This window comes from Melampsora larici-populina (genome assembly GCF_000204055.1).
Source record: "Melampsora larici-populina 98AG31 unplaced genomic scaffold MELLAscaffold_7, whole genome shotgun sequence".
NCBI lineage: Eukaryota > Fungi > Basidiomycota > Pucciniomycetes > Pucciniales > Melampsoraceae > Melampsora > Melampsora laricis-populina.
In genome coordinates this window covers 1149259-1399980 of record NW_006768771.1, presented here as the reverse complement: position 1 = coordinate 1399980, position 250722 = coordinate 1149259, and the positions used below count along the sequence as shown (strand labels likewise).

The 250722-nt window shown below is 40.3% G+C and overlaps 52 protein-coding genes across 52 annotated transcripts; 21 read left to right on the top strand and 31 right to left on the bottom strand.

The window, feature by feature from the left end:
• Nucleotides 1–1678: 1678 nt before the first annotated feature.
• Nucleotides 1679–4724, bottom strand: MELLADRAFT_103886 (uncharacterized protein; the record flags this gene model as incomplete). Its single annotated transcript, XM_007406783.1, has 8 exons — nucleotides 1679–1693; nucleotides 1717–2255; nucleotides 2321–2568; nucleotides 2628–2871; nucleotides 2932–2947; nucleotides 3276–3353; nucleotides 3949–4268; nucleotides 4334–4724. 8 exons carry the CDS (start codon nucleotides 4722–4724, stop codon nucleotides 1679–1681), a joined length of 1851 nt encoding a protein of 616 aa, XP_007406845.1.
• A 2480-nt stretch (nucleotides 4725–7204) lies between these two features.
• Nucleotides 7205–8860, top strand: MELLADRAFT_95282 (uncharacterized protein; the record flags this gene model as incomplete). Its single annotated transcript, XM_007406912.1, has 5 exons — nucleotides 7205–7539; nucleotides 7601–7978; nucleotides 8037–8191; nucleotides 8266–8496; nucleotides 8559–8860. 5 exons carry the CDS (start codon nucleotides 7205–7207, stop codon nucleotides 8858–8860), a joined length of 1401 nt encoding a protein of 466 aa, XP_007406974.1.
• Nucleotides 8861–17711: 8851 nt separating this feature from the next.
• MELLADRAFT_103884 (uncharacterized protein) lies at nucleotides 17712–19116 on the bottom strand (the record flags this gene model as incomplete). Its single annotated transcript, XM_007406782.1, has 4 exons — nucleotides 17712–17806; nucleotides 17917–18147; nucleotides 18241–18458; nucleotides 18560–19116. 4 exons carry the CDS (start codon nucleotides 19114–19116, stop codon nucleotides 17712–17714), a joined length of 1101 nt encoding a protein of 366 aa, XP_007406844.1.
• A 9538-nt stretch (nucleotides 19117–28654) lies between these two features.
• MELLADRAFT_95280 (uncharacterized protein) lies at nucleotides 28655–31906 on the bottom strand (the record flags this gene model as incomplete). The annotated part of the gene is made up of 15 exons (XM_007406781.1): nucleotides 28655–28691; nucleotides 28991–29059; nucleotides 29149–29235; nucleotides 29299–29321; nucleotides 29383–29404; nucleotides 29498–29526; nucleotides 29607–29759; nucleotides 29840–29968; nucleotides 30035–30163; nucleotides 30235–30266; nucleotides 30330–30767; nucleotides 30837–30941; nucleotides 31049–31160; nucleotides 31241–31300; nucleotides 31385–31906. The coding sequence occupies 15 exons, from the start codon at nucleotides 31904–31906 to the stop codon at nucleotides 28655–28657; spliced, it is 1947 nt and encodes a 648-aa protein (XP_007406843.1).
• Nucleotides 31907–32145: 239 nt separating this feature from the next.
• On the bottom strand, nucleotides 32146–33545 carry MELLADRAFT_71164 (uncharacterized protein; the record flags this gene model as incomplete). The annotated part of the gene is made up of 2 exons (XM_007406780.1): nucleotides 32146–32612; nucleotides 32907–33545. The coding sequence occupies 2 exons, from the start codon at nucleotides 33382–33384 to the stop codon at nucleotides 32434–32436; spliced, it is 657 nt and encodes a 218-aa protein (XP_007406842.1).
• A 1850-nt stretch (nucleotides 33546–35395) lies between these two features.
• MELLADRAFT_74327 (uncharacterized protein) lies at nucleotides 35396–37786 on the bottom strand (the record flags this gene model as incomplete). The annotated part of the gene is made up of 11 exons (XM_007406779.1): nucleotides 35396–35568; nucleotides 35667–35807; nucleotides 35878–35986; nucleotides 36074–36166; nucleotides 36274–36415; nucleotides 36480–36510; nucleotides 36602–36709; nucleotides 36781–36855; nucleotides 37030–37147; nucleotides 37263–37391; nucleotides 37480–37786. 11 exons carry the CDS (start codon nucleotides 37525–37527, stop codon nucleotides 35396–35398), a joined length of 1167 nt encoding a protein of 388 aa, XP_007406841.1.
• Nucleotides 37787–38866: 1080 nt separating this feature from the next.
• Nucleotides 38867–40603, top strand: MELLADRAFT_34213 (uncharacterized protein; the record flags this gene model as incomplete). The annotated part of the gene is made up of 3 exons (XM_007406913.1): nucleotides 38867–39853; nucleotides 39920–40325; nucleotides 40419–40603. Coding segments are annotated over 3 exons (1578 nt in total), but the record flags the coding sequence as incomplete, so codon positions are not given.
• A 1514-nt stretch (nucleotides 40604–42117) lies between these two features.
• MELLADRAFT_115675 (uncharacterized protein) lies at nucleotides 42118–45553 on the top strand (the record flags this gene model as incomplete). The annotated part of the gene is made up of 10 exons (XM_007406914.1): nucleotides 42118–42190; nucleotides 42265–42459; nucleotides 42540–42905; nucleotides 43001–43093; nucleotides 43183–43650; nucleotides 43740–44049; nucleotides 44119–44499; nucleotides 44593–44691; nucleotides 44859–45055; nucleotides 45180–45553. The coding sequence occupies 10 exons, from the start codon at nucleotides 42118–42120 to the stop codon at nucleotides 45278–45280; spliced, it is 2283 nt and encodes a 760-aa protein (XP_007406976.1).
• A 1210-nt stretch (nucleotides 45554–46763) lies between these two features.
• Nucleotides 46764–49881, bottom strand: MELLADRAFT_34111 (pheromone processing endoprotease; the record flags this gene model as incomplete). Its single annotated transcript, XM_007406778.1, has 5 exons — nucleotides 46764–46938; nucleotides 47110–47401; nucleotides 47510–48281; nucleotides 48417–48950; nucleotides 49036–49881. 5 exons carry the CDS (start codon nucleotides 49879–49881, stop codon nucleotides 46764–46766), a joined length of 2619 nt encoding a protein of 872 aa, XP_007406840.1.
• Nucleotides 49882–54417: 4536 nt separating this feature from the next.
• Nucleotides 54418–55479, bottom strand: MELLADRAFT_34265 (uncharacterized protein; the record flags this gene model as incomplete). Its single annotated transcript, XM_007406777.1, has 6 exons — nucleotides 54418–54531; nucleotides 54612–54728; nucleotides 54811–54870; nucleotides 54947–55153; nucleotides 55242–55316; nucleotides 55420–55479. 6 exons carry the CDS (start codon nucleotides 55477–55479, stop codon nucleotides 54418–54420), a joined length of 633 nt encoding a protein of 210 aa, XP_007406839.1.
• Nucleotides 55480–56865: 1386 nt separating this feature from the next.
• MELLADRAFT_60896 (extracellular serine carboxypeptidase) lies at nucleotides 56866–59489 on the bottom strand (the record flags this gene model as incomplete). Its single annotated transcript, XM_007406776.1, has 11 exons — nucleotides 56866–57168; nucleotides 57232–57284; nucleotides 57365–57503; nucleotides 57595–58043; nucleotides 58134–58143; nucleotides 58221–58337; nucleotides 58369–58411; nucleotides 58588–58767; nucleotides 58842–59128; nucleotides 59185–59236; nucleotides 59311–59489. 11 exons carry the CDS (start codon nucleotides 59487–59489, stop codon nucleotides 56866–56868), a joined length of 1812 nt encoding a protein of 603 aa, XP_007406838.1.
• A 1694-nt stretch (nucleotides 59490–61183) lies between these two features.
• Nucleotides 61184–63986, top strand: MELLADRAFT_60895 (uncharacterized protein; the record flags this gene model as incomplete). The annotated part of the gene is made up of 7 exons (XM_007406915.1): nucleotides 61184–61215; nucleotides 61275–61394; nucleotides 61454–62166; nucleotides 62235–62950; nucleotides 63022–63186; nucleotides 63258–63593; nucleotides 63975–63986. 7 exons carry the CDS (start codon nucleotides 61184–61186, stop codon nucleotides 63984–63986), a joined length of 2094 nt encoding a protein of 697 aa, XP_007406977.1.
• Nucleotides 63987–65361: 1375 nt separating this feature from the next.
• MELLADRAFT_95270 (uncharacterized protein) lies at nucleotides 65362–65514 on the bottom strand (the record flags this gene model as incomplete). The annotated part of the gene is made up of 1 exon (XM_007406775.1): nucleotides 65362–65514. The coding sequence occupies one exon, from the start codon at nucleotides 65512–65514 to the stop codon at nucleotides 65362–65364; it is 153 nt and encodes a 50-aa protein (XP_007406837.1).
• Nucleotides 65515–67162: 1648 nt separating this feature from the next.
• MELLADRAFT_60894 (uncharacterized protein) lies at nucleotides 67163–69651 on the top strand (the record flags this gene model as incomplete). Its single annotated transcript, XM_007406916.1, has 8 exons — nucleotides 67163–67402; nucleotides 67492–67748; nucleotides 67874–68104; nucleotides 68136–68272; nucleotides 68354–68472; nucleotides 68541–68702; nucleotides 68777–68998; nucleotides 69067–69651. The coding sequence occupies 8 exons, from the start codon at nucleotides 67163–67165 to the stop codon at nucleotides 69649–69651; spliced, it is 1953 nt and encodes a 650-aa protein (XP_007406978.1).
• Nucleotides 69652–71227: 1576 nt separating this feature from the next.
• Nucleotides 71228–73587, top strand: MELLADRAFT_77055 (aspartic peptidase A1; the record flags this gene model as incomplete). The annotated part of the gene is made up of 6 exons (XM_007406917.1): nucleotides 71228–71332; nucleotides 71426–71876; nucleotides 71958–72535; nucleotides 72656–72740; nucleotides 72846–73199; nucleotides 73303–73587. 6 exons carry the CDS (start codon nucleotides 71322–71324, stop codon nucleotides 73387–73389), a joined length of 1566 nt encoding a protein of 521 aa, XP_007406979.1.
• MELLADRAFT_103873 (uncharacterized protein) lies at nucleotides 73575–74916 on the bottom strand (the record flags this gene model as incomplete). Its single annotated transcript, XM_007406774.1, has 4 exons — nucleotides 73575–73798; nucleotides 74075–74465; nucleotides 74548–74745; nucleotides 74830–74916. 4 exons carry the CDS (start codon nucleotides 74914–74916, stop codon nucleotides 73575–73577), a joined length of 900 nt encoding a protein of 299 aa, XP_007406836.1.
• A 7430-nt stretch (nucleotides 74917–82346) lies between these two features.
• On the bottom strand, nucleotides 82347–84998 carry MELLADRAFT_103871 (uncharacterized protein; the record flags this gene model as incomplete). Its single annotated transcript, XM_007406773.1, has 1 exon — nucleotides 82347–84998. One exon carries the CDS (start codon nucleotides 84996–84998, stop codon nucleotides 82347–82349), a length of 2652 nt encoding a protein of 883 aa, XP_007406835.1.
• A 633-nt stretch (nucleotides 84999–85631) lies between these two features.
• MELLADRAFT_34179 (uncharacterized protein) lies at nucleotides 85632–87646 on the bottom strand (the record flags this gene model as incomplete). The annotated part of the gene is made up of 5 exons (XM_007406772.1): nucleotides 85632–85859; nucleotides 85931–86617; nucleotides 86669–87006; nucleotides 87093–87269; nucleotides 87415–87646. The coding sequence occupies 5 exons, from the start codon at nucleotides 87644–87646 to the stop codon at nucleotides 85632–85634; spliced, it is 1662 nt and encodes a 553-aa protein (XP_007406834.1).
• A 281-nt stretch (nucleotides 87647–87927) lies between these two features.
• On the top strand, nucleotides 87928–89548 carry MELLADRAFT_103869 (uncharacterized protein; the record flags this gene model as incomplete). Its single annotated transcript, XM_007406918.1, has 3 exons — nucleotides 87928–88122; nucleotides 88665–89218; nucleotides 89281–89548. The coding sequence occupies 3 exons, from the start codon at nucleotides 87928–87930 to the stop codon at nucleotides 89546–89548; spliced, it is 1017 nt and encodes a 338-aa protein (XP_007406980.1).
• A 2379-nt stretch (nucleotides 89549–91927) lies between these two features.
• Nucleotides 91928–92789, top strand: MELLADRAFT_103868 (uncharacterized protein; the record flags this gene model as incomplete). Its single annotated transcript, XM_007406919.1, has 2 exons — nucleotides 91928–92541; nucleotides 92609–92789. 2 exons carry the CDS (start codon nucleotides 91928–91930, stop codon nucleotides 92787–92789), a joined length of 795 nt encoding a protein of 264 aa, XP_007406981.1.
• A 12452-nt stretch (nucleotides 92790–105241) lies between these two features.
• MELLADRAFT_95264 (uncharacterized protein) lies at nucleotides 105242–106072 on the top strand (the record flags this gene model as incomplete). The annotated part of the gene is made up of 1 exon (XM_007406920.1): nucleotides 105242–106072. The coding sequence occupies one exon, from the start codon at nucleotides 105242–105244 to the stop codon at nucleotides 106070–106072; it is 831 nt and encodes a 276-aa protein (XP_007406982.1).
• A 1381-nt stretch (nucleotides 106073–107453) lies between these two features.
• MELLADRAFT_77054 (family 18 glycosyltransferase) lies at nucleotides 107454–109427 on the bottom strand (the record flags this gene model as incomplete). Its single annotated transcript, XM_007406771.1, has 8 exons — nucleotides 107454–107852; nucleotides 107919–108061; nucleotides 108137–108201; nucleotides 108288–108683; nucleotides 108792–108841; nucleotides 109016–109025; nucleotides 109112–109201; nucleotides 109297–109427. The coding sequence occupies 8 exons, from the start codon at nucleotides 109319–109321 to the stop codon at nucleotides 107789–107791; spliced, it is 843 nt and encodes a 280-aa protein (XP_007406833.1).
• Nucleotides 109428–110381: 954 nt separating this feature from the next.
• MELLADRAFT_95262 (uncharacterized protein) lies at nucleotides 110382–110687 on the bottom strand (the record flags this gene model as incomplete). The annotated part of the gene is made up of 1 exon (XM_007406770.1): nucleotides 110382–110687. One exon carries the CDS (start codon nucleotides 110685–110687, stop codon nucleotides 110382–110384), a length of 306 nt encoding a protein of 101 aa, XP_007406832.1.
• Nucleotides 110688–112177: 1490 nt separating this feature from the next.
• On the bottom strand, nucleotides 112178–113254 carry MELLADRAFT_60884 (family 18 glycosyltransferase; the record flags this gene model as incomplete). The annotated part of the gene is made up of 4 exons (XM_007406769.1): nucleotides 112178–112262; nucleotides 112350–112492; nucleotides 112608–112660; nucleotides 112837–113254. 4 exons carry the CDS (start codon nucleotides 113252–113254, stop codon nucleotides 112178–112180), a joined length of 699 nt encoding a protein of 232 aa, XP_007406831.1.
• Nucleotides 113255–119606: 6352 nt separating this feature from the next.
• On the top strand, nucleotides 119607–121859 carry MELLADRAFT_95260 (uncharacterized protein; the record flags this gene model as incomplete). Its single annotated transcript, XM_007406921.1, has 4 exons — nucleotides 119607–119835; nucleotides 119924–120331; nucleotides 120424–120752; nucleotides 120795–121859. The coding sequence occupies 4 exons, from the start codon at nucleotides 119607–119609 to the stop codon at nucleotides 121857–121859; spliced, it is 2031 nt and encodes a 676-aa protein (XP_007406983.1).
• Nucleotides 121860–122824: 965 nt separating this feature from the next.
• On the top strand, nucleotides 122825–123774 carry MELLADRAFT_77052 (uncharacterized protein; the record flags this gene model as incomplete). Its single annotated transcript, XM_007406922.1, has 4 exons — nucleotides 122825–123165; nucleotides 123234–123433; nucleotides 123496–123525; nucleotides 123597–123774. Coding segments are annotated over 4 exons (675 nt in total), but the record flags the coding sequence as incomplete, so codon positions are not given.
• Nucleotides 123775–125715: 1941 nt separating this feature from the next.
• MELLADRAFT_95258 (uncharacterized protein) lies at nucleotides 125716–125871 on the bottom strand (the record flags this gene model as incomplete). Its single annotated transcript, XM_007406768.1, has 1 exon — nucleotides 125716–125871. One exon carries the CDS (start codon nucleotides 125869–125871, stop codon nucleotides 125716–125718), a length of 156 nt encoding a protein of 51 aa, XP_007406830.1.
• Nucleotides 125872–128833: 2962 nt separating this feature from the next.
• Nucleotides 128834–131837, top strand: MELLADRAFT_60881 (uncharacterized protein; the record flags this gene model as incomplete). The annotated part of the gene is made up of 2 exons (XM_007406923.1): nucleotides 128834–128909; nucleotides 128974–131837. 2 exons carry the CDS (start codon nucleotides 128834–128836, stop codon nucleotides 131835–131837), a joined length of 2940 nt encoding a protein of 979 aa, XP_007406985.1.
• Nucleotides 131838–134143: 2306 nt separating this feature from the next.
• On the top strand, nucleotides 134144–135427 carry MELLADRAFT_95257 (uncharacterized protein; the record flags this gene model as incomplete). Its single annotated transcript, XM_007406924.1, has 5 exons — nucleotides 134144–134190; nucleotides 134255–134313; nucleotides 134397–134534; nucleotides 134611–135135; nucleotides 135234–135427. The coding sequence occupies 5 exons, from the start codon at nucleotides 134144–134146 to the stop codon at nucleotides 135425–135427; spliced, it is 963 nt and encodes a 320-aa protein (XP_007406986.1).
• A 4166-nt stretch (nucleotides 135428–139593) lies between these two features.
• MELLADRAFT_60879 (putative translocation protein sec66) lies at nucleotides 139594–140280 on the bottom strand (the record flags this gene model as incomplete). The annotated part of the gene is made up of 1 exon (XM_007406767.1): nucleotides 139594–140280. One exon carries the CDS (start codon nucleotides 140278–140280, stop codon nucleotides 139594–139596), a length of 687 nt encoding a protein of 228 aa, XP_007406829.1.
• A 1760-nt stretch (nucleotides 140281–142040) lies between these two features.
• On the bottom strand, nucleotides 142041–147263 carry MELLADRAFT_42468 (uncharacterized protein; the record flags this gene model as incomplete). Its single annotated transcript, XM_007406766.1, has 14 exons — nucleotides 142041–142553; nucleotides 142633–142779; nucleotides 142860–143031; nucleotides 143117–143452; nucleotides 143545–143712; nucleotides 143778–143881; nucleotides 143964–144058; nucleotides 144146–144343; nucleotides 144425–145810; nucleotides 145897–145976; nucleotides 146045–146652; nucleotides 146726–146838; nucleotides 146921–147114; nucleotides 147189–147263. The coding sequence occupies 14 exons, from the start codon at nucleotides 147228–147230 to the stop codon at nucleotides 142405–142407; spliced, it is 3792 nt and encodes a 1263-aa protein (XP_007406828.1).
• Nucleotides 147264–147611: 348 nt separating this feature from the next.
• On the bottom strand, nucleotides 147612–149697 carry MELLADRAFT_71161 (uncharacterized protein; the record flags this gene model as incomplete). The annotated part of the gene is made up of 9 exons (XM_007406765.1): nucleotides 147612–147936; nucleotides 148024–148045; nucleotides 148120–148405; nucleotides 148496–148520; nucleotides 148599–148629; nucleotides 148720–148753; nucleotides 148824–149017; nucleotides 149132–149456; nucleotides 149554–149697. 8 exons carry the CDS (start codon nucleotides 149558–149560, stop codon nucleotides 148039–148041), a joined length of 909 nt encoding a protein of 302 aa, XP_007406827.1.
• A 1493-nt stretch (nucleotides 149698–151190) lies between these two features.
• On the bottom strand, nucleotides 151191–153994 carry MELLADRAFT_71157 (uncharacterized protein; the record flags this gene model as incomplete). Its single annotated transcript, XM_007406764.1, has 10 exons — nucleotides 151191–151719; nucleotides 151807–151857; nucleotides 151961–152303; nucleotides 152368–152464; nucleotides 152557–152616; nucleotides 152676–152798; nucleotides 152913–152947; nucleotides 153107–153186; nucleotides 153311–153423; nucleotides 153548–153994. 9 exons carry the CDS (start codon nucleotides 153824–153826, stop codon nucleotides 151833–151835), a joined length of 1155 nt encoding a protein of 384 aa, XP_007406826.1.
• A 736-nt stretch (nucleotides 153995–154730) lies between these two features.
• Nucleotides 154731–156298, top strand: MELLADRAFT_71152 (uncharacterized protein; the record flags this gene model as incomplete). The annotated part of the gene is made up of 7 exons (XM_007406925.1): nucleotides 154731–154897; nucleotides 154987–155061; nucleotides 155264–155326; nucleotides 155416–155601; nucleotides 155674–155738; nucleotides 155821–155899; nucleotides 155997–156298. 6 exons carry the CDS (start codon nucleotides 155019–155021, stop codon nucleotides 156101–156103), a joined length of 543 nt encoding a protein of 180 aa, XP_007406987.1.
• Nucleotides 156299–156435: 137 nt separating this feature from the next.
• Nucleotides 156436–158717, bottom strand: MELLADRAFT_74324 (uncharacterized protein; the record flags this gene model as incomplete). The annotated part of the gene is made up of 6 exons (XM_007406763.1): nucleotides 156436–156979; nucleotides 157063–157431; nucleotides 157502–157649; nucleotides 157710–157840; nucleotides 157909–158072; nucleotides 158133–158717. The coding sequence occupies 6 exons, from the start codon at nucleotides 158458–158460 to the stop codon at nucleotides 156722–156724; spliced, it is 1398 nt and encodes a 465-aa protein (XP_007406825.1).
• A 5998-nt stretch (nucleotides 158718–164715) lies between these two features.
• Nucleotides 164716–166599, bottom strand: MELLADRAFT_95250 (uncharacterized protein; the record flags this gene model as incomplete). Its single annotated transcript, XM_007406762.1, has 7 exons — nucleotides 164716–165246; nucleotides 165345–165536; nucleotides 165597–165969; nucleotides 166031–166045; nucleotides 166115–166346; nucleotides 166406–166460; nucleotides 166531–166599. The coding sequence occupies 7 exons, from the start codon at nucleotides 166597–166599 to the stop codon at nucleotides 164716–164718; spliced, it is 1467 nt and encodes a 488-aa protein (XP_007406824.1).
• Nucleotides 166600–174149: 7550 nt separating this feature from the next.
• MELLADRAFT_74323 (uncharacterized protein) lies at nucleotides 174150–175461 on the bottom strand (the record flags this gene model as incomplete). The annotated part of the gene is made up of 2 exons (XM_007406761.1): nucleotides 174150–175003; nucleotides 175093–175461. 2 exons carry the CDS (start codon nucleotides 175430–175432, stop codon nucleotides 174258–174260), a joined length of 1086 nt encoding a protein of 361 aa, XP_007406823.1.
• A 203-nt stretch (nucleotides 175462–175664) lies between these two features.
• Nucleotides 175665–177128, top strand: MELLADRAFT_71146 (uncharacterized protein; the record flags this gene model as incomplete). The annotated part of the gene is made up of 6 exons (XM_007406926.1): nucleotides 175665–175958; nucleotides 176067–176125; nucleotides 176210–176328; nucleotides 176392–176527; nucleotides 176608–176783; nucleotides 176884–177128. The coding sequence occupies 5 exons, from the start codon at nucleotides 175835–175837 to the stop codon at nucleotides 176767–176769; spliced, it is 600 nt and encodes a 199-aa protein (XP_007406988.1).
• Nucleotides 177129–180958: 3830 nt separating this feature from the next.
• On the bottom strand, nucleotides 180959–182774 carry MELLADRAFT_95247 (uncharacterized protein; the record flags this gene model as incomplete). Its single annotated transcript, XM_007406760.1, has 8 exons — nucleotides 180959–181087; nucleotides 181170–181219; nucleotides 181305–181313; nucleotides 181391–181675; nucleotides 181754–181970; nucleotides 182043–182177; nucleotides 182244–182620; nucleotides 182705–182774. The coding sequence occupies 8 exons, from the start codon at nucleotides 182772–182774 to the stop codon at nucleotides 180959–180961; spliced, it is 1272 nt and encodes a 423-aa protein (XP_007406822.1).
• Nucleotides 182775–183349: 575 nt separating this feature from the next.
• Nucleotides 183350–187323, bottom strand: MELLADRAFT_47361 (uncharacterized protein; the record flags this gene model as incomplete). The annotated part of the gene is made up of 9 exons (XM_007406759.1): nucleotides 183350–183715; nucleotides 183802–183916; nucleotides 184006–184260; nucleotides 184343–184568; nucleotides 184653–185752; nucleotides 185817–185925; nucleotides 185998–186074; nucleotides 186168–187135; nucleotides 187206–187323. 9 exons carry the CDS (start codon nucleotides 187321–187323, stop codon nucleotides 183672–183674), a joined length of 3012 nt encoding a protein of 1003 aa, XP_007406821.1.
• Nucleotides 187324–187952: 629 nt separating this feature from the next.
• Nucleotides 187953–188381, top strand: MELLADRAFT_34098 (uncharacterized protein; the record flags this gene model as incomplete). The annotated part of the gene is made up of 3 exons (XM_007406927.1): nucleotides 187953–188066; nucleotides 188149–188252; nucleotides 188333–188381. Coding segments are annotated over 3 exons (267 nt in total), but the record flags the coding sequence as incomplete, so codon positions are not given.
• A 999-nt stretch (nucleotides 188382–189380) lies between these two features.
• MELLADRAFT_60870 (uncharacterized protein) lies at nucleotides 189381–190846 on the bottom strand (the record flags this gene model as incomplete). The annotated part of the gene is made up of 2 exons (XM_007406758.1): nucleotides 189381–190484; nucleotides 190577–190846. The coding sequence occupies 2 exons, from the start codon at nucleotides 190844–190846 to the stop codon at nucleotides 189381–189383; spliced, it is 1374 nt and encodes a 457-aa protein (XP_007406820.1).
• Nucleotides 190847–192302: 1456 nt separating this feature from the next.
• Nucleotides 192303–194934, top strand: MELLADRAFT_55254 (family 18 glycoside hydrolase; the record flags this gene model as incomplete). Its single annotated transcript, XM_007406928.1, is given in 14 exon segments — nucleotides 192303–192713; nucleotides 192805–192930; nucleotides 192993–193038; nucleotides 193116–193215; nucleotides 193302–193311; nucleotides 193399–193408; nucleotides 193469–193532; nucleotides 193601–193728; nucleotides 193809–193828; nucleotides 193920–194167; nucleotides 194184–194186; nucleotides 194247–194411; nucleotides 194492–194595; nucleotides 194677–194934. The coding sequence occupies 14 exon segments, from the start codon at nucleotides 192374–192376 to the stop codon at nucleotides 194741–194743; spliced, it is 1431 nt and encodes a 476-aa protein (XP_007406990.1).
• Nucleotides 194935–204770: 9836 nt separating this feature from the next.
• MELLADRAFT_60868 (uncharacterized protein) lies at nucleotides 204771–208907 on the top strand (the record flags this gene model as incomplete). The annotated part of the gene is made up of 3 exons (XM_007406929.1): nucleotides 204771–206134; nucleotides 206184–207077; nucleotides 207155–208907. 3 exons carry the CDS (start codon nucleotides 204771–204773, stop codon nucleotides 208905–208907), a joined length of 4011 nt encoding a protein of 1336 aa, XP_007406991.1.
• Nucleotides 208908–209425: 518 nt separating this feature from the next.
• Nucleotides 209426–211359, bottom strand: MELLADRAFT_74319 (uncharacterized protein; the record flags this gene model as incomplete). Its single annotated transcript, XM_007406757.1, has 4 exons — nucleotides 209426–210371; nucleotides 210459–210805; nucleotides 210870–210986; nucleotides 211082–211359. The coding sequence occupies 4 exons, from the start codon at nucleotides 211325–211327 to the stop codon at nucleotides 209729–209731; spliced, it is 1353 nt and encodes a 450-aa protein (XP_007406819.1).
• A 5900-nt stretch (nucleotides 211360–217259) lies between these two features.
• On the top strand, nucleotides 217260–219375 carry MELLADRAFT_103845 (uncharacterized protein; the record flags this gene model as incomplete). Its single annotated transcript, XM_007406930.1, has 8 exons — nucleotides 217260–217329; nucleotides 217403–217734; nucleotides 218063–218184; nucleotides 218283–218495; nucleotides 218652–218702; nucleotides 218816–219131; nucleotides 219173–219250; nucleotides 219313–219375. The coding sequence occupies 8 exons, from the start codon at nucleotides 217260–217262 to the stop codon at nucleotides 219373–219375; spliced, it is 1245 nt and encodes a 414-aa protein (XP_007406992.1).
• Nucleotides 219376–220842: 1467 nt separating this feature from the next.
• Nucleotides 220843–223165, top strand: MELLADRAFT_115660 (uncharacterized protein; the record flags this gene model as incomplete). Its single annotated transcript, XM_007406931.1, has 11 exons — nucleotides 220843–220963; nucleotides 221032–221363; nucleotides 221452–221510; nucleotides 221594–221637; nucleotides 221714–221828; nucleotides 221923–222135; nucleotides 222220–222236; nucleotides 222316–222366; nucleotides 222430–222752; nucleotides 222822–222899; nucleotides 222973–223165. The coding sequence occupies 11 exons, from the start codon at nucleotides 220894–220896 to the stop codon at nucleotides 223033–223035; spliced, it is 1365 nt and encodes a 454-aa protein (XP_007406993.1).
• Nucleotides 223166–224956: 1791 nt separating this feature from the next.
• MELLADRAFT_71142 (uncharacterized protein) lies at nucleotides 224957–225884 on the top strand (the record flags this gene model as incomplete). Its single annotated transcript, XM_007406932.1, has 2 exons — nucleotides 224957–225049; nucleotides 225131–225884. One exon carries the CDS (start codon nucleotides 225195–225197, stop codon nucleotides 225513–225515), a length of 321 nt encoding a protein of 106 aa, XP_007406994.1.
• Nucleotides 225885–229735: 3851 nt separating this feature from the next.
• MELLADRAFT_47359 (uncharacterized protein) lies at nucleotides 229736–231999 on the bottom strand (the record flags this gene model as incomplete). Its single annotated transcript, XM_007406756.1, has 6 exons — nucleotides 229736–230195; nucleotides 230274–230593; nucleotides 230658–230764; nucleotides 230831–231020; nucleotides 231110–231483; nucleotides 231652–231999. The coding sequence occupies 6 exons, from the start codon at nucleotides 231725–231727 to the stop codon at nucleotides 230006–230008; spliced, it is 1257 nt and encodes a 418-aa protein (XP_007406818.1).
• A 3534-nt stretch (nucleotides 232000–235533) lies between these two features.
• MELLADRAFT_71138 (uncharacterized protein) lies at nucleotides 235534–237647 on the bottom strand (the record flags this gene model as incomplete). The annotated part of the gene is made up of 9 exons (XM_007406755.1): nucleotides 235534–236130; nucleotides 236190–236259; nucleotides 236319–236356; nucleotides 236460–236544; nucleotides 236635–236768; nucleotides 236832–236901; nucleotides 236976–237013; nucleotides 237115–237199; nucleotides 237290–237647. 9 exons carry the CDS (start codon nucleotides 237391–237393, stop codon nucleotides 236029–236031), a joined length of 726 nt encoding a protein of 241 aa, XP_007406817.1.
• Nucleotides 237648–238982: 1335 nt separating this feature from the next.
• MELLADRAFT_115657 (uncharacterized protein) lies at nucleotides 238983–240515 on the bottom strand (the record flags this gene model as incomplete). Its single annotated transcript, XM_007406754.1, has 4 exons — nucleotides 238983–239504; nucleotides 239585–239856; nucleotides 239942–240205; nucleotides 240322–240515. The coding sequence occupies 3 exons, from the start codon at nucleotides 240066–240068 to the stop codon at nucleotides 239487–239489; spliced, it is 417 nt and encodes a 138-aa protein (XP_007406816.1).
• A 5664-nt stretch (nucleotides 240516–246179) lies between these two features.
• MELLADRAFT_95235 (uncharacterized protein) lies at nucleotides 246180–247173 on the bottom strand (the record flags this gene model as incomplete). Its single annotated transcript, XM_007406753.1, has 2 exons — nucleotides 246180–246575; nucleotides 246646–247173. The coding sequence occupies 2 exons, from the start codon at nucleotides 247171–247173 to the stop codon at nucleotides 246180–246182; spliced, it is 924 nt and encodes a 307-aa protein (XP_007406815.1).
• Nucleotides 247174–250722: the final 3549 nt, after the last annotated feature.

Sequence of the window (250722 nt, the reverse complement as noted above, 5' to 3'; positions counted from 1 at the left end):
GTCCGTTATCGCGGATTGGGCGGTAATTCGTAGTTTCTGTGAAAAGAGGTTGATTGCATGGATCTGATTTGAAAGTTGCCTTGTAAGTACAATGCGACGGGCACAGACGCGTAGGATAGATCGTGTAGCAAGTTCGGCAGCAGATGCTACAGGTTGTAATTGGATGATTGTGAAGGTTTATTGTTAGTACACTTATCAATATGGACTGTAAAAATACGCAAAAATATGCAGAGTGAAGTTCTCAACGCAGGGAACAAGATGCATATTTTTATTCATTTTTTGCTCTCCTCCTGGCCTCTCAATATTTTTGTGTATCAATAATTTAATTTTCTGCCCAGAAAATATTATCTTTCTTGTAGTGTATAATAACTCATCAGAGGATTGGTCAGGTGTGATGAATCTGTTGGACTTTAGAAATAGTAAGTACTCACGTTCTACCTTTTCATCGTGACTTTCATAGTCTTCACTTTCACTCTCACTTACATCACAATCACTATGAATAGTTTCATTGGTATCATCGGACTCGTTATCGTCTTCTAAGTTAAGATTTGTGATTGCTTGTGCGATGGTGTCTTGAGAGTTTTCCTGAAAGTCATCTGCTTGATGCTTTCGACGAGTACGGAGCGTAACATATGTTCCGTTCTGTACATGTTGGTCGTCGTTGGTGAGAGAATTGCCGATGCAGCGGGAGCAAGTACATATGACGAGGGCGGTTGGTGGCATTAGGATGAATGGTGATGGTGTTGGACGTTTGGTTTGGGGGGATTTTGATTTGGGAGATGTGTAGTTAGATGAATGGCGGACGTCAACCAAACGTGGTTGACGTCAAGGGTCTCGTGGTCTTCGTCAGGCTCGGGTGTGCGTACGCCAATACATGTGCTTACGTCAAGCTCGGGGCCAGCCCGCGGCTCACGTCAGGTTGGCGTGAGCCTGGCGGGCGTCAGGGCTTTTCCCGCAGTGTATGAAACTTTTCCTTTCAGTACTTCTGTGCGCGTAGGAAATCTTTCCAGATGGTTTCCTTTAGTACTTCTGTGCGCCTAGGACACTATCGCAGAAGGCCAAGTGAGATGTTAGCCAATAAACCCGTTACGATCCAAATCGACTCCACGACATGTTACAACCACTCTGATTTTTTTGCAACTTGGTTGGTAAGGCTTCAGCTCAATTGACACTCTTCTTTTTAAAGCTTACTATCCTTGGTCAACCTTTTGCAGGCTGGAGATACCTACAGTACTACCAGACACCAGATACATATATAGTGTATGGGACTTGTAATTTTACCTTCTCATTTTCGATATCATAAGATAACTTTCTTGATCATCAATTTCTCACAAATGTTCATGTTACATTTTAGCAGATAGAGTAAAAATACAACATATGGTATTACTATGACTATTCAAACAGTGTTGCTGGGTTTACAGCAGAACTAATATCTATCAAATCCAGCTCGTGTATAAGCCCAGAAACTGCATCATCATGCTCACCATCTGAGCTACTGTCATCATCGTTGATAATCACAGAATTCTGGCCTTCGATATCGTCCTCGTCCATATCCTCTTCTTCTGTAACCTCTTCTTCCGTAGCTGTATCAATATCACCAGGAATCATAGACAGATGTCCCTCTTTGAGGAGAGTTGTGATATGATCTATCTGATTTTCCCATGTTTTCTTGAGGTCTTCATCTCCAACTTGGCTATGATGTGTCCGAGAAAAAACTTCAAGTAGTCCTTCATTCCACATGAGCTGTAGGTTTGCCATTTTAACAAACCGATTGTTGATGACCACAGTAGCTGCTTTCTGACGAGCCAGAGGAGGTAAACATGAAAGTGTGGGGTGAGAGGTCAGAGTAGTCGCTAGGATTGGGTCAGAGTTTGGTACCGATTTCAAAGAAAGGAGAGTCCTCCAGATTTGATTGTGGCTCGTGATTGCCCAACGCATAGCTTGGCGAGCCTCCCAGCCAAGCCGCCTGAGCTCCTTGGTTGCTCGATCAGCATATGCAACTTGCTGCATGCCATGTCTCGTCTTTGGATCTACTGCCCAAGGTGCTTCCAGTTTTGTGAAGAGAGAGTCGTTCCAGAAGGGATGATCTGCTTGGATATGAATTAGATCGTTATAATCAATATTTTCTGGGAGCTGATGGTGTGGATATTCCACGTGGTATTCCGCCCGACGAGTTTGATATGTTTCAACAACTTTCTTAAGCTGTGTTACATGCTTCCGAAGTGCAACAAGCAAATTGGTCTTTCCCTTATGTCCTAGTTGGAAGGGAGAGTAGTAAGCTTCGCACTTGTATTGAATTTCGTTCCAATTTGTGACTTACCTAGATTTGATTCATGTCCATCTGTGCGACTCTGTTGGAGTGGTCGCTTTTCCTCACATATGGCAATATACTTCAGCCCAACTTCGTGCTTACTGTACCAGAGCTTGAGGAATGCTTTCTGCTTGTTTTCTAATCCCAGAACATTTGCAGTGCCTACTTTTGCCGCCTGCTTATCAATTCGCTCTTTCAGATCAGCTGTGGACCGAAGTCTAGCAAGAACCTGTTCAGGTGTAAGCATTGGCTTTAACCTGCCAAAAAAACAACACTGTCAATAATTATAAATCCTAGTATATATGAATCGACTTACCACTCAGCTTCTAGTTCATCTTGTAAAGATAATAGACGACCAAGTTCTAACTGTTGCTTCAACAAGACTGTCTGCTTACTTGTGTATGCTTCGCGCTCGGAAGCCCACTGCCCACGGAAAAAATCGGCTGAATACTTGTTTCCAGGTAAGGCTGGGTTGTCCATATCAAAGAGGGAATTCAAAGAGGATTGGGCTTCTCTAGAGACCTTCACAGCATTTTGAAATCGTTTTTGAAGCCATGTTCCTATTGTATCAAGCCCACATCAGATAAGTATAGACGTTATAGAATTAAATTTAATCTTACCAGCTCCTTTGTTAACCTTGGAAGAATAAAATACAGCGCGCCAATGGATAGCCAGTATCCGATGAAGCCTAGTGGAGATGCGAAGGGGGGCAACGAGAGCGGATAAAAATGACCAAAGCCTCTCGAGGCCCTCACCATTGGAAAGCCCCCAATACTCGTTGAAGCGAGGGTGGTACATAATTTGACAGGCCCACTGATGCACGTATGCGTGGAATACGGAAGTCCCAAACTTCATCTTCTTGATATCCTCGTCATGAAATAGCCCACGCTGAAATTAAAAATTCAATCACTTTTGATTAGTTGCTAGCTGGTGAGTTATAAGCCGTGATGAGACAAAGACTGACCTTTGCTATATGTACATCGAGGTGGCAGCCGATATCATAGAGTACACCAATAAACTTGTCAGGGTACAGTTCTCGAAGCTGTTTGAGAATTCCCACAGGGTAATAGAGTCTAAACGTAAAGGCACATTAGGTCTTGGCTTGTTTTTTTGCTTGGTACGTGATTCAAAGCTCACTTTTCACCACTTTGATAGATATTCACAAATTGAAGAGGAACATCATGACGACATGCACTTGCAAATAGACCTGTATCATCACATATGTCCCATGATGTGCTATTCCGAACATCGTTGGCGGCGGTATGGGAATCAGAACACGAAGTCTAAATTCAAAGACACCATCAGTGTTGATGGAATTGAGATGAAACAGAAAAAAAGATACACACCTTAAGATTATTGGCTTGATTGTCGGTTTCTCGACAAGCAACAACGTCTTTTTCAAGCTTGCTAGGTGGAATGAAGAAGTGAGGATATTGGTCGTCTTGAAGCGAGTCTTTGCTGGCGTGAGACTGGTGGCGGTGTTGAAAATTACTGTCCATTGCAATGATAAAGTCAGGTTTGTTGGGAGACACCTTGACTTCTCCATCTGCTGGACCAAAGCACCGAGGACAACGAGCAGCAGAGATATCTAGGGGGGATAGTTGAAGGCCTTCTTCGTATAGAGTTTGTTGACCAACGAGAATTCGACGGTAGGCGTCAATTGCTTGAGTGAAAGGACGTCTGAGATTGCGATTGACATTCTTCTGGTGTCTTCCCTTGATTTGTTCGGGTGTCAATCTTGAATGACATTGTTCGTCCAAAAAGGACATCAGTGTGTCAATAAAGCCTGAAGTTGATACTGATAGGTGGTTCCAGAGGTGATGGTGGAATTGGACTAGCCGGACAGAGAAGGCGGTGCGAGGAAACTGAGGTGAGCCAGCTATGTAACCAAGGTGAAGAAGACGTATCACATCGGGTAGACAACCACAGAATGTGACTCGACGTCTTCTAGTGTGACCTAAGCCAATGTGCAAAGTGATAGTCAATAAACTAGAACGGAACAGAACAAAAATAACTACTTACTGAGAAGGTCAATCAGGTCAACTCGTCGCCGTCGAAGTTTGTCAGAAGGACACTTGCATTGAACCTCATTGGACAAATATGAGTACGGCTTTGTCCAATTACATGTAGAGTATTGAAGGTGGAGATATGTTGCCGTCAGTTGGGTTTCAAGTGCCTTCCACTTTTGTTGCCGCCTGGCTCGGGCTTCAGCATGTCGAAGTGATTTTTGATGGCTAGCATATTGGTCGCCGGAGAAGTCTGTGATTTCTTCATGGAATATTTCTTCATGGATACAATCATTTGTGTCTTCCCACCCATCATTGTCATCTTCTGTGGCAGAGGGAAGCAGGGGTGTTGGACGTTTGAGGAAACCAAGCTCTTGAGCAATCCTCAAAGCTTCAGGGCGGGTCATACCTGGTGGTGCGGTGTTGTTTTGTCGTTGACGGGTTCGTCGGTTGCCAAACATATCAGCATCATACCCAGAAAGACGGTAATCGTTACGTGGCATATTGGTGCGTTGAGATTCAAGTTGTAGTGGTAAGTCAATTGAGGTGGAGGTGGATGAGGACAAGTCCGGGGCAATACATATGTAGTTCAGGACTCAGTGAGTCAGGGCACAGGGACAGGGCTACGGCTACGCTACATATACGTTGTGTACACTATGTCATGCTGTGTATGTAGTGTACATGTGCCATAGGGCTCTTAAGCCTTATCTGGCTAAGTTGTATGTATGAAATTTCAAAAAACTTTTTGGTATTACTTTTGCTAAAATGCTTGGCCCAATCGAGAAAAAATAAAAATAAAATTCACCACAGCAGTCACAACGCAGCAGAGAGAAAAAAGTTTTAAAGGGTGCTGTCTCTTCAGCTGTGGTGCGAGTCGTCACCTCCCTCCCATTCCGCTGCTCTATCACCCACCTCTATATAGTCTCTAGTTCACCATCACCTTGCCACCTCTTTCTTTGCACACTCTTGCAAGATGGGCTTGTGAAACTATTGAAACTATTGGTAAGTTACTCTACGTGTTACGTTATAAATGCCTCTTATTCATTTCCTCTTGGTGTGCTTTCTAACAACCTTTTCATATGGTTTGATTCAGATGACCATCCTCACATCAACACAGTCCAATATCGGTGATTGGCTTGCCTGGCTTTTCCTCACCATCACCTCATCAGCTCTTCTTTCCCACGCTCTTGCAGCTCAACCAGGAAAGCAGTCATCTGATATGTGAAACTTCTCTCTACACTGTTCCTCATATATTGATAACGAGTATTTGTTAAGAATTGAAGAAAGAAACGATATTGAAGCTTTTATGGAGCTCATAACTGCTATGCTAATCTGAGAAAAAGGGCAAGTTGAATAAGATGTATCTTACATATCTTCAACTTGTCCAGTGCCGAGCTCTTCTGAATAACAAAAGTATGAGATTGAATATCTTATGAAAGATATTCAAAATGTGAGTGAGTTTTCAAGGTAAGTGAGATTTTCAGAATAATCGATTGGTTATGAACAATCTCAAAACCAATCAGTTTCCGGTTGATCCTGCTATGAGATCATCCTATGATTGCAAGTTTAACACAATCTCAGATCTCTTATGAGGGCAATAAAAGTTAAACTAAGAACTTATCGGGTTTGAACAAGTCATCCAAACCCATTCAATTTGTCTTTGGTCCTATGAACGAGATGAAAAATGATATCAGTTTTCTCAAAGACATTCAAAATCCAAAGATCAACTGGTTTTGCTCGGTCAAAACCAATTGATCTTCCTTTGTTCCTATGGAAGAGATTGGAAACAATCTCGGCTCTCTGATGTAATCTAGAGACTGATTTTTTTAACAAGATCAAAATCAATTGATTTGCTTGTGATTCTATGAAGAAGATTGAAACGATCTCGATTTTCACATCAATCTTATCTAGAATTTCTTGATTCTGGTTCCTGTACAATGACATCTGCTCTAACTACAATTCATCTACTATGAACAATCTAGCTTTGTAATTCAGATGTAAAGGTCTTATGAGCTGCCTTCTGGATCGGTTCAACTGGATTTGACCTAGATGATGAAACTTGTGATCTCCGGACATCAAACTTCAACGCATACTTCAAACTCGATCGGGTTCAACTCGGGACAGTGTGGTGGTAGGTATTGGAGGAGGATACCTAAAGATGATATTAGGGATTATCAGTAAGATGAACGAGATGCATTGAAGAGAGAAATGGGAGGAAATGAAGCAATCAAGTGTATCTTTTTGCTTACAGATATCAGCAATCAATTATCCACAATGGATAGATGTGTTAGTTGAGTTGAGTGAGCAAAATGAAGTCATCGACAGGGATTTGAAGGATATGAAAAATTATTGGTGGCAGCGGGGTAATCAAAAGGATGGAACAGATGGGAGCTTGAGCGCACCCTACTTTTTTCTCTCTGCTGCGTTGTGACTGCTGCGGTGAATTTTGTTTTTATTTTTTCTCGATTGGGCCAAGCATTTTAGCAAAAGTAATAAGTGTATATTTGGGGTACCGAGATGGGGAGATGCGTGAGATGGGTCGAGATGAGAGGGTTGATGCTGGAAGCAGCAGTATGGTACATTCTATTCACTGCTTCAAGTGGTTGAATAAGGTACCCCGAGGTGGAAAGTGTAGACGCTCTGATGAGAGCGGCGCTCTCAACTCTCTCAACTTCTGCAAATGGTGAATGCTCTCTTTGAGACTTCCGCCCGAGAGCAGCAATTTTTTGCTTGGTGACTTTTCACTGTGCACGTTCACGTTATATGTAGACTTCGGTCAGGTTCATTCGATGTCTGCCCAGGCTTCCTTTCGCTTCTTTTCCTGCTTGCTTTGCCTTCTCACATCCGGAGCCTCCATTTCAATCTTGTCAACTTATAACGTGTTGCGATGAAAGTGCACGCTATCAACTTTTACATTCCTTTGTGCCTGGTTTCGAGCACCATTGCTCATTTCACTCCTGGAAGTCTTCATCGTAAATATGCTCGTTCGGCCATAGATCCGGCGGGCTATGGGGCTACATCAGCGCATGTACCAACGACACCTCTCACCTCCGACGGTGCGCAACCTAAGCTCCAGGGCTATGGTCCGACCGTAGGAACGGCACCAAGCTCATGCGATCAATCGAATCCGAATGCATGTCAAACTTGTCAAAAGGGCGTAGTGTTCTCCCCTGAATTGAAACAGTTGGTAAACTTGAGACTTGAAAAGTCGGCAAACCATAGGTTCGTCGTGCTCTTGGATGATTGTGTTGATATTCAGTATTTGGACTGATCAGATAAACAGTTGGGAATGGGGTACACAAGCCGAATGGATTCTTGAAGGAAAATATCCTTCGCTCAGTGTCTATTCGGACACCCAGCTTCCTTTGAACCCTAAAGCCAACCTACCTTATCCAGCTGAACTCTTTACTATAATCGACCCAATTCTTCAAAGGCGCGCTCCTGGGATTGGCCCCATTATTGTTGATGACGCAGCGGGAGACCCGGCTAGTCTTTTAATTGGTGTGATGGTCATGGGTGCTACTGTCAAGAATAGCCCGTACGGCTGGGACCAAGCGTACTACAATCAAGTTGCTAAAGATCAAATAGACTTTCTGTTACAGAAAATTCGTCGCTCGAAAGAAGGGGCGGTGTCTCATCGAGTTAAAGAGCTGCAACTTTGGTAGGTTATGTCTTTATGAAAGATGATCCGTTTCTAACTCCAAACTTGACCGCATTAGGGACGATAACTTGTTCATGGCTCCACCTTCAATCATGTATTACGGAGCTGCGATGTCTGACTTGTATTTAGTGCAGTTTGGTTACGAGCAAGCCAAAGCTTATAGACAAGTGACGCAAGATCCTGTCACCAAAACTCGGTATCACATTTTATTAGGTTTCTCGCCAGTATATCTCAACGATGATGTTTTAGATCGGGGTTCTGACTGTATATATTCTTCCGTGAAATAGGATCATATGAAGACAAGACTCTTTGGAGCACAGGCAATGGATGGGTCACGGCTGGATGCATGCGAATGTGGGCGACATTGAATTTGATTCAAGACCCGGAAATCAAAGCACGAGCAAAGGCGTGGCAAGATGACTTGATCGAGTGGACAATTGAGATCATCGTAGGAGCGTATAGCTTCCAATCCCCCACTACTTTCCTTTTACCGGACCGTTATACGACCCCTGGTACATGTGAGTATAACCATCTGCTCAAGTATCATTGCGGCCTACTGATATGCGACTCTATGTACCAGTTGACGAGGTATCGGGTACCAGCTTGCTAGCGGCAAGTGCTTACAGAGTAGCTGTCGCAAGACCAGATCTGATTCACAGACTTCCGCTGGACAAGATCAACTGCGCTAGAAGTGCCATCATCACGAATCATATCAATCCCATCAATGGCTCAGTAGCCCCAGTGATCAATCCATTAGATTGGAGCAAGAAAGCTCTCCCCGGTGTAGTCAGTCCAGAGGGCCAAGCTTTTGTCCTGTTCATGGAGAATGCGTGGCAGTACTTTATTCGCTCTCCAGCTGGAAGAGCTTACCAGGATTCTTGATTATGCAGTGCCATATCGCGCCTGTCTCTCTTGTCATTTTCATCATGTAGGGCATGTTACTATCTGGATTTATCATATACACTAGTTACCATCCTACTAAATTCCAATCGAGTCATTTCTTCTAAATCATTTCTTCTTTTTATTTGTTTCACGATGCTAATACCTGTTGTCAATTGAAGTAAGATGTTTGGTTATCTGATCTCACATTTGATCCTTACTTACTTATCACCAAACTTATCTAATCTCATATCTCATTCTTGCTTTCTCATTACTAATCTTACATTATGTCATATTTATTAGTAATACAATCATTTGCTGTGACCTTCTTTAAGTGATGTATTTGATATATCTTATTATAGATAAAGGCTGTAGTCACTTTTGTACTCTTTCCCTTTTTCTCTACCAATTTCTACTCCATCATGAGCATCCAATTTGAAGTTGGGGAACTTGCCTATATACAGAGAAATATTGTTATTTGTAAGAATTTGAATTTGAATTGTTTAACTAGGCAGGACCTTGAAGAAGGTAATAAAAAGATAACTATCTCTGTTGCGTGTTGACAAGAAACAGCTGAGTCAAATGTGATAAAGGATCAACGCTCACCAACCTGAAGAGGCGGTTAGAGTAAAAGAAGACCAGAAGACAGTAGAAAGGTCACCAATGCACAGCTTGAGTCTCAGTGAGATCAAACAAGAAAACTAGTGAAAAGATACTGTGACTTCTTTTTAGATTCTTAATTCTTACTTTATTAGATAAGAGGAACAAAAACCAAAAAGGGGACAATAATAGAGTGCGGCACATACAAGAAGGAAAAAGAGAAACACAACAGTCAACTCTGTTCTTTCCCATATGTGTGTGATCACGTGATCAATTTGCACCTTACCCCATGCAAGTTCTGGTCTATATCTTTCATGGGTGGAGAAACCCAGTCAGAAACCCATACCTCTCTCCACTACCTTAAGCCATGGGCAATTTTGGGAAAACCAGGATGACAACCTGTGATGGGCCATACTAATGCTTTGACATATAGTCCCACTTACACTAGGGCTGTGACCCGGCCCTGAGAGTTCGTGGCCGGCCCCGGGGCCAAGCCCGACCCTGGGTAGACCCGAGGTCCCCTGGAAACTTCTCAGGGCCGACCAGGGCCTGCCCGAATCTCAGGCCTTGGGTGTCCAGGCAGAGCCGGGCCCAGATTTACGAGTAAAAAACCCTTGGAAAGGGGAAATTTTTATATTATTTTTGGCAAAAACAGGATCGGGCAGTCGGCCGGGCCGGGCGCCCGGGGCGCCCGCAGGGCTTTGCACCCTATTCTGATTAGGTTTCAGAGCCCCAAGGCCGGGACCGCCAGCGTTGGAAATATCGCCGGGCACCTTCGGCCGGGCAGGGCCGGGACCGGGTCACAGCCCTAACTTACACATTTATGGTGTACAAATATCAAATCTGTTGATTTTCAGACAGTTTGCCAGAATGTTCCACAGAATCACAGATACCCGAATTTTGGCGGCATCTGTGGTTCTGTGGTTCTGTATCGCCCTTGAACTTTGAACACCCGTTTTTTTTCCCAGTCTTTCACTCTTACCTACCAAGATCAAAATCGATATATCAAGTCTCATTAACTTCCTGCTGCTCAATCTCTTAACTCTACTTCAATCATTTCTTAACTCGACTTCCCTCGAAATCAACTTCACTGATGGCACGGACCAATCGGCGTCGAAATCTCAAACACTTGGTCCATACGGCAATCGATGAGACAAAAAAAATCTCAAACGCACAAGTTCTTGGCCTAGCATTTCAGCAGAATAAAAATGCTGAAAGTCTGTTTATTCTTCGATGTTTCCAAGCAATACTCACCTATCAAAATTAACAAACAGAACAATCAGAAAGCAAAGTAGATCCTATAGATGACTTTGAGGCCAAGAGGCCATTCTACACTTTATTACTTGGTGCTCTGGAATACCATTTAGCACGGTCTCGATCTGTCCAACTAGTCCTCCTTGGACGTCGTCTACGCCAAATATCTGAAAACGAAATTCATTGACTGGAAGAATCTCTGAAGATACTCACATCAACACGCTATCTTCAAGATCGGCCGTCACGCAAACGTAAAGGTTTGCGTGATACTTCATTTCCGCATCGGATCCACGATTTTGGTCGGTCTTTTGTGTCGATGGTAGGTCTTTTAATTTTATATAATCATTGCTTTTTATTTTATGCTAATTGTGGATTGTTTTTGACTCAATAGGCTCGAATGAGCGAAGCGCAATTCTGGAAATTAGTTGATATGATTGCGGGGAGCAAGGTTTTTCAAAACCAATCTCACAATCGACAGAAGCCAGTCGCATGGCAGCTGCTGGTTGCGCTGGCGAACCTAGGTTCTTCAGGAAATGGAGGCGACCACTCTCATCTTGCATATACTTTTCATATTTCGGGTATTTTTTTCTGTTAAAGATATAATTTTGATATCATTTTGAGACTAATTTAAATGTATTTCGATATTTTCAGAAGGTAGCATTCAAATCTGGACAAATTGATGTATTTACGCAATACTCCAACTCGAAAAAGACTGGGTTATGTGGCCAAATGAGGAAGAGAGAAATGAGCTGAAATCTTCCATGAATAGCAGTGTTTTCAAGGACACTGTGGGTTTCATGGACGGAACATTAATCCCGCTGGCTTTCGCACCGGTCACGAATCGTGAGGACTACTGGACTCGAAAGTTTTTTTATGCTTTCAACATCATGTTGGTTGGTGATGTAAATAGGAAAATTCGATTCTACGAGCTGGGTTGGTGTGGTTGTGCTCATGATCAAAGAGTTTTTCGGACATCTTTAGTAAGTTTTTTTTTCATAAGGGTGAGGCACTTCTTTAGTAAATTTTTTTTCATAAGGCTGAACTTCAATCTGAATGGTTTGCAGCTTCATCAGGATCCATCCCAGTTTCTTACAGAGGATGAATACATACTGGCTGACTCGGGTTACACAGTGTCACGTAGTGTTATCACACCATTCAAACGTCAGCGAGGTGAGGGTCAACGTCCTGAAGAAGATTCTTTCAACATGAAGCTCAGTAAGTGGCGAGTAATAATCGAACAGATTATTGGAATGCTCAAAGGCCGCTTTCAATCTTTGAAAGAACTCCGGATCTTAATCCGTGGTTGTCAAAGTGTTCTCCATTTAAAATGCGTTAAAATGCGTAAATTTTGATGGTTCCGCGGGGAAGGATGGACTCGTTACTCAATTTTTGTGTGGTGGTCTTTCCATTTCTGATGACACCAATCATTTGTTCAAATCCGATGTTTCTCTTGATGTCACAACCTTAGGAGGTTATGATGTAATATTAGGGATGGATTGATTACATTTGCATCATGGTTGGGTCGGGGGATCTGGACCATCGTTGCGCTTAGATTCTCCTCAATTTTCAGCTTTTTCCAATAAAATTGGTGAATATCCAACTTTTTTCAAATCCCAGTTTTCTTCGATTCTTTCATCCTCAATTACACCTATCACACCTTCAATTTCTTTATTGCCCTCTTTACCCAAGGAGTTTGCGCAATTCGCTGATGTGTTTCAATCACTGGAGTCTTATTGTTTACCTCCGCATCGTGAGGCTTTTGATATGGCAATACGGTTGAAGGAAGGTGTGGTTCCGACGTATGGTGGATCTTATTTGTTGTCAAGGTTGGAAGAAGTTGAGTTGAAATCATGGCTTGATGGACAATTGGCGAAAGGAAATATACGACCTTCTTCTTCATCGGCTGCCTCTCCCATTTTTTTTGTAAAAGTTCCTGGCAAGAAAAATCGTCCTTGTGTAGATTATCGTTCCCTAAATTCTATGACTATTAGAGATAGTTTTCCTATTCCTTTATTAGGTGATTTGTTAACTCGTGTTTCAGGTTGTAGATTTTTTACTAAGTTAGATCTTAAATCCGCTTTCAACTTTATTCGTATTAAGGAGGGAGATGAATGGAAGACAGCTTTCAGAACTCCATGGGGGTTGTTTGAATGTTTAGTAATGCCATTTGGTTTAGCTAATGGTCCTGCGTGCTTTCAAAGATTTATTCAATCAGTCTTATCAGAGCATCTGGGTATTTCTTGTTTTGTTTATATTGATGATATCCTTATTTTTTCCAGAACAAGACAGGAACACGAACAACACATTACAAAAATTTTGAGAAAGTTACAAGATCATAAGTTAAATGTATCACCTGACAAATGCCAATTTTATGCTTCTGAGGTCACCTTTCTGGGATTTGTTATATCAAAAGATGGTTTACATATGGACCCTAAGAAGCTGAGCACTATTGCTGACTGGCCTTACCCTGTGAATTCAAAACAACTTTAAAGGTTCCTTGGTTTTACTAATTTTTATCGTCGATTTATTCATCAATTTTCCGCTATTGCTGCTCCTCTTACTTCTTTGACACAAAAAGATGTGGATGTGGTGGAAGGTTTGGAAAGTGCTGCGTGTGTTTCTTCGTTTAATTCCCTCCGTTTGGCTTTTACTACTGCTCCTTTGCTTTCGCATTTTGATTTCGACAAGCCTAGGTCTTTACAGGTGGATTGTTCCGGCTTCGCGATGGCGGCTATTCTGTCTCAACCGGACAAAGATGGCAATTTGTTGCCGGTATCGTTTTTTTCTCGCAAATTGACTCCGGCAGAGCGGAACTGGCAGGTACATGATCAGGAGCTTGGCATTATTGTCGAGTCTTTTGAGGAATGGCGCGCTTGGTTGACTGGTACGCCGACCCCTGTAACTGTTTTTTCGGATCATGCAAATCTTCGTTACTTTATGACTTCACAGAAGTTGACACCTCGGCAGGCGAGGTGGGCTTCCTATCTTACTTCTTTTCACTTCCAAATCCTTCATACTCCAGGGAAACATAATCCCGCTGATCCTTTATCAAGACGTCCTGATTTCGAAGGCTTTGATAAAGACACGAACAGGATGACATTACTCAAACCTTACATGATAAAAGATGGTGTATCTGTATGTTCTATCGATACATCTTTTATCATTCCGTCTGTGACTACTCGGAATCTTCTGGTCAATTCATATAAAGACTACGAAGGTTTGGATAATGTTTCTCCTCCTCCTTTTTTCACTTTTCGTGGGGGACTGTGGTGGTTTCGTGACCGCTTATTTGTTCCTTTACCTCTTTGACAACATATCTTATCAGCTTTTCATGACTCCACTTCTATGGGACATCCTGGTGTTGCACATATGATCAGTGCAATTACCAGGACGTTTGGTTGGCCTTCTATCATAAAGGATGTTATAAGTTTTGTCAAAAGCTGTGAGTCTTGTCAAAGGTCTAAAAGATCTACACAAGCGCCTCAAGGGCAACTTATTCCGTCGTCTATTCCTGATAGGCCGTGGAGCGTTATTGGAATGGATCTCATTGTTAAACTTCCTGTTTCGTCTGGGTGTGATTCCATTCTAGTGATCACCGATTATTTTTCTAAAGGCGCTCATTTCATCCCTTGCAGGGAGTCTATGAGTGCTCCTCAGTTGGCATCTCTCTTTATTTCTCAGTTTTTTTGTTACCACGGATATCCGGACAAGATAGTTTCGGATCGTGGTGCTACATTTGTATCAGCATTTTGGACTGCTGTACAGAAGCAACTTCGTATCTCTCCTGCGCCGTCAACCGCGTTTCATCCTCAGACAAATGGGCAGACGGAGAGGACGAATCAAACATTAGAATCATATCTCAGACATTTCATTAGTTATAGGCAAGATGATTGGGTTGATATATTACCCATGGCAGAATTTTGTTTCAACAATTCAGTTTCATCATCTACTAAAATGACCCCATTCTTTTCGTGGCAAGGATTTCATCCCAGAGCTAATAGTTTCACAGAGTTTTCGCGAGTTCCTCATGCTGACAAATTTATTGAGCACCTAGAAGCAACACACTTGAATCTGCTGATTTCATTGAAACATGCTAAACAGGCTCAGGCTGCAGCTTACAACAAGCATTGACGAATGAGTCCAGTATACTCTCCAGGTGATCTAGTATGGCTCTCTCGACAGAACATAACTACGACACGACCTTCGTCAAAACTGGATTATCAAAGGATTGGACCTTTTCCAGTGGTGGAAATGGTTGGAGCAAATGCGGTTTGATTAAACCTGGGACGTGCTTATTCCCGTTTACATCCTGTGTTCAATGTATCTCTCATTTCTCCTTTTGTTCATCCATCTGTAGGAGGAAGGCAATTGAAGAATGAAACTGTTCAAATCACTCCAACTTTGACAACTCATGATTGGCGACATGTCTTGGCGATTTTGGACTATAGGAAAAGGGGGAAGGCTCAGCCGGAATATTTGATAAGATGGCTTGGTAGATCAGTTTCAGATGACACTTGGGTGGCGCTTTCGGATATCTCTTCAGACTTAGATCTTTTTATTCTAAATTTTCACACAAAATATCCGCAATTTCCAGTTCCAAATTCTTTATTAGATACTAGGTTTTCAATGGGTTATCAAGCAGCTTTGGGGGAATTATGAGGTAGACGGTGATTATTATTGTAATGATTTGTAATGTTAAGAAAAGAAATAACAAATTGTAACTAAGTTACATAACAAATACTACAAATTTGTGATAGGATAGAAGATAGTAGAATATGGTTGTTAAGAAAAAAAGAAGAAGATAGATGTTACATTGTATATATATAGAATATGTGAATAGTGTTTTGGTTGTCTCTTCATCAAATTATTAACGTAGTTTTCATCACTCTTAAAATCTATACGTGCCTTTAAGTTGAGCTATGCTCAACCAGACCCTAGACGAGAGCCCTTACATGTAGAAGCTGGAGAGGGTTTTTCTGGCTACAGAGCGACAGATAAAAAAAACGGGTATCTGTGATTCTGTGGAACGTTCTGGCAAACTGTCTGAAAATCGACAGATTTGATATTTGTACACCATAATTGTACTTCACCCTATCAGTCCTGAGAGGTAAAACTACTGTTCCTCACAAAGCAATTTATCTTATTACTATTAGTAGAGATAACATTGGATATCACCTCTTGCATCCTCTCCACAAGTCCCAGTCCTAACACAACCCATAGTAGTGACCACAGAATGCATGACACAGCAAAGTTTACTAAGCTCATGTAGAGCTTTCAGTCCTCAAACAAGAAAGCCTGAAAGCACCACATGGGATTCATCTAATTATCATGGCAGCCTCAAATTTATGTAGTGCAGACTTCAGGGAAACATCAAGATCAATCTCTGTATCATCTTTTGAATGGTAGGAGCTTTAAAATAAACATAGAACAGTAGAATCAGATTATGATACCAAGAAAAATCAGCATGTATGAGAAACACAAGTTCAAGAAGTTGTATGGGATGATGGTACAGAAGAAGGGTCACGGAGGTGAACCATGAAATAAGTGACTTAAATCTTCAATAACCACAGAACCATACATAAAACAACATAAAGAAAGTGATCAATATACCTTAAATTTTGATCAATTCATGAGGTATCTTACAAACATGATTATATCCAAGCAAGTATGAATGAATGATATATATCAAACAATGAAGTGATTAGTTTGTATTTATGGGATACAAAGTTAAATCTGGGATTTTTTTCCCAGTTTCCCAGTTTTTGTTTTTGGCTGTGTTGGGAACTTTCCCATGTTCTCCCATGTTACCAAGATTTGTGTTTTTGGCTGTAATTGGAAAGCTGGGATACTGGGAAAAAAACCCATATTGTAACTTTGTTTCCCATCATTGTCATGGCTTTTCCTAGACGTTCTTTTCTTGTTCCTGTTGTTCTTCTTGTTCAACCAGTTTGATCATTCCAAGATTCTCATGATGGTTTTGGTCCTTCTTGGACCCTTTGGTTTCTTTCCACGTCTTTCCTTGGCTCATTAAAGTTAATCTTGAACAAAGATAAACCAATCACCAAAAATTAAACCCTCAGAGCCCAAAATCCCTCCAAAGTTTATATATTGAAAGATTTAGTAATGTTATCAAGTTTATGAGTTCCATATTGCTCTTTGAACTTCTTTAATGACCAATTCAGCTTATTCCTCATGTGGTTCAGAAAGAGAAAGTCTCTCTTTTAGTCCATGATGTAAGGATAAAGTTTATGATTTGATCACTTAGAAAATTTATCACATTTCCAATCAGTTTCAACAGAAATGTAAAGAAAGCACTGCATTTTCCAATCTTAACTTTCCAAGATTTTTTTGCCAGAAGCTCATGAACCATGGCATTTCCCAAAGTTTGATAAGATCAATCATGCAATACAGAAGAAATCAATGATGGTGAAAAATGTGGATAAGATGTTGAGGTGTTGGGTTTATGGAAATCATCAAAAGATAATCTAGATTGATGGAGATCATCCTCATTTGCAACCAAATCCAACAAATCAAATTATTCAACCAATTATATCTCTCCAACCCAAACACAAAAAATATCCAAAAGCTTAAAGAAAACAACAACAGATAAAAGTAAGATGTGATATAAGTTTTCCTAATTCATTATACAAGACAAATAATCTCTTTATAAAAACAAACAACATAATCAAAAACCAACCCAACAAACCAACAAAAAAAATTCAAGAAGATCAGAATTTACAATCAGATATGTATTTTTTTTATACTCTTTTACAATTTTTGCATACAAAGAACCCCAAAGAAGTGAAAAAAATAAATCAAGCAATTTTGCAAAAAAAAGCAAAAGAAAAAAACAATGAACAAAACCAAAAACAAAACATAAGTATTTAATGTATGGTATAATCTTGTCAGAATTTGATAAAAAAAGATGATATAAGTAAGTAAAAATAAAAAAAAAGAAGAATGTATATAATATCAAGAGAGTCATATGTTGTTTTTTTCTTCAACAAAATTGATAAGTAGCAGAAGATTTAAGTAAAGAACTCTTAGAGTTTTCTAATCTCAAGTTTAATTCTTGATAAGGTTCACTTTTTGCATCTAAAAATCCGTGCCCCCGTCCACAAAAAAAGTGAGAACATTAATTCCAACTTCTTGAAAACACAAACCAAAAAGTAAAAAGAAAACAAGGAATGAATTCAATGACTTACGATAATAAAAAGCTTTAATTTTGGCATTTGACCAATCTAAATTGAATTGAGTTTTGGGTAATGGTAATGGTGATGGTAATGGTTCAGTTGAAATTCTTTGATTGGTTTTACGAAATGAAGTCTTGGAATTCGAATTAGAATGTGATGATTTAAATGATAAATTCAAATTCGATTTCTTTACTAAATTTTCATGATCTTGATCAGATAAATCGAGACAAGCATAATAAAAACCTATAAATAGAAAAACCAAAGACCAAAACAAAGTAAGGATTCTGAGCCGAGAAAATCCGTTTGCTTTAATGTAAGATATATGACGAAACTTACCAGCAAAACTCGCACCTTCGATTTCTTTACCTTTAGGATTTCCATCTAAGAATCTCTCTTTCCATCTCATAAATAAGACTTTATCATTCGATTTTAAACATGAAGTTTGATGTTTAATTTGATGATAATAAGCAAACTTGGACCAATGTGATTCATCAGATTCATGATTTGCACCCCATCTTTTAGTCGAAAATTCATGTTGACCTCTACCCACAATCCTACCAAACCCAAACCAAAAACCGAAAATAAAAAAAAACATCAATCTTCAAAACCTTTAATTCTTAATTAATTTTCCCAATCGAAGGAAATACACACATACTCAAGATCGAAAAAAGTTATCAACTTTGGCCATTTCTCAGTTAATCCATCAATCTCAAGTAATCCAGCTCCATTTCCAGTCATCAAATCTAAATCTAAAAACTTAATGGAAACAGGATAAACTTGATCACCCGATCTTTGATGACCGATCCAATTCGAATTCGATTTTAATGGTCCGAATTGATTTTTTAAATATCCTAATGAATTTGGAATTTTAACTACATCAAATAATGGTGATAAATCTGTTTGGAAATCTCTTCTGATAATCAAATTCTTTAAACCTTTAATTTCTTTTGATCTGATTTCTCCTTTTTCTTCTTCTTCTGATCTTATTGAAGTATTACTAAACGAGTCTTTCTTTAATCTCTTCAATGAATTTTCTTTTACATTTTCTTTTGATTCGCTTCTTGGTTCGATTTGATGGTTTATATGGATTTCTTGAAGATTATAATTTGGAGTAGTTAAAAGTGGTAAGAGATGTTCAAATCCTTGTAATTCGATAGGTGTTTTCATTCCACTTGATTCGATTTGATGATCTAAAACCCGATCTGATCTCATCTTTCCAAGTTTCTTGTGATGGTATGGATTGTCTTTCTGACGAATTGGTAGTGTTTTTAGTTCACGATGAGATTGAGATTGAAGTAGGAAGTTTAAACTAAGTAGATATCTCAAACTAGAATACAAACTACTTTAAATCTTATTTTATGAGAATTGTGGAGAAAAGAACAAATCAGAATTGATGGATATCATCGATTGGAATTTACACATCCATCAACACAACCTTCGAGGGTTTTATAAAGCTTTTATGTAAAACTAGGTAAAACTAGTTTGAGTTGATTTGATTTGATTTTTATAACTTCATCGTGATTAGTTTCAAATCGATCTCATTTGGAGTTCATTTCTCACTATCTCTATCTATCGATGACCAAGAATATACCAAAGTAGGATTCATGCGGAGTTTTATCAACATCTTTTTGTAAAAATATCAAATCAAATCAAATCATCCTTAACAACCTTTTCTCGAATTCCATCAATGCTAACTTTCGGGAGTAACCAAAGGTTTGTGCGAGTTTGTAGCGGCTACTGCTACAGCCAATTTGAGAATGATTGACCACTTCTTTTGGAAAAAAGTTGTTGCTGCAGTGGTCAAAACCCGGTAAAGCGAAGAAGAGAAGCGGGGGATCCCCTGATAACGCTTTGACGACCTTCTAAACCTCCTCAAACCAATGAATCATGGACTTATATCAAAGGTCGGTTGTGTAAAATCACAGCAGATCACAATTACCACATTCTCATTTGCTGTTAGGTAGGGAAAACCTCTAACCCAACAAAGTCCCTCTCAGCAAGCAAGCCTGCAAGAGAGGGACTTATCATTTATGGGTTATCTACAAAAGTTAGCATGCGAGCAAGAAACTTTTGGTTGGAGAGTTTTTCAACCCACCATAACTTTTTACCACACAAATAAACAGTCTTTGGGCCAAAGCACTGTAAACATCATTCAACTTCCCCAAATTGTAAGAGGAAAATGATTAATAGTACAGTTTGTCATAAAAGAATCTAATACTGCACACCTGAGCCATTTCACCCACACTACATATGTGCAGCAAGCTAAGTCAATAGCTGGCTATCATGTACATACAGGTCTGCTCAGTTTTTTGTCCACCAGCAGAAATAAATCACATGTTATACCACATGTAACTTTTTTGACTTTGAAAAAATTGTGCCCAAAATTCACTACATATAATTCTGTAGGTGCTCAGGCAATATTGTTGAAGCTATTTCTTAGTAACAGAAAGGGTGTTACATGCAGTTGAGTTGATGAGATTACACCAAAACATTGAGTCAGTGTATGTAGTCAATCTTTGGAATGCTTTTTATGATCTCAAAAAAGTTACAGCATGTGATACATATGAATAACTTATCCTGATGAGCAGATAACTGAGCAGAACTGTATGTACATGATAACCACATATTAACTGAGCCTGCTACACATATGTAGTGTGGGTGTTATGGCTCAGGTGTGGAGTGATAGATCATTTTATGACAAATCATACTCCCAGTCACTTTTTCCTGCCCACTTGGGGAAGTTGAATAATGTTTGCAGTGAAGAGAGGTCCTATGCGCCCACTCAACCTACACATACTGGTTCTTTGAAATTCCTCTCTTGGTTTCAGGAAAGCACTGCAGGAAGACTTGAAAAATGGATTCCATTAACTTTATGTCTTGCAATCTACTTATCTATTTCAATTTTTATTATTACTATTGATACTCTCACTTCTTTCTATTCATATTACAAAAAGACCAACTCAATCATGAAGCTGCTTTATCAAAGTAACTTGGATACAAGTATATTAAGTACTGCACATGTGTTGGGGGGGCCATTGGACCGTGGGTCTCCTGGCCGGGTTGGATCTCTGTGTGGTAGGGTGTCAGGTGTAAATTGATGAGAACACCTGATAATAAAGTGCTACAAATCAACAGTCTTCTCCAAACTCAAAAAGGTATGCAAACCCTGAGCTGAACTGATGATAAAGTGCTACAAATAAGCACTATTCTCCAAACTTGAAAAGGTACACATACCCTGAGCTAACCTGAACACAACAACAATTGTAAAGAAAAGAAAATTAGGATGATAGAGGAATAAAGCTAATTCAAGTATAGATATGCACCTAAGTTAAACAGAGGGAAAGTTTTAAAATACAAGACCAAGTTTTGAGCTTATAAGGCTCTGAGTGATTGATCTGAAGGAATTGAGGATATATGATGATCATCGGTGAGATTTATTTATAGTGGATTTTAGGAGAAAGACTTACTCTCTAATAAAAAGATAAGGAAAGAGAGCAAAATGACAGAAACAAGCAGTATATAATGTATGATTGAATCAGAAACAACAATATGTTGAGGATGATGCACATTGTTGGGATTGATGTGCAACAATGTGTCAACTCTCACAGCAATTGTAAACATAACATGAAACAAAACATAAAATAAAATAAAACAAAACTGAAACCCAATACTTGACACAACACAACACTTCTAAGTATCTTGTCTTGATTGTATATCAACATCAGGGTAGGCAGAAGGTCAAAATAACAAAGGATAAAAAGTAGATTGTTCCATGTTATTCCTTTTATTTTTATGAAGGAAGAAGGTGAGTGAATCAGAGAACAGGAAAGTGTTTTTGTATGATGAAAAACTACCCTGTTTCTTCCCTCTCTATTTGAATTGGAATGTATCATGTGAACACAAACTTGCTTTGCAAGCAAAATGGAGTACACAAAAATTTGACTTTGTTGATGGCTGGCTACCAATACCACAAGACTAAACTAGAGCTTGTCCACAATACCCCATAGACTGTTACTTCACACATGCCTTGCTTCAATTGCCAGGTTGCCAATTTTACCAGAATAGGTCATTGTAAATATCTTATATTCATCTATAACAACTATCTGCTCCAGAGAATTACCTATCTCTTTACACCTATATTCTAGCTGTTGTCATATTTTGATTTAGGAATAGACTTGTTTTTTACTGAGCAAAATTTTGCTTGAAGCAAGGGGTCTGGATAGAGCCTGTGACATGGATTGGACATACCAGGACCCCGGAAAGCTCCAGGGAAATTATTTGACCTAAAACCACCCCAATTGACCTTTTCAATACCCTGTGACGCGGTAAAAACCCAAAAATCGAGCTTAAACAATCCCGGTTATGTTGGTAGGTTTAAAGAGCAAAAATCGCTAAAAATCTCCCAGGAGACCAATCCATTTGTTTTTGGTTGGTACGTACATCCAAAAGACAGTGTTTTTGGGCTTTTTTTGGCTCAGGAGAAATCCATACTTGTCACGTTGGTAGGTCTCAATTCCAAAAATCTGATTTTGGCTCGAAAAACCCCAAAAAATACCTTTTTTGTCAGTACGTTGGCCTTTTTTTTGACCCTCAATCCATTCATTTTATGTCGGATAGTTCACCTGGAGCTTTCCGGGGTCCTGACATACCCTTGCTTATTTCTTCTGACCTGAATATATATTTTGATCTGGTATGTTGATGTGATGTGTCAATATGCTTACAATACATCTATAAAGGGTGCTGTATTATCAGATTCTCAGAAAACATCTCCTGATTCTTTGGTGCTCCCTCAAGACCTACCAAAAAAGCTTTCTACATGGTTTGCATTTTCAGTATTCTCAAAATTAGCTGAGAAACAAAAACCAGTGAAAAACAAAGCCAAGTTTTTCACCATGATGCACTTTCCAAAAAAAATAGTCATTCTCAAATTGGCTGTACATACCCACTACAAATTGCTACTGTAGCCAAAAAACCCCGCAGTTTTCCCCTTTTGAAAGCAGTTCACAGATTTCACACAACCCTGACCAAAACAGATATCCCCAACCATCTTTGTTGTTAACAAAGCACATATGGATCATTGCATTCATTCTTTCCAATGCCCTGATGAACATACCAATCCTTCCACACACGGTCAGATTCCAACTTGATGAGCCGCTTGGATGAACAGGCAAAATCTCTCCATCCCCATCAATCCACCCCCTTTGCATTCCATACATGAGATATAAAACCAGTGTGTCACTGTGGGACAAACAACACTTCATTAGGAACCACCTGTTTCTTTTTTCAAAATCAACATGTTACGGCCAATTGAACAGCTCAATCCATAACAAAAAATATGTGACACCACATGCAAACCATTCAGGCAAAGGTATTCTACTGAAATCAAAAGCTTTGACATATCTTCATTTAGTGTTTCACGCATAACAGTACTTATGTTTTGCATCAACTTCTTATAGGGTCTTATTGAACCTGAACCCTCTGCTGGATATGTAGACCAGGATGTTTGTCTTTTGCAAAACACTTTTGCAAAAAAAATTATATATAGATTATTGATGTTTGTAATCACTAATATTCACACATGTTTGGTGGTTTGTGGCGGCTAAGCAGAGCAACACAATCATAGAGGTGGACAAGTTCTTGTTTTAAGTCTTCCGGCTGTAACATGAAAAGTGAATTTGTTATTTTCAGTTTGAACAGATGGAACAGTGGTGATCAGCCAGAGGAAAAGCTCAGGAAGGCCCAATAATAATCTGTTTGTGGATGATTGCTTAAGGTTCTGTGTCTTGGAATGTCAGAAAAGAAAATGTGCACTGCGGGACTTGAACCCACAACCTGATCCCTATATCTAGGAGGGTGCTCTAACTGCACTGAGCTAAGTGCGCATGTCCGATTGAATGTGTTGTGAAGAAACATGCCTAACACTGAGATGGCAACCCGGAATGGCAAGTGGCACTGACAATCTTAGCCGTAGGAAGTGTACATATAGGACAGAACATGTCACATATCCAACACTGCGCACACTGTACACTTAGGTCTCAAAGTTTACACTTCCAAAGCCCATGTGTCAAAAAGGGGTACATAACATATAGTAGCTGCTACTGGGTAGCAGATACTATTGTGGTGTACTACCTTTGCTAAAAAGGTTGACCGCGTCAACCGCACAAGAGAAGACAAGAGGGGTCAAATTTCGCCGCAGCCTGCTGCAAAGCCGCTGCGCAGCTCACAGAATCAAATTCGCCTGATCACAAATCTTCATGTGATCGACTTGACTTGCCACTTTCTGGCTTTGAAATATCTTGCGATTGCTCATAAAGCACAGATATATAGCTCGGTATGTTGAAATCAAGCACACAGTCCGTTTGTGCAACTTCACCCAAGCTGTGAGCGCTACACTGACTTGTTTGACTCAAAGCAGGATAAGAACATTTGATTGAACGGTATGACAAGGCTGGATTGTGACTACAGAGTTCTTGCCTACATCAGTTCAAGCCTGGTTGGGTTTCTCTTTTTTGCTTTCATTTTGAAATGAAATCAAGGTTTTGATCTTGGATATGTGTCAGTGCAATCATCTATGACAATGTCATTTGAGCTCTTGACTGAGCGAGAAAAATGAAATATTTTTTTCAAAAAAAGACTTGGTTTTTTTTTCTGTGATGAGACCAAAATGTAAAAGCACAAAAGTACACACGGACTCGAACCCACCATCAATGATTCAATGCACTGAGATATGTGCCGTGTCAAACTACTACACTACGAAAACGATGAGGAACGATGGGAATATGCATTATCGATATTGCTGAACAAGAGCTGGGCTTGGCTGTACGGTCAATCTGGTCATACCAAGCTCTACATTTGTTGTCGAGATAGTTTGCATGAGTTTCAAGATATAGCAAAGCCAGAAAGCGGCAGGTCCGACTCCAGTCGATGGTATGAAGATTTGTGATCGGGCGCACTTTGCTCTCTGTGAGCTGCGCAGCGGCTTCGCAGCAGGCTGCGGCGAAATTTGGCCTCTCTTGTCTTCTCTTGTGCGGTTGACCCGGTCAACCTTTTTAGCAAAGGTAGTAAGCCTTTGAGTAATCTGTAAATTTCTGATTTCTTCTTAAACAAACCAATTCTAATGCCAATTCCCTTAATCAGTATCTAGCCTCAGTGATGTGGTTGGTGTTTCCCTACGGTTTCTGTGCACCTAATCTATTGGAAAGCATGGTTGAAGGAGGAAATGAAGTGGATGACTGGGCTCGTTTGGCCTTAGAGGCTATCAACTAGGCTATGGACTTCAATTTGAAAAATCAACTCCTTCAGCAGAGCTCAGTCAAGAAGGACTTTCAAGTTTGGAAAGGGGTAACTCAAGATGTCATTTGGTCAGACTTGAAAGAGACATGAACAACAAGATCATGGATGAAAAATTCAAGTGTTCTGTAGCCAGGAGTCTTCATAAGACCATAAAATTTAGATTTAAAACAATCTAAAAGAATAAATATAATAAACATGAAAAAGAATAGACCTTCTCAATACTGCCAATATGTCAAGAATAAGTGATGCTGTATACTTTCCTGAAAGTGTATGACACAGCATTTGTTTTATCACAAAAATAACCTTTTGATATTAATCAAATGAAGAGAGTAGCCATGCTCAAAGTTGACCCGGTTACAAAAATTCTGATTGGCTCAGTTGACTTTTTGGCTGTGAGCTGTCAAAAAATGTCAACTTGATACACAAAGTTACTGCCAAAAAGCAACTGGGTCAACTAGGTTTTCTTCAAACCAGGTCAACATTGAGCGCGGCTATTCTCATCTTCATTTGAACCAAAAACCTACTGACTTCAGGTGTGTACAGTCATCTCTCTAAAAACCCATACCAATCCATAAACACTATGGGGTTTGATGGACTACGTCTTACTAAGATCTCTCTAATAACCCATAAAACCTATTCTAGGCGGCAAAATATGGGTTAGGAAAGATCCCTTTTGAAAAACAATGATTTCCATTTCAAAGAAAAGTATTACAAAAAGTTTGCAATATTCAGGGCTTGGATGAGAAATAGTGTTTGAAACTTGATTAAGTCATTGGATTTGAGCATGCTGAACTGAACTTTTGCAAGACTTGGCAAATAGCTTTTCTGCAAGCCCTGGCTTCCCCTTGCATTCTTCATGCCTGACATCTTCAGCTCATCTTTGCTGAGGGTCTTAGCAGCATCATAGAGATGGCTGATATTTTTTATTTTCTTGAGGATAAAGGCCTTATCAATCATATTCCCAGGCTTAATGACAAAATCTTCATCTGCCATTGAAAACACCTTCCCTTGGCTGACCACAAGATCACACAGTGGCCCCATACGTCAATCATTTGTAGATCTTAGCCAATCATAACCTTTTTGAGTATTTTCTGTTAATGTTCAATCGACGTAAGGAGTGAATTTAATAAAGGACATAAATAAAACTAATCATTAAGAGTTAAGAAATCACTTAAACTTAAGGATAGACAAGAATGATGTCATACATTTCATTTAACCCCAATCAATCATATTCTTTTTCCTTATAATCCTCGAGCTCTCTGTTGTAGTTCTCTTTTCCCATCTTTGGAAAAGAGAACGTACGTATTTTATAAACTTGTTTTTCACTCAATTGAATTTTATCTGATATGAATTTGTTAGTCTTATCTTTGACTTAGATCACAGCTCACATTATCTACGTGTGCTTCATTTTATTATCATCTAACCTTTAACAGGTACTTTAACCTTTATCAATCTTTTCATTTCCATAAACTAGTGATTGATGTTTTCTTTGTATCATGTTGTTGTGTTATAGGTTAGTCAATATTCCTAAGAGCAGGATATAGTCACCTACTTATTGTTTATAGCGCTTCTATCAGGTAATTAAACGATCTTTGGAAAAGAGAACTCTTATCTTTCACTTAGATCACAGCTCACATCATCTACGTGTGCTTCATTTTATTATCATCTAACCTTTAACAGGTTAGTCAATATTCCTAAGAGCAGGATATAGTCACCTACTTATTGTTTATAGCGCTTCTATCAGGTTAGTCAATATTCCTAAGAGCAGGATATAGTCACCTACTTATTGTTTATAGCGCTTCTATCAGTTGTGTTATAGGTGTCAATCTATAGGATCTCATTCCGATTCACTCATACATTTTCATTTTCCAAATTGCTTTGTTAGGTCTTTAGGAAGCATCTTTGACTATGTGGTGGAGTTTGAGTGTTGAGTTTTGTGTTTATGTGTGGTCTATTGGTGATAAAAGTAAGTTGTGGAGTACAGAAAGGAATTTCACCCAGTTTTTTCACCAGTCTGAACCTAATCACACTAAAAGTATGGGTTACAGATAATGGTAGAGATATGGGATTTCTAACAATTTGCTCCACCCATGAATACATCAAACCCACACGGTCACATAATTTGGGTGAAAGACTTTTGCTATGCATTTTTATGGGTCATACAATTCCTTTGTCAAATTTGGCAGTCAGAAGCATCAAGATTCAGAATTTTTTCTATGCATTATCACAGGTTATGCAGCTGTGCGGGTACACAATTGTACGGGTTTGACTGTAATATGGATGGCAAAAATTATGGGTTATGTAAGAGTATGGCATATTGGGTGTATGGGTTTTCAAAAAGACAACTGTAAGTGTCATTCAATACCAAAGACCTATAAATCCATGCTACTTGATGACTATACAAATTATCTCAGATACAATTGATCCAAATACCAAATAAGAGAGAGTCTTCAAAAGATATCTGCCAATCAAACTCACTATATATATGCTAAACACAATGGAGAATTTTTTTAACCAAAGTAATGAGAATAAATGGTTCCTAGAATAAGTCAGGAGACATATGGATCAGTAGTATACCATTCAAATGAAACATCCAGATTCAATGAGACATGAGATGTACCCAAGTATATCAGAAGAGAGTGGCACATTGTGGTGTGTACAAATAAATGATTGGTTGGTGTATACCTGTAAGCCTACTAGCATTTATTAGGCTAGTAGGGTCAATAAAAAGTGTGTAGAAGGTCCACTAACTTCTACTAAAGTTGCGTAGATCAATATCCACAAGTATGAGCAGGTATGGATTTGGGCATAAGTGCTTTACTTGGAATAATTAAGTAAAGACTCCAGACAGATGACCTTTAAATAAAGGGTTTTGCCCAAGTATTTTATAATTAAAAATAAGAGCAACTGACAAGCAGTTCTCAAATGTAAATCAATTCACTTCTTGCACCAAGAAAGGTCATTAAAGGTTTCACACTGGGAACACAAGATCTTTAACATGAAGGAATTAGTAGATCCTCTGACACAAAGCCTTACAAAGGTATGAGGAGCTCAATCAATTTTTAAGAAATCCAAGAATTTCATCCTAAACAACCTGAATCAAATCCTTCAAGTCCCTATAAATGTTGACAAGAATAATCTGAAATCTTATTTCTTATTTGAGGAATGTTTAAAACTCATCAACATAAGATTTCTAATCAAACAATTCTGTAGATTTCTTTCGAATAACAAATCTCATTCTTTCAAATCACAAATATCCACCATGTATATAAGAAAAACCCAATCAATCAATCAATCAATCAAAAAACGTTCATTTTCAATATAATAAATAAGCAGTCTAAAACTCTGTAAAAAAACCTATAATTGTCAATGTATAAAGTCTCAAAAGAAAAAATCCAATCAAAAAACCAAAACCCCTACTGAGAATCCAAAGAAACAATGAAAATCATCATCATCATCAAATCAAACCACTAGGAATCTTAGCTTCTTTAGGTCTACCAAACCCCCAACATAAATCCCATTGTATTTCCAAATAACCCATCAGCATAGAAGAAAGCAAAAAGAAAAACTCATTAGTCAATTAGAAATCAAACTTTTTTCTAAAAAAAATACCAAAAAAAAGCGAAATTGATGAAAGGTTTTAAAAGTTGACGAATTCAAGTACATTGTTTTTTAAAAAAGTTGCATGTAGAAATATTCATTTTTCTACTACTTCAAATAAACCTTTTTCATAATGATATATGAAACCAAAAAAAACAAATTGAAAAAAAAACGAATAACAAAGTTATCTTACGGTCTAGTACTAGGAGAAGGTGCCACATCTTCTACCTTAACAGATGAACCAAGTTTAACCGGTTTAGGTCTAAAATTTGCGAGCAAAAAATGAATCATCATCTCACAAATTCAATTCAATCTTCTCTGTAAAGCAAAAAAGAATGATATTTGATTTACCTAGTCGTATCAACCGCTTCAATCGGTACTGAGTATCTTTCTTCATCACATCCATAAGCCTTTGGTGTTAATTTGATCACAGTATGTCTAATATACCTCATCAAATTCATGAGTTGTAGGTTGCACAAAATAAAACGTTAAGCTACTCACAATGGGATCTTGATGTAAGGTAACTGAAATGAGAATTCAATATATCAGCTACATAACGAAAAAGACCAAGATTGATAAACATACTTCTTCTTGATTCAAGTTGTGACTTTTTCAAAGCAAATCCCATGGAAAAAACAGCAAAACCCAAGTAAATGAACTCCATCTGATAAAACCACCAAATCAGATCACCAAGACTTACAAATACGCATAAAGACATCTCAAAACCGCCTAGAAAATTAATCAGTCATAAGTAAAACTAATACATAAAACATAGAAATCTTCAATCAGATCAAAAAGTTGATCTTTACCTGATGACAAACAATCAAGATATTCTCTTGACGTTCTAATTCCATGATGACCGGTTCCAATCTAACCACCACATCTCTATAACTTTCACCACCACGATAACGATAATTAAATTTATCATCATCACGTTCAGCATAATCTTCAGGATAGTGTTCCTACCGTGCGGCCATCATATATCAACAATAAGACAAAAATCTCTCTCTGATAAGTTGGGTTTCTTATGGAATACACTAACTTCAATTTCTTCATAGGTCATTCCATCACAAACACCAGCGTCTAATTCATCTAAGCTTTTCCATGTTAGTTTTGGATAAGGAAGATGTTTAGCAGTTTGAATAGTCCGTTTCAAAGTCGAAGTCCAAACCTAGAAAAACAGCAAAGACAGTTAATATTACCAAAAGAAACGTCTTAGTAGAACAGATAAACGTACCGTTAATGGAGTATCACCAATTGATCCAGCAATCAAATTAGGAAGCGCTTCTGAATATTGAGCACCTCTTTCTGATAAATAAGAATCGCCTCCAATCTTACCCTCCACATTATATTGTGATTCTCCATGCTGTTAAAAACAATCAAGTCAGAATAATTAATCAACGATGATGATAGAAAAAAAAGAAAAGTGTAACTAACGCGGGTGAAGAAGATTGAACGAGGTGTGACGTCTGGAATGTCATGGTAAGATCGGTGAGCTTCTAGGCATGATCAACATGGTAAAAGTGACTTACGTAGGTTCATCAAATAAAATGCAACACGAGAGGCAAGATACCTAAGAGCCAAGTAAAGCAAAACTAAATCAGACACAAACCTCCACAAATTTATCAGTTTATGAAACTCTAAAGAAACCAACCCATCAATCTTATTAACAGTCACCTCATACCCTACATTAACCACCTTACAGAAACTTAAATGACCTTCTGAAACCGGATCAATCGGTTCATAATTATCTTCATAATGTTTAATTCGTTTAATAAAATCTTCTTCTGCTTTTTCTTTTGGCATTCCATCATAATCTGGATCTCCACTTGCCACCTTAACTGCTATATTTCCTGCAATCACATTGGGATCTGTACAAATCGATTCTAAGAAAATCAAACTGATATTTCTTTCTTTTTTTAATCTGGTGACGATTTTATCTCGACGTGCTTTAGTACTATTAGTTGCGTCTAGTTACAGTTACATTTCAGAATTAGTTCAGTTTACCATGAAAGAGAGTTCTAAGAAGGATAACTCACCATGGATTCCAACATTTCCTCCATCTTTTAACCAAGTGATCAAGCTTTCTAAACATTCACTAGCCATCTGTTCCCTAACTTCACTGGCATTTTGATTCGATGGATCTGAATCAAAAACATTTTAAACCATCCCACATCAGAATTTGAACTCCGATTTGATGATCACCAAACAAAAGTCCTCGTGGAAGATCAATCGAAAGTAGTATTCTTACCAAAGAAATTAGCTGATTGATCTTCTTTTTGTCCTAGCTTTTGAGCTCGTTCTCTATACCTTTCTCTTCGATATTGTCCAACATTAAAAACCTTGACACTAAACTCAAGCCACTATAACCAAGATGAATCAATGAGATCACAAAGATTAATAGATGATCAACAAATAAATCTAGGTGACCGATCAAGCTGACTTTAAGATATCTTTGTAGTTTATTACTCAAGTAAGATTTTCCACGAGCCGGTAATCCAACCTATGACCAAAACCAAAACCACATCTTAGTCAATACAAAAGATCCAGATGATGATCAAAGAAATCAATAAACTGATAAACCAACCATAGCCACCACAATCTTAGCCTCACTATAATCAGGTTTCTGTACTGCACTACCAGTACTACCTTTACCTTCTAAACCATGAAAAGAAAAAGAAGGATGTCTACTTTTACGTTTTTGATGATGATGAGGAGGAGGATGTCCAATCGGATTCGAAGTAGGTACAACAGAAGGTAAAACTTGAGGACTTAAGATCGGACTTGTATTAGTAGAAGATTGACCAGCTGCATCTGAATATTGAGAATGTAAAGAAGATTGACGTGAAAGTGAACAGAGTGAAGGTGAAACAGCACGAAAAGATGGTGAAGTAGAATGTAATCTAGGTGAAGGTTGTGGTAAGAGTGTAGGAGAGTTTCTTATTGAGTTTGAAACTGATCTTTTAGTGGGAGTTTCCTTGGGAGTTGGAATTGGTGATAGATCATTACGCATAGGTGAATCTGATAATTGATGAGTTTCGATTGGTTTTGATTCTTGATTGACTGAGTGTTCTTCTTCATGAGTAGTTAAACCGAATCGACTGGACATCTTGAACAAGTTGAGAATACTAAAGTAAGTCAAGAAGAACTGAGAAATGGGAAATGGGAAATGGGCAAAATCAAAAGTTAATCTCAATTCAATTCAATTTGACTGTTTACCATTCGATCAATCTCCAGATAGGTAACCGAATGATGATGTAATCATATACAACACTGTGTAAATCTTGATCAGCACAAAGCTCACAACTCACTTCACACTTCATACATCAAAACCTAACTAACCCAATTCAGTTTCAATCCATTTTCATAAATTCTCAATTTTACAAGATATTCTTACTATCTATATCACATCACCATCACCATCACGTCACATCACATCCAAAAAATCATATACACTTCAATCAATCAATCAAAAAAAAACATTTTCTCTTTCAAACAAATTCAAACAATCAAAAATCAAAACAAAAAAAGCAATATTAAATAAAATCATCTAAAGTCCAACAACTTTAAAAACCAATCACCCCCTTGATCTTTCTTTTCATCTTTGCTCCTTTCAAACCGGACAAAACATACATCTCATTTATCATGACCAGACTGATTCCTTAAAGTTCCTTGAATAGCTGGATCAATAGCTCCACAATGAATTCCCGCAGTATTAGTAGTAGAAGAAGAATCAGCACTCAATTCACCCATCACTCTACTCTCATCATTTTGATGATTTTGTAAAGAAGTCATGGATGGTCCAATCGGATTAGCAGTAGTAGTAGTAGTTGTAGTAAGATCATCAGAGTGACTTGTAGAAGTTTGAAGATTTTTAAATGAATTAGTCGGTTCAGAAGTCACAATTGATGGTTGATTTGGTTCAAGATTAGATTCCATTTTCGAATTTAATTGTGGATCCATCTCGATTGAAGATCTAGTAGGACTCTTCACACTAGATACTTTTGTTTGATCTAATCTGGAATTTGTGATCGAGCTAGATGATTCGGTTCTATCATGTTGAACATTATGATTTGAGTGACTATTACTACTACTACTACCGGAAATAGCATTTGGTTTAATTGTTTCTGAATCTTGTTGAATTGTTTTAGGTGTAATAAGATTGGTTGGAATTGAATCTGTTTGAGTTTTACGTTGTTGTTCAATTACTAATTCCATTTCTTCCATCACACTTAAAGGTTTCGAAGACAACTTGGGTTGTGGTTGAACTTCATTTGAAATCACTTGAGGTGTGACGATGATCGATTCAGGTACCACTTTCATTGTTTCATTCATAGGAGCTGGACTATGAACAGCAACTAAACTTGGATTGATAGAATCTTTCCAATCTGATGCTAGTTGATCAGATGTGATCGGCTGAGAGGCGGTTGGGTTTGAAGGGACTGGTTTTGAGGAAGATTGAATGACTGAAGGTGTTGGTGTGGTCGGTAAATTCGCTGTTAGTGAGGAGACCGTACCTGCCATGATGGGAGCAGGTCGAGGATTCACGACCTGATCAGAAGCAGCAGGTTGCTGGATGGAAGCCATGGGTTGTGGGCTAACCACATTTGGAGGCTGATTGACAACAATAGGTGCTGGAGTAAGAGTAGAGGTGATCGCATTTGGAGCGGGTAAAGAAGTAGGAAAAGCTTTCGCCTCTTGAGAATTTATAGTTGGTGGTGGAGGGATTACTTCCGCCGCTATTGATGGTTGGATCACCTTTGCTGTTATTGATGGTTCGATAGTTGTTGGAAGGATCTGACGTTCGGGCAGCACTTGCAAGTTGGGATTGGTGATTGTCTGTTCAATCAAAGGCTGCGGACCTGCTCTGGCATTACTATTATTAACGACGGGAGATGACTTCGGTGGCTCTGATACCTGATTAGATGATCCAGTGGACTCCACAGCTATCGGAGCAGAAACCCGTGTCTCACTTTGTTGGCTTGGTTTGTCAGTTTCAGCTGATGTGACTTGAGGTTTAGGAGATACGATGGCACAGACGGTGTCTACGGTCTGTTGAAGTTTCGGTAGTTCTTCATTAGGATGACGCACTTCGGAAATCTTCATGCTAGCAGTTTTTACTACATCGACTGGAGCTTGATTGACAATTGGACGAGTAGCTTGGACGGGTAGCTGAGCTTGAACAGACGGCTGAGCTTGAACGGATGGATCGGCTTGAACAGGTGGGTGAGCAGCTTGTACGGGTGGGCGAGTAGCTTGTACGGGTAGCTGAGGTTGTATTGGTGGATGAGCAGCTTGAACGGGTGGAAGTGTAGCTTGAACTGGAGGATGAGTAGCTTGAGCTGGAGGATGAGTAGCTTGAGCTGGTGGCAGAGTAGCTTGAGCTGGTGGCGGAGCTTGAACTAGTGGCTGAGCTTGAACTGGTGATAGTGTAGCTTGAATGGGAGGGTGAGGGGCTTGAACTGGCGGATGAGTAGCTTGAACAGGTGGCAGAGTAGCTTGAACAGGCGGAAGGTTAGTATCAAATGACATATCAGACCCAGCGAAATCCAAGATTTGTTGTAATTCATTCACATCCGAATCCGACATGATCACATTGGAAAATGTTTGACTGGTTGGTTCAGGAGTTTTTTCAGATGGGACGATAATAGAAGGAGTTAATGATTTGATTTGAGATGTAGAAGTAGACGGTTCCCCCTCTGTCATTTCGATTTCAGGAGCTACTGAGACAGAGATCTTGGAAGGTCTTGAGTTGGGTTGTTGATTTGATTCGGGCTTTGAAGGATTTGAAGGTGTGACGAGTTCTTGTGCGATTGTGAGTTGAGAACGCGGTTCGACTTCATCGATTTCCATTTTGTTATCTGCCTTCTCTACTGAAGATGTTGTAGGAGGATCATTTACTGAAATCTGTTGATTTGTTATACTTCCACCGGTCGCACTCTCCGTTTCTTGCGGTTGATGTAAACCATTAGACTGAGAAGTATGCCGGTTAACATCTTCAACTAAAGCCGTAGCCATCCTATCAAGTTCCATCAAATCTGCCTCTCTCTCCGCCTGAAGAACTACTTCGTCCCGTCTGGGTGTAGGGGGTTCCGACCTTTCTGACAAAGGTGAAGAGCCAGATTCATCAGTGCTAGTAACCGGTCTCCTTGTGCCGTTTGCATCGCGACCCCATTCGACATTAGGGCCCCCGTGAAACAGTGGAACTTCGTTTTCACATATACCCCCTTTCCTCCAGGCTCGGCTCAATTTTCTTGGTCGTTTATTTGATTGTACATCCCTTCTTCCACCTTCACCTTCATCCTCACTATCAGAATATTCATCATCACGTTGTACCAAGGCATCCAATAAGCGCTCTATGGATGTGAAATTCAGTGTCAGTGAACAAAATACGTTGTGTAGTAATATCAGCAGTTGATTCAAAGTGATCGAAATCAAAACAATCACTCACGTGGTCTCCTTTCATTTGGATCATCTAAATCTTCATCCACTTCCATATCATCATGAGGTAATCGAGGTATTGCTAATCCCCAAAAAGCAAAGATCATTAATTTCAAGTCAAGTCAAGCAATGACAGAAACTGATCATAAAAAGAAAACTAACGTTGCATCTCAACTGATGGTACAGGTATAGTATGTCTTAGATTCTCAAAAATTTGAACCTTGACTTTTTCAAGATATCTATCAACATTCATATCTTCCATATTTGAGGCAGGTACATCTAAATGATAAGTCGGACCAAAATATTCATAATATTCATTCATGGGAATTTCTGAAATACAACAAATAGAAAGTCAGTGTTTGAAAGGCATCATTTTCTTTGCTAAATTCGGGATAAGCTGCGAAGAGCCGTTAGTAGAATGAGCTTACCTCGACACAATTCTTGACCAGCAGCCAATCCAGTCTCAAAGGCCCAAGTCCTTGACACATTCCGTATAGTATAACCACCACCACCAAGTAAAAGTAATGGCAGCCCCAAAGATTTAATAAACTGAACACAATTTGCATGTCCTAGGTTATAGAATGATCTTCTTAGCATTATGCAACACTTTCTTTCGAAGAAACTTGAGGGTTTTTTTACCTTTGAGAGAAACGTTAAAACTTCCTAACCGATCACCTGCTAACGAGTCACCTCCACATTGTAAGACGATAGCTGAAGGTTGATAAGTTTCCATAATCTTCATGATGACCTATATAAATCCAACAAACAACACAAAATATATATCTGTCAGAAGTACACCAACATCAATGAAAGAAATCCGAAGTTTTGAACTTACAGGTTCGAAGATATTTTTATAAGCTTCATCAGTAATTCCATCTCTTAGAGGAAAATTAACAGCATAACGCTTTCCTTTACCACTACCAATATCCTAAGAGCGAAAAAAAGACCCCACAAATAAGTTTCAAGAGCATAAAAATCAATTCGAATTGTAAAACATGAAATCCATCTACATTGTAGAAAATGTGTTTGACTCACTCTCAATTCTCCTGTACCAGGAAAAAATTCTCCATACTTATGAAAACTACAGGTCATCACTCGATCTGTGGTATAGAAAGCTTCTTCAACACCATCTCCATGATGAACATCAATGTCTACGTATAAGACTCGTTTGTGATATCTGAATAGAAATCAAATTATATAAGCAAGGGTTAAATAGGTATAGTAAGTAAAGAAAAATATACCTCAGTAGCTCGAGGATACCCAAAACGATGTCTATAATAAATCAACAAGCATAGATCGAAATGCATGTGGTGATCCATCAGTAAAGCTCCATCAAATCCGAAAGAATGAAAAGGATACAAACCATTAACATAACAAAACCCATTAGCTTCAGCTTTTTTGGCATGATGAAGTCCACCAGCCCAATTGACAGCAATATCACATTTATCACGTGATAGTCGTGCAGCACCTTCTATACTCCATGAGAATTCGCAAAAGAATCAGATTTGTGTGTTTTGGGGGATTAAGTTGAATTTTGCTTACCCATTGAACCGCCTGCTGAAATTGAACAGTATTCGAATAAACCATCAAAGACCGGACAATCATCACCCAAGTTAACTGATGATTGAATCACCACCGAAAGTTTCAAGTGTTCATAAATCAAATCCAGTGAGATATTCCCCGGACGACAAAAGAAAGAAATCAAGATCGGTTGTAAAAAAATCGAATTAATTTACAAGGTTTGATATATCATGAAAAGAAATATATATATTAGAAATAAAATCGACTAACATTTAGCTTGTTCTTTTAAAAATCCTTCCATATTATCAGGTGTAACTCTACTAAGGAATTCCACATAATCATCTGTATGAAACTGAGCCATTTCTTTCCTTGTAGCAGGTTTAGCACGCTGAAGAGAAAATTAAATTGGAGAAAAAGTTTAATATTATAATTCTCAGCATTATGGGTCAACAAAATTCGGATTTGAATTGGTTTTGGAAATCATCAGGGGTTCTAAGACTTACAAAGATTTCCATTTTTTTATAAAGTCCATAATTCATTACCAAAGCATGTGTCATTCTGATTCGATGTGGTTTCATTGGATGACCAGGTCCATAATGATAATTACCAATATCCGAATCGAAAAAGTAACACTTGAGTTCCCCCAAAAGAAAAAACACCAAAGATCGGATTAGTGAAAGAAGATAAATTTTTGAATGGCTTCCACGCGTTCTTACTTACTATACGTCGTTTACGATCACCTGCTATTGGGGTCATTAGACCTGACATATTTGAGAAATGGTTTGATGAATGTTGACTTCAATGAGTTTTCGAGAAGAGAGGAGTGATATATAAATTTTCTCAAGGTACAAACAAACAAGCCGTGTAGGAGGTTTTGTAAATTCAAACGGAAGATGAGGGTGATAATTAATTTTAGGATGATGGATAGGCTGGATTGGCGAATCAAAGTTTATTCGGGGTTTTAATCAATTGTTATCAAACTTGTAGTGGTGATGGATGATGTTGTTTAATAAATATGGATTCATGATTCTGGTCTGAACAGATTCCATGGCGAGATGGAAGACAGTCAACATTTCATAACAAGCACTCAGCAGTATGTCTATAACCGGGAAATCCTACCTGTAGCTGTATCATAGGCTGTGATAGGTCAGCCAAAGTCTCTTTCACGCTGAAATCACAGCTCTATCACTCTACTGTAGCGAGGGATGCCCATGACAGGTCTTTTGGTGGTATGTGTGACATCTTGTATGTAGCACTCTGTAAATCTGTGTCGAATTTTTCATGCTGCAGTTTGAGAATTGTTTGAATTCAAGAACTCAACCAATCCGACATCGACCCTTCAACATGACCAAATCTAATCAAAAACGAATCAAAAAACCAAAAAGACCTCCACCAACAACAAATCATGAATCAGAATCAGAATCAATCAACGAAGATAACTTGATACCAATTCCAATAGAATCAGGTCACGATTCAACCAAACCCACTCCATTTGATCGATTACCTTGGAAAACAATCAAATTACCTGAATTAATTGGCGATGGTTTAACTTTTGAAGCTGATGGTGGAATGCTTGGTTTAGAAGAATTAGATGGATCAGTTTGGGAGCAAATCAAATCAGGTGTTAATCCTAAATCATTCATGAACAATGATGATGAGGAGGATGAGGATGAGGATGAAGAAGAGTTTAAAGGAATCCAAGATGATGACGAAGATATTAATTTAGATGAATCCAAAGATTCAACTTCAACGGATCCCAATAATAAAACAGAAACGAAATTGAGTGCTGAGAAATTAGAAAGGAAACTGGCCAAAAAAGCAAGATTGGCTGCTTTACGTCAAGCTAAAGCTGAAAAACGTCAAACTGAAATATCAAATGAAGTGATCAGACCGAACAAAAAGAACAAGATTGATAATCAAGATAAAGATCTCGAAGGTTTAAAAGATGTTGATTGGGCATTGGCTGCTGAGATTGATGGGTTATCTGATATGGAAGATGATTTTGAATTTGATATTTCAAAAATTACGTTTAATGGTTAGTGAGTTTATAGTTTTTGATTTCTACTTTCCTTTGATATCAAACACGTCCTGATGTAACCACTTGTTCTACTCAGACGCTTTATTACCAGGTTGGAGTCATCATCAACTACCAAGTGTTTTAAAACATGCTATTCATACACTTTCTTTTGATAAGCCTACCCCAGTACAAGATGCTACTTTACCAATCTCATTATCCTCAACTCCATCTCGCGATTTAGTGGCAATAGCCGAAACTGGATCTGGTAAAACCTTGGCTTATGCGATCCCGATCATCAATTCACTTCTAGATTCTTTAAAGCTTCCAACCTCACCTGATTGTCCAGATGATTTACCCATCAAAGCATTAATTTTAACACCTACACGTGAATTATGTCTACAAGTGAAATCTCATATCGATTCATTTGTTTTAGCCATGTGTACACCAACTGGAGATACAGGAAAAGAAAAACCAAAGAATCGATCCGGAATCTCAACTATAGCTGTTTGTGGTGGGATTGCAGCTGCTAAACAACGTAAACAACTCGAACGTAGTCAAAGATTATATAACTCTGAAAGAGCTGGTAAAGGATCGATTCTTGTAGCTACTCCTGGTAGATTGTGGGATTTGATTCAAAGTTGGGATGCATTAGCTAACGGGATTCGGAGAAGGTTAGATTGGCTTGTGGTAGATGAAGCAGATAAGATGGTAGAAAAAGGACATTTCGCTGAAGTAGAAAAAATTCTTAAACTCATTCAACGTCCTTCTAAAACTCTTGAGAATAGTAACTGGGCTGATGATTGGGGTAAAGATCAAAAAGTGGTAGTTAAAGAAGATGTTCGAACTATGATCTTTTCGGCTACTATGGATAAACATTTACAAATCAATTTGAAGAAGAATTGGAGACAAAGTAGAGCTCAAAGAGATAGAGTTGCGGCTACAAAGGATCCTTTAGAAGATTTACTAGAACGAATTGATTTTAGAGATGAGGAACCTGAAGTGATTGATTTATCACCTAAAGGACGTGTCGCGGTTGGATTAAAGGAATGTAAGATTGAGTGTGTCCTCAAAGATAAGGTTTGTGATCGAATTAATATCGTAGGTTACTGAAAAGATATGCTGATCAATGATTTTTTAATATAGGATCTCTATCTTTTTCATTTTCTTCTAAGATATCCAGGTCGAAGTTTAGTATTCTTATCATCAATCTCAGCACTCCGAAGATTAGCACCCATAGTCACCCTTCTATTTCCAAAGTCAACAGTTTTAACATTACATTCAGCAATGCAACAACGTGCAAGACTTAAATCACTTGATAAATTTAAATCTTCACCTAAGACGATTTTACTTTCTACTGATGTGGCTGCTAGAGGTTTAGATATCCCTTTAGTAGATCATGTGATTCATTATCAAGTTCCTCGTACGGTAGATTGTTATGTCCATCGGTCCGGAAGAACTGCAAGAGCGGGTAGGGATGGAGTTGCTTTGGTTTTGATTGCACCTGATGAAGTTAAGGTTTGGCGTGGTTTGATGAGAAGTTTAAACAGAGGTTAGTCATCATTTTTCGGTATCCAATCATGAACTTTATAATTTTAATAGATTGTTCTGACGAAATGGGTTTTCATTTTTCGTATTTTTACAGTTGATAATTTACCTTCTCCACCTATTGAACATTCGATTTCTAATAAATTGAAAGAATTGGTCACTTTAGCTAGTAAGATTGATGAACTTGAACATAGATCAACTAAGAAATCAGCCGATGCGAATTGGGCCAAGAAAACAGCTGAATTACTTGATATTGAGGACGATGATGGACAATATGAGTAAGAATCCAACTTGAACATCTCTCTCTTTGAAGAACTTTTTAGTTATTAATTAATACGAAGCTAACTGATTTCCAATTTGATTACTTTTCTTGTATCAAGTTCTGATAATGATCCATTACAAATGAGCAAGCGAGCATCAAAATCAGTGACCACCAAGATCAGAGCACTTAAATCTGAATTATCATCCAAACTTGCTCAACCGATTCAATTACCTTGTAAGATAGTTAAACAAACAAGACAAAGAGCTCATGGGATTTCGAATTGTTTTATTACTGATCCTGATTTGATGCAAAGGTTGTTGGATGGTGAAAGTCATGAGAAAGTACTTGGCTTGGCTAAGGATGTGAATGCTGTTAAAGATTTAGATGAGCTTAAAAGTAAGGGGAAACGGAAACGGATGAAGTAGTTTGCTTGGTTTGGATTTTGGAAACCGGTTGGGGTTAGCATATGATTCTGGTTGTGGTGCTGGGTATTTACTTTGGGTTAGGATGTTTTGTTGTCCGACTGTGAAATTGGATCATATACTGCAAAAACAAATCATGTGCCATATTAACACTTCATCTCATAGCAACAAGTCTTGCGATCTGCTTCCATTCCTTCATCGTCTCGAATGGAATACCTACTCAGCTTCCTTCAACGGGTTTCGTAACATCTCAGGCGGTAGACAAAGGAATATGTCAAAGGCATTGATCCGATCATCCGTGTATTGCTAGCCTGAACCATCTGTTTTGAGAGACACCTTTAGTCTTTATAAACGGGCTTCATGGACTGGTGTTTGTTGTAACTTCTGCTTCTATGATGGGATTGTAGCCGGGCTGTATTACATTCAGAGTACAGGATGCAGAGTCGGCGTAATGAGATGCACTGAATCACACAAGTTGCTGAGCCAGGCCAGATCAACGCAAGGGAAGTCGAGACATATCTCGATGAGAGAAGTCTCGTGTAAAGAAACGCGAGCAGTCTAGAATTAGACTGCATGAGCCATCGCTAAAGCCTAACAAGACATTTGTCCGCAAGACATAAGTTAAAGAGAAGGAGATGATAGTTCTCGAGGTCATCGCTAGATAGCAAGTGAGGAAGAAGAGACGATTGAGATCATGTGGTTGTCCAAACCGATCTGGTCCTCATCAGTTCTAAGACGGACCCTCATTCTCGTCTCTCCCATTTCTCTCATCTCTTTGGTTTCTAGACTCCATTCAGTTGTATTATAAGGCGAGTCTTTTCTTTCATTGATTTCCTTATTTTGACTCTATACGTACAACGAAGCTTATGCAATTTACCAAGAATGTGATGCATGTCTCTAATTGGTGTTGACCGTTTGACTTTGTTTATCAAGTGAGCTGTTGAATCATGAATGCAGTGAGCAAGATCCGATAAAAGTGTTTGATCGGATCGTAGGGTTATGATGGATGTGGGGAAAAACCTGAAGATACCCTCCTCACCATTACTTGATGAAGAAAGTCGTTTGATTGATACTTGAGCTTACTGTTTGATTATTGACCTTCATCATTCCTCATGGTATCATCGGCTGAGCTTGTAGGCAGTACCGTTCCAGATAAGTCAATTCAAATATCAATCGATCGAGGAGGTGAGCAAATGATCAAAAGCATTCAGTCATGAAAGCCTCAACCTGATTCTAACGATTCGTTCACTTTCTTCAAGGAACCTTCACCGATGTTCATGTCTCTTATCCATCTACTGATAACTCATCAGGACCTCGTCAACAATGGGCTATCAAACTTTTATCAGTAGATCCTGCATACGAAGATGCACCTCGTGAAGGTATTCGTCGTGCACTTCAACACGTCTTACAATGTTCGATCCCACGTAATCAGAAGCTTAACACAGACAAGATTGGTGAGTTATTGGTCAACTTGCTATATTCAATCACACGGCTAATCCATCGTTTCCCTATCGTTGTACTTCTCATGCTACAGACTACATTCGACTTTCGACTACAGTAGCTACAAACGCACTCTTAGAACGTAAAGGTGCAGATCACGCTTTACTAATCACCAAAGGTTTCAAAGATATCTTAGCAATAGGAAACCAATCCAGACCCAAGATCTTTGATTTGGCCATCCGAAAACCAACAGTACTTTATAAGAAAGTTGTTGAGATTGATGAAAGAGTGACTTTACTAGGGTATTCTTCGGATCCATTATCTCAAGAAAGAGCTCCTAGGTTCGATGAACATGGTAGGATCATTAAAAGTTATGATTATGATGGGTTGAAAGATGGGGATGAAGAATTTGTTGTTAAAGGAACTAGTGGGGAGGCAGTGAGTGTCATCAAACGACTAGGTAAGTCTTCGTCTCTCTCCGCAAACCCAACGTGATCAAAACAATAGGTTCTTAACCAGGATTGCTGATATCCTTTCGCCCTACTTGATTCACAGATGAGGAAACGGTAAGAGCTCAATTGAAGGCTCTCAGACAAGAAGGCTATGACTCACTTGCAGTAGTCTTGATGCATTCCTTCACATATCCAGGCAAGCCTTGAATCATTCTGTTAGTTTTAATCATCTGATTCACAGAAAAAGTGACATAAATCTGAAATTGAGATGTAAAACAAAAACAGTTCACGAGCAAAGGATTGAAGGAATTGCTAAATCATTAGGGTTTTCACATATTTCAATTTCATCAAACTTAATGCCAATGATTAAACTAGTACCTAGAGGTACTTCATCAACTGCAGATGCATATCTAACTCCAATCTTAAAACGTTATATCGATGGATTCTTTTCTGGATTTGATGATTCATTACGGTTAGGTGGTTCAAAAGGAACAAGAGTTGAGTTTATGAGATCTGATGGTGGACTTACTGGTGTAGAAGGTTTCTCTGGACTTCATTCAGTTCTTTCAGGTCCTGCTGGTGGTGTGGTAGGTTATGCACTTACCACTTTTGATCCGATCGAACGGATTCCTGTTATTGGTTTGGATATGGGTGGCACAAGTACGGATGTTAGTCGGTTTGATGGTCGATATGAGACTGTCTTTGAAACTACCACTGCAGGTGTAACTATTCAAAGTCCGCAGTTAGACATTAGTGAGTTCATCATCCAGATTACAAATAGTCTTGACCTTTCTTTTGACCGAAGATTGACTGACATAAATCATGGTGAGGGTTTTAAACAGATACAGTAGCAGCTGGCGGTGGATCTCGTTTGTTTTGGCGTAATGGACTTTTCGTCACTGGACCTGAAAGTGCGGGAGCAGATCCAGGTCCAGCATGCTATCGAAAAGGTGGTCCATTAGCAGTAACAGATGCGAATTTACTTTTAGGTAGACTGGTTGCAGATCATTTTCCTAAAATCTTTGGAAAGAATGAAGATGAAGGATTAGATGAAAACGCTTCTAGAAAATCTTTTGAAGATCTAACTAAAGAAATCAATGATGAATTAGGTAATGAGGTTCAAAGAATGAGTATTGATGAAGTGGCATGGGGGTACGTTTTCAAAAGCTTAATTTATATTTGAGATAGAAAAACATGAGGCTTATTCGTTTTGGTTTGTAGATTCGTGAAAATTGCTAATGAAACTATGTGCCGACCGATCCGTGCACTGACCGAAGCTCGTGGTTATGATGCAAGTCGGCATGTTCTAAGTACTTTTGGTGGTGCTGGAGGTCAACATGCTTGTGATGTTGCTCGAACTCTTGCCATTCGTCGTATTGTCATCCATCGTCATTCGTCAATATTGAGCGCTTATGGGATGGCTCTGGCTGATCGAGTGGTCGAACGTCAGACACCATGCTCAACTGTTTATGAGACTGAGGGTGAAGGTCGAGATGGACTCCTGGTGACACTAGAGCGCCTTCAAAAAGAGGTGCACGAAGAGCTATCAAGCCAGGGGTTTCAAGATAATCGAATCGTTATTGAACGGTATCTGAATCTGAGGTAAGTGAACTCCATTCCATTAGTTGATAAAATTACTGACGGAAAGACAGAAAAGCGTCAACTGATTATGGCTCTACGGGGGGATATAACTAGGTATGATGGGACAGATACGGCATTAATGATCTTGGAAAGCAAAGATGATGGTTTTGAGTTTATCAAGGCTTTTGAAGACTCTTATCGACAAGAGTTTGGGTTTGTACTCGAGGAGAAAAGATTAATATGCGATGACGTACGAGTCAGAGGGATTGGAAAGTCTTTGTTGAGTTGTCCATTCACCCACCTCCCTTTCTCCTGACTCCTTCAGCGAAAGTTGATAATTTGTTGACTGTTCACTAACCTCCTACCAATTTCCAATTTAGTGAGTCACTAGGAAAAACATACTGTGAACAACTGTCCGAGATTACCTTTCAGTCTGTGGTTGACCGTCATGATCCAGATCAGTATCATTCAGTCTATTTTGATCAACCTTACGGAAGGCAAGATCGAACCCCAATCTATCTTTTAGGCCGACTGAGTGTTGGCGACCTGATCAAAGGGCCAGCTCTATTAATTGATGGTAAGTATTGATATTTGATTTATTTTTTGTTTGTTTGGGAATATTGGCTAGTAAAATATTGTTTGGAGACACTTCTGATGCTTAATTTATGTTTGAACCGATGTGATATGGTTACTTTACTTAGATTTACAAACCTTGGTGATTGATCCAGAAGCTGAAGCTAAAGTTTTGAAAGAGCATATAGTGATCGATCTGATTGAAAAATCAAAGACCACATCAAACTAAAGACTGAAAGTCCAGATGACACCACTTTGCGTGCTGATCACAATCTTTTGGTACTTCTCCAATGTAAGAAATTTACTTAAGACGACCAGCAGTGTATACAAGTCACAATCATAAGGAATATAATTTTCTATCTTCTTGTACTTCCTTAACCCCGGGCGTTCATGGTCAACCTCTTCCAAAGGCTTTTGTTTGGCTAACTCTGAATCTGATCCGCCTTCTTTTTCTGTTTTACCTTGATTGATTTAAATGTACATCAACTTGATGATTTTAGACAAAGATTGAACATTGTGTATGACTAAATTGAATTCCAAAGAAAAATTTAAACCAAAGACCTTACTTGAAATTTTCTATTTGAATATTTCATACAAATCTCACCTCATAGATCAAAATTATCAAGAGGCCATCTGATAGCAGTTGAAAATGCTAAAGACAAGTGACAATTGTCGGTGCGTCCAACCGATGTGATAAGCTGGTGCAACAATCAGAACTCATTCTACATACCTCAAATCCTTAACTTCACACCCATGAAAAAGCATTGACCAAGAGAAATCAATTTGATTGTTGTGCCAAGAATTCCTCGAGGAAGATCATGAATTTACAGCGCCATGGGAGTAGGTCTGTGAAGTGGAAGACACATTACTACATCATTGAGGGTAAACTAATGTGCTATTTGTCAAGAAGAAACAACCCGGGCAGTTATGAAAGTGGAACCCTTCATCATGATGAGATTCAGAGTAGTGTTCATCAGGAAAACATCGCTTGACTTTTCAAGTTCTTATTAACCAAGACAATATGTGGCAAACTGAATTATCAGACCAACAACTCAACTGTCAGCCACGAAACTCACAAAACATTGATTGATGATTTCTGCTGATAGATGTGGTGAATCAGCAGATATAAATGGGTAATTATTGAGGTTGTAATTTGAACAATTGTTGCAAATAAACCCGGAAAACTCATTCAACTTGCGTTTCTTGTCAATTTTCCTCCTTTGTTCATTCATTTCATTTACAGTCATTTAAGAAAAGCTTGCCCTAAATTGCCCGCAAAACTCGAGCAAATTGGCGGGGAATTTGGTCTTTCACCTCGCCTAATTCTTTCTGACAACTCAAAAGTCAATACAAAAAGTGACTGCTTCATGTTAGTGACATCACTTAGAAACATCTTACAATGAAATCCCAATGAAATGGATTATTCTTTCTGCCTTTATCTAATTGTCACTAACGATTATATTTCGACTGCTTTTTTTGAATATTTAATTGTCAACAAAGAAAACAAATAGAAATATAACATTTTTGAGAAAAAAAATCCAAACCCAAAAAACATGTCTATGAAGAATACCTTCCTTTTTGAAAAAAAAATTCTATTTATCATCATTCATCATCAATTGCAAAAGAAAAAAAGACAAACAAAAAAGAATTAAAAGAAACAAAAAAAAATGACAAAAAAACAAATTGATCAATTAATCGATTTAAAAACAAATTCATTCATCTCTATATTCTTCTTTCTCTTTTCCTTTTCCTTTCCCTTTTGATTTAACAATTCCTTCATCATCATGTTCATTTTCATTTGTATCAACATCACTTTGAGTACCATCACCATCACCAAACGCATCATAAAGTTCTTTGGTCATCATTTCTTTCTTCCTTTGACTTTTTCTATTATTACTCTGTTCATCAATTTTCCTCATTGGTAAATCTTCTTCTCCTACAATCGGTTCGAATCCATAACCATTCCCATGACTTGAATCTTTACGACCTCTCACTTCTTGAACAACCTTTCTTAACATCTCTCCTGCTACTCCAATCCCATGGTTTTGATTAGAATACCTTTTTCCTCCTCCTGACAAAAGTCCCATTCGATCATCTTCATCTTCATCTGTTTCATCATCATCATCATCAATTCCTATTCTTCTTCTTCTTCTCATTCTTCTCATCATCATCCAACCTAATAAAGATCCTCCAACGATAATCGTCGTGCCAAAAACAATAAAGATCCAAACTGATTTCCCAGAAAGATATCCAGTCATTCCTCCTAAACCAGTTAAGAAATCTTCCATTCCTGCATGATCTTCAGGTAAATGAGCCGTCGGTTTTGATAATAATTTGGTCTTCTCATTATCTAATTGTCCATCTGAAACTTGAGGTGGTGGATTTGTTCCGGGAGCAGGTACAGGTGAAGGAGCAGCACTAACAGTACTCGCCGGTTTAGTTTCATCTTCTATCGTACCAAATGGTACACCTGAGATAGGTGGTCCAACAGGTAAATGAATTTCAGAATCATCTGGCATCTTGAAAAGTTTTTGAATCTTTGGATCTTTACATTCTCCCCATAGTCCGATAGCCCAATCTTCAAATGTACCATTCTTTCCTGGTGTTTGATGTGGATCTAAAACTGATAATGTCCATTTCCCAGCAGCTGGTTCACCCCAATGTTTGACCGTCATAAAGACCCAACCTGGAAAACCTGTTTCGGCTTCATCATACCTTCGATGAGTTGCTAAGATTGAAACGGTTCCATGTGGACTCGTAAGTGTAACTCTAACATTCCCTCTTCGGCCGTGTAAAACGTTGAGTGCAACCGTAATATGTTCAAGTGTTTCGAAATTCGCTCCATCTAAATCAGATTGTTTAATCTCAAGAGTCGAACTAACACCTTCTTTTGTAATCACTTGTTTAAGTGCATTCACATTTGGTGAAGTCCAATAAGCTTGAGGTTTCACTAATTTCCATGTTTTGGCGGCTTCTACAATTCTAGATGCATCCATATTACCAAAACCAAACTTATGATTATACCATCTACCTGTGGCTGTTTTTTGCCAATCTGGATCTGACATTAAGATCGGTTCTGCTGTTGAAACTACTAAATGTTGTACATCTCGCCATGTTAAGTCGGGTCGGGCTTCTAATACTAATGCAAGAATTCCTGCACCTAACGGAGCTGCTGCTGATGTACCACCATGTCGATCTGTACATTTATTCTTTCCTACATCTGTTGTATGCTATGGATTTTTGAGAGTAAATAATCGATGAGAAACGAAAAATTTAAGAGTTGAGTTAGTTTCAAGAAAAAAGATTGAATCGTTCATCGAGAAAATGGAGAAATAAAGGAAATCCAAAGAGATGAAAATACATACAATATTATCACCAGAACCAGATGAATAAGTCACTACCATATTAGCAGAACAAACTTCCGAATAGTAAGGATGTAAACCTTTTCGATCAACAGCACTGATAGTCACCGAATAAATACTATTTGTATAACCATCAAAATTACATTGATCATCAACTGCACCACCATTTCCACTTGCAAACACAAACACACTACCTTTTCCACCTCTACCATTTTGAATTCCATTTAGTATAGCTTTAAAAATTAATCTAGATGGAGCTTCCATTGATTTCCCATCATCTGGTGGACCCCAAGAACAAGAATAAATATGATTTTCTTGGTATTTATAGTTTAAGGCTGATGCTTCATCTGCATCACTTATTGAAGCTGATAAAATTCGAATTCCTGCTACTTTGGCATCATATGCTACTCCTACTCCACAAACATCATTTCGAATCGCTGCGATTTCTCCTGCGCATCTAGTCCCGTGTAGATCATCAGGTAATCTAGGTGCAGGTAAAGGAGCATGATCATTATAATCCCAAGATCCACCTTCAAACTAAATCAAATCAATCTCGAAGAAAAAAACAGAATTAGGAAATCGTAAACTGATCGAATGGTTTGAAATGATAAAGTAAACTCACAAAATTTGGACTTAAATCATCTGAAGTCATATCCAATCCATCATCTACAATCGCAACCGTGACATTTTTTCCAGTAATCCCGCTGGCCCAAACATCCGTTACATTGATCATATGTTGACGCATTTCATCATTAGCTAAATGCCATTGTTTTGGCCAAAGTGGATCTTTGATATTAAATTGAGATCCTAATCTTTGACTTAAACTTTTCATTACTTGTCTTCTTTTAATTGTAGGAGGATCGAAATCTCTTTTAATGATAGGTGTTGATCCATCTTTTGATGGAATATAAATTATATCACGTTTATGACGTTTTCTTAAAACTTGTTTGTCTATTGATTTCATTAATTTGATGGCTTGTCTAGATGAAAGTAATGGTGCTGTTAATGATCTACGTTGATCGTAATAAGATTGATCGATTTTTTGAACTTCTTGTAATACTGATCGATCGTGTAATGAACGTTTAAAGAAATCATAACGTTCAATTACACTATCTCTTTTTTTTAATTCTCGATTTGTTGATCTACTTTGGATTGAATGATAATAAGGATGATCAAAACCTGATTCTACAATTTGTTTACTTGCTCTTACCAAATAAACATCTTTTAATTCTCCTACTTTTTCTACAAATTCAACTTCTAATGGTCTGATGATTTCTTCTGGATTTAAATGGATTGCTGATTCTGAGATTTCGATTACATAATATTCATGAGTATCATAATGTCTTTTTTTGGGTTGTTGTGATGCTGAGATTTGATTGAAAGTTAAATTGATGATGAGGATTGAGATGATGAATGAGAATGAGAGTGAGAATGAGAATGATTTGAGTTTGATTGATTTTGATATCATATGAAATTGTGTGTTGAATTAGTTTGAAAGGTGTTCTTCATTCAGTTCTTTATAGTTCCTGTTCTTGTTCTTTGTGCTGACGTTCTTGAGGATGGTGATGGTGATGGTAGTTGTTGTTGGTGTTGATGTTGTTGACTGATCAACTGTGAGTGGTGTTTGTTTGATGAAGTGTATGTTTCGTGTAAGTCTCACTCAATATTAACATATAGCTTTCTACATATTCGATCATCGACCTTCATCGACATATTCTCAGGACGCGGCCGCGCAGAGAGTCGAGAATGAAGATGTCGGTGCAAGCTCCTCTGGCGCGCCAAACAGCGCGCCAGCTGGATTTCAAAAAAGGCCGGGGTCAGGATCTTGGTGGATTAGTGGCAGCTTTATGCAAAAAACCCACCATTGTTACAGAAAGAGGTGATGTCAGACTTACATGCTGAGCATCAGTTGACAGACCTATTGACTGATGGTTTGCTTTGCCATCAGTGTCCTCAGTGTGTTGAGCAAGTCCTTTGAAAAAATTGGCCACCAGAGTTTTGGAAAAATTTTCCCATGCAGGTGGACCAAGAGCCTGTTCTACCAAATGCCTGCACCAAAGACTACCAAGTGTCAAAGTAGGATGGGAGTAACTCTTTTGAAGATGCTCTCACAGCTTCATATAGCACTTTCAGGGCAAGGCAATCAAATGAAGGCCTCAAAGTCAATTATCAAGCACTCAAAAGATACCCCAGTCACAAATACAGAGGACAACTGGGTCAATGAACCTAACAATTCTGATTTGTTCACTCAACCCAATGACTTTGAAATGTTCAAGGCTGAGCCCTTGGTATATAAAAACTGGTGATATCAAAAACATCATTGATGATAGTTTTGATGGACTGATCAACAAGTTGTTTGATTTAGATCAATTTAAGGCTGGTGATGCTGTTGATCTCAGAGTCTCAGGCATGAAGTTGGTGTAATTGAGAGTGTAGATACTGAGTTGACCTTAGATGATCTCTAGACCCAGCTTGAGACCCACCTGGATCCCTCTTCTTGTGATTGCAATCATAGGGCTGAAAATTCCTCAGTCACCCTTGCAAGTCTCAAAAAAACAGGCACCTTCAGCATTTTCTTCCATTTTTTTATTTTTTTAGGAAAACGTGTGTGCCAGCACGCCATTGGTCGCAGCCTCCATCTACTAGTCACTGGCAGGCGAGAGACTACCACTGACCTCAACAGAATTTCATTTCAAGCAAAGTTTTGTCCCAACATCTCACCAAAATTCTGATGTCATCAAATGACATCATGAATTTGTACACACCTGCTCCTGTATCCACAGATCAAGAATATACTGTTCATCAACCTTTGTCACATAAACTGGATGATCTATCAAGCTTTTAAGAAAGAATCATGGACCAAAAGCAGAATTTTTTCACTGTAATCAATAATCAAATCTTGACTAGCTTCAAACTACATCAATATACATACAAAAAAACTTGATGAACATTGCCGCAATACGGCTTTCCTAACCCTAAAAAACTGCAACAACAGGAAAGCAGGTTAATTTGAAATTTGAGGGATATTGAGAAGAGTTGTTAGAAAGGGAATTCTGGACATACAAGGTCAGTCTTTCTATGACTAACAGTTTCACTGGCTGATGACCTTGACAAAGGCATGCCTGTGTTTGGTGCTAAAGACTTATTTCAAGCATCTTACCACCATCTACAAAAATTCCATGTCAATGTGCCACACAAGCATGGACACTGTGATGGTAGGACATACATGGTGTAGAGCCAGAGTTGATGAAAGATTTTCTGGCTACCATGTTTGGTGCAAAGCTGATTGATATCAATTTTGGGCCATTGTGCTGTGTTGTGTGCCACACAACAATGGTTTTTTAATCCCAAATCCCTGCAACACAACAAGCAAAAGTAACTCACATTGTGTTGTCTGCAATGCAAAAAATTGTTGCTCTTGTTGCTTTTGTTGTGTTGCCAGAAATTCAAAGGCAGTTGCTCTTGTTGCTTGAGTCACATGTTGAATTACAAAAAAAAGAGATTTTGTTAAACACCCTCCACAGTGCGCAGAAACTGAGCTGAGATATATATGAGGTTGTCCAGTGTTCATTTAATTTTGCTGCTTGAAAATCTCTTCTGAGATGCTTCTTTGATCTTTAAGACTTGCTTGAAGGATTGTTTCTGTGGAAAATTCTTCTGTTTGAATATCAAATTTATAGTGACACACTGGCCACTATTTACACCCTTTTTTTTATTTCTTTGGATCAATCAAGTTTGAGCTGTGGATTTGTACCTTGCTTCACCTATACTTCAATGTTGATCATGCAGGGTACAAATCAATTGACAGACATCAAATAGAAAAAGCAGCCTATGGTTTGGTGGAACAATTCTTGTAGTACCCTTTACCAAAACTCAAGGTGGAGGTGGAATAGTGGTGCTGCTGAGGTCAACAAGGTAATTTTACATATATGTTTGGAGTCACACAACCTAGTCCTTGCTCAAGGAGCACAACCCATTGCAGGTGGTGTTTCGCCAGCAACACACCACAACTACAAAAAAAAACTCAACACACCAGGCTACTTTTTATCACAGCCTGTGTGTTGTGTTGCCTGCACCAGGCCATTGCTTGGCATTGCTCATTTTTAGCAATTCACCAGCCCAATGTTATTGTTATGTACAATTACTGTTGAGCCTTGCAGAAGCACTGTACTATGATGTACTACACCTTGAGAATACATGTAAGTTTTCAATCAGTTTGATAAGCTGGGGAATAGACAGGTGATAGCCTGATACCCAGGTAAGCCAGAGTTCCTTATGGATATTGCACTAACCTTTCAAATTCCAGGACACAACACCTGAAGGCTGGTCTGATGGAGTTGAAACCCTACTCACCATGTTGATCCTTTGGTGCCCCCAGTCTTTGTCAGCATGAACTATGCAACACCAAGAATCACTTTATCAACTTTTTTAAAAAACAGATCCCCCAAGCCCCTAAAAACACTCAAATGACAAAGTGAGATATATTTGATGTCATCTTGTTGAGGGATATTCAAAATTATCCTCTGCAGACCACATTTGGAAGTTTTTTTTACTTTCATAAGACTGATTAATTTGGGTTTTTTTGTTGTAGTAGATACAAAATACCTGGTCTGTGCCTTTATGCTTCTTGGTGTCACCCACCATATTCTAGTCAACTGACCAACCTAAGAGCTCTGGATGAACCCATGATAAATTCAACAACCTTGAATTTTAAATGTAACATAGTCCCTTGGAAGCAGTGAAACCCAAAGCCTGCATAGGGACTTGCAGAAAATGTGGCTTTCCTGGCATGAGAGGTTCCAAACTAGAGATGTTACACAAATGACACAATTGTATGTAAAAATTGGAAAGACACAATCTGGTCAGCAATGAAAATTTGAGAATGGCACAGGATATGGAGGATATCAATCAAGGTTCATGCCTGGAAGAAGCCAGACTTCAATCCCTCAAATAGAAATCAGAAACTCTTTTGCCTAGCAAAAGTTTTTCTTTGGGTCCGTTTTTACCTTACTAATCTCAAGACCTCTCAAGCCAGGAAGGCTACATTTGGTGTAAGTCTGTGCAGGCTTTGGGTTTTACTGCCTGCCAGGGAATTTGTTAAGTTTGCTTGAATGTCTTCTTGGGCTAGCGTTTGGAATTTCAAAATTGTCAGTTGAGTTAGAAACAAGTGAGAAGAGAGGTGAGAAGTAAACACATACCTTTTGGCTGTGATCACCACCAACCAAACCAACCCAATAGTTCACTTCCACTCAATTGAATTTTGCTTTGATCCATCATCTTTTCCAATTGAGCTGAAGAAGTATCCTGTTTTGATTGAAAACCCAATCAGGATCTCAAGGTGTGTCTTCATGTTATCTTTGAATGAATACCAACTTGAACCTGGCTCATGCCCTCATTGTACCACCTGCCAAGTTTTCTCTAATTAACTCAGAACAGCAAAAAAGTTTGTCAAAAGAGGATGAAGGAAATATTTACAGCTTCAAATGAACTGGTGAGAAAACCTCTATAATTCATCACTTCATCAAGACCATGCATGATCAACACACAGCTTCAACTTATATTCAAATCTTCAAATTCTGTTCACTTAAGCATATCAAAAATCTCACTAGGAACTACTATACTGTACTAAAACAGGAATGAAATAACACACTAAAAGAAAGAAAAAAAATCATATAATAAATATATAAATGATGTAGAGCAATAAAATGTTCTAGATAGAAAAATAAATCAGGTAACGAAAATCAAAAAGGGAAAAGAAAGAAAAGAAAGAAAAGAAAAGAAAAGAAAAGAAAAGAAAAGAAAAGAAAGTCTTGAACCAGTCCGTTGGATTCCATTAACATGATTCTCTTTGTTGATCTTTTTTTTCGAAAAGTTGAAAAAAAAAACTTTTCAAATCCAATTTCCCACTGCCCGCCTCCACCACTATCCGACCCCTTGCTCCAATTTTTCAATCGGTTGTGCTCCCAAGTTCCTGCTTTCCATGTTTTTTGTTTGATTCTTTGGGTTATAGAATCTTACAAACCCTACGTTTCATTTTTTCCATCTTACGTCCTCTCATTGCTAATTTGAGTGCTGCATTAAATAATTCTTTTACCCCGTCATTATGTTTTGCCGAACACTTTATATTCCCCACAAAACAAAACGCACATATCAGTTCAGGTCAGACCAGAATGATAGATGCGGAGAGAAAGAGTTTACCTCCATGTATGTTGCACCAATTTCTTTTGCTACTGCTTGACCTTGTTGAGCTGTTATTGGAGTTGTCCCTTGTGCTGCTAATAAGTCTAATGTCCGTTGGTCTCGTCGCAGATCAGTCTAAACCCCACCAAAAAGCAAAAATCGAAAACAGGTTGAGTTTGGTGGAACTTGTGAGTAAGACGGTGAATTTGAATCCTACCTTAGTTCCGACCAGAATCAATGGTACTCCTTCACAAAAGTGTGAAACCTCAGGATGCCACTTCATAATCGAAGCAAAAATCAAAAACAGAATCAGAATCCATGACAAAAAAAAGTTGAGTTGAAATGAAACTGACCTTATCGGTCACATTAGCTAAACTAGTAGGAAAATCAATGGCAAAAGCAATAAAGATCACATCACTTTCAGGATAAGATAAAGGTCTAAGTCGATCATATTCTTCTTGTCCTGCTGTATCCCATAATGCTAATTCAACAAATTTAGATGAATCATTTGGAAATGGTACCATTGTAACATAATTCTCAAATACAGTAGGAATATAAGCCTAATAAAAAGAAGATCAAATGGTTTTTCTTTTTGAGTTTGAGTGATTGAGTTTGTTTTGAAGAAAGAATTAAAAAAGGTGAACTGACTTCTGGAAATCGATTTTCAGAATACATGATCAATAAACAAGTCTTTCCACATCCTCCATCACCAGTGACAACTAACTAAAAAACTCAATCAAAACAAAACCCAAAAGAAAGATTAAGTTGTTTTGAAAGATTTGATTGATTTGGTGGGGAAAAATCAAACGAAACATCTCCGACTGACTTTCCGTTTTGCATCCGGTTTACGATAAGTCGAACCATTAGAATTTCCACCAGAAGTCATTCCATTGATATTAGAACCAGAACCTTGAGCCACATCACCATAAACACCATAAGTTGAACCTGATGCAGTAGTTTGAGTAGTTTGATAACCTGATTTTCGATTATCATCATAATCTGGTCTATAATCTCTTGTGAAATCTGAAGATGATTGAGGCATTTGAATCGAGTTGATTACGAATTGGATTGAGTCTTGAGTGTTGGTAGGTATTAGTTGGATGGATTAAGTTTGTAGTTGTAGGCTGAGTAGAGAAAAAAAAATGAAACCGTCTTTTGGTAAATCCAATGCTACTTCTCAAGTTAACTCAGGTTCACAGCAATTTCAAGAACAGTAACAGTACAGACTCAGAGCTTATGTGTGCTTAAGTGTCGATTAGGCTTAATTAGATACTGGATAACTCAATAGGAGTTTCACTCTCGAATCAGATCAGATCAGTAGAAACAGCTTCAACTCTTCAAGTTCAACGTTTTGAAAGTGGAGGTGGGTGTTCGGAATTAGAAGAAGCACCTTCACAAACACAAACAGTTGACGTTCGAGACACAGCCACTGAATCTAGCGATCCATCCGAGACTTAAAACTAAATTGCGTCATCATCATTGAACCTTTTCAAAGACACACGCAGCTTTACAAAGGTCTTGACAGACCACGCTTTGAGGATTTTTCCGTACGAAAGCTTTGTGTTTTAGCATTCAAAAAGCGCTCTGAGATCTTCAGACTGTGTTGCATAAAATCCGCAGTGTGCCCTTCTATTAAGCGCGTAAACAAAATGGGGAAGACGTATCATTCAGAATTCTCGTTGAGGATGAGATTGCTTGCTACCTCCGCCGCACTAGTACTGAAGTTCATGAAATTGTGATTCCAATACTTGGAAAAATAGTGCAGTGAAGAATAATTCGAACCCCAAAGACCAAGCAACTATGTACCCAGTAAAGCTGAAGTGTCAGACTGATCAAAGCTGCAGATGTGAATCATCTTGAGAGTCCACTGATTCCTAGTCAATATCATTTCCCTATGTTCATCAAGGACTCCCTAGCTTTGGAAGTCAAAGATTGCATCATTGCAGTGCACCTGTTCAAGATCAAGATTAACACAGATCCAAATGATATGTGGTTAACTTCTAACAGGCTTGAATATGTAATTTCTCTCACATTAAAGGATGATGTGAATGTCAATTTGGCTGTAAAACACATTTTGGGAACAAGACTGATTTAAAATTGGAGCTTCATATGGACATGAGTTTAGGAAATAGATAGATACACTGGACCTATATAGCAGATTTCTACATGGTGGACTGGTTTTGACACGTGATAACTTTCGTATACATACATTCCCTGAAATTTTTAGAAAACTCAAGTCATAAATCCATCTTATCCAATCGACTTATAGCTTTTATGAGATAACAGTGACTTGGGTTGAAACCAGTGGATTGCCATTCTTTTGCTTGAAGTCATTTAACCAACTTGTAATGAATTCTATCTCAAAAAGCTGAATAGCACGTATCTCTTCAGGTAACGTTTGATTTGATAAACCTCCTGGAAGTCCATTCTCGTCATAATGATGTACACCGTTTTGGATCAAATAGAATGGTCGAGTGAGTGTGCTCTTTCTAGGCTTGGCTAGAGGTGAATGTGGAGTTGCATACAGCCATGGATCACGACGGCCGTCGATGAATGCTAATCTATCAGCGGCAATCTAAGCATAGAAACATTATTAAGCGCGGGTCGAGAATCAGCAAGGCTATGAGTTCAAACATACATCGTAACCTCCATACGAATTAGGGACGGAGACGTCAGGGATCGGTGGAATTCCTGTGTATTCAGACAAACAAGTTTATTCATCTGACGATTGCAGTGCATCTTGCAAGAAAATATATTTCTCTTGAACTCACGATTATGGGCACCAGGAGGGAAGGATTGCTTGCATTGTCTTGTGTTGTAATCCAGGGTGAGATAGCGTGAGACTATTGAGGAACCTCCCACCGCAGTGTTGGTCGGGAAGAAAGCCTCTTCACGACAGCATTGATACATCTGATAAGCAGTCATCGGAGATATAGAATTGATGCGCAGAAGACTCGTCAGAAAACGACTATATAATACGGCTTGCATTCGTCCCACGTACCCATGACCTCCACGTCTGCGTCAAGTCATTGGCCTGAGAAGCTGATAAGTCATAAGTTCCAAAACAGCTCTCTGGATCTTCTGGAGTTGGACAGATGTTTTTTCTAGAAACATAGTGAGTTGTCAAATTGGCGAATGCGTAATATACTTCTGGAAATGAGCCTCTTGGAGTTTTTAGCTGAGCGGCTTTTTTGATGATTTCACAACTTTGACTCCAAACACGAGACTTTGGATCAGAGTTTGGATCCCAGTTTTGTTCTTGATATGTCGCCACGAGCCAGGTAGTCAAACTGACAAAATCATCAATGTGACTTAGACCTTCTACACCAAAGTCAGCTTTCATTTTTGAGATCGCTTTCATATCTTTTGATCCGATCAACCTATCCACAATCTCCATGGCAACTTGTAATCCCTTAACACATTCCGGGTCAGCTGTCTTTTCGACGGTTCCTGTAAGGTAGATGATTCAAGAGACACTTCGATATGTTTGAACTGGCCCTGTACACGCCAAAAGGAACTGTCAAATAAAAGAAGACCTACGGAAATAATCCTGTAAAGTGAGATATGAGAACCAGCGTGTTCTGATGTCTGAAAGTACCTCAAATTGAAACGGCCCTAGGAGCTTACTGAGTATGATACTATGGCTTTCACCGTGGCACTTGAACCAATCGCGCCCCAAATCAGATCCGGATATGTGACTTTCATGTAAGCAGCTTTGGCACCGGCGTAGGAACCTGATTCGCACTATTCATAGTAAGGACTTTTGACTACAGACGAAAGCCGTATTATGAGAGAGAGAGTTAAACTTGCCACCGTAACTGATCAATTTTGGATAGGAGGATAGGATCAAAGTAGGAATTCAAGTCAGTTTTTCAAGATTCGGGTCTAAATCCAGCATCACTGCATTCATCATAGTATAGAGGCTTGATCATGTCATTTGATAGGGGGAGGTCGGCATGAAGAAAAGACACGTTTGGTATGGGCGACAACTCACTAGATCCAAGGTGTTCCTGGAGCAGTCAAATTATGGGACTCTAGCCCAGGGAAGACAATATTTTGAGCGAAATAGGCAGCATCGGCGAGTGACTGCTTTGTATCCAAAAACCTCAGAGATTCTGTACTGAGGTCCTTGGTGGGGAATGAAGCTCCGTAGTATCGCATCTCCAGAATCAATCTTCGTCACAAAGATTGTAACAGGTAGTTTGATTAGTAAATATGATGTACAGTTCACAAGTAATGTTGACTTACCCCACACCATGAAAGGTTTCCGAAAGAAGTCTGATGATTCCTTGTTGAAGGAAAGGAATCCGTGATTGTCCTGAGATTTCACCAGCATCTAGCAAGAAGACAGGACCTCCGGGTTTATAAAATCTCGTATCTACCCAATATCTTTGTTGAAAATTTCCATCGATATGAGGAGAGTATTTTGGGTCCGTAGGAAAATGCGATATTTTTTGCTCGAATACATGGGCAACTGGTGTTGCAGTTGAATCTTTTGAAGTAGGTCTGGATTTGATCAGGTCCGGGTTTGAGGGCTTTCAGTGTGGTCCAAGCTTTGTCTTGGTGGAAGTACTTCAGAATATGGACTCACGATGATTCGCTCTTTGTGGGCGTAGACGGATTTCTGGCCAAGAGCGGCAGCCCTAAAATATTCCTGGATAGGCGAAATCATGACTATCTTGGTATCTTCACTTCACGCCTAGATACGGAAACTTACGAGAGTACACTTTGTAGAAGCATGGGAATCCCTTGCGTGTTATCGGTATCTCCAAGAAACCCTCGAACAGGAGAATTGCTGAGCTTTGCATTGAACTCGATATTAGGAAGCGATATGGACAGGGACAGAACCACTTGAGTCCAACCGAAGATCAAAGTAGCTGATGTGAGGAAAAACATAGCCGAGATGGCCGCTGCTTTCCGATGCGAAGGAAGTCTATCTTCACGATTTCCGAAAGTGTTTATAACGCGTAAAAAGGGCTTGCAATCCAATGATTTTGTCCACAGGTCTTCCTCGAACCTTGAGATTTGATCGATCGCACACTCGATGCCAACATATACAATCCTTCAAAGGTGACGATTACGAAGAGAATGGCATAACGCGCGTCGTAATTATGGGAAGGTTGCAGAAGGAGTGCAAACTTTTTGGAGTCATAGGGCACCCAAGCACCCACTATTTATGCGCCAAGGGTTTGCAAGCTGTCAACAAAGACCAACAAGTACTACAGTACTACGCGACCCAGCCATGTTGTCTGAGTCTAAGGTTGCTTGGAAGCCCTCAAGCGCCCGTGTACGAATATACAAACAACCTTCACCGCAATTAAGCAGCTAGACCATGGCGTCAGAGTTGATCCTGGTTGATCACCAGCATACACAACATGCTATGTAACGTGCACTAGCTGGGTCTTCAGCTTAGAACGGCATGGTGGGCGAAGCCGGATGTTTTTTTTATCGTTGCTTAAGGTGTTGTGGGAGCCTCAAGACTACTATCAAACCCCAACTCTACTATGCACATACCGTTAAAAATCCGGAAGTTCTCCTAGTGCGGGATTCAGGATACATCTTAAGTTCCAGCAATCTCATCCTATCTCATCTCAATGGAACTGCCAAAAAAAAGTCGCCAATAATGCGTACCTCATCGACTATGTACCGTCGGATAGAAGGTACCCTATCATGAGAGCACGCAAACCTCTTGCGAATCTTCACGATCCCTGCTCATTCTGCGCTCTGTGCCAATTGGCCATCCTTTTGCGATTCTGGGATTGAAGACCTGCTGATCACCGGGCTGGCGCCGTATTCGATGATGATGTCTTGAACTGCTTTAGTCGCCATCTCTTGATGTGATACCGGCGCCCCTCAATGAACGACTTGTGATGAGCTTGATAGCTACCCTATGTAAAGCAACATTACCTGACGTCAACAGCAGCTCGAATGTTCGATCTGGCGCGGACCAAGAGTGGCATAACTGACAGTAACATCATCTTACGTGAACCTATTGACCATTAATGTTCATCCCCACTCGTCGCTATAAATCTCAGTTTAGCGTCAGATTCGGAGCGCAAGTTGTAGAAAACCTAGAAGACTCGTCACTCAAGCCCGCAGAACTTTCTTGGAGACTCGATTGGATCAGGCTCCTTTTGATGGGTCCCTTCTTCGATATATATGCTCAGATACGCACGTCGAAAGCCAAGCTCAAATCTGAAGAGGGATCTATCTTCATAATCCTCCATGATGATATCATCTACATATACCGGATGCATTTACTTGGCACTCAGAAACTACAAACCAAAAAGACTCCACTTCATGTACAGCAGTTTCGAGAAAAAATGTCGTCGTCCAATTTTTTTTTTTTTTTTTTTTTAAGTTGGGCACTAAAATAGAATCTACTCATGAGCTGTACTCGACTTTTCAAAAGTGAAAAGTTGTGAAAAGTTGTGAAAAGTTCACAATGTGATCCAAATCACTGCTTTCTTTGTATCCGCAATCCACAACCTTTCTCAGCATGGCCTTGACCAAATCCCAGCCACCCAGCCAGGAAAGCATCGCCAGCTTCATTGCTTCCCCAATACTTCACATTTCATCTCAACGCCACCATGAATAACTGGCACACTCAAAATATGCCACCGTAAGTGAAACCACCCCCCGTCTCGACATCCCTCACAAGCTGATCCTTCTACTTCCCAGCAATCCGGGAAGCTTTGGCCGTGGAAACGTGATCAATCAATGTTATGGGATTTCTCAATCCAACAACATCCCTACAAATCCCCACTATACACGTTCGGCTGCAATGATGAGGACCAACCAGTAAGTATAAGGATCAGTTGTTCCTTATGATTTTGTCTATTCTGACTCTTTCTCAACAGAAACACGGCTCCTCAGTCCGTACCATATCCGTACCAAAGCCCTGTTAGCCAGCAGATGCCGATGCAATACGCTTGTGAAGGTAACACTTCACAACTACTATCCAGGACTCCAATTCCAAATCCGGCTTTGTATTCGGCAGAGGCCTTTCGAGCATCCAACAATGACTTAACTCCTGCCAACAGCTCTCGATACATGTATCCTGACCAGTTTTCGGCATACCAAGGAAATGAGGAGTACTCGGAATCTCCAGAGCTTCAATCAGCAAATACTCTCAATAGCTTTCCTAATGAATTTACCGAGTCCAACGAGATTTCTAATCGGTTCTCGCCATTAAAATCTAGAAACAATCTTGACTTCAATGCAGTCTCTCCTTTACAGTCTATAGAAGCTTCTGACTTTTACAATCCGGTCTTGCCTTCACATCTATTTTCCAGCTCGTCCCATCTAGTTACTCCTTCGCAATCTAGTCAAGCTTCACAATTGACCCAGGCTTCTGGATTTAACGATCTGCCTTTACAGTCTGGAAAAAGTTCAGAGTTTCCAAATCAAGTCTCGCCTTTACAATCTAGACAATCTTCGACCTTTTCCGATTCAATATCGCTTTCAAATCAAACACAACCTCCTGCAAGTGGTGCAATTGAAAGTTCTAGAGTTTCAACCGTGATCGAGGTGGAAACTGATGGAAGTAGTCTCCCCAATGAGAATGACATATGTACGTCTATCAAGCTTTGATAAAAATTGTCCTGACCTTCTAATGATTTCATTCTGGTCTATTTTAAGTCAAACATGACGACTTCAAGAATGAAGACGAGGAAGACTTTGACCAACCCAACGATCACGACAAAATTGACCAACTTAGCGACCACAACAGCACAACATCCAACAAACAACATCTTGACTACTTTTCAAATGCCAACAGCTGCCGATTGATCAGCATTAACTTCAACATCTGGCAACTCAAGTTTCCGCCAGGTAAGCCACCTGAAGTCAAAGGCAAGAACAAGGGGAAGCAAGGAAAAAAGGGGGGTAGTTACGGTAAAATACCAAAATCACCTCAGCCTAAATGGGTCAACTTGGCTCCACGTTATGCAGTTAAGAAAACGATGAACTTACACTGCGACAACTGGCTGACGTTCCGAAATCAAGTTTTTGAAGCGGTGGATGCAGAACATGCAGGTGTATTTTCTCAATTAAGAGCAGCGTATAGAGATCGTACTCTCTCAATTGAAGGGTGGATCAATGGCTCGCTTGACCACAAGAAGAACGACAAGGCTCTTATCGACGATGATGCATCTTTTAAAGAATTCGCTGAGGCTGCTCTAGCCATGCCTCCTGAAGTCAAAATGGGTCTCAAGCTGTTGCAACCTAATAACCCCAAAGATGACAAGGATGCCAATCGACGCCTATACCAGGTTTTTCGTCCTGTTCGAGATGGTGGAGAACCAAAGTCCGACGATTCCAAAGAAGAAGAAGAGGTTGACCCAGAGGAACGTACGGTGAGTTCCTTTGGAATCGTTTTCGATTTTCTGTCCATTACTTGGATCAGCTAATTTCGTATTCTATCCAGGCTGATGACGTGGATACAGTCACACAGAAGTACAATCTATTGCTTAAAAAATTTGAAAACATCATCAGCTCGCGTGAAAATGTCGCAGGTGCACCCAATCCTGCCAACGCCCAAGAGGTTCTGGTCTTGAACACTGACAGAATCCGCATGTGGGCACGCGACTGGGTAAGTCGGGAGGCCCTTCCTAATCATCTTCTCTTGATTCTTGAGCTAACTCAGCAAACTTCCAACCTCAGGATGCTGGTGTTGACGGGGTTGATGAAGTCAACCCCCCCATGCATCGTGCTGGATGGAGATATGTACCAGTTAGTGATTTCGCACAAGAGAAAGCGAGGCTTCGACATGCAAACCGCCGATTAGCCGAAGAATTGGCCACTCCTGCTCAATTGGACCCAAACTTACCTTTCAATCCAGCAAATCACTCCAATGCTCAAAGGCCCCCAACAATCAACAACTTCAATTACTTTGGAGAACAGCATTTACAATACCTTCAACCGGGAAATATGTTTGCCGCTGCAAACATCCCCGGACCTGCTCAAAGAATTCCACCGGCAACGTCTCAAGTTCCCCCTGTTACACCTCCAAACCCACGCCCCGATTCGCCTGCACCAAGGCCTTTTCCTCCATTCACCGAATTTTTGAACTTTGCCGGCGTGACATCAGAATTCACTAAGGCCCGGGAGGTATTGGAAGCCCAAGGTATCAACGACTTTGGCCGATTGTTGGATCGCAAGACCTATACTTTATCAAACCTAAACAGCATTGGCGTTCCTTTTGCCCAAGCTGCAGATATATTCAAAGCGGTGCCACTATACAATCAAGAACTCAAAAACCGATTTCATGGACGCAGTGCGGCCATTCAATAGCTATTTGATCATTCAGATATCGAGTTCTATGTTACAACGACCACTTTTTTTCTCAATCGTTTGATCCTTTTTTTTATCTTTCAAAAGGTCCGATTTTAAGTTGTATGGTACAACTTTTTTTTTCAATTGTCTTATGTTTTTCTCAATCGTCTTATCGTTTGATTTACCTTTTGAAAGTTCTGAATGATAGTTGTAAGGTACAACTATCTTATATCTTAAGCTTCAAGTGCAATAAAAGTTTGTTATGTGATTATCCCCTCTCCACCATAGTGAGTTTAAAAAAACTTCACACCGTATCCGATGCGCAATTGATTTGACATGATTGAAAGTCATATTTGACCTCACACTCAAGGCAAAACTGCAAGACACGCAAACTCATGTAAAAAATGCTCATATTGAGTTATGATATAAAAAGAATTGATTCTTGCATTTCAAAGAGTTAACAAAGGGGATACCTCGATCATTTAGACTAACTGCATAGGATAAAATATCATTGTACTTATTTATTTATCATTCATCAACTTATTTGATTACATAATACTAAGCGATCAGCAAATCCAATAGCCACAAGTAGCCCATAATTCTTCCATGAGGCCTTCAGAGAACAGCTCCCAAACTAAATCCATAAGTGCTTCACACTTCTCCTCGACAGGGGTATTGGCCATCAGTTGAGTCCTTCGCAAATGAGCCTTCAATATAGCAAACGCCTTCTCGATCGGGTTGAAGTCCGGAGAGTAAGCTGGCAGGTAAAGCAATCGGACGCCTCTGGCTTTGGCCAGCTCCGCAATTCGTCCACCATGGTGAATGGAACAGTTATCCATAATCAGAACCGAGTTCGGAAATGGATAGGGATTCATAAGGGGTAGCTAAGTACCAGTACGTCATCAGCACTGAAATCCATGTACTTCAAGCTCAAGCAAGACTTACTCACCAGTTGATGTTCGAAGAAAAATTCGAAGTCGTTCCGTTTAAAGCTACCCTCTTGACAGGCCATAGCTAAGACACCACCAGAGAAAATAGCTGGTAGAAGGGAGTAACACTTTCCCCTACTACTCCATGGGACTCGTTTGGTCCGAGTACCAACCTTAGACCGAGCAAAGTCTCTCTTGAGACTGCGCTCTGCAATCGAACTTTCATCTTTGAAAAATGTGACCGTTTTTCAATTTAGTTAGTCAGCAGAACGAATAAAATGTAAGGAAAGGAGTGATGATGAACGCACCTAAAAAAACTAGCATATCTGAGCGCAAACCCCCAACTGTATATAAGAATGAAGCACGTTTAATCGGGTCCTGATTGGGGTGAACGGTTCGTGTTTTCTTGCGGCTGATACCTAGGCGGATCTTGAGATCTCTGAAGATTGTGCTGATTGCTACCCAATTGCCAGTTTCCTCATACAGAGCTTTTCTATACTCATCCAAATACAAAGTCGGATCCTCGTTCATGAGCTCAAGCATGAAGTCGAGATCCTCGCTAGTCAATATTGATGTTCGTCCCAGTTTCTCGTAAGTTGACGGATCGCGTACGACAGAATATGTGCGAAGATAAAGAGCTTTCCATCTTTGAATGGTGCGGCAATGGACTGAGGATCGGAGTAAGTTTTGTACCTCTTTGACGGTCTTGCCCTCATGAAGATATCGTATAGCTAAGAGCTTAATACCGGGGTCGTATTTTCCTCGTCGAGGAGTGCTTCTGGTCCTCATTTGCAATCGTAAGAATCGGGTCCTGGCATCACAGATGGAATACATCAGTCCGAGGTTGACCATGAGATTTGTGTGAGATTTCAACCTACCACAGGTCAATGGAAAGAAGTATTCGATGTTGGAATCGAATACAAAAGGGGCGTTGGAGTTTTGAATAGCGGGAGGGGGAGAAGACCAGTGAAAAGAAAAGTGGGAGAGAGGATCCACGAGTGATTCAGTGAGTACAGATCTGTACATACATAAGCTTCAATTAAATTGTGAACTTTTCACTTTTGAAAAGTCGAGTACAGCTCATGAGTAGATTCTATTTTAGTGCCCAACTTAAAAAAAAAAAAAAAAAAAATGGAGGACGACATTTTTTCTTGAAACTGCTGTAATCCAGCGGATTTCCTAGAAATTTTGTTAGCCATCTCTTGCTAACTGCATTTCCTGAAGAAGTTTTCAATTATGTACATACTTCAGGTTTCGGAGTAGGAAATCTCAGAAAGAGAATCAGGCATGATAATTGGCTAAGAAAAAGTCACGAGAGAAAGGCTTCACAATTAAGATTTATTGGGCTATCAGTCATACAATATATCTCATTTGTCATTTATGTACATTTGGCGCTCTTTACAAGCTCTACTGATTCTCTCCCGACACTTGATACTAAGCGCCTCACTATACCTCATCATAGTCTTCGTGTCTCCTGTTATTGAAGACCTTCACTTCAGATCAGCTGATCAACACTTTTGAGCTTGTTTCTGCCTCTTCATTCTTTCCCCATTACTTTATTTTCATGGCGTGACGTGATACATTAAAAATATATTTCCAAGCACATCTTGATTCTTATCTGAGCTCTCAGTGTAGAAACTCCCGCAGCCCGCCCTTCATGATCATTTTTGCTTTTCCATCTCATTTTTTTTTGCAATTTTCTCAATTCTCTCTTTCCAACTGGGGTGTGAATACGATGAAACTTTGCGATTATTTTCCACAAATAACCTTATGAGAAAGCCTATGTTATGAAATCAACTTCTTTGTTTGATATAGTCTGCCCTATCAAGCTCAATAATCGCATCACGCCTTATTTTATTTGATCAGAAAATGATTTTTCTAAGATTTTTGGGCACCTTATTTTATTGGTGATAGGTACATTTTGAACTCAACCCTGAGGATTTTCTTTTCCTGAGGACCTCTCTATGTATCTATATCTTCCCTTACATCACTTTTTTGCAACTTGGATGAGCCAGCTTTCTCTTTCATTAATGTCAGTACCCTTATTATTTTGAATATCTTTTCCCCGTCCCAATTCAATGATCTGATTTAAGGATAGTAAGCAGTTTATACATATTGATAATCTGAATGACTTCGAAAGAAAATGCAACACTCGAAATTTCCCTTGAGCCTAGGGAAGGGCCGGATGCTGCTCAGACCATCGGGGTCGGACACTGCCCCGCCCGACTGATTGTTTCATGTCCCACTGAGTTCAAAGTTGACTGATCGAGCTGTACGACCAAATCTTTAACATTGCCTCATCGTCACATCAACCCACTCAATTTGTTATCAGCCTTCACTTGGAGCAGCATTCAGGAAGGAGATATGTCACTATCCTCACTTGCCACCTTAATCTCAAACTCTGTGGCCACTATCGAAAGAGCTGTAGCAGATGCATCAAAAAGTCGACAATTTCAACAATCTAGACATGGTAGCAGCTCTCGTCCTGCCCCCGTCACTCCTCATGATGTTCTCGAAGCCGTTGATTTGATAGTAGCAGCCTGTGCCGAGCTCACCGCCAAAGTACAAGATAGTACTGGATTCATTTGCAAACATGCTCTTGGGGTATGTCACCGAACGAATTTTGAACTTATACAGGCTTACATCTAGTCTGATAAATTGATATCACCACATCTTTCATGGATCAAACACAGTTCAATGTTTCATCTGCAATTCGAGTGGCCGTCGAAGGTCATATCCCGGAAATCTTGAGACCTCATGGCACAACAGGACTTCACATCAATCAGATTGCGGAAAAATGTGATGCTAACTCAAATCGATTGGAACGAATCCTTCGGCTATTAGTCTCTCATCATATCTTTACCTCACCTAAACGTGGATGGTTTGCCAATAACCGACATAGTCTGGCACTTGATACCGGTAAACTGGCGGAAGAATTGCCCAAAGAGCTGTACGTTCAAATCTCTTGCTTCAATTCCCTTCTAGATACGTGAAAGATGAGATCCGGTGGAGGGGGGGAGATATCACTTCTTTTATTAAGAGTAAGAGAATGAGAACTTTGACAATGGTTGTCAGGAATTCTGAAAAATACATGGGACCCAACACACTTCCAGCCTTAATCACTCATTCAACCGATGAGATGTTCAAATCTTCATCACATTTAACCGAATGTATATTAGAACCTTCAAGTTCAAGATCTTTCTTTGGCGATCAATCTCCTTTTTCTCATGCATTTGAAACTGGAATGGATTTTCAAACCTTTTTACAACTCAGTTTCGATCAGGAGGTTCGCTTGAGGCGTTTCATGTATGTTTCTTTGTAATCGAAAGATCTGTAGAGATAAATGTGAATGCGGACTGATTGATGACTTTGCATTGAATGATATGATCGTCAGCACAGCGACCGAGTGCTTATCGCGAATCGGTGCTAGCGATCAGGGTCTGGGTGCCTACAACTGGGCTACGATAGGTAACGGTACGTCAGAATTTGAAACCCCTCTGAACATATAGGCTGCAGATTACTGATCAAAATATTACCTGTTATGTCGAACCACAGGCTTATTGGTAGACGTGGGCGGTGGAGTCGGACACGTTCCTTTGAGTTTAGCTCGATCTTACCCAAACTTGCGGATCGTCCTTCAAGACCGCGTAGAAGTCATTGCTCAGGCAGTTACGGTCAGCCACAATACTCAAATTCTCACTTAGTTCATGACTTCACTGATAGGTTTGAGTTCCCTGTTTAGTTTTGGCAAAAGCACTTCCCACAAGCTGTGAAATCGAAACGTGTTGTATTGGAAGCTCAAAACGTCTTTGATCCCCAAAAACGTAAGGGAATTCGGGTGTTTTATGTTCGCTTTGTGATTCGAGAATGGAATGATGCTCAGGCTGTTAGGATTCTTACCAATGTGAGTGTACCTCTTAGTACCGTTTCCGTATCATACGATGATGATGCTCAATGACGTATCCTTGATGACGACAGTTATCGAAAGCCTCTTCGTCTTCCACGAAATTGATATTGGTAGAAAGAACTGTTACAAATTGGAGTCAACAGTCAGTAAATGATTGTCCATTACAATCGTGGGAAATTCTGAAAGATGCAAGGATTCCAAGGAATGTCCAATCTTCGTTTTGTCACAATGAAGATCATCCTGCAATTCTGGAAGAGACGGGTCGACCCTTGATCGACTTATTAGATGCACAGGTAAGCATTGTCGTCTGGTATCGTCTTTTATGTGAAATGACTCTGAGATGATGTTTTGATTGATTCAGTTGATGCTATATGGACCCGGTCGAGAAAGAACTTTGGAAGAATTGATTTTACTTCTTCGTGATTCGAATTGGAAAGTGGACAAGATCAGTCGACCAGGTACATCCTCACTTACTCAATTGATATGTGTTCCAATCATTCGACCTGAGGACGAGGAAGAGCCAACTGGAGCATGGCATAAACGACCTTCATCATCATCTGTTGCTCAAGAAGCATCTACCTCTCCTACTTCAAGTCCCCAAAAAGTTAAGTCTGTTCTGGGTAGATTGGACTCGACTTTAAAGGCACAAGAAAAAGAACAAGCTCAAGATGGTCAAGAGGATTTTAGTCCAGAGAATCAAGAGCATGTTACGAAAGATAGTCGAGGGTCTATCAGCCCAGATGACGAAGGTCCTATTAGTCGAGCCGTCGTACCGATGATCATGATCACCAGTGAGGGCGGCACACAAGAGAGCGCTCTGCCGAAAGATTCTGATATTCCGGACCAAGTGAACACAGATTCATCAACTAAGAATGACACCCAAATGGTCGAAGATACACCAATCTCAACTGTCGAAGGGGCCTTGCATTCTAATGAAGCTCCTTAAAGGTCACCTTAATTCTCGATTTCGTTCTCGAATACAAGAAGAGATCATTATAGTGCAGGCTTGTGCTGACTGAATAACAAGACGATCTCAAACAAAAGCCTTATTGACGATTCAAAATTCCTCTACCGATGAAAATATGTATGACCTTTTTAGTTTTTGTCGTTCGCATAGTAGTTAAGTTAAGTTGAAAACTTCCTTCATATTTCATTTCATCTTCCAAGATGTTGTACACCTCTCTCTGATAATCAATATGTAAACGGTATAACAAAGATCATGATATTTTCTTACAGTTTGTTTTTAATGACTTTTTTTTTGTATGATTTCGATTCTGATTTTGTATTACAAGAGATCAATTTATGTTGTAAAGTGTGTCCTCCTCTCTGCTTCATAAAGCGGATTTATTCATCATTCCTTCTTAAAATTGTTTAACAATTGATGTGATTGCGGTTAATGAGAGAGTGGTAGTGGTCAGGACGTATACTGTCGTTTATGTTGGCCAAGCACTGACTGCTTGATTGTTTGCCGGAGTCTATGTTTACATAGTGCCCTGCGGGGAATGTAAGGCGGTTTGAAAGGATAGCCGTTCAGGATATCAATGCCTTTTGTGAAATTTTGACCATATGTTTCATGCTGAAGTAAATACCTTTTGAATAAGAGCATCAGCCGCAGAGCCTTTATTTTACAGGCTCTTGACCATACTGGGGGTGAAAACACCAGAAAACAACTCCATAAGAGTGGGGTTCAAGTTGGTCAAAAAGTACCTATATGGTTATGCAATTTGGCCTCCAAGCCCTTCAAGTTTTTCTTGAGCTTTCCTTTTGCTAGGAATGCGATTCTCATTTTTCAAAACGAAATTTTCAAGTGCAATCTCTATGCGGGGACAGTTGTCTTGTAGGCATTTAACAGAGAAAGCTTCCAGCCATTGGTGATTCATTCTTGCACTTCTTATCGAGGTTCCTCTTCTCGCCTCACGAGTAGTCAAGGGAGTACTATAGATCTTGCTGCTTAACCACACCTCATGGCCTACATTTCACTGCGGTGTGATTGTCGTTCTTCTTCGTGGATTAAACATGAGAAGTTTTCGATTCGCGTTAGTCAGCTCATCAACGATCACACTCTGTGGTAAACTTGTGTACCCGTATCGCACCATATGATCACGGACAAAGCTCTCACCATGTGATCAAACCAGAAGCCCTGCTGTAATGAACAAGAGGCCCAAGTAAGCGGGGTCAAAGATGAAGTACTCAAATGGGAAAGACTTTGTTGTTCGGCTCAGCAAGATTATCGAGAGCGAGGGAACAAGTCCTACCCAAATATGTTGCAGAGTAGGTGCCTGAAATCCCATTCGGATGTCTTGAATGAAATTTAAGTGAATGGATGTTTGGATCCGTATCAAATCCATCAAATCCCCTTGAAGGAGTTCATTTCTCAGTTCCTCAAATAGATCATGTGCTGAAGCCTTCATGATGTTCAAATTTGGAAAATTTGTTCGACCACAAAGCGTTTCAAATTAGACTTCAGGCTCAGTGTGTTAAGCTCAATCCTCGGTTGGTTCCTTGATCAATTATTATTATTAGTGATTTTGAGTACATTTGAGGTTTCTTTTCTGATTTCCTTGGTTTATCGATTTCTTGGTCTGTTTCAATTATATCCTACTTATCTTTTCCACAATGGCCCTCCAGTAAGCTTATCCAATTTTCATGTTGATGCATCAGTGTTTTGGATAATCCTTGCTCGTAGAAGTTTACTGATTGAGGTTTCTATCTTCTTAAAGGTCATATACATCTGAAGTTCGATTGACATTAGTTAACACCGATGCAGAACTTCAACTCGGCAAATCGATTGCACGTTATGGATTATTTGATTTTTTAGATAGTGATAGATCTAACTCAAATCTTTTATCAATCGTAGAATCACATCTTCCCATAGATATAAAAGATAAAGTAGTAGATTTAATTTCAAAACGACAAGTTCAATCAAAGCAATCAAAGCAATCTAGTAGTACTAGTAGTAATGGTAATGGATGGAAAAAAGATTTACTTCGAAGGATTTCATTTATCTTACCAAACTTACCAAATCCGATTCAAACTATTGGATCTGTTTTAGGATTACAAGCAACTGTTCTGCTTAATAGTTTAAAGATTTTAGGATCTCATGATATTTGTACTGATTCAAGTTGGGGTTCAACAACAGTGAAGACTAAAAGTTTTCATGGTGATTTAGCAGTACGTACCATATAAAGTTATCTTTTAAAGAAACCTTTCACTTATTACACCTCTTAATTGACCATTTTGATGTTTGATTAGTGGTCAACTAGAGTTTCAATCGGTTCACCACCACAAGACTTTCATCTAAACATCGATTCAGGTTCAGCCGATCTATTTCTATTCTCACCAAACTGTACAACCTGTTCACTTTCAAACCACACAGCCTATCATCCAAACCAATCCAATACATTTACATGTCTTGATGATCCCAAAGAGTTTTCTCAAAGCTTTGGTGATGGATCAACTCTCAAAGGTAATCTTGCTTCAGATATCGTCACTTTAGGTAACTCAATTCGAGTCAAAAATCAAAGTTTTGGTTTAGCTACTAAGATTTCTTCAGATTGGAATCTTTTACCTATTGATGGTTTAATGGGTATCGGTCCTGAAAGTCTTACAATCTTTAATGGTACCAACTCAACTGGTTTCTTTCGTCAATTGGTTAATAGTCAAATGCTTGCTTTACCTATCATTGGGATTGCGTTTGTGAGTCCTAGAAATGGTGATCATTTACCTAGTACTACTGCTGGTGAATTTACTTTTGGAGGTGTGAGTGAGAAATGGATTAGAGGTGGATTTGGAAATTTAGCTTGGAAAAATGTTACAAGTACGAATTTTTGGTGAGCTATAAAGAATTTGAATTTGTGAATCGAGTTTTTCTTTATGAGAAGCTTCTAGGAGACTTTTAATGAGAATAAAGAACTTGAAGCTTCATAAACTGAACCTATTTTTTCTGTTAGGGGAGTGGCTTTAACTGGTATCTTTGTCAATGGAAACAATGTCATGTCATCACAAGATACACCTCGCGCAATCATAGACACTGGTGTAAGTTTTTTTTCTTCTGCAATGTTTATCAACATGTTCATTCCATCACCAGTCTCAGACCAACTAGAATCCTAATTTTACATCTACTTACTATATGGGCTAAAGACCTCATTGACAATAGTCTCAACACCTATTGCAGCAGCAATCCACCAAAGCATTCCAGGAGCAATCATGAATGAATCAAATGGGATATGGAAAGTACCATGTACGATCCAAAACCAAGAAACCGTTCAAGAATCTTACATTTCAAATCATTCTATAAACCAAACCTTGACTTCATCATCACCTAATATATTTTTTGAATTCGGGATCGGAAGTGCTCAATTCGGGATTCCTGCTGAATCTTTGGCTTACCAAGAAGTCACCAAAGATTCTAGATTATCCATTGATGGGTTATGTTATAGTGGTATTCAAGCTGGAAGTAATGAGTTTGTGGTCTTGGGTGATACTTTTATAAAGGTTGGTCATTCTTTTTTTGGATTCATGATCTGATTCTCTAATGTGTTATTGATGATTGAATCTTTTTTTGATGATGATGATGAATCTCTTACACAAATCATAGAATCAATATCTTGCTCTACGTTATGATGCTAACGGACAAAGATCAGTTGGACTAGGAAAACGTACTGATTTACCTACTTTCACTTAACTTGTGTTTATGATTCATACATAAAACTGTTGACATTTGGGTTTACTTTTGACTTTGTAATTTAATTGATGGACTTGATTTCTTTTTCCTTTTTCGAATTATACTCATGTGATCATATATATATGCTCAGTTTTGATTTATCAACATACATTTTTTTTGGGTTGTTTTGGGAAAGAAATTTTTTATCACATTTCAGTCAAAGAAATCCTGAGTGTTAATTGCCCTTGGAATCTTGATGGGCATCCACGGACCACTGGTATTTGTGATAGCAAGGTCTCATAATGATCAAGTTCAAGTTTATAATATATTTCATAAATTCTCGCATCGCTTCGAGGGCTGTATAAGGCTTTGTGAGATGGTAACATAGTATTTTGAATACATTTGATTGTTGGCAACAAAGGGTATTTGACTTTGGTTGCACAAATTGATAACATTGAATAAAATGACATCCATGAATGATATGGGTTAATCAAATTACATTTTATCCATAAATCTGAGCACGTGTTTCAAGTTGAATTCGATCAGTTGCATTCCAACTATCAGGTTCTTTTGAATTCCACTGATCAGCTTTCACCAAACTTTCATCCCAATAACCTAACCAAACGCAAAAACATATTTCAATCAGTCATCACAAATAAATCAAACTTATGATTCATGTCAAGCTTGGTTTTCCCATCAAACTTACTTTGATAAGCTTTTGGTAAAAGTTTAATGACTTCTAGAGCAAGAACTTTAGCATCAAGTCTACCATCACCTTCTGCCACATAGATTAATAAAGAATTAGATGTTTCTAATTTAGATATCAAACGTCTTGAAAGACCACCAGCTGATAAGATTGGAACGTCTTTTGGAATCGGATTTGAACTTTGATCAATCAAGGATGTAAAGTTTTGTAATAACCTATCACGTAATTCTGTTGGATCGGTTCCATAAGTTAATTGAAATAGATTAGTAGGATGGTTTAGATGATTATCAGTTCGGGTAGCTGAATCTATTGAGATTAAAAGTAAAACTGATGAAAAGTTTTGGGATTTGATCCATTTAGATAATCTTGAAATATGAATTTGTTTATCAGACTAAACCCAAACCCAAACCAAAACCAAAAGAAAGATCAATTAAGAGTTTTGATAAGATGAAGATTAGGGTTTCTTTACTTACTTTTAAGACAGGTGAACGTTGTTGAAGAATAGTGATGGAATGATCTATAGTTTGATAAACTTCAAATGGACGGATATTCGAATCTGCTAGAATTGGAATATGATTTGATGGATCTAGATTTCCAATTCTTTTAAATGAAGTTGATTGAATTAAAAGATCTATGGCTAATTGTGGTACATTTCCAAGTGAAACGATTGGCTAAAGATTCCAATTTCAAGTTTGATTAGTTGAGTGTTTCCTTTTGTTTTAGATTGAGAATCATTGGATCTACATACTACTGACTAGGATTAAGATTGAGTTTTGAAAGATTGATGGGTTGGATGGTGGGATTGGATAAAAGTAAGTTTCTTTGTCTTGGATGGCATTCATCTTGATGGTCAAGTTGGAAACAGAAAAACAATCGAACCAAAACAAAACAGGAGAAGTACAAACTGCAAAGGGCGCGCACCAAGTAAGGCACGCGCACATGTCATTTCTCACACACTCTTAATTAGATTATGATGGGGTTTGAGCGGAACAACAATTGAAGCTTTGCTGAACTCTTTCAAACAAACCTTTGGAACTAATCACTCTAAGCCTTTCAGGAAGGCATTGGATCTGTTCAGGATCTCCAGACTCTTCACACCTTTATTGCGCTCAAGGAGCATAAATATATGTCAATCTATGTAACATACAACATACATATCATCTTGGTATCTTTTTAACCATCACTTTCTTGTAGTTTAGATTTGGTTGGTGATATGATTAACCATGATGTTCCATATTTACCTGTGTCTTGAAGTGATCTTGAAGTTAGACTGGTGTTACTGGGAAAGTGTTCAAGTAATGAAAGAAACAAAAAGTCGTGGACCTGGTAGCCATTGAGATAGACTGTGTATTAGAATCAAATTACACCATCACTTGAACTGTAGAGCATGATGAGGAGCTAAAGGAACTAGAGTGAGCTAGATTCTAGAACATGACTGATGAGATTTTTGTAGAGAACTGATGAGGATTGATGAGGATGTGAATGGTTTCAACTCTCTTTATCACGTGTGTGGAATTGACAGCTTGTAGAATTGAAAACTTAAATACAGCATGTGTATGTAGAGGTATTGCATGTATGTAAAGCCATACAGTTCACTTCATCTCACTCATGACTTCTCACTTCTCACTTCAACCACAAGAAATCAATTCACCATCAGGAACTTGATCTAAGACTTCCCTTTAGTTGTCAGTCATCAATTTGACTTTCTTCTCCAATTGCATTCTGAAATAACCTGACCCTTTTATCACTTTTCAAACTTATCCTCAAGTAGATGCCTCCTAGACGTGTACCAGAAAACCGTACCAATCAGGAATCTAATGATCCTCTCATGTCTCACACTCATTATGAACAACAACCAACCGCTTCATCATCTTCAACTCGTCTGTCCGATCAATCCGATCCATCATCTAATCATGTCCTACCATCTAGATACTCTACACGGCAGATCAAGACACGCTCAATGACCGTTAACAAAACAGCTCCTGTCGTTGCTTTTGGTGGCACTGTACCCCAACGAGACCCAAGACCAATCACTGGAAAGAAACTGCTTCCATCAAATGCCAGTAATCGTATCATTGACACGTCCCTTGAAAAACCAAATCCCCGACCCACCATCATGAAAAACGCTCAAAATCCCAAGACAAAGGCTACCAAGCCTATCAAGTCAACACAGGCTGTTTTTGATAATGATTCTCACGCGTCAGTGGGCAGAAAAACAAACAGGCGGGCAAATGATGAGATCAAAGAGAATCTTCCTCATACTAACCTTCATCATGCCCCTGCTTCATCACATCATAGGACGCGTTCTTGTACCGCAAGCTCATCCAATTCACAGCTGAACTCGGCTCCGGAAGAAGCTCCTGATCCATCCTGTCCCTCTACCAAACTCACTTCAGATTCGACCCATGCACCGGATTCGCTACCCCCTCCGCAAGCCTCATTCCCACCAACTGATGTTCCATCATGTTCCAGCTCCAACTTGGAACTCCCGAAGTGCCCCCCGAGCGTCGTGAATCAAGAACAGCCCATTCAGCGCCCCATGGTTCAGCCAAATAGGTCTATTTCAACACATAGGCAGGCGGTACAACCTTCTTTGCCGTCCAACAAGCGTCTATTTGCAGAAATCGATGATAGTACCAACAAAAACCTATTCTCCTTTCTGGATACCAAGAACAAGTCGAATCTGAAAACCTCCAAGCTTCAAACCCGACCGTTCTTCAAGGGTGCACAACCTCTCGCAAGTCAGAGAGCCGGACCGTCTAATAAGCCTGATCAGCTTCCAAAAGTGCGCCGAAAATTAGCCACAAGTAATAAACTTCAGACTCTACAGCCTTTGAAGAAAAAATCTCGGCTCAATTCCCCATACTCAAAGTCAAAAGTTACAAATCCTACACCATCAACATCTCAAAATCCAAGCTCAAGTCGTATCTCAGTTAATGCCCAAGCCGAACAGTCTCGACCCACACTCATTCCTGACGAGCCAAAACAGTCTATCTTTGACGAGCCAAAACAGCCTATGACTAATGAATTGAAACAATCTGTCCCTGACGAACCCCAACAGTGTATTCCCTGCAAACCCCAAGCACCGCTCGCAACGTTGAAAGCATCAGTACCCAATTCGTACACATCCAAAACAAGCTCACTATCCACCACAATTTTCAATGCATCCTTTGTACCTCCATCAATTGGAAGTTCACTATTACCTCTACCTAGACTTCCAAACACACTGAGTTCCAATTCCGCACTAGACTCTAATTCTACCTCTGTCTTCTTGAGTCCTCTACGGCCTTCCAAGAATACATTTCCCTCACAAGTAAAACTTTCCACCAACCTAGAATCACCTCTCAAAAGGACATTTGAAGGAACTTCGATCTCTCCAGCTCCAGTTATCGTTCAAAGTAAAAGCCAGAACGGCGAGTCTGAAGAGGAAACGAGCGCTGATGCCATTGACTTTCTGAGTCCGAAGAAACGGAACAAGCTTACTCCACTTGATATGGATTCTCCTACCGTCTCTCACCTTGACAAGATCGAACCAAGTCCAATTTCTAATTTACCAAAGGACGATAGCACGACGGAAGAAGACCGTGCGACGCCCAGTGTTGCCACTTTTACTCTTCCTTCTCCGCCATCTTTCATACCAACCACAGATACCAACGCCTGCCCGTCCTCGATCACTACAGAGCAATCACGATCACCCGATCCCAATGTCACAAACCCTAACGTTGAACCAACGCATACGGAACCAGAGGCATCGGCTTCTCAGCTCTCACAGAGCGACAATACACAATCACCTATTCAGACCCGTCCTTCAACACCTACTTCTGATCTCGAGTCCGATGCGACGAATCATTCTCCCAAGCGAGGGATACGAACTTTTCAGCCTATCAGGACCAGCCCGATCAAGGAGGCCACCATGCCTACCTCTATTCCCATCTCACCATCTCAAATCACTACCGAGGTTCCGAAATCTGAACCTGCCAAGCAGAATCTCAATCCTTTTCAAACAGCCCCACAGCCTATCAAACCATCTACAACACCACTCACTGGACAGATTCCCACTAGGCCATCGATGTTACCTCGAAGGACATTGAAATTCACTCAACCTGCTTCATTGAGTTTAGATGCGATTGTAGAAAATTCACCGGCAAAACCTTTAGCACGGGATGCAATGAGTAGTTCATCTTTGATCTTTCGAGAGGTAATAATGTACCACCTAAAGTGATCTTCACAGGTGGAATCAAGGCGAAAGCGAATGAATTCTATAATCGTCAACACGCTTTTCTTAAATCTAGCGGTAACTCTTCAACGCTTGGTCCATCATCAAGCTCCACATCAATTGAAGAAGTCGTTGAAAAGACGACGGAAAAGAATGATGGATCTGATGTTCAAGAGGATTCGTCGGAAGCAGTAGAAGATGAAGAAGTGGAAGATGGATGTGGAGATCAGTCTGCTAATAGTATTTCTACTAATCAATCTATTGAATCATCCACTAGTAGTAGTACTACCAGCTCTGGCAATATGTCACAAGAAACTCAAGAGCGCTTAACGAAATTACAAGCGATGTTGACCCGAATGAATTTACCACGTGAAAAGGAATCTGGATTAAAGACAAGTGATCGAGCGACGGGTGAGTTTACAGAGTATGAAGTTCCATTGAAGGATGAATCAGATTCGACTGGATCAAGATCGAATCCAAGAAGAAGATCAGTTTCAGTTTCATTAAGTTCTTCTAATGGACCTCCCAATCATACGGGTAATCGACTTAAAAGTAGAGCTTCCTCTTGTGGATTAAAACAACAATCTGGTAGTTCATCACTTAATCGTAGAGAGAGTCATATCTTACCTACTTCTCATATCGATTTACAATCATCTGGAATCAGTGGTCAGGCTAGTACATCTAATGGTCATATAAACAAAACTTTGGGTGGAATGTCGTCTAAGCGATTGGTAGATGAGAGAAATAAAAAGGTTTTACCTTTGAAAGATGTGGTGGCTTTAGTAGACGTACGTACTGCTGAAGGAGATGATGCGGGTAAAGTGTTTGTAGAAATGTTAAAAGGATTAGGAGCCAAGGTAAGATGATCAAAATCCTAAGAAACCTAAAGCCTAGTCTAAAGGAGTGACTAAAAACACGTGAATTTTCTTTTCGAATCTTTCTAGGTTCATCTTCGACCTACGATTCCTCTTACCCATATAATCTTTAAAGCAGGAAAACAAACTACAATAGACAAATGGTTAATTCATCCTAAACCGAAACCTAATCTAGTGGGAATCGGATGGGTAGTGAGGTGTCGAGAGATCTTAGGAAAAGCAAATGAAACACCTTATATCATTGATATTAATTCAAGTACGGCACCTATGATGAATGAAATGGTGAATTTGAGTAAAAGCGTAGGTCTTAGTACTTCACTTGGAGTAAGTAATCGTAGGAAAAGTATGGAACCTAAGGCTTTGGCTTTATTGGGACATGGTCTACAATTAAATCAATCACAATCTCGTGGGAATCTTAATGAATCTTGTAAAGGTTTGTGATCTGTTTTTTGGATTCTTTTTTGGATCAATGAATTGAATCTGATGGGGGGAATGATTTTGATTTTTTTTTCTTGGATTTGAATTGGGGTTTTTAAGGTCAAATTGAAAATGAAGAAATCGAAAAATCAAATCAAATTGCAGTTTCGATTGAAAAAGTTAGAAGGAAATCATTACAATTCTTACCTAAAGGTTAGTCGTGTTTCTTTAAAACTTATTGAGGTTTCTTTCTTTATTGAAATTCGAAATTGATTTGGTTTGGGTTGGGGGTTTGTTTAGTTGGAAGTCCTCTGGGAAAAGGAGTTTATGTGGCTGATGGAGAAGGAGAAGGAGAAGAGAAAAAAGAATAAGATGATTCGGGTTTGGAACTTTGGATCAGTAAAGATCTTGTGAGTTTTTTTTACAAGATCTTCTTTTTTTAGGTTCATTTGGTAGGAGGATGTTTTGTGTTATTTTTTGATGATTTACTTTACCTCATACGATTTCTTTCGTTCAATATACACACACGTGCTTTTCGTTTTGGTTTTCTTAAGATGTATTAATGGTTTCTTTCCTTTAAGTTATATATCCAATTCTAAACTTAAATTGAAGTTTTTCTTTTTCTTTTTCTTTTTTTGATTCCTTTTCTCTCTCTCTCTTTATACACTTGAGATGGAATCTTTTTAAAAAATTGATGGTCGTTAAATACACGAATAAAATTAATAAGATTAGAAAAATTAGATGGACAGTTGATGGTTTTCTACTTTTTTTTTTGAATGAATGAAAGTTTGAATGATATAATTGAAAAAAATCAACACTCCTTTTTTTTTCTTTTGATTAAATTAAATTGTTTTGTTTTTGTTGATTGGGTTGGTTTGCATTGAAGGTTTTTGGTTTTGTTTTCTTTTGTAAAAAGTAAAAAAAAATTGTGATGTGAATGTAGATTGTTTTTTTTCTTTGTAAAGTGTTTTTTTTCTTTCTTGTGTATATGTTTTCAAGTGTGTGTTTGGGGGGGATTAGATTGGTTTAAAAAAGGTTTTTTGAAATTTGAACTAAAGGTTTGGTTTAAAAATTGGATTTGTTGGATGAAGTGTTTTTAGAAACTTATGAAATTGCTGTGAGAAAACTTGGCACAATCAAATAAAGGTTTACTAACCTATTTGATTGTTGAGAGTTTGATTGACTTCTCTTGCACATCATGATATTGAGTATGTTTGGTCATCAGAAAATCAATTGCAAGTTGAACCAAGGAACATCCCCTTACCAGATCATCCAACAATACCCTTCCGGAAGCTTGTTTGTTCAACGATTGCTTCAATGCCAGACAGCCTTATGTGGCCAACCCTTCCTGTAAAGATATTGGGGACTCAAACTACATTATGGCAACATTGAATGGATTCATAGATCCAATTCTTTACGGAAATCTGGACAAACCCCTGACCTGCAGCACAGTGACCTGTGTATAAACTGTGGGTGTGCTGGTCACCAGCACATTGGAATTTGCCGAAAAAACCACAGTGCTGTTTTGCACCGCAGGGGCCTGGACCTGACCTACATGCCAATAGATCTGCCAACGGCTTCAAATGAAAGATGATAATGTCAGCTTTTGATTGGCTACATGTGTAAACACACTCATCACTTTCAGATTGGATGAATGTGATGATAAGAAGCATGCTTTTAAATTTGTTGTTCTACTCATGAGCAGATTGTTTGAGGCCAGATAATGCTTGAAAAAGTTCCACCACCTTATTTTCATCACCCAGCTTGACATAACCTTTGGGTTGCTCCCTGTATACTTTCTCCTTCACCACAGAATTCAAGAAAGCAGCAACAGTGTACATGCCATGGCCTTCCTATCTATGACGAGCTGCTATACACACAATAATTCAATAAGAAGCTGGTTTAATGGGGTGCATACATTTTGTCACAATCTGTCCCAAATGTCTGAGTAAATCCAATCTGATTGATTGGTTTGAGAAAGAGTGGCTTTTTGGAGACCAGCAATGAGATCAGGATGAACCAGTTGTTGCCATCAATGATATCAAAAACAAAGTGCATGTCAATTGAGTTGGTGAGCTTCAAGTTCTGGTGACCACACAGGAAAACGTATGAGCCAGAAACTGTGAGAGGAAGAAAGCTATCACATCAGTGGAAGATGGACTTAGAATTTGATGATGGGTGATCAATTGACAATGGTTCCGGATTAGCTCCAAATTCTGGACATCAAACATCAACAATGATGTTGAGCTGGTTTGAGAAGTGTCTCAGGTGAGGGTGGTTTGAGAGGGACCAGGCAGGCGGCAATGGTTTAAGGTTGGGACAACTTTCAAAAGGCACTGGTCATCCTTCTTCTGGGATATTCAGACTGGGCAGTGAGCACAGCAGGGACTTTATCAGCCTCAAAACCATCTTCATCCACACTTGGGAAACATTCATGACTGGAAGTTTAAATTGATACTTGGACTGAGAAACAATGGCTGTAACATATAATTTTTACTAAACCAGCTGATCTACTTGAGATTCCTCCACATAAATGTGATGCTGCCACATGGTGGTCATACAAAATCAATTGCCATACAACCAAAGGACTTCAGAAACTCTGAAGTAGCCTCTATATATTGGGTAAAACATTCCTGCAGTAGGAATCATAAAACCTGTCACTTCTGCTGCCCTAAAATTCACCAGTATGGGACTTCAAGTATTCTTTAACAAGATTAAAAATATAAGGAATAAAATACATATTAATGACTCTTTTTATTTGGTGTTAAACCACCACATTACCCTTTCCAACATCTTGAATAAATTTCAAACAGAAACGAGAGCAACACAGCTTCCATTTGAAAAGCTGTCCAAGTGAATTCTTCAATTCTGAATCTGAAGGATCCTTGAACCATGATTTCAAAAGTGCTGTTAGATATCTCATTGAAATTGGAGTGTTTGCAGGTGATTTTGATTGAATACAGAGGGCTTGGAATGAGTTTCTTGGGTCAATACCTAATCTCCCTGTTCTTTCATCCCATGATATCAGCTTTGAACCCTTAGAAAAAATCAAATTTCCACCTTCCTCAAAATTTAGATCCTTCCACTTTGAAAATTGCTTTTGAAGGAATTCCCATCCATTTTCAATGAGAATGTTCAACTGGGTTTCTTTCAAACGGTTTTCATAGACCAATCTTATCATTCCAATAAAACCCACTGTTATTCTATACTCTGCAATACTGGCAGCCTTGACAATTGTTTCCATAATTAACTCATTTTCATCTATGGGCTTGGGTGCCACATTATTGGGCAAGTGAAGCTGCTCAGTTGAATATGAATCAAGTTGATTGCTAATCTTATAGTTCTTCAGTAAGTCTATAATCAAGTCCACAAAGAAAACATGAACCTTTTGACACATTTCAATACCCACAGGTGAAAGGAACCTGGCAGACTTGGATAATGACCTGCATTCTTCAATTTTACGTCTCTCTGAGGATTTTGGTGCCAATGGATGTTTCCTTAGACCACTTTGAAAGTTGATCTCCTCATATTCAAGATTACCAAATCCTGCTCTTGAATATAATCCACCACGAATGAACATCATGTCTTTATCATAGAGACTCTTGACTTCATCATAAAGCTTCTTTCTATCAACTGCTGGCATCACAAATATGTTTTTTGTCTCTCTATTCCATCTCACTACAATTGAATCTAGAACTTTCAGTGTCATGGATCGTGCTTTGATTAGTTTGCTGAAGTATCTGAACATATATGAAGGATCTAGGTGATCACTGGTTTCAGTCCTTGTGGTACCTGTTTGACCCTTCATAGACTTGATTTCCATGTGCCTCCATTGATCAAAGACAGTTTGCATGAACTGAAATCCACGCTGCACCATCTCTTCCAGTGATATCTTGGTTGATTCAGGCTTGTACTTTAACAGGATAAGACCAAAAAACGCTTTTGCAATCCATTGGTCTGCACATTCAATTGCTTGATGCACAGCCTTTTGCAACATTTCATCTTGCCCTGAAATCCCAATCATATCTTCCCTGAGAATTTTGAACCAAGTAGGAAATGTATAAGAAAGAGCAGGAGAATTTGCCACATGAAATGCACCTATATCCCTCAGCATCATCAACATGCTCTCTCTACGCTTCATGGATTCCTCTTCAGGTGCTTCCTTGATGCCTTTTGACACACTTCCTGGAGTGTCTGGTGTTGAAATTGGGTTTTGGTTCTTTCTGGTCCCTACATATAAATTGAAGTTTTGTGCAACTGACATGGACGGAGAAGGCTTTGAAATATCAAGCACTCCTTGAGATTGCCTCACCTCTTGTTTCTTGGTTTGCTTCTTTCTTGGATGTGTTATTGTTTCCAGACTTCCAATCTCTCTGTTTTGATCAATTGCTGAATGACCTCCTTTTGTGACCATATATGTATCCCCTTCTTTACCTGACAACCTTTTCTTCCCTTTCAATGATTCTATCTGGGTTATCACTGGCTTAAAAGAATCCAATACAGCAGTAGTTGTGTAAATTTTCCCTGAAGTCTCAGCTTGACTTCCAGTAGTCGTATATGTGTTTCTGTGTCTGTTGAGTTTCTCCATATCCATATCCAACTGTCTTGTGATATGGTCTTGCAAAGGACACTGAGTATATTGAAAAATCTCGGAGGAGGGTGTATAGGTCCTTGGAGAGGTCAAGCCTGATAAATTAGATCCAGCACCACTGTGTGGAACTCTTGGAGGCAGATAATTCAGACTGGGATATCCTAGGTGATCCCATTCTATTGATGGTGTTCCCTGTGCCATGTCAGTACTTGGAAGCACCCCTTCATAATTTTTCATAGGGTGAGAATTTGTCTCCTGATACTGGTTCAGTCCTGATGTTAATGGGCCACTTTGCAGTCCTATCATCCTGGGTGGTACTTGGCTTTCTGGACCAAGAGATAAGGTTTGATGATGTTCAAAACCATCCAGATTTGTGGGTTTATATAGGTTTTGGTGACCATGGGGATCATCCTTAAATGCATAATTTGAACCATCATGAGAGGATATTGTGCCAGTGTCCATGGGTGAAGCCACATGAGAACCTGATCTTTTACCAAGGTATGAATTCTCATTTTGATGATAGGTAGGCCAAGTCATTGGTAAAACTGGGACATCCAGCTGTTCTTCAAACCAAGAGTTGGTCAATTGTTGTGTAGCTGACCCATGTGAGTAAAGATCATCAGTACACCAATTTTTCATCTCTTGAGACCAGTCAACATCATGGAGTGGAGAGTTTTGCTGGTCTGTGCCTAGTCCAGGACATAATGCAGGATTTTCTTGGTAGAGCCCAGAGTTAAGCCACAATTTTCCTTCTATCAAGCTGTCTGTCTTGTCTGAAGGTGTAGGTCTTGCTTGAAGAGCCCAGGCTGGTGGTAGCATATTCATGAAGAAGATCATCCTCCATGGGGGAAATAGCTTTGGGATCCATGAAGTTACTGGGGGCATAGGTGGTAGTTTGAGAGAAATGGGTGTATTGGGACTATTGATGCTTAGGTGGGAGAAAAGAGGATAATGCAAAGCTATATATATTTGAATAACATAAAAAACCCACAGGTGATAAAGGTAATTGCACAGCTGCATCTGAGGAGTGTTATAAAAGATGTACATACTGAGAGATTATGCAAGACCTCTCCACGAGGGATTACTTAGATCAAGTGTGTCATGTTGTGAGACAAATTCCACATCAGCTCCGACACTAACATACAGCTCTCAACTATGATTTCGGGGGTCTCAAACTCAAAGTATCATCTTTCTGGTATCTCCCCCGTGCATGTATGTCAACATGTTCTTGAGATGCTTGACGACTCTCGCACATATTGTTCCATAATTGATGAAATGAGTAGAAATCGAGGCTTGCCGTGTTTACAGGGTATCAAAATTACGAACGTCTTTTTTGGTATATATCAACTGCATCATATATAGTAATCTTACATATCATTTATTACCTGTCTACAAACCCGGATGGAAAACTCTCCAGAAGCAAGAAAAAAAAGCACATCAAGATTCATAACTCATTGGTCACTCTTCTTCAGATTGTGGTTCATCAGCAACACTGATCACTCCTCCTTTACCGACGGTACGTTCTTCATCAACATTAAAATTTGTAAATTGTTTTAGTCGATCACGGAATCCACTTCGAACTCCATTATTGGTCGTGAGATCCCAGATTTGTACCGATGCTTTAGATCCAGCTACAGCAATTGTTGCTGGTTCGTCTGGACAAAAGCTTACTGAAAATACCTTCCCCTGTTCATAAACGACCAGTCAACAAGATATCAGATCAATCTAGGAAAAGGAAAGATGTTTCATAAACTTACAACTCCCAAGTCTCGACTCGTGACCATACTGAGGCTAGGCTTTCCCTCCTTTTGATCAATATTCCATACCTTTACCATCTTGTCCACTCCACCAGTGACCATCAATCCAGGAATTGTTGAACTTATGTCCAACGCCGAAACCGAAGAATCATGAGCAGAGAGCGTCCAGAGTGCCTTGCTACGATCCTGAACATCAGTAGCTTTATTTCCAAATTTGGGTAACATGCGCGAGTCGTAGGATTGGATGAGACCGTTGTCAAGAGTGACAAGGAAGACAAAGTCTTCAAAGGGATCCCAACGAAGACACTCGACATCTGACTCGACTTTCACTCCTACTCCTTCTGTACAATTACGACTATCCCAGATCTTGATCAACCCATCCCAACCACCACTCAAGACTACCGTTGGTTGCTTCGGGTTCCACTGAGCAGACTGTACCTTGTCCTTGTGTAGATCAAAACTTCTGATGGCCGTAAATGTCGAGGCGGGTGACATAGGCTCGACATTAAGATCCCAGAGCTTCACCGTAGTGTCGGCGGAAGATGATAGTAAAAGGTTTCGAACCATCCGATTATGGGAAAGTGATAAAATTGAGGAGGTGTGATGCGTAGGGGATATTAGACTGGTGGGAGCGGTGAGCGAATTACTGGCGGCTTTCTTTTTCTTTTTCTTCTTCTTAGAAGCTTGCTGAGCCGGCTCTGATATCTCGTCTGCTTTGTCGTCCTCATCCGACTTGACTTTCTGTCGGTTCGTCGCGCCCAAGATTGCGTCAGGGTAAAGTCCATCGATCACATCCAAGCTCCAAATTTCGATTTCGGGATCCATGGTACCAACAGCCACAAAGTTGCCTTTCCGGTTGGGGTCATCGGTATGGATACCAGCTGGGGTGAAATCGATCCATTCGAGACATAATGGCATGGCAGGCAGAAGCAAATCGTGATGAATATAGAAATTCTCTTCTGATGCGTCATAGACGTATACGTCGAGCTGTGAAACATCATCCTGCGTCTTAGCTGAGACTAGAACAGAGTCCGTAGGGTAAATCTCCAATTCTTCTCGCTCAAGCTCGTCATCTTCTGCCAACTGAGGTGAAGAAATAGTAAAAAAACTCGGCATCAGCACACGAATCAAAGAGTACCTTTTGCCGATAGCAGTGACCTACGTACGTCGTTAAGAGTCACATATGGATCATCACTCGGGTTATCGTAGTATTGTAATCCTTTGACATTACTAAAGACACCCATCGAGACGCTTTTTGTTGTTTCTTGATCATAAGTTTCTAAGTCATACTCAGCTAGTTCATCTGTAATTTTTTCGACTTTCTTGTCATCCGATACATCTTCCATCTCAACATCCATAGCTTCAGGTGCATCTTCTTCTTCACTTTTTTTGGAGGATAACCAAGGAAAGATTAGAGACTTTTCTCTGTTAATGAAGTAAACAAAGATTTACTTACTCGGTCCAATCTTTATCTCCATCTTCACCCTCCTCTTTTTTGTTATCTTCGTCATCAGATTCACCTCCAATCATTTCATCAATGTCAACTTTCTCCTCCTCAAATTGAGCCTGTGCGAGTTCCTGCTTGACTTGTTCTAGTCTGTCTCCGGCCATTTGGGTCACTCGCTCCATTTCTTGCTCATTCAGATCGTATCTTCGAGGGAACTGAGCCGCTACACCCTTTCGGATCCATATTGTACTCGAGATCAATGAGGCCATCGTGGTTCGTATTTGACTTGGTACTTTGTGTTCTTGAGTTTAAGCTCTGAAGATGTTTGGTGGCAGATCGGCAATTTTTTTGGACAAATTTTTGGCCCTCAACCCAAGTCACATGATCTGAGTAACCTAATTACAAGTAACAAGATCTGTATGTACATAGAAGTGGTTTAGGTCTTTCACAGATTTTTGTTCCATTCGCGTGTTTCAAACCTTCAAAGTCCACTTCTCTTTGATATCCATCACCCCTTCTTTCGTTGAGTAATCCTTTCCAAGTCCTGAACATGAAGACCGCGGCTGTGGACTGGCAAGAAAATGACTCAGACTTTTCAGACCTCGACGGACAATCTGATAATGAATCAAGTTCAAGTTGTAACCACAAAAAGCAATCTGATTATATTCTTGGTTTTGAGGATGGCCCTATGAGCCGCGTCTCGGATCAGAGAGACTGGAACCTTTCGCGTCTCGCTGGCTTACCAGTGCGTGATGTCCTTTGCCTTCAATACCGGAGTTCATCTTGGCTGTGTTTTGATTGAGCCATCGATGTGGGTGTATGTTTTCAGGCCCTACTACCTTTGAAAAAGGAGATCAACGGCTGCGAGTTCGATTGTAGAAATTGTGGTCAATCGCTTTACCTCATCTCGCAAATCTATTGCCCTCATCATCTGAAGGATGCATATGATCGAGTTCTTTATCTTTTTGGATGTGCTTCTCTGTCCTGTCAGGCCCACCCCATGAAGTCTTCCTCTCCACATCAATGGCAAGTCAAAAGAACGAAATCGTCGCCATATGGAGAGCTTGCTTACACCTAGCCTCGTTTTATAGCATCAGAGCATTCAGGTCCTGGAAATTGAATGAAGCATATATGGAAAAGATGAAAAAAGAGAAAGAACCAGATTGGAGGACTACCTCGTTGAACGAAGAAAATCCATTCAGATTGGTACTTCAAATCACATCTCCGCTGTCCTTCACGTATCACCTGAGTTTCGTTCTTACCTCTTCCTCATACGGCATTTGAAAGAACAAGGACACGAACAGTTCCACATCCGGGTCCAATCCATTTGCTACCGGTCTCTTTGACTCTGAAGATCTTTTTTCCTGGCCGGATTCAACGCCCACCGAAGAAACTTCCTCCACCGAACCCTTGGCTGACCGTAGCCCATCGGAAAAGACTGCTCTCGACGAATCCGCCGATTCAGAGAAGTCAAAAGAACCTGAGCCACAGGAGCCCCCGACTACAAACAAACTGATATCACAATCCCTTCCTGAACCTGGCCTGTCAGTCCCGATACTGAAACCGTACTATCTTACGACGTGCTACGAAGCTAAACCAGCTATAAACCTAACTAAAGAGTTAGATTCCCTAACCATCTCACAAGGTTCATCTTCGCGTAAAGTTGAAAATAAATTAAATCAAGCTCACTCGAAACGTCAGCCACCCGCTGAGAATGATGATGGAAATGCGGGATGGAAGGGAGAAAAGTACGAGAGACAGACGATCGAAGGTGTTGACCAAACTTTCTTGACGTTCCAAGAACGTGTAAGCTGGTGCGGTCAATCAAATCAAGTGGTTAGGTAAGCCGTTCAATCCTTGTCTTGCTATACCACTTTTTTTGACCGAATGTATACCACGACAGGTATAAGGTGGGCGGAAACCCTTTACCCTTCAGTCGCGTTGATTCAGCGCCCGTCTATCGCTGCAATACGTGTGGGAGTCCGAAAGCATTTGAGGTGCAGTTTATGCCTGTGGGTGTCACACTCTTAAACCGAGAAATGCCGGCTGGTCATGGATTCACATGGTCTACGATGTGGGTAATGACTTGTTCACAAGATTGCCATGGGGTAGATGACAAAGATGAGGAAGGCTGGGTTGAGGAATCAGTCTTTTTACAATGGGAAGATTAGCGGAGTGGATGAATAGAGAGTAAGAACAGCTCGCACGGTGGAAGCGTGGGTCACGTAAGAATCAATGATGAACATTTAATGCTTCTTTGTTAGTGTTTTGAAGTCAATAATGAGATTCTATTTGATGACACAACTGTCACTATGTTGCAACTTTGGGCACTCTTTTTGAGCTGTGCGCACTTTTTCATGTGCCACCCAGAGGCTCCATATCGCTTGTCAAATGTACACATCTTGGACTGGTTGGAGTGAAAGCTGTGTGGTCATCTGAAACAATGCTTGCCACATTAGAGACACTCCTAATATCATCAAGCTCATTGTTGGCTGTAACAGGTAGTGCACCAGCCCCAACTACATCTTTCCCCACAATTGAGAACTCTTGTGACCAGAAGTTGATGAACACTGATTATTGCCAACTTGTAATTGAGATCATGGAGTGATCACTTAGGTGCATGATGTGTATAAACAAGATTACTTTAGATAAAAATGATGTGTTCCTTGAGTAAAATAGATCCATATGTAGAACAACCTGCTCTCCACTTGGTTATTCTCTGTTCTCTATCAAATTTAAATGATTTGTTTTGCTACAAGCTCCTCTTGTAGGTTGTGCTCACTCAATCATCCACCGTCTTCCTTGATAAGACTCTATCAGATCTAGTTCATTATGAGGATTTGCACAAATCCTTGATTCTTTTGTTTATGAGCCCAGCTCTCAAGTAATTTTGACCACCAATGAAAAATTTAAAACCTCATTTTGTGTTTGATTTTGCTACTTGACCACCATCAAACAATTCTCAAGTCTTTCATCATGTCCAACAAGAACATCAGGCCTACACAACTTCATTTCCTCAAGTTGGCCAAGACCATTGAATGGTCAGGCAACATTGTCACACATCTAAAGTAATGACTGTTGGACCCTAGCAGTTCATCAACATCAAGGTGTCTCCAAAACCACCTGTGAAAGTCAATGGTGGTGAAATGAGTCTGACTTTGCTTGAATTCCAACAAAGGAAGGCTGTTGGTATCAGCTTTGGTTGCATTCACAGGGGCAAAAATTGATGCTCACAACTATGTGAGCATTGAAATTTTCCTGTCTTGTCCCCATTTCTTTCCCATTTCTTTCTGCTTGTCAGCTCATTATGTGAGCAACAAAAACTGAGGAGATGAGTCAAGCCTTCCTCAGGCAACATTCCTTAGCAAAGAAGCCTGAGGCAGGGCTGGCCCATCTGCTCACTTCATCTAAGCCCCTCAGCTCATCCTCAGTGGCATCCCTTGACGCCTGCTGATCCAGGGGACACCTGTGGCTGGCTGGGCTTTTGTCAAGCTAGCCCCGTGTTGGGTTTTAAAACACCAACCCTAAACTGTTTTGGGAACAAGGGCAACTGGGACGTCCCCAACAGTGCTGACTGTCAGCTGACAGTAATCACTTTCACATTCAGCACTTTACATAGTTTCAAAATACAGACTGCGGATGTATGCGTGAGACTGTGAGTCATGTGAGTTCGCATTCAAATTTGAAATTTGAAATTTGAAATTTTGAAGATCTTGTTGACCGTTTTGATGATTTCTTAAAAACCATTTCACTCGTCCATCCAAGTTAAAGTCTTTGAACTCATCCAAATCAAAAAGAAGCCAAAATGAGCACTCCGAGACTTATAAATGGTGGGAACACCTTCTTACTCGCTCCAACTGCTTATGGCAAAACACGCGTACCGGAAATGTTTTTCAGCATGTTTGAAAAGGTCCCCAAACCAGTCGTCTTGACTATCATGGCCATCGATACACTCGGGGATCAAATGGTGATTTCTTCATTAGAATGATCATGAGACTGATTCCAAAGGAAGTATTGACATTTGTTTCTATGTACTTTCAGGTTTTGGATAAGCAAGCATTAGGTATGACTGCGGTCAACTTGACCCGAAGGACAATGAATAGAGTAACCTTGAAAAGATTGAAGAAAAGCTATTATTCATTCATCTATGTCGTATGTCTTTTTTTTGAAAATCAATCTTGGACAATCACACTGATCTGATTTGGTGGTGATTTTTATGTGCAAAGAGCCCAGAGATTTTCTTAAACAATCAAGATTTCCATGATTTGTACCATAGCGCCGAATTTCGACGGCACCTAACTTTAAGAGTGATCGACGAAGCCTACTGGCTTCATCTTTGGGCTATGAAGAAAGACGGGGAATCGAAGGACTTCTCTGCTCATGTCACTCCAGAAGACGTGGAAATTTTTAGACCATCACATCGTTATGACCTTTTTGAAGAACTCAAGTCGACCGAGAAGACCCCATTATTGCTCATGTCGGCAATCTGTAGATCTGAATCGATTATTTCAATCCTTCATAGTTTTGACATGCTCCCAATTCACATTAAAATGCAAACAGGCGAGATGGTTCGCCCAGAGCTTCGTTACATTCGAGTTTCGATGTCTGAACCCCTCGAGACTGCCGAAGATTTACTCAGCATCATCCCATCTGAAACGGTGGTCTCAAATAAAGAATTACCTCGAATGTTAATTTACTCAGGAACTATAGATCGCACGTTGGGAGTGATGAGAGCGGTTTGTAACGCTAGAGGTAATCCTGATGACATCAACAATGGGATCAGTGATTGCATTCGACGTTATCATTCTTTAACTGGTGAAGAAGATAAAAAGGAACGAGCAAGAGAGTTTGGCGTAGAAGAAAAGTTTCCGATTCTCTCATGTACCCCTGCTTTCGAATTCGGTCAATCCTTCAAACCCGTGAAGATTGTGGTTATAATGGGTGCCATGGATCCTTCGATATCTAACTTGATAGGTGGGCGAGCTGGACGGAATGTTGATTGTGGCCTAGTTATTCACTTTGTTCAACCCAACATGCCAAACAGTCCCAACACCGCCAGTGAAGTTGTGGTGACGGACACAATGAATAATGAAGAACGCATGCATGCATTTCGTCTCACGCCATGTTGCCTCAGGGCGGCTTACAATATGGATATGGATATTTTGTAAGTCCTTGTTAGCATTCATGTTGAGGTATGGAGCGCTAACCAGAACCGAATTCGATTTTTACAGATATCGATATATTCCAATGTCATTAACTGACCCCGGTTATCTAGCAGAGATGGAACGTCAACGTACTGCAGGAATGGCTGTGTGCCGATGCTCAAACTGTGATCCTCAAGGAGCAGCTCGAGTGCTTCGCCTCTTACCACAGACGAAAGCAGCTGATCTGGATGCACTAATAAAATCATAGTTCCACCAATCCTACCAACCCCTGTTTCCTCAACTCAACCGACTCCGAAAAAAATTGTCCAAGAGATGAATTATATAGCAAGAAAATTATGACAAGAAAATTGTTTATAAAAATATTTACATCAAGAAAGGTTTTGAAGAAATTGTACTATCACAAACAAATATTCACAGTTGCAATCAAATATATGACTCTTTCAAAGAATATTAAAAGAAATGAAATCTGATTAAGAACAAATCAAATCATGAGAGTTTGATCCTTTATCATCCGTTGGAAGTGCAGTTTCAGTTCCAGTGTGATTTGAATTATCAATTTGAGTTAAGTTTTGAGTTGTATTTGGTTGATGTTGATGATGAGTAACAGTATAATTAGCGGTGTACAAACCTACGACCCAACTTGAAAACCCATGAGAAAAACCCATGAAAACCCAACTTGTTTTTGGGTTTTTTTGACGGGTTTTTTCTCATGGGTTGAAGTTGGCTAGATTTGACCACCCATCAAAGAAAGAAAATTAGCTGAGTCCAACATCCCCCTTCCTTGCCGACACAACACCTCCAAACTGTCCAGAAACCTTCCACCAAACAGTCTTACATCCCCATCAACTCCTGGAACTCGTGCTACAAAATCTCAAGAACGAATTAGCTTCAACTCCTCCTAAGAGATGTCCAAAATGATGACGACTAATCGAGCTACCAAATTGGCCACAAAAGAAAACATCACAATCTCCAAGATGAAAGCCAAGCTGCAAAAACCTTTTTATGTAAAAGATATAACACAATTAGATTTGATTTGATTAACAAGTTCATCATTATTATAAATTCGATCTCGGTCAACTTCTTCTTCATATCGTTCAACTTTTCAATTTATCATTTTCCTCGTGAAGAAGTGATACTAGGAATAGGTGATAATGTTTTATCATCCACAGCTCCATTATTGGATTATCAAATAGTTTCATTTTTTTACCTTAATCGATCAACCAAAAATTGCAGTTAGTTCTAGAGAGTGACTTGTTTCAATCTTTTTTATTTTAATCGATTATCTTTGAATACCTTTTATTAAACTCTGCTATATAAGATCGGTTTCTTTAGTTTGTTTCAACTCTTGCAATATGAAGAAATCAAAAGAGATTGTTTTATTTCAAAGAGAAACATGTCTAAATCGACTTTTGAGAATGAGTAGACTTCTACAAGTCAGAGATCGTTTTGATTCAAATAATCTTGTCTAAATTGCTGTTGTTGGCATCAGCATCGGCATTGTACTTCATGAGGGACACCCTCATCAAACAAGCAAGTAGATTTTGAAGACAAGTCATGGATGTGGTCGATGCAAGACAAGTGATGTGAAGTAAAATCAAGGCATCAAGTGATGACAGGAACTGTTGTAAGGTTCGAATGAAACCTTCACTAGATACTTCGGACGGGACACTGTGAGGCACAGCGAGGGGTTTTCTAGAACCCAAAGAGATCCGATCTTTTATTACTAAACCTCCAAGAACACGTCTGGTTCCGAAGGATAGAGGGTAGGAGATCAGTCCCGATATCTCTCAGCGCTACAAGACTAATAGTAAGAAAGAAAATAGAAAAGAAGAGAGAACTATACCTGGTTCCGAAGGATAGAGGGTAGGAGATCAGTCCCGATATCTCTAAGGAACCAGTCTCGAGAAGAATTGAAAACAACTATAAGAACCATGCTTAAGTCTATGTTAATAATTAAGTCTATGTGTATGTAATGACCACAAGTCTTACAGTCTCCCCTCCTTTAAAGGAATAGGGCGGCCTGGAAAAGTGAAAAGAAAAGAGAAAAAAGAAAAAAAAGAAAGTTTGTTCATAAAAGAAATAAATGTAACCCGTATAATTTTTTTTTTTTTTTTTTTTTTGTAAAGTAAGTTTGAAAAGAAAAGAAAAAAAAGAAAGAAAAAAGTGAAATAGAAAATTAAAGTAAAAGAAAATTTTAGAACTAAAGTTGAGTACTTGAGTTGAGGAGGTGGGTGATGGTTGGGTCGTCCAAGTACGTCTGTCGTGGGATCTATGAAAGAATCGTCGAAAATTTTGTGCTCACAGCGTGGCCGAGGTTTTGTTTTTTATGACAATTTTCGTAGTATACTACGGCGGTGCATACAAAGGATAGGAACTTACTTCCGTACACTTTTTATCAGCGTATTGACCCCATCCTCCTTCCTCTCCACGTAGGGTTTCACCTTGGATACATGGAAAACGTTGTGACGCTTATCTCCGTTTGGTAACTCCAGTTCCACATTTTGACCGTGATTTGAAGTCTTGATTACCCGATAAGGACCTTCAAAACGCTCCTTGAGCTTGTTCACACCCCCTTGATGACGCCCACGCCAGTCGGCGGAATCTAGGAGTGCCCAGGAGTTCGGTAATAGCGGCTCTGCACTGCGGCAGTTTTTGTTGTGTTGTAAGGCCTGCTGAATCCTGTTCGTCCAGAGTGAATCCCGCGCTGTAAGCCAAGCGTCTTGTCGGCTATTGAGCCATTTGGTGAGTGCCGTCGGGTCAGAATCAAGTGCGTCACGAGTTGACAGTAGGCGTTGTTCTTTACCGAAGATAAGCTCAAACGGAGATTTGCCAGTAGCGACGTTAATTGCTCCATTAATGGCGTACTCTACTGCTGCCAGGGACTCCAGCCACTTGCCCTGCCTCTTAGCAGTAAAGGTTCGTAAGATTTGGCCAACGGTGCGGTTTGTTCGTTCGCTCCTTCCGTCTGCTTGAGGGTGGAAGGCCGTAGACATGTGAAACGCCGTCCCGCATCGTGACATCAGTGCTTTCCAGAAATTAGATGTCCAAGATTTATCCCGGTCACTGATAATTGATGTTGGGGCTCCAAATGTACCAATCCATCCTGAGAAGAAACGTGATGCAATCTTTTCGGCGGTATCTGTTTGTCCACAGGGAATGATCTTTGTAAAACCCGATAACCTACAGGTACAAGTCAAAATCATGTCATAGTTGTTCACTTTTGGCAAGGGTCCTACAAAGTCGATAGCTAGACATTCCAACGGAAGGCTGGGTATAGTCGGAGTTAGCATCTTCCCCACCGGAGCCTGAGTTGGTCCTTTTGTCCGTTGACAGACATTGCAGGATTGGACAAATTCCTTTACGTCAGTCGCCATGCATGGCCAAAAGAAGTCACGTCTCAGATCCGTAATAGTCTTGATGTAGCCCAAGTGACCCAGTCGAGAATGTGCTTCATTCACTAATTCATATCTCAACTTCTCGGTATAAGGAATGTACAACCGGTTTTCAATGAATAATAAGTCTTCAATGATCTTACAGTCGTCTCGTAATGGAAGAACCGAAATGATGGTCGCATAAAATGAATCTGCATTGTACCCTTCTTGAATGCGTTTACGCATCTGGGCTGACAAGGTGGGACCTGCTTCAACCAACGCTGCTATACACTCCACACCTTCCTTCTCCACCTCTTCATCTTCGTGATCTTTCCTTGATAAAGCATCAGCTACACAGTTATCCTCTCCCTTCACATACTTAAAATCTACATCAAAGTCAGCAAGTGTTTCAATCCATCGCGCTTGCCGTCTGCTCAGCGTTCGTTGTTTGAAGAGATACGTTAGTGAGTGGTGGTCACTCATAATGTTGATTTTCATGCCTAAAAGCAGCATGCGCCACTTGTGCAGGGCGTGTATTACCGCTAATAACTCCTGCTCGTGTACAGGATAATTCCGCTCTGCTGGTGTCATTTGCCGTGATTCATAAGCAACGGGCGACGCGAACTTCCACTCCTTCCCTTGAAACAACGCGGCTCCTAATCCGCAACCGCTCGCATCGGTGAATAACCATAAAGGGTCTTCAGAGTCAAAATCTATATTTTTCAAGTGCGGTAGTGAAGTCATGAGTCTCTTGATATTAATGAATGCATCTTCTTCTTCTTTTCCCCATCTGAAATTAGCAGGATCAATCTTAGTACTCGTGAGTGGTGTCAATTTATTAACGTATTTCTCCAATCCCCAGATAAATTTCTTCATCCATTGTACTGTACCCAGAAATTTCTTTATACCTTTTGCTGATTTAGGTCTTTTCCAATTCAAAACTTGTTCTACTTTCTCGTCATCTGCTCTGATACCTTTTGCTGAAATCCAATGACCTAAAAACTTGATTTCATCTCTGAACATCTTGGTTTTCTTCTTGCTGCAATAAAGATTTGCTTCTCGTAGTTTTTGTAATACCATTCGTGTGTGGATGGCGTGTTCTTCTGGTGAGTTTGAAAAAACAACAATATCATCAAGATATACAACGCAAATAGTGTTCAGTAATTCTCCAAGAGCTTCTTCTAGTCTACCTTGATGAGTACTTGGCGCGTTGGTTAGGCCCATTGGCATCACACACCACTCGTAGAGTCCCCAAGGTGTGTGTACAGCCGTCAGAGGTATGTCGGCCTCACGCATTCGAGTTTGGAAAAAAGCGTTTGTGAGATCAATGATGGAGAAAATTTTTCCAGTAGCTACTAACCTGACCAACCGGTCCACATTAGGTAGTGGCGCGCGGTCCCTCACGGTCAAGCTGTTCAAGACACGGTAATCGCATACCCATCTCGGAAGTTCGGCAGGGTCCTTCTTTGGTATAATCAAACTCGGTGAAGCATATTGACTAGTTGATCTTCGAATTCGTCCAGCTTGAAGATGTTGATCGACTAATTTTTTCCACACGTTCATGTGTTTAGGTGGATAATTGTATTGCTTCTCGTTAATGACTGCGTCAGGATTTTTCAAGATTATCTTATGTCGTATCTTCGAGTTCTCATTCTGTAGCTTTTCTGGAAAGGATCCATCGACAAAAAGACCTTCTTCTTCTGCTTCATCTGATACTGCTGGTATGTCCGCAGGAAATAAATCATGGAATTCTTCAAACATCTCAACTTCTAACCTTTCTTTTTCACTCAACATTGAAACACTCTCCTTCTCACTCAATTGTCTCTCCCAAGGGGCGGTATAATCTTTACGAGGTTCTATTACGCGGGGAATTGTCACTTTAGTGAGCTTTTCATTTAATTCTTCTAACACTCGATAATCATGAATTTTTCTTCCCGTTTGTTCACACACAATAGCTCTTTGATTAATAGAAACAGAAAACTGGAAAAGATTAAAAAACGGCGTTCCCAAAATCATATCAAATTCTCCTCCAACCTCTCCTATCTTGCAATACAGTCGATCGAACTTTTGACCCGATGTAGGCTCGACGATGTTGAAGGTGGTGAAGTGTGTCAAAGGAGGTGGAGGTGATTCGGTATTAACAGCGAGGCTCAGTTGCATTGGCCGTACTAACTCTCTTCGTCGTAGCTTAAGCCGCTCGACCACCCGATCTGTTAAGAGATTGACCTCGGCACCCGGGTCAGCTAGTGCTCTGATTTTCTCGCCGTGATGCATGAACTCTAAGATGACTCGAGGTGGCTTAGGAGTGGCGACGTACCCTTCGGCTTCGGCCAGATCTAGTTCTTCGTCTAAGGCCTGCAGGGCTGCCACCGAGGCTTCGTCAAGTTCAGGGTATTCAGATGCCGCTGCTACTCTAGCGTACGATGGTGTTGCTCGACCCGCTGGAGGTTGCGTCGCTCGGCCTGCTGGCTTGTACGATGCCGGTGGCGCAGACTTCGCGCGAGGGGGGATGTAGTTGGCTGGCTTGGGTGGGGCGACGTATCCAGGAGGGAATACGACTTTTTCTCGAACGTAAGGACCCTTGCATGCCCGGTACTCACTACCGCAGAAACCTTTGCAAAAATGACATTGCCCGATACTATCGCGGTACGAGTGAATCTTCCAATTGAATTCTTCGTCAGTCAGGCGATGAGTCGGATTGGCCGAAACACGAGGGCGATTATAAGTTGTCATAGGTGGCGCCGGCGTTCTGGTCTTCTTCGTAATCGCGTGAGAAGCCACCAATGAAACATAGAGATTTTCAACTTGATTTTCAAAATTACTATAAGTGAAGTCCTTGGTGAATTTACCGAAACCCCACAATCTGACCCCCGTCTTCAGCTCCTCTACCATACCATACTGTACAAATGTTGCTAGTTGATGATCATCTAATCTAACGGAGTCAAAATTAATTAAGAGTTGAATTTGCCGGGCTCGAGTACTGTACGTGATGAAATCTTCATATTGCAACATTTTAAGATGTTGAGCTCTTTCATACAGGCGGTCTTTCCAATCACCCGGTAAGCAAGAAGCGAAGAGTTTGGTGAGGAACTCCCTCCAAGTGCCTTTGAGGAACCCATCCAAGCCTCCTTCATAGAATGAGTGAGCGTTCGGCTCCTCCAAGTAGCTGCCAACCAAGATGATTCGGTCCCTGTCTAACACTACACCTTTAGTGCGGAGAAATGTTCTCAAGGATGAATACCATAATAAGAAAGTGTCGGTGTCTCGATAGGGACCTTTATATACAGGACCATCCGCCGTGCGAAATTTGGCAAAATCGATCGCACCTGTCGGTTTGTTGTCTGTAGGATCAGGAGCAGTTGAAGTTGTTTCTTTTGAAGTAACAGCCTTCATCATGAAATCTTCGAATTTTTCCATTCGACGATTGCTGGATAGCTGCAATTCCACAATTGCCTTCATGAGGTCGGTGTTGGAGTCGTCTGGTCTGGTTTGTTGGTCTGCCATTGTTGGGAATGGTTTCGGTGACGGATGTCGTGGCGTAGGAGAGGACGGTATAGATGAAAGCGGCGATTTGTCTGGCGACTCTGGCAATGGAGGCAAGCTGGCAGGATCTGTGCGAATGTGGATTGGTGTTGCTGGCGGTAGCTGGTCTGTACGAGCACGAGATGGCGTAAGCGGCGGTTGTTGCTGGGAAGCAACTTGTCTGGCGGTATTGGCGTTTGGTCTAGAAAGGCGTTGTAAACGTCGATTAGCACGGATGATAGCTTCAGGGTCTGGCAAAGGTTCTGGCGGAGCTTTTGGGTCGGTAGAAGGAGGATGTCGTCGTGTCGTCATACACGATGACCGAATGTGGGGTAAGGGGAGTAGTTTTAGGTTTGAGGAAGCGCCTCGGTCTCCGTTGAGTCGATGTCAATGGAATCGGAGTGGCGCATTCAGGTTTTTTCGAAGTATTGGTTGAATTAAAGTTTGATTGGCGTGAAGAAAAATTCTCGGATTTGGGTTTGAGAAAAAAAAAGTGTAAGGTTCGAATGAAACCTTCACTAGATACTTCGGACGGGACACTGTGAGGCACAGCGAGGGGTTTTCTAGAACCCAAAGAGATCCGATCTTTTATTACTAAACCTCCAAGAACACGTCTGGTTCCGAAGGATAGAGGGTAGGAGATTAGTCCCGATATCTCTCAGCGCTACAAGACTAATAGTAAGAAAGAAAATAGAAAAGAAGAGAGAACTATACCTGGTTCCGAAGGATAGAGGGTAGGAGATCAGTCCCGATATCTCTAAGGAACCAGTCTCGAGAAGAATTGAAAACAACTATAAGAACCATGCTTAAGTCTATGTTAATAATTAAGTCTATGTGTATGTAATGACCACAGGTCTTACAACTGTGACTGTACTGTTTTAGGTTGTGATGGGGGCTGGGGTGTTCAAACCTTTTGAGGGCAACCCATCAAAAAAACCCGTCAAAAAAACCCAAAAACAAGTTGGGTTTTCATGGGTTTTTCTCATGGGTTTTCAAGTTGGGTCGTAGGTTTGTACACCACTATTATCAAAATTAAATAACCTCAACTCTTGTTTTGTTAATTGATCAACAGTAGGTAATTCAAGTTTAGGAAATGAGTCAAATGTAGCATTCGGACCACTTAAATGATCAAGTTCAATCTACCCGTAACAATTTGTGAAAAAGAACATCAGTTTTCAGAATGAGCATACCCAAAGTGTTGAAATGCATGAGAAAATTTGGACTTACCACTGTTGTCGCAATAGCTTTTGAAAATGGAAGAGCATCACCTTTCATACCAAGTACAGTTCCACATCCTCTAAAACTTAATTTATTACTATTATGGATCATTTCAATTACAATTCCAAAGATAAATCACGAAAAATCAATGACCTGATGATTGTTGCATCCATTTTCAATATCAGCCAACAAAACCAGAATTGAAACTCACATATCAAATCTTAAAAAACCTAAAAAAGTATTATCATGTAGATTTTTAATACGACCATTTTGACGAGCAGCAGTGATTCTACAAAGTTTAAGTAATTTAATTTCTTCATCTAAAAGTTGATAACCTTGATTGATCCTTTGACTGATTTTTTAAATTGTTTTGAGGAAAAGTTAAAACACCTTGATGATTGATTTTTTTAATAAAGTGAAGACTGCAGAAGGTTATCACTGCTCTGGGGGCATGTCTTGTAGCTATACAAGACAACAAGTGACATCCTGATGTCATCACATTGGATGTTCAAAAAAACAGAAACCACATTAGGCCCTCCTCAACCAGATTCACTGCTTACTGTTCCAATGCTTGATACAATGACACTCTCAAAGGTCACACCTCAACTCAGTTCTGAAAGGCAAACCCACAGCTACAACCTCCTGATTGCACCAACACTTTTCACAAAAACAATCATTGCACTAGAGCCACCATGGTCATGGCTGTGGAAGACACCTTTCAGCAATTTTTGTATCACAAATGAAGTGTGGAGACCTTTCATAACGTAACAAGTGTGAGTTTAATCAATGAAGAAGGTGAAGAGCACATGTCCAAATACTTTCAAAAGCTCCTCGAAGAGAATGGAGCAACATCTCATTTAGATGCTCCTCTTACACCTCAACAAAGTCCTGTATGAGTGTGGAAACAGATCCACCACTGAAATATCAAGGACACTTCTTCATTAATCCAACCTTCCATATTCATTCTGGGGTGAAGCAGTGACTACTGCCATGTTGTTTGAGAATTTTGCACCAGCAGCCATTACCAACAGCCTCTCAGTGTATGGATTTTTGTATGGCAGTCCTTTTGATTATCCATGCCTGGAGCCTTTTTTTTGTTGGGCTTATGTTCTGATTCCAAAACAATTCCAACAAAAATTTGACAACCCATCTTTGCAGGGTATTTTAGGTTATCAAGTTGGGATGAAAAACTATTGTGTCAGACTTGATTATGGTTGAATGGTGTAATTTCATGGTGCTACATTGAACTGGGTGCTTGGATTTTGAGATAACACCCAAACCCTGGATGTGGAACTTGAAGAGCTTGTTCAGGACAAGATTTCTACACCTCATATGCCTTGTCCTACATCTCCTGAAAGCACCAAAACTCCTTGACCTGTTGCCATCAGCTTATTTCCTTCTGAACCCACTGAACCTCTTCCAGTTTCAACTGATCCAATTCCCACCAATCACATATCAAGAAGAAGAACTAGCCTTTCCTCATGAAGACAAAGCTGGGTCAGGAGATAACAATGATGTTGCTGAATGCCTCACCAAAAGACTCAAACCAGGCTTGGAGTGGCAAATAAGGGCTGGATCACCAAACAATATCTCCAATGACATCAATTTAACCAAAGGCCTTCCTAAAGGTAGTAAAAGAAAATTTGTCATGGCAAATTCCTCCAACACACCGCAAAAAACCTACAAAAAAACACTCTCATCCTCTGAGAAGTAGGAATAGGATCAAGCTATCCTGTCTGCAATCAAGAACATGACAAGGCAAAAAGTGTGTGATGTTGTTGCTCTTCCTCTGGGTCATTGTGCAATTGGAACAACATGGGTATTCAAGAAAAAGCACAGAGATGAAGGTGAGCTGCTCAAAATCAAAGCCTGACTTTGTGCTCAAGTGTTTCTTCAATTTTTTGATGTCAACTACAACAAGACTTATGCTCCAACTGGTCAAAGTGTGGATTTTTGAAGTGTGCACATTTGCAGTTGTGGAAGATCTAGATGTGATTCAGATGGATGTGTTGGTTACATTCTTGAATGGCATTCCAGGTACAATAATCTTCATCAAGATTCCAAAAGGCTATGCTGTCAATGGTTCAACAGCTGAAGCAGTTCTTAAACTCAATCAAGCTCTGAAAGTATTGTATGACACAGGATGGCTTTCTTTGCAACAATATCACTCTTTCCCTCAATGTCAGATCCAAGAATTTTTGTACCAGATGACCCTCATTAGAGATGTATTGTGTTAAAAACATGGTCACTCAGTAGGCTGTCAATATAAGACTGTGTCCCAAAACACTTGGACATTTTCATGACTTTCCCTCACATGCACTTAATCGAGAACTATTGGCCATCTAGTTTATTTGGATTGGTTTATATACTTACTGCTATTGTTCCTTGATTGAGGGCTTGAGGTGCTCCTGTAACAAACAATCCATCAAACAAGAATCAGTCCATTAGGGTACCTGAAGCAAAATGGTTGCAGCCATGTTTTTCAAAAACATTGAGTCAAAGTTTTTTTCTGGCACAGGAAAAAAACATGGTTTGGCTCTAATTCATCATCCCCAGAAAAATGGCAGTTTGAAATTATGTTTCTGGAAAAAGTGGCAGGAACAGTTTTGCTTCAGGCGCCCTTAAAATTAAATGCTTCTGGTTTCACACTGGGGAGAAAATCAAGTCACATTGACATATGATAGGGTGTGTTGATAAAGGGTCACAGAGTGCACACACATTCACAGTCAGTCCCGACTCCCAGCCGTGTCACACTGAAACCTGGTCACAAATGTCCTGTAGGCATGTGGGAGGCCCTGTTGATAAACAAAAAGTTTTTCTCATTCAACATAAGCAGTACACAAAAGTCAAAAACCCGCATAAAACTCATATGAAAAACCCTGTCCAAACCTATTTGAGTTTCAAGATTTCCTGGCAAAAATCCCAAAATCCAAGTGGGTTGGAACAGGTTTTTTGTCAAACAGGTCTTGATGTTTGTGTAGCACTATAGGAGCTCCATTTGATGTCCAGGTATGCTCATATAGCCTCTAACTAAACTTTGATAGATACATAATGGCAATATAGGTTACAATCATAGCATTTATACCACATTTTTGCACCTAAAACAAATTCAAGGTGTGCCCTGGTTGACCCTGAGTGATTTTTGGATTTTCTTGCGTCTACCCAAGGCCGGATTGGGTCCCGCGGCCGGATGTGAACCTTCAGGGCCGGGTCGAAGCCTCAACGCGGTTGTTTGTGCACTCCCTGACCATGATCAACATCTTGTAGTATGATGTGACTCATCTTTTGACCCAGTCTTCTGTTTACACATTCCTTGAACCTCATCAAATCACGTCGACCTCAAGTATTGGAAAATGAAAGCTCAACTGATGGTCAAGCCAGCAAGGGATCTTACCATGTCCAGAGCTCCTTGGGCAGACCATTCGTTGTTCGAGTTAAACAAACGCGTTTACGGTTCTCTTTATAAATCGGGTGTATCAAAAAGGAGGACGGTTTAACTCTCCGCTGAGTGGTGTTGACGTCTAAGCTTAACTAAGCTCCTCTTCCGACGCGGCCACCTCCATTCTCGAAGTTGACATCACGAGTCCATCTTGATGGGCGTGAATGTCAGTCTACAAATTTCGAACGCATGAAATTTCAACGAATGGACGATGGATGTGATTCGGCAAATATGACGCAGCTTCCATTCCCATCTCTGACGATGATGGAGATTCAAACGGCTCGATTTTTGCACGGGGAAGAACTACATACTTGCCCGTGCTTCTTCAGCAGACCCATGTGTGATTAGACAACGAACTCGTAAACTTCAACGTATGTTGTTGAAGGTTGTTCATTTCATTGTCTGTTGATTCGTCATTGAGAGCGAAGGTTGTATGCAAATGACATCACGAGCTGAAGCACATTGTCTGAATGTGTTATCAGTTGAGTTACATTGTCAAACTCAGCAAATATCGAACGCTTTACAAGTTGGATAGACGATCGACAATCAGAGGGCGATCTATACCCACATTCTCAATCGTTTCATCAAAGCACCAACCCAATTGCTCACTGGAAGGCTGATCAACACTTTGCCTAGTTGAATAAAATGGAAGCTAGTGGCAGATCAACCTGCCAATGGGGTCCTTCATGAGCGCATGCGAAGGTCCTATCATCTAAACCGCCCAATAAATGACTTGGCGATTGTCCTGCCATGATCATTCAAAATCAGGACACTTCACGGCCGATAAAACCAGGTACCAAAACATTTCGATGGAATCCATTTCGGTTTAAATAACATTCTGACCCTCTTCTCATTTCCACCCGAATTTTGATCATCCTTACTGAGCTTTATACCACATCTTCACAAACACACACACACGTTCCATCATCAACTAAATCTTTTTTCAACTTTATCTTTGTTTGTTTCAAGAAGTCTTTTCCCCACACTGTGTTTCACTTCACCTCGTTTCACCTACACAAACTTTTTTTATTCTTAAACGTAAGTGACGATATTCAATTCACACAATTATTCATGCAATCGTCATCGTCATCAAATTCTTACCTCAATTACAATTTCTCTCCACTTTTACCTCTCAAAATTCAAAGCAACATGAATCCAAGTCTTCAATCTTACAATTTTCAATACAGAGGATCATCCAACGAAGGCTGCAAAAAACGAGATCATTCTGTTGGACCAGTTTCCCCATTACCAGAAGGGATGAATGAAAACCTTACACCTTTTACTTCGCAACAAGCTTCAGGAGATCAAATGATGATGATGATGAGAGATGATACCATTAAACCTTCTAATCAATTACCTATCGCTAAACGGACTAGATTAGACGAATCAAACGATCAACCTGTCGTCCAATTACACGTTAGAGAGGCTTCTAACTCAACTCATGCACAAGATTGTGGACCTGCCGAGGTTGATCAACCGATGCTATCAGCAATCCCTGCTGTTAGAAAGAACAAGAATCGTGGCTTGAGTATCTCAATTCCTCCTGTTGGGCCGACTTTCCAACATCAAGGATTGGCTCCTTCACCAGGAGGAACGAGTACCGAGGATCCAGTGACGCCATTATATCAAATCGTTCACACTCCTACTATCGCACCTGGCGCACCTGGGCCAGGGAATATAGATGAAATCCGTCGATTAGAAAGAAGTTGGGCTACTAATATGAGGGAAGATGATCAAATCTCACCGGATTTTCCTAACTTTCAATTGGGTCAAGATGGTATGAATCAATCTCACGATTTACTTCAAGCTAATCGTCGGGATCCAAATGATGGTACTTCTGCGGCTTTGAGAGAAATGTTTGAATTAACTGCTTCCGCTAAAACTCCTACTTTTACACCGGAATCGTTTTCTCTTATGTTTAAAAAAGATGAAGATCATCATGGTTCCAATGGGAGTCAACCTTCTACTAGCTCTCAATGAAGATTTATGGCGAGGATTGACGATTTGTTGTTCTATTGTTACACTCCTTTATCTATTTATCTTTTGAAGAGTTCTTACGTTTATTGGATTCATTCGTTCCATTTTTTATTTAGTTGATTTGGATCTGATTATAGCTATACACTCACATTTAATCATTTGCAAGTATAGCTCTTATATTTCCTATCCTCTTTACATCTTAAGATCGTTATTGTTTTCTTTCTCTTCTGTAGTACAACTCTCATCATTATCTTTTTCTTCAATCAACTCTGGCATTTTCATTTCTTTCTCTACTTTCTTCAAGTTTAGTTTTTTGTTGTATGTCAAAAGTGTTTATAATCAATTATGTAAAAGAAAGTTTTTTGTATCACATGAGAAACGATTTGAGTTGATGTGTTTGCTAACAATCTGAAGTTGAGATGATAATTTTGAAAAGACTATCAACTTTGATTATTTCTTGGATTTTGCTTGCCTACCAAGTAGTGTCTCTGCACCTCTCTCATCACTTTATCTTAGTTCCTATGGGATGAATTGCCTACGCACAAAGACATTGCCAAGTTTAAGCCCCTGGATCATAGTGTTCAGGGAACATCCAATTAGAATTGAAGCTTATGGCTATAATCTGCATAACATCACTTAACCTTAATCTTACGAATAAATTGCTTGTTCTATTTCGCGCAATTCTGACGTCTATTTGAAACTCAAAATGATTCAAAGAAGATTCAAAGACCAAGTCCTTCTTTATACAGAAACTTGACCAAAGATGAAATTCAACGCAACGTCAAGTGATGGAGGTAGGATAACATCCAAGATATATACGAGAAGATTAAGGAAGATGGGTTGAGGTCAAGAAGATTGAAAAGTTTGTGGTGATTGTTCCCTACCTGGATATTCCTCTAACTCTTGACTTCGGTGACGACGTGTGCTCCACCTTTGACATATGCTCTCTTTGTTTCTCCATGAGAATGGTGACTTGTTGCATCTTAAGAAGCAACGTGACGTTGATGATACTGGAGTTTCAAGTGGCACAATAGGCATAATCGAATGAAACTCATATCGATCGGGCAAGGTTTCGGAGGCCTACCACCAGCCTCGGGAGGAGAACTCTCGAGGTTGCAAACCAAAGGCCTTTTGATGATAAATTGTTTCGTTACCTTTTGTTCTCTATCCAAAGCTGACCGCACACATTGTTGGTCCATGTTAAGACGCATTGCTGGCACAGTGATTTGGTTATCCGGGCTTGTATGAAGTCGTCCTCAGTATTTGCAAAACAAACAGAGAAGTTTCAGCCAAATATGGGTAAGAAAAATATCAACATTCTCTTTCATTGATTTCAAAATAAAGACTCTTATATCTAATTCATAACCCAACACTCCTCAATTTTGGAATAATAATAAGAATGCATAGTACATAGACATTGGGAAATTGGATGACGATTAGGTTTCTAAAGGAAATCTACAAATACTTTTTATGGAGTAAAGAGAAATTAAAACAAAACAGGAAATCAAGAAACCCGAAATTCCACCTTAAATCGCATCAAGTTTTCACTTTTGTATTTACCAGTTGCTTTAGTATGTACCTTATGGTAATTCTTCAAATGAAATCTGTTCAGAATGAAAATTATTAAAGATTTTAATCAAAACTGAGTTACTGAGAGGTCATTTGAAAAAAAACAAATCATAATATAACACTTGATCATGAACACTCCAAAATTACCGATTATTCCAATTTTGATGTTTGATGTGCAACTTGTTCCCAATCTTTCCTAATCAAATTCTCGATCCTGATTTCAAAAGATTCAACATACTTTTCATTACAGAAACAAATAAATTAAAAAAATCAAACATACCGTTCTAAATAAGCTTCCTTCTTCATATCATCAGGAATAAATGGTTCGGTTAGAGGGTTCTTAAGAATAGCTTGAACTGCCTCTAGTACATCTTCTTCACGATGATCCTGAACGTTATATACGTATGGTGGATCGAAACGTGCCTAAAGAAACGGATTGAGTTTAATGATAGTCAGAGGAAAGTGAAAGGGTGGTTTCACCACAATAACAAAACTCACCAGATAAGGATGCTGTGAATGCCATTTTGATCGATCTTTGATTGATCTTCGACCTAACCAAACAGCTAATATCAATTTGAACAAAAATTAGTAAGTCACTTGATCAAGGGTATAAAAACAGTAAAAAGGAAATCAGTCAAATCTTGCTTACGGTTAATGAAAGGAGTTCCAACACAAAGTGCTTCAAGAGGGGTACTAGGTTGAACCGGTCTTCCTATTCCCAACAAAGCACGATGGTGTTGTAATTCAGACATAAACTCATCCCGAGATGAACTACCGATATCATCCAAACCCGGCCAAATATCTGAATTGGTTTCAAACTCATTTTCCGGCTGAACTGTTCCGACTGTAAATTTGACACCAGTTGCGTTTGTCACTTCAGTGAAGATGGTAGGTCTGAAAAGTTGAGGCGTTGGTGGATGGAAATATCCTCGATCACGGCCTAAGACGTAGATCTTATCTGTTCGCTTTGAAGGTGGGACAACTTCGAATCGGTGACAGTAGTGTTCAATGGTTAGACCTAGGTAAGTAAATCCCAAATCCTCCTCTATGCGCCAGGTCAAAAGCGTTCGAGGGAAGGAGCCGGAGGGAAATTATGAGTCAAATTGATCAAAACTCAAACGTAAAATAGATACGAGCCGAAGACCAAGCGTACGAGGATAGAATGTGAGATGCCACGGTCGACCAAGTGGATGTCCAATATCCCTATTCGAGAAAAAGCCATACGTCGGTAGGTAGCAGGTGAATCACCCAGATGAAAGCGAACAGTTAGTAATCCGACTTTCGATCGTATGAGTGGCAAGTTGTGATGGATTCAGAAGGAAAGATCAATCAGACGGATAGTGAAGAGATGTAAAAAAAATAGAAAGACAAGCGTACTGTCCAAATCCTAAGATTTCGGGCCAAAGAGTAAAGTGTAGTACGTCAACAAAGCATCAGAAGCGAGTCGATAAAAGAACCAGGGCTTTTACGTACCATCAAAGACAAAGATTTTGTGACTTGGGATACCTTCGGGATTCGAGTTTGACTTTGCACAGACCCTACCGTTCTGCAGACAATGTGAGGCTAGTAGGGGTGGAAGATGCGAGGGAAAGGGAGAAAACCGTTTAGACAAGGTGTGGTCTAACATATATGCATCGGTCAAATGTGCAAATGCCAACCTGACAGAAAGTCCCCTACCACCATACTGACGTCATCACCAATCAGTTTGTAAACTTGATCCAGCCTTGAATTCGTCTCATCATGACTCTCGCCTCCGATGATCAAGTATGGGTATTGAAGCTGCTTCAGTGCCCATATGAACGCGTCAGCCCCTGTGAACAAAAATTTAAAGACTTTCTTGGTTAAGCGCAATCCGGATGTCGCGAGAGACGAAATCATCCAAGGAAAACTTTGACCAACAGATGCCTTCACCAGCAGGAAATGTGACCTTTTTGTTAAACATCCCATCAACCACTCGTACGAAGTGAGCAGAGCCAAATAAGACTGATGTTGAAAAGACGGGCAATGCAAATCAACTGCTATCAGTATGAAACGGATAACACGTAGGAAGCTAGAGGGAATCAAGAGGTACATGGAATACTGACCAACATGCTTGTCCTTAGGGGTGCAATGTAACAAATGTGGTTGGTGATGACATTCGATCAAACGAGCGAGAGTGTCTTGATTATTCGATCTCCATCCTGATTCACCTGTTGCATGAGGGAAAACACGCATGGCTTGGGTTCTCGGAAGGCTAGGGTCTTGGGATTGCACGAAATCATGTGGTCGACTGTGCCATGGTTTACGCTTGACGCTGTGAAGGTTGTGAGTAAGGTTAGGTGACGCAGAACGTTCGCGCGTTGTATCTCGATGTTTGCTGCTCGGCCGCCGGAGAAAGACGAAGACCAAGATAGTAGTCATCAGACTGAAGATGACGAAGTAGCGGGTGGAAAAGCGTGCCATGATTCGAATATGATTGAGAACCTGAAAGGTAAAGACAAGTTGACGGTAGCCAATGATAAATGAATAAATGCGTTCAAGGATTCAGATTCGGAAAGTAGAAATCGATATGAACCTGGGGTGGCCCTTGCTTGAGTTAAACTAATCAGAATTCACAATTTAAGACTTCATCACAGTTTCCACCCAATCGGTCAATTTCATCGTACATCCTCTTTGTACTTTAAAAAAATTTAATCAGATCAATCTATGATAATCGTGGAACATTGGTCATCATAGTTCGATAGCACCGACACCGACATCATGTTCAACCCAAGCATGAAAAGTAAACTAAAAAGCCCGGCTTGCCGTCTTGACTCTTCATCGCTGTCGATCTCGGAGTAGTTCCAGGTTCCTCTCGGAGTTCAAATCTTTCTCTGGAGAATTCCAGACAGAGTGACGTCACACGCGTGTAACTAATTAGTGGTATACATACACTCCATTCGGTAATCATGAAATACCTGAAAAGACCTGAAAACCAGGTTGATAATTGCTCACTCTCAGCCAGTACAAATGCCGTTTGAGAATTACTTTGAGCCCGTGGATTGTACTTGTAAGTTATCCTTTGTGTCATATAATACGGCCAAGAAACAACCTGCTCTTCTCCTGATTTGATCTGTTTCAATGTAGTGTGAAGTGCAAGTATGTCGCAAGTTTCTTTCCGGACAGAGTGGTTAGTGGACTGGAATCAGTTGAACAAAAGATCGCGTGGTCGACTGATGTGTTAGGAGAAGTTGGGGAGTTCAAGGTTTGTCCTTCAGTCGAATCATGAGCATATTGAATGCATGTGTGACCACGAACAGCCAGAAGAGTCATCGCAAAAGTAAACATGGTCGGTCATATGGTCGATAAGGAGATGACAAGTGGATATAGCAATGAGATCAATTGCATTCGAAGACCATCAAGTATGTAGGCTCAAAATCTTTCAAATCCAAAGACGCCTATGGCAGTCTGCCTCACTCATCCAATCTGAACTTGACTTTGATTCTCTGCCTCAGACCACACTGTAGAAAGTGCAACAAAACATACACAAACTCCTCTGGAGGATTAGCCAATCAAGAAAAAAAAACTGCAGCTGAGAAACATAACATATTACTTGCTTGCTTCAGTTGAATCAAGACGGATTGATTATGAAAGATTTATTACACCTGCTTGAGATCCTCTTCTATCCACATCAAATCAATCACATCCAACGCTCCTTGATGTGGACAACATTCATGTCTCTCAGTCCTAAGGCGGTTCAAGGTGATGATGGTCTGAATGAAGAGCTTATAGATTGTTCAATTGATCGATTTGACTCAAACATAACGCCCCTAAAGAGAGGTCAGAGTTTCGAGGTTGATATCATTTTGATATAATTCACAGTATGGCAAGTAAACTGAACACGAGGACTTCATCCAAAACAATTTCTTGAAGTCAATGTTGGCTCTCAGTTCAATCATCAAAAACTCATTAAATCAGGAAATTTCAGCGTTCCAGGATTGGATTTCTCCATAACCAAACTAGCATAGAGGTGAAGAACTGTTGACGAGTCTTCAAGTCTTGCAGTTGTTTACCTAGATTCTTTTGTTCCTGATAAGTATCCCCATTTTCCTTGACTTTTTGGTTTTGATTCGTGTAAGAAAGTCATACTGAGCCACTTCACGAGGCATAGAGCGAGTCTCAACAAGCCCCAAAGGATTGAAATATCGATGTGCGATTGTAATTGCTATTTTTAACTTATGAAACAAAGAAGCCATGATCCCGATGGTGAGAGGAACTAAGACACGAAAAGGTATCTCATGTGCAGCGATACCGCCTTGAACACGCGTAGATCCGCTACAAATCTCAGCCTGGCGACAATACAATACCCGCAACGGATCAGCCAGATTTGCGGAAGGTTGATCCCAAGATGAAGATGTAGGTGAAATTCCCTGTGAAGAGCGGGATGTGGTATTTGTTTGTGGGCATTAGTGTGTTCCAGATCAGCTCTACGATGTACAACACAAACTCTATCTAAAGGGTTCTGATCAGTGGGGCGCAGTCAATCCGGGCGGATTCCCGAACCTGCTAAACTGCGGGTCGCTATGGGGTGTTGGCAGTGGTGTTTGAAGGAGATGGTTTGGATCGAGAAAGCTCTAGCCAGTTTTTGGTTACCAAACCGTCAATTCTATAGAAGGGATGTAATGAAAGGGTTCAGAAATATTTTTGACTATAGTATGTTTCATCAAGAATAATCAATGAGAATTTTACTAACCGTGCAAGATAGGCTTCTTTCTTCATGTCATCTGGAATGAATGCTTCCTTGAGCGGATTCTTCATGATAGAGTCTACCGCTTCCAAGAGGTCCTCCTTTCGATGATCTTGTACATTATAGACGTAAGGTGGATCAAAATGCGCCTGTTTTCAAAAGACGAAAGCCCCATAAGTCTTGAATTTATGATTGAAAATTAAATGCAGCTCCAAAAATTTGGTTCAATGTGCAAAGAGATTCATCTCAGAATGCTACACTTACAAGATAAGGATGTTGGGTGTGCCATTTTGAACGATCGGGTTCGCTTCGGCGACCTACCCACACAGCTGTAGTCCAAAAATTTCATCAAGAAAAGTGGGACAAACAAAGTTAGCTTGCGAGGTAGAAACATCGACTGGACTAAAGGTCATTTCGCAGAATTTCTAGTGGAGATTGAGCCAGTATTGAAGGGGTGGTGGAATGATAGAAGATCTCGAAGCAATTGGCTCACGGTTGATGAACGGCGTTCCGAGACAGAGAGCCTCTAGCGGGCTGGAAATCTGTGGTGACCATCCGAGACCCATTACAGCTCGATGATGTTGAATTTGGTAAATAAAATCATCTCGCGACAGGCTACCGATATCATCTAGACCAGGCCATAGCTCGTCTCGCTCATCTCCATGTACTTTTGAAATGGATTTCTGGACTGTTCCAATGGTGAAAGAGATACCAGTTTCATTGGCGATTTCTTCAAAGATTGTGGGATTCCAAAGGACTGGAGCCGGCTTGTGGAGGTAGGCTCGGTCTTTCCCCAGAACGTAGATTTTGTTGACACGTTTCGAAGCAGGAACTACACCGAAGTGATGGCAATAGTGCTCCAAGGTGAGGCCTAGGTAAGTGAATCCTTTTTCTTGTACTGTGGAACACATTGTGAAGGGATAATTGAATAAGTTCTCGGGGAATATGACATTAAGACAATTAAAGTGAAAAGTGAGGCATACAAGGGTAGAATGTGAGATGCCATTGTCGACCTAGTGGATGGCCCACGTCTCTAAGTGGGACGTACGCAACGGGAGACGAACAGGCAATCAGAAAGAGCAAGGGGTCAGCTTTCGAAGAACAATTACTCTCAAATAAAAGAATCCGCGCTGTTGAAAAAAGCTGCACATACTGTCCGAACCCTAGCAAATCAACAGCAACAAAGGGGAAGCGGGCTTTAGATAAGCAGATTCTCATGCCTCGGGGGACTGAAGTTTACAAGCAGAGGAAATTACCCACCGTCAAAAACAAACAGCTTATGTGTCGGGATACCATTCGGGAACGAGGATGTCTGGAGGCAAAGCGGGTTTTTCAAACATTGGGGCACTGATCAAAGAACAAGTCACAAAAGTGGTCCAATGAAACCGATGATCAAAAGAATCAGCGTCGTGTGACTCGTATGCGCTGAGTGAGCTTCTGGCAATTACCTCGAGCGACGCATTGAAAAGGATATGATTGTTTTGAAATTGAGAGAAAACTGGGCTCATACCTGATAAATAGTCACCCAAAACCATGCTGACATCATCACCAATTAAATTGTAAACTTGACCCAGACGATAATTAGTGTCATTGTGACTGAAGCCGTCAACGACAAGGTATGGGTATTTGAGCTGATCCAACGCCCATAGCAATGCATCTGCCCCTGATGTTCAGAAATCACGAATGTGAGCTAGAAGGTTTTGGCAAAAGGCCGCTTTGAAGCAATCAGATCAAAAATAAACCAACATATTGCTTCACCCGCTGGGAACGCCGCTCGTTGCTTAAACAAGCCATCTACAACACGCTGGAAGTGGACGGTGCCCAAGAGGACTGTTGAGATATAGAAGGAAAATGAGGTATGTCAGCTCAAATTTGATGTTAGGAATTGATATTTTGAAAGAGGATTAAGGCTCAGCGGCATATGATTTCGGCGTTCTACTTTGGTTGACCTGAAAAACTCACCGATATGTTTATCTTTGGCCGTACAAGGAGCGAGTCCAGGGGCACGCTGACATTGAATCAGGCGAGTGAGGGTATGTTGATTCCTCAGACGCCATTCGGGCTCGCCATTTCTATGAGGAAAGAGACGAATGGCCTCCCTGCGTGCAAACGCAGATTCACGGAGGGGTAAAGACGGGCGGGGGCGAGGAGACTGAGGAGGAGCTGTGAGTTTAATAGCATGTTGAAATGTATGTGTGAATGTGCTTCTTCGCCACCAATAAACCAAGCCGGTAAGAATCAGTAAGGCGAGGGTAAACCGCGAGCGAACCGAATATGGTGTCATATCTGTGCAATATGTCGGGTTCTCCTGGCTGCGTAGTCACTATAGTAATGTCCGTATGATTTAACGATAAAGAGTGAATCGGATGATGTGACTTTGAGCCAAGAGGGTACTGATGTCGTGGGTATCGTCAAACAACCACAAGCGCCGTATGCCTCGTTTCTGGGCAAGAACTTTCGAAGCTGAGTGTGATGATTGCTCACTTGAGGGGTCTAGATTTTTCGAGATGCGGCTCGACAGATATCAAGTTGATGAGTATTGGATAAGAGTCGCTGGTGAAAGTTGGATCAGGGGTAAACTTGACCAAAAATGAAATTCAACGCAACGTCAAGGGATGGAGGCAGGTTAACATCCAAGATATGTATGCGAAGATTGAGGAAGATGGGCTGAGGTTAAGAAGATTGAAAAATTTGTGGTGATTGTTCCCTACCTGGATATTCCTCCAAATCTCGACTTCGGTGACGACTTGTGACTACAAAGCATACCTCCACCTTTTTGACAAACTCGGCCTGACACTTCGACGAAAATATGCTCTCTTTCTTTCTCCATAAACAATGGTGACTTGTTGCACCTTGGAAAGCAACGTGACGTTGGTGATACTCGAGTTTCATGTGGCATAATAGGCATAATCGAATGGTGCGAAATCCGCGACCCCCACGCTCAGTGAAACTCATCTCGATCGGTTTGAGTTTTGGAGGCCTACCACCAGCCTCGGGAGGAGTACTCTCGAGTTTGCAAACAAAAGGCCTTTTGATGCTAAATTGTTTCGTTACCTTTTGTTCTCCATCCAAAGCTGACCGCACACATTGTTGGTCCATGGTAGGCGCATTACTGGCACAGTGGTTTGGTTATCCGGGCTTGGCAGTCTGGAACGAGACACATGAAGTCGTCCTCAATATTTGGAAAACAAACAGAGATGTTTCAGCCAGATATGGGTAAGAAAGCGAACGAATATAGTCGCCATGTTGTGAACGGCCCACCGTCAAAGGATTACCATAAAGAGCAAAGAACGAATCACTCACTCGCTTTGTAGACTGTACATCTAATACCTCAAGTTCGATCAAACCGCCCACCGCAAAAGGATCTAACTCAGGATCAACAGGCAAACAAGCCGTGAGGACTGTAGAGCGGTCAACTGAGGTTATGGCGCGCGCTTCCGCTCAAATCGAGACCACCTCAAGTAGCACAAGATCTACACCTGCCAAGTCGTCATAAGCAGATTCTCGCTTGGCTCAACTGCTCCTACTTGTGACAGTGATGTTTTCCTGCAAGCCAGGAGTATGTAGCTAGAAGTACCTGAAATTCAGACTGGACTTGATTGTGATCTGTTCTGTCTGTGTCGATGTATACTTCAAGTTGCCGCGAGTACTGTAGACTCATGCTCCAAGTCGCACGCCTTCAACGATTTAAGACAATTCTAATAAGCCATACAAAATCTCAAAGCTAGGCAGAGGACATAAATCCCTGGCTCAGTTCTCATGATCACATGCTTGAGAGCAATATGAGAACAAGAAAAATGATTGAAGCACCATGTTAGAATCAAGACAACAGGACCTAAAAATCAAACAAAGTCCCTCCTCCACATAGGAGGGAGACATGATTGGTAAGTTCAAGCCAAGTCAATCGTCATGGAAATTCCAAAACTCACCATTCTGACCTTTGTTCATTTCATCACCCTTAGCCACTTCACCACTGACTCTGACAGAATCATGATTCATGGTTCAACCAAAACATCCTGCTTGATTACATGTACATGGTTTTTCTAGAAACATCTACATCATTTGTAGACAGCCATTGGCTTCAGATCAATTTGAAGCAATGTAGCTTTTGGAAGCCTCTGTCGAAGCCTGTCACAGAAGCTTGTGGACTCAAGTGATGGGCGAAGGTTTTGAATTTGGGGCAGGCCCGGGCGCGGATTAAGGCACACCTATAGCGGGGACGATGAGGCGCCCCTGTGAGGTGTTAAAATCCCCCAAAAGTAAGAAAGGTGAAGATAAATGCTCAACAACATCAAATATAGCATCTTTTGTATTTCACATCCATCCAATACAGTCTTAAACTGCTGACAATTGAGCCTGGAGTGGTTTGTTGATGTGTTCACTTCAGCAGACATCAAGAATCCTGTCCAATGCTTTCCAAATCCAATGGTAGTTTGGTTCCAATTGGCTAAGGTTGACTTTGAAAAGGAGGATTTGACTTTTGGCATGATATGGAATTTGTCTAAGGCTGACAGTGGCTTTGAGATTAGGTATGTGTTGTAAGTTGAGCACTTTGAGATGTGATTTAGCAAATCTATTGATGTTGAACAAGAATTTTTTGCTCATAATCACACAGCCACTGGGTGGAATAGACTCAAACCTAACATGAGCATGGCAACCACAAACTCGGGTCTTTTGCACCCACCCACCACATGATTGTGGAACAAAACATTGAAATCTGGGTCTCAATGTTCTATAGAAGGATCCTGTGGGTTCATATATAGAAAGCAAGTCCCAAGTTGGTTTAGGATGTAGGAATACCCAGAGATGGGGGCCTGGGTTAAGAAAGCCTACAAACCACAAGCTACTAGTACCACTTGGCCTTCATCTGATAGACACAGGCACAGCTGAGGCTGAACCAGGGGTTATCAGCTGGGAATAAGACTTAATTGCAGAGCACTTAGACTCACACTAATCTTATCTTATCTATACATTGTGGAGATGGACACCTATATAAGGCACCCTCTCCTTGCTTCCAAAATGAAGGCCAAGCAGCTTCTCCAACAGATTTTCCAAACTAGATCCCTATTGGAAATAAAAAATTATAATTTGTTAGAACTTTCCCTTGTTCCTAACAACAACAACCACCAATCAAAAAAATTCCAATCAACTTCTCTCACCAAGAGACTAACTGGGATAGCTACAGTTGAGCAGAGTGATGTATAAGCAAATCACACATTGTGAACTTGAAGACTTGGCAAGCTTGAATGTTCCAGTAGGATGGCCTTGAAGCTCAGGTTGCAAGCACAGCACAAAAAACACGCCTTGGGAGCACCTAGGCCTCAGAGATTCTGGAAAATTGGGTGTTGGCACACCTTTTCAAAAATCACACCAAATCTAAGGAATCCTACTTCATGTCACCAATATTGGAGTTGTTGACATCAAAAGTAGGACTTGTATACTAACTGGGAACCCCAAAGACATCTCTTGCTCACCTTTCCATTGCAAAACTGTTGTGGTAGATGGCTCCAGCAACTTGTAAATCAGAAAAAATATTGATGAAAAACAACATCTTGGCTCACAACAAACTTTTTGGAAAAAATATGCCTGGAAAAACAAAACAAAAAACACCCACAACCTGACTTCAAGCCCGCTACAAAGTAGTTCTGTATGTTCAATCTTTATGTCATCACACATCTGGAAGTTTGATTTGATGGCATGTCAAAAAGTCTAAAGTGGTAAGCACTCCATTTGACTGCATTTCTTATTATCAAATTGAATTTTGATCTGATGAACCTTACATGTCATGCATATGAAGACTCTAGTCAATCCATAGCCAGATGCACCACCAATTTGATTTGCTTCTTGAATTGATTTCTGGATTACTCTGAAACAGTCTCCAATTAAAAATGAATGGCTGTGATCCCATTTTCACACAATTCAGCAGTGGCTGATCATCCTCAAAGGCCAGAAGCATGGAAAAAAGTGTTGTGAGGTGTGCGGCGCAGAAAGTGCGCCTTTTGGGCGTGCACAGGCGCACTTGATAGCTTGAATTGAGGTGTGGGTGTGTCCTAGAGCCCTAGTGTATCTTTTGAGGAGACTTGCCGTCAAAATTGACCGCGCACTACTGGTCTTGAAGGTCTTTTCTCTTAAGTGGCCTCTGGAAAGTTCAAGTTACAACCTTGAATAAGAAAATTGAAGATCAAGCATAGGTCAAAATAAATCTTGGATCAGAAACAACAAATAACCTATCTGATATACAAGCCCCAACAACACCTCCAACCATGATGATACAGGAAAAAGTTGAACAAGAAGGTCATGATCATCTCTCTTTGGCAATCACTTGTTCATCAGTTAGTTGCAAAGAAAACAGTGTTAATGTTAAAAATGATTACAAATTTCAGTCAATGACAATATCTGCTTTGCATGATCAAAGGTTTACAACTTTCAAGTTACCAAGCTCTCTACTTCTATAGTGGGTCATGTCAAGACTGTGGTAAACATAAGTTTTGGCCCAAAATCTACAGCCAGCCACAAATATAGATTTCTTGACAAATTGAAAACAATTCCAAAAGACTTCCTCCAACTCTCATTCTGAAAGCAATTTCTCAGCCCAATTGAAGACATTATTTTCATATTCTCACCATAGTAATGTGGATTTTTCACTGGTTTTTACAGACTCATAGTTTCAAAGGTGTGGAGCTACTGATTTGGAGTTACCACTGTCTTGACACAAGCTACCATACAGTCAAAGAAATCTGTCCACTTTTTCAGAGTACTTTGTTTTCTATAATCCATTGGTTTCTTTTTAGCTTCCATCATATCTCCTCTGTTTTTGACATCCACATAATATCTTTACAAAGATGAAAACACAATCATCTTGGTACTAGTCTACTATCAATCTTTTTGATCTGTTTTTTGGCTGTCTTTTGGATTTTTCTTACTTGGAAGGCGTGCCCTCATGCCCCGCTACAGGTGTGCTTCTGTTCATTTTGGAAAGGCGCTCTGAGCGCGCCCTAGATTCACAATACGTGCCTACCACGAGAATGGAAGGGGATGAATGATTGTCACATAGTTAACATCAGTCGGGTGAGAAGTTGATGAGATGGAATTGGAATTGTTTGAATGAGAAGATTGTTAAGTTGAACTTAGGTAGGTTAAGATGAATGGTAAGTAGTTTAAGAGAAGAGCAGTATGGATTAAGTCTCAGAAGTTGATCAGATCTAATTACAGAAAGAAGTCAAGAAAGAAATTCAAAATCAAAATCAAATCCAAAAAAACCAAATGGATCAAATTACAAAATCAAACTCATTCATCGGAACCATCTCAACTGAACTTTATTCAAATCACTCTAGATCTGATACTTTATCAATCAAACAATCTTTAATTCAACTTATCAATCCTCAAGATGGTCTTCATTATTGGTCTTCTTTTACTAATTTCATTAAAGCTAAAATCGATAGACGCGAATTTGAAGAAGAGGTGAGTAGGATCTTAAATACTGATCAACTTGGTAAGTCTCATTAACTCATAACAAGAATACTTTTCATAGATTAGAAGAACTAACTTTCTTTTTCTTTTTCCATGTCATTTGTCATAAGTTGGTCTTCATAACAGTCTAGTACTTTCAATCTTATACAATACAACCAGACCTGAATCACCACCCATCAATCCACCTGGAAGACCTAATCTATATACAACAGGTCAAGGATGGTACAAGAGAAAACGAGTTCAAATTCCAATCAATCAAATCCATCAATCCAAATCAAAACTAGAAGAATCAGATCCCAAGAAACGTAAACTTAAAGAAACTATCTTATCAATCGGTCAACGTGAAAGGAATCGAATCAAACAAATCCCAAAAGAAAAAGAAAAAGAAAAAGAGTTGTATCAAAAACTTGGAAATCCTTATCATTCAAAGAATCCTCAATTTGATTATTTGAGTCGTGAAAAACTTGAAAAAGTTACGAATACTTTATTGGCTTCTAAGATGAAAATATCATCTTCAAGTAAGCTTCATCGGTCTTCTCATCACTATTTCTTTACTTTTTATAAGTGGATGATAATCTAATCTTCAGACCATTCTATTTTTGTCTTCAAGCATTGTATCAAGACTATATGCGATGTCAACAAGCTCCACTATGTTCTGAATCTAAACAACTTCCCGACTCGGATACGCTGAAAGACCGAATGTCATTGATCGCATACGATTCCGGATTAGTCAACGGGGTAGATCAGTCTGCGGCATCATTGGCTCTTATTGCTTTAGAAGTTCATCTCAAGACGATCCTAGGAGATTTACTTTCATTGATTCGATCAGATCGATCAGTAGTCAATAGTTCAATCACAGATCCGTCCACTTCAAAAGCTACCCATTCCACTTCACAAAATGGATTACACCTCGAAAAGAATGATCCAAACTCTGTAATGGTTGACTCACCTCAAGCTTCGCCCCCTTCACATCCTTTCCAGTCAAATCCTGAACTCGAACCTAGTTCAAGTCAAAACCTCCAATCAAACATACCTAAGACAGCCTACCAATCCAGTTCCACTCTTAGACTGAGGGATTTAAAAACTCAAGGATTAGCACCTCATCTGACTGCAAAAGACTTTGCTGCGCTTTCTGAAATCTCTCCTCATTCGTTTGTTCGATGTCATCCTGGTGCATTAGAACGACTGATAGCTACTCATAGTTTTTCAGAACCATGTTCATCAGATGAAGAGGAAGAGGAAGAGTCACGATACCATCTTTCTACAGACTTACAAGGTTCGAGTACATCTGTTAATGGTCAAGCATGGATCAATGGATCTCAATCTCATCTACGTAGTAACGGTCTCAACGGATCACATCCAACCCAATCAAGTTCCCGATTAAGTTCTAAAACGACTACATTTTCACCAAGATCAGTGAACAAACCTTCAGGAAGAGGAAGTTTGAATCGAAATCATACATATACAACTTCAAATCCATCATCATTACTGACGAACCGAAGCTTATTAAATGGAAGAAACCATTCGAATCTTCATTTAGAAAACCTTTCGAGTCTAACCCCAAGCTGGTCAGAATTCAATGAAAACAAAGCTAGCAATACTTTAATGAGTTTCGAAAGCAGTTCAAGTAGTTTAAAAAAACCTAATAATAATTCAATTCAACCTGAGAATTCGACTAGATTGAATGGAAGCTTATTTTCGATTGGATTAGAAGAAAATCCGATCAAACGAAAAAAATCAACCGGATCAAGAGAAGTGAAATCATTAGCTGCTGAACTTTTTCCTGAAGATGTGGTGATGAATAATACTCATCCACAACAACAACAACAACAACCACATCATCCAAAAGGATCAGGTAGTGAAAGTGAAAATGAAGAAGAAACTCATCATAAAAAACCATCACATCATCGATCGATGAAATTGAGTAATGGGAATGGCAATCCGAATTCGAATCCCATTGGGAGTAGTACAGGAGGATCTAGTGGGAAAAAGAAAGGATGGGATAGGATTGATACTTTTAGATTATTGGAAAACGTTGGGAATTAATTGATCATCATGAGAGATGGGTTCTCTTGAGTGGATTTCTTTTTTGACTTATCATCACAATATACATTCTTGTTATTATCTTGAATGTGAATTTTTGCTTTCAAAAAAGACTCTTATAAAGAATTATCATCATCTTAATTTTTTTGGTACATTTTTTGATCATTCATAATACAATGACATTGACACCTTTTTAACATCTTCAACTTTTTTTTATCATCGTCATCATTTTTTTATCATTATTTTGATCATTGTTCCTAATTTTATTTGTCCTAGATCTTTAGTTTTTTTGTTTTTTGTTCTTTGTTAAGGAGAAAAGATAGATTGATGAATTTTTTTACATATAACTCATTTATCTTCAAACTGAGTGGTTCTTTGTGTTTTGTTTTGTTTTGTTTTGTGTCTGTTTGTGTTTAAGTAGAGTTTTTTTCTTCTTACATAGGAAACAAGAGATAATTGTGGGATACAAAGTTAAAACTGGGATTTTTTTTCCCAGTTTCCAAGTTTTTGTTTTTGGCTGTGTTTGGAACTTTCCCATGTTCTCCCGGTTTCTCAGTTTGCCTTCTTGGTGGTATTTGGGAAACTGGGAAACTGGAAAAAAACTCCCAGTTTTAACTTTGTATCCCCTAAATGTTCTTGTGGGAAAACCACCATTGTATACAACCCAGTTTATGATGTTTTGGCATGATGTCTGTGTTTTTTTTGGTTCAGAAACTTTATTAAATGTTATCAGTCTTCTCATGGGAAAACCGTCTCTTTTTTCCTGCGTGATTAATCTTTTGCAAATTAGTGTGAAAAAGTCATATATATAATTGATTTTTTGTCAAATGGTACAGTAGATTTCAAAAAGCTTGAAATCTATCGAATTCGAAAACCTCACAGGTGGTCCGTGCAACGCGCAGCACCGGCCAGAACTGAAGTGGCCGGGCTATCCTGTATCCATTGTCGGACGACCAATCTTGAAATGTGAACATGACTAACCTGAACATCCTCAACAACTTTTGAGAACATCGATACCCACTCGACTGTCGCCATTCCAGATGAGGGGACCGTCGATGGCCCTTTGGGGAGACTCAGCCCTATTTGACTCTGGCCAACATCTCCTCGATCCACGATTTCCTCGAGCAGCCACTTTGATTCCTTCTTCAGCCACCGTCAGCCGTATCACATTACTCCGCATTTCATTGCCTAAGAATTGTTTTTTCATCTTTTTGATCCCAAATCACTTTTCCAAAATGTCGCAAACTCCTCGTAATGCCAAGTCTAGCCACCCAGATGGGTCTCAACCTGCCTCTCGTCCCAATCCTGTGTCAGTGTCCTTTTGTTGACATTTGATAGACTTGAAGGAACTCACGTAACAATCTACTTCTCATGCAGGGTTGATGCTCCTTCCGCCAATACGAACGCCACCAATAGAGTCACTCGCGCAAACCGTCAACGAGCCGGTGTGCTTGACCCGGTAGACCTTGACAATTCAATGGATCTTACCGATGGATTGACTTTGGGCATAGCCTCTCGAGAGTCTTTGGTGGTGTTTGATTTTGGCCATGACCATGATGGACCCGCAGATGACGCAGGTAAGGCTATTGAGTCACCTTCGTTGAATTTGACTGTTCAGCTGATCTATCTTTCTGGATAGTGCCTTCATCAACTGTTGAAGAAAAACAACGTAAGTCACGGTCTTCCAATATGATATTGACTTTGCTGGTCTGACCTGATTGTTTGTTTGATTTGCCAAAGTCACACCACCCCAATTTAGTGATATGACCATCACTTTTGGCTTGTACACGCCTGAAGCAAGCACCGGACCGGTCAAGCCTAACCACAAGCGCAAATGGGTCCAGCACAAGTTTCCGGTCACCAAACAACAGATCGACATCACCAACTCCTCCCTTGCGCAGTTGAAGTCCCACTTGTTTGCTATCGCCGACAAGATTCGCAATGATTCTTCTGGCGGCATGAGTGCTTTGTTCAAAACCGCCGATGCCAACAAACAACTCTCGGTGGGGGTATACGTCTTCAATCACTCGATTTATGGGAAGGGTAAAGGTTGTGTTGTCACTAGCGATAAGGAACTCAAAGAGTTTTTCCAAGCGGTTAGCATTGCTCCAACTCAAGATGCAGGAATCATCTTATCGATGGAACATCCTGGTAAAGCTGCACAACAGGTTGCAGATGTAAGTGACTTTGGGTTGTTGTTTTTGGGTGTGGCATATTTCTGACTTCTTTTGTCATGTCTTTTGTCTTTCAGGAACGATCCTTGGCCCATGCTGTACTGACTGCCACCAACGCTGTCAAAGAAGGGCGCCCAACTCCGATGGAGGAGCTAGCGCACTTGGACCCTGTGCCGAAGCGCAAACTTGTGCTCAACGATCTCGTTCGTCACCACGAGAAAAAAGGGAACTTGGCGGCCAAAGGTTACCGTGTGATCAATCCGGATGACAACACGTTGATCATGAACTTAAGTTTCAAACACATGATTGTTTGGGCCAAATTGTTGGTACATGTCAATTGGTTTCTTCTCATCTGTCTTGCTAATATTTCTTTTGTTAACTGTGATTTGGTTTTCCTTTGAGTCCAGGCCGTTGCCACCAAAGGAGTCACTCTCGATAACCCCCCCAAGGCCCCAGGTTTCAAATGGCAAAGTACCAAGCAACCTCTCACGTCGACTGGGCCTTTATTCACGGTGAAGCGAGCCCGCACCGCGAGAACCCCCCCCCCAAAACCGCGCCAAAACCCTGGGGATACGCTGAGATGCAAGGCATGCATCTCGAGGTGGACATCAAAGAAGCTCAACGTCTTGCTTTGTTCTCTACCATCAATGATTTCATTGATTTCGCTGGAGTGCCCTTGATCGAGGTAGACCAAGTCACTGAAACCTTCGAAGAGAACGGCATCGAGAACTTCTATCGATTTCTTTTCCCGGATGCCTTCAACGCACGCGACATGGAACGTTGGGGGATCCGATTTGGCACGGGTCTCCTGTTACTCGAAAGCGCTCGACGCTTCTACGCTCATCTCGTCAAGGAAGAAGAGGCTAAGCTCCAAGCCAAACCGATCATCATTAGTGACACTGACACTGAGAATGAGTGTGAGGTGAAAGTGGTCCTTGGCAAAAGAAAATGATGTTTTCCTCCTGTTTCCCTCTCAAAAATTTATCAATACGAGGCTTTGCAAATATCGGGTATTTTTGTATCAGTTTTCTGTTTTTGATTTATAAAATCACTATTGTTCTCTTATCTTCTCTTCCCACTCAAACAAGATCAATACGTGTCTAAACCAGTATTTGTAATATTTGGCTTTTTCTATATCTTTGTTTGTTTCATCAAAATTGTATTGTCCCCTCCAAAATTAGTGATTCTCATTTGTATGTGTGGTTTGAAACAGCTGTTTGTCCTCTTCAGAATTTGGTGACAGTAATCCAAATCCGTGCCTGTTTTTTACCTTCTCAGCTGCGCGAGAATGACATTGTGCCAATCGAAAACCGGAGTGAGATCTGACTTGATACAATACACATGAGAGTGTTTGTGTTTGAGATTTTGAAGAATGCAAAATAATGATATTAATTTTACTCAATGGTTGACGAAGACAAAGATTTCATAAAAATGCTAAGTTTTTTTGTTTGGGAATAATGACGACTCCAAAGAGCGAGACCTGGTGGTGAAACTCTCTACCAACTAAGGCATACACGGCAAAATGGGGCAATTCGAAGTGTTTTGCATTGAAACACTTCCGGGCGTGATTGCTGAGCACGCCTGGCTCATCTCAGTTTCGCGGGTTGATCTGGCAACTTGCAACACTTTGGATTGCGAAATCAACGAAATCGAACAACACCATGTAGGAAGAAATAAAGCTACATTTAATTTGAGCTGAGCTCGGGTGGTCTGAGGACAACAAATTGGGGTGATTTGTTGAAAGAAACATTTGCTTGGACCAACACAATTTTTAGGTCAAGAACTAGGGACACAAATATTTTTGGGGAAATGGAACTAAACATAAATTCAAGAGGAATCATATATCTCCCAAATCAAACCCAACATTGTGCCTACTCTTCCTCATTGAACCACGCGTTATATCGGTTCCAAAATTCACGAGTGGTATACCCACTATGCGCGATAAGGGGTTGGAGTAATCTTTGAGTCATGACACGAGCAGCTAGTCAAAGGAGGTATTCGGCCTTATTGTCTTCAAAAATCCAACAACATTCACGTTTCAAGCGCGCCTTCATACAATGAAAACCGTTTTCAATCGGGTTCATGTCGGGGGAATATGCTGACAAGCAGATAACTAGGATTCCAGCACGTCGACAGAGCTCCAGAATCCTGCCTCCATGATGAACACGGGCGTTGTCCAGGATTAACACCAAGTTGCGCTTGGGGTAGGGGTTCATTACTGGAAGCTAGAAAAGAACAACAAAGGAATATAAGCCTTTTGAATGATTGTAAGCAGGCAGATCATTCTTACCAAATCATGTTTGAGGAAGATTTCCACATTGATTCGGCGCACTGGGCCTTCGATCACTGTCCCGGCTATCATACCCTGCTCACTCACCGCTGGGAGCAAGGTCCAGTGAGATCGCTCGGTCTGACGCTTCTGGCGAGTGATTTGAGTTCCGCGCTTAGCATAGCTACGTTTTCGTGGCGTGTCCCGGCCAACAACACCACTTTCATCTGGATGTCAAAGTAGGTGTTAGTAAACAGACCCCATCTAGAAATCAGAGGCCAACATAGCCCAAAAAAAGAATCAAAGACGTACCAATGAAGACCAAACACTCAGGAGGGATCCCAGCAACCCGCATCATAAAATCGGTCCGTTGCTCAAGTGACTGGTTAGGATGAACGCCTTGAGTGACTAAGAGTGAGAGACCTAAACGGTTGTGGATTTCGCAAGTGATGGTTGCACGAGAGACATCTAAGCCTGTCATTTCACATAGCTCCTTTTGCAACTCATCCAAGTAGATTGAGGGGCAATCCGCCACGAGGTCATAAAGTAGCGCAAGATTGGTGTTGGACAAACTATGGGGTCGTCCGTGAGGGTCGTATGTGGCGGGATCCGCAATCACACGGTTGGTGCGAGTGAAAAGACGTTTCCATCGGTAGATTGAAACGGGAGAGATGGACGTTTGTAAGCATATGTTGATATCCGCAAGGGGGACATTCTCCAAAGCCAACTGTGTCGCCAGCAGCTTGATTGCTTCTGAATAAACAAGAAAACCCATCTTTGAGGGTATAGAGAAGGCCGGAGAGAGTTGAGAACCCAGGATGAAGGATCCGGATGGATTAAAGAAAAACCTCCATGGACGAGGGGGGAAGGGAGAAAGGGTGACAATAGGGTTCACCCCAACCCCAACCACAAAAAGATCGGTCAGAAAAATTTAAAAAAAAATTAAACCAAGAAGATGGATGATCTTCTGCAGATCATCTGTAGTCCGAGAATGGATACTGGACCCGACTGGACCTTATTGGCCAGCCCGGCCACTTCAGTTCTGGCCGGTGCTGCGCGTCGCACGGACCACCTGTGAGGTTTTTGAATTCGATAGATTTCAAGCTTTTTGAAATCTACTGTATAAGATGCAAGAAATCGTGATTGGTAGATTGGTAAAAGGAATACACACTTCATAATTTACCTGTGCACTTTATTAGCTTTGAGGGATGGACTTGGGTTATAAGGCCCAGGGGTTAGAGAGCATGGTAGTACATTGACCATGTTTGAGACTTTGAATCAAATGTCTAAGAGTCTCATTCTTGTGCATAACAGCTGATATGAGATTTGTTTTTTCATGTTTTGATCATAACTTGAGTCTTGTCATAGCGGGTCATCCTGTGGTATCTAAAATAAAGTTTCAATGTTTCATGAAAACCTTTTGAATAGTTTCTTGTTACAGCTGTTTTAACAACAAATGTTGCTGATGTTACTTTTTTTCATATCTGTGGTTGACTGAGATTATGCCAGCTGGCTCCCAGAAAAGTGGTGTGGATTCAACCTCAGGCCACTTCATTGGTCATTTCCTTGCTTTTTCTACCAGGTTGAAAACCATGGATATGAACAAAAAAAATTCAAAGATAACAGCAGGAACATTTGTTTTTGAATTGAAGTTGGTACTTACCAGTATTAACATAAGGGAATAAGTGAGGCTTAGGGGTCACACAGCAAAAGCAAGGCCCATTGGTTAATCTACATGATGTGCAAGAAAAAAAAGCGGCAATGATAGCTTTCCCAAGCAGTTGAGCAAAGCCAGTTCTTGTAGTTAAAGTTTTTTTATAATCACTCACTTTTCTCCCACTTTTGATGACTTCTAGAAAATTAATATTAGAAAATACAAAGATATTGTTTACATTGTTTCAGATCTATTTTTCTTTCAATTTATACTAAAGAAACTGTATCCTCAACCATACAGTTCTCCAAACTTCCTTTGGCAAGTACCTCACTAGTTTCCCAGTAGTTGATTTTTTTTATTTTCTCAACCAACACCCACTAGGTTAGTCTCTGGCCAGGGTTAAGTTTCAGGCTCATTTCACTCTCTCCTTGCAAGATTGTATTGCACTCAGAGTAGTGGACAGCTCCAGTGGAGTCAGTCAGCACCATGTGACCCACAGCACTCTCTTGTTTTTCAAGATCTCTTTCACAGTTTTTCTCTTTATCAGGTCTGACTGAAACCTGCAACCGGGGAGGAAATTTCAACACAGACTCATCACTGTTTAGTAGCAAAAATGGCTCTTGCAGAAACCTGTGTTACTGATTCCACAGCTGTACTTTTTTTCTAACACACTTAAAATCCAGCTGCACAGATTACACCAATGAGTACATTTCTTCAGTTGTGGATTTTGTGTTTGATTAATTTTTTTGATTCCTCTTGATATCCTAAACTTTTCTTCTTCAGCATCATTAAAATTAAACCAAAAACATTTTGCCTCCAGCGAGATTAAAATTCCAGCAATGCAACTTAGAACTTCAAGCATTTCAAACTGACCTCAATCATGGAGAATAATTGTTTTCATAAGTTTCATATTCCTAAGCCATTCTTTTCATGCAATTCCTACACAATCAATTCAGGTAGATGAATTTGCCAACAGATTTGACTCCTGGCTCTATCAAGATATTCACCTACCATCTCCAGACCACTTACCACTATATGATGATGACTGGGATAAAGAGATCACATATTGGGATACCAATGCTCTATACCCATATGGGTCTGCTAACAGTCAGCTCATCAGTCCCCACTTTGAAGAACAGCTGGATATCCCAGTGGCTCCACAAAACAATTGGTACACTTCTCAAACAGATGCCAATAAATACATCAAGCAAACTTTAGGAGTCCATGGAACCTCTCTGGCCTTTGACCCAAGCAGAATCTCACCTGATCATATATCCAATCCACTCACACCTTCCAGTAACATGGAAACCTTGCTGAAGGAAAATTTTCAAGAAACCTACCCCTTTTATCCTGCACTCCACACAAACTCAAACCACCACCAAATTTTCAATGATGACTGGTCTCAAGGTGGCACCCATTGGAATACCAATCCATATGGCTTGGCTAGTCATCAAACAATCAACACGCCTGTTGAGGAAGATTTTGAAGCATTGGTACCACCAGAAACTTGGCATTCCTTGCAAAAGGATGTCATGTGTGTTCATCAAAATCATGGGTTTCATCAAACTACTCTACCCCCAGATAGAAGCACAATCTCATCAAATTACAACTTCAATCCTACACCTCCATCTGGTCCTTGCACTCCCCAAAACATCTTTGAATTCTGTCATGAGGATGGATTACAACAGCATCAAAACCAATATTTTGGTCAAGTGAGCCACCTGGGAATGAGGGAACCTAACAGTGATCAACCAAGGGCTATCCTAGAGAGAAACCAGAAGAAAACTTCAGATCTTTCACACATCTCACAAACCTCACTGGAAAGAATTGGAAAGGATTGTGAAGAGGACTCAACCTACTGGGGGAATTTATTCAATCCTGATATACATGATATGATCTCAAGTATGCCACTCAGTAGCAATGAATGTGATTTGTTAGGCTTGGCCTCTCCAAGGATTTCTTCACCAACCCAGCATATGATTCAACAAAGTCAGCTCCCTGGTCAAGAAGGGATTTCAAGATCCTCAGATGAGGATATAAATACAGTCCAGAGGATCAGAAGCACTGATCCACATGGCAGAAGTCAAGGTGACACTGCAGGAGCCTTTGATACATCTTATTTATTAGCAGACCAAGCTAGTCCGTCTATACATCATAAAGAATTATCAAAAGGCAGGAAGAGGCTATTGAGTGGAGAAAAGAGTCCAGACAAGGTTACAAAAAGGGCTAAATCATTAGTTGATAACAGTATAGAGATTGAAGCCCTGGAAAGGACAGCCATTCCAAGGCAAGACCAAAACACAAACCCAGAAGTACAAGGGGTGATGAATAACTGTATTGGAGAAACTTTTTCATCCTTGTCAGGAATGCACAACTGTGACATACCTGTAGGGCCAGGAAATAACCAAGATCTCATAGGAGGACCAGACACTTTGGATGAAGTTTCAAAACATTCCAATGTACCATTGATTCAGAAAAAAAATGCAATGACAAACAAGTTCAATTTTCCTGGGCCAAGCACAGTTAGAATGCTAAAAGATATAGGTGCCTTTCATGTGGCCAATTCACCTCGTTTTGCTTTTGAAGTACCCAATTGGTTCAGAAATCTCAGAGATGATATGATGAAGGTATCAGGTCAGGAAGAGAGTATGGGGAAGGATATACACAAAGCAATTGAAGGTGTACACTGGTGGTTAACAATGAGCATATTTGGGCTCATCTCAATACATTGTGACCCTGGATTGGACAGCTCATCCCTGGACACCATCTTGGACCATGCATGGAAAGCAATTCAAGCTATATTTGATCAATGGAGATACTTTGGAGTAGAGGAAATGAAGTTTCAATATGCTCCTAGGGTATATGAGCGCAAACAGGATGATCTTCTAGAACCCCTGTCTCTGTTCAGATACTTTGTCAGACTGAACAAATTCCCAGAGATGACAACAAGGATTTTGCAATCAATCATAGTGAGATATAACAAAGACACTAACACACCAATAGTAAACATAACAAAGGTCGGGCAACTCCAGAATAAAGTCAAGAGTCTGTACAACAAAGATATCATGTTCATTCAGGGTGGATTATACTCAAGAGCCTCAATTGGAAACCTTGAATTTGAGGGGACAAAATTTCACAATGGTTATAAAAGAAATCCATGGGTTCCAAAATCCTTGGATAAAAAGCACATTGGTGCATACAGGTCAATATCACGGGCTGCCAAGTTTCTTTCTCCTGCTGGTACTAAATTGTGTCAAAGGATTCATTCTTTCTTTGTAGAATTAATTGAAGAATTATTAAATAAATATAAAAGTAATAATGAACTCCATTCATATTCAACTCTACAGATACACTTGGATCCCACTGTGGTTTCAGAGCTCATAGATCGTGCACATGAGTCAAATATGGAGACAATTGTCAAGGCTGTCAGTGTTGCAGAGTATAGAATTACAGTGGGTTTCATTGGAGTGATAAGATCAATCTATGAGCAAGCCCTAACAGAAGCCCAGTTGAACATCCTTATTGAAAGTGGGTGGCAATTCCTGCAAAAGGAGTTTTCAAACTGGAAGCTGTTGAGCTTTGAGGAAGGTAAAAGTTCAATATTTTTCACATCATCAAAAACAACATTACAGAGGAGGATATCAGAAAAATCATGCATGGACCCAAACAAATCATTTGAATTTCTCTGCAAAGTAACCAAAAATCTTGCAAATTATCCGATTCCACTGACTTACTTTAATATGCTCATGAGATCATGGTTCCAGGAAGATTCACATGAACAACTGAAGAAGATCATTGGGAAAGCTTTCAGTGAGAAGATGAGGACCTTTAATTCCTTCATTGAGTTGCTTGGAAAGCCTGAACCCAAGCATGTAGTTCTTTGAAACTGACCCTCTCCACCTTGTAATGTATGGAAACAGATATATGTTTTATGTTTCAATCTTTTGTGCATTATCCTAGTGTTATAAAATACCTGTAGCCACAAACCCTTAATCTATATGTGAGCCCATATGAGAAATCAACTTACTTGCACCACAAGAAACTTTCACCTAAGTTATGAAATTTTGTGTGTTCCCAGTGACAGTGCTATGAAAATCCAAGTTTAAATGACCAGAGTTATCTGCATTGCTAAGAAAGATAACACATATCTGGTGATGGTGATCTACACTCTATCATGGATGGTAAAACAGTTGGATAGAGCTCAACAGGTACCAGTATGTGGTAGTGTTCTCACAGGGTAGTCCATGGGATGTATACGGGCTCAGATTACATTACGTGAGACACACAGAGATAAAGACTTCACTGGCCATAATCATACTCTCTAGACCTCTCTGAGATTCCATTTCTCAGCACTAACTACTTCTAATTTGTTAAGCTGAATTCTCTCCATTTGATTTTTTCACCCAAACTACTTTCAAGTAGATTTCTCACCTTGAGAACTGTCTTCCCTCCAGAGGGTTGGGATAGCCCCACATCACTCCATGTAGCTTGTATTTTTCCTTCAAGATATGCTTTCAATGATTCCAAGGTTTTGATCCAAGGTCGTTCTCAGTGCAGAAGAATACCTCAAATAAAACCTCAGACAAGGTCTGTGAGGATTTGTGTCCAATGATGCCTCAGATTTCTCAACCCAAAGCATCTATGTTGTCAGTGATGGTTGCTTGAGTATTTGATGGGTGATGTATGTCATTCACAAAAATCTTATTGGTGAGTTAGAGCTTCAAAAAAATCTAAATTTGAGTTCATTCAAATGGCATCTTGGCTTTTTCTTTTTACTTCACAAAAGATTTGTCCATGATGAAGAATACATATGTGTTACAGCCTTAGAAATTTGAAGACAATATTTTCAATGTTAGTGATGTGAAGTAATTGATCCATGTAGATCATGGAAATGTATTTCTAGGTTAGGGACAACAAAGGAATCATTGGCTACAAAAACCCAAAATAACATGATTGAATCATGTGGGTGATTTAGACTTATATAGAGCCTAACAGGGTCCATGGGGGATTTATGGGTTGAGTTCTAGCTGGCACTGTCCCAGGGCCTAGGAAGTGGTTTAGCCAGGTATGTGTTGCCCATAAGCCTGACAGATCCGCAAAAACCAGCTCCTATCCGGGAAAGGTGGGCAGGCAAAACAAAATCAAAGAGTTTTTTATGGAATGGGAGTCTTTCTGGTGGCGGTCCATTCATTGCTAGTAAGTGAGATTCTGTGGGTGAGGATTATCTTCTTTTTGTGACTTAGAATTCCCTGGTGGGTCTTGCCTTATGTCCTGTCTGTGACATGAGGAGAATGTGGTGTAAAACACACTCCATCTGCTACAATTGAAATTATTCCACACACTGTGCCTTTGATATGAATTATCCAAGGACAGACTAATGAGTGAATCTCCTGGAAGATAAATCAAGTCTCAATGTTTTTAAGCTGACATGGTCCCAAAAAAACTCCAGAGATGTCCTCCTGATCCTCTGGCCAGCTACTTTCTCTTTGGATTATCCTGTTATGTTGTGCTTTCTCAAGGAGTGTGAGCCAACCCCCATTTTCAGATTTTGTTTTGCCCCAAGGCATTTTTTTTGTGCCACACCCACAGCCTGAGATGAGCATGATACTGATAATTCAGCCTGGGTAATTCCTACCACTGCGTCCACCACCTCCCTTCTCGACGTCGAGAAGGGTAGAATGGTCAGAGTTTGGTGCAAGAAGGGTCTTTTGAAAAAAATCGTTTCTTCCACTCATTCAAAACCTCAGCAACCCTAAGCAGCCCTAAGCAGCCTCTATTTGAAAACCTGGACAGCTCAGGCCTGCGCATCAGTGTGCCGCCTGATGTTCTTCAACTGAACAATTCCCCCCTTGGACCCCATTCAATCAATATTCCTCCGATGGATGCATTCCAAACAAGATGAAGGTACTTGCGGCGTACCTGGCCTTTACTCAGGGTTTCCGATATGAAATTGTGAACTGCAAGACCTTTGAGTTCTTTTTTGTCCATCTTAAACGGTATCAAGTCAAGGAATTTGATGAAAGTTCAGTACACAGTGTTCTTTTACGTTTGTAACTCGATAGTCTACACCTGGGCAGTTTCATCCAACAGATAAAGACAGCATTTGAATAGCTAGATCACAAATCGGAATTGTCTCACTTACAAATTCCCAGTTTCAAACAACTTGAGTCCTTGAGCCTTTGGGAACAAAATGCAAATAGGTTTCAGTGGTTTCAGATATGTTACACATTGTACACAGTGCTTTGGAGAACTTAACCATGCCACAACTAATACCTAAACCACTTCTAACTTAATCAAACAGCAACCAACCAATTCCGATCACGGTCTCAAATGGAAAAGGTTACATTTGGAATATAGATGGTAACGTTCTTTCTATTCTCATCTTTTCTAAGACCAACATGATTCTCATTTTGACACGTTTTTCATTGATCTGTTTGTCATAGATATCGCTCAATTGAGAGTAGATCATCATATTTGTGGTATGTTGACTGGTACTTTACCACAACTTGCACAAAAAAACGTATTCCTTGGTTTGCGTTTACAACTTTTACCTGAGGAAGTGGTTTTATTAGTAGAGTTAGGTATGTATCTCAAAATCTCAAAATCTTCAAAGACTATTGAACGCTACTTACCTTTGTTTTGAAAACTTTGTCACAGGTATTTCAGTATTAGTAGATGAACGTAATAATCATCGAAGACCAACACTAGAAGAAAGTAAAACGTATCAACAAAAACGAGATGTTGAACTTTATAAAGAACATCAAGAAGTTATCAAACTAGAAGCTAAACGCAGATCAGAAATGGAAGCTCTTTATAGTGAAGATATCGCACGTGCAGCTACACTAAGAAAGGCTAGAAACGTAACCAAATCTTCAGATCAACATGAATTATTTAATCCAGAAGCTGACGTAGAATCAAATCCGAAACCCCAGAAAGAAACCAAAGTAGATCTAAATAAAGTTAATTATTATATACCTGTACCATTGAAATCAAACTCTCCTTGTTATGAACCATCTGAAAGTACTTTTACCGATCTTCGATCTGCTCGTGAAGTTGGACTTTGGACTTATCCTAATACCAATCATCAACGTGCTCATTGTGAAGTTTTCAAGGCACTTTGGAAAGAAGGAATGTATATGGGTATTAGTTTTAAATTCTGTTGTGATTTTTTGGTCTATCCAGGTTAGTCCCTTTTTTGCTTCTCATTTTTGATCATTTCTATGATTTCAAGTTTTTTGAAATAAACCAATGACTAATTCTTGATATTTGGGTTTTGTTAGGTGATGCACTTCGATTTCATTTGCATTTTGCTTGTACTGTTATAGAATCTCCTAGTACTTCTATCAATCCTATTGATTTGGTTGCATTCGGTCGACTTGCTACTGCGGTTAAAAAGGTACATCTCTTAGCTTGTTGGGATTCAGAAACTGGTTCGATTGATTATCTCAGTCTCGAATGGGCTGGTATGGGTTAAGACGACAAACTACAAAAGATATTCAACCTGAAAAGATAACATTCGAACTCGTTTTACCTATCAACTCTTCATCAATAATCGAACCGATCGGCTTGATTAATGCTCTCCCGATACTCTCGAAATTTCAGGCAGAAAAAATGGATTCAAGGAAGGATTAACAAAAAAGTAAAGATCGATCTTTTTATTCGTTGTACAGCCATGACCTATCACATTGAGATACATGAAAGTCCATACTCGTTGTTGTTTTAAAAATTAAATACCTCAACCGAACTACATGTATAATCATCATCAATTCAACAGATACATGATCATCAACTCAAGGTCTCTTTAAGATGGAAGTCTTGAATAGGTCGAAACAATTTAGTAGTTTATCAAAGATGTAATCTTACCTAGAATATACTGCAAAATAAATCTCAATTCACCAAATTCATTCAAATAATTTGAGTAACAAGGTATGTTCACAGGCAGAGGAATGTTTTTTTGGAAAGAAAACCGAATAAGAATAGAGTTTTATCAATCTCTTTAATGAAGATAATTCATGGTTGTATGAGATGATTGAAATTTCTTTGTTAATACTTTCTTCTGACTTCTTTCTTTCTGAAAAATTACTTATCAACTCAACTCAATCCAACTGATTCGATCTCAAGATTCACTCCTCGATAACAGTCGATAACGCCACTTATAAACTCATGACTCACTCCGATACATACCCTTCATTCGGATTCCACCAACCCTCCTTCCGTAGGGGATGTCAAAGTTCTCTCCGGTTCTCATTGGACTGGCGATTCAAATTAATCAATCAGGAACTTCTTCGGCGAAGACAACAATCCACTCTTCTCACAAGATGCAACCATCTCGTGATCCAAAACAAACTATAGTCTTTGAACACTGACATTAATCTCACCTACTGGTTTTTTCCCACTGAAAAATTGATCAGAAAAATTAGATGCGAGAGAGACAAAATTGACTTCAAAGCCTATGGAAGAATGAAACTGGTAGACAATGACAGTTCATTGTAGTGCAAGTACTTGTTTTGGAAGTTGTGTTAAATGAGTCACTTTTGGCAAATCTAAATTTTGTATCAAATCATTTCTGTAATCTAATCACAATTGAAAACAAAAAAAGTAATCAAATCTAACAAGATGACTGATAAATTAATCAAATCTAACAAGATGACCAATAAATTAATCAAATCTGACAAGATGACCGATAAATTTAAGAATTTCCAAGAATCTTTGTGAGGATTGAATTCAAGACTTGGTCTTTTTCATTGTGATTCAAATTATCTTTTATACCAAGGTACAGTTTCACCATGTGTAGCTCCTTGAATCTGTCCTTTTGATCGTTCATAATGATTTGATAGTCTGAAGACATTAACGATTTGGGTAAATGATTAGAATAAACAAAGGATTTGAGCTTGATCTATCGTGAAGTTTCTGTAGTGATTGATTTGATTGATCGAAAAAGTTGCTTTCTTTTGATTCTTGTCAGTAGCAGTGATTTGATGAACTTGTAAGGCTTGAATCATCCGGAAGAAGAGTTGAACCCTGGCGAGATCGAGTTGAAAGGTTTCAACTGAATCTAGGTTGTTCTAAACATACGCCTTTCTTGCATGTCGTGTTGTTTGAATGAACCTCTTGAGGGGTGATCATCGAGTCGTCGCTATGTGAAGTGGGGGCGAGTCGTTGATAAGTGAAGTGGATCCGGGAAGATGTGAGCGAGGTGTAGTGGAAAGTCCGCATGAGACTTGAAGTCGAGGGATTCAAAGTTGAGAGAATCCAGAATCATGTCCGGATTCAAAATTAACGCAAAAACCGAAATTTGGAAATCTGGCCACGCGGCCAGATTTTCGGCCGGATTTCAACTTTGTATCCCGTAGAATGACATAAAGGAAACACATAAGTGAGTCTGAATTTCTAAGGAATATCCTGAGGCTGAGAATCTAACGCCTGAGGAATTCCCTGAGGCTCAATGGCTTCTGATCAATCACTCATGCATCTCTCAGTCTATGCTGAGTGGATACTGAGTAGTGGAACTAACCCGCAATAAAGTTGGAACAAAGTTGAACCAAATCAAGACATTCTACCCTTCTCGACGTCGAGAAGGGAGGTGGTGGACGCAGTGTACTGGTTACCCATGTTGATTCATACATGGGACTTCTAACAGAGAGGTCAGTGGCAGGTGGTCAGTGCTGATGTGAGATCTGTTTATCACATCTCTATCAACAAATGGGTTTTGCCATTCAAAGTTAAACATAAACAGTATTCATCATCAAGAGCTTTCGCATCATCTCTCACAACCTTTTCCCAATGCAATCAAAATGAAGTGGTACAATATGGTTGTTGTTCATCCATGAGTTTCAGAGTTTGACCACAGCTTGAAATTGCTCAAATATTCCCTTGCTTCCCCCTTAAGCATCATCAAGATTTTGTCAAGGGCTTTTGGCATTTCGAAACTCTCAAAGCTAGCCCAATCATGCACAATACCTTTCTTCATAAGCTTGATGCCACAAAGGTAGACTTTTTGCAACAAACCCACACTACTACTTGACATTTACAACTTTTCAGAGGGAAATTCAGACTGCAACTTTATATTTCATCAAAACACACTACCAAATTTTCTTGCACTACACACAAACCCAGACCAGCTCCAATCACATGAGGTTGACTGGTCTCAAGATACTGATGCTCTATATACCCATTGGCCAGTTAGCAATACAGTCATAAACCCCCACTTTGAAGAACAATGAGATCTGTCAGTTTTGACCAAGACTTGGCATACTTCCAAAAGGGATGACAATTTAGGAATTAACTAAAGCTCAGGGGGATATGGGACTGCTCTTCCCTTGGGCAAAACCACCATCTCATCTAATTACAGTTCAGCTACACCACTAACTGACACAGACACCTTGACAGAGGCAAATGTGTGGGTTGACTCTGCACTGCATGACAAGACCCACCTGCTCTTTCCTGTGCTGGATGCTGATACATGTGACCTACAAATTCACAATCATGCCTGATCTCAAAATAGCACATATTGGTATACAAATCCACACAGTTTAGATAGTGACAAACTCATCAAACTGTCACCATGTCCGTCCCCCATGCATGTCGATGTGCTCACACGGAGAGTTGTTTAATAAATTTGAACGGATCTTTATTCAATTTGTCTCTAGAAAATGTAAATCCTTTGTTAATGGTAATACACAATCAAAAATGTACCGTTTGTCAATGGAACTATGAACAAAGGAGCCCATTTAACACTCTTGCTGTCTGAACCTCTTGACAAAGGCAATTGTATGCTTAGCTCTTAGACCTGTTTCATTTGTAGGTTTTATCCACCCTCTACAGAAATTGATTGGTGTGAGCACGTCAATGTGCTACCTCAAAACAGACATGGTGTGTGTTGTAGGGAAGGTTTAGATGTGTTAGTGTTGACAGCAACCTGTCATACCTCTAGGAATTGCATCGATCAAATTTCAGGAGTGTAAGAAACTGCTCTACCATCACAAACAATCATAAACCTGTCTCATCACCACTTCAGTCCTGTATCTCCAGATAGTCCTCAACATCACGAAGAACTTCCTGATGCCCATTTTGGAGATGGATTACCACAGAATTGACAATCACCTTCTGTTTGCAGAAGTCAATCTTGCAAAATTGCAATTCAAGCCAATCAAACAATTTCTGGCCTGCAGAACAAGCAGAGGAAAATGTCTTATGTCACAAAATGCTGATTACTCAATTCTGAGAAGTGGCATGATTAATGAGCCACAAATAATGGACTTACCCTCTCAGTAAATTCAATTGTTTCAGAACAAGAAAACATGTCTTAGAAAGATGTCTCTAGAGGTTCAACACAAAGAGAAAACAAATTGGAAAAAAATTGAAACAATCAAAATGAAAGAAGTGAAAGGTCAAAAAACAATCAAAACAAGTTATTCCAATACAATGGACAACACAAGCCAAGGCCATCAAGTGTTCAGTAGAGTATATTCAATCCCATAAATGCAAATGAAAGCTCCAAGCACAACTTGATTTGCAATCATCAGCCAATGTTTGTAACAAAGATGTATATTCCGGTGTAGACAGCCTCTGATGATGGTTTTTGCATAACTTGAGATCACCTAGAAAACAGAAAATTGAGAACTGTAACAAAAATCACTTTCAATCTAAATTGAGATCATCATCCTTTTCCATCTGCTTGACATCCATACCAGATTTGTTGGTCTCATCATCACCTCCATTTTTATCTGTTTTTTTAAAGATTTTAGGAGCTGGAATAGCAGGTTTTGAATCCAAAAGAGAAAGTCTATCATTCGACTTGAACATATTGGTTGGCTGATCAATCTCCAAGTTTTCATTCTTAAAATCATCAATCTTCTTTGATATATTCCAATAAACAGATTGATGTTGAAAACTGTTACAACACTCTAATAAGATCTTTGGCATTGATTTGAAATCAATCTCTAAATTCTTAGCTTCATCTTCAAGTTCTTTGATTTCTAATTCAATTTCTTTTTGTCCAATCAATAAACTATCCCATACTTCAGTCCCAATCAAACCTTCTGACCATAACTTTGAAAGTACATATTTTTTCTGTTGAAGTTGTGTATGCCTCTTTAATGTTTCCATTCCACGAGCCATAAGAGCAGAGACCAAGATAGCTTGAGGTGGTGGTGGTTCTACATTTAATAAACTAATATAAATATCTCTTGCTGTTTGTGGCTCTTTGAACAAAGGTTCTGGTCTTGATTTTCGTGCCAAGCGGCGCCAGTGTAGGTAAATAGCAAGTCTTGCCACTGAAGCCAGAAATGCAATATAAGCTAGTATGAAGGGAAATGGAATGGCCATGATGCTATGATGTGGGATGCTAGAAAGTAGATCTTGAAAATAGTTTTGTCTTAGGTAGTGATATTCCTGATAAGCCAAGAATCAAAGTTTACTGGATGGAAATTACCAGTGATCAAGAGGTTTGCCATCCTGACTTTATACTTGAATGGTAGTTTGGGATATGTACATTCAGAATTAGCATTAAAAAATTCAACTGTTGAAAAATCATTGGAAACATGTGATAAAATACTAAAAAAAGTAAAATACAAGGGTTTCAAACAGGTCTCAAACCTACTTATGTCATAAAACCTAGTTTGAAAGTCAGATTGTTTTTTTACCAAAAATCATTTGATCATTCACTGTCTGAAATTAATTATATCCTACAGAAATGTCAGGTTATTTCAGCATGTACTGAGATCCTTATAATCCTAATTGACCTAGGCCATCTTCAATTACAGCCATTGTAAGATCTACTGGCAGATTTTTGAAAAAAATTGTTGTCGCCAGATTTGAGTTTTGAAGTCAAAAACTCAAAACTATACCACTTTCAAACTGAACTTTATTGTCCTGGTGTAGATTGGACCAATGGGCAGTAGAGTTATCAATGTCAAAAGGGCTTTTTTGAGTTTTTGACCGCTACATTAAATCTAGCAACAACACAAAGCTCTCAAATTCTGCCAATAGATCTTACAATGGCTGTAAGCAATTTCTGGACAGCAATTGCATCCAGTAAATCTTAAAATGCAAAAATGAACCATACTCCACCAAACCAGCACTTTAAATTTTGCAGAATGCAAATTCTGACTTAAATTTGCTTAAGTGAATGTGCTCTTAATACTTACCTGAGTTTTCTTCATATATTTTTTGGATGCATTTCACATAATCTTTACATGATCCTGAAATCAGAATTTGCAGGTCCTGGAGTACATGAAATTGTATCACTTATAAGGGCTTTGCATTCAAGTTGCTATTGTATGTGTGGGAAGGTTTGCCTGATGTCTTGCATTATTTGAATCTCCTGATCAGATCAGACAATGATATGAGACCAGTAACCTATCAAGCACTCAGTCTTTGGGAGTCCAACTAGTGCCAATACATCATGCTGAGAATAAAGTTAAGTATATCAAGTATCTAGAACCTCCCACTGAGATCAATCTTGAAACCAATGAAGATATTTTGAAGAAGATATATAAATCAAGAAATTCAAATTGAAACTATATGTTCATTTATTGGGACCTCAGTCAATTTGCTTGATGCACATATAAGAGATGAGAAGATGCTTTGAGAGAAAGACACTGGTGGACAAAGAATGTCATTTGAAACTATTTCAAACTGATTTCCCTTGATCCTTGGGTCACTTATCAACATTTACCAACTCCCAGTAGTGATGATAGATGATAAACCACAGGGAGCCTGAAGTTCACCATAGATCTCTTTCACTTGATACCCAAACTTCTTCATGCCATCAGTAGCAAGCAATCTTCAAGCTTCCTATATCAAACCACTCCCTGAGAAGTTTAACTCAACCAAAACCACCCTTGGTCTCTCTTTTACAAATTTTGCTTGGAAGATATGAATCAATAAAGTAATGAAGAACACGACCCACAGGTCCGATCTTCACCTTTGCATTTTCCATACTTTGTAAAGTTGGAAATGACCTTCAAAGATTACCATGATCTAGTAACAGAAAAAAAGTAGCTTGAAACATAATCATCTTTCTCTTCACTGTTCTCATAATTGAGAAAATCAATTCCACTCTCCAACACATTGAAAATCATCATCATCATAAAAAAACCTTGCAAATTACAAAAAGATATCTAACAAGACTTTATAAAACACTTAATCATAATCATCAAAACCCATAAAACTATTTCTTATACTTTTTTTTCCATCTATGTAATTCAAAAATAAAATAAATTCAATTCAGAAAACCTATAACGATAAAAATCTCTACAAAATCTTCTCTTCATTTTTTTCCGACTTGTTTATGAAAAATGAATCTATACTTTCTCTTCCTAAACACAATCCTTCTTCTCCCTCCTTCTATCATTTGAACTAAATCCATATCCCAGCACCACTACTACTACTACTACTATCATCAAAAGAGATCTTCACAATCCATCTATATTTTTTGATAAATCTCAATCAGTTCATACTATTCCCACCGCCATGATTGTTAGTAACATAACCTAAAGAAGATAAATTTCGTTTATTAATCAAATCTTTGAACTCCATTCCCAAAGTAGCGTGATGATTAGTATCTCTAATCAATTGACAAAACTTAGGTGAAACAGCTAAACAAAACCAACAAACAAAAGTAAGTCATGTAACTCCTTGATGGTTTAAAAACAGTGAGAAATCAGAAAAACTGACCAGGAGAAGAAAGTGGTAACAAGGCTACCATCGCTCGTAATGCTGATCTTTGTAATTCTGCTGTTCGTTCAAGATCTTGTTTAACTGCATTATCTTTTAGTTTTAAGTTGATAATAGCTGAAAATGCTTCAGTAGATTGATCAAGTCCTTTAAAAAATCCCACAAAAAAATTCAATCAGTCCACACTTCCTAACCAAAAAACAGTTGTCAATCTTGGGATCACTTACTTGGAGCAACTGTAGCTGGTGCAATATGTGAAAGTCTAATCAACATCAAATAACAAAGTACTTTAATTTCATCTTCATCTGAAATCCCATTCAAAACTCGATCAGTAAACTCATTAATATCAATTTTACTTAAACACATATCCAACAAAGTTAACATAGTAGAGTAAGCCAACTAAACAAAAGGAATACAAGGAATCAATCTCTTTAATTTTTCAACATGCTCTTCAAATCGAAGTTGATTGAAAAGAAACACTCACCTTTCGAGTTTCAAGTCCATCATCAACCCGATGTTTAAACGGACCCATTTCCACAAACCGAACCAAACTTTGATCCACCACAGTTTCAGCATAAAGCAACGGTAACAATTCTCCCAAGATATCTTTAATCAATTCTGGTTTATTATGTGTAGCTGAATCTAAAACTGATAAAGCTAATGCTCTAACCGATAAATCAGTATCTCTTATATGGATTAAGAAATCGGTTAAGAAGGGTCCTAAGTGTTCATCAAATCCTGCTGTGTCATCTGTTAATGTGAATCGAATTGAAGTTACACATGTCATTCGGATGTGAGATGAACTTGATTTAAGTCGTTCCTAAAGCAAAACAACATTCATCAGGAAAATCAAATCTGTCATGGATTTTCGTTTGTGGTAAATGAAAGTCTAGAAGGATTACAAATACTTACTTGCAAACGAGGTAAATACTTCAATGGATCAGAAAGTGTCAATTTTCCTAAACATTCAGCCGCAACATTCCTACACATCTCAACCCCTACATCAATATCATCAAACAAAGGATCCCATAAAGTATCTGCATGATGAGCCAAACTATGACTAGGAACATGAGTAATAAACTAAACCCCAAACAAACCACAATCTTAGTTCAATTCATGTCGGAAAAGGGATCATATAGACTTACCTCTTTGAGGGCTTGTAAAACAATATATCTTTGTTTCTTATCTCCTTGCATCAATTTGAAAATCTCAGGTAAAAAGTTATTGGAACTGCCGGCCGCGATATTACCTATTTATAGAGACATGTGTATGATCCAAGTGAGATCAGCTACTATAGAGAAAGAAACATGCCAGTAAGAACATGATCTTACCAATCGCAAAAGCAGCTGCATTCCTAATATCTTCTGAAGAAGAACTAAATCGAGCAATCGCACTTTCAAACACATCAGGTTGTGTAGATAAATCACTGCCAAAGTGAGAAATTGATACTTCAGTTTTTCTATGAACAACACCTGAAATTGTATACAATCATCAAAAGAACGAAAAAACTTACACAACTCTACCTAATTCACCTAGACAAAGTAAACTAAAATAACTCAAGACCTTCTCATCATTCGGATCGTTTCGTAAAGAATTTGAGAATTTAGTAACAGTAGAGATTCCAACCGAAGGATCCGTACGAATCACTGCACCGATACAACGTGAAACAGTTTGATAAGATTGAAGTCCAGTGGCATGACTAGCATTACTTCTACCACCATTATTAGGATTAAGATTCGCACTACTTTTAGCTTGAGATAGTGGGATTGAAGTATCGACTGTGCTGATCAACGCATCAAGTAAGTTAGATGCATTATCTAATCCTGATTGAATAATTGATGTAAAGAGTGTAATGAGTCCTTCTAAAGCAGATGTTTGTGAAATGGCTGATGACTTCATGATAAGGTAAACAGGTGCCATGATAGCATCTCTATCAGTAGATGTCAAATCAGATGCCAAAGGGAAAATCAATCCCAAAGTCTTGAAGGCAAGAGGTAATAAATGGGGATCAGAACTATTGATGAGTGGATGTAAATCAGACACTAATGAATGAATCGTATCCAAACGTAGTTTGCCAGGAATACGTTGAAGGAGTGCATTCAAACATTCAAAACATGAGATCTTCAAAGCTCGATTGTTCTTCCTCAAAAAGGCAGCTGTAAGAGGTAGAATATCTTGAATCCATTGATCGAATGCTTCTCCTTTAGGCACAGAAGATCTAGCAATATTCGTCACTACTTTTAAAGCACTAGTTCGGGTGATCTCATTTTCGAGACGTTGAGTCAAGATTGGTAAAGATTTTTGGAAATCGGTCTCAAATTGATCGGCAGCATGTGAAATCAAGGTTTCTAAACAGACGGCCGCTCGTTCTTTTACGTCTTGATCAGCGCTAGATGAAGTTAATCTTTGAAGAGTAGCCTCGTAAATTTCTTTTAGTGCCGCCGAAGAATTGAAAGAAAGAGGAGAAGTTGGAGCCAAAGGCTTGAGAATTTTGACCAGAGAGGCGGCGGCAATAAAGGCTTCACTAGCGATACGGTGATACTTATCATTGATGCCGATAATCAAGTGATTTACAAGTCGGGGCAGCTCGGGCATGAATGATCGAGGATGATGAGTTGTGAAAAAAAGTGATAAGAAAGTGTAAACCTCGATCTTGAGATTAGTACCCATGCCTGAAATTCCCCCATCAGTGGTCTTCAAGGAGGCTTCGACTCTTGACATCAAAGGTAAAACTTGAGTCTCAAGACCACCACCGAGTACATGAATCAGTTCCGACAAGAGTACGAATCCGGCTTGACGTACTGGGATTGATTTACAACTTAAACACTTGACGATAGATTTTGTGATAGCGGGAGCTTGAGAACGTAATGCAGAAAGAGGTCCATTAGCAGTTTCTCCTTCCGAAGGGTTGGCTCGTTTTCGTTTAAGGCCTCGTTCAGCAGGTGTGGCATCATGCTCAGAACCAATGTGTAATTTAGTTTGTTTCAATAATTGAGTATAAGTAGCCCAAACTTCTAATTTGACACTCTCTTCACGTTCATTGAACCGAGAGATAAGAACCGGCGAGATCGACTTGTAAAATTCTTGTAATAATTCAAATCGAGTGACGATCAAAGTCGAAAAGAGCTTGGTAGCAGCTCTCCGAACTTTCCAAGATACATCATCGTCATCAGAATACCTATAGACGTATGAATCATCATCAGACGCGTTGTTATGTGGGAAATCAATGGATTGAGATGAATGGCAACAAACTCGTCTCCAAACTCGTCATCGTCATCTTCTTCTTCGCCATCTACACCTTCATCGTCCACGTCCATGTCATCAGTGTCCTCCGCTGCGTAATTCTGATGGTTCAAAACGGACATATTTAAGTAGTTGCGGTTGAAGTCATCCACTTGAGAATCGGACTCACTGGATCGTGCTTGATGGCTTGAGCTGCTAGATCGATCACCGCAGGAATGAAGCCTGTCATCTGACTTGGTAATCTGAGAAGAAGTGATTCCAATGTTTGCAAGCAAGTTTCGGTTAACTCGTCGTCTTTTTTATTTTGAGCACTGATAATCAGTGGTACTACGTTAGAAATTGTCTGGGACAATCTAGCAGCTGAGGTTTTCGCCAAGACTCCTACCAAGAGAGTCGCGATCTTGAGCTTTGCTACATCCTCTTCTTGTTTGAGTCGAGGCATGACCACTTTGGTAATCAATGTTTCAAAGTTGACATCCGTACAACAGCCAGCTAATGATCCAAGAGCTATGACACTTCGCTTAGTGACAGCCGGCCGTGGGTTGGCGATCAGAGGTTCAAGAACTTTGATACATTGGAGTTGTACTGCAGGATAGGCGCGATAATAAGTATCAAATCGAACCAAAAGATCGGAAAGAATATCCAGATTGGCAGAAAGGATATCGGGAGTAGAGTTGGCATCTTGTAATTGAGCCATCAGCCTAGGAATCAATCTTGTACATAATGTCGGTGCCAACTTTGAGCCGGAGGGGATTTCAGACACCACTGTTTTGAGTGCTGAATGAAAAGAATCCACAGATGTCAGCGACCGTTGAATAAAATTCGAATAAGAAGTGTTGATGAAAGATACCTAGACCAGACAGATCTCGAAGTTGTTCATCATCGCTTTTACCATAGATCGCCAATTTATCCACAATACTGATCATCCTTGGATCACCTACATTTCTAACTAGAACACCTAAACTAATGAAGATGAAACCAAAAAAAGAATGAGCGCGTATGATTTATAGACGCGATCGAAAAAAACAGGTAAGATCGAACTAACGTTTTAACAGCTTGATTTTTAACTTCAGTATTTTTATCATTGATTAACTCAAGTACAATATCAACAGTTTCTTTTTCAGTTGATTCATCTAAACCAAAACCTCTATCAGATGAAGGAAAAGTAGCCCTAGAGGTAATCTCTCTGACTAAATCTGTTAATGCCATAAACCTGAAATCTGCATCTGGATTACGCATCTGATCATTATTATCAAACAAAAGATGGAAATCAGTTTGATATGTTAAGAGATAGGATAGATTGAGATACTAACCTTGGTTAATAATTGTTTGACGGCATATGCATTGGTAGCCATTTTGAAATGATGATAATTTGTAGTAGTCTTTCGATAGGGTGGAGTGGGTTTGAAGTCAACAGGGTAAAGAGGAAAACCTTTTAAAAGTCAGTTTTCAAAGTCAAACTGTATATTGAACTCAAACTGCATAATCAAACTTCAATGTCACTATGTAATTCACACTCAGCTGACAGCACACCTCAGCTCATATTCCTTTACATATCATCAGTCTGTCTTTCACGGGAGAATGATCATGAAAGTATGTACATAGTTTGCTCTTCCATATAGGCTTGAGCTTTCTTGTTATTCTGAATTTCTGATAACTGCACGTATAATCAAAAAGAAACTCTGAACCTTAATTGAGCTTCAAGCTACTAAATATCAAACATGATCAAAAGAAAAAGATGTTACATCACTTTGATTTCTTATAAAGAACACACAAACACACAAACACAAACAAACAAGCCCTTTTTCAAGGTAAAGACATGTTTTCAACATTCACCCGTCCAAAACAAAAAGGTAAAGGAAAGTAAGAAAAGACATCTTATGTATCTGACTATCATGCCTATCCTATTTCAACTATGTATCAAATAAAGAAAAAAAAGACAAAGAAACAGAAACAGAAAATCATTCTAAGAAACAAACAAATTGAAAATCAAAAAGAAGTTTTTCAACATTAGAAATATCATTTGCTTTATTCCTTCTATTTCTCATTTCTGCTTCAATTCTTCAGTATGAATGGTAGAGGTGGGTATGAGATAATTGAGCTAAGAATCGAGCATCGGATGAGAATGAGAATGAGAATGAGAATGACCTGTAAAATTGTTTATCAAAGACTTTGATCACAAAAGAAAATGATTTAATGCCAAATATCATCAAATCAACTTCATCAATCAACCCATTCACTCACTTATTTCCACGTCCAAAATAAGCTTTCAAACCACTAGTAGCTACTTCTTCTTTAGCCTGACTAAACGTATGACCTTTATCATGCCAATGTTTCCAAACTGCTCTCCACATCCATGCATTTCCCAAACTTAGAATAGCCCAACCCACCGTAGCAATCACTCCGAAAACACCTGTTAAGATACTTCCTCTACCAAAAGCTGCAATCATATTGATCAATCCTGCCGAACCTGTGCCTGGAATTCCTATTAGCATGTAAAAACAAAATGCAACGTGGAAACCTCCAAAAACTATGATAAAGATCATCGAAAGAAGAAGTAGTGATTAGTAGGGCGAGGTAAAGTTAATGTCTGAGGGAGATGAGCGTTGTTGTAACCTACTGAAGTACAACAGGTAAAAAATTGACTTCAAGGAATATCATGTCAGTACTCGTATGACTATGTTTGAATGCTTTGAAATTTGTTTTTGTTGAAAAAAACTCACATGCTCCTTTGCATATGCATTGTACACAGGTCTGTTGGTTTCAACGCAAACTTGGATGAGTAAATCTGAATGATAAGGCTTGCTTTTAAAATAAAGATCAAAGTGAAACCCCTGTACTCACCTATACCAAAGAAGAAATGATAGTACAGTGATAACTAAACAGTCCAATATCCAATCATCAGTCAATTATCAATAATTCCATTCCAAAAAATTCTTATCACTAACCTGGGAGATAAAAGATTCCAGATCCTAGATCTGCTCCACCTGCGCTCGCACCACTTGTCAAAAGAAATATTGATGTGATCATATTCCAAGCTAAAACTAAAACTAATAGAAGCCAGCCTCGATAAATCGTTCTAACATCTGGTCTTAATTCTGTTGGAATTTCAACATCGATATCGTGAAAAAAGACAGGATAACTATACGTAGAAGAAAACCATAGATATCCTGATCAGTATCATTGTACACTTCAAAATTCAAGATGACTTCACACTGTTGAGACGATCCAATAAAAAAGTTGTTAAAATCATTACAAAGGAGGCCAATTATTCTTTCCGTAATTTTTAACATGTTCTTCTCTTTGACCCAATGATCTTTCTCTTTGTTCTAATTCGGTTTCTTTCCTTTTAATCTCAGCCAATCGAGCAGCAGTATCATCACTTCTACCACTAGTTCCTATTGAATCGCCTAATGAATTGGTATCTACATTATGAAATTCAGAAGGTGTTTCAACTTGATAAGCCGTTTCTTCATATCCTGCATGTGATCCTAATGCTCCTTGTACGGTTGGATCTGAGAATGGATTGGCATCTAGTCCGTGTGTTGGTGGGTCTTGAAATGGATTATCTTGTCGATGTGCTGATGGATTTCAAAGGATACAATTCAGATGTCAAACCATTTTAGATATCAGTTTCAAGGTGATACTAGAAGTGGGCGATCGAGTGAAATTGCTAACCTGCCATGATAGGTCAAGAATCGATCAGGACTGATATCGGCCGATGATTGAGTTGATAAAGGTGATTTGATCGATAGTTGAAGCTTTGAAAGGTTTCAGTATAATTTCTATTTCTATTTGGATGTCTGACTCAGTGGGTAGTTTTGGTGACGAGATGTGCTAGAGCCTAGAGGAAGTTCACATGTAATCCTTAAACCCAGGACATCGGTACTTCACATCTATGTAACACGCTTCACACACCTGTTACATCACCTCATCACAGTTCACACAGCACTTCACTGTGCAGGCTTTAAGTTTTGGCCCTGCAAGGAGATGTTTGCATTTTTTGGCATTCATGCCTAGCTTAACAACAAGCCCACTGTGCCAGGTGATTTTTCTCGGACTCGTCCGCCCCTGGCACAGGGGGCTTGCACATTAAACGACAATTGTTGCGTGACTAATAGCCACCTTTTGGTGGGTGTTTTTTCACTTCACTTTTACACCACGACCCACAAATGCATTTTCTTCAAAAAAACAGTCAGATGAGCTCTGTCGAGTTATGAAGGAAATGGCCTCTTCAGAATCTCGACAGAGCTCATGATCGTGTTGATTCATTGAGGCTGCTTATTTTGAGATTTGAAATTTCAACCGCTAAGATTGTTATGTGTACCCTTAAAAAGGCTCGAGAGATGGTCAATTGACTCCCTTAAACAAACTTATTACTCGTTTTCCAGCTCAATTCTTGTGAGCTGGCACTTTTGATTCTCTTTTTTTTTCTAATAGAAGTTATGTACAAGATGCTGAACTCATACCAGCCAGTTTCAGAAACAACATCAAAGTAATGTTGAATGAGATAGGATGGGTTGCATCCAAAAGTGACCCAAATTTCACTTTTTGGGGCTATTGGTCACGCCAGAGATGTCGTTTAATGTGCAAGTCCCTCGTGCCTCGGCTTCGGGTTACCGTGAGCTTTTGCACGATTGGACTTGGGTTAAGTTAGCATTCATGCGCACTCTGACGACCTGAAGTAGTGGAGCTGCGATAGATTTCTCTGGAAGGGAGTTTTAGCGAGTGTTTTGCTGCATCAAACTGTTTGTGGAGGAATAAAGATGAACATTTGTTTAATGATCAAGTTGTTTCTTGACAAACACCATACAAACATGCTTCTAAAATCACTCTGTGTGGTCCAAATCCAAGCGCTACCGACTTTTATATCAACAGCTGTTCAGAGCTTGCCATTTTCTTAGAAGCATTTCCTGGATGGCACATCCACTATTTGGATGATCAGATGAAGCAGTGAAACCTTTCCTTGTGCAAATTTTTTTAACATATCAAAAGGGCTGGAAGTCAGAATCTGGGCGGTGGACATGTATGTTTCACCATGCTGATCAGATGTACCTTCATTCAGTGGTGTGGGTGAACATTTTGCAACTCGCTAAAGATGTATGAAGGTGATTCGCATTGAGTTGCAGTGCCAACACTTCATTTCCTCGGGAAAAGAACAAGATAAACCGCCGTATGCCATCGTCATGGGACTAGCCGTGCTCATTCGAGGCCATGTTCCACCCACTTTTTGCATAAAACAATTGTTTGGTCCAGCATGAACTTTTATCTTGTCTCTGAGATTCCTGATGGATTATCAACTCCGTGCCGAATGTCATCAACCTTATTTGAACCTCTTACTTGCATACAAAAACCAAGGGCATCCATATCTATCCAACGCTATTGTTTTGAAAACGAGACAATCCATCATGAACAAATTATATCACCAGATAACATGAAGAAATCACCAGGATCAAGCGATTTCAAAATGTCCCATGTAATATGAATCAAAAGCAGGTACATAGAATGGCGCAGAAAGTCGTGATGGAGATTCGAGTCAATGATGTGACAGTACAAATGTTAAGAAGGAAGGAGACCCAAAAAGAATGACTGAAGAAACTCGAATAACATGAGATTTGATACGAAAAATACATCATTGGTAAAGATTGTTAAACTGGTCGCTATGAAGGCCTTGTTATGAAGAATCGAATGTGATGAAAAGCTAAAAAGAAAAAGAGAGAATTGTAAAACATGTTACAGTTGTAGCTCAGGCGAGCGAACATAGAAATCTTGACAGCTCATGATGAAATGTCCGATTGTACAGAAAGAAAAATCACGAAATGTAGCTTGCGTTGAACGGATAATCTGTGCTATGCGTAGAATTGTGAGAATATGCATTTGCGTATACTTCAGTCACTCTATAGCCAAGACGATGATATTCAAGACGCCTACTGAGATGTGTATAACTCTAAGCAGCATCAAAGGGCTAGTCGGTTGGAGAATCTGAGGTGCGTGAGTCGGAGAGGCGAACAAAATCGATCAAAGAAAGCACTTTTATAAGTTAATATGTTCAAACCTCATGTGGTGATGTAGCATAATCACTCACTTCCAAGACGTTTTCTCTTCATGGGAAGCATCCGTCCACCATTCGGGTGCATCCTCACCATCAAGAGTAATTGCAACTGCCTGGATACCTTCAGCCCACGCAAGCATGTCCTTTCTCTTTTGCAGCATATCATCATATATCATGTAGTAACTCGAGCTATCAAAAGGGTCCCGGGTGGCAATTTCCGGTATATCATATAGCCAAGAAAGCCTTGCGAGATTGTCTTTAAAGTCCATCACATTGGGCTTCTGTTCGCCGAGTCCATCAATGATAGGTCGTATCCACTCCAGGTACATCTTTGTAAGACGTGATGTATACAATGGGACTAGCACCAATGGAGCACCTGCAAGAAACTAATTGATCAAAATCCACAAGTAACATATCACCTGGAGTGAGTTCAGACACACCTGAAATTTCTTCATATCTACTTCTTGGGTCCCGTTTGGTAAAAGTCTCAAATCTATCAGCAGCGTCTATCGCAGGAAAAACTTCACTTGCACCTCCCTATTTTCAAAATCAGGAACCATCAATCATTGATACTACTTCCCCTGGATGAATGAACGTGGATTCCCTTTCATCAGGCTCAGTGTGCTCACATGTACAAGAAGTATTGGTTGCTTTATACTGTCTCTGAACGATTGGGGCGTAATTTCACGCTGAAAGCACATGTCAGGTTAGATAAAGACCTGAGTCGATAGGGGATTACAAAGCTTACTCCAATTTCAAGCAACCCGGTTGCTGTGAGCCGCTTAGCCTTGGAAGGCGAGTATCGTCGAAGGAAAATGCCAGTCCACTCGTCTATCATCTTGATCTCGTCATCCCGGGGAACGTTTTTGTCCTGATAAAATTGTAAAGGTGAATTCAAGGTGACGCACAATCGATAACAGTGAGCCAAAGTGCATATAACTCGCACATCCTGGTGCGATCAATATGGGAGTATCATTCAACTTACTTTGTGGAAGTATAGATACTGGAATGCCATAATTCCTAACCGGGAAAAGCATGCATAATCATTCAAGTCAGCATTGGCCGCATGAAAGCATGAATCCATTTTGAATATTCACCCTGCGAGTTGAAAAATTGTCGAAATAGACATGGAGGGTCATCAAGTTCAGTTCACAACATTTTGAGCCCAGTAGGCACTAACCTCTTCCCATTGCTCTGGGTCGGCAGGCGTGACCAAGCATTCCAAGCATTCGGACATTGCGACATTTGTTGCATCAGAACTGAGGTTGTAGTGGGGTAAGATCCCAGAAAGAAAGCAGGCATAAGTAATCCCGCGCTCCACCAAGTTATCAGCCTCAAGGTGCTAGTCATGAATGTGAGTGAGCATGTATGATTTGAACGTACTACACATCAGGACACAGCCCACAGAGGAACATCGACAAAACTTTCTCGGGAAACACTGCAGCCAGCTTGAGAGCCACCTCACTTGCGCTGAATTGCACAGCAATCACGTGAACCTAGTCGAAAGGTAAACGAGTAAGACAGATCAAGATATCTTCTTCAAATGTAACCGGTTGTAAAAGCAGCAGGCAATCTTCGCCAGCATAGAGTGACATTACTCAAGATGAGGAGGAGGCGTACCGGTGGAAGTTGAAGCTTTTGCATGCCCATTGCAATATCTGCTGCGAACATGTAATAGTCGAGGGTAGGTGTAAGCGGAGCTTGCGTGCGGCCATGTATCCTATAATCGAAAACGATGCAGTTAAAGCCTCCTTTGATTTCAGGTTGAGCAGAAAAGCTGGTCGTCCATGACATATCGGTCAGAATAGGATGAAGAAGTAAGATCCATGGGTTTTCCTTTTTACTTCTATAAATTTCGTAATACAAGGAAACTTCGGAGGATAGTTCGAGAAAAGGCATTGCTGATTGTGAGGATATTCGAGTTGGGAAAGATAATTTTGGTGTTTCTGGATAACGAATGAAAGTCGCCTGACTGACAATGAGCTTGCAAAGTTGCTCCTACAAATGATATGCGATAATAAAGAAACGCCGGCGGAGATTAATTGAATGGTTACTAGTCAGTCAGACTTTTGTGATTTTCACCTCGGCTAGATATGGACCCAGACAAGCGACAGCTTTATTTTTTCCGTCTCGCTTTGGTGGTCTGTGTGGGTGCAAGCGGAGCCGAATACAAGTCACATCACCCACGCTTCGATTGAAAAGGAGATAACCGATCGGTCACGGCTGGTCACGAAAGTTGTGGACAAATTTTTATCGCCTGAGCCCTTCATAAGCCTTCATACGGTATACCCAAGCTGAAGGGATGGGGCTGAAATTGCTTTCACCCCACCTGATTGGGGATGATTGTACACCATCGTGCTGCTATACAGTCAAACCTCTTAAATCCGGTGCGCTTGGTCCTTTGTACCAGATAGCAGAAATCATCGGATTCCAGAGTCCAGATCCCTGCTGGGAGACCAACTGGGTCACGGGTGGACCAAAATTTGAGGTGAATTTGACCGTATATCAGAGGAGACCGGATTTTCGAGGATCGAATTACGTGTAGCTCAAACGCAAGTAATCTCGTGGGCCTTTCAAGCTGGCGGAGCCTGATCAAGGTGAGAGGGTGATTTTCATAAGAATGTATTTACGACATAAATGAGTGGCACTGCATAGGTGGCGCTATGCTCGCCACACTATGAGGTTCGGTTTGGCTTCCGCGGTCCTGTCGGATGGCCTGGATCCTGGATGGTCTAATCTATCGGCTGAACTACGATCGTAGCATGCCCACGTAATACGTATAACATTCTTAAGACCGCTTGAGCGCACACTTCTTGGTCGGACATTTGAAGGTTGTCCGATTTTTCAAATAATCAGATACATGATGTGTCCTTGTTTTCATGGTTTAGCTTGCTCAATGCTGAGGCCTTCGCCATCGGTTTGTTGGAGGTGAGAAAAAGGGAAGGGCGAGTACGACGAGGACGTCGAAAGGTAGGTCACGTGATCAATAATCAGATTGTTTGGAATTTTAATTCTCTGTCCGGCTCATCAGTCCGGCTTGCGTACCATCTCACCAATAGTGATCATCGATTAGGCGTAAGTACAAACCGAAATGAAAGCTGTGATCCAAAGAGTATTAGCCGCTTCCGTTGAAGGTGAGCTCGTAGTATCGTACTTCTCAACACCGTCGATATCCTCGAGTTTGAGTCAACTTGTTTTTTTGATCATTTGAACTAATGAATTGGTGTTGCGTCATGTTCGTTTATTTCCTCATTCTACTTATTTGGATATGTTTGATTCGCTGACGTGCAGATAGCTCACCTCAGTGATGGGACCGACAATAAATGCACACAACAGTGGACGGACACCGAATTTCTGAGATCAAACGCGGCCTTTGTGTGTTGATCGGCATAGGGGCAGGTATGCAATGGTGGCTTGAACGACGTATTGGATAACTGAAGGGTCCACAATACTCACCCCATTGATTGATTATCCTTGTAACAATTCAGATGATGTTCGCGCTGACATGGACTACATCGTGAACAAGATTTTGAACTTGCGACTCTTTCCGAGCGAGGTTCCAGACAACTTGAAGAAATCTACCGAGCTTGAGTCTCACCAATCTCCCCCGCCAGCTGAAAATGTTAAGCAATGGGCAAAAAACGTCAAAGATATCGAAGGTGAAGTCCTCTGTGGTATGTCATGTTTCTTCCTCAGGTACTGTCTACCAGGCTGATGAAGTTGTATCATTCCTTATATTTTTACAGTCAGCCAGTTCACATTACTTGCCCAGACAAAGAAAGGAAATAAACCAGATTTCCACAATGCTATGGTAAGTGAATTACTTGATCACCACCGCAAGTAGCTCTGCTTGAGCCTCTGATGCCCTGGCTGAGATGACCTACTTCCTTCAGCAATCGACCTCATCGCGAGTGATGTACGCTGAGTTGTTAGAGCTAATGAAGCTTTCCTATTGTTCAGAGCGCATCAAAGGTCAGTCATTGAGGTTTCCTACACAAGGAGTTGAAGATGATTAGAGGCATGCAGTCCAGCCGCTTGCTAAAGTCCTGTGCCATGTTTGCACTGTCAGACGGCGAATTCGGCGCTATGATGCAGGTGAACATTGCTAATGATGGACCTGTCACCATCACCCTGGATAGCAAAGAAGCTCAAGCAGGTTCAAAATCACGATCCTGATGGATTACAGAGAAGTTGTTGGTCTTTATTATTCAAGGAATTCTTAAGGCTACCAAGCCGCTTCCTAATTAAAAAAAATGAATTGTAAAGGCAATTGAGTGATGTTGGCTAGTTTTTTGATTGCAGACAATTTTGCCTTTGTATATGAAGGAGTAGCCAGAGGTTGCAAGAACACTATTGTCGATATCATTAATGAAGGTAGCAGAAGTTGGCCAGGAAGGGGGGAATGCCCTCCACAACAGGCTTGGAGATGCAGAGAACAGAATAAAACATCTGTTTTTGGGACGGGGATTTTACCCAAGTTTACACCCTGATGCCTCAGACGGAGACTTATCGCCAAAGGAAATATGCGATCTCTTGCAATATCCGAATATCGATCGACGTCGGGCATCATAAGGCATCTATGTTACAAAAGTACATGTTCTGACTGCAAGGCGCAAGAGCTGAACGATGGGCAGAACAGAGACAAACAATGAGACATGTTTGTCATAATACATCCCCGTCTTTTCGGTCATTTGTTAGGTTGCATGGTGTACAAAAAAAGGCTAAAGTGATTACCGACAGTAGAGTGGAGTTGTAAGATGAACAAGGAAGCAAAATTTTCGTTCGTCCTTGAGCTCAATCATCAATCACAATTACGTTGCGATCGGTGGACTTTGGAGTCGGCTTTGTCAGCGAGTTTCCTTGGCCAGAAAATCCACCTACGACAGCGCCATTTGAGCTTGGTTCGTGGCTAGTCTGGTCGCTTACAGTTCTGGTGCGCCCCGATAGTGTCGTACCGTTGCCCGTAAGACCCGCGAATGGGGTAGATTGAGCCGCATCAGCTCCATCCGCGGTAGCAGGCTTGTGAGGCTGGATATTATACCCAAAAAACAACTGAACCCGATAAACTTAGCACACTTTGACAATCTAAAAACAAACGGTTACGAAAGATTGAACACGTGGTTCATGTTACTCACCGTTCCAAATGGTAAATCCAACCTGGCGGGTACTTGACGGTCTCCAATCTGAGTGTCGGCCGTGACAATCTTCTGGATACCAGTGCGGAAGATCTTACTGCTCGCATCGACCTCTTCAATCTTCTTTTTGACGACGCCCTTGCCTCTCACAGACTTGCCACCCATCGTGCGTCCTCCACCGGTGAACGCTTCCCAAGCAGTCTGACCGCCACCAACTGTTGAGCCCGAAGGAGTATTAGTGCCGCTTCCGCGAGCGTTGACGGATTGAGTTCCAGAGGCATCGATGTTCAATTTGGAAGCCAATGTTGGCGGTGGCGCTCGCGGCACAGGCGTGGGCTCGACATAACCCACTGGAGCGGCAAAATCTACCTAAATTTCGAATAATGTAGTCCGGTCAATATGACATTCAATAGTGTAACTAATCGAGTCGAAGCCTCACCTCAAGATCAGTCTCAAAGATGCTGACACCTGGTACGTCGTCTGGCTTCAACTCCATGATCAAAATTTCGAACGTCATCATATTATGGTATATCTCAATGATATCTCCTTTCGTGAGACAGGAGAAGTTTCTGAGAGAAGTTTCTAGCCTAAAAGTTCAAAAAAGGATGAGTATCATTGGCAACCAAATATAAAAGCAGGGGACTGACACCGCTTTGTGGTCTCCAAGCTCTAAGAATAGGGTGCTTTGAGCTTGAACTTTAGCAAATTTTCCTTTGGGTAATCGAGTCCCAGTGAGCTTTATGGGATCACCTTCGTTCAAATCGAGACGCTTCATCATCTAAAGCATCAAAGGCGAGGACCAAAGTTAATGGAGTAGTAAAGTGCATATAGGATGGTCTTACTCACCCACTGGGGAAGATGCACAGTACCTGTATCAGCAATGAATTCGAGAACACCGCAGTGAGTGAAGAGATTCGTCTTATTCGGTGACGAGTTGCGAATTTCGAACATGAACGGCGACTCCATATCCATCTCTGTCAATTCTACAAGTGCGTCTTGTGGCATGATGACTATCTCGATGAAGATCGCATCAGCTCACCATAGATAAAAGAGACTGAAGAAAAACGCACTTTTTCCACCGTGCATCACATTGCTTCGACCACCTGTCCTTTCTCCGCGACCCTGCTTGATCTCGAGGATAGCAGTGGAAAAGGCCCGATACCCTTTACTGAACGCTCCAGCTGGAGGGCGCATGTTGGGATGTCCACCAAATCCCATACCATGTCCACCGAAGATACCTCCAAAGTGATTGTTGTCGGGGTAGCCATTGAACGAATTGAAGAGGCCACCAAAACCTTGCCCTGCCCCATGTGGTGCTTGATTCCCAGCGGGCATATCATCATCGTGCTCATCGAGTTCGAAACCGGCTTGTTGTTCATCATCATCATCGTAGTCCATTTTTGTTTCTTGTTTTGAATCAAGAGATAAGTACCGGGAAAGTAAATAGAATCTTGAAGTGGATATGTTTCTAGAAGGCTGAGTTACGAATTGGCCAGTTCTCGTCGCTCGTCAGGAATCAGGATTACATATGTAGACCGATACCCCGGTTGATCCCCGATGGTGATGGACTTGGGGTACCCGAGCGTCGGTCCCGACCCAGAGGGAGCAGAAATTCAAGGTTTGATTTCTTGAGACCTTGATATGTTCAATTTGGGCATGTACTTTTTTGGTGTTGGATTCTAGACTGACACAAGTGAAATTAATATATGCATGGCTGAGAACTGACAACAAAGATGCCTTGGATTTAAGATACAGTCGCCGCTCGCTATAAGCACACACTGAGTATGCATATCGTGTTATAAGCATGGATTTTGTCCCAATAAAAAATGAGCAGGGCTTAATTTGTGACCATAAGCATGTAAGTTAAAAGCATGAACTTGAGCCAAAAAATGCTTACAACGAGCGTCAATTTTGCTATATTTAAGCATATTTTGTGGTTGCACAAGCAGATATGCTTATATACAATCTGTTTTTCTGTGCAAGTGTGAACTTTCGAGAAGGTTCATCAAATCTCCTGCCCGCTCTGCTAGCCTCTGCTTTATTGTTCACAGTATATCAACTTATATAAACACTTTTATTCACACTTTTTCAACCATCTTTGACTACATCTCAATCTCAGTCTCATAAGAGAATGGATAAGCTCATCCACAAAACCCTCCTTCTATCGCAAAGCTGCCCTGCTGATAAAATCAGAAAGGCAACCAAGGAAGATAAGATATTCAGAATTTTTTCAGTCCCACCAGTCCTGGATACCAACGACACAGATGAGGGCATTGGATACTTAGTCAACTCAGCACTTGATGCAATCTGTGGTATTGACAAGATTGATCAACACCTTTTCACAGGACCACATGGGATTGAACTTATGCTGAAATGGATTGGTCAAGCTTGCAACCACCCCAGCTGGAAAGGGGATACCAATGCGCACGGTTTTCTTAGGATAAAGCTTGAAAAAGTTTGTCAAAAGCTCCAAGGTGGGTACTTTCTTTGAATCTTTTTGAAATCTGTCTCTTTTATATTCCCACCCACACTCATATCGTTTGTATCTACTTTTTTAGATGCCGGTGCAATTCTTCCTGGGGCTGGTAAAAGTATCCTTCCTACTTCAGGCGTGACATCTGTAGCTGGCCAAAAGAGACGGGTGATTTCAAATGCTGAAGTTAAAAGTTCAAACTCGATCAAGAAAACTAAGCAGCCTATCAACACTCCTGGATCATTGGCTTCTTTGAAATCTACCAATTTGAACGGACCAACACCGCGTGGTGTGTATGATCTAGCCTTCAAGGCGGAGGTTCTTGCATGGCATCACGCAGGCCGAAAGATCCAGCAAGAAACCGCCCGACATTTCAATATCACACAATCTAATCTCAGCCGATGGCTTAAAGACGAAGAGAAGATCAAGGCAAATGCATTGATAAATGGTGGAACAGTTCGGAAACAACGCACAGCAAAGTATCCTGATCTTGAACAAGCTTTATATCAATGGGTAATTGAGGCTCGCGAGCGTGATCTACCAGTCAACGACGAGGTTATAAGAGTCAAGGCTCAACATTTCTCAGACATCCTTCAAATTAAGATGAAATGCTCAGATGGATGGATGACCAAGTTCAAGAAACGCTACAACATCCAAAGAGTCACCCTGCATGGTGAGGCATCCTCAGTAAACCCAGAAGATGTGAAGTCTGCACGCGACGAGCTACTCAAGGTGACGAAGGACTATCAACCTTCTGAAATATATAACGCTGATGAAACTGGACTATGCTATTGGTAAATCCGTGACTGTTTTTCTTCATCAAAGTTCAGCAGATTGATCATCTTCCAACTTTTCTTCTCAGGATGCCGCCAAATAAGACCTTAGCTGACACCCAAAAAGCCGGTGTGAAAGGCGACAAAGCTCAAATCACATACCTCATCTGTGCAAATGCAGATGGCACTCACAAACTCGATCCTCTCGTTATCGGTAGTTCAAAAAAGCCTACCTCGTTCAGGAGCAAGCCCGCAGGTTATTACGGTCTCCAATACACTAATAGTAAGAATGCCTGGATGACCGGTGCAATCTTCGGTGACTGGCTTCAGAAGATTGATGCCGACTTCCGTCGAGAAAATCGCAAAATCTTACTCCTGCTCGACAATTTCTCCGGTCATAAAGCCCCAGTCAAAACTCTTAACCTCACAAACATTACAGTACATTTCCTTCCACCAAATCTCACCAGTGTCTTACAGCCTTGTGATGCTGGAATAATCGCGGCTTGGAAAGCTCACTACAGACGTAACTTGATATCTCTAGTAATCCGGAGACACGATGATAATAGGGATTGGGCAAAAGTTCGACCAAGTTGTAGCCAGCGGTTCTGGTGCCACAGAACTTGTAGGAATCCAGCTGAATTCCGCTGAATCATATCAACAAGATGTCACAGATTCTCTTTGCTGAGCTACCCGGGGCCAAAATAATGATTTATGGTGTGTCGGGAATTGTTGGAACCAGGAATCCAACACCTCAGACCACCGTTCATCACCTTCAACAATCAAAACCCCCCAGATCACCCCAATTCACTCTCACCGCATAACTCCAACACCCTTCATATACAGTAAGTAATACGCTATGATTGATCATAATACAAACTGACATTTCAAGTGTTCCTGTTGTTGATCTAGGTGTCTAGCAGTGTTATCGAAGTGGTTCCACTTCATTGTATTTGAAGATCACATATGTATGTATTCAAAACCTATCACAAGCAAATGAATTGTGTGAACTGAAGTTTTGTTTTAAAAAATCTCAGGACCTTCCAGCGTTTATCCCGTAAAGGCATTTTTCGAACCACTGGAAACCCCGCCAACCCTCTCCCAAGGCTTTCCAAATGGCTTTCAATGTTGGTTACGGCTCAGGCATTACTGACCCATCAACTCGAGAAGGATGCCTTGCAACAACGCATCTCCTATGATGGTTGTATCCCAATTGATGTTCACAATTGGTCGCCGCGTGTCTGTTACCTGACGACTAGATTCTGGCCAACCGAGATTGTCGAAATGCACCAGCTTCTAGGGTTCCTCGATAGAATTCGACTGGACAATGGATGTGTAGAAGTCGGCCTCACTGCACTTGCCATCCTCCTGGCACGTCTGGCTGTACCAAGTCGACATTTTGACTTAGCTGGGGTTTTTGGGCGCAATCGGAGCATCATCGGCCGTATTGTTAGGTTTACTCAACGTTGGATCAAATTACATTGGTGTCATCTACTCAAATGGAGCCCCCAGCGATTGACTGCTCTTCGTCTCGAGGAATACGCGGCTTCTTTAATGGACTCACGAGGGTGTCAGCAACACCCAAACCCCGCCGCAGCGTGGCGGATTTTTGGTCCACGGAGGCAGCGGTGTGATCGACCCCAGTTTTACGGGGACCTCACCGTAGCGCTGCCGCAGTGAGAAAAAATCTCAAGGGGACCGCGGCGCGCTTGAGACCATCGCAGCGCGCCGCAGACTGGGGTTTTATTTCCCTAAATTTGAAAAAATGAGATTAATGCCAAAAAGAAAAAGACCTGCTTGAAAACCCTCAATCTGAGAAAGTTGATCGAGAGACGACAACAGAATAGAAAAATGCTATTCATGATAGTAAGACCCTCTGTTGACGGTTAAGAACTTTTGACCTTTGTTGACTGATTTTGATGCGAATTTCTATGACCTTTAGCTTGTGTGATACATCGGTTTTTTGATACCAGCAGTACTCAGCTATCTTTCTTTGGACACTTTCAACTCGTATCCGGTTTGGCTCCTGATTCACTCACTGCTTTGTTATGAAATTCACATCTTTCAGTCTTGTATCGGCACCCGGTCATCTCACCTGCGCCACCTGCTCCTCTTCACCCTCCTCTACCGCCTCCACCCGACCAAATGGACCCCAATTACTCCCATGAGACAATGCTGGAGGGTCATGCAATCTCTCAAAGTCTCGCACAGGCTGAACTAGAGGATCGATCCCTACATACATTCAATAAAGATGAATGTGGAGTACCTAAACTCTTCAGTCTGGTAACGGATATGGCGTTTCTGAATGAGCGCCATATTGTTTGGGAAAGCTTAGAGGATGTTGAGGGTGGTATGAGTGAGTTTTATGATGAGAATCAACTACAAGTCGCCTCAAAGCCCCAGCTTCACGTCAAACAGGTCAACATGCTGCCAGCGGTCCGCCGCGCAGAATTTCTGTCCCACCGCACGACACGACAGAGCCCAATCAGCTCAACAACGAGTGCCTCTTTTACTATAGCCCACACGTCCTGTCGGAGGTTTCAAGTTTGGTATTTTGTACCTTTAGATAACCTCTGTGAAAACACGAGTTGTGACTGTTCATCTGAAGTTTGAACTAACAATTGGACGTGTCAGGGGTTGAATATGTACAGTCTAGGCTATATGAGCCAAACTGGGCCCCTGGGTCCCCCCTGGGGTACCTTCAATGGGGCAGCGGCGGGTTGGACCTCAGTAAAAACTGGGCCCCGGCGCGGTTTTATCCCAGTGAGCGTTCAGTAGACTGAGGACGCGGCGGGACCCCCGCGCTGCCGCAGCGCTGCCCCAGTTTTCCGCGGCGGGGTTTGGGTGTTGGTGTCAGTTGAACAACTGTGTGGGCTATATCAATGGCGAGTTCAAATACATCTATTCAAAAAGATTGGAACTTACACACTTATGACTTTATTTATATTGTAGGGACTGTCTGGAAGATCTCACGGCCACAACACAATCAGAGACTATTTTACAATGGACATAAGCGCTGTCATGCTTTGAAATTTCAGGCAGTGACTACCCCCGAGTAAGTTCTTTATTTGCTTTCATTTGCAGTACATAGACCTGATATTTTGATTGTCTTCTGTTGTTTCAGTGGGATCACTGTGGACCTCAGTGAGGCTTATGTAGGCTCGCGTCATGACCAGGCAATGCTCAAAGATTCACAGCTTGAAGCGACACTCAGAATGCATGCCAAAGGTAATGGTGGTTGCCAAATGATCCTCTATGGTGATAAAGGATACTCAGCCAACGATGTAATTATGACACCATACCCTGGAAACGAAGACCGAATGCCAGAAGAACATGTTGAATTCAACAAAATTATGAGTCGCTGCCGAATAGGCGTTGAGCACGAGTTCGGTCGAGTGCGAAATGTATTTAGACTGACACAGTATGAGGGTAAGCTAGCCTTTTCTGCCTTTTCTGCCTTCTCACCGATCTCTGACTTTTTGATCTTATTGATTATAGACAACCTCATGTTCTATAAGAACGAACTCAATGAAACTTACCATGTAGCTGTATTTGTGAAGAATTGTTTGATATGTCTCGGTTGAGGCCCAGGAAATTCCCCCCTTCCTCCCCCCTCTTTAGCACAATATCTTGACCGAGCACATTTGTAATTAGATTTTTGGCTGAGAGATGTGATTATGCCTGCTTAGACTCAAGTTGTTGATTGGAAGCTTTGTGATAGGAGACTCAGTCTGATTCCACGGTCATACACTTGATGAAATCAAAGGCTCTAGAAAGTGTTGTTGGTTCATAAACGATCAAAAAATCGTAATTTACATTGAGTTAAAAGGATGGAAGATTTCACTAATCTTCACTCGTATCCGAAGCTTTCAAGCATCATTGATCTAATGGATCAATCATTAGATCGATGTTTCTCTTACTCTAGAGTCTCTACAAAACGCTGATAAGCTTCATTCATTCCAAAGCGTCAAACACCTCCAGTCTTTGATTTGCAACTGTTTCAATATCTCAAACGATTTGAACTTCTCAAGGTTTTTGTTACAAAGAGTCAAACACCTCCACAGTCTTCAATTTGGAATTGTTTGAAGATGAATTTTTCAAGGTTTTTGTTTTAAAAATGATCGATCGTTCCAAAGACTTGTGAGAATGGGAAGACTGTTATTCTCATCAAGCAATGAATCCTCAAGATTTGCGAAGATCTTTAAATTTGTGAAATGGTAAAAAAGAAAAGTTTTCATTTCTAATAAAGGATCAAAGATTGTAAATCAAAGTCGAGCCTGAGGATCAAAGATAGGGATGATTGTAAGATCAGGCAATTGTTTTGTATGTGTGTATGTCTTTTAAAGATTGACCGAAGATAGTTAAAAATAGACCAGGCAGGAATGAGAGAAATTACAAAAAAAGAGAACATCATTGCACACGCGAGGAAAGTTGAGTCATGATTGCTGCCAAGGCGTCATTGATTGAGGTCATTTTTGAGTCTACTTTAGCGTCAAGAGCTTCTAAGGTGAGGTTTGTGGTTTTTGATTGCTCAGATGCCAACTCGAATTTTTTTTGTTCAAGGGCCAGTTCTGCCTTGCGATGTGCTTCTAGAGATCTAGCCGCCGCGGCAGCTATGGTGAGCTCACGTTCGTAAAGGAGGTTTATTTTGTTGTTTTGCTCTGCTTGAGCGGTCAAAGCGGCTTCATTCATCTTACTCATTTCGCCACTAAAAGCACTCAGCTCCTCCATGACCGCGTTTGCATGGGATGCAGCTGAGTTGCGGGCCTTCTTGGGTTTCCTGCTAATCAATCTGCCATCGTTGTCGGTTTCTGAGGGGGTTTCTGAGCGCTTACGTACTTCCCCTCTTGCAGCCCGATCACGGTAATCCTCTGCCAGCATATATCGGTTCTTGAGTGTCTCACGTTCCTCCTTGGAAGCTAGTTTGAGAGCTAGGCCGTTCTGGGTTAAAGGAGTGTTCAGGGTATCAGCAAAAGATTACAGGGAAGAAAGAAGCCAGATTGAGTGATCTGGATTTGGGGAAAGGAAAAATCACATACCTCTTCCTCATGCTCGACTGTGTGGATCAATTCACGCAGCTCCTTGTCATCTTCGACGGTCCCACTGTCCATCTTACTCCACCCTTCAGCGGCTTTAAGCCAAGTCTTCAATTGGCAGTATCGTGTTGTAAGGACTTTGCTGTGGGTACTATCTGAAAGTTCTCGAAAATATCTTTGAGTTCCAGGTTCGGTCTGGAGAGAAGTGTATCAGTTAGTAAAAGCAGTGAAAAAAGTAGAAAATTATTTACAGACCTTCAACAACGTTGCACACTGTTTGAATACTTTCAACTTTTTACCCGGTGTACCAAAAGGACTGAGTTCTGCAAGGCATCGCATGAACAAGAGATCGAGTTGGCTGGGACAGGTGCCGTTGAATTTGAATTTCGCTGAGTCACTACCATCAAAGTCCGGCTCATCCAAGTCGTCTTCTGCTTTTTTCAACGCTTGATTGAAGTAATCCTGGACACTATGATCCTGAATATCTACCATCCTTTGCCATTCATACAAGTGACTAACCGGGAGGTTCCAAAAGTCTGGGCATTGATCGACACGAGTGATTACTTTCTTGTTGGTTGAAGAGACGGCTCCATTGGAAAGGGAAGATAGGCCAGGTGTACCAATATCCCTAATAATACAGATCATACAACTCAGGATCAAATCTCCAGATAAAGAAGAAAACTACATACCAGATTTGAGCCGACCTATTTGAGTGAACAAAAAAGATCAGACCCAACTGTATGTCATCAAAGAAACAAGGAGAGACTTCTCACGAATTTGGAATAAGGTTAGAACCTGAGTTCACCGCAGAACCAAGAATTGATCCAGACATTGGACCGGTTGATCTGACCTCGCATGTCTGAGTTGGTGGGAGACGTGGAAGACCGGTCGCTGGAAAGGACTGCTGAGGTGGCCATCGGGATTGCTGAACATTGTTAGTCATATCATAACCATTTTGTTGAATGTTTCCCACAGTGTAATAGGTTTCTGACCCAATCCGAACAACTACAAGCCATGAAAAGATTAGATCATAAAAAGGATAAAACATAAACTACTACACGTACTATTGTTTTCTGGATGACGCAAACCAGCAGTGAAGGATGATGATGAGTTTTCCAACTACAATCAAAAACAAATCTATATATCAGTGCTTATGGACCAAGTTTGGCTGATCAACTGATTGACTCACCCGACCTCCAGTTGGATTAAAGCTACCACTGTGATGTGCAAGAAAGTTATTGGCTTGATGTTGATTCATTGTAAGAGTTTGAAAATAAATCCAAGTGAGAGGATTTGACTTTTATCAGGGGAATCTAACTGCCGTAATCCGAGGAGAGAGACCCTTATAAGCAATTGAATCTGTCAGCCAAGATGGGCATAACAGACCAAAAAGTGAAAACTCAACTGCAAGCTGCCAATCCAAACACAGGTGTCCACGCGTGCTGTGCAGAGTACCATACCTGAACCCAATGGAGGCTAAAATTGATTGATGCCAAACAGGATATGACCGGTGAGGATCTTGTTCAGGATAAATGCACCATGAGAGCCAAACAAACTCACCCGGACACATCCTAGCATCTAACACCCGGAGAGGATGGAGGTCGAGGGCCAACGGATACCTGTGACAGGGATCAAGCCAGCCAAACAAAGAGGCTTTCGAAAAGCCTGTTTGTTTGGTCAGACAGGTGTTTTTGAGCTGGTAGGCGGGTACGTTCCAGAAAGATGCTGGCCTTAGTTAAGGCTCTCGCCCGATCCCGAGCCTCGACGGGCATCCGAGGCTCGGGCACGGGCAGGCAGCTGTTTTTGCTCGGGCGGCCGATTGCCCAGATGGTTTTAACTTTTCTTTTCACTTGAATCAAATCAATGATGTTGAGAACAAGATCAAGTCAAGGAATCAAATGTACAGTTCAAAAAATTGTTTTGAGATATATATGAAGAACATATTGATCATTCAAGTTGAAAAAACAAAACAGAAATGAAAGTATCAAGTACCTCAAAATACGAAAATGATTGTGACCTTTGATTTCAGTTTTGCGACCTGATGTATCGATTCAAGAGGACAAAATGTATCGATTCAAGAGGACAAACTTTGACAAGCTTTTTTAAAACTGACTGGGCAACAAAGGTGATTACTTCGGATCTGGAGGTGTTGAGCATTCTTCTTGAATTGGCTTTTTCTAATGAGTTAAAATTTGGGAAAGTTGTAACAGAAGGGTTATTTTAAAAGGAATCGATATTTTATGTGTTCGCGTCTGTGACTTGTTGGTTGTATAATGAATTGAGTTTTGGATGAAACAACCGGTATTTTATTTTCATTGATTGAATGGAATATAATGACTGGATATTCTGGAATCGCGATCAGAATTTGGATCTGTCCAATATCGATTTGACATTTTGATTCAAATCTCAACATGTTGATTCATGGTCTGCAAATCTGAATCGAGAGGCATCAACTAATGACCTTCCTTGATAATAGAGGAAATTATACATACATACATATATATACAAGAAAAGGAAGTACATAGGTGAGACTGTGAGACTTGACTTGTTATAAAAGTCGATCCCAGCTTTTCAAGCATACAAGCGCCTCCAAAGTAGATATGAGCATTGACGCTCGGTGATCACTCATCACCCGTCCACCAGAAGAGAATGCTCGTTCAGATGGACAAGCAGTGGCTGGAACAGCCAGGTAGCATTGGGCCATTCGGGCAAGGATCGGGAATTCGGTCTCGTTGGTCCTCCAGTATTCCAACGGATCGCGGTGTTCAAGCTCGCGTGGGAGGCTAAGGTAAGTGTTGACCTCATCTGTAACAGTTTTCACCTCGCGTTTGGATAAGAAGAGGTTCGGTCCTTCGCTGTTATCGTCAATGTCGTGAGAGTGGTCAGTGTGATTGGAGTCGTGGTCCGACCGGGCGACCTCAATATCTGAGTCGGCCGAAACATCAAATGGGGTAGCGTGTTCGATGAATGATTCTTTGATGTCACCCGGATTCATCTTCATTGCATTACATGTTATGTGAGAGAACGCTTCCATCTTAAGACGAGGATCAAGAAGTGCTGCACATGTGTATACCGGTTTCTTGAAAGCTTGGGTCTGATAATCTTGAAGTTTTTGGCGCATTGGTTCGAGCATTGGAATGATTGATTGATTGGCGTATTTGGTTTTGGCCTAATAAAAGATTGAAAAGAGTCAGCTAATCAAATGAAATAAAAGTCTGAATACAGAGAGAGAATAAGAGAATCAACAAACCACAACAAGTCTTTCCATAAGCCATTCATAATTCGGCATCGCCTCGTAGAAGGTAGGATAAGAAGAGCTGCTGACTCGTTTGGTTGCAACTTCAAAGGGTTTCAGGAATGCAAGCATGTGTTCAATAACATCCCATTCTGCATCGGAAAGTCGGTATTTGTGTAGTTGCCGATCTTCGTCACATTTGAATATCACAACTGGTTTAAGAAGCACAAACCTCTCAAGCTGGTAGTATTTGGAATTCCAGCGAGTTGCAACATCGGTGATCAAAGTCAGAGGTTTCATGATTCCTCGAGTTGTGGAAGCCATTACAGACCAATCTCGAGCTCGTTCGGGTGATTTCTTGACCAGTTTGGTAAGTGTGTCAATTTTGGAGAGAGTGCTACTGAGATCTTCAACCTCAGGCTCCTCTACCAAGCCAGTAATAGAGACAGGGACACTCGGGGCATGTGGACCTAAGTGTTTTGAAAATACATTCAATCCAGCACGTGCAGAAAGGTTAATAACATGGGCTAGACAACCAAGAAGATGTTTGTCTGCAGAGAATTGAGGTATGAGGTGTTGAAGTTGAAGTGCCATGGTATGATTGTTTGAGGCGTTGTCCGCAGTGATACAGAACACACGATTGGTAATGTTGTATTGATTAAGGACTTCAAGTAAATGAACTGCTAGATTTGTACCGGTATGGTGACCAATGATTTGCTTCATGGCAATGATAGCTTCACAAGGTTTGAAGTCTTTGGTGAGCCAGTGCGCAGTGATACCAAAGATTGAGCGGCCATTGGTAGATGTCCAACAGTCACAAGTGAGGCTGATGTAGGGCTGAGAGGCTAGCTGATCTTTGAGTTTGACTTGAGTCGAGCGGAAGCGAGACATGATACCCTCAGATATACTGGTTGACTTCACCATCATTGGAAGGACTGAAGGGTTGCATAGCTCAATGAAATGACGAAAAGCACTGGACTCGATGGTGGTGAATGGTAACTCCTCTTGAATGATCAATTTCAAGAGTCCCTCCTTCACAGACTCACGAGTCAGTTGACGACGCTAGATGTGACCACTTTACATTAGTATCATCAAAGGTCAAGGGAACCACAAGATACTCACATATGCCATTGTGCCATGCTCTACAGAGTTGTCCTTTTCAGGATAAGTTTTGTCAAAAATTTGGTGTGTTCGGTTCAGGTGTCGGATTAATCCCTTGGTGCTTGATGACTTGTCGGGGATGATATAAGCACCACAAGCCGATCCAGTTGGTAACTCCACTTGACATACATGTCTGATGTGATCATCAACTTTGATACTCTTGAAGTGCGCCCAAACCCATGATCGCTTGTAGGAATTGACTCGAATTCTAGATGAAGCCAGGGGAGACGAGGTAGCAATAGATGAAAGGCTGGACTTGGGACTCTGAACTATAGAAGAGCGAGGTCGTCTAGGACTCTGCCCAGGAGACAAAAGTTGAGCAGATGAAACAGTTCTTGAGATTGTTTTCATGTGATTGATCTGATCACTCATGACCTGGAATCTGGATTGGAAGATGTGAGCTCAAAGAAAACTGGATCCTTTTGTCCGGGCGCCTCGGCCACAGTAGAGCTCAAGCATGGCCGGATGCCTGGTTAGGGTTTGAGTTTCTCGAGGCTTGGCCGAGGCATCCTCGTCCGGAAATCAGGTTTGAACGGGCAAGCCCTAAAAACCGTTCGGGCCGGTCGGGCGAGAGCCTTAGCCTTAGTGTCACGCCACACGGTTTTTTTTTCTTCCATTTTTTTCTAAAAAAAAAAATGCTGGCTTTGATACTGTTTGAACAGTGGCTGATATTCAGTCACTTTTGAATTGAATTACATTTGAACTGCGGCTTGGGTCACCATCAAGCAGAGTCCGCCCAATCCCTAATCCGGACAAACTAGCAAAGGATATCTATTGGCTACCACTCCTGGACGCTATGCGTATGGCTGATTCGTCATGGAAGTCTGTTACTCGCGAGACGATCACAAACTGCTGGCGTCACACCCAAATAGTGGCAGCACTCCAAGAAAACAAGAACCTACCTTCCACCCCAACCAATACAAATCTAGCTCCTGATCCCGACCTCCACAAAATTATTGATGAGGCTTCAAAAGTCCTAGAGCGACTTGAAGAGTGCACAGGCCTGGATGAGAGTCGATCCGAGGTCCGGATCAGCATTCAAAACTTACTCGATCCCAAGATCGAGAGGCAATTACCTGACGATGATCAACCAATGCCGACCGATCTCGAAATTATCAAATCAAGTGCTAACGACTCTGAACCCGATGCGCCCGATGATCCCGAAGATGACAAGGAGGATATGGGGGAGCTCATCCGTGTACCAATGTCAATGGCTCAAATCTCACAAGCCATTGACGACATCATCTATTCGCTCAACCGTCAACCTCATGATGCTGACGGGCCCGACTGGAGCTTACATATCAAAAGCTTTCACTCCATGCTCAATGAAATCAGCCATGTCCGCTTCACTTCATTAAAGCAAAAGTTCTTAACTGATTTTTTTAACCTTGATTCGACTATTTAATAAAGCCTGATAAATCCTTTTACATATTCTTTTTTCTTCTAGTCTCTTGGTACATTCCTTCCCTTCATATGAAGCTCTTTGTATGCCCCATTATTTTTGTCTGAGATATGCAATGCTATGCCAACCCATGCCCACTATCACCAAAAAAGTTGTCCAACAGTTTTTTTTAAAAAAATAGGCATAAAGGTTAGTTTAAATGCAAACTATGCCTTTATGCTTATTTCGAATTGATGCATAGCGCGATATAAGGTTGACAAACTTTTAGATTAAAATTATGCTTATAGGGCGCGGCGACTGTATAAGGTGTCCTTGTGTGGCAATGACCTTGTATGTGGTGTCCCAGTGATCAATCAAAGGTAAGGAGCCAAACAAAAGATAAGTTCGCTGGAGGAATTGTCCAAGTTCATTGAAGGTAGATAATTGAGGAACAAAGACATACAAATCTAGTATCAAACTCATATTTTATCTTTCCAAAGGTAGAAAAAGTTCAACTGGTATGTGATCTCCTGCCAGTTTGTGTTATATGAAATTGGAGATTGAAGTTGAGACAAGTGAGTTCACCAGAAAATGATTTCACCTTGAAGACACAGTTTTTACAAGCAACATGGTCAATCAAGTTGAACACCACAATAAAGTTATTTCCAAATTTTCAAGTATCATCCAACAATTCAATTGATCAGTCACACACACTGGCAGGGGGTTACATGGTAGTATAATTTGTCATCTGTGAGGAGAGAAATTGTTTTTTATAGGAATCATAATTTCTCTTTTCTATATTATAACCTATGTATTTAGTGTTCTGAATTCATATTTCATGTCTCAGAGTGTTTAGCTCCAGATTTCAAGACATTTTGCCCTCAATCTGATTGATACATATCTATGCTCCACAAAATGAGTACAATGCATGTATTTAGTTTTGCAACCAGATATAAAATTCTCCCTGATAATCTTATTTATCTTCACTTCAGGTTTTTCCTTTGGGTTAGAGGATTTGAAGGCTGGTATGTACTTGTACTATTGCACAACTCTGCACATCCTGTCAAAGACTCAGCTTTATCCATCAAAGAATCAAATGAATGTGTTAGTTGATGCCTGTTGATACTTTATGTAGGGGCTGTAAATTTAAAAATGCACAATCAATGGAGGGGAAAATATGGCAAGGCAACATAAATCAGATTGCATTTTGGTGGGAAATATATATCAAGACTTCAAAAAAGTGTATATGTAGATGAAAAGTTTGATATCAGATAAAGTTGGTATGTGAGAAAGAGTGATTACATGTTTTCTTTTTGACTCTTCTACATAAATATGGATTGACAAGATTTTTCAAACTTTTGTCACAAGCATCAAATCTATTGTGAACACTTTCCCAGCCACAATCAACAAGAAAGGTATGGTACAACTTTTCTTTGGATATCCAGCCCAACTCCATGATCAAAACCTGAACAATTTCATGATTTCAAATTCTCTGTCAAAAAGAAGCACTGGAATTGAAGAGATCCAACAGTGTAGGAACTTACAGCAGCCATGAAATTCACTTTCTGGATCTGATCAGAACTCCTTGGTCTACCGTGATGTCCTTGGTAAAGTAATAACTCTTCTGGTTTCCAATTCTAAGTTATCCCAGTCCAAAACACTGACTTCAGGTGGTCCCACACAAATGAGATGAGTTTTTTGAGGTTTTCCTTGCTCAATTTATCTCCATACATTTCTCTTACCATCCCTATAAAACCCAGACTCACTCTATACTCAGAAATACTGTCACCCATTATAATATGTCTTCTATTTGAGTGGTGTTTATCCATTCATTTAAAATGTGTTAGAGCTTGTTGACCTGTGGGTTGGGATTAAGCCAGATTGAAGGAGTGTTTCTTTGTGCGCTTTTTCAGTATTATTTGAATCAAGGATGTGAAAAATTTGTGAACTGCTTGACACAACTCAAAACCAGTGGGCAAATGAAACTGTACACACCAGGATATGAAGTGGCACTTGATTATGTTATTCTTCATTGTGGGGTTGGATTGGTATCTTTTTTCAATGTCAGTCTGATAGTTTTATGCCTCAATTTCAAGGTTACCAATATCTTCTCTTGAATATATGCCACCAGAAATATACATCAACTGTGTGTTACAATGATTGTTGATAGTCTCATTAATCTTAACAAATTTTGTCAGTGGTCTCTTTGATGAGTTTCTGTGCTTATTCCATTTGATTATGATAAATCTCAAGAAATTCCCCGGAAGTTCTGTTCTTGTTGAAATTGGCTAAAGTGATGAAACAGAAAGATAGATCAAATCCGATCTCCACTGAAATCCTTTGATTTGTTATGAGACTCCCTATATCTGCTATGCATGCTCCTCCATTCTTCAAAGATACCTTGCATGAATTCCAATCCCTCTGCTAGAAACTCTGATGATTTCTTGTCCCTGGGGTTATCATATTCTTGAAACAATAGTAGAAAGCTCATTTTAAGCCATCTGTGTGCCCAGCATATGGCTGTATATATATGCTGACTCAAAATATCCTCTTTTCTTGAACTTCTCATTATATCTTCCCCAAGGTCTGCAAACCAGATAGGAGTTTCATAAGGATAATTGTGTAAATTAACCACACAAACTTCACCAATGTCCTTGAGAAGGATGGTGGAGTTTATCTCAAGGCTTGTAATTGACTTTATCCCTGGTATTTTACTAAAAGTGACATGAGTTGGAATAGTTCCTAATTCACCTGGTCTTGTAGTCAGCTGATGTTTATTCCCAAGTTTCTTCGATATCAGGGGTTTCAAGTTAGATTTCTTTGCGTATTTTTACGCTACAACAACTTGCCCATTGTTGTAAGATATGGGTGGATTTTCTACAGTGGACTTTATCTGGGTCGCAAACATGACAATATAGATGGCAAATCAGCGGGATCAAATCCTGTTGATCTTATCTCATGAAATCGAACTTGTCAAAGAGTGTATCAAAGGCAAGGAGAAGTCACAATATTCCTTGGGTTAAGACTGATTCCCTCGGGACATGATGGCGAATTTGCAAATCTGCGTATGCATGATTAAGTCTATTGCATTGAATGATAGCTGTGAGCTTCAGAAAGTCCCTTCGCGCACTAGGTATCTCTACTTGTCCACAGCAGCCTCTGAGTTGACAAGCGAGGCGCGTAGTTGAGATCGTTCCTCGATGATCTCATTTAACCTCTTCTTTTCCACCGGCCCAAGTCTGTCGAACAAGCCGATAGGGGCCAAGCCTATTCCATCCCATTTCACCAACTGTCGCAATTCTTGGTCCGAGCGAGCCAGCGCTTGCCTACAATTTTGCTTGACACTAATTTTATTTGCCTGATTTGCCTCAAGTCGAGCACGAACAGTTGGGGTGAGCCATTCCAATGGGAAACGGACTGCACTGTCGCCCTTAGCTTTCCACGGCTGCCGAGAGTTTCGAATCCTTCTTCGTTCTGATGGTCGAAGATCAAGCGGAATGTCTGTCATCTTGTCTGTATCGGGTGAGGTGGCAACAGTAAGAAGGCGATCAACTGTTTCTGAGCACCATCTTTCATTCATGGCTCGAGTTGGGTATTTGTCACAAGCTATGGTCACCGAACCGTTTGGATCGTCGTAGTGTTCATTAGTGTCGAAGGGAGATCGAATGTTAGGAGCAGTCCAACGACTGCCTGCAAGTAATTTGATCTTGTGCATGGCTTCGGGAGATTCGATTAATTTAGGAAATCGAGATAAGTTAAGTTTGACCGTGACTTTTCGATTAGGCCTTTGTGAATCTGCTTGACCGTAATGAAAGTCCATATCATCATGTGTTTTGACGATCAGATGAGCATCGGGACTTGGTGGTACAAAAGGTTGACGGAATTCTGAACATAATCATGACAAAAATTGAATCATTGTCAGTTTTTGAGAACAAACCAGTCAAGAAATGCATAGAAAGGATCAAAATACGAACTGGCTAAGGATGGCATCTGAAATTTGATAACACGTAATGCGTGTAACCGCTTTCGAGCTTCTGCCCACCGAAGATGAGTGACACCAGGTACATCTTGCATAGCAAATGGTTTCACTAGATCTCTCTCTATATCGAAAGCTTCTTCCATTCCAGGTCCACCAAGTGGATGATCCTTCAATCGACCCTTGCCAGTCACTTTGATTTTATTTTTTCCTCCGGCTTGCGAAATCGCACTCGTGACGAACTGTCGAGGGTGAGTTGAATCCACGATGAGAGGCTGAGGCATCCGAGGCCGCTTCGGGATAAGGCATGGGTAGCATTTGACAAGATTCGAAGTCATGTTCAAGAATGCTGTATACGATAATCGATCTGGGAAGATGGGTTAATCGAGTGATTGGTCTTGGGGAATTTGGTAGGGTGCAATCTAAGACATGTCACGAGGATTGACAGGCTCCTGGTACCAGCACAGCCCACTACATATCACACGGGCGGTTGTTACCTGTACAAGATAGCCGTATGTAATGTATGTGTACATAGCCGGTCGGGGACTGTCACGACAGCTCAGGATCGATGACGCACAAAAGTTGATCAGACTCAGAGTGACTTCCGAATTGTTCAAGTAGAAAACAAATTCAATTTATCACCAACATATCTTTTCTTCAAGTGGTCTTTCTCTTATTAACCTTTCTCCTATCGCTACACGCTTTAATCAAAACAAATCTACAGATCAAAACTTATCAAGATGTCGGAGGCTCCTTGTTACTTTGATACAATGAAGCGCTCCTATTCGGATGTGACCGTCACTGATGAGGGTGTCGAGACATCCACTTTCCTGGAGGCAAGTGAAGAGCTCGTCAAACTCTTTGGTAAGTAACAGCTTCATGGCAATAATCTTCAAAATTATCTACTTTTCTATGGAAAATGGCCTGGGATCGGACTCTAATGCTCTTATGTCTATCTTGATGGCTTCATAGATTTGTTTGGGAGCAAAGCTTTTGCGGTAGTGCAAAACGATCTTAACGGAAATATCACGGTAAAACGCACTTCCATCCATGGCTGTCGCTTTCCAACCAGTTGAGATCTGTCATAGCAGGCTGATAATCGGGCTTACCTATAGAAAATCCGGACTCTTTACCAAGTCAACAAAACCGAATGTTCAACCTTGGAACGCTTGGTCGAGTTTGAGAAGACATCAAAGAAGCGTGATGCGACTCAAGGACTATTATGGTTGACTCGGTGAATTGATCATTCATGAGATGGATAAAACCTATCAGATCTGATGAACCTTGATGATTTTAGTGGTTTACACTTTACCTACGAAGGACTTCGTCGATCTCAAAAGAACCCAACCGAAGAGCTTTCTGAATCTTTCGTAAAAGGATATGAGACCAGTCTAAAACCTCATCATTCCTTTGTCGTTCGTCCAGTCTTTGGGGTTAGTCACTCTCTTTCTTTGATGCTTGTCATATCAGGCTTGCTTGACGAAAGAGTACTAACGTCTATCCTGCCTTTCAGCTTGCCATGAAAGCATGCCCTTATCGCGCGGATCTCTATGCCAAACTCGGTACACCCGACAGAGTCGAGGTCGAACTTGAAAAGTGGTTAACAGCGCTCGAAAAGATTGTACAACGTATTCAGGCCTTCTATGAGAAGGGCAATTATGGTAAAGGTCTCTGAGGGAAGCCAATGAAGTCAGTCTAGCGAGTTGCCTTGCATCTTAGTTCGATCTTCTCTCCTTTCTATAATGCTGGGAACCGACTTCTGATTCTTCTGAAAATCCATGTTTGCTAGACTCAGGATGAGATACGGATATGTCGCCCGATAACAAATTGGATCATAGAGGGGTTGTAATTTCGCCCTTATCTGTCTGCAATATAAGTATAAGTCAAGTAGTCTGGGCATGTGCCTGTAAAGCGGATAAGTGGATAATCAGTGCCCTTGTAGTGTCTTACAAGGAATAAAACCCCACAATCCTTGCAAAATGTCACATTCCTTGTCCAGCAGATTTTCAAATAAAATTACGGTGTTTTTGAGCCATTCTAGAAGCTGGATGCATTGGTCAAGTGATGTATGCGGTTTGAAACAAGGTTGGAATAGATAACTATAAACAAATGGTTGTTAACAGTTAAAGTCCAACTTGGTGACTATGAGGTCTGAAAGAGATGGTTCTCATTATTCGCCTTGAAGATTGGTTGTGTCAATCTCATACTTGAGTACAAATGTGCAACTTTGGCACTCATCTTCTTTGTTTCACACTTGCGTGAGTGACGAAAAATAGCCAATCTACTTGCGAGTGCCGAAGCTAGGAGCATGAGTCAAGAACCCTTCCAGAATTGAATGACTTTGGTCTCAGAGTCCAGGCTTGAAGTTGTGCATATGCCTTGGATAGCTTGATCTAACAGGCATTCGCTTTCGTCAACTCATACTTATCTCTAGATACACCTAAAATATACGCCCCATCGTCACTGGTGAGATTAGTTCTGAATCATGCTTCGCCCATTTAGAGAAAGGAGCCCGAAATGCCGATAAATAAATAATTCATGGTAATACATGTAACTTTGGAGCGCGAGGAGTGGGCTTATTTGAGTTTACATCCAAGAATTTCTCTGGAAGCACGATATTTACTTTTGTACCAAGTCTTGTACCCAGAATGGAAGTTCTTGTCCTTAGTTTATCAGCGCTCTTCCGTCATCGCTCTTGCTTTTACCCGCGAATGAGAGTAACCATGCTTGTCGGATTGGAACCAATGCTCATCATTCGTTCATGTTGCCATCGACTCACATCCATCCATGCAATGCTTTACCATGATACTGGTGCAAAAACCACATTTTCGCACACCAGAGTCATCATTGATGACGTACACGGGATGACTGGGAAAGATGTTTTGCAGATAGGGAGACAATTTCTCGCTTTGTCATTCTAGACGATGCTGCAGTGGTCACTGACGGTAACATGAAAAATTGCAGGCCTCAATATATAACTTTTATGAGTGATTTGTCTGTGCTACAAGATGAAATCGAAAGGGTAGGGGTCATTAGATTTTGAGGTCTGACAAAAAAATGATGGGACCAAGACCCAAACCAGTCAACCCGAGCATAATGTTAGAGAAAACTTAGGTCTTTGTGATCAGTCTGTTTGAATCATCTGCTTTATAGCTTGTGACCTATCTTTTTAACAGTCACTGCATTGCACATAGCACTCCAGCATTAAAGAGGTTCCCAGATGGGAATATGGGTTGTAGGGATCAGACCGCCATTGTAATAGGGGTCCACAAACATGAAAAACCGACCTAAAAACCCATGGACAAAACCCATGACAGCCCGATTGTTTTTTGGGTTTTGTCCAACGGGAAAGCGGAAAACCCATGGACAAAACCCAAAAAACAATCAGGTTTGTCCCAAACTTATATAAGTCCACCTCGCGTGGCCCCAACGGTACAGGTACCACGTACCTCCGAGCGCCAGCGAGGGACTTACGCCTAATCCCCAAAATCTGGCGTGAGACTAGACAGGGCTTTTGCCAAAAATCTTTCATCTCACTTGCTCACAATTCTCACCTATCAACTCGTGACAAGCACATAATGAAAATGATGCGCAAATCCTATATAATTCATTGGCCACCCTTCACACTTCAACGGCTCAACGCGTTCAAAACTTATGAGCAAATAAGCTCTTGCCCCAAACCTCGGGGCCGTACATGACCCAAGCACGACTGCGGCATCCAAAACCCCAGTAAGGTGGACGTAACGGAGAAAACTTGTGACCAAACTGCAGTTTGTCATACTCGATGAAATTTAGTCAAGTACACGATTTACACCCAAAGTAGCATCACATCCGCAAATACCACTCACACGATTCCAGTTTCCTCACAACTTGATTGACTCAGAATGCTACGAAGGAGTGTTTCCGCTGCCCACGCCCAGAAGTTAGCACCAAGTTTTTAACTGCGACTGCCCAAGATGAAGATCCAATTACACCTTTATCACCTAAATTTGATTACAATATAAATCGACATCAAAGTTCAAATTCAAATTTAAATCAAAACCAAGAAACTGTGAAAAACAATTTAATTTCAAGAAAAAGGAAAAGTTTAAGGAATGATTGTTTGAAGTATGATTTTATGATCAATTGGAGTGAAAGTAGTTCTTCTTTGTGAGTATTCTTCGTTTTATCTAATTTTATATTGACCTTTTGCTAACATATCTCTATGTTGAATTAAGATCGATTTTAGCAACAAGTTTTTTTCTTTACAAGTTCTCAATTTTGTAAAGCCAAAAATCTACAATTTGATTCTTAGAGCTATCTAATCACATTTAAAGTATTTCTTTGTTTGATTTGGATACGGGAGTACTTTTGTTTTCATCTTATTCTAAATTGATCATTTACTAACATATTCTCTTTGTTTTCTTATAGTCAACAACATTAAACTTTCTTGAAATTCTTTGAGTTAAGATCGATTTTCTCAAGGATTTTTTTTTCTTTACAAGTTCTCAATTTTGTCAAACCAAAAGAGAGATCCACAATTCAATTCTTAAAATTATTTGATCATATTTAGAACATCATTCTACTACAACCAAATCTATCTTCTTCAAATTCTAATTTCCCTTCAAATATAAAAAGAAAACAATTATTTAAATCTCATATTCACTTTATAACATTACTTCTTTGATATATCTTATCGTAGATTCAATAAAATTCAAATCCTCAAACACAAGAAAATCAAGGACATTTTGTTATCAACAGATCATCTTAATTTTTTTTTTCTTTTCAATATCTCTTTTTCTTTGGGTTTTTTTCTGATCTTTATTTTCTGATCCTTTATCTGACACTGTTTCTCCTTTTATCTATATCTTTTTCTTTAAATCCATTTGAACTTTCTACTTTTTTTCTTATCAATTGGTATATCTTGTACATATGTGTGTTTTAGACGTTTGTTGACTTTGATCATTATTAAGCTCTTGTATCAGTTTGAATATTGATTTGTTCTTTTGTGGGTTGAAATCTGTGAGAAATACAACATCTGTCATAAGTTTATTAATTCTTTCGACTAAGATCATTTGGAATGAGATGAGAGATTGTCTATATCTGAACGCGTTTTTGGAGGAGTGAGTTTGGTTCATGGGTTTTGAGGTTTGCCCTCGTTGCCCAGGTCCTTCAAGTTCTGTCATGAGCAATGCATTATAATAATTCACGCTGCCCAACGCAAACTGCAGTTTGAACTGTAAAGATTTGATCTCGCAAGCACAAACGTTTCTGACGCGCAGCGTTGGAAACACATGTAGACAAAGACGGCCCCGAGGTTTGGGACAAGAGCTTATTTGCTCATAACTTTTGAACGTGTTGGGCCGTTGAAGTGTGAAGGGTGGCCAATGAAAGATAGAGGATGTGCGCATCATTTTCATTATGTGCTTGTCACGAGTTGATAAGTGAGAATTGTGAGCAAGTGAGATGACAGATTTTTGGCAAAAGCCCTGTCTAGTCTCACGCCAGATTTTGGGGATTAGGCGTAAGTCCCTCGCTGGCGCTCGGAGGTACGTGGTACCTGTACCGACGGGGCCAGAGCGAGTGGGACTTATGTAAGTTTGGGTTTGTCCATGGGTTTTTAGGTTGGGTGTTCAAGTTTGTGTACCCCTAATATATGTAGTCACAAAGGCTGTCTGATTCCTACAACCCATATTCCCATCTGGGAACCTCTTTAATGCTGGCAGTGTAGGGCATCCACTGTCACACACATTTAATATGACGTGCTTGCTTCCAACTACAAAAAATTCTGAACTGGATTGAGCAAATCTCTAAACCTGAACGCAATTTCAAGAGTCTCTTAAGAATATTTTTCATAAACCATCAATTGAGAATTCATTATCGATTTACTTGCTGTCTTCTAAAGACAAACCAAGTCTATAGAGTCCGTTCGAGTTCAAAAACAAAACTTTCTTAACAATCTCGTTTGCTTGACTTTCATCGATACTTTTGATCTTAATCATCTCGACCAAAACCTTTCAGAACAGAAGAAACAATTCATCATTACTTCTCATTTAAAAAGGGTTTTGTAGATGAAAATGAAACCTTTCTACTAACATGATATAGTACAGTCCGGGCTTGACAAGAAGCTAGATAAAACCCTTCAGCTGTTAGGTAAAAAGATTTGAATGATCATATCATCAATCAAACCAGTCAGATCATTTTTATTTCATCCAGGCCAAAGGAACTCACGATGAAAATCTACAGAGTGAAGTAAACAAAATCACATAACTAACAATGACACTTGAAGAAACAATGATTCAAGAAGAATAACTCACGAGCATCACTAGACCATAACAATTTACCAGTAGGACAAACTTCAAACATCTCTTTCACCGCACTTATTTGTCCAATAGTAGAAATCATAGGAAAGATTTCACCAAAATCTAACCAAACGTTCTCATAAACTGAAGCTAAATAACCTGCTTCACGAGTAAAAGGATAACAAGCATGAAGTAAAACTATTGGAAGGTTTGGAAAATGTTCAATTAGGGTTTGCAAATATGATGGTCTACTTTTAGTTAATTGAACAGATTTATCTCCTAATCCTACGTGGAATTGAACTTGGGGGTACAAAACGCAGATAACGGTTATTTCAATTCCTTCAGAGCGTATATGTTCATGTAAGCTACTTAACTTACCAGGTAAAATGAAATCAGATCCACGAGGATGTGTTGAGATTTCTTCAAAAGCTTTTGTTAAGAGCCAATCATTTAGACATTTTGTTTGCTTATTCAATCGAAGTGTTGAGTCAGAGGAATTTCTAAGACCAGCAATCCATGGAACTAATTGTTTTAGTGCCTCTTCAGGTGTGGTAAGTGGTGAAACATCTAGACCACTTCTATAACAGATGATTGACTGTGAACAAGAATGCGTATCAGATGGATAGTCAAGATTCAAGGCAAGTAGATGAATGTAAGCAAGTCTTACCTTGAAGGCTACCACCTCAGTGTCCATAATTGACTTATAAACTTCACGAACAAAAACATCACGGCACCTATTTAAAGCTTCGATATTTACTTCAGTCTGGATGTTTGAACCAAAGAAAACGGATCTGATAGCATCCTGAAAAAAAATCTGATTAACTGATTGAGATTGATTTATAAGTTCCGCATGAATCAGAAAGCTTACTTCCATTAAAACTTCTAAACGAACAATTCGTTTGTTTTTCTTATTAGTAAATTGATCATGCCACTGATAACCATTACAATCTTCTTGAGCACCAAACAGTAAATCATCAAAGAGTACCATCTCAATTTTACTGTAACCAAAACAAACTTTACATCGATCTTCAAAAGTTAATTGACCAAGAACGATTTCTTTCAAATGGTCCCAATTTGATTCACAAAGATATAGTGTTGCTAATTGACTTGCTGCTGTCATAGCTGGTATACTTGTTTGAGCATAATTAGTTAATGCAGTACCTTCGGCTTCTGAGAAGATCGATTCGATTGGGTATTTATGATTGGTTTCTTCTTTACAAATGTTATGTGCATGATTATCGATGGCTACATAATTAGATGAAATTAAACAAATCTGATGGTTTTTGTTGATTTTGATGAGTCTTTGTCTTTGAATGAGAATCGACAGACCTGGAGTAGTGAAGCACACTTTGGCTAAAGTTGGATATTCCGCTTGATCGATACACATCACTGGAGCCATGATCGATCGATGTCCTTTGTATTTCGTCTGTTCAAAGTCAAATCATATCTGATCAGGATTTGTTTACTTATCCTCAACCAGTCATAAGGAACAACGAACTTGACTCACAATTGAGATTCAAACCGAATGAGATCGAAACTCTGATTCGTATGATCCAAAGTATTCTCTCAGCATACACTCCAAAAGCAAAATTAACAAAACACTCCAAATTGATTTCTATCTGATATTTTGAATTTTTCAACACCTCTACCTTCGTCAGCTTAACAAAGCCTGCTGCAAGGGTGCAGACGGGGTCGCGCGGGCATGGCTTTGTTAAGTTAAACTTTGATAGTGACTTTTCCTACTTCCTCCTCGGCATCTCCCTTTGAAAAACCTTACGAATTTCTCTTGACGATACCTTCATCAATCCATGAGTAAAGAAGATGTCCCTACAGACCATGTTTCTGGTCTCTCATTTTGTACATACTAGATCTTGTTCGAAAGAAGAAATAAATTGATAATCACTTCTTTTCAAAATAAATGCTTTTTTTCAATACAACCTTTTTTTTTAATCTTTTAATCTTTCCTTCTTTCTTGACGTGACATGAAATATCTATAATTTTTTTACTAAATACATCACGTATTGTTTTCTTTACAAAAAAAGACACCCTCAAACATGATTCTTTTTTTAAAGAAGATCTATGTATGTCTAATACATTTAAACTTTCTACTGATTGATTTTTCGTTCTATTTATAAAAAGGTGAATGATGACTGAGAGATTTCTTTTTCTTAGATTCTTTCAACACGTAAAGAATCAAAACCTTTTCCTCATTTCCTTTCTATCCATTCTCTTTTCCAAATCCTATCATAACCTATATCAAGCCATCTTCAGGTTTGATGTTCATGCTAGGAGCTTTTCAATTTCTCTTCTTTTCCCGAAGTGATTGTCGACCAGATTTAGCTACAAAAAGAACAAGCAAAAATTAATAACCTTCCTTGACATTCAAAGCCAATGATGGTCAAGATTTTTTTTAAACAATGACTTACCAAAGAATTGATTACTGAAAAACTTCAAGACTTCATCAATCACAATCACCGGGAAACTGATCCAGAACACCGCTTTCCATTCCTCTAAGTTCAAAGGAGTAATCACAAACAATTTCTACCCATCAAAAAAAGAATGTCCATCGTAAAAGATCATTAAATATCAGTCATCGTTCAAACTATCAAGTCATAAAGTGAAAAACTTACGGCTAAAGCAGGAACATAAAGGATTAAGAAATGTAAAGCCATAGACAGACTAATTGCACCACACAAATAAAGATTACTCCAAAGAGGTAAAGTTAATAAACTTTCATTTTCAGATAATGAATTCATAGCATTAAACATTTCGATCAGAACTAAAACCGAAAGTGACATGGTAGTAGCTTTCTTCATAAATTCAGATGTAACTAATTCACATCCGATCAAGGGGATTGATGAAGTTGAACATTCACCAAAGTGAGTCTACAAATCCAAGATCCAAGATCATTTTCTCTCATTAGTCTCACTTTTCTTGATAGTTGATTCATATATGTAACACACTCACCAATCGATAAAATGAGATTTGAGGACCACCAGAGTAATTCATAAACCACCATGCATATGCTCCAACAGTAGCACAACCTACATACATTCCAATTACACAGTAACGGAAGAATAACCAACCTCCTACTAAAGGTTCTTTACTACTTCTAGGAGGTCGTGACATGATCGAGTGATCCTTGGGATTAAATCCAAGTGCCAAGGCAGGTAAAGAGTCAGTGACCAAATTACTAAGAAAACACAAATCATCTTCGTCAATACTCCATCCAAAATTTCACAATTGGAAATCAAATTATAGAAGATTCAAAACTTACACCCATAGAAGTTGAACTGGGATCAAAGCTTCTGGCATTCCTAATAAGACAGTTAAAAAGATTGATACAACTTCTCCGATATTAGATGAAATCAAATATCGAATAAATTGTTTAGTATTCTCATAAATCCCACGACCTTCTTCAACAGCTTGTTCAATTGTAGCGAAGTTATCATCGGCCAAAACCATATCAGCAGCTAATTTAGCTACATCCGTTCCACTGCCCATAGCAATTCCAATCGAAGCTCTTTTTAATGCAGGTGCATCATTCACTCCATCTCCTGTCATGGCTACAATCAAACCAGTAGATTGAAGTAAGTCTACAATCTTTTGTTTATGTGATGGCTCGACTCTTGAAAATAGGCTGGCTCGTAGTACTGCTTCTAATTTAACTTTTTCTGATAATGCATCAAATTCTCTTCCAGTATAACTTTGTCCCACTAAATCTTCAGTTTGATCAAAGACTCCAATTTGTCTACAAATCGTTTCAGCTGTTGCTTTGTTATCACCTGTGATAACAATTACTCGGATTCCTGCTGATCTACATTTCGCAATCGCTCCTTTGACTTCTGGTCTTGGTGGATCTAACATTCCAACTAATCCGATAAACGTCATTTGTTGTTCGAATTTAACATAATCAGTTGATGAGCTTGTCTTGTAATGTTCTACGTTGGATTCGACATCTTCAATGAGAGCGAGTGCCAAGACTCGAAGACCTTGTTCAGCGTAGTGTTTGACCTTTTCATCGACCAATTCACGGGTCTTCTTGGTAAAATCTGATTTTCCATTGTTTCCTCCTGAAGAGATATAGCTACAACGATCCAAGACTGATTCCGGTGCACCTTTCACAAACATGTAAGAACGACCAGTGCTAGGTTGATGAGTTAAGACGGACATGGACTTTCGGTCACGTGTGAATTCGAAGACTAATTTCTTTTGGTATTGTTCCTCAAGGTGATCGTTGACAGCCGAGACTCGAGATTCAGATGAGAGTTTATCTAACTTTGAATTAAAGGTACGATCTGAGGATTGAAGCTTTTCAACCAAAACTTTCAAGGCAGCTTCAGTTGGTTCACCGATATTGACATATGTACGAGTGGTCTGTTAGAAAAACAACGTTAGAGACTCTATCAAGCGACGAATTTTGAACTTTAGAGGTACGTACCTCATTCATTACAATCTTGGCCTCATTACAAAGAGCGCAAACTCGTGCAAGGGTTTCGATAACTGGAACTTCCGCGCAAGGCTCGACCAAGCGTTTGCCCGACGCATCACTTTATTTATGGCGCGTGTCAAAAGAAAGTCAGCTGAGATCAAACAGTAGCTTGACTGAGGAACAGACTCACATGACATGACCCTCAGGTGCATAAGTAGCTCCTTCGACAGTATACTCATTTAGGCCGGTTCCACTCGCGACCAAAAACTGCGATCGGTCAAAGAACACATTGATTAGCTCGACCAAAAAAATAAAAAATAAGATGAGAAGACCCGATCAAGCGTTCCTGATCAAACGTACTTTTGAAACCGACATTTGATTGGTGGTAAGAGTTCCAGTCTTATCAGAACAAATCACATTAGTGCATCCCAAAGTTTCCACACTCGGTAATGATCTCACGATCGCATTCTTCTTAGCCATCTTGGTAGTCCCAAGTGCAAGACAAAGTGTGATGACTACAGGTAATCCTTCAGGAATAGCCGCTACCGCAAGAGCCACGGCGATTTTAAAATAATAAATGGCACCCTTAAGCCAGCCATGATGATTTGGATCATTGAAATGACGAATGTTGATCACCCAAACTAAGATACAAATCACTGTGATCACTTTTGCCAACATATCACCAAAATCGTCTACTTTTTGTTTGAGTGGAGTCTTTTGTGAGATTTGAGTTGAGATCGATTCGTGGATATCACCAATGGTAGTACGAGCTCCAGTAGCGACGACGATAGCTTTGGCTTTACCACTGACGATGGTAGTACCACTGAAGAGCATATTGATCATATCTTGTTTGACAGCGCCTTGAAGTTTGACAGGATCGATATTCTTAGAGACACTGACGGATTCGCCTGTTAAGACAGCTTGATCGACGGTGAAGGAAGCGGATGAGATCGAGATGATTCGAGCATCGGCGGGTACTTTGTCTCCAACGGTGACAGTGATAATATCACCAGGGACTAGCTCAGCAGCATGAATCTTGATCGATTTACCAGATCGGGTTACAGTAGCTTCATCGGGTGCGTATTCCATTAAAGCCTCGATAGCCTTTTCGGCATTGGTTTCTTGAACCACACCAACAGTTGCATTTGCGACCAAGATTAAGAGAATCACTAAAGGTTCCACAAAGGCAGTTGCCTTATCTTCTGTTTCTTCGATGATTGCAAGTGCGAATGAGATGATGGCAGAAATAAGTAGGATGATCACGAGTTGATCTTTGAATTGTTCCAATATTAAAGAGAAAAGTGATGTTCCTTCATCGACCGGGAGAACTATAGAATTAGAAAGAAAAGTTAGAACAAAGTACAAGTAATGTTGAAAGACATCAAAGGAGATTCATACCATTTCTTCCCCATTTCTTTTCAGCTTTTCTAACTTGATCAGAGGAGAGACCTAAGTTTTCTTTTACCTGAAGTTCAGCTAGAACTTCCTGCACTGATGCAGCATGTGCGTTGTCCATCGAAATGGAAGTCTTTGATAATTAGAACTTCAGAATACAGGACTTCAAAGTAATGTTTGATTATCCCTCCAAGGACCAAGGACGAAGAATCAACCTGGAAAAGGAGTTGAATCCGGAGATGGTTTGGGCTATTTCTGAATGAATGAGCTATTGATATGATATTGCTTCGAGTTCAAAGTTCCAATCTTGATAAATTTGATGGTTGATGATTGATATGGGTGAGGATGAGCTTCCTAATAGTACCACTCTCTCGGTGGCTCATCTGAAATTACATAACAGCTGCCACGTACCTATTACACGTGTAAATCACATGATCTCTTACACAACACCATACATCATACACCCTAACCCTAGCCATTTACGAAAACACCCAGGCGCATTCAGGCTCAGCATGCAGCAGCCAAGGTCAACATCGAACTGACAATCGGAAGGAAGACATGTTCAGCTCTCTCTTAAAACAACTTAGACCGGCCATTCAATCCAACTTGAACTTCTCATATCAATCATCATCATTTCATTCAACACCAACAATATCAGGTGGTCGTTTACTGTTCGTGATTTATCAATTTCAATCAAGAAGAAGAAAATGACACATCAAGTTACTGAAATGATATTTTGCTTTTGGTAGGAAAATTCCATGGAGACTTTCTAGTACACGTAAAGCAAATGTTAGAAAACGATTGAGAGAAGTTGATTCAGTGATCTCAGCTGTAAAAGAAAGTGGAATTCAATGTCAAGCACTGGTAATTACCGAGTTTTTAGCATCAGATCCCTTCTTTAGTAGCCAAGATTGCTAATCGAATTTTCATTTAATTTTCTTGTCAGACTAAAGCTTTAGAATTACCTACTGAAGCTGAAATGACACCGAAAGATAAATATTTTGTCTTTTCAGCTAATTCTAAAGGTTATCGAAAAGGAATCCATAAAGTGTAAGATTTACCTTTTTTTACTATAATTTCCTAAAGATTTGATGTAAGGGTTTTTGTTTTTCTTGTTCGGATAATCTTAGGCCTCATTTTACAAAAGTTACACATCGGGTTAATCCTAAAGGATTTTAAAGAAATCTTACTTGGATTGAGGTGTGATGGACTTCAAGGGAATATATTTCGACTTTCGTCTTGATCATCAAGCAGGCTTAGATTCTATACATCATTATTGATCAAACCTAACTTCAATATGAGATAAGATCAGGCGATCTAGAAGGACCAACGACCTTGAGCTTCAGCTGAACTCAAGGGAAGATATACTCGATGCAATCTGTATCATTACTTACATGTTTGTTCCTGATAGCGTCTCCGGGATCATTTCGGCTCTTACACTTTGATATCCCTTCATAATTCAATCACATGAATACTTGGAATGGCGCGGGTATGATCTTTAATGTAAACATGGCGGTGACAGTCCAGACTATGTGATCCCACAACCGATGATATGCAGTGATATTTGTCAAGACTCATGCTGGTCCAATTCTCAGCAGCTTGAGACAAGGTATAATCACAAAGAATCAAGCAGTAGTTGTGTCAAATTTTGTAGCCATTGTTATTTTAAGATCTGGGAAGAGAGTTTGAAGTGCAACAAGAGGAGTGCATAACTTGATGATCTTGATTGTTCGTACAAGATCATGCAGCATCACAAACGATGAGAAAAAGCCAACCCGTATTGGTCTTGCATTTACCGATCTTGCTTGGTCATCCAATCCATGATTGTGGCATGAAAGCTGTGCTACAACCTCCAGGTTTCCATACCCCGTGTCAAAAGCTGGGCACAGTGCCAGAGAGATGAAAGTGGTATGACAAATTCCATGAGCTAGGTGTATGTTCTTACATAAATAAGAGGTATTATATTTTATGGACGAAAGATCAGGAGGACGCTAATTGATTCAAGAATGCATACATATGTATTAAAGCTGGGCACAGTGCCAGAGAGATGAAAGTGGTATGACTAATTCCATGAGCTAGGTGTATGTTCTTACATACTTATTTTCTATATAGTTGAAGAGGTTAGAGAAAACTGAGTCAAGTGATCCAACTATTTTTCCTGCTTTCTCTAATAATTCATCAGAGATGAGCATAAGGAGGATCGTAATAAATTGTTGAATTTAAATCCGTCATAGCTTCTACATAACTATTGGGTTTTAAGACCTTATCGGTAAATGCCAAATGAACTGATTTCCTATATAAATAATTTTCAAGATCCTTACACCATAAAACACCAGTTGGATTTGTGTTATAGTTCTCTGGAATTGCAATACATTCTAACTTTTTCCACCTTTTTGCATTTGGGCAATACTCTTGTTTAAATTTGAACCAAAGGTTTTCAGCTAAGCTTGGATCGGCTAACCAAGTTAAAAACTCTATTGAGGGACATAGAGAGAAGACAGATAGATAGGATGTGTCTGAGTCTGTTTCTTGAATGGTAAGCGATTTGAGTGACATGAACTGGTGTCCTAATAATTTTTCTTCTTCACTCAGTTGCGCAGGTGAACCTGTGATACCGAGTCGACCTAAGCTGTTGCAAAAAAGGTGACAAAAACCAAGGACAGTTGGTGTAGTGTGCTGATGAGTTCCACCTAGTTCAATTGATAGACCTTCTAGTTGAGGTCTCCAAAATAACTCGAGCCATTCTGGTTTAGGTAAAGCTGAAAATTTTAGATCTAAAGATACGAGCTTTGTTCGTGAAGCGAGAGCTTCACCTAGGTCAGCTTTTGGACCATACATCCCTTGTTCCTCGAATCCATCACGTATACAAAGACTCAGATATCGCAGGTTGGGTAACTGACTAATGATCCAAGCCATAAATGATTCTGAGAATGGAACCTTGCAGTCACTGACGAAGATGAAAGTAGTGAGGTTTTGAAAACTAGGTATCTTTCCCATCATCGAGAATAAAACGCTCGAAGGATTTGGAGCGCTTTCATTATAAACAGTGGGTAGGTTGATTCCAATAGCAAGCTCGTCGATTTGAGTACTATGACTGATTTTAATAACCTCCATAGCTAATTCCATCAACCTGGCTGAAGAAGCTTGATTTGGAGATCTTGTTAAAGAGTCAAGACAAAAGTGAAGACCCTTAGTATGGTTTTTATTAGCCTTGAAGTCCTTTAGAAGTGTCTCGTAAGTATCAATTGTCCAATCTGGTTTTGGATAATAGAATCCAAGCCTCTGTCATTCATAGAAAGGGGTCCAGTAAAATCAATATGGTAGTTCAGATGACTAATTAGAGTGATAAGAGAGATGGAGATCATAGAGCTCACCTTCCATGTGAAGCGCTTGCAGTGTTCAATTCCACCTTTTGTTGATTCGATCAGTCGAGCAAGAGGTTCATCTGATAAGTGACCAGTGTGATGCGGAGATTGGTTAGCGTCAAAACACCGTTTGAACTCGTACTTCATCGAGGTAAAGGGAAGGAAAGGAAAGGAAATAGACTGACTACCTCTGGCTTGTCCATTCTGGGGTAACTCGGCAGTTAGCATGATTAATTCATTGGCTTCTACTGCAGCCCTCAACATCTCTGTGTATTCCATTGGAAGATGGAGGATTTCGATGATATGACGAAACTTGATTTTTGCTTGAATATGCTGGAATTGTGAGACGCGATTTCTTTTGGATACGATTGGAAAGTGTTGAAGCAATCACTAAATATATATCAAACGATGTGTGATAAGATAACTAACCATCTCCATAGCAGTTGAGTCTTTTTATGAGTGTTGTGCCACTCAGTTTGCGACGTGAGCAAGTCCCGGTTTAGGGAACTCTGGTGCTCCAGCCTCCTATTCATAGCAGACTCGCTTCTAGACATAGGAATTGACTTGCGAAGCCGAGAGGGATACGATTAGAACTTCGCCGCATATAGTAACCGAGTTCGTCTCCCTCGTCGGATTGTGCATTCAGAGGACAGGATGTGATACCCCGATTTCTTTTGTCCTCTTTGTTCTCCTTTTTTTTACCTCACGCTTTTCAAGCGTGCTTTCCTTTTTACTTTTTGTGTGTTTTAAAATGTATCTAAGTACATACATTTCTCTGGTGGACCATATCATCATCCTCCGTAGCAAAGCGTGTAGGATGATTTCGAGGAGGTCCCCTGGAAGACCTTCAACATTTGCTTGCGTGCATGTTGGGACATAAGTCCATTTTACAATCTTACACATTCAACCACTTGCGACCAAAAAAAGATGCGGAAAAATTGAATCGAAAAAATCACCTCCTCGTTTTCGAATGACTTGACATCATTGCTGCACAAAGCTCCACCCCACAATATTCTATCCAGCAAACCTGGTCTAGTTCCTCCACGACACCCCACGAGGCAGCGCAGGCTCTGATGCCCCTCATACTTGCAAAGTACCCTCCAGCACTTACAAAACTGTAAACGAGTACACCCCCACACGGCAAGAGCTGGGTCTGAAGGATATAGTATATGTGATGAAATCATCACCCCAAAATTCTCGGAAGGAGCATAGCCCCATCAAATCATTTGATCATACGCAGGATATCTAAAGACCCTCTTACAATACTGAGACCAGTCTCGACGATTCGTGAAAGTCAAAAAATTCGGTACACACTGTCAGAGCTGATGTGAACGACGTGAGCAGTTCGGATCAACGAGGCTGGGGGTTGTAGACCACGGACATTCTGTTAACGATGTGGGGATGATTAAATAATCATCAGATGCACATTGAAACAAATCATAAGTACTATCTGTCAGACGTGAGGGGTCATATTATCGTTCTTGTCCCTTGGTATTTCGATATTTCTTGTCCGAATGGTTTCGGGATTTTACAAGCCGCAGAAGTTACTGTGGATCCAGGAGGAACGCTTGTTGCAGGGACCTCACAGCCTCCCTCGGACTGAGAGCAGTCGTCCTCACTCGCGCTTCCAGTGTTCTATAACTTGATGCTGCGGTCACATTTTGCAGATATAAAAGGCTTCAAGAACCTTCCCTGTTGGACTATATCGAAAGCTTGACTTCAGTTGACAGAGAATCAAAATTTAACAGTCAGCTCATATTTTAACACCCACTTAAACCAAATATTAGTAGAATCAAGTAGCATAAGATGGACATTAGATTGAGTTTCTTGATCATTTCACTTGCATCCTTATCGTTCTCCCATGGGACCGACGTGACTTTTTTGGAATCTTCTTCTTCATCCTCAACCTCTGATAGCTTGGCGGCTTTCACGGTATCTGTTACTGACTCTGACGCCAATGGGGACACTTCAGTAGATGAGTCCACCGGCGCTAACCACGCCAATGGCACTCATAACAGTACAAGTAGCCACGAGCCTACTCGTCACAATTCCACGTTCGTGGACGGGAAAGACACCGGAAGAAAGGTGTCCGCGTACTATCCCTCATACAATGCCGAATTTGGACCGCTCTCAGAAGTAAACTATGGTCAGTCCACCAGTCTTGACCTGAACTTTGGGACAGCGTTCTGATTGATCGAACTTTGGGTGCTTCAACTTGGGTCTATGTCCTCAAACAGAGCTTTACGATGAGCTCATTTTTTTTACCGCCACTACCAACAGTAACTTCACCATTGGGCTTGGCGGTATAGAGGAAACTCAGTGGGATGCCTTAGCGAATGATTTTGTACACAGATGTAAAAATGGTAAGAATTTCGATGAGTACATAGATGATATTGATTCAAACCTGACTCAAGATGGAAATCAGCCTCTGTAACACCTACCTTGGCTATCGGAGGTTGGACTGGTAGCTTGTGGGTTTATTGATCATTCCTGATTATATAACTTCTTTTACTCACATAGATATATAAAACTATTTTCTTAAAAACAGGTACTTCTCAGACCTAGTGGCGACGGCAGAAAATAGGACGACGTTTGCGAATTCACTAGTTGAATTTGCTAAGAAGTACGAGTTCGATGGGGTTGATCTTGTTCGTCTCCTCTCATTTGGCCTTGAACGTAACTATATATGTTTTGTTGGTTTCTTACTAATTTTTTACATGGATTTGTATTTCAGGATTGGGAATGTTAGTATAAGGCTTCTTCATTTTCATCTAAAACAGACACATTTGCTTCACATTTACTGATCGAGCGACACAATTGTTCATATTCAGGGCCATCTCTGTAAGTGAAATTCGCTGACCTATATCATATATCTGATCTAACAATGGTGTTGATGTTTAGGCAAGGCATAGGATGCAATGCTGTCAGAGATGATGATATAGAAAACCTTGGACTCTTCCTTGAAGTAAATTATCCTTTCCCGAAAACTTATAGGCACGATTGGATGTCTGACTGAAACTCTGATATCTTCAGGAATTGAGGAAAATATGGCCACAAATGCGCCTGACTCTTGCTTCCAGTGTCGCTGGCGTGCGTGATTCGACATTTGCAGCTGTTTCAGCGGAGCGTGTGGCCTCTCTGGTGAAGAACTTGGATAATCTGTGAGTAACATGTTCAATACTGAATCTTCGATCTGGTGTAGTACCCAGAGTGACTGACATGTCGACTCCTATCTACATAGACACATGATGGCCTACGATGGTAAGCTCATGGCTTGCACCGAATTTATCATGAGAAAACCCATCGGAAATTTCCTCATCTACATCTGATGCATTGTCTTGATAAACAACAGTGTTTGGTGGTTGGTCAAGCACCACTGGCCCACTGGCTCCTTTGAGTGATCAATGTGCAGAAAGTGCAGATCAGCTTTCGGTCCAAAGAGCTTATGAAACATATATCAGGCAGGGATTTAGTAAAGAACAATTAGTTGTCGGAATCCCAACTTACGCTAGAAGCTTTGGCCTTGAAAGCCCTACACTCGTTCCCAAGACCGTTGGGAACTATACCACTTACTATTATCAAAACTTTACTTCCGTTCAAGTAAGTAATCTTTTTTACATTTCGCACAGCTCAAATCAAGTTCAAGTTCACTAAAAAATCAATCTTGAAAATCTAGCCGGGTGGGGCTGCCGATGACAAACCAGGTGTTGACGTTTGTGGTCAAGCCACAGGTTGGGGAGGTACTTGGATGGTGAAAGAGCTCATTGAGAACGGTTTCTTGAGTGAATCGGAAAAAGAAGGCCTCAATGGCTTTACTCTTTATCAAGATGAATGCAGTGGTGTGGTGAGAAAGATCTCCATGTATCTGTATATCAAGACTGACGTAGTACTGATTCCACAAATTTCAATCCTTATTACATGAAGCCCTTCCTGGCAAGCAATACCACTTTGATATCCTTTGATGATACTCAAAGCAGTGTGAAGAAGGCGAAATGGGCCAGGGAATCTGGGTTGGGTGGCATCTACTTGTGAGTCTAGTTGAGAGGGTTTTTTGGTTTTTTTCCTGGTTGAATTGTGCATTTGGCTGATTGATACACAAAAATCTCTAGCTTTGATGCCATTGCTGGTTTAGATAGAACTGTCAAGCATTCCAGAGAGGAGTTCCTCAAGAACTAGGCGGAGTTCTTCTCTGACTTTTTTTTATTCTATCATACCTCTCAATCAGATGGCCCAATCATAGTTCATCATGTAAATTAGAATTCTGAATGAGATAGATTTTTTCTATTGATTTCAAGCAATTGGGTCTTGTCTTCTTACATACTTCTTCTTCCTGTGCATCATATCTTCACAAAGGCTTTTTCACATCCTGTCCATTTCAGTCTGAGCCCCGACCCAAAAAACGCGGGTAATGGCCTACCTGCACCCCAAACCAATACCCAGTAGGCCCCCCGTGCCCGAACCCTACCCCAATCAAAACCCGGCTTCCAGAAGCCCCCCCCGAGCCCTATCCCAAATGCTTAAAACCCGCGGGAAGCCGGGGGTCCCCTCAGATAAGATCAGGGGTTTGAGGACTAGGCCCCCCCGCCCCCAATCCCTACAGGGCCCCTGTTGTACTGGGGTCCCAAAAAAGGCAACCAAACCCGCACCCCGAGGTTTTGGGGCTCAGGGAACCCTTGAGGTGTTGGTCCCGGGCTCAGGCTGATGTCCATCTACATTGATACAGCGTGTAGTGTGGACTTTAGCTTCCATCAGCCTGGGGTGAAATTTTTGAAATTCATGTTTTGTTTTATTGGGAATGAAAAGACTGGTCTATGGAGTAAAAGCTACAGTCTTTTGAGAATAATCATATATGATAAAGTTGTGTATCAGAACTATCATGAGAGTTTATGTGGCATGAGTGATTGGTTGGATTTGTTGATTTGTTGATTTGTAGTCTGCCTCAAAAGTCAAATAGTTATCTAAAAGACTCAGTTTACAAAATTTCACATTTTTACCAATTCACACCTTGTCACTGTCAACGAAGAGAAGATCTGCGGAGCAGAACTTCCACCGTAATGACAAACACACGCAGAAGAAACCAAAAAATCATTGATACATTAAACTACATTAACTAATATACATATTAAAACTTACAACGCTTTAAAAACTCAGTTTCAAGAGTTGAATCCCTAAACCCCCAAAAAAAGAAAAAAACAGCATTTCAAGAAGAACTCGGTTCTTGAAATGACATCATAAAAAAAAGAAAAACGTACATGTTAAAAACCAGAATAGTCAAGGGTTCTTCGAAAGAACCCTGCCTAGTCAAGGAAGTAATGACGACGGCCCTTATTCGAATACGAGATAAGGGAAAAGGCTGAAGCAAAGCAACCGCCTTTCCGCAGAAAACTTACAGCCTCCAGGGACAAAGAAAACTATATATCCGAGACCACCCTCTCAAGAAAGAAGAAGGATCATCTTATCATCACCACAACCTTTATCATTTAAAACGTTAAAACAAAACTTACCTTTTTTCACTTATAACTTGACCGGATCTTAGAACGTTACAAACTTAGAACCTTAACTATCAGATTCTTCCATTGAACTTTCTTATCTTTTCGAACAAGTCCTTTTTCTCCTCTATTCTTCACATTCTATAAAAAGAGTTTTCGTTGCAGATCAACTTGGTAGTTCTAGTTGACCAGTGAATCTCAATTTATATCTCTACTTTCCGATAAACTATTATCGGACCTCTGCTGAAGCAAGCCTTAAATATAACTGCTTTTCGTAGTAGTCAATTTAAGAAGATTTGTTCAGTGAGTGCATTGAACATCTAACAGGCAGCAGTAATCATTCTGCACCTTAGACAGTACAACTAACAATTGTTTCTTATCACTAACAGCTTTTTGCTCACCAAGAATATAAAGATACATCTTCGATTTATAGGTAACTCACCTTATCCCTAGGGTATATCTTTTGTGAGCAATAGAATTCATCCTTCTCATTCGAATTTCTCATCAGTTTGAAGAGCTAGGCTGACAGTCACACTGTGCCACGTCAATATTTCATCTATATGTGATGCCATTTCATTTTGTTTTACTCTTTAAAGCGGCCTGCGCAAGTAGAAGGCAAGAGTGAATGCGGACCAAGTGAGAAGCATGCCAAAATAGCAGGTATGAAAGCTAGCCATCACAGCTCAATCATACAATTTGACTGAATTGGCACACCTTTTTAGAAATCAAGGCATCACGTTCTTGCAAGATCAGTACAGTCAAACCCATGCAAATGCATACCCGCACAGGTGCATAGCCCGTGATAATGCATAGAAAAGATGAATCTTGATGGTTTTTACTGCCAAATTTGACAACAGAATTGCATAACCCGTCAAAATGCATAGCAAAAGTTGTCTCCCCAAATTATGTGTTTGCGCGGGTTTGACTGTACTACACACTAAAAAAAAGTGGGTCGGCTTTGACTTTTGATATTTACTTTCTAATTATGCCAGCTGATGAAAGGCATTGGTTTCTCTATACTGGAGAATACATTCTACTGACACTGATAATGTATTCTTAATGTAGTGTTTTCAAAACCATTGATGAAGAGTGTGTAACAAATCCTTCTGGGCGGATTGGGTAAGGATGATAATTCAATTATGGTAAAGAGAAATGTAGTGATTGAGTTTATAAGATATCAGAAGAAGAAGTTCTACATTTGGATGTGATTAAGGGTTAGCCTGTTGATTGAAGTGTTTGGCATTTCTGTCTGTGCTTTTCTATTTGTTGTTTGTTTTCTCTCATAAACCTCCCTCTCTTTCCCTTCAGTATCTTTTCCCCTCATTGAGGAACAAGATTCTAAAGGTGAGATTCTAATGAATTAATCCTCAATAATTAGCTGTGTGATCTTTACCAATATTCATTTCTTATATGTTTACTTTTATTCTATTTCACTTTTTATACTCTGTTTCACTCTATTGTAGATTTATCTCTTTTTGATCATCCTCCCTACCTGTGTTCAAGTTTGTCCAAGCTTAGAACTCACTGTCCGTCCTAGCCTTGTCTCATCAGCACTTGGCTCATCTTTTTTTCTTTGAACCTTTGTAAAGGTTGGTAGTATGTTTGTGTGTGATAATACATCATCAATGAATAAGATTTTAAAAATTTATCTCTCTTTGATCATCCTCCATACCTGTGTTCAGGTTTGTCCAAGTTTAGAACTCACTGTCCGTCCTAGCCTTGTCTCATCAGCGCTTGGCTCATCTTGTTTCTTTGAACCTTTGTAAAGGTTTCTGTCTCAGGTTCACAGTGTCGTGCGTGAAATCATCAATTTCTTACAAAGAGTACACAGAGCTCTCCAAAGGTTAAGGATGAAAACAAAGGTGTATCTCACCCACCTCAGAGTGTGATAAACAAAAACGAAGTCATCAAGTCTGAGTGAATGCAAGTTACTTTTGCTGTCCCAATTTCCAATCAAGGATTGTCCAGCACTAGTTCCAGCATGCAAACAAAGACTAAACATAAAATTTGTGTCCCAGCCAAGCCTGAAATGACCAAAGTCAATGAAGCAGTTGACCTGATCAATTATTCTGATTCAGAAATTTTGGAAACTGGAAAATTAGGTGCAGTCTTTCATTTTTAATAGTTTTAAAGGCTTGAAATGAATGCATTTGCAACATATGCTTCCAGTTATTGGGAAGGATATTGCACCTATCCCTTTTGACCCGTCTCCAAAAATTAAACTCACATCTAAAGGCACCAAAAAGTCTGGAGTTGACATTTTTTAGAAGAAAGAAGCCATGACAAACGCAGTAAGTTTGTGATAAGTTTCTGAAAAACCAAACTTATGTTCTGATATGTACATCTCTTACATTCTGTGCCCTCGAAGTTGTGACAGAACAGATGGAAGGCAAAATTGAAACAAATTTGACAACTTTGTTCCGCCAGAGCATGCGACTGGAGGAGTTCCATTTGTTGATTCAGGATCCCAGATTGTACTCAGGCCAACATGCTGACATATGTGCTACAGACCAATTGCTTTCTAATATGAGAAACAATGAAGATTGCCTTGAGGGAAAAGTTTTGGTCATTCCCATGATGGAAGATGAGTTGAACTCTTTGAAGAATCAAGTGCTTGAATTGCATAAACAGTCGGACAACACAGTGAAAGCAATCACAATTCACAATGATGCAGGTTTGTGATGATCCCTGAAGTATTTAGATAAGTTTGAAATGTTTTCAATTGCCATTTCAATATTGAAACCTATAATACCTTTCTACTCTAGATGATTAAGCAACACTCTTCCTGACCCCCATTTAAAAGATCATCAAAAAGAAAATTTGTAAAGGAAAGGATCATGTCCTTTGATCAGCTTTGGGACATTGAAGTCAATTACATTCCAAACTGTGTGTTAGTTAGACATGATATTTTGTTTAAGGCATAGTGGTTGAGGAAGAAGGGCACGTTCAAGGCTTGAATTGTAATCATTGGATGAACCAAAATATTTTCTCAAGGAAAACAAAATGTATTTGTATTCCATAGGCTAGTCTTAGAATATGGTGAAAAGCTTAATTCTCCACTGGAATTGATCATGTTGAGGATCACCTGGAGACCTTTAATTTCAACCAGATCATGTCAGTGGACTCAGTCTTGATGCCCTGTTCATGTTTAAATGATAAGAATCCTACAGGTTTTTTGGTGAAAGTTCTAATTCATTGGCATGTACGGGTTTTCTTTCAGTCTTAACAATTACATTGAGCTTCAAGGGAACTTGCTACACATTGTTTATCAGTTTGTAAGTGTTGCATTAGGGGGTTTCAAGTCAAGAAATTTATGGTATTTTACAGTCCAACAAGTTGTCCGATGTTGCACAATATAACATAAATGTTAAAAAATTGGGACACCTAAAAAGGTGTCCCAAATGCTGTTGACCATATATTTGCAGAAAAAAAACACCTAAAATTTAGAAACCTTGTCCATTTTTTAAGAAGTTTCACAAAACACACTTGAAACCCCCTGTTGTCCAAATATACTCAAGCATCTCACTGCATGTCTCAATTTTTTGACTGCTCTGTTGCAAACAAACCTTGCCAGGTTGAGGTAATCACAGCGCCCACCACTGAAGTCTGTGGATATGTATGTGGATGCAATTGGGGTTTTGTAATACTTTTGAAATTGTGATGGTTTGTGTTATACATAACATGGCGGTGTCAGCCACTAAAGCGGCGCCCGCTGCTAAGTTGCAAGTTATTTTTTTAAGCCAAGTTATGGGCTCATCAATGTATCCATGATTTGCCACTTGATTAGTTTTTATTTCTTCTTTATACTTAGTTCATATTTTTCTATTGATATTGGTCATGGAGAATGTGGTATGATGCTCTAGGTTTATATTATTTTGGTTGTTTCACGTAGTTAGGTATTTATCTTCTAGTCACTGGTTTAAATTATAGTGTCTCTGCTGTCCACCCCATGGGGTATTAGGTTTTAGAAGTGTGAAATTTACTGCTCCTTGGTATCCATACCAAAGAACTTTTTTGCCACACCACACTGAAATTTTCATTTCACATAGTTTGTAAGTGATCCTGGGTTTAAGACACTTCTCTTTGTTTCTCTTTTTTTCATTGAGCCCAGTGAGTCACTGTCTCATCATCAATAAGACTCACAAGTTTGATTTATGTGCCTTAAACCTATCTCAAGAGAAAGATATACTATATTGAGAGATTTCATTGGTGTCTGCTGTTATTTACTTGCATAATCACTGCATCACCTTATGTTTTATAGCTCCCAATACACGACCATCTGTTTCTTGTTTTATCACAATCCAGATTCCTCATCTGATCCAGCAAGTAAAAAATGATGGAGGTGATGTCAACATCATTCAAGGTGAGCTGTTCAGATGCCCAAAAGCCCCAGGTGTGTGGGTGCTGATTCAAATAGATTGAGGGGATATGATCAAGTTGATATAGATGCTCATTCAGGTACCATACTTTTCTGTCCAAGTCAAATCAAGTTAGCACAGGCATCAATGGAGAGAGAATATCACAGTTGTACTTTCCTGCAATATTTTTCACGGCCTTTTTCAGTCAGGTTTGCAATGTACATTGTAGCCTGGAGCATAAACTGCACATGAATTCATATCAAGTCAGGAGATTGGTGAGATGGAAGGGATCACGGTAGCTACTTTAGTCAGCCTTGGTGGATAGACAACAAAGTTTGCATGTTTTGACCAGCTTGTCAGCTCTAAAGCATATAGACTTTCAAATCAATGACTGCTTGCAACAAGACTGTGTGTAAAAACTGCACACCCATCTTTGACACACAGGTGGGTGCTTTTGCAGAACCATGCAATACAATGAAATCTGATCCCAAGTTTTTGGTCAGGAAGGCCTGGTGGTAGTTGATGTTCCAAATTAGGAATCCTTCATGGTCAGGCACCACCAGGGTTCTTATTTGTTGGTTGTCTTGTACTACTAACCATTTTGGGAGGCTCTGTTAGAGGTTCCAAGTTGCTTTGTGTCTCTTATTAAGTTGTGTGTGCGCTGATATTTTTGGAGGCCCATGAAGGCATGTTTTTTTTTGTTTTTTCTTGCACCAAGATGCCACTTGGTGCACCTGGCATGTTTTTACCAAAAAAAATTACAGGAAGCCAAAATGTTGTTTTCATACTATCTTTCCTAATTTTTGAGTTGGTGAAGCCATCTACCACAACAGTTTTGACATGTGAATGTGAGCAAGAGTTGCCTTTGGAGATCACAGTGAGTATATAAGTCCTAGTGCTGTTGTCAACAACTCCAATATCGGTGACAGGACACAGGATATCTTAGGTTTGGTGTGATTTCCAAAGGGTGTGTCAATCCCCAATTTTCTAAAATCTCTGACACTTAGGCATGTCTAAGGCATCTTTTTGCACTGCACTTCAACCTGAGTTTCTTAGCCAAGGTCAGAGACAATGATGATGGATTTGGTGCCCCAGACTGACCACACGTGAACCTACCAGTTACATTGTTGGTTTTGTCAGCATAGTATACCAAGTTGTCCACTGGTTTGGGTGGTATGGAACAAACAAATTTCAGTGTCATGGTCATGGATCTTGATGTATTGCAAGCTTGGAAGGAAAATCAATCTTGAGTCAAAACTGATGTACCTCTGTCAAAGGATTGAATGATCAGATTCCAGTATCTTGGTACCTAGTCAGACTTCAGCGCCCAAAGCACCAACCATTTTATACATTTCCTGGGCACTTACGGCAACAGAAAAAGCACCCGTATTGACCACTTGCATTTGCTCAACTTAAACTTCAAAAAAGCAGGTCAGCAACATGACAACCACTCACCATTGCACTCTTCTACTATTTATCCTGTCTCTAGGTCCCATATTTATAGCTGTTGACTGAGATCAGAGCCCGCAGCAAGATATGGGGTGTGTGCCTTGAAACAGTATACTGTGCTTGGCATATTGAGGCAGCAGTGAAATTTAAACATTGGAGAACTATCTTGAAACTCGGTCATGACCATGCTTTCTCCCTCATGTAGAATTTTGTTGTGTTCTTCTTGCTTATACGGCCAGGCTTCGTCTTGAGCTGGAAGAGCACCCCCTGTGAACGCGCCTCTGAGGCGTTTCCAAACTTGAAAGTGTCGATTGCGATAATTGGTGATGATGAACGGACCAGAGCTTTCGAGACGAGTACTGCTCAAAGAGCTACGTCTTATCAGAACTGCCGCATACAAGCTCGACTACCTACATACCCTGGAAAACTTTCTGGTTCCAGGGCTACGCAATAGTTGTATTCGGGATCGAATTTGAATATCCAAATCATGTCCAAAGCCGGCGTCTTGGTCGGCCTAAATTGAAGATCATTGACCTTTCCCCGAGCGCCAATGTCTCTCAATGCTCATGCGAGCTTTTGCTTCAAAAAATTGAAGAAATCGATTCTCGCGTCAGATACAACATCTTGATGTAGGACAATCTTGATCAATTCACGGCATACCAAAATTTTTCCAAGTCGTGACGCGTTAAAAGCTTGACTTCGTCATTCTCATTTGGTTACAAACACTGCAAATATAATGTGTTTCTCCAAAGTGAAAAATGATTGCACTTAATGCACAAAATGCTTCGTAAAGGTATAGTCAAGGCTGACCCGAAATTACAAGGTTTTATTAGAAGCATATTAGCTGAAATATGACAATGCAAAAGGTCACTGGAATCTCGGACAATATCGCGGTTTTGACTTGAGGTTTGCGCAAAGCGATGCAGTGTTGAGAGATGGTTTAGAACGGATAAAACCTTCATACAAATCTCGTAGGGAAGTTCAATCGTTTTCATTTTATCGGTTTCTGATGATGGTGAATGGCTACTCCAAAAATGGGAAGAGAGGATGGAAAACCACCGAGAAATTCTAGGTGAGATCATCCGGGAGCGTAACAGTATCAGTCTTTTTCTGAGACTCTGATGCTCTGAGACTCCTCTGAGACTCCTCTGAGACTCCCTCTCAGCTACAGAAAATAGTGGCTTTGTGTACACCCGTCATACAGTGTGGTCAAGAATGGTGGCACAGGGTGGCACTCCATAGTTCATTATTTGTTTCTCAACTCAGCTCAAGTTTCAACTCTCGTTGTATTTTCTTACATGGTCACAATCGATCATGATCATCCTAAAAATCTTGTCATTTCCTCATCTGACAGATCAACGTAAGAATAGATGATAAAAAGATGAATTGAAATTTGAGGTTTTTTATATTTTCATGTTCAATCGGATCAGACTCAGAGCGACTTCAAGATGAACTTCAGTAATCTGTTCCTCAGCATTTTCTTTTGGAGCGATCAAGTATTTTAGTTCCTTATTTTAATCTTCTTTATATTGTCTCTTTCACTTCGCTCGATTCGCGTCTTGGTAGGGAAACCCAGACCACGACCCGTACGATGACCAAAAGACAGAATTTGACAAAATCTTCAACATGAAGCTGAGTCCAGATTCCAGATGTTACATCCTGGAGAGTCTTTGAAAAGCTTTTGAAAAGCATGAATCGAGTACAATGAAGGGGCTTGGACTTGAAGTTGTAAAGGAGCAAAACTTGGATGATCTGGACTGAAATTTGTCACCTCTTACTCGTCCAAGATATGTTATATCTTTGACACCTTCTCATCAACGGCTTCTTATAAAGCTGAAATGTTGTAAGTGTTTTCCATTAGGGTGTCCTTTTCACTACAATTGGCTCGTTTGGAGCGATTAATCCTTTTGATCATCTTTTTATCTCTTTTATTGTTTCTCTTGCTTCATTCGATTTGTCACTTTGTAGCTCTAGTTTTCACAGAGCTTATAAGTGACTGTGCGGCTCGCACTCTTGCTGACTCAACCTCTTGATTTGATGTTTTGATCAAATTAACGTAAGTTATTTGTCTTCCATTTCCTAACTTTCCTTTAAATTGTTCTGATCGTTCTGATCCGCCAATTGTACAAAATACCTGTGTACAGGCTTAGAATTTCGGCGATTCAAAACAAAACACGCCTCTCGAAAACAAGCGCCACTCGAGAAAAAATTATACTACCCCTGTATGTCCCAGGGCTCGTCTCAGGCAGTCTCAGAAAAAGACTGATACCGCATCTCTCCGGATCATCCTCGTCACTCTCATGACAAATCAGGTACGGGCGGACTTATGCTGAGGTGTAGGCACGGTGCGTGTTTTGGTGCAGGTATGCGAGCCTTGCACATGCAGCAGAAACCCATCATTGGTATGCACTCAAGTGCGTGGACAATGGGTATCAGGAAAAATTTGAAAAAATACACTCATTCACAAGTTCAACAAGCGTTTCTCAAGGGGAAGCTCGTTGTTTGTGCTCTATCCAAATTTGGTATCTTGACGGTATGTATGGCTTGCATCGTAGCAAGCATTACTCAACGAGTTTCACGGTGAAACTTCACCATTGACGCACTGCATTACTGACTGCGGTGTGTGGCCGTTCAGCAATAACTTGAGTCGGAGTTGTGGCGAGGACAAGTCGCATGTTGCCTGCGGAAGCTTTGTTCTGTTCTTTTTCAGTTCTTTCCACAGAAATGGACCAGCACCCTTCCGAAGTTCGTCATAAAGTAGGAATACTAAGCTGCCTCCGAAGACACATAAACACTTGCTGCATTACAGGTGAGCATCATATTGACTAAAGCTCAATTAGATGGACAATGTTGTTACTGAACCGCGCATCAATTTTCTTCAGTTTCAGAATCCTTTGTCTTACAAACATGAGGAACTCGCCGATCTGGATGCTTGTCACCACAAGCATCTATGGAATGGGTGTCTATCCAGCAATATTAAACAAGCCCGAGTTGGCTTCTACTTCAGAGCATCCACTTCCCACTTCTTTGCCTGTCGGTTTGGAGACGGCACCTGCATATAGAAGCCCCGAAGAGAGTTCACCTCTTCTTACACACCAGAATCCACTTACCGAATCCAACTCAGATATCCAATCCTCTACCTCACATGCAACACACGCACTCTCAGATGTACAATCAGATGTCCTCATGCCACTCTATCAAGTTGGGCGTCCATTCCTTCAATTACCCTCACCTCCAGAGCCAGACATCCACCTTCCAGTATATCAACATGGGCCTACGCCAGTCCTACATCCAACAGCACCCGAAGTTATTCCAGCTACTTTTCATCCGATCTCGTCTTTTGTGACACCAACTACTCACACAATTCCGCGGCATCATGTTTTGGAAGCCCCAATAGCTGAAGATTGGTCCAATCCTTTGCATCTTGGGTACCAGCAGAGCTTTGCTCATCAACTTCAAAGCATCTATCACATACCTGATGTGTCATCCACATTCATCTCCCCTTACCAGCCCATATCATTTTACCAGCCCATGTCACCTTACCAGCCCGTATTGCCTTACCCGCAGATTCCACCTTATCCGCACTCACCTTACCCACACTCATTCGGCCTGCAGTCATCCTATCCACAATCATCTTACTCATACTCATCTTACCCGCTCTCATCCTACCTGCATTCATCCTACCCGCATGTATTTTACCCGGACTCATCTTACCCATACATGGTCCCATACAATCATCCAGTGACAAGCAGCAGAGCCATTCATCCTATGCACTCATTTTCCACACCTCACATTTCTCCCTTTGACTTCAATAAACATTCCATCTACCCGCCTATTGAAGGCACTTACACAAACTTCTACCATAGCTTACCTTTCACTTTGTCCTCAGCTCCTCTGGTCAACCCAGCCTCACATTCTGCTACACAGAGTCCACAAGGTACCACATTTTTCCATGCAGGGCCCCAGCGCTTTGACAATGATTTCCTGATGAGAAGTGAAAAAAAGAATGTGTCCCCAATTCAGACCACAAAATCCTCAAATACATCAGGCAACTCAAGATCTGAGACTCTGCACACATCAAGTCAGAAGAAAATGTTGAAGAAACCTGGGGTGTCAGATCCAAGTGGCTCATCTTCTTCAAGGCAAGTAGAGAATCAGCCCATGACTGTACAAAGATCAATACAGAAGACTCGTTGGAAAAAACCCTGGAAGCCAAAGCCAAATGGTATGTCTGCTACAAAGTTGGTGAAGGAAAAAGAAAATTTGGCTATGTATGTAATTCTGAAAACACTTTTGAGGTGGTTGCACACTTGCTGACAGGACTCCAATTAACAGTGTTTTGGAAGATGGATCCGGAGAGAGAAAGGGTTTGCCAGGCGAGAAAATCTTAATTGGACAGCATCAGGTCAATATAGATTCTCCACAATCCAATACCCTCACCACCATACCAGATCTTGCTCCACCTGACAGCCAAGGCCTGGACAAAACCACAAGTGGCTCTCATGAGGAACATTTGTTGCAACATTTGGTGGCTAGCAAGGCATCTTCTCATGGGGATAAAACAGAATTTGAAAGGGAGCCAAAATTAGCTCAAGCTACCTCATCAGATGCAGAGCTCCAAGATCTGCCCTCTGTGTTTGAAAATACACCTGTCTTGGATTTTAAGGACTCAAAACTGTTTCCTGCTCTGAAAGATACCATCAATTCAGCTAAGACTCTCACCACACCACTTCCTTCATACAAGAATTCAAGACCATCATCTACAAATTCAAAGGGAGAAGAACTGTCCGCTGTAGGACCTTCATCTTCAAACTTTGTGGCAGACACAAGAAATCCCGATAGGATGAAAAAGATCACAACGTCATTGGCTTCACCTACTTTGCTTGGCCAAGAGTTTATTCAGCCAAAAAAAATGGAATCTGTACGGAATGGTATCACAACTTATGAAGATAGAAGAGCTGATACTGTAGCCGCATTTGACAATTTGCGAGTCCAGTTAAAGCGGCTTACAAAACATAAGGATTCAGGTGAACAAATGTCCATCTCTGAAGCTCCTTTGCACTCGCCAATCAAACCTTCCATAGAATCTTTTGATAACTCCAGGCCTTCTGAAATAGCTCCATTCCCGGGAAGTGGCTCCAGTACCCAAGAAAAGTCAAAAGCTAGTGCTTCAAATTCAAACAATGATGGAATTACGCAGTGGCGGGTGAGCAAGTAAGTAAATACTCTCACTGGAAATTGTACTCTTCAAGAATTGGTTATCCAACAATTATGGTCTTCCTTTTGTCCAGGGCACCCAAGGTAGATATACCGGAAGATCTTTCCACGAGTCAGAAAAAATCCTCCAGACTTTTGTTAGAAGATCTTAATCTTGCAGATCCAAAACTTTTGAGTCAGAACAAAAAGGTTGAGTCCAAGTTTGGACCTTCCAATACTCGTGCAATCACAGGGTCCAAGGGACGAGATGTTAAGCCAGATAATCAAGCGCCTAGTTCAATTGAACCACCTCCAGTAGGACGAAACTTCTGGTCAAATGTGGCTCCAATCATTTCTTGCTTGCAGGTAAAAACACCATTCCAATTTTCAGCTTTCCTTCCCTCACCCACTTCCCGCTTTCTGGAATGGCTCAAAGCTCTCAGTCCTCGAATATGGATGGGTAAAAATGAGCTTGCCAAAGACCAAAGTCAGATGGCTGCGGAGGCAAGTGAAGATATCAGCAAAACTAAAATTGAAGAAAGTCACGACTCCGAAGGTGCTACTGGGGATGGTGAAAGTGTTGGCTCAATCCCCAGCTCCACACGTGTCCAGACACATCCCAGTCGGAGAAAGAGAAAAAAGAACCTACCCATACCTGCAAGTGCAACATCCGCGGATAAAAATGAAGTTGGGTTTCACGAAGAATTATTGAAAGACTCTGCACTACATGCAATAAGTAGAATTCTCCAGATCAATGACAATCACGATCTCCTTCAAATAGACCTTGAGCTAATGGATTATGAAACTCTCAGAGCCAGAGACGACACTGATTGGGTATCTATTCTGTCCTGGACCAAGATGCATTCAGAAGCTTCAGAAAAAGAGATGGATAGGAGGGTACAAGTTTTGATTAATCAACTAAACCATTACGAGATTCTTGGTAAATATCATAGGGCAAAGAAACACCTTGATTCAGCAACGATCAAGCGATGGGAAACCCTTTTTCGAATTGACGAACTCTGTCCAACTCTCTCTCACATAGATAAATCCAACAATATAGAGGTAAAAACAACTTTGGATGGAGTACTATTGTCAATAGGAGAGAAAGAAGCCTTGACTGAGGTGTTGGGAGAGTTGGAATTAAAACAGCGGATAGGTTTGATAGACTACATGCGACAGCGAGATTCTACGGACAGGTGGTGGAGGGAGGACGAACTACAAGATGCAAGGTGGCAAGGCCACAACGTGCTGGACATACTCCAAATTGGAGACTTGTTACAACTCGGAATGACTCATAATATAGCTGCTGTTGCACCCAAGGCTACATTGATGTCTCTCTATGAAAGAATGCACAGCCGGAACAAATACCCAGAGTTATATCCAATACACGCTACATCATGGGGTGAATCTCCTGAAAGAGAGTGGTTTCACCAAAATCCAACCCTTTGGCACAAATACCAATCCAGAATGAGGGATTTGATCCTGAAAGCCGACTTTGCAATCCTGGGAGAGTCTTCTCTACTTAAAAACCTTGATTTACCACCCGTCAGTCCATGGTGGAGCCTTGGTGACCTTTTGATGTGGAGCGATGAAGGTGTTCCATTGAAAAAGATGGCTAAAGTGGCCTCCAAGGTGGGAAAGGACTTGCATTTGACAAACTTCAAGCAGTTGACTCCCAATGCTCTTGAGCAATTAAATTGGAAACATGTATTCAAGGGCATTGATTCAGATACAAAATTCAAAGCAAAGATGTGCCTTGAGACAAGGGCTAAATGGAACATTGAGGAAAATACTAGCATTTTTTCCTCTCTGATGAACAAGCTCACAGGAAAACTTTTTTCAAATTGAGGACAACTTGAAGGAATCAATATTTCTGATCCCAGGTGTCAACTCGGAGATGAAAATAGGAAAGCCAGGTCTAATGCTTAATTTTTTATCAGATGAATAAGATCACCACTGTGCTAGTGTATTAGGAGATGTTTTTTTTATTCACCACATCTTGTAACAATTGATCTTTCAAAGTTTTTCAGGTTTTCTAAAGGAGGTAGTGAATTTGATCCTACAATAAAAAATAAGGATTGTATCCACTGATTGCTCTTCTGTATCCCAAAAATGTGCAAGGAGGGAATACGGCTTATGGATCAGAGTGGACATATGATCACATATCTTGTTACAGGATGATTGCAAGGGGTTTTTATACAAACTTAGCTCTTCTCTTTTTCCTTTCTATTACTCTGAGGATTTCTTTCCCTTCTTTCTATACAGTAGCTCTCTAGATTGTTAATTTTCTCCTACTTGCTTTTCTGCAATGCCACTTCTATATAATGATAAGTGGACTGAGAGTGCAATCCTCGACACTTGATGATAAGCATTGCAAATTGATTTATATGGCATCATCTAGATCCCATCATGCAACTCTTAAATTGTTCATCATAAGAAGTTCAAAGTACAAGATAAAACAAGTCAAATGCTAAGATAGGATTGTTTACTCGGATGTTGATAGTAAGATTTCTTGTAGTTGCAATGTTGAAGGATGCAAATGAAGAGAAAGAAAAATGTTGAAAAATTGTGCTTTCTAAATGTTGATTCAAAAATGTATGCCGTGATTGAGTGGTAATAAAAATGCTCTATTTAGAAAGACAAAAAACAAAGACCAACTATCATCTTGTTTAGTCTGCCTTGCTTTTCTTTGGACTATGACTCAAATCAGCATTGACAGTTCCTCTGGAATTAGTGTCTTCTGATTCGACGTTATTCATTGGGTGTAGGTTTTCCTGCCCGGAGATAGATGTGTTGAGTCTCGAACCAGACGTGTGATAGTTTGAGTTGGCCGAGATGTTAGGATGGCGATGACTCAAGGCACCATCAAAAGGTACTGATTGACTTTGCCAGGACGCCGCATTGAAGGGGGCATTGCTCAAGTCAGGGCTTGCGCCACCTTCCATTTCATTGAGACGAGAGGCTGTTGAGTGTTTGTCATTTTGGAAATGGTGATTACTTGAAGGTCGGAGTATTCGGTTGATAATTTCGTGTATCTTCACTGAGAGCACAAAGATTGGCAACCGTACTGGGAAAGCTGGTGAGATCTTAGATTGACTTTGAGGTGTTCGATCACGAGTATTAGAATTCAAGGCTAATGGATAGCTTGGTGACCAAGGTAACGGATGGGTTGTTGATGCTGATGCGAGTATTAGTAAAGAAGGGAAGAACAGGGTGAACAAAGATAGATTGACTAAAATATTTTGATGCCAAAATGAAAGCATTGTGATGGCGAAACCAAATCCAGCATGATACGTCCATCTTTCTTCGATACTGCCATCATCAAGGATCAAAATCAAACTTAATCAACATCATACAGAGTCAAGACATTCATGAGGTATGATCATGATAGATACCGACTTTTTGACTCGTTCTGCAAAGGACTGGCCTCCTTCTGTCCATGATCTTTCGAAACAGTAGTAGGAATTTGCAATTGTGCAATAAGCAAAACTCAGCAGAGTTCCAACATAAGGAACTCTGGCTAATAAATGTGAGAAAGCAAAGTAATTCAAAAGAACCAAGCCACGATACGACTCTGATATGATACTATGCGTTAATCCTTTATATGCTTCTACATTTGGCGATGTAAGAAATTTAGACAGTCGTCTTGAATGGGACGAGGTAGTGAGAAGTGTTCTTGATACTCGAACGCTTAGGAAACCGTTCAAGATGGTCGAGGAAAGAGAGATCGGGTAAAGCCAAAAGATCTGATGAAGGGTTGAATGTTTATTAGAATATAGAACCAATTGTCTTTGAATCTCAAGAACTGACGTCGAAGTAAAAACGTAAATGTGAAATGTCGGCATGAATAATACGAGGAAAGAGTTCGAAAGAGATAACACTTGTTAATAAAACAGCTTGCAGTGTGACATTCTGAATTAAATTTGACTGCCGAATGAAGTTAAGAGCAGTTAGTACAAGTCACTAGCAACGACCACCCTACTTCTGACTGATGAATTAGTCCTGGGAAATTCAAAGCTTACTCGCAATTGTTTGTTCGTACCCAAGACATCTAGGATCGTTTTCCACTGCCTAGCATCCGAGATGCCTTGTTTGATGAAGCCAAAATGTAAGATGATAGATTCGCTTAAGCTGAGATGTGTGTTTGAAATTGTATTGGTCGATCTGAAATCAAATGAAGGATATAAGTCAGATGGTGATTGACTAGAGATTAACTTGTGATTGGACCGTAAAGTTGCATTTTGATGAGGAATTGGTTCAAAGGACATCGTACATTGAGAATGTGTGGAGGGTGATCGGCTGATAAGACGTGCTGAGCCTGTACAGGAACTAGGTTTCAGCATGCCATGCCTGTGGCACTGGGCACGTCAGGTGCGGATGCGTGTCCAGTGCCCTGAAGCGTCTCGCCGCACAAAGCTGAAGGGGATCGAGTCGCCCGGAGTCGCCCCGAGCAGTGACCACGCCACCGGATATCTGGTGTAGTGGGTATCCGTGTTCCTCGAGAATTTCTTGATGTATATACAGTGAGATTCCTTTATAAGCATGGTGATGGTTGCACCAAATCCCATGCTAATATAAAAAATGCTTCTTATTGGAACAGACCTAATAGCCTATAGGAGCATAAAAAATGCTCAAAATTATGCTATGCTTGAATGACATGCTTGGCACTTGCAACTATTGAAAAATATGTACTACAGAAACCTAGAAGCAAAAATTGACAGACAGTTTTTCAATTGATCTTGGCTTTTCTACTCAATGCAGCCTAATTTACTCCACTTCACCTACCTTTCTTCTCCTTTCTTGCATCACATAGAAGCATAAACACGTGAAAAAATCATGTTATGCTTCTTTTTTCATGCTTCACATGAAATTATACAAGCATATCAGTCAAAACCTGAAGCATATGCTTAAAATGCTTATAAATCCAAATTTACTGCCCACCAAAAATGGTTACATCATTTTTGATGCTTATCAAAAAATATTCTTGTAAAGGCAATGCTTAAAAAGGAATCCCACTGTATTTAGGGGAGCACAGATCAACAAGATGTTCAAGGTCTCAACAGACAAAACAAACTCTGGGTTTGACTAGATGGCCATCATGATCTTGTCTAGGTAAACTAGTCATTTCCTTTAACTTGTTTACATTGTCTCTGACATGACCCATACCCAAAAAGTTTGGTCCAAAAGTACGGGTTTTGCTAGAGTATAAGGTTTATATATTTGCAGACAAATTATGGATTATGACAAAGATTGTACCAATCAAAAAATAGACTTGTCAGGAAATCAAAAAAACATATCAGAAAGAGTCTGCTGCTTTGCAGCTTTCACACAGAGCAATTGGCAGTGTCTAACAGAGGCTTGGATGGCCCTTTCATACCCCCGCACTTCCTGTGCATCTTCACTTCCCAAGTAAGATAACATCATGATATACGAGGCTTTGAGGAAGTCTTGATGGGTAGGTTGTGCCAGTGGTTGTGAAGGTGTATTTTCTACTATAGATTCTTTTTCATTTGATTCTTGCTGCATGTTTTCAAATATATCTGCACATGTCCATTCTTGCAACCCACTTGAATGTTCACCCACCATATTGAGGAGTTCTGATACAGAAATTTTATCAGGAATCTCTTGAGTCCTTGAACATTGTTCACAAACTCAAGAGAATCCAATTCAGCATGAAGAGCATCAGTAGCACCCTAATCAATAATTAGATTTGTAGATGGTTCTTCAATGAGTTCTTCTTGATTGTCTTCAAACTTGACAGTTCCCTCTGGATTGTGAGGTGCAAGAATTTCCCCCTTCTTCCAGAAGTTTGCAATGGTATCTTTGAATAGCAACCACCAAGCTTTGGCAGCCAATTTCATAGCATCCAACTGATCAATTTTGAAGATATCTGCAATAGGAACATGACACTTGGATTGTGCAATGGAATAAGATTTAAACTTGGATCAATAACAAGCCTTGAAACTTGCAATGATGCCTACCTCAAGTTTCTGTACGTGAGATGTTAAATTTGGTGCAAAAAAATCAACTTGAATGATTGTTAGAGGCTGGTCTGGATTTACAGAATGTCCAGAGAAGTTATCAACTAATAGTAAGATGTTTTGGCCCTTGGATTTCAATTCTTGATATCAGGATCTTATCCATTGAATAAAGAGCATGGTCTGCATTCACACTTTGAGATTGTACCAATGGTAGAAGCCGTGTTGTTCCCCCGCTTTGCCCCAAAGGAAATTTGGCTTACATGACTTTTGTATGATCAATGGTTGCTGTCTGTCAGAGCCATCAGCATTGATTGAAAATGCTTAAGTCAGACATTACTTGTCTGACTTCCTCCCAGACTTTGCATTTCATACTAAACCCTTGTCTGGTGGCATTGTACAGTATTAGAAGATATTGTAAGTGAAATTGTTTCCACATAGCACATATCACATCACCGGTCAAGATTAGACTTAGATGCACAGCTTTTGCAGCCCACCTCTCAAGTGCTTGATTCACTTGAGGATGCTTTTTGGTGCTCTTTTGATTGGGGTGGAGTCTAGACCATCCCCAGGTTTAAATTCTTTGCACATCACAACCTTGTCTTTCCTCCAGGCTGAGATGCAAGGCGGCTTAAGTCCTAGCTCAGGATAGATTTTATTAAGGTGCTCCATAGTTTTCCTTTCATTTTCTGTTTGCATGGTACCAGTTTAGGATCTCAATTCCCTGAGATAGAGTTGAGTTTACCATGTCCCAGTCTTGTGTTTTGTTTGTTTGACAGCTTTATTTGAGACTGGGCTTGCTTGTGAATTTCCTTCTTGATTAAATTTATCTGTTAGAGCTAAGTTTTGTGCACACAATATAATATAAGCAATTCATCTTCAACACATGCTGAGGCAAAAAGCATAGATCCAACATACATTTTAATGATCTTCCAGTGTCCACTGGGCACTTTTGGTCAGCCTTGGGTATAAGGACCTCCCATGTGGCCTTTTCCGCATCCATAAACTTGATGGTGTCACAAGCCACATCACCAACCTCTTTAACTTGTCCCACCATCTTAAAATCATCTATCATGTTTCCTACTGGACCCATCAAACATTCCTCAGCTTATATGAGTGTCTTGCCATCCTTGGCCAGCTGTTGTAATGGTTTCAATCGTGCATTGTGCTCCACTTTCAATTTCTTGGAACCTTCCTTGATATTGGCCACACTGTATCTTGGTATATTTTTGGAAGCATGGCATAATTGAGTTTGTCATGTGTGGTGTCTGAAAGTCAAATAACGTTGAATAAGGTGACTATCAATAGAGTTTGTTTGTAAATGTTGATGTTTAGAGTTGTTCACATGGCCCATGAATTATGGGTTACAAGCTCTGGTTTCCCTCATAACCCTTATGGATCATAGGGTATTGCAAAGTTATGGTTTATGTACCCACTTTTCCTGATATTTTTCTGCAGATGCCCAAATTTGTTTGGGGTTTCATGGAGTATGACTTATGGCACAAATGGGTTATGTAAGAGACAATGATTATGTGTTTGTAATATGTATGATATACAACACAGCAATTAAGCACTTTAAAAGATATCAATGGGGCCATAGTAAATCTTTTTATACTGCAGGCTGTCAGATATTTCATGCAGCAGGTTAGTACCCACTACATCAAAGGAACCAATATCAGATATATGAAAGGAAGCCCTTTCCTTGAATGACACCACCAATCATTCCTCCACCTCAAAAACTCATAATTCCAATCCATTTTTTCTCCTTCATCTCTTCTTTCCTGCCTCAGCTGACACAAGTATTATTTCACCTCATTCTCATATTCTCATTTTAGATCATTCAAAGAATTCAACATCAGATCCTGTGCTGTTCATGTTGGGGTTGGCCTTCTTGAATTGGGCCATAGCTTACACCATGATGGTGGTGAACTTCTTGTTCAGGATCATTCCATTAGTCTGAGTGTGTGCCCATGCTATCTGGGGGCTATTTGTTTTTGTCACCTCAGCACATGTTTGCCACATGCCAAGAATCCAAATTCCTGTGATCTACTCTGCCACTAGGGTCACTTAGTCTAATGTACAAATTTGGCATATCAAACCTTATAACTTTTGCATGTGGTTTGGGGGGGGACTCCAATGGGGGTAAGCCATACACAATCCAGCCAAGACTTACTATGTCACCTCCATTGGGGTGAGAACAGACCATAAGAACTACGGTTTTCTCAACCCGGGACCGTGGGGGGGTGTTTTGAACTTGAAGGTGTAGCTATGTATTTAGAGAAGAGAGAAAACGAGGAGAGAAAAACTAAAAGAGGTGCTTGGTTCAGGGAAAAGCCGGAGAGCAGAGGTCTGAAGCAGTGGTGGGATTTCAGTGTGAAAATCTTCACTTTCTCAACCCAGGTCTCCCTAAAACCATGAAGATGCAGGGGGGCTCTTCATGGGTTTTCCTCCGCGCATCTTGCTCCTGTAACTCAGGCATGCCCTCTCCAATGAACTACAGAGATATCTCTGCACACTGCCAGGATTAAACACTGTCCTAATTGGGATAATGTGTTGCTTTTTTGGGATAATTAGTTTTGCCATACAAATGCTTAGCAATTAATGCAAAAGTGATCATTATTCCATTAGGGACAGTGTTTAATCCTGGCAGTGGCAGGCTTTGGGTACTCTATCAAATTTATATTGTATGTCATCAGATGTTCCAGGATTTCTTCCCTGCCAATCTTCACCCAATCAAAAAAATTGCTAAGACCCCCCTCAATAGCTGTTATAACATTGAAGAAATTTTGTTTTTCTAATTTGTATAACCATGCATATGGTAAAGGTTTGCAACACTCAATTCTTTCAAAATCAGAGACTTGAATCAAAAGATGTTGAATTTTATGAAAAAAAAGTAGCCACTTACCACAACATGGATTGCATCTGGTAAGCTTATTGGCCAAACTTGAGGCCTTTCAAGCCATTATTTTCCAAAGTACATAGTGTCACCATTATCAAATCAAATATATCATAAAATAATACATTCACAAAACTTCCATGCAGCATATGCATATGTGACTAGGGAGTGAGTGCCAAGCCCTTGCACAGAAATATGGTCAATTGGCCAATGGTAAGTTTCATCACCCACAATCATGCTAAGAATTGTGAAACAGATATTTCCATGCTATAGTGGTCATGACCAGTCTGAAGCTTGATATAAAATATCTGCATATATGTGCTCAAGTGATTAATGTCAATGTTGACGCTGCTTCCATGGCCCGAGTTTGTAACATTGCCAAGCTAGATCCAGAAAGGACCATATTTAAATGCATTATTTGCAGCAGGGATTGTACTGGCCTATGTACTGAAGGATTGGAAAGGAGGACAAACTTCTTGTGATCTCTGTGACAGAGGCCCATGACACGTAAATGTACTTTTGGTTCTTGGGTACATATTTCTTGGACTTTAAAAGTGCGGTTTTGCGGGGGGCACTTCAAGTTCTAACAGAAAGTAACGCTTCCTACGGACTTTGCTGATATGATCATTGAATTTCACTGCAATGAATGCCAAGAATGTGATTCAACATAAAAGTTGATAAAGCTGCAGGGGCGTGACTACGAGTCTTCTGAAGGTGTTGGTTGAGAGTAGGATGAGCTAGGATGAGGCCTTGTACGTTGTGAAGCTTGCAAAAGGAAAGCTTAATTAAGTTTTCTAATTGGAACATGTTGCTTGTTCAAAGCTAAGGCGTTCGTTTGGGTTCTTGAGGAAATTTTGCTTGGATGATGTAAATCCCGAGCTCCATAGAAATTGAATGTATGATGTGCGATTCAGTGTGCCTCATGAGGGAATGCTGAGCGTACACCCGTGTTTTGCAATGCCAACTACATAGCTTGCGCTCAAGGCTTCCATTGCTCGCCCTCGACGTTTGAGATTGAAAGACAGAAGCCACAGTCGTCTTGCTGACCTTTCTTAAGATTTGCGAATCGGCGTAATGGCATTCGATCCGTGACGAGAATTTACAGCGTTTGACACGTACAAACGGGTTCCTGCCCGCCAGCGGAGAACTTTTAAATTGGCTCGTGCAAAGTCGAAAGGATCAATACAGGTATTTTTTTTTCTTGAACTTCCACTTCAATAGGTACTCAAAACCAATAATCTCAGCCATTGACGATACGGCTACAATATAAGTCAAATTATCAGAACTGAAGAGCATTTGAGTGTTTGAGCCAATCAAAATCATATCATGGCCCCAGAGATCGATTACGAGAACGAATATATCAGCGAATCGGGGAAACGATGGAAGCCGTCAGGAAGTTAGTACTCTGCATACAATGGATAACTCGACCTGCTACGAGTCACTTATCGAATTCGTCCTTTTTAACAAAGTTCGTAGTCTCTTTCCACTCGAAGCGACACCGGGGATGATCTCGATGTTAGCAGGCAAACCCAACCCGGACACCTTTCCATTTCAGTCTATCTCAGTTACCCTCAAATCATTGGTACCTAATAATTCAGACGGAAGTCCAGTGGCACCAGACGTCTTGACAATCGCAAATCAAGATCTAGATGAAGCCTTACAATACGGCCCTACCTCTGGTATCAATTCATTCGTATCATGGATCACTGGATTACAACAGCTTAGTCATCGAAGGGGAAATGCAAAGGAAGAAGGTTGGAGAACATCGATTGGATCAGGCAGTCAAGAATTGATGTACAAGGTCAGCTAAGATGTTTTTATGCTCATACGTTGCATTGGAATACCGACTAATTTCTGCCACTGGGGTTCGACAACTGCGTTTCTTCTGCAGGCATTTTCGGCAATATGCAACCCTGATGATAGTATTTTGGTGGAAACTCCTGCCTATGCGTATGTGCACATTGAAGTCCAATCAGACCAATTGCCTCGAAACTGAATTTATGTGTAATCAACCCTCTCGCAGAGGTGTGTTGGGGCTCTTGAGGCCACTGGAATCAAACCTGATAGGTGATGTCTCTTATTTTCAGGTCCAATCTTTGAACCCATATTGAATAATTTTGTGATTGGAGATGACAGAGATTCCGTCGGACGAATATGGTATCAAAGATTCAGATTTACAATCAATTCTAGAAAACTGGTATACAGATGAAAAGACTAAGGCTATGAAGTTCCCAAAGGTAGTTTATACATGGTCCGTAACCCAATGATGAGCCCCCAAAACTCCTCATGAGTTGAAAATCGGAATTATATGGCTTACAATCTTTCACTGTTTGCTCATCTGCTGATCAGTCCAACTGGGTCCAATCCTACCGGTGCTTCAGCTTCTCTTCCAAGGAAGCAAAAAATCTTAGCTCTGATACGCAAGTTCAAGTTGTTGATCATGGAAGATGATGCGTATTTCTACCTTCATTTCGATCGACCTAACCGCGCCCCGAGTTACTTTGAACTAGAGAAGAGTGATGGAGGCGAGTGCGGTCGAGTCATTCGGTTTGATAGTCTGAGGTCAGTCCATCCAGTGATTAAACTCCTTTAGCTTGCTGTCCTCAATTTCTATTATGTTATCTGGACTTCAGTAAAGTTTTGTCATCGGGTGAGTTTCACATCTCGGTGTTATTCGAACAAAGTGATGAATTGATCTTTACAATAATTGGAGTATAGGTATGCGCTTGGGATTTGTCACAGGACCGGTTCCAATCATGAATGTCATTGGTAAGTTTTTTTCGTATCAATTGATTAAATTCGCACAGCATAACATGATCTGACAAAGAGAAAATTGGTCCCTAAGACCTTCACACATCTAACACGAATCTGCAAACCCCCAGTTTGACGCAAGTGATTGCGTACAAACTCTTAAATCACTGGGGTTATGATGGATTTATTGCGCATTGTGATCGTGTAGCCGCTTTCTATGCACACAAACTTCAGGTCGTTGAAGCAGCTGCTAGGAAACATCTCGAAGGTCTTGCCGATTGGGATCGACCAAGAGCTGGAATGTTCCTGTGGTTCAAACTGAGGATCGCCAAGCTAGGCGAAGAGGAAAATGCTTGCTCAAAAGCTTTGATTGCAACAACGGCTCTGAGAAATGGCGTGCTTGCTGTACCGGGACATGTAGGATCAAGAGGCACTCTAAATTTGAAGGTTTATTACAGACGAGATATTGATTGATGTTTGTTTTCTAGGAATTCATGCCCAGTGGTCGTAAAACTGTTTATGTTCGAACAAGTTTTAGCTTGATTGACGAGGAGACGGCCGATGAGGTATGAATTTCAGCATCTAAAATTCTTGAAGTTCTCGTAACTTAGTTTTTTCTTTCATCTAGGGCTTCCGTCGATTGGCAAGTGCGATCAAAGAAGCAAGAAAAGAGATAGGATTAGATGCTTGAGTTCAAAAAACAATTTCTTGACGGATGTGATTTTCGAGAGACATCTTAGGTGACTCTCAATTGTTCTTCCTCCAGAGATAAAATCATTTATAATTTTCGAAAGTCTTCAGACTTTGTCGGAACTTGTTTAAAATGAAATATATTCATCCCTTTCACGACCAACTTCAGGCTCGTGCAGCCATATAGGAAAGGATTCGTCTTACAAATCTCAAATCTTGACGTGCTGCTGGTCTCACGAGTCATGTACTGTGACACGAGACCTGTGTAGTGTGGATATATCAGTGGTCTGGTTTCTAGAGAGACATTGAGGCAGTGAGTAATGCAGGAGTCTGCATATGATGGAAGACATTGGCAGGTGTGACATGGCTCGCACGACGCTACACTGGGTAGAGACCTACAAGAGCTATACCGCACGATTGAACTCTGGATTCCTGATACATAGTAGGCGTATTTTTATCTCATGAACAGAGAAAGATCAGGCACATGACGCTCAGCTGGAAATAAGCAACATCCCTGAAATGGCCAGTCTCGGTGAAAACGTTGACATATGTGTACCAACGTCTTCGAGCCTACCGCTAACTAGGACAACCCTACCTTCTCTTAACGTTTGCAACAAAACACCGCCACATGTTCAGGACCACCACCACCATCATTTTTCTGAGGGGTTCGGGTCAGGGGGTGTGCTTTTGTGTGGCAAAGACTACAAAACTATCATTACATGTCCCCGAAATCTGTTGAGGGTCTTGGGCATATTTGATGCAGATCATCCTAGGTTTGACCCTTCAGACATCTCGGCATGATTCCTGGGATCCGCTTGTAAAGTACGCAAGGGGTATTGGGGTCCTGTACCGGTCGGAGAAGATGTTTAGCTGAGGCCAAGGAAGTCGTGGACATCGGTGGAAAGTATACGCGTGGGTTGTGAGGTGAGGAGAGCACTGATTTCCTAGAAAGGTATAAGTCGGATGAATGAATATACGCACAGGTGGGGTAGCGACTGGCATGCCATATCTGGTAAAGATCAGCTCGCGTGATAGTTCGAAGAGGCGGGGTGCTCTGGGGTACTTTTAATGAACCAAAATCGGCGCTCTTGCAATTCACCTGTCGTATTTGTCGACAATGGGTCTCGACTGATGCTTCATATAATTTTTCCATTTGACGAATGGGTTATGAAGCTTTTCTGTGCAACATCCTTAATGATGAATTAAGGCATTAATCGCTATTCTGTGGTTGTGGTTTGCTTGCATCGATCAACAACTTAAGTTGAGTAAAGCCTCCACACATTGCTTTTCTTTTGCAACAAATGGGATCGAATTTCCTTGGCAGTCGATTCGATGAACCAATCACCTAATCCGGCTTTGTATCATTGCAAAATGCCTTTAAGGGTGAGATGTAAGATTTAAAAGAAGCCCTTCGAAGATAAACGCCAAGATAAACACTTTGCGAACAGAAAAACAAATCACTCTCACCATCTTATCCAATCATCAAATTGCAACTTCGATACAAAGTAAGCCTATAATCATGGCCCAACAGATTGACTATGAAAACAAATTCCTCAGCAAAGCTGGTAAAGGATGGAGAAGTACAGGAAGTAAGTAATTCGTGATTAAGTATTAGAAGGAAAGCTAATTGTAAAGGATTCCGTTACTTGAATTTTAGTCCGTGGTTTGATGTCCTTCGAACAAGTCGAAGGTATGATCAGCTTTCTTGTAGGAAGACCAGACCCAGAAACCTTTCCATTTGAAGCAATCAAATTCACTCTCAAGCAGCCCCTCGACTCCAAACCGGAACCTGATCAAATTGTTCCTGAAGTCTTGGAAATGAAAGATAAAGAACTGGTTGATGCGCTTCAATACTCTGATACTTCAGGTGTTCCTTCTTTGATATCCTGGTTCATTGGTTTGCAACAACGTAGTCATCATCGTGGTGATAATAAAGAAGAAGGTTGGAGATGCTCAGTTGGTACAGGTAGCCAGGAGTCAATGCATAGGGTCAATATTTGTTTCTTTCGGTCTATTTTGAAAGAGTGTCGCTGACTTTGATGGCCTCGATGCGCTGAATGTTATAAATCACTGATAGGCGTTTCAAGCGATTTGTGACTCAGATGATAGTATATTGCTTGAGACTCCAACCTATGCGTACGTGTTTACGTTTCTTGACCGTATCCCAGCTCTGATTATACTTATTCTAATCGCCATGAACCACGATATCCCCGGTGCAGAGGTGTCTTGGGTTTCCTTCGACCACTGGGTGCTAACCTGATAGGTATTCAATCCTTATACAAAATCTCTTATATATTTCACGTCTGACTGAACTTATGCATCTAATCATACTACTTCAGAGCTCCCAACGGACGCAAACGGTATCATGGATCAACCCTTACAATCCATTCTTGAAAACTGGTATACGGATGAAAAGACCAAGTCATTGAAGTTCCCCAAGGCGATCTATGCCTGGTGCGTAAATGCCGTACTTCAGTTTTGATATCTGAGACTTAAGGCAACCTGGCTGATTATTCAAAGGTCTGAACAATTGTGGTTCGCAACTCAGTCCAACAGGTTCTAACCCTACAGGAGCAACCGCCTCTCCGGAAAGAAAAAAGAAGATACTAAGTTTGGTCAGGAAATTCGACTTACTACTATTTGAAGACGACGCATATTACTATCTTCACTTCGATCCTCCAAACCGTGCTCCAAGTTATTTCGAGCTTGAGAAGAGCGAAGGGGGTCAAATCGGCAGAGTTCTCAGATTTGACACGTTGAGGTAGATACTTTCTCCAAACTTAGTCAAGGGATTTGCGCTGATTCATTTTGTGATATCTTGCTCAATTGACGCTTTTGCCGAAAGTAAAATAATGTCACCTGGTGAGTTCATGATTCCTTGATTTTAGGACCCATTGAAATATTTGGAGGATTAATCAAGCCATTCAAATCGTATTCGTAGGTATGCGCTTGGGATTTGTCACAGGTCCGGCAAAAATAGTGGACATGATGGGTAAGTGGATATTCATTATGATGTTTTTATTTAGAATTCTTCTTGATAGGTTTGTTTTCTCAGATCTTCAAACGGCGAGCATCAACATGCAACCTTCAACCTTCACCCAAGCCATCGCCTTCAAGGTCTTATCTCATTGGGGTTATGATAGATTCATTGATCATTGTTATAGCGTGGCTAAACTATACCAAAGAAAGTCTCAAAGCATCGAAAAAGCCGCAAGGAGACATTTAGATGGTTTAGCTGACTGGAGCCCCCCTCGAGCCGGAATGTTTTTTTGGTTGAAACTCAATATTGCTAAAGCAGGCGAAGACGCAAAGGTAGATTCAAAAGCATTGATGATGTCCACCGCTTTGAAGAATGGTATACTCGCAGTTCCAGGATGTGTATGTTGTTAAAACCGTTTGTTTTATCCTCAAATTGAAGCTGACATTCATCATCATGAACGCTTCCAGGAATTTATGGCTAGTGGTAAAAGTACTGCTTATGTACGAATTAGCTTTAGTATTGTTGACGAAAAAACTGCCGATGCCGTAAGTGAATTTACATTGATGATCTCCCTTCTCTCATGAAAATTGAAGTTTCTTTCCTTCTTCATTTGCTTAGGGGCTCAGCCGATTGGCACGTACAATCAGAGAGGCAAGAGGCGAAATGGGGTTGGATCACTGAATCTGGCAAACAACATTTGTAGCGCTTGAATTGAGTCTCAGCGGCCCATCGCGCTTCATCGTCTTGTTTTGTTGTCTCTTACTACATAAAATTGTGCAAAAATGAGGTTTCCAGACCTTGCATGTCTACTTCCACCTTTGCTCCGAATTTTTTTTTCGTTCCAAATGAAATATATAAGTTCATGTCATCGTCGATGTGTTGGCGTTGGTAAACCACTGCATTTCATCGAGTTGAGTGCGGGTCAGAGGAAACGTTCGTCTCAAGTAAGCCAATGGAAAAATGACGTGAAGTAGGGGCAGGGCAATACACTTCTCTGAGTGTCAAGAGGTGGTTCTGAAGTGTGCAAAATCGTGATGCGGCTGAACATAAATTCAAGAGAGAGGAGTAATTTACAACATTTTGCCAAGAAACCCTCTCCATGTTAGTACTACAATATGCATTCGACGGTATTGTTACAATAGCTTTTGCTAATGGGACCAAATGACGAGTGAGATACATTTATGGGTGGTAGGCAATCACCACGGGTGTAAAGCTGAATACAATTGATGTTACAAGTGCAAACCGAAGGGTAGCTGAAGAAGAGAAAATCCATCGATGAATGAGTTCCAATATGTTTTTCGAGTTATGACAAAGTGGAAGATGGACTATGCGAGTGTTCACTTGCGATGCGTTGTTGTTGTGGGCGATATCCAGCGCCTCAGTGAGTGTTTGCAATTCACAGGACAAAAATCTGTGACCCAGTTTTGAAGTCCAGATAGCACCTCTAGTTGTCTGTGAGAAACAGTTTTTCTACAAAAGGACGCGTTGAAGACATCAGAACTAGAACATATACATAGTGAGAGCATTGGGAGTTCTCTGGCTCACCGTCATCGGATGTCTCCTGACGAGTGACAAACCACATTTTCGATTTTCGAACTCTTTTGCGCCGTTCGGCATTGATGTTGTAGCCACCTGACTCGCCAGTGAAATCGTGATTTTCGGGGATCGCTCGCATCGTTTGGACTAACCAATAGCAACCCATGATGAACAGGCCGGCAGCGAAGCCGCATAATGACAATGTTAAATTGGCTGGAAGGATCAAGGCAGATGCCATGGTGCTGTTTCAAAAAAGCGCGGTATATAAATTCTGATAAGCTGATGTGGTGAGACAGAAAACGAGTGGCTTGAACTTACGAGGCATGCGTATACGGGTATTGACGGGCCAGATGTGACGGTAAAGTAATATCGAGAATCATATTTTTGGTGACTTGGAGATGGTAAAGGCAAGGGTAGTTGTTATTGACAGAAAACAAAAGGCGTTGAACATACGAAATCAAAAGAGGAAACTTGCAGGGTGGTAATTGACAAATCGATGATAGCATAGAAGTTTAAAGAGAGCCTAACAGGGCAAGCTTACCCGATTGATCAGTCAACTAACTAATTTGTCCTGTGAACCAACAAAATGTTATACGGCCAGCCGATGAAACTTGTAAAATCGAGATGAACAGGAGGCCTACGTTCAGACTGACTAGTCAAAGCAGCAAGAACCAGCAAGGACGGGGAGGACCGACTTTCAACTAGATTCGTCATATATAATTGTTGACGAGGTTAGGCAAAGTTAACTTGAAAGCTTGCCAACAGATTAAATTTGTCGAGCAAGGGTTCTCTTCAAAACTCTACTAAGAGTCTCACTATGTCAGTTAGTAGTCGATCACCGAGGCGGCATCACCAGCTCAGCAGTGTATCATAGCGAAGCTCGTTGCCAACAAATCCGTAGTCCTGAATTCGGAGACCCATTGTTTAAGCTTGCTTATCCATTTTCTGGTTCAACGCGGGGACGAACTCTGTAATGAGCTTACTGGGATGGTTACCGAATAAATTCGCGAAAAGGGTCATAAAGCCCACGGTTTCCTTCTCAATTCCCCTAGTCTCAATCAGTCCTGGACATCATCATCATCATCATCATCATCATTTGTGAAGTGAACGATCGACTCTCGAAAGCTTCTTTTCTAATTTCACCTCTTCAGTCAAATCTGTAAGTCGCTCTTCTCTCAATCTTTTGAGTACCATCACTTACACAACGCTCTTAACCCTCGCATCGATAACAACATTGTAGTTTGTACGTCTCAAGCCCATCAGTCTACACCCTTCCGAAAGAACCACACCTCAAGCCACAAAACATGCCTCGCAGACGCAATTCCGCCCCTACCTCTCTACTTCTGGTATCACCCACAAAGCCTTTGATTCGAGGGGCACCCAAATTCGTCATCCCTTCACCACCGTCCACCCAAGCAATCCATTTGGCCGAGCACCATCGATCCAAGCGCTTCGAAACTAAGACCAATGTCGGACCACTGAAGGAAATGCCCAAGTTAGAATTTCCTGTCGGCGTCTATGGATTCAGCCCGAGCAGCACGACACCTACGAATCCGAACTTACTCGTAGAGCTCCATTCTGCGAAGCTTGATAGTTATTTCATTCCACAAGGCCAATACCCGTGATTTCTTACGTCGATGTTCAGCCATATCCGAGCGATCGATAATCTTCCAATCGTTTTATGTTACTTTCTTTTGGAACAGTCAATTGATAGATCTCCGTGTCTGAGGCCAGCAGGGCTAATTATTTTCCTGGTGACGTCTTCAACATCTTACGGGTCATTTCTTTTGGGCGGAAGACGATTTCATTCGTCGGGATAAATACAATTCTTTTCATCAGTTCGGTCTTAGTTGTAATTCATACGGTGGCTGGGCATTTGGTTTTTTGGTCTTCTTGTTCGAGGTCTGAGCGGAACTGGATTCCATTGTAGAAACATTAATATTCTCAGTTTCGCTTCTTTGTGCAAAATTCACCCTAGACGGGCAACGTTTCAAAGTTTTCAAGCTCTTATGGGGACACTCGTTTCTGCGAACGGCCAATTCACTTTTCATAGCTTCCAGGGACATGAATGTTTCCTTTGACCAGGTAAACAATCTCTGTCCCACTTGAATTTGCATTTCAAGCAATCCATGAGCCCTTAACATTCTCATCTTGTTGAAAACCAGAATAACAGTGCTGTCTGTCATAGACTGCATATAACTTTTGTAACCTCACATTTTTCCATGACCCAACCTTGTCAGGCTACAGTTCCTGGAAAACTGAATGAATCTGAAAACAGTCTTGTAACATTTTTGAAGTTTGCAGCATGTAAAACACAGAATGAACATGCACAGGTCCATTTTGAAATCATCATCAAGCTTCCCATTTCAAATCCTTGACCCACGGAGCAATGATCATCAATCCAATCTTTGAAGCTAGCATCTGATTAGCTCCGTCAAGAAGCCAAGTTGATGTCAACATTCCAAACATTAAGCAATGGCACCACAAACTTGGCAAGGACGTCTTCCTTATGAGAGCAACAAAATCCAGCATATGATGATTGATTGATCTGGGCATCATTTTGGTTAACAGAAAAGTCTTGTCTTATATCTTGAGGGGGATGTGGTTAAATAATCTTCTGTTGTAAATGATGTCTAACAAATCCCAAGATCCACAAACTCTAATGAGATGATGGGCATCAGCTCATTGAATGGATGAGTGTACTTGGAAGGTTCATTGTGCAATTATGGACAGGAAAAGACCTGGAACAAACTCACCAATCAATCTATAGAGTTACTCACTCTGGATAATATCATCCAGTGAATGACAGGTCAACCAGTATGGAGCAGATGGAAACTTTTGAATCAGTCAAATATGGGGATCACAAACATTTTTTAAACTACTGTATGTGTTGCACTATATCATTCACCACATTGAACAGTTCAAATTCCCTGACATATGAAAACCAAAAGTCAGTGAACAAGCTCTCTTATTTTGGAAATGAAAAAGCCTTTATTCCTCAGGTTTGAAAAGCTTTTGTACTGTAAAAAGGAATGTTGAGGGATGGAGCTCACAATCATTCCAGTCGTATCTGGACAAGGGATGGAGAGGGATAGATGTAACTTCTTTTTGAGAAATGAACTATCCCAACCCAGGATGGAGTATAGACTCCTCAAGTTTGTCCTACCAGTTCTGCATACCTGAGTATCACCTGAGTCTCAGATAACTTTCATTTGATGACATAAGAATTTTGGTGGTATGTTGGGAAGAAAGGTTGCATGAAAGACTTTTGAAATGATTTTGCAATTATGTTGAAATCCATCAACTAGATCAACATTGAGGTCCTTGGGAGCTTTGAAGTGCCACATACAAAGTGACACTTTATCAGATTGGGAATTAGATATGGAATTGTAGATATGATATTATGCACTGATCACCTTGAATTCAGGCTCTTGGGAAGGTGCTTGGCTCTTCTTGTGCCTTGTTTGAACCAAAGTTGAATGCTTTCTCTTCTAAGTAGTTGGTTTGTCCTTCTTCTTGGAGTTTGATTTGATTTGGTTGGTGTGGGGTTTGGGGTTTGGGAAGGGTCCTGTTGTCCATCAGACTGACATAATTGTTTGTCTCTGTTGTTGACATCATCATCATTGAAGGAGTTGATGCTAGTGTAAGTGACAGGTTTGGCTTGCCAAATCAAAGCTGCACACAAGTCCCCAGAGGTATCCTCAATTGGAATATGGAGATTGAGAAATCAAAAGAAAGCGAACAAAGAGAAAGACTACTTATCATTTTGATCCAAATGGTACATGCCTGCCTCATCAATCCAGCAAGACATTGCACAAATAGAGACATTAAGACCCCGTGTTAGGAAAAGTGAGTGGTGGTAATTAGGGGAGATATTGCACAAATGGAGATTAGGACGCTGCATGAGAAAAATTGGGTGGTGTTATTATAGGTTGGACAACATGTCCAAGATTATGGGAATAGCCATAGTCAACCATATTGACTACGGGTTTTTTCACATGCACTGCAATCCATTTGAGCTGTAATTGTAAAAAGGACCATAACTGCATTTGACTTTCAAGCATTGTGGTACAGAGGTACTGTAGTGTTGAAAGGCTGGTGACAGTACGGTTTGGGCAGTAACATACTGTACCATTGACCATAATCATTGCGCTGAGGTCTGAAATTTGAATCCAGTGCCAGTTATGAAATACTTTAGAAACATCTCAATCTGTATCCAAAAGAGCACTAGATACTCTTGAATCTACAGTGCCATAATTTTCAGAGTTATCAAGATCAACTCAGGTATTTTGTAAAATATCCTCTTTCCTGAAATAGTTTTGAGGTTCTTCTACGATTGACCTTCCAAAATTCCAAAAACTCATCATGTATTTGCAAAAACAAAAAAGTATCATATGCCTTCATGAAAATGAGGCACTGGAAAAATAATATCATGCCCCCCACTTCTCTTGTAGTTAGCACCAGAATTTGGAACAGACATTTCCAGACATACTAAGGAAAAATCAGGAATGTCTTTGACAGGTGTGTGTAAGAGGTGCAGAATACAACAAGCAAGAACAAGAAAACAGATGCTAAATAATTGATTCAACATCAATTGATATCCACTTAAATAAAATACAAACATCTATACCCACTTTCTCATAATTCCAATTAACATATATTGTATCCTCTTACTCAAGTTCAACATTCTCAACTCATTTTCATTCAGCATTCACAGAATCATCCACTTAAATAAGAAGTTGAAGAATTTCAACTATTTTTTATTCAACAAGTTTTTAACAGGCAATATGGTGCAAGACACCAATAATAATAAAAAAGTTTATAGAATCTTAGAATTCTACACAAGACCACAGTTCTTGAATTGGTGAGCGTTTGAGATTCTCTCATCCAGAGCTTCTCAAAAGTATCTTTCTAAACCAATTGTACACCTTTTTTTGACCTTTTCATTTGAAGGATTCATTTAATTCAAAGAGGTGAGCTTGACATGTAAAAATTCTCTAGCTTACATAGCTCTTGTAATTTTCAATGAATCACTCTAAAAAGCTACTTTTGAGAAGCCCTGAATGAGGGATTCTGGCAAGTACCCTTAGCTCCTCACCAAGTCAAGAACTTTGAACTCACATAGAATTTCAAGTTTCTTTGGGTTTTTCCTTATCTTTGGTGTCTTGCACCATATATGATTAACTTGTTGATTTCAAATGGGTTTAAATGTGTCATGTAATTTGGAAAGTTTACTCATTATCTAATTGATCCAAAAGGTTTAAGAATCACAACTTGTGCCAAACAAACTGCTTTTGAGCCAGTCCAATGACTGTACTCTTGATGGTAGGCTGTATTTGGCAACCTCATTGTGAGTGTTTGAAGGGAGAATGTTTCTTTAAGGATTTCTTCTAACCCAAACAGTAGTACATATGGTTATTTGCTCTTTAGTTGGTTACAGAATACCACTTTGATCAACTGTTACTTGCCCAGAACACTGGGCCATCACTGACTTGATGACTGGGTGAGCTGTTGCATTTCAAGGGATGATAACGGCTAAAGAGGTAGAGGAGCCTGACGAGCTTTGTTAAAGATTTAAGCCAATTTGTCTTTGCATAGCTTGATGCTTTATGTCTCAAAGGAATATGTTGTTGCTTACCACTCAACAAGAATTTCTCACAGGTTATGCAAGTTACACTATATCAAGATATGAGATATAACCATCATATGTTTTATTTTGCTTTGTAACCCAGAAAAACGCATGCATAGAGATCAATTAGAGCGATGAAAAGATCAACATCCAGTGTCAACCTTGGATATTCAATCATCAAGTTCTCATCTATTCTTTCAAGAAAAAAAAAAGTTTGGATAACAAAATGAGATCAATAGGATCAACTGTTTGCAACAACAACAAAAAAGAATCAAATTCATTCATTCATTCTACAATTCTTCTTGAAAAATACCCTCATCTTTTTCATAGAAAAAAAAATCATCCTTCTCAAGCTTATCAAAACACCTACACCTTCATCAAAAAAGACAAACAAATCTTTAAAAAAAACAATTGATATAGATTTTATAAGGAAAATTCCATGGTCTGTTTTTTTTGTCAATTAAGATGAGAAAAGTTGAAATTGTTTTATTTACGTTGATATAATGAACTAGAATTAGGACTACTATTTTGAGAAGTTGAAATTTGTTGATACATCTTTTTAGATGAAGAGAGTAAAGTAGGATCATCATCAGAGTATAAAGTTCCTTTTTCAGGTGATCCGATTCCTTTTTCATTTATCGTTTTACTTTCAATGGGTTCTTCTTCACATTCACTACTATTGAAAAAAAAACAAAGAAGGAAAGTTTTCTCAATATCAATCAAGAAGGTCAAGAGAAGAGAAATTGGAACGAACTCTGAATCTTCTCGTTCGTCATCTGCACCGTTTCCAATCACTACATTCCACATGATTCTTAAAATCAAAACCAACCAGAAGAACAACAAGACTTCCAAAAGGACCAAGAGTGCTAAAAAGACTACCCATAAATTATATGTGGCCAATCTACCTTCACTGAGATTGAATTCAAATGTGATATCTTGAGGTAAATGATAATAGATTGCCCAGATGATTTTCGCAAAAACGTAATGTCTTGTGTAAATCCATGAGGCTACAAAGACTGCAAAGACGCTATCACAGGCTACTCCTCCGCCTACATAGTTCAACATTTTGGCAACCTAGAATTGGCAAGCCGGTCAGTATACGATGGATAACTAAGGATGTGATTCCTTTTAGACTTACAAAAAGGATGATGTCTGAGACATCCATGGTGACATGGATGGCTGTACCAATACCAGTAAAGTTGACAGCATAACTACCGCAGACTAGAAGGATAGTGACGATATGATCTAAAAACACAGCATGTTCAAATAAGTAACTCAAACTCGGACCCGGGAGATATGGAAAAAACTTACGAGCAAGCATCTGGTAATGATCTTTTCTGGGTTTCTCCAAGTTCAAAACGATTAACTGTTGAATCCAAAAAGCAGCTTGAGCTAAATAATAAAATTTGGTAAGAGCTGGAATCGAATCATGTGGATAATCATGCCAATATTGTCGAATGTTTAATGAAAGGATTGGATAAGGAAATCTAGAGAGAATTTTCTTTTGAAGAACAAAAAAAAGAAATCGATCAAAGATTAGTGAGTTTTGAAATCTAATTGATTGTAAAATGAAGAAAGAAAATCACATACCACTCCTATACACCAAAAGACAATATAATAAATTAAATTCCAACCTTGCTCAGCAAATCTTTGTAATTTATTACGATCTTTAATTCCACCAAGTCTAGATCCAATAGGTTTCCAAAATCGAATTGATATTTCTCTTAAACTCAACCAAATCAATACCCAAAACCCAACAAAATAAATATCATCATTTCCTTTTAAATATTCACCTGATTTCGGATTGTAGTAAGAGAGATAAATGAATTTAGGAATTGGATTTTTGTATTGAATGGTAGGTAGTCGAGTTTGATAAGTTGAGAGAGTTTGGTTTGATGCATCTGATAGTTCTGGGAATGAGATGTTGAGAGCTACGATTAAAGTGATGATCGATAATGCAGTTGCTATTGTACCGCCACACAAAACAAAAAAATCGAAATTTAGTCAGATTCAAAGTCTTTTCAATTGATGATTTGTAAAATTTCAACCGTCACTTCAATACTTGAGTGATATTCATTCGATCTTGATCAACCGATCACAAAAAATGATGAACAAAGGAAATTTCTCTCAACTTAGATGCCAATCTACACAAATTTGTAAAAGTCCACGACGTGGTTTAGTAGCATAATGAATCACCCGATTGGACATCTCGTTTTTCGAGCAGAGGCCGGTTAAAGTCTGATCGAGTTTGATTTCTTGAAGAATATGATGCTTTGGAGGTGAAGAGGTGGTAAACAAGCGAATAGACCGAGGTATAAATAAGCTTCTTTTTTAAAATTTGATCCTTTTGTTTCGATTGTTCGATAGGATGGATCCTCCAATTCTTGTTGGTATGGTTGATAGGTTCGTTTGGATGATGCAAAATTTTCTGTGAATTCAATGTGAGCGTGAGAATGGAAAATATAAAAGATGGGAATTGGATGAGACAAAGTGATGGTTTGATGACTCACAGTGTAGCATACAAATAGGTAAAAATATATCCAACTGAAACTGTATGCTTCGATTCGATGATTCAAAAATTATATTACACTACATCATTGGTCGCAACAGCCGTGGTGGTCTAGAAGGGATTGGCTTCACTCGGTTGAAGTGGCGAATGATTGTGACCATGACCACTTGGTGAGATCTTCAACTGGTCATATCCATCGCTATGTCATCCTTGTAAATTAAAATACACAACAAACTGGACCAAGCATCTCTTTTGTCAATCGAACATAACCCTTCTCAAAAGAGTCTCAATGCTCCTCATTAGAGTTACCAACTCCGACGGTTGACTGATCGTAAACTTTTCATCAGCCTGTTGCTACCTCAAAAATTGTAACTCGATCCATGGCATGTAACGTGCAGTGCGGTGGGTATAATCATGGATTCGTGGTTTCAAGAACAAAGTATCATACCCCGCCTTAAGGTGTATGTAAGTTTTAATCCAGTTATGACTCATGAGTGAGTCAGGAGGGTTTAATCTAGTTTTGGGTCAACCAAGATAGCAGTGTTGAGCATTTCTCTGGTGCTTTTCATCAACACATACTTTTGTCTTTTATTGAGACCTGGTGATTATTCCCTGTTATCAAGACTTCAACAACAAAGTCAAAGATTCTCAGAAACAGTTTCAGACATCTTCTGTAGAGTTATCATACTTACAGATTATCATCTCTCAAACACTGTGTAGCCCTTGTTGTGCTATTAGCTCCACAGTGCTCGCTGGGGCCGGCCAATTGGTCCCAATTACCTCACCAGTCACCTGAGTTTGCAAGGAAGAAGTGTCTAACTGTGGGACTTGGTTTAGTTTGTCCACACTTTTAGCGCAGTGAGCAACTTATGACAAACTCATATGCTTTTGCCTGTGAGGGGAATGAGATTTGGCTGGACAAAGTTACTGTCCTTCCAAATCTTTTTCCCTATTTGTGAACTTTTGTAGACCTAAGAAACTTTCTGTTTGGCTCTCTGAGATGCTCAGATCTATGGAAAAAAATCTCGAGGAAAACATGGAATTCCCTCTCAGTTTGCTTCTGAAGTTTGAGATTTTGGACTGTCTTCAAATGTTTTGTCCTGTATTTGAAGATCAAGAGTGACTTGTACATACAGATACCAGGTGATTTTGACAAAAACATTGAGCTCCAGGAGCAAGTAGAGGAAGGATTCCTCGAGTTTTTTTTAAGGAATCAATGTGTCTCATAGAGGCAAACAGAAATTCCTTGCCTTGAGAAAATCTACAAATGGTGAAAAAAGGTTTATAGATATTCCCCAGGGCCACAGGCAAAAGTGTATGAGTTTCTAATAAGTCCCTTGCTGCACTTATAGTGTGGAAGAAGTAATGTGGGACTTTGCTGAGCTTGAAAGAAATTAGACATCTTCAGATGCCTGACTTCAGGATCATGTATCAAATTAACAAATTTTGGTTAATAAAGAGCAGCACTGCCAAAGTCCACTATAGAGTAGGACCCAGGAATCTGGGAAGCACCTATTGAGGTTTCTGATTAAAGTCCAATGTTTGAGGACATAAACCAGGTCAGATTCCAAAAAATCTGGATTCTGATATCCCACATCAGGAACCTCAACAAAAAACCCAAGTTTTTTTGTCAAAACACCTTGAATTACACAAGATCCCACCAACTTTGCCCCAGTCAAGGTTTTTCATCACAGATTGTGGGGAAATTGGAAAATTCCAACCATTTATTCCATGAGAAAGATATGTAGGGAAATCTCTGGAAAATGTTGAAAAACCTGATGTCAAATTCCAATGTTCTTCATCAGAAACCTCAATAGAAGCTTTCCTGGGCTTAAGGTCATTGGGAACCTTGTACCACTTTGACCCAGGACAGTGAAATCCAAATCAGAAAATTTGAAGTATTATGGCAGTGCAGTGAAGTAATAGAAATGCACAGGGTTTACCGTCACAAGATACAGATTAAAATTCAAAACATCCCAAGGATTTCCTGGCCTCAATCAAAGAATCCATCCTCATCAAGCATTTTCAAATCAATTAATGAGATATGGTGAGGGGACTGAATCACCTCCACCTCTCCAGTAACTATGTTGAGGCCCAATTAAATCATTGATAATCAGCAAATGCTTAATAGAATAGCAGCAAAACTGGATTTTTGATCAAAATGCACACCTGGCTTGGATCAACATACACCTGCTTTGAATCAAAGCATGACTGGATTTTGATTGTAAGCATTGAATGACTGGCTTTTAAGTGTAAGAATCAAATGATTTGTATCTTTGATGAATTCTTAATCAAATTAAATTGACATGTATAAGTAACAGTTATTGTTTCCACATACAGTCAAACCCGCGCAATTGCATACCCGCGCAGCTGCATAACCCGTGATAATGCATAGAAAAATTCCTCAATCTTGATGCTTTTTACTGCCAAATTTGACAACGGGATTGCATAACCCGTCAAAATGCATAGGAAAAGTCTTCCACCCAAATTATGTGATTGTGCGGGTTTGACTGTATGTAATGACCCTTTTGATTGTATCTCAAGCAAATACTTGATCAGATAAAATGTCAAAATTGCTTTTGTTACAATGCAAAACTTGCTTTGGTTGAACACATCACTTAATCTTCAGCATTATATCATCAATGAATTTGTTATGCACCTTGAATTTTTATCCTATTGCAATAAACTGTAACAGGTGTCATCTTTTGTCACATCACTTAGGCAAAAGTCATCCATTTAATGATCCTTATCACCGTCAAGGCACAGAAATTGACATGTTGGTTTTCAAAAACTTGTTTGAATGTGACAAACCTGATTGGGAGCAATTTTGGATTGGCAAGAGTCTGGGGTAATCCAAAAAGATAAGAGAAGGAAAAAAACACCTCTCAAAAACAGGTGCCACCTGGTGCCACTCAAAAGAAAAATCACACCATTCCTATGTGTCCCAAGGATCCTCTCAGGTAGTCTCAGAAAAAGACTGTTACCGCATCTCTTCAGTTTTTACCATTCTTCCCATATCAAATCTTGAATTCTTGCACAATATTCTACACTTGTGAACAAATGAATCATCAAATTCAAAACTGACTTGCCAGGTTTCCCAGTGGTAACTAAGTTTCACCTGCATTGTCCATGTGAAAAGGTGCAGCTTTTGTTACATGGGGGTGAGTGATGTAATAGGTTAATAGACATCACTTGATATATTGAACTTACAAATTGTTGACTAAACCAAGTCCCATCTTGCTTTCTCTCTGGAGCCTGCAGAGGCACAAAGTTCACTTTGACCTGGCAAAGTAGTGTGAACTCTTTGCACTGCTTTATTAGCTCGCAAGTGATATGCAGTAATGTGAAAGTTGAGTTACCTGAGTTTGTCAAAAATAAACTCAAGCCTCAGTGTAAAACATGGTCTAGAGACCATGACAATATTTGTGAAATCATTAATTTCAGTCTAGTTTTTTTTCTTATCTTAGTTTATGGATACTAGGTAAAAATCCTTGAAAGTTTAAATGGGTGCAGGAGGTATGAGCAGAGAACAATCACCAGTCTTTCTACTTGCCAAACTAAGATCCGTGATGTAAGCATAATTTTTCACATGTTCATGACGTGTCTGAAAGGGAGAAGGGTGAAACTTTGATAGCAAATTGCAACAGGGATCGTGAGTTGTCCATTAAATCATGATGAAAACACAACACACAGATGACAAATATAGAGAACATAAAAAACACACCCACAACTTATACACTACTCAAAGAGTGCATCAATGGTCAGTTTGTAGATAAGAAACCACTTCTAAACAAATGAACTTTGAAGTTCAATGCTAACTCAAAAGATAAAAAAACTTTGAAATACATCATAGAATCATAAAACAGAAGGGAACAATGTCGAGTAAGCAAATCTCGGCTTTGCAAATGGTTCAGAGCCACTTAGAGGATCAAGTGAAGGTAAACCAAGCAACAACACTGCCAATGATCTCAAAACGTATGAGAACAAACAATGTGGATGCTCAAGCACAAGGCGCAGCTGTACCCTCGATGCGCTCGACCAAGAGTGTTGCGGTTTGAAAGTTGTTAATGTTGGTTGGGTTTAAAATGTCTTCCACTCCAGGCTAAACAATGAAGAATGTAAGCCTAAGGGCGTTGAGATGAGATAAGGAACTGAACATACCTGGTTCTTGCATTCACCATACTTGTGATCGAGGACTTTATTCAAGGCTTCTGAAAGACCACTTCCAGAACTATGAACAAAGCTATGTAAGCAACCAAAGCGTCAAGCATGAGTACATGAATAACTTACTTTGCGATTGGGCCACCTTTTTTGGTTTGGATTGTAACCTAGTAGATAATATACCAATCAGTCAATACTTCAACTTCACAGGAGACCAGAACTGTTTGATCGAGGAAATCTCCATCAAAAGTGATCAGAAAAAACATTTACCTTACAGTGTCCACAGGATAGTACTTGTTTGTTCACGGTTTTGAGAACATTTCCTTTTGTATCGTATCCAATTTGTCCAAGGGCTCTACAGGTAGGAAGATTATCAGAAAAGAAAGAACGTATCCGAAGATGAGGTGAGACGAATAACAAGATAAACATAAAGAGAAATGCTTACTTTTGACACTCTTTCGGGTCGAGTTCATGCTTACAAGCTGCAGGGGCGGCCTTGTCGTCGATGTATTCGACCAACAGCGTTGCCGGTTGGAAACCTGCGATGTTGGTTGGGTTTTGGATGTCCTCCACTCCGGGCTGAACAATGGGCAATATAAGCCTCAGGATTCTAGGCTGAGGTAAGGAACGAACTGAACATACCTGGTTTTTACATTCCCCATTTTTGCGACTGACAATCCTGTCTAAGGCGGCTGAGAGACCACTTCCAGAACTATGAACAAAGCTATGTGAGAAAACAAAGCGACGAACATGTTTAGATGGTAAAACATGAAGTGACTAGCTTACGTTGAGATTGGGCCACCTTTTTTGGTTTGGATCGTGACCTGGGACACAAGAAACCGATGAATCAGTGATTGTTGGAACAAGAAAGGATTAACCGAGATGCTTGATCGAATGATTCCCATCAAAAAGACGAAGCATTTACTTTACAGTGTCCAGAGGATAGTACTTGTTTGTTCACAGTTTTAACAACATTTCCTTTAGTATCGTATCCAATCTGATCAATAGCCCTGTGAATAGAAAATTCATCAGAAAAGAAAAAAAGTACAGGAGGATGAGGTAAGATGACCAATAAAATGGGCATAATAAGAAATCCCTACTTTTGACACTCTTTGACGTCAATTTGCTTCTTACAAGTTTCAGCTTGAGCTACATTATAAGTGAAAGCTGCAAGGAGGATCAAAGTTTTAAGCAAACCTTGCATATTGTGAGATGAGGTGATAAAAAGTAGCAAAAGTTACGTTCTTGATGCGAGAAAGAATAAGGTAATAGAAGTTAACTTGGAGAAGGAATGGGATGAAAGAAAGAAAAAATGAGAAATCCTATGAGATTATATACTCAAATTATCTCATTGCAAAAATGGCTTTCTTCTGTCAGGTCATCGATTCCACTGGCCTTCACTCACTCACTCACTCACTCACTTGGAGGTTTGAGCGTGTAGATACCAGCGCCCAGCCTGAGATCTTTTTCTAGCATTTGTCAACTGATCATGAGATTATGTAACCAATGGAATCACGGCTTATTGGAAGAGCGACCCTCAACGCACAGGCTTAGATGTCCATAAGAGAAAGATGCGAGGCTTCCATAAGCCACGGAGCAAAAATCACCGAACGCTTTTGAAACATCCAGCGCGCAATTTCGAATGATGACTTGAGTTTCTCCGCGCAATCACGCGCGATCTTCGTCGTCCATCTATACATATGTACGCGCTGGCTCCTCTTCGAGACCTTTGCCAGCTCCAGATCATGCCAGCGGTCTGAGGGTCAACAGTTCAAATAAGAAGCTTTTGTCCAGACAATTTTTGAAACGTGATCTTAACCTACTTCAGATCCTAGTGATTTTCGGGCTCAGTGCCTCCGACATGATTTTGCTCCAGGGGTCTTAAATAGTAAGACCTGATTAGACTTCTTTCTTTCACTGGCAGAAGGATCCCTGGGGATGCGTATGCACTCCGTGACTCTGACTCTGAATCACCCGGTGCACACTCCTGCTCGAGCGACTAGTGTTTGAACAGGTTTGAGCCCTAGCAGAATCTGTGCGGATTACCACTCAAAACCATTTCTCGGGCTGGTTTTCTCCGAGGGTTCAAAAGCGAGAACACTTCATGATCTTCCAACCCAAGAGATGTTTGTTGGCGGTGTAGACTAAAGACTTTTAACTGAGCAGTATCAAGTTATTATGATCATGATCCATACTTGATTAAATACCTACAAAGGACAAATTCATTTTGCAAACCTTTCCATTTTAGATCTTGCTTTTCTTTTCTTTTTCAATTTATATGTTCTTATTTTGGGCGCTGAAGTTGTAAGGATGATTTGCTTGTGCTTCAGCTACTATACAACACAAAAATTTAACTAATGCAATACATGAAATCAAAAGCTCGTTAAATTAAAACAAAGCTGATGACAATACATTGATAGGAGAGGTACAAAGATTGTGATCAAAATGAAAACTCTTGGATGGAATCATCGCTGAGGTTACTTGAATTCCTTCATTAGGAAATGTCACTTGCACGTTCAATTTTCCTCAAATCTTACTTGAGAATTCGATTGGACTAATCATTAGAAGAGGAAAAAGTGATATGACCATCCGATTCTTACCTGCCAATTTGATGGTTTTGACCCTCATGACCGGTCAACAGCCCTTTTAGCGCAACATCTATCTCGCCCATGACATCATTCATATCTAGCTTTTCACCATGTTTAATACGAAAGTTCAAACATCGCTTCAAGTGTCCAATTTTGATATGTGGAGACGAGTCATTTTGTTAAATTGGTTGGATTTAAAAAGAACAGGTCTGGTAAAGTTAGATCATTGTTATTTTAGGGATTCATCGATACACACCAAAAGAAGCAAGAAGACTAATAAAAAATAATTGAGGATACATGCATCAAAATATATAAAAGATCGAGTTGTGGAGAATTATATATATACATACATCAACATTTTACAACGATCAAGATCTTAAGAAAAACTTGAAGAAAGAAAAAAGAAGAAGATCAAGAGATTCTCTTCATCGATACAAAGAAATATAAAAGAAATATCAAAAGAAACCCACATCAAGTCTAGTCCATCGAAATAGAAAAAATGAAAGAATGAAAAAAATAACAATAGAAATCTAAAACCGTAAATAAACCCTATATAAACCAAACAAAAAGTCAAAAGCACCACATAAAAAAAACTTCATACGAGAATTTAAAAGTGGTAATAGATGTTGGGACGTCTTAAGTGATCGTATGTCTCACATCTCTAATCCATCCCTGTTTTACATCCAACATCCTTTTCGGGAAACCCATCTCAAAGTGATTTCCAGACCTAAATCAAAAAATTCATAAATCAAAATCGAATCAATAAACTGATCAAAAGGTAATCTACGCGCAAGAGATTTGATTTACTTTTTGAACTTTCTTTCGAGTTCTTAATAAGCCTATCCTAAACTCAAGTTTCAAAGATTCAAAACCGCGTCTAAAGCCTTTGATGGTGATAGGTGAAGATGGTGGTGGTGGTTTTTCAGGAATCGTATTTGGTATCGAGTGTGGTTGTGACCAAAGATTGAGTGGAGGAGGTGTACGAAGAGATTCAGTGATGCTTGAATCTGAATCTGAATCTGAATGATCAGATCTCCATCGACGATGGTATGCAGGTGTTGTCAAGGGGAAATGACAATCTAGATGGATGAGTTTGTGAAACGATGATGAATTGGGTCAGTAAGATATTGAAGAATGATAAGGAGAAGTATTCAGAAAACTCACGTTCTGGATCATGTTCGATACCTTCGTGATCGATAAATACATTTCGATGGTATGAGTTTGATGAAGACCAACTACGTTGATGATTATGTCTTTTATGTTTGAGCTTTGCTTTATCGAGGATGATCATGTTCAATAAGCCTTCTTGATTGCTTCAAGTTGACTTGATTGTTTTGATATAGAGACAGTGTCTATGATTGATAGTATGTAGTGAGAAGAGAGGGGTAGAAAAAACCTGTTTGAAAGGCTTAGGAGGAGGTTTACAAGCTAGAAGTGGGGATCATAGGAGGATCGATCGAAGGAGAGGGGTTTTTAGTACGGTCACTGAGGATCTTGATTTTATCAAAACTCAAATCAGACGGAGAATATCTTCAAAGACTTACAAATCGTAACACACACCAATCGAAGAGCTGCTGATGTGTAAATGTAGTTTTTTTTCTCTAGATGACCTTTCTTTGATGAAGATTAACAGTCAGCTCAGCTCAGGAATTCCACACACAGCTTGGCCCAAAGATTCATGCCTGTGATACTTGCGATTAACATCAGAGATGCAAGATACATTTAACCATGTGGTGTGGGGACAAAAAAAGAACTGTACGATCGGTGAAAGCCGTATAGGTTCAAAGAGAAATCGACAAATCACGGCGGGAGTTCAGGAACGTCACCAGTGCAAAACGTCAGAAAACGTCTCCATAACCGGCGTCCTCCGACCTCTCCACAGCCATCATACAGATCAGGACTGATCAGGAGCGCGACGCCACAGGACGACAAGGGCGTGCACTTGGGTAATGTAAAAGCCAGGGTTCAGAGTAGTGCACAATCTGGAGAGCAGTTTCTGCAACTTGATGGCCAGCAAGAGCCCCAGAATCACTGTTTGTCCTATACACTTCTGGCAGCTTCTGCCATGTTGACTTATGGATCTCAATGTAGACATTTTTTTGGAGAGGGTAGCAACAACATCTGACCCGCTACGCTACGCACCGCTATAACCGACATGTTCCATTGCGTTGTGGTTTATCGTCCTAATCGCAATCACAACACAATTCATAAACTAGTGCTATGGTAAGCTCCTCGCGTTGTGGGATGCCAGAATACAACACAATGCTCACTTGAGATTTAGGCTCCTCACAGTGGTCAGAGTCGTGTTGACACGGGGGGCAAGGCTTTAGGTGAAATAGAATCTGATATTAAGAAAAAACACAACTTTAAGAGCAGTTTACAAAGCAATTGATTTCAAGTAAAAAGGAACAAGTGTAAATTTGAAGTAAAGGAAAAGAATAATTGTAAAATAATAAAACAAGTTGGTAACAAAGCAATTGTAAAAAGATAATTTTAAAAAAAAAACTGGTAAAAAAACAAGTGTAAAGAAACAAAAAGTTAAATAAAAAAAGAAGAACAATACATAAATAAAATTAGTGAAGAAATAAGGAAAAAAAGAAAATAAACAAGTGTAATGAAAGATAAAGAGTATAGTTGAAAGATAACTTAGATTTCCTTTGCCTTTTTATTGGCCAACTCCTTGTCCTTGACCAAAGCCTTGCCAAAGGCATAAATGCCTCAGAGAATCTACCACCATTGTCCAAACATTCAGCTTTCAACCATTCACAAAGATGTACAAGCCTTGTGAATGGAGAGGGGGATAACACTCCTTGTGTCAGTGTGGCTAAATTGGCTGCAGAGGAGAAAGTTTGTTCAACTGAACAAGTTTTGGCAGAGACTGAAAGGTAATCTCAAGAGAGGGTTGCAAGGATTAGGTATTTCTTTAGTTGCCATTCTTAAAAATCTTCATCATTCACCCTTGCAGAAGGATAACTTTTGAAATTATGATGTTCATCACATTGTTTGTACTTATTGCACCAAGATGGAATTCCCATGCCCGTGTGGTGTTTGCTCGTCAATGAGCGCACACAAGTTGCCTTTGTGCCTCAAAGGAAGTCTGTGTGCGCTTGCCGTTGGGCGACTGCCACAAGGACATGGTGGAAAGGGCCCATATATCAGGTCCAGGTTGTTTGCCAACAACCGCGAATCACAGGTCACCTGGCCGCATACAATCACAGCCACAAGTATTGATGGAGGGTGATTATCACTGATGATGTCATGGTCTTTCTCTTGACTTTCTTTTTACTCACTTCGCTCAATATCAAAACTTCCCAGATCTCTTATCTGCACCAAACAGCAACGCTGGACCAATTACGCTAAAAAAGCGTTAGTGAAGCTGTTAGTGTAACTTTTTTGCGCAGCTACACCAACGCTTTCCGTTAGATGTGGTGATCTACACTACCAGGTCCCACCATTTGTGATAACTTGGCCCCGCTACGTTTGTAGCGTTAGCTGCAATTATCCATCTACGTTACCAGAGATCAAGATTTGATCATGAGCCGTTAGCTTGTTAGCTTACCCCTGCGCTACTTTTAAGGACTTTGCCTAATGAAGGTGAAGATTGCTGATGTAACAATCCATAATCAACTCTAACCAACTCATAGGTTCTATGAGTAGAAGATGAGAAAATCATGTATATGTGTACCCCTTCAGCCCCAACGTGTTGGGTCACATCAGCCTCACACCTCCTCTCACCATCCTTTTGTTCGAACCGGTGTGGAAAGACCCCAGTTGGTCATACTTTCTTTCCCTCCTCCAAAAAATTCCATCATCGCTTTGCCATGGAGGTAACCTCTTCTCAGAGGAGCTCTCAAAGCGAAGCTCCTGTTCCTTCACGTCGATCTAGTCGCATAATAACCCCAATCAAAAACACCTCCATGATTAGAACGGCTCCTGATAGCCGTTCTTCCCTTCATCGTGAAAAGTCTCCTTCTTTTGTTGCTAGTAAAAGTAAAAAGAGACGCCGAAATGATTTATCCGAGCCTGAATCCCAAGCCGAATATTCAAATAAGAATAAGAAGAATAGGCAACAATCAACTCAAGAAGGAAGTCCCGAAGTTGAACCACTTGTAAGTCTGTTGCTTCCCGTCCATTCTTGTTTCATCTTGATAAATCTCATATCTTCCTTTTCTTTCATGTGTACCAATTGAAAAAGGCTAAAGATCCAACGGAGGTGGATCTCACTCGAGATTCTGACAATGAAAATGACCGAGTTCGTCAGCCAGCCCGTCCCAAGAAATCCAATTCTGAGGGACCTGATGGATATGAGAAACCGAGTTTTTTTTTTGGTCCGCCTTATCACGAGAAGGATGATGTGAGTTCCCCTCCCATTCTTTGATGTTTTGTTTGTTAATTTTTGACATGTATTGATGATGATGATGTGTATCATGTTGTCTTGTTCATAGGACAAATCCTTGAAACCTCTTTCTTACGATTGTTTATGGTGCAAGAAGAGGTCGCGTATTTCATTAACATCCGACTCAAACCTCAAAGTTCACCGTGATGGGTCATCGCAGGCTGGAAGATCTGGAGTCGGGTGTCCAAATCGAGCCTTAGCCATCAACGCTGGTCACAAATTACCGCTATCCGTGTCTCAGCAACGTGCTCTTGAGAAATCAAAAAAGAAAGACTCTCAGGCCTCGATCACCAAGTTTATCGGTCGAGACAAGTTTGATAATCGGGTTTTGAATCAGTTGCTTTCTATGTGGCAGGTACATCATGCAATACCGTGGTTAAGAATTCAGGACCCGTTACTCAAGGCTGCATTCAAATATGCTCGATCCGACACCAAGCTGTTTGGACGTAAGTGGGCTGCTGACGAAGCAAACCGTATGTACCTATCTTTACGCACATCTGTGGTAGACGAGCTCAAGGTGTGTTAACTTACTTTCCCATCTTATCATGAATGTTTCTGACTCTTTGTGTTTGTGATCGACACAGGCTTTAACCAGCAAGTTTACAGTTATCCACGATGTGTGGACTACTCGAGGAAATCAATATGGTTTTATAACTGCTTCAGTCACCTACATCAATGATGATTGGAAGTACGTTGTACGGCACCTCACTCTGAAGTGCATCCCTTGGCACCACAAGGGGGTTTGGCTAGCACAACCTTTGGCTAATGTGTTCTTGAAACATGGCTTGAGCCATAAGATCAGTTCTTTGATTTACTTGTAATGAAATTGATTATCAGTGATAGCTGATATTTTGGGGCTAATTACTTTTTAGCTCAGACAACGGACTCCGGTTCTAACAACAACACAATGGCTGTTGAGATGCATCGGCTTTTTGAAGAAGCCTCAACCGACGATGACCCCCCGATCGACTGGAAACCTGAAACGATTTCCATTAAGTGTTTCTGTCACATCTTACAGCTTGTAGTAAACGGCGGGTTGAATGCCCTTGGTATCAAGACTGTTGCACCTCGAGCAATCAAGCGGGCCACATTAGGCTCCTTCCCCCAGATCAACACCCTTCCAACTATTGATGGGGAAGTTGAGGCCAACAACAGCAGCAACGATGATGAACCCGACGAAGACGAATTCCCAGATTCAACAGAACAAACTGAAGAGGCAGCCTGGGACACTGCTGACCGACTCGATGATGAGTTTGAAGAGATTCAAGGGGCTCCTGATCCTATTCCAAATCCTACCGAAGGATCTCTGGGTATTGACATCTTCGACTCGGGTGTGCGCACCTCAGTCTCAGCTGAGACTCTCAACAACATTCGAGAAAAGGTATGTATAAGAGATATTCAAATTGAGATATCTCCTTGAAGCTGATCAAAAGTTGATCTGAGCAGGTGAAATGGATCTGTAGGCGTATTACAAGATCTTCATCGTGGCGTGCAAGCTTCAAACGAGTGGCCGAACGACTGGATGTCAAAACTCCCATGATCATACCCGGCTACGGCATTCGTTGGGGTTGTGAATATCAAGCGCTTGAAAAAGCTTATAATGCCCGATTGGTAGGTCATATACTCTTTTTCATATACTTATATTATGATTGAATTGATCTTGTCTATTTTCTTGCACCACTAGGTTATCGATCATATGCTCAAAGAGGACTTAGAGCTCGTATTATCTAAAAACCGACGTCGCCGTGAAAACGGAAAACCTCACGGTTATTTTCACGAAAAACAGATGGCACCGTTCGAATGGGCCGCACTACGATCTCTTCTTGATGTTCTTGAGGTATGTACATCTGAAAACTGTGTATCGATGATTTCCAGCTGATAAGAATAAGCCCAACTCCGACTACTAGCCGTTTTTGCACATCACCAGGCAAATGGAAGGTGATGCGCCAACTGGAGCTTTAGTGTTGTCTGAGTTTGTCGAACTTAAGACACAGCTCACTGAAAAATTGGCATCTTGCCGCGAAGGCGAAGGGATCCATGTTATGCTCACAGCGATGTTGAAGAAGACATCGACATACCTTTCGAACGCTTTAAAATGCGAGACACTCGTCATGGCCGCCCTACTCAATCCGATGCTTGGAATTGAATTTTTTCGATCACAATTCGACGATCCTTCAGTGGCTATTAATGCGGAAGTTACACTCTCACAACTTTACAATGAACGCAAAGAATTGGTGAAGGAAGTATCCATCATCAATCCTATAGTGACTTCCCAAGCTCCCTCTACTCAGACTCAAAATCGAACTCGTGTCTATCGAACTTCAAAAAAAGATCCGATTACAGACGTTAATGAGCTAGAGGCTTATTTCAAGGATGAGGATTATATACCTGAGGATCAAGCTCATGATCCTCATAGCATTCTTACTTGGTGGAAAGTAAGTAACTCTCTCAACTAATTAATCTGTCTTTCTCCTCCAATGTACTTATTTAGATACTTCGGCTAGAACAAGGCAGCGAGATATCCTGTTCTAGCCTCACTCGCTCGCGACTATCTCGCTTGCTGCGGATCCTCGGCACCTGCAGAACGTACCTTTTCGGCTGCAGCAGATGTCTGTGCAAGCGATCGAGGATCGCTTTCAGCGTGGAATATTGAACGGCTTGTAGGTAGTCGAATGTGGCTACGCGGTGGGGTCAAATTGAGTGGACAAGAATGGGTTGAACTTCAAGCCCTTGCTGAAATGGCTTACGGCAAAGTTGATTGACAATCTTTCAGTTATGTTAGTTGTTAGTGCGTTTTTGTAACGCACTACGACTGCGTTTTTGCAATTCAAAAAATCATGTTAGCTTGTTCAAGGCACGCTAATGCAGAAGCGTTAGCTTACGGTCCCCAAAATAACGTTACTGCGTTATTATATTAACTTGTTCATCTTTGCTATCCGGATGGGTCCTGGTAGCGTTGAGTAGCGTAGTGATCCAGCGTTGCTACATAACATGCATTACAAATGCTTAATGCTTTTCCACAGCGCTTGTCACACGTCTCTGGCGTGTTTTTTTGTGACTTTTGGGCAAAAAGAGCCTCTGCCATACAGGAGAAGTGGCTATCAAGTCAACAAGGCAAGTAGGTACTTGATAGTGACCGGGTCCGAGAAAGATGAAGTCTGAGTCTTCACAGGGGGGTGTGAAGAGGTAAGCAATAAACTTTGCAGGAATATGACTGAAAGTCCATTCATTTGGCCGCTCTTGTTGATGAGCTGCTTGAATATTCGTCTGGCCAGGATGGTATTCATAGATTTCCAGTGAGACATAGGAGATGTTGGCACGTGAATGAGCCTCTGAAACCCACGCATGCTTTCCTGCGTTATGCTCAAAGATAGCAAGGACACGGCCAAGATAGAAGTACTGCTCCAAGAGGAAACCAAAATGGTGTTAGTTTATGTCAAGCAGTCATAGGAATTTGAGACTACGTGCTTACATCTTGCTTTATCACTACAACCCATTTATCTTTAACAAGTGGAGTTTTGGTCGTGATTGTACCTGGTCCAACTTGTTGATCCGCTTCTACATATTTGACTTGTGTTCCTGATTCATCTGACCCGGTTACAATCATGTTGGGTTGGTCGTTGGTAGTATCACACAATTTGCGTTTTCCAAGGGTTTTCCAGCGATGTTTACGGGCTTCACCATGCTCCGGATCCTCGTGTGAACGCCAATAGAATGAGACGGCTTTGCTATACTGACTTGGCGTCAGAACCTCATGGCCAGTGTCTGGATCGTAATGAGGTACAGGTAAATCCTTTGATGCAATACGTGGTCGCTCGTTTCCGTGATGCTTATGAACTTTACTATCATGTGCATGCCTTTTTGAGGCCATATAATCTGTGTTCAAGCACCCATCTGGTGTCACTAAAGCTTCTGACGCAGTCAGAACAGTTATGTTTGGTTCTTGTAGCTGGCTTGTACCCGTCTGTTGCATCAAATGATCGATTGGAACTTCAAACATCAGATTTTCCAAGTTTTCTGTCAATTGAGACATCAGCACATCGGCTTCCTGATGCTGGCTGGTCTACTCCTCTCTTGGAGTATGTGCGTTGTAGAGCTTCAAGCTCTGCACGGGGTGGGGACCGCAGTGATGGACTTGTACTTCGAATCCCTCCACTTGCTGTCCCTTCTAGGCTACGTCCATTAGTCTAGGAGGGAGGAGAGTGGTTTGGGGGGGCCCCTCTTGGGCCTCTCTCGGGGCTCCAACTAGGCCCGGGGGGATCCGTACCCCATCTGGTAACCTAGCGGATCGAGAAGAGGCTCGAGGGGGGGATTCATACCGAAATGACGAGATAGGGAGCAGTCAGACCCCTCTCTCTGGGCATGGGTAGTGTGTTCAGAGCTCTGACAAGCTCCCCTACCTCTGAATATTCGGTACCCCCTGCCAGCACGACTCACGGATGGGAGTCACTCAGGACTTCACTTCATTCTGGACTTCCATCCCTTCTAAACACTTCATTTCTCTCTATACTGACTTGTGCATAACACCAAGTTGTACTGTTAATTTGCACTGCCCTTCATTTATGCAGCATCCTATCCGACTCAGTCTGTGGATCATCTTTCATGTAAACCATGTGCTGTGATCAACTTCAATTTAAATTATGTATGTACCCCATGTTTAAGGTTCAGTTGTACTGTTTTCAGTTTGTATTGTCATTCTGTAAGGTTCCTTAGAACCTTCACCGGGAATGCACAAAGAGAGCGCCGTGGAACACACAGCGGGACAGGTTTCTAGAACCCGAGAGACTTATATTTCAAATCAACGGAATACCCAGTATAGGAGACTGGTTCCGAAGGATAAGGGGTGGGAAGTCAGTCCCGAATCGCTCTAACACTCTACAAGCATCAAAAGAAAAGAATGATAACACTAGAAAGAATATGAACGCTTACCTGGTTCCAAAGGATAAGGGGTGGGAAGTCAGTCCCGAATCGCTAAGGAACCAAGCGTAGAATTGAGAACAATAATATATATGAGAAATCATTTTAAGTATAAGTGTTAATATTTAAGTGATTGGTGAGTTATGTCTGTGTAATGACCGTAGGTCTTACAGTCTCCCCTCCTATAAAAAGGTTCAACACGCCCCTCTAAAGACCAAGGAAATAAAAAGGAAAATATGAAATTGAAAATAAATGAAATGTAATGTAAGCACACTTCCTAAAGAAAATTATACACAAAAGAGAAATGAAAAAAAGCACAAAAAAAAAGAAAAGAAAAGCAAGGAGAAGAAAAGAAAAGAAAAGAAAAAAAACATGAAACAAAATAAAATTATGAGTTGATAATTTTTTTGAACTTGAGGATAATTAATATGTGAATCTTGAGGTGAATTAATATTGATCTTGATCTTGAGGAAACACTGCCCACTCTTCTTTTGTCCGTTGCCATTGTCCAAGAGGTTCCTAACAACAAGAGAATTCAAAGAAGTTGTGCTCACAGAGTGGCCGAGGTATGTTTTCTCTTGACAAGGATATTTAGGAGTAGTAGGCCCTGGCGGTGCATACTTTGGGAGGAACTTACTTTTGCTTTCCTTTCCCTCACGACGCACTCCCACTGCTTTCACGCTCGACGTACGGTTTGACTTTTGAGATGTGAAAAACCGGATGACGTCGATCTCCTGTTGGAAGGTCAAGTTCGACGTCTTGACCGTGGTTGAATGATTTGACCACCCGATACGGGCCTTCAAACTTCTCGCGCAGTTTGCTGGCTCCGCCCACGTGTCTACCGCTCCAGTCACCTGAATCCAGCAGAACCCAAGAGTCTACTTCCAGAGGCGCCGCTGCCCGTACCTTTTTGTTGTGTTGTACAGCTTGTTGCACTCGGCTGGTCCACAAGGTGTCCTTGGCATTAGCCCAAGCATCCTCCCGAAAATTGAACCACTTTTTGATTGCCGGTGGGTCGTTCTCGTCTGGTTTCACTGCTGATAAAGGACGTTGAGGTCTGCCGAGGACGAGTTCGAAAGGAGATTTTCCTGTCGATACATTTATTGCACCGTTGATTGCATATTCAACTGCCGGTAAGGACTCGAGCCACTTGCTTTGCCTCTTGGATGTAAAGGTTCGTAATATCTGTCCGACTGTCCGGTTGGTGCGCTCGCTTCGACCGTCGGCTTGGGGGTGGAACGCCGTTGACATATGGAAATGGGTGCCTAAACGTTTCATGAGGGCCTTCCAGAATGCCGATGTCCAAGTTTTATCGCGATCACTGATGATTGATAGCGGAGGTCCAAATGACCCGATCCAATTGGTAAAAAGCCTAGATGCTGTCTTTTCGGCAGTGTCCGTCTGGTTACAGGAAATCAGTTTGGTGAATCCTGATAGCCTACATGTCACGGTCAAGATCATGTCGTAGCTATTGATCTTTGGAAGTGGTCCTACAAAGTCAATCGCCAAGCACTCGAGCGGGGTGTGTGGAATGCTGGGTGTCAACATCTTACCCGTAGGTGCTTTCGTAGCACTCTTGATTCTCTGGCATGTATCACATGAGCGTGTGAACCGTTCGATATCCTTTGCCATTCGTGGCCAAAAGAAGTCGCGACGCAGGTCCACCACCGTCTTCAAGTACCCCAGATGCCCCAACCTACTGTGGGCTTCCTCCATCAACTCCAGCCTTAGATCCTCCACAGGTGGAACATACAACCGATCTTCAATGTATAGCAGACCGTCCAGTACCACACATTCATCTCGTAGAGGCAGTACTGACACTAGAGCTTTGTGAAATGCATCGTTAACATAGCCTGCTTGAATGCGTCTTTTTACACTAGGTGAAAGTGTCGGTCCTGCTTCGACTAACGATGCCACACACTCGACTCCTAACGCTGTCACATCCTCTTCCTCGATTTCCTTCCTTGATAAAGCGCCCGCAACTGAGTTTTCTTCGCCTTTGATGTATTTAAACTCGACGTCAAAATCTGCGAGAAGCTCGATCCACCTGGCTTGTCGACGGCTTAATGTCCGTTGCTTCAAGAGGTATGTTAATGAATGGTGATCACTCATCACATTCACTTTCATCCCAAGCAACAACATTCGCCATTTCTGAAGTGCATGTACGACTGCCAACAACTCCTGTTCATGCACAGGGTAATTACGCTCGGCCGGGGTCATCTGACGTGATTCATACGCTACTGGAGATGCAAGCTTCCATTCTTTACCTTGAAACAACGCCGCACCCAGACCTGAACCACTTGCGTCGGTGAAAAGCCACAAGGGATCGTCAGAATCGAAATCGATGGTCTTGAGGTTTGGCAGTGATGTCATAAGCTTCTTAATGTTATTGAAAGCACTATCTTCTGCCTCAGTCCATTTGAATTTAGACGGATCCAGCTTGCTACTGGTCAACGGAGTTAGCTTGTTAACGTAATTTTGAAGTCCCCATATAAATTTTTTCATCCATTGGACTGTTCCCAGAAATTTCTTGACGCCTCTTGATGATTTTGGTGTTTTCCAATTCACCACCTGTTCAACTTTCTCGTCATCCACTCTAATACCCTCTCCTGAAATCCAATGCCCCAAAAAC